Source organism: Pagrus major, chromosome 16 (genome assembly GCF_040436345.1).
Source record: "Pagrus major chromosome 16, Pma_NU_1.0".
NCBI classification, from domain to species: Eukaryota; Metazoa; Chordata; class Actinopteri; order Spariformes; family Sparidae; genus Pagrus; species Pagrus major.
In genome coordinates, this window is record NC_133230.1 from 2979682 (window position 1) to 3246555 (window position 266874).

General features: G+C 42.4%; 8 protein-coding genes across 27 annotated transcripts; 4 read left to right on the plus strand and 4 right to left on the minus strand.

Annotated features, from left to right (window-relative positions):
- Positions 1 to 8435: 8435 nt before the first annotated feature.
- On the minus strand, positions 8436 to 137049 carry kcnh5b (potassium voltage-gated channel, subfamily H (eag-related), member 5b). The gene is made up of 13 exons (XM_073483629.1): positions 136962 to 137049; positions 113078 to 113201; positions 110989 to 111095; positions 108475 to 108603; positions 100606 to 100721; positions 93567 to 93959; positions 82839 to 82996; positions 80698 to 80969; positions 53646 to 53845; positions 49733 to 49792; positions 48114 to 48306; positions 33732 to 33928; positions 8436 to 10573 (listed from the first exon to the last, which is right to left on the minus strand). The coding sequence occupies exons 1-13, from the start codon at positions 136975 to 136977 to the stop codon at positions 9473 to 9475; spliced, it is 3066 nt and encodes a 1021-aa protein (XP_073339730.1). The 5' UTR covers positions 136978 to 137049; the 3' UTR covers positions 8436 to 9472.
- A 789-nt stretch (positions 137050 to 137838) lies between these two features.
- LOC141010642 (exocyst complex component 3-like protein 4) lies at positions 137839 to 144112 on the minus strand. Its single transcript, XM_073483695.1, has 11 exons — positions 143145 to 144112; positions 141188 to 141656; positions 140977 to 141094; positions 140748 to 140852; positions 140525 to 140625; positions 140310 to 140411; positions 140088 to 140214; positions 139868 to 139975; positions 139567 to 139722; positions 139358 to 139479; positions 137839 to 139000 (listed from the first exon to the last, which is right to left on the minus strand). Exons 1-11 carry the CDS (start codon positions 143239 to 143241, stop codon positions 138850 to 138852), a joined length of 1656 nt encoding a protein of 551 aa, XP_073339796.1. The 5' UTR covers positions 143242 to 144112; the 3' UTR covers positions 137839 to 138849.
- A 12748-nt stretch (positions 144113 to 156860) lies between these two features.
- Positions 156861 to 161422, plus strand: LOC141009975 (protein FAM216A). Its single transcript, XM_073482718.1, has 6 exons — positions 156861 to 156929; positions 159459 to 159595; positions 159730 to 159856; positions 160678 to 160846; positions 161051 to 161136; positions 161217 to 161422. Exons 2-6 carry the CDS (start codon positions 159476 to 159478, stop codon positions 161339 to 161341), a joined length of 627 nt encoding a protein of 208 aa, XP_073338819.1. The 5' UTR covers positions 156861 to 156929; positions 159459 to 159475; the 3' UTR covers positions 161342 to 161422.
- Positions 161423 to 162544: 1122 nt separating this feature from the next.
- vps29 (VPS29 retromer complex component) lies at positions 162545 to 167426 on the minus strand. The gene is made up of 4 exons (XM_073484287.1): positions 167342 to 167426; positions 164574 to 164765; positions 163839 to 164074; positions 162545 to 163066 (listed from the first exon to the last, which is right to left on the minus strand). Exons 1-4 carry the CDS (start codon positions 167342 to 167344, stop codon positions 162949 to 162951), a joined length of 549 nt encoding a protein of 182 aa, XP_073340388.1. The 5' UTR covers positions 167345 to 167426; the 3' UTR covers positions 162545 to 162948.
- A 434-nt stretch (positions 167427 to 167860) lies between these two features.
- On the plus strand, positions 167861 to 174687 carry eif5 (eukaryotic translation initiation factor 5). The gene is made up of 12 exons (XM_073483151.1): positions 167861 to 168010; positions 168411 to 168643; positions 170190 to 170469; positions 170683 to 170764; positions 170983 to 171155; positions 171355 to 171466; positions 171556 to 171683; positions 172421 to 172582; positions 172762 to 172923; positions 173027 to 173191; positions 173462 to 173602; positions 174236 to 174687. The coding sequence occupies exons 3-12, from the start codon at positions 170398 to 170400 to the stop codon at positions 174332 to 174334; spliced, it is 1296 nt and encodes a 431-aa protein (XP_073339252.1). The 5' UTR covers positions 167861 to 168010; positions 168411 to 168643; positions 170190 to 170397; the 3' UTR covers positions 174335 to 174687.
- Positions 174688 to 178301: 3614 nt separating this feature from the next.
- Positions 178302 to 228534, plus strand: mark3a (MAP/microtubule affinity-regulating kinase 3a). Of its 20 annotated transcripts, XM_073483771.1 has the most exons (20): positions 178316 to 178953; positions 185459 to 185641; positions 187009 to 187062; positions 195108 to 195156; positions 197114 to 197179; positions 199765 to 199835; positions 201216 to 201272; positions 203375 to 203611; positions 203789 to 203929; positions 206413 to 206512; positions 210686 to 210798; positions 210997 to 211144; positions 211899 to 212116; positions 212393 to 212496; positions 215808 to 216080; positions 217860 to 217886; positions 222114 to 222193; positions 222423 to 222470; positions 225157 to 225201; positions 227595 to 227632. In XM_073483771.1, the coding sequence occupies exons 1-18, from the start codon at positions 178903 to 178905 to the stop codon at positions 222467 to 222469; spliced, it is 2019 nt and encodes a 672-aa protein (XP_073339872.1). In that variant the 5' UTR covers positions 178316 to 178902; the 3' UTR covers position 222470; positions 225157 to 225201; positions 227595 to 227632. The 20 variants fall into 20 exon arrangements, 17 of the variants coding, with proteins under 17 accessions (XP_073339859.1, XP_073339874.1, XP_073339866.1 ...); XM_073483769.1 differs by lacking the exon at positions 222423 to 222470 and having other exon boundaries at positions 178317 to 178953; positions 227595 to 228534; XM_073483758.1 differs by lacking the exons at positions 222114 to 222193; positions 222423 to 222470 and having other exon boundaries at positions 178302 to 178953; positions 203789 to 203908; positions 227595 to 228534.
- A 1079-nt stretch (positions 228535 to 229613) lies between these two features.
- ckba (creatine kinase, brain a) lies at positions 229614 to 232898 on the minus strand. The gene is made up of 8 exons (XM_073483455.1): positions 232790 to 232898; positions 232222 to 232423; positions 231363 to 231517; positions 231149 to 231281; positions 230625 to 230796; positions 230411 to 230534; positions 230127 to 230316; positions 229614 to 229988 (listed from the first exon to the last, which is right to left on the minus strand). The coding sequence occupies exons 2-8, from the start codon at positions 232412 to 232414 to the stop codon at positions 229810 to 229812; spliced, it is 1146 nt and encodes a 381-aa protein (XP_073339556.1). The 5' UTR covers positions 232415 to 232423; positions 232790 to 232898; the 3' UTR covers positions 229614 to 229809.
- A 1288-nt stretch (positions 232899 to 234186) lies between these two features.
- Positions 234187 to 248990, plus strand: trmt61a (tRNA methyltransferase 61A). Its single transcript, XM_073483456.1, has 4 exons — positions 234187 to 234352; positions 235941 to 236281; positions 242292 to 242558; positions 248253 to 248990. Exons 2-4 carry the CDS (start codon positions 235951 to 235953, stop codon positions 248567 to 248569), a joined length of 915 nt encoding a protein of 304 aa, XP_073339557.1. The 5' UTR covers positions 234187 to 234352; positions 235941 to 235950; the 3' UTR covers positions 248570 to 248990.
- The last annotated feature ends 17884 nt before the right edge of the window (positions 248991 to 266874 follow it).

A 266874-nucleotide genomic window follows, 5' to 3' on the forward strand; every position in this document is an offset into this window, starting at 1 on the left:
TAATTGGTGTCTGAGATTCAGAGCCTTTTCACACCACCATCGTGGTGTCAGAGAAACGCCTGATGGGATTAGCTGGACAGATTAATGGATAGAAAAAGGCAGACAGATAAATAGCTACACCGGCATCAACCTTTTTTGAGTGGTGAAACAACACAAACTGTGACGGCATCACTCAGAGTCTGTAAACACTTCTAAAGTGTCAAAATACCTTAATGAGATTCGGTGGCGTTAAACTGGGACTAAAGATTATTTCACATTACACTGATCCTCTTAGAGAGCAAGCAGCCACGAGCTGGTTATATAAATTCTGGTCACAAAGACGGAGAGAAATAGAAAAAAGTGAGATTGAGGGAGGACGAGGAAGAGCCGGGAGGAGAGGAGGGATGAATGAATATTAGGTGTCTGAAAAAGGTTGAGCTGCAGGACGAAGGATGAAAAGTACACGACTGGAGGTTTCCACAACCTGAGTGCGACTTCTGACGGAGCAATAAGTGTAATAAGAAGTGGAAGCTGTAGAGGAAATACAATTCTTCAAGTTCAGACATAAGTGAAACTTAAACCCTCGACTTTCATTTATTTCTGTTTTGACACAAGCTGCAGTTCTGGATTGTGTGGCTCTGTTTGAGCTGCATGATGCACCCTTCTGACCCGAGTTTCACCTGTTCAAAATCTGTAAAGAACTACGTCTATACGGATCTATTTTAAGTTAATAATTTATATTTCCGGTAAAGCGTCTCTTGTGAATATAGGAGGAAGTGTAACTCGTGTTATTATGTGACCTAATTCAGGGCCTTGTTCCTCCAAAAGAGGCTGTCAAAGGATTCAATGTTCTCGTCAACTTACAAAGTCAGATATCATCAACTAGAGCCTGAGGAAGGATGTTCAAGGAGAAGAGAGAGTCATCTGCGTATCTGTGCAGAATAAAAGTAGAACCCTTTGTAGGCAATCTTAAAAAGTATCTGCCATATATATATATATATATATATATATATATATACACATACATATATGGCATTATCACCTCTTACTATGGCAAGATAACAATATTCAATTATTAACAATATTCAACTTTTAAAACCAAAAGTGATCGAATGTAATGAGGTACATTTAGTCAAGTGCTACTTAGTTACAGTGTTGTTGTACTTGTACTTTACTTGAGTATTTCCATTTTCTGCATCTTTATACTTCCACGCCATTTTTTTACTCCACTACATTTATTTGATAACTTTAGTTACTTGTCATTTTGCAGATTACATTCTGCATCAGAGCCAAGCAGTGCATTTTTAAAATCATCAAAATCATTTTATCAGCAATCATATAAGAAATAATAATTATAAAAATGCTCAATAATGGATCTATTTGCTATAAACATTCAGTATGTTTCATTTGACTTTTTCTTGCACTTTTGATACTTCAGTATGGTTAATATTAGATACATTAAGACTTTTACTCAAGTACTATTCCTATGGTTGACTAAGTAATATTTTAACAGAATATCTATTATTTAAATGTCTTTTTAACAACAATAAGGAAGTAGTTTTGTTGCCTAAATTTAACCAAACTGTGTTCATTTTTGTCTTCTCCACAGAAGGTAACAGGAAGGATTGTTGTATCACCTGCACATACGACTCAGTCGTGTTATTTGTGTGCAGATTGATCAGAGCGGGTTTGTTGGGTTAGTTTTAGCTGTGGGTGTGTATCGTCACTGATTCATCTCCTTTTTCTCTTTGTGAGCTTGTTTTTTTACTTACAGTCTCGACAGGAGGGGCGAAGGTGAAGCTCTGTCCTTTGTGTTGTTTCAGCTCCTGCTGGGTGCCGATACAGATCAATAAAAGGTCACTGATTACTTAATGCAGCTGTGGGAAACTGAGTGAATGAAGAGAAACCAGAGAAAGAAAGAAAGAAAGAAAGACAGGAAGCCCAGAGAGAGTATCCCAGACAGCTGTTTATTATTCTGACACTACAGTTTAGGTGTGCAACTGTAAAACAATACATGAGTCAGTGCTGCTCCCAACCATTGCTTTAACAAAACAGTAGAAATTGATCACATTCCAGTAGAAAAAAGAGAGAGAAGCTTCTCCCGAAGGGCCCCGTTTATTCAAATCATCCAAAGCTTCACGACTGAATCCGAAGCTAAAGCTGCGACTGATGAAAAATTAATCCTGGTGAGGAAATTCGACAGGTTGCGTCGATTTTCTGAGATAAGTGAAACAATAAGAATCCTATCGCTATCTGGGAAATGACTTCCATTTCTTTTAGCGTCATCTGCGATGGAAAACGCGGAATCGAATCAAGCCGAGGGATAATTTTTAATAAATGAGGCCCCTGGGTCGTCCCCCAGAGAGAGGTGGATTCATGGTGTCAGTCAGTCGGCACGACGCAGACGGACTGAACATAATCAACATGCTGAGGAGAGCGTGATGGAGGAGATCAAAGAGGAGGCAGAAGGAGGAGGATCAGAGGGAAGAGGGCGGAGAAGAGAGAGGAGACCCTAGAGGACGGAAAGCTAAGAGAGAAGAGGTGTTTTCAAAGGGTAGAAGCGGACCTCCTACCTGTTTCAAGATGGACAAAGGGAAAGAAAGCGAGAAAGGACTCCTACGTAAAAGTCGAGAGGAGAGTTGTTAAGAAACGAGACACAAAAAAATAAATCATCTCAGCTCCCAGTGAAAATGCTGGGACAGCAGAGAGAGGACGGAGGTGGAGGGAGGGGTCGTTGTACATTCAAGTGGCAAAGCTGAAAAATCCTGTGCTGAAAGGTGTGTGTGTGTGTGTGTGTGTGTGTGTGTGTGTGTGTGTGTGTGTGTGTGTGTGTGTGTGTGTGTGTGTGTGTGTGTGTGCAGGGAGTTGCCCTTCATTCTCTTGTCAAATTAATAAAGAAGAGGACGAGCTCTCGGCCGCCCGGCGTCTCCTCACACAGGCCGACACGTCGCAAAGTTTCAGGCGAGATCTCAAACTGGAGCCAGCTGAGTCCTCCGTCCTGCAGCTCAACGTCAACTGTAACTGCTGACGGAGGCTTTTTTTCTTCAGTGTTATATCTGGAAATAAATTCACTGTATTGGAAATAGAAAATTGTGGATTTTTTTTAAAGCAAGTCTTACTCAGCACTCGAGTAGTTTTATTCTGGAGACTATGTCGCTGCAGGAAAAGAAGCTAAAGGACAATCTTTTGTGACAGTATTGCAGAAATATGCAGTGATCTGTGGCCAATCAGAGCTCCAGCTGTCCAGCACTTAAACAGAAAACTGTAAACTGTAAAGCAGGAGGTTCATTGTGAGACTTAAATCAACACATTAGCAAATGGAATAGCAAAATGTTTAAATGACTTAAATGACCATTCATAATACATTTTAAAGATTCTAATATTAAATTACTAACTTAATGTTTTGTTGGAAAGAGAAACAGAATTTATATATTTTCATTTGACAGGATACCAGAAGGACAACTGACCAGATTTCCCTTAGCTTTAGTTGCTAACTTTACATGCTAAACTAAACTGAAAGTAAATAAATATTCCACTGGCACTCTCCTGACTCCATCGACACGGAGGATGAACATTTTGAAATTTTTACTCCTCAGAAAAATATCTTTTATTGTAGTTATTTTGATTGTTCCTTGAAAAAGAAAATGTATTCTTCTAGTCAAGATGCTGTATGGTCATCATTTTAAAATTTTCTGGCTGTTCAGGTGTTTTGAAATATGAGAGATTTGTTCCAGGACATCATCTCGGCTCTACAGTCGCTGCTCCACCTGTTGGTCTGTGACGTGATGGATGCTAGTTTGTTCTCCGTTTTGCTGAAATGTATTCAAACTATTTGTTTCAACTTCAGACAATGCAAAACTAAATCTCAGCTGACACTAACTACAAGTCAAAACAGCAAGAAGAGCAGCAGGGACGCAGAAAAACAAAAAAACTTCTGAGACAGTTCATTTGTTACAGATTTGACTTTGACTTTTGTCTAAAATAGATGTGTTAGATATGGGAACACGTCTTTTTCTAAAATCATAAAAAATGAAGATGATATATTTCCTGCTGAGGCATTTTCTGGCTCGCTCTACGCTGTAGTTTTGTGGATCTCTGAGGAAGCCACCTGTTAAAAAGACAGTTTTGTTCTTCCTCTTGAGGATTTTCTCACATTTTTTTTTTCCACACAGCTAAACTGTTAGCAGCCATCTTAGCATCCGAAGTAGAAAAATAAATTGAGCCTGTGAGAATACAGAAGTCGAGAACGGCCATACTTAAAAGCGATTTTTTTTGTTTACTGCCGTTATCTTGATGTCACCAATTAATTATTTAGTTAATTTCATATTTTCAGCTCATTGGTTGCTCGAGATGTCAAGACGCCATCACTGCACGCTGGTATGACATTCCTGAGACAACAGCATTAAAAACATAATTTAATGATGGCCTTTCTCAGCTTCCGTAGCGAGAACATAGGTTGTGTTTTCATTTCTGCAGCACCTGTCGTGTCAGCAGTCGATTCTGGCGAGAAGCCCAGCACAAAGGTTCTTGTCCTGACTTCAACCCGAGCTTCGACGCACCTCTTTATATAAGAATAATATATGTACATAACTGTATTGATCGCACTCACGTTGGAAAGACGTCAACAAACTTTTTTCAGGGAAACGTTCAGATACGTTCAGGAGCAGAACTCCTACACTGACAGGAGGTGATGTAAAATCAATTTCTCTTTTCAAGGCTTTAACAGTTTTTAGGATCGCAGAGCGAAGGGAACAACTGCTCCAACAGATACAGAACAAAAGTCCAGTCTCATCCTGTCTTATGGCTTTTGTGTTTTCAGGTGTAATCTTCAGCTCCGTCATGATACCGTCTCAGTGACAGCTGCATTGTTGGGGCGACTATCAGCACGAATCAAACTCTCAGAGGTTCATCTCAGATTTACACAGATACGATAAATCTGTGATGTTTGGTGCTTTTCTGGGAGTTATTTAGTCATTTGTGTTTCTGCTGCAGTCATTACTCCTCCAGCTCTGTCAGTAAGTGATCTCCTGTTTCCCCAAAAAGCTTTTAACATCTCACAGAGAAGAGTCTCTGCTGCCAACAGAGAGTGAGCCTCAGTGAGCTGAGCCCACTTGGTCAAACTACAAAAACACAGCGCCTCACTCGCTACCATCTGCAGAGCCATAAAGATACAAGCTGCGACTGCATTATAGTTTGTTTTAGATGAACTAGTCTACGACAGATCAGGAGAAAGGTGGCCCAAATCTGATGATAAATCTGTCACATATGTGGACGTTCTTTCATTAGCTGCATCCCGTTTTGATATGATGGCGTCCATATTTGGCCAGTAATGCATAAAATATATAAGTGTATTTCAAGTGAACTAAAGGTGGATTTTTTCTTTCAAACATAGTCAAGAAGTTAAGACCTGAATAAAAGTTTTCAAAAACTGTTATCAGTAACGATGAGAAACTGCAACAACGTTTGTGAAGCTCCTGTGATGAGTCCAAAGTTTAGGTGGGGCAAAAACTTGGGAAAATTACCAAAACTGGACGTTCGTAAATAAGTGTAAAAACAAAAGCAATCTGATAACGAGAGGGACCAGAGGATTATTAGACCAGATCAGAGCTGGTTCACCATTTTAGTCAAAAAGAGCAGGAACATAGAAACATGATACGTAATTTCTCCTGACTGACTTTTCCATTACTTAACTTCCACACGACTTCTCTCCATAAAATGTATTTTGTCATATTAAAGCATCTTGTGACTGATTTGAAGCTGAAGTCTTCTCTGCAGCTGCTAAGCTAAAATCGTTAGCATGCACCCAGTTTGAAGTGGGTAAACGAGCTCGACTGCATGTCGAGGGTGAAAATAACGTCTTTTCAAATCATTTTAGGATCCCAGGGCTTCCCGAGACTTGTATTACACTGGACGAGCTGTATGGTAATGGCTGGTTGATATTTGGTTGAATGTATCACAGTAATGATATTTCAGAACCATGATCAGGGCCATAGATTCTAACTTACACAAAGTCATGCGTCACAAATCTGTTCTCATTCTCAGGTTGTCAATTCCCAACGCTCAGCGTCTCATACAGATGCTCAAGGTATCCGTTAGCGACTGTATGAGACGCGCCAGGCTTTCCTGAGAACAGGAACAGATTAGAGAAACATCCAGCTGAGCCTAATCCTCCGTCCCTGCACTCTCTGTTAATAGAGGAGGGACGGCAGGTTAAGAAAGATGATGCACTTTGGTCGTATGTTGGCGTCCTGTCGAGCACTCAAGTGTTGGACAGGCGGGAGTTTTGGTGGCACTGAAGGAAAAACTCATCATACTCGCTGCCTTCCATCAGAAACAAGAGAGTTAATTGTGATTTTTAAGCTGACCATCATTTGTTAAGTTCATGTTTGTGGATATTATCGACTGATATTTCATCTTATCTGCACACACACATCCTCAATCCCTCCCATAGATATATTTGTAATAAATACCTTAATCCTGCCTCACCTACTGACACTATATTCTATGTTATGGAACAAGAAAGGTCCATCAGAACCGGCCCCTTTACAACTACAAGAGAATCAAATGTTGCATAGCTTTGCATGATATTCCATATAAGTGATATGAAGCATGCTGGCATGTGCTGCTCTCTACACAGGTAACAGTGGTAGCCATCATGGAAATCATCCAATAATTAATATCTCTATTCATGCTTGAGGCCAGATTGCCTGAATCTGCTGCTGAAGGGGCCCCTGAGCAAGGCACTTTCCCCCTGTATCGTGCAGGGGATCTGCTCAGCGGCCGGCAGTACAGAGAGAAGGGCTGCAGAGAGAGACAGAAAACTGGCGTCTGTGCACATATGAATCAAATGTCCTCATTTGCACAACAGAAGCCATTAAAACTGAATTCCAAAGCAGAACCCGTTTAGCATAGTGTGACAGAAACCTCAGGTCTAAACTCGCCTCTGCTGGCGTGATTTTATGCCGATTAGCATTGCAAAGTCGTAATTCCTCATCATTTTCCAGCCCGCTGACAGCGGAGAGAGACGATTCTGAATCTCAGTCTCAACATCCTGACAGACGTTCGGCCGAGATGGAAAATGTTTAAATTTCAACTGCAGTTTAGTTCGGTGGGTTTTTCCAAGTATGGAAAACTGCCTTCACTTTCAGCTACGATCATTACGATTAAAAATTGATGCCAATTAGAAGCTGACATTTATCTCATCGATTCTTTTTCATTCACACATCTAATGCCAGGATCACAAACTCCAACCTATTGAGTTTCTCTGCCGACCTGCATGACAAGCAAAGGTCATTGAGCAGGAGGGGTTAGGGAGGAGACAACACCCACTGGTTTTCTTGAGTTTGGCGTTACGGCCTTTTCCATCTTAGTTTTACGGAGCCAGATGTGACCATATTTGGACGAGAAGGTGGAGCTGGGAGGGGAAGTTAAGCACATCAACTCTTCAACTGTGACTAGAAGAAGTTTTTGTGAAATTGAGGTGAAGACTTTTCAGAAGTTTGCCATTTCCATCAACATTTCACTTCGGCTCCTGACACAGTTGGGGTCATTTCGTGTGCTCTGATCCTGGCATGAGACTGTTGAGGAAGGTAAAAAATATATAACTTTCCAAATCTTTTGTCCTTTCTGGAGTGTTGTTTTCCTCAAATCCAAGCAACCAGGTCCAACAATGAACAGATCTACTGTCCTTTTGAAAATAAAACAATTCCACTGAGATGGTCAAATCCTTTGTTTAACATCCAACACAGCTAGCGTGCCCTGCTGGTTGAGAGGATTAAGTTTGCTGACCATGAACTGCAACATCTTCAGTTGGAGTCTGATAAGGGATGTTTTTTGTTTCTCTCGACTGCTAACTTATTCTGACCTCCGATGTGGCCACCAGAAGGCACGTTAACCTCCGATTCACATCTGTCTGGCCTCCCAGCAGCCGTCTGTCCATTCACTCGCACTGTAAATAATGAATTCAGTCATGTAAACTACTCGAGGCTTCCACGATGGCTACCGTACACCTTTACTCCGCCTTACTCTTATTATTCTGCCTTATTGAATATGATTGCGTGTGTGTGTGCATGTGGTGGGATGAGTGCTGCAGGGTGAGCGGGGACAGCATCTGGATCTCTCCAGACCTGAAAAACTTCTGACAAAACCCAATGATCCGCCTGCTGTGAAGAAAAAGTCTTCCCGGGGCCGCCAGGGTTCACATCAAGGGACGGCGTCACGCTGTGCATGTGTATACATGAAGTGTGTGTCAGCACACACACACACACACACACTAATATATATATATATATGTATGTTCGCGCTCTGGAGCATAAAACTACTCCTTTGCATGCAGATCTAGAAAACTGATATCATAAAAAGTACAGTATTCCATATTTTATTACTTGAGCTTTTTGCGGCGAAGCTGCTGTCGTTAATGGAATTCAGAGCGGGCTTCAGTGAGACGCTCGCTGGTTAAGACTGCCGTGTGTGGTGCCGGGCCCGTGGGATTACATGTCACTGTGCTGAGTGGACTTTTATGTGAACTAAACTCCGTGTTATTTCCCCAAAGCCTTCTTGTCATCCCAGCTTTATCCAAAGTGCATTCTGCCATCCCTGATTCATGCAGAGGAATGGAACAAAAAAACAAAAAAAAACACACACCCCTCTTCCTTCATTCAGCGACATCATAACAAAGGTATAATATTCAGAAGAGTCTAGCGGCGTAACCCGAGCGATGCATAGACACAAAGAGGATTCTAACAAAATAACCATTCGAGGGTTTACCGGACATCAAACAGAGGCCATGACATTTCTGTAATCAAAAATAGAAATTATTATAAGAAGCAAAAATCAATAATCGATATAAAAACACACAAGAGAACTCCCTCCTCGTGTCGAGGGATGCTGCTTCATCACATCTGGGAGTCTTAGAGGACAAAGTGAGAGCAGAATCAAACTTCTATTTCATCTCACAGGCAAAGGAACAAAAAAAAACCTCCATCCCGTTCGATTTCTCTATTTATAAATAATCCATGCACAATCCCTTTGCCAGTAAACCCTTTTTGTTATTCAGTGTTTATAGTGCTACCAGTATGCAAACCCTGAATGTCCACATAGTAAATTATCAATGAAAAATATTCATATGTACAGTGTAGCTCAATAAAATGTCAGTTCTCTTTAAATTCGATTTGCATGCAGTCAACTGCATAATATACAGGCAATAAGTACGTTCAGTCGTTTCTTTGGCAGGCCAGAATCCAGCTGGACATGCATAGAGAGGTATGTACAATCAAAAAAACGGCCTCCGGGTCGCTGTGGAGCCCGGAGAGGAAAGTCAGTGTGCAAATGTTAAAGAAGCCAGTTTGTTATCTCGGAGGATTGAGACCAGTGGTGCAGCTGGATCTGAAAACGAGTGCGACCTAAGACTGATAATTGTGATTGCAGTCACACAACGTGTCGTGAGATCACTGTTTGTTCGAGGACACTCTCTACACCACTGGCTGAGCTCTCTTCAGAGCCCCTCGTCCTTCTCTGAGTCTGGAGAAACAGGCCTGGAGACGGTGAAAATGTCCTGACGTTGGATTTTGGTTTTGGGTGTGATGGAGGCTGGCGGCGCCGTCGTCGACGGCGTGGACTTCTTGTTCGACAGCAGTTTGAGAATTTCGGCTACCTGACTCTCCAGGGCGCCCAGGCGGCCTCCCAGAGTCTGGATGTCCCCCCGGAGCTCCAGCCGGGTCTCGTGCAGCGCGGCCTGCAGGGCCTGCTCAGGGATGGGGCAGAAAGGGTGAGGGGACCCCGCTCCTCCGGGGAGAGGGCTGTGGAGGAGAGGGGTCACCGCCGCAGGGGTCCGCGCCTCCCCCGCCCGGTCGATCCGCAGCTCACTCTTGGTGATGCCGCTGTCGCAGGAGTCTGTCTTGCGGAGCGGATTGTTGCTCGACACCCCGCCCTCCTCCACATCCCCACTCCTCCCTGCTTCCTGACCTTTACCCTCCTGAGAGAGCATCTCCACAGAAACCGCCTTGACGTTGTTGTTCAGCCCCTCCTTCCTGGCCTCCACTGGAGCCATGTTGTTTTTCAGGCGCATCCAGCCGGTGGGTTTGACAGCCGGCTTCGCGAGCGCAGGGCTGGCGCTGACTTTGAGCCTGACAGTCTGCTCAGCCCCCCCTCCGGCTGAGCTGGGCTGCAGCTCCATGATATCACAGTTGTTCTGCTTGGCCAGAGGATCGCAGGGATGGCTGTACGCCAGCGAGCTCTGCATGGGCGTGACCTGAGACACGGTCAGCACGCTGCTGCTGGGCGGAGCCCCGTTCTGCATGGAGGAGGGGGGGCGCTGCAGGCTGAGCGGCAGGGAGTGCTGCAAGCTGGAGTGGCCCAGCTGGAGGCTGTGGGGGTGCAGGTGCTGGTGGTGCTGCTCCACCTGCAGCTGGTTCTTCTCCAGGTCCACCTGAGAGGTGGCCGCTGCTCCCTGGTTGCGGAGCTCCTTCTGCTGCTTGAACTTCTGGAAAAGCTTCCGGACGGGATGGTCCTGCGGGATGGTGATCTGCACCTCGTTCTTCGCCCGCTGCCTCTCCTCTTCCTCCTTCTTCACCTCACTGATCTTGCGGAAAATTATCTGCAGGGGAAACACACAGAAGAGAACAACATGGTGCTTATCAGAACACTTATCATCTCATATGAAAACCATGAATAATAATTCTCCGGGTGGCGTCCCGCAGAGCGTTGCACATTAATCACCGGAGATAAAGGCTTTTTCTACAACAGTAAGAGAAAGAGGAAGATTTATTATTATGGAAATGTGTCAGTCTGTCTCAACTTCTTCACTTGAGCACATTCACATGTCACATTCTCTCTGCAATGCACTCAGGTACTGCAAAGCGTAGCAGCCTTCTGGAGACCCGTGTTAAATTATCTATCAGTGCTCCTACACCTCCCCTGTATTATTCAGCCTCAGCCTGGCGCCACTCTCTCCTGGCTCCCCTTACACACTAATTACATTGGGAATGACAGAAATCCCTGCCAGGCAGCCAGCCAGCCATCAAACTCCCGATTTAAGTGTTATTCTTGTTTAAAATGATAATGCTCCCAGTAGATGGCGAGCTGAGTGGATCTTTGAGTTAAAGATGGGAGCGAGGGGGAGTCGCCCACCTCGCTGTCCATCCATAATCCACCCAACCGACTGTCTTTAAACTCGCTCCTCTCATCCACCTGTACCTCCTGCTCATCCAACCTCGGCTGCTCAGAGCTCCCTGAGCCAAACCAAGCGAAGTCTGCTCTCAGCTGAAAGAGAAAGGTATGAGGAGGGGGAGACAGAGAGGCCCCGTCAATCATTTCAAATCTCCACGGCTACCTGGAGGCATCACCTGGATGATTAACGCTTTTAATTAAATTAAGTATGAGGAGGTTTGATTTAAAGTTATTGAAAAGTTAGCTCTGGTGGGGTTTGTTTCTTTTTTTCTCTGTCTGAAAAGAACAATGAGCTGACTGTCTTTGTGTACATCAGGACAAGAATCAGTCACGGCTGAGCGGATGATGCTGATGTGACGGGACCACATACGATGAACATCCATTAACTAACGATCACTTCGGATTAACTTCAGCAACTACAGTCCCTTCCTGTTCCTGTTACCATGCGAACAACCACAACACATCAGAAACGTCGGACAGAAGTGCAGCTCGCAGTGAAAAGTACTTCAGCGTTTGAGTCTAAAAGCAGGCACAATTACCATGAAGATCAGTACGTAGACGGAAAGCTCTGGAACGGTCCAGTGAAGCACATTGCACTCAAGTATGTGTCCATTAACTTACATGAGTCATTTCAGACGACCTTCACTCAGAAGAACAGATGTTTTTCTTTTACAACAAAGCATTTCTTCCATCATCTGAACGATGTGGAGCTGGAAATCAAATAAATCACCCGTTTTCTTTTTTGTGTTGGTGTTCAACATGTATTTGGATTCATGTATTATTTTTATTACAGATTGAAAAAGTTGGGCGACCGGCTCAGCTGGCACCTGTTAAATCACTGTAACATCCAGCCATGTCACTTAGCTGTCAACTACAATGTGTCACTAGTTCTGGCGTGATTCTGTCCATCTTACTGGTAATAAGGGCTGAAAAACCGGCCGGTGGACAGCTTGTCGTCCTGCTCGTGAAATGAGGTGACATCCACACGACAAAAACAGTGAGAGTAACTGACAACTGCACATACGAGGAGCCTATAGACACCTGAAGTCTCACACAGACACACACTCTCTAAAACGTTGGTTTTAATCATCCAAACACAGCCGGGCAGTAAACACGTACATTTCTTTGGCTTCTTCACAAAACTTTTAAAAAACTTCTGATGCAACAATCTTTCCGCTACATCTCACCGTCTTAATCATTTCCAAGTCTCAGTTTCTACAACATCTACCCAGGGCATCGACGTTGGGGCAGCTCGTCAACCCTGGTGCTTGAACCGAGACACTCTGGTTAAGATCTCCTGACACAATCAGTACGACGACATGCTGCTGCTTTTTGTGATGAACACATCCATCACCGTAAAGACCTTGGCTGCTGGTCAGATTGTTTAAAATATTATAGAAAATCAGCTGGCGTTGCAGTGATGGTTGGCTGTGCTTCGGTCTTTGAGCTCTGCGTACGTTGACCGCATGCTGCCGGGGTTGAGTGGCCTGACTAATGTCTCCAAATCAGCCTTATTTCTACTGACCCAATTATTCTGTCCTTCTGTCTCCTCGAGAGCCGGCGCTCACATACTGGGCCTCATTCAGTCTGAAGTGGCTGCGACCACGACACTGTGACCACGACACACAATCGCACACAGTCATAAGTAATGCTTCTGAATGGCCCTCTCGTCGGAGAGAAGTCGTGAGAGGAAGCGAAATGGATAAATGGCTCCTCACGAGCTGCTCGACTGAACAGCTGTCAGACGCAGTGACACCGGGAGCGTCTGTATTATCACTACAGATATCATAAAGAAGTGTTATGTGAAATGTTCTGTGTAGCATTATGACGCCGTGTCACTGCCTTCCAGATGTATGAATGAAAGTTAAAGGTGAAATTACATTACATTATATCAAATGTAAGACCTTTTAAAGGTTATGAAATCAGATTACGTGATAAGTTATGAAATTTTCTTATGTAAAATGCAGGACAAAATGTTTTTTTCTTCTCCAGCGGTGAAACTACTCGTATCTGATTATTGAGTAATTTTCTTCTTTGAGAGGCTTTTTAAAAGCTGGATAACATCTACTAACCAGAGTGAATTATTATTTTATTTACATAAATGACACGTCTTTTCAAACCTGTTACCTTTGGTAGCTGTTATGTTTGTCTCTGTGCCCGGGTGAAGTAACATCGTACAGACGTTTCAATCTCAAAAGCTCCACCATTTGTAAAACTTCTTCCTCTTGTCCTGTGGTCACGTCTCACTCGCCCCCCAAGACTACCGGAGGTCCTGCTCTGTTGGTCTGTATCCATAAGCTTTCAGAAAAACGTGCAGAAATACGGACGAAATTAAGGCAGAGTACAGACAGAAAGGCTTCGTCTGTATCTGTATGCATATCTGACATTGTGCATAAAAAAGTCTTAATTCTTAGGGTGGGTTCCCACAAAAAGCCAAATGCATCTCAATTACATACTCGGTTAATGCAAAGATGTAAATAGATGTGGATTTGCGAATAATGCGGCCACAAGTATGCAAAATCGTGAAAGTCACATCATTCACTCCTCACACAAGTTGAAAATATTCAACTTGATCTTCATTAAGGAAGAAGCTGCTGGAGCCAGACCCTCTGGAGGAGTAAACACCCAGACCTGCATCAGATTCTGGTCTGATCCAGAGACTTTTACCAAGAGGAGGAGGGCTCAGAGATTCCTTCTTATATTTTCAAATAAAAAGTGGATTTATCTTCACTCCTGTTTATCAACCTGATATTGACTGCTGACTGGAGCTGGAGGGGAAATGTACTTGACTTCATGAACGTAACGTTACAGAGAGGAGAGGGTAAAAAGAAGAGAGAGAACCAGAGTCTCTGCTGAGTGCTGAGTTTAGTCAGAGGTCGACCTGACTTCAAACACGGCGCAAACCCTTAAGTCTCTTTATGGGTAGGATTTGTATTTTTGTCTGCATTTTGCCTTCAGTATCCAGCAAAAATCTAGAATTAATTTGGAAAAAAAACATTTGCCCTTTCAATAAATAGGAGAAGACAGATATTTTGCATTAAAATGTAGCCCTGTGCTGCTTTAAAAAGCTCAATGTTTGGCTGGGGTAAACTCCACTCTGACAACAAGGGAAACAGTACAGTAAGGTAGAGCCGTACTGGAGTTTCACCAAAAAAACATCCAACAAAACCTGAAAACTCACAGACAATTTGCAAAACACATTTGCATCGTAGTGGAAGCAGCAGTTATGTAACCGACGCTGGCAGCCAGCTCACACACACCTGCGTCCTCCATGGTTTGTTTATGAAATACAGTCAGTGAGCAGCAAAACACATGTGCCACGTTTAAAGGCTGATAAAGATACCAGACAGTGTGTCTAGACTGTCACTGAAGGTCGCAGGTATGAATTCGTGGGATTAAGTTGTAATCACCAGCTTTAAAGTACAAAACCTGGCTGTTGCTGCTTGTGTGTCACATTCCTCCAGTTTGTTGAACACTGTGTTGGTTACTGAACAGCTGATGTGCATTAAGTCAGCGTGGTCCTTTCATAGTTCAACCCACACTCCTCTGAGAGCACTGCAGAGCCCTCCTGAGAGCTCCACATGCAGATTTGACGCATATGCTAATGGGAAGAGAAATTAGCAAGCAGAGCCTGCAGGGGATTGGCTACCCCCCGACGAGAAGACGGTCAGAAATAACACAACAAATGAGTCGTCACAGAGACACGAGAAAACATCAATCACGTCAAAAAGCGTAACACAACTACTCGATGTCTTAAACTCCAGTAAAAGCAACCACAGACTTCATGTACTGTAGGCTTTAATGTGGGATAATATTGTACTTTTGTTGTGGATCTCTCAATGTGACCTTCAGATATTGGTCTAGTTGTGGATCTGTTTCAGCAAGTGTCAACAAAAACAGTACTTTGAAGGGAGAGGTGTAAAATTAGCATCTTATTAATTACAAATCATTTACATGAACGTTGGCACAAAGAACTTAGATGCTACCTTATACTCCAAACATCTGATTAAGGACTGATTCACACTTGAGCTACCAGGTGAAATCAATCATCTACTGTAAAAAAGTCCAGGATTTGAAATAAATGCTGGATTTCTTGGTTTCCTGTAATTGCAGCATGAGCAGGTGTGATTGGGAGGTTCGTTCCCTCCTGCTGAGCTGACTGCTGAACCTGATCAGAGGCAGTTTGATTGGAGAAATTGGAGAGGAGATTGGTTCCTTCCTACATGACAGCTGTCGTCTCATTTTGTCAATTTTTTCAGGAATCCATTAAAAATCCTGCAAAACAGTTCACTGGAAACAATAACTATACTGTACGTAGATGAATATGACGACTAATTGTACTTGTACAGTGAGCACTTGTGAAATATGAATAATAAATGAATTTGTGGCTGCAGAAGGTGAGACGACTGTGACTGATGATGATGGCCCAGATCCAGTTTGTCCTCCGCTTTACATCTGGAGCCAAATGGACACATAAATCTGATCAAACATCTCCAGAGAGATGGAAGTGAGTCAGAATCATCTCATCACCATTTGGTTGCCGTTCTCAGGCTGCAATCAATGAAACCAATATTGCATTTGAAGAAATACAGAAATAGATGTCAGGTACAGGTGAATAGATCCATTAGATTTAAGGCTTATTAGACAACAAAAAGGTTGGACAGGGGTCAGACGAGTGTGTTGTTGGATGACTTTCTCTTTTTTGCAGCTTAAAGTTGAGCCTGGTTCAATGTTTTTCTGCATTTGACTTTATCTTCACTCCTGTTTATTAACCTGACTGCAGCAGTGTTTTGCAGAGGTGACCTCAATTGTCAGTAGTCGTGGTGGTGTCAACTACTGAACATCCAACCAATCAAATCACTTAAACTGCATTGAGCTACAGGGGTGAATATGCAGTAACTCTTATTTAACAAACCAGTGTGGTTGTCTCGTCAACAGCTACTAGAAGTGGTGGCATCTTGTGAAGCCGTGCATGCTCTTCTGCTTTATAGTGAGAAATATTCAGCCCGATCAGTTACATAACAAGACAAGTGATTGAATCAAGGTTCAACTCTAACAGATGAAGCCTGCACACGCCGCTTCAGACAGCTGTGAGCACAGAGGCGCTCTCAACATAGTGGCACCAAAAAATCTATTTTTATCTCAGACTTCAAAGCTCTCGTGATAGAGAGAGTTCAAATATAAACTGGATCTCGGCGTCGATAAAGCTCTACCTTCAAAACGAGAGCACCGGCTAGAGACAGAACAAACGCAACATTGTGTTTACGAGCCGCCCGGACGCACGTAACGCCCCTTTAAATATTCAAGAGCAGAGCTGGAGCAGAAGGAGGGTGTCAGGGTTTATATTTAGGGCTGCACAGAGACGCTGGTCGGGCTGAGTAATGTCTTCATTTCAGCCGGGCCGTGATATTCTGACTGCAGGGGAGGAGGAAATAGAAAACATTACACACTGTAAATCTAACAGGAGAAGAGGAAATATTATGTAATAAGTACAACTGCAGACAGACAGGATGTGATGTATGGTACTGCATATATGTACAGTGTGGTACACTATCTGATAATGTTATGCATACTGATGATTTGTTTCTCTGTTATTGCTGACACTGCACACCTTGCTTTGGTAATCTGTATTTCAATTGCATTCCTGCAAATAAATCTAGAGAGAGAGAAGAAAGAAAGACAATAGAGACACTACCAAAAAAAGAGAGAGAGACAGAGAGGGAGAAAATGAAAAAATGAAAAAAAAAAATGATACAAGTAGAGTAGAGGGGAGAAAAAGAAACAGAAATAACTGTAATAAGAACTGTGGTGGAGGAATGAGAAAGAGAAAGACAGAAAATATATGTCGGAGTTAAGACTGACCTGCAGGCATAAAAACTCTCACTGAAATACTGAAAGTGGAAAAACAGCATGACCATAAAACTGTGTATTGTGAAGAATATGACCGCAGAGAGAAAAGAATAAACTGAAGGTGTTCACAAATTAAAGCTGAGCAGGATAACGAGGCCGAGAGACGGAGGAAATAAAAAGAAAGAGAGGAGAGAAAGCCAACGGTGGTCAAGTGAGTAAGAAAAAGAGGGGAAAGAGAGAATAAATTACTTTCACATTGGATGATTCTGATCTGCATCTGATCTTTTTTCTTGTGTTTAACAGTAACCACAATCTTTTCCCGACCCTAACTGAGTGTTTCAGTTGCCGAACCAAACTTTGGGGTCTGGTCCTTGTCCCGAAACCCCAATAGTCTGAAAAATGTCCCATTAGATTGAAAACACGACTTTGTCCGACAGCCCATTATCCCGGAAACAAGCCATTATTCGTAGACCCGTTGTTAACAATAATAAACACGTAGCTATCGTTGTGAAATGGTCACAGTTGGGTTAAGTTTAGGCATCAAAAAGACTTGGTTTGGTTTGAGTTAAAATATGTACTTTAACTTAACTTTCAGCTGATATCTGCTGTATTTTCACGATGCAGAGAATGTCTGAGTGACGACCGGCCTGAAGAAACAGACGGAAACAAAAGGCATGATGAATGGATGAAGAGGAAGGGACGAGACAAGAGACAGAGGAGAAGAAATCAGTGTGTATGATGCTGGATATGACCAGACCCTCCTTATCTACCAAACTCAATATCAAATGTGGCCCGCGAGGAATTTCCTGCAAAGAATTGTGGGTCGTGATCACACCTAGTGGCTTTTTTCTCTGTGAGTACTTTTCATGTTGATGTTTCCTCAGCTGGTGTCGCTCTCCTCCATCACCCTCACTGTACCGTCGAGGAGGAAATCAGCCCGATGGTTTGTGGTTTTATGCAGAGCTGCCGGCGGTCACACGGCGCTCTGCCTCGCTCATTCATCACCGTAATCGTCCGGCAGGAAGCGGCTGTGTGTGTGTGTGTGTGTGTGCGTGTGTGGATGTGGTGAGAGCGAGCGTCACGGCGGCGTGCGGGAATGACAGAGGAGCCCATTAGAGAGGAGCGTGACTTGTTTGTGTAACAGGTCACATTCAGATAAACCAGCAAACGCAGCACGGACCAGCGGAGCAGGGAAAACATACAGACGTTAACTCGGCTGAGGTTTCAGGCGGAGAGGCAACATTTTAACAACTTTTATTCAAACCAACATAGAGAATATATTTAAGATCAAAGACTGTCCAACATTGCAAAAGACGTCACTGGAATCAAGGTGTTAAGTAACATGACACAGAGGATTGTTGGTGCGGTTTTCTCTAGAAAGCCTTCTTGCCAGCAAGTGACCACATAATACAGACACAAAGTAAAAATCTGTACAGCTGTGTCAGACCCCTCTACCAAACACGAAACAGGCGCAGAGCACCGGTTTTGTAAATCAAGCGTGTCCTCTTTAAGAAATAAATGACGAAGAAGTGAATCAAAAAATATATTGACTGAACTTCGGCCCTGAAGGAATTAATCAGCAGAAATAAAATGACACAATCACAGAAAGAGCTCAGAGATCCACGAAGACCGAGGACACGACTGTGGAGGTTGCTCAGGGTCCTGAAAACTTTAGATTGGAAGCTGAACTGAACCAGATTAAGTGAGTAACCGTCTCCTACAGTTCTGAGTTATTACACGCTTCTGAATACAGAAAATCGATGAGGAGAAACTTTTAAATGAACTCTTTTGATGAATTTTATATTTACTTTCATTCCTCTCTCTTTTCTTTGGCTCTTTAGTATCACAACAAATGAGTTATTGAGTTTAAAATCTTCAGTATGACCCTGCTCGTGTGGGGTTTTAAACACAGTAAATCACATGAAGAAAGAGAAGATAAAACATCACCTTTTGCAACGCTACACTCTTTAATCAAGTGTTAAGTAATAACTCGAGGGTGTTTTGATTGGAAGAGTTTAAAAATTCAAGCTTGGGATTTCAGTAAAGGGAATAAAAAGGAAGAAAAGTTAACTTTTCCCTCTTGAGTTTAAATTAAAGCGAGTAAAGGAGGAAGATGTGGTAAACTGAGGGGGACTTTTGAGATTAAAGCAGAAGATGAGGAGGAACTGCTGTCCTGACTGAGGTCAAGAGGTAAACTGTCTTTTTAATAGGGTGAATGGTGTCTGTCTCAGCCACTCCGCCCCCAATCACTTGTTTCTGCACTATGTAACTTCAGTGAGTCACACAAAGTGACTATTTCTACATAATGTTGCTTTAAGATGTTCTGGAAATCAAACCAGACCTGTTTTTGATGCTATTTTTGGTCTGCGTTTTGTCGGTTGGAGTCATTTAATTAGTATAAATTTTCTTTATGGTAGTTTTTAAGTGTTAGTGGTCTGGACTGGCTTAAAAGTGCCTTCACATGTCTGTTAAGGACGAGCTGGAGAACATAGTGGAGCATTTAGTCGCTAAAGAGACCTGTAAAACCTCCACATGCTTCTCATGTATAACAGATGCTTTTCTACTTCATTTACTGGATTAAATGTTGCTGCAGTGCATGCTGGGTGTACACCTACGCCATTTAGCTGTAATAGATGCCAGGTGCCTGTTCATCTTTTTCCTTTCAGACTCATTATGGCAGGGATGAGAATCATAAGCCATGTTAATTCAACTTACTCTGCAGGATCTGATGTAAAAAGAATTTATATAATTACCATCAGTCTGGCTGTGTGAAGCAAACGCCAGCTCAGCACGCTGAAACACATCCAAACACCCTGCAAGCCATCTGCAGCTGCCAACCTGCAGTCCGTCAAACAGTGTAAATTATACAAAGCACTCCGAGTAATAAAACATGATCGAACTGCGGCGGAGACGGCTTTGCTTTCATCCCACATTAGCTGCAGCAATGCAATAATAAAGCTGCAAAAACTTGCAGCAGCAGGAAGTGGTTGTTTAACAGCTCGTATAACAGGCAACAGGAAAAAGGATCCAAATGCAGACACGGCTGCTTGAGTTATATGTTTATGTAATTCAAAAATCAATGAACGACCTCACAGATCTGTCAGAGCTGAGGGGGCGGAGGCAGGTAGGCAGGTACAGAGGTGGGCTCACCTGACAGCAACAGGGCTGATTATAAATCAGATTTGAGCGCAGGGTAAGACAAAGTCGGAGCATGTTAGCAGGCTTGTTCGTGTTGTCAGCGGGGAGACAAAATCAGGTGGCCCCCCGAAGTAGTCTAGGTCGCCTTAAGTTGCCTAAAATGACCTCAGTATGTTCACTTTTACCTGACAACAAACTCTGGGGATCATATGACCATCACAATACTCAACAGAACTGTGTCACTGTGGGAACCTTCAGGTTTCTGGCATCCACTATCCCCCAGGACCTAAAGCTGGCATCCAGCATAAACTCCATCATCACAAAGGCCCATCAGGCGACTTCCTGCACCAACTCTGTACCAGCCGAACCTCCTGAGGAGCTGCGGATCCAGTTCTACTCTGCCATGATCTGTTCTCTGTTCATCCATCACTGTCTGCTTTTGGATCGGCCACCAACCAGAACAGGAACAGATCGCGACGGACATTCAGGACGGCAGATAAACTCACCTCCATTCACGGCTTACCGTAAGCATCCATTGGGTACTGAAAACGCTTTGTCATCTTTTTTACTACAACAGTATCATGTTTCTCACTCTGCCCTCAGCATCCAGCATCATATCTTAATAATATCTTTATCATATCATGTTGGGAATCTTTACAGTAATTATCAAGCCTACATTAAGTTTGAAAGTTTTAAAATCTTTAATTACATTTATATATTTTTTATATTTACACCAAAAATAAAGCATACCCTCCTCGATTGTCTATTTTACTCTAAATAGGACCATAATTTATAAAATGAATGTGTGTTAAAGAAGACTTGAAACTCTTGAAACTGTGAGAAGTAGGGTCATTTTCTCATAAGCTTACATACAATTAGACTTCTTTTTGAAACCAGTGCAGCCCCCGAGTAGAGTCAATCGGTATGACATGCAAGAAAGGTCCCAGGCAGGAATCATGAGGCTGCCTCCATTAATCTTAATCGACGACACAAGCAGCAGACCCAGCGAGGCCGCTCCGACGCCTCCGTCTGTCACGTGACCACATTGCAGCGTTCCCTGGAGACCGCTGCAGGTGTCACCATGATGGGTGGCAATCGAGCAATACCTCAGCGTCGGCGTTGGTGTGGGAAGTTTAATCCTGAATGCTGGAGGAGAATCGTGTGTGTGCATGTGTGTGCGTGGGCGCGCTCAAAACTGCACCTGATTAAATTATTTTTGTCGAGTTGTAGTTCTTTGTTACACACACACACACAAACACACTCACACAGAGCAGCAGCAGCAGTCAGAGTGATGGATAGACGCTCAGTTGGCTCCAGCAACAATAGCTGGACTGAATTAAAGGATCTAAACTGGACGGCTTGCTCGCGTGCGCTGGGATCTGACTATTGACTGCGATCCCACATGAATGAGAAAATGAAATAACAATAAGAGCGAGCGAGCGGCGGCAAGCGGCGGTGAGGGAGGACCTGCTCTGTTCATGGCAGACGTGGAAGGAGCTTGTATCAGAGCGCTGCTAAAAATAGAAACAGTGAGAGAGAGAGAGAGAGAGAGAGAGAGAGAGAGCGCCGGGCACGAAACAAGACTGTGAGAGGAGATAAAATATACCGAGTTAAGAGAGGAGAGGCTTAGATCAGCTTGTTCTGAGGTACTCCATTCTCTCTAATGACTGTGAGGTAAACAAACACACACACAGTCGTGTTTCCATCACTTCACATTACGCTGACTAACATTCACTTCCTGGAGACTGAACCCAACTTTAACTCTTTAAGTCTTCTCCTTTAAATTTAATGAGTGACATTATGTGGACATTACATTAGTCTCCACACTGTGACCACGTCAACAGATTTATGTCACCACAACATGAGTGATACACGTCTACACACACACACACACACACACACACACATAGTATACTGTATTATGCATGTAGTGTGTGTACAGCTTGTTGTCACTCTGTCTCTTGGCCCCATGGCACATCACTAACAGGCCTGAGGGACTGATGGGGGACTGAGGTGTCCCCAGGTGTCCCCAGGTAATCCTGTCCGCCATACACACAAACAAAGAATGGCAAACCAAGAGGGAACATATACAAACACACACACACACACACACACATACAGTGACAACAAATGTCACACATATAGTATGTAAGTGAATAAACATGTTAACACGTGCGTTTGTGATGTATTCACTGCACGTGAGGATGTGCAGCAGCAGAAATATCAACATAAACAATTAAAGCATTTTTATGATATTTCATATCTTTCCTGTTCTTTCCTGACAATGTTAATTAGTCGCACTGTTCTCCAAATAACCTCATTTTGTGTTCAAATTAAAAAAATTGAAGCCGCTGCTGAAATGATGTCTGGTTGCGATGGAGCGCTCTGGGAATCTCCTTGGGGCGCTGCTGGTCCTGACGGCTTGGGTCGTCAGGTTTTGCATCGATTTACAAAGACAAATAAATGTTTTTTCTTTTTTCTCATAGAAGCAACTTCGAACAACACAGGAAAAACCGTGAGTTTACTCCTTCATTTAGTCTCTATTGGAAACATGAAAGCTGATAGAAACGGTGCCAGGCTGCCAGCCCGGCTGGATCGCCAGTCAGCCTTCATTTCCTGGGGGATTTCGTGCCCGGTGGCAGACAGAACAGAGGAGCACAGTGAAAGTGGAGTTTATAGGCGACCAATCTAAACGCAGATGCTGCTAATTTTCTAGTATTTTCTTCATAATGAGTCGTTAAAGCAAAAAAGCTCGTTTAACCAGTTTAAATGAATTCAGAGGAGGCCAGTCATCACATTTAAGGAGCTGCAGTCAGTGGATTTTTTAAAAATGTTTTACTGGAGCGATTATTTAATGTGTTAATCAGTGAATTGTTCTGGCAGTAAACACACACATGCTCAGAGCTCATTGGCCTTTACCGCTGCAGCATTATACAAAGCCTGCTTAAAGAACAACATGTGGACTCGGCTGCGTCCGCCTCCTTCAAGAGCGTGTTAGTTTTTCTCTTTTCTGGCAACGAGTCCACAGAGAAAATCCTCCCTCGTCTTTCTTTAATGCTGCTCCGACTTCTCTCCGCAGAGACAAACACAGGAGGAAGAAATGGGTTACTTTTTCCTCTTAACTCCAGCGATTCATTATTTACCAGACGGGGGAGAGAGAAGAAGAAAATGAGACTGGCGTGCACGGATGACTTGCTCTCCTCTCTGCTGCACCTCGGCTCTAATGCTCCTGCCGACTCCCCGCGGTCGACCCAGCCGTGCACCAACACACACACACACACACACACACACACAGTCGCACAATGACGCTCCCCTATAGACACATATACGACTCTGATCCGCTTCGAAGCTCGCATTCATTTAGACGCACTGAAGCACTTACACAGGTACTGAAGTGTATACACTGTATGTGCCGAGTTCATGAGTTCAGTCCATTAATCCCTTCATTGGAATTTATTTAGATTAATGTTTTTCCTGATATAAAAATATTGAATTAGTGTAAAATGTGAGTCAGTAAAGTGCAGATTCTTTAGCTTTTGTAAGGGCGATTACATTCGACTCTTCTTTTTAACACAGTCCTGCTGAAGGGTCCAATTTTTAGGAATATGAAGCTTGACAGTCACCTTGTGAGGCAGCTGGATTCTTGATATCAAGTTATCTCAAGAATCTGTCTTACCGGACTTCAAACTATACGCTTGAGGCCGAACAACAGCGGTTCAACCAATCAGCGTCCGGCGAGAGAAGCGACTGTCCATTTGAAAACAGCGATGTTAGGTTTAGGCACCAGATGACTTCTGGAAACCTCATAGTTTGGGTTACTACTTCATTCACATTAGTGGACCTTAAATACAATAATAGCCACGTCATTCATGTAAATGAGGGAATGACTCGCTGTCTCACCTTCAAGGAACGAAGCTTTGCAATCAAAAGCAGGTCTGATACCTTCTATAATAATAATACGGACGATATGAGCAGATAATGTAAAGTTTCTTCTGTGTACCAGCTTTATAACTCGTTGTTGACAGCCCCTGCTACGTCCCTCTTACATTATATTCACTTGATTGATGTAGATTTATTCATGTCTTTCTTCTTTTTCTTCTGGGTTTATTTGCTTGACAGGTTTACTTGATAATGTTAATTCATCGTCGCTGTTATTTTTTTTGCTTTGTTTTTCTTTTCTTCTGTAGTTGTGTTTTTAATATTGTTGAAAGGGAGATGTGGTGGGACGACGGTGTCCAGGGAGGGTACTTTTACTTTGTGTTTTGATTTGCTTAAGAAACAAAATGTGAATAAAATATTTGAGAAAAACCAGGTTAGGGAACGATGTGGCTGGATTTATATCACTGTAAACTGAGTGCATTTGGATTTGGACTGTTGGGCGACCATAAGAAACATCGGACATCACCATGAAGACATCACACTGGCCTCTGTGACCGCGGCATTAATTATTTTATATATTAAATCATGTAAACTTCACTTTGTAACTTCACCCGCTCTTTATCTCTATTCAAAGAAGCTGCTCACCATTATGTTTGTAACATACCGGCACACACACACACAACTCACCCATAACCTCACACTTCATCTTTCAAAGATTCATATGCACACACACACACACACACACACACACACACGGCGTATGCGTGACTGCACACACGCAGCGGGTCCTTTCATCTCTTCGGGACACACTCCTGTGCACAAACACTGGAGTTTTATTCATTATTAAAAAACCCAGATCTCCTCAGAAACACTTGACACAGAGAACGAATCTACAGAAGGGAAGGAGGTAACAGAATGTTTTATACTCATATATAAATATATTAAATCTTACTGCAACATAATGGGAAAGTTCTGAGTGTTAAACAGGCTGAAAATAAACAAGTAGAATAAATACTTATTGCTCTGATCGGGTCGCGACTCCTTCAGTTTGAAACATGTCAGCAGCTTCTACAGACGCTTCTTCTCTTTGTGCTGCATGATCGACGCTCACAAAGCTCAGCATCACTTCTGGAGTAAAAGGAAAAATCTGTCAGCCAGTAAAGACTACAAGCTTGTGTCTCTGCCCTTCTCAGGTGGAGGTGTGACAAAAGTAAAATAGTGAGGGCTGACAGGAATTGGCAGGGATCAAATGAATTGATTTGAGGTCGTGGCTGAGATCTTTTGATTCCTTTCAAGTTTACAAGTGAGCGACTGCAGAACTCACGAGGAAGCAGCTGAAAATCTTCTGTTGCTCCTTTGTTATACCAATCTTTATCTACCGATTTGAAAAACGTATATGCTGTTTATGTCTGTGTGCACTTTAGCCACACTGGCTGCTTGGATCTCTGGTAGCGCCGGTCAGTCGGTCCAACACTGTGGTATAAAGTAAAATATCTCTACAACTGCTGAATGGATTCTCCTGCAATTATGCACAGACATTCATGGCTCCCAGAGGATGAATCCTACAAACGTTGGTGATTGACTCCTCAACAACTAATGCTCAAATTCTTGTCAGCATGCTTTTTCCAAAAAAACTTGGGCCGCTGTGGTTCTTCTGACTTCGCCTGTTCGATATCAAATTCATAACGAGTGTGTATTTACATAAAACAATAAAGTTTTGTGGTATTTTAAGCCAAAACATGATCTTTTCCTGACCCTGAAGTGTAAATTGTGACATGAAGAAGTGTAGAGTTACAAACTATCCATGGTTTACAGAAACGTACATTGCCAACATTTATTCTGGCAACTGATTGGATCATCACTGCTTTGAACTTACTGTACCAAGCGTGTCTGTTAACATGCTATCTGTGCATTTAACTCAAAATAGCTTTAACTTGAGCCACGTAATGACGTGAAAGTGAGCTTGAACAGCTGAGATGTCCTAAAATGGCCAACATACAGCGGATAAAACCGTTTGATTTATTTTAATTTAGTAGGACAACCTTTTTTTCTCCATCCAACACTTTTGTCTTCTGGTGTCGCGGGGCTACTAATGAGGCTTTAAACATTTCATTTAATTTACTGTATTGTTGTTGAGGGATTCATCTACAATCATTTGCAGAGGTCACATTTGACCGCAACGGACCGACAGAGACGAGAGGAGCTCTAAGTCACTTTGGAGCGCAGCACTAATGACTGCGATCATGTGAGAGGGTGTAATTGTTTCCACAGCCCGCGGACATCCTGCTCCTGTAAGCTCAGATTCGGCCCGCAGCGTTTGTTCAACCTTCTTTTACGATAAGCCAGTTAGCCCGCGGCTACGTTTTACATTCCTATTTTTAGCTTTGGAAAGTTGGGACTAACCCTGCTGCCTAACGAGGCTTCAGCCTACTTTAGATTGTATCGCAGTGAAGTGATAGCCACGGACTACACCACCCTCAGGCCTTGGATTTATATAATGTCCCAGAATGCCTTTAGCCCGGGGCTACGTGTAATAGATACAAATATAGAAACAAAAGTTTGCTGAACCAAATCTGAAACATACATTCAGATTTTTCCTTTCTGTCATTGTGCAAATAATGTCAAGACCACTGTGACTACATCGTCTGTCTGTTAGCGCTACGTAAGTGCTCTTAATGAATCTACTTGAAGTGTGAATGAGAAAGAGATGCTTGTAGAAGAGTCGGCTGTAGCCTGAGAGCACACAGATGGCCTCCGAGTGTATGTGGAAGAAAAATCCTGAAATATACTTTGCATAGCGTGACGAGCAGAAATAGCGTAGAGTATTTTTGGTACGCGGTGAAGATGATGTTGTGCTATTTCTGTGTATAAGATCTTTATTAGATTTTATTTATTAGCATGAGGGAAGAGCTTTTTTCACAGGTGGGAGTGAGAGCAGAAGCAGCTTCGTCTCAGCGATCGATTAATTATCACGTTAACTTTGTTCCTCTGTGAGTGAGCGGAGCGAGGATGGATGGAGCTTTTGGAAAAAGCTTCGCCTCAAAGCGAGCGGCTGGTCAACAGCCTGTTCTGAAGAGCTTCTGACAACTCTGGTGGCTAGTGGCTGATTACAACATCATCATCATCATCATCATCAGCTGAGTGTGAGGGAAACGGCAACACAGATGAAATAGTACCCAGATATTTCAAGTAGCATCAAGTAACATCACAAAGGAAAAAATACTCCACGTCAGTCCCCGTCGATGGGCTGACAAACAGGCAGTGGCGTGGAGGAATGAAAGAAAAGTGATGAAGCTAGAGGATGAGTCATTCTGCATTGTTTTCTGAGCATTTATACTGCTGCATTTTACTTATTTTTGTTATTTTCATTCTTCAGTTGTCACTGGAGTGCAGGAAACAATCCTTGAATCTCAATTTTTTCAGGTGTAGGACCCTCAGAGCCAGCTTTGGCTGAAATCCTCCCTATTTCTGAGGTCTCGAGGTTGGCAAGTACAGCCTGAACCTAACCCCGACATCTGCACAGTGTTTTCACAACATGGAGTTGGAAATAAAGCCTAAAGAAATGTAAAGTTTCAACATCTCAGGTAATGTAGTGGAGTCAAATGTACAGTATTTCTGTCTTTCTGTCGTGCAGTGAAAGTGGAGCTACAACTTTTCCTTCCTGTCGTCATGCTTTAAAAAAAAATGCCCTTAACTGTTCCCAACACTCACAACCTCACACACGCAAGTGAATCTGCTTCAGTGCACAGAAGGAAGTGTGAGTGTAAACACACACACACACACACAGACACACACACACACACGCACGCGTGCCTTTATTGTCCGTCACATGAATAATCCAATAGCGGGCTGGCTGGTAAAAGCCTGGCGGTTCTGCAGGCTGTACCCCTGAAATCTGTCCCTCCCAGCACACAAGCTGTCTCAAAAACCCAGAGCAGCATGCGAAGCCTCCCAGCAGACGCCTCTAACAGCCCCTCCTCATCCAGAAAAACACAATTACCGACCCTGTTTATGTTTTTATTTACGCCTCCAAAACTCTGCAGAACAAGACACCGAAGATGAAACAGCCAGGTTCCTCGACTTCCTCCAGGTTTGTTTGTCTGCAGGTTTGTGTGTGAAATCAGAATCAATTTAGTTGCCAAGTATGAAAATATTGAGGTTTTGAGGCAAGGATGTACTGAACTGAGTCTATTTTTACATTTTAACCAGAAAAAAATTAATATAAAAAGGTGACATAAAGTGAGGAAGGTGAGCACTGGTGGTCCGAGATGTTTGGGTGAAGTCTCAGTCAGAGCACAACTTCCTATATTTCCAGATGAAATCGGACTTCTCGGTTGGCACGTCAGCGTTTCTGCTCACGTTGTTGGGCCTTAATTATGTAAGAAAAAGCATTTATAGTAAATTTAGTTTGTTTTCATGGATTCTGTCGCTACTGTTGTCTTTCTTTTCTTGTAAGATGAATACATCTTGAGTTTTTTTAGATTCCCATCATGTTTTGGGTGATAGTGTTGCCATGGTAGCCTGGCTGTAGCCTCTTTTTTTAGTTTTTTTTAGTTTTTTCTTTTAGTTTTTGTTCAGATTTTGGCTGCTGCTTTGCTGCAGGAAAGTTCCCGCTGCATGCCAACAAAACACTTCCTGTTTGCAAGGTAACAAAGGATGTAGACACGACTATCAATGGATGATTTTCATACTGGGAAAAAAAAAAAAAAAAACGTGTTATGCCATTATCTGGAAAGTTTAAATCTCGCAGCTTCTGGCAAAATGTGTACGATGTCTTCACGGTCAGATCTGAATGAGAAAGCAACATTAGAATTACATGCTGTTTGTCCTCCGCTGCTGTGAAATGTTAAACTCACACTACATCCCTGAACCAGACACATGTGTGCACTTTAACTGAACTTAGTGAACAAAGTGATTCAGGCTGTAATGAATAATCATTAGCAGCAATGAGGGGGGAAGTTTCTACTAACAAAGAGAAAGCTGCAGCTTTGGGACTTAAGTATAACAAGTCCTGCAGACACGCTGAAGCAACAAGAGAGAAAACAGCAGATCTGCAGTTTTTTTCTGAAGGTAATAGTTCTCTTTAAGACAGCTGAAGAGGCGTTAACGGCCTTTGGGGAAGTAGTAAAAAGAAGAGCCACACTTTGCAGAGTACTTACATAATAGGAGCTCTGGCGACTGGAGGTTTGTGTACTACGACTGTGAAACCCTACGACTGCCGCGGCACACTCGGGCTCCTGCTGTGCTGCTGCGTCTCTTCATTTTCTCTGTTTACCTCTGCCACTAACACTAATGTGATGCTTGTGAAGGTGAGGACCAAATGAGCTGTGTCTGTTCACCTCCTGATACAGGAGCTCGTTCTGCCGACTTAAAGTTACAGTAAGCAAAAGTGTGGCTGTGAGACGCTGCAGACTCTTCAAGGGACGAATTCTGTGTCCAGCAAATCTAGAAACAGCTGGACATGCATGATGGCCGAACCACTTCTTCTTCTGCAGGAGCAACACTGGCTGCTCCACGTTCATGGAAAAAAACAGCTGTTAATGAATAAAGTATCGACGTCTGTTCAATCTGGACAGCTCTACTGATGTAACAGAGCAGAGACGACGACCAGAGCCAGAGCTGATTAAGTTTGGCTGTTAAGACAGTTTGGTCCTCTGAGTGTGTTAACAGCTGTCAGTTTAAAAGAATTCAGGGAAATCAAGTCTTTTCGATATTGAGAAACAGTTTGCTCACCGGGACCACTTACGTCCAAAAAGGTTCCTGATGCAGCTCTTAAATTAACGAATGGATAAGGAAGGCTGACGTGAAGAGAGCCGAACGTTTTCTGACAGATAGATTGTGATATTTTCTATTTTCTTAATTTCCAAAGGAGCAGAAGGCCTGTAATACAGGATGCGTTCAGATCCACCACAGATACTTTAAGGACTAGAGAATTTGTCTATATTTCAGGCTACTAAAAGCATCCGGAGTGGAGCACCAACAGTCTAAAGATCACCAAATATTTATCATCTGGTCTTTACTTTCCAGCCTTGTTTTTCTGCATCCTGACGTGTCCTGTGAGATTTAACCTGCAGACTTGGCTGAAATCACTCAGCAGTATCGAGCTTCTGGCTGAAAGTCTAGACTGAACCGCTGTGACCTACTACAGTTTTCAATTACATCTATGAGTGCAACTTAAAGGATCTAGACTCTATGTATGCAGCGACAAAGACTTTTATTTTGAAAGAGAGGAAGAAAACGCAAACAGAAGCAGCTCATCAACATGTGCATACTTTATATGCTCCGGTAATTCTTCACAAAGAAAAGCTGAGCCGGTACAAAGAATACAATACATTTACAAATTGCACACCTGCACTGGACTATTGTGGTCTTTCTGGAGTGTGTGCACGTCACGCTGAAAAATGTTTTTGCCCTTTTTACCAAATTGTAAATCAGCAAAAAAGACAAAACAGCATCAGATTCACCTTTTCTGATCTCGCCGATGAATTATGAATACAGTTTTCAAACAACTCTCTTCGGACACAATATCAAAACAGCATCGACGCCAACGCAGCGATGAAGAGCTTCACAAACACCTCGTGGCATTAGTTAAAAGCTTCACGAGTGGAAATGAGTCATGTGCTGCCCAAGAAACACAGTGAACTGTTCGCTACAGACAGATTTTAGGAGCTAAGTGCAGCAAAACAACTTGGTCTCATGAGAAGTGCACTTGCATCTTGGATTTGTAGATTTGCTTATACTTCCTACACTGCCATAAGATTTTACCTGCAGTGCACGTTAAAGGGATAGGTTGGGTTTTTATGAAGATGGGTTGTATGATACTATTACCTACATGTACAGCAGTTCGTGGTGAGCATCTGGTTTACTTGCGGTGGTTTTATATAACCACCAATGTTCCCAGACGGCCACCACAGGCGCAGCCTCTCGCTTGATTTTCATAATTACCGGTAATCTAGCAGCTACAAGTGGCGGCCTGTAGAGTTTCCTTTGTGAAGGAACAAAAGCACGACTAGATGATCATCGTGTCTCGTATGAATTCACAGAAGCAGCCACCGAACAACCACAGCCACTGTACACTGAACAAATGTATCAGGCCGCCCTCATCTATCTTTTTAAAATGATTAAAGGTGAGCTGCTTGAGCCCATCTGATAAATCTATAGGAACCTCTGCAGCAGCCGAATGAGAAGCGTCCAACGGGCTGTTTGCATGATAAGTAAATGCATTTTAACACAGAGTCAGAGCGGGACAGAGACACTCATGAGACTGAGAGCGAGCTGCAGAGAGAAAGCAAAGTGCTGATGGAGGCACATTGGTGGACAGACATTATCACATGAGTGACAGGGCGAGTTAAGGCTGACACACATTCTGCTCTTGTCTCAGAGTCCCAGAGGCCACGTCCGAGCTCCCGCTACAAGTTGTTTATCTTCATCACGGCGGCGCTCGAGCAGCTGTCACGCATCCCGGGAACAAAAAGAAGCTCGGAGGAGAGGAGGAGGAGGAGGAGCAGCTCTGCCCACATCGCTATTTCTGTTCAGTGTTTACATGAAGGTACCGCCGGGTCACATTCCTGCTGCACACAGCAGAAAACACAACAGTGTCCATCTCGACAATTAACTCAGCTTCGCTGTTCTCTGTGTTGACAGGACAAGAGCCCGTATCTCATCATGATGCTAGTTTTACTTTTTAAATCATTGTAAAACTTCACTTAGCAGATTTGTATGTAACCTGCTGCTGTTTAATCTGAATCACACGCTGGGGACGCAATAAAAATGAGCACCCTGCCCTTTCTACCTAATTACTGTTTTCCAAAATACATCTTTTAATCAAACCCAAAGTTTTTTCTCAGGAGTTGATGAGGACAGTCGCTCATATCCCAGTCAGGCAAAAGAAAAATGCTCCACAAGGTCTGCAGAAATAGAGCCAGAGTTTCCACATCTACTGTTATACTTATCTCAACTCTACAGAGAGGAACCTGTAATATAAAATTCAGAAAGGCTTTGTGCTGCTTTATTTTAAGGGTCACTAACCCAAACAAACAAACTGTGAATTAATTGGAAGCTTTAATTACAGGGCTGTGGTTTAGTCAGAGCACAGCAGGTCAGCTGGACGTGACAAACTGTGAAGTTACATACAGCTGTTCAAATCACACCAATCTCTGACTGATTAGTCCCACTGTCGGTTCCAGTACGGCCGATACCAGTCAGCCTCGTCGATGAATAAAAACAATGCTGACTTCTTCTGGTCCAGCCTGCATGAAAACTTATTTTGGTGTTTGAGCTACTTGACACACACACTTTCCTCGCTGCATGCTTCTCTGCCCTCCTTATAGACGAACAAAGATGACTTATTTCGTTTTTTCTATTGGAGTTAGAATTAAGTGTGTTTCATGACGATAAAATCACCGTTTCTGCAGGTGGAGTCTGGTGGCTTTGGCGAGCAGTTGTTTTCGAGTTCACACTGAGGTTTTATCTTAATAAGGAACCTTTTCAAAATGTTCTCAGACACTTAAAAATAAAAATCTGAGCCTGTCACATCAAAAAACAAGCAGTTGGATGCACTTTAACGATGCACAACTGCACTCAGGGATTAAAGTGCAGACCCCGTTTTGCAGCTCACGACTGGTCACAGTAGTCTCACTCAATAATGTCCCAATTTTAAAAATTGTTGTCCCACATCCAGGTTGAAAAATACCAAAGTTACCGTTCACAAGACATGATCAACACAGATCTGATATAAATGTGGCATTACTGTGTCACTGAGCAGAACGTTGGAGTTAAAGCCAGACTGAAGCTAGTGCACATAGATCGATACGCAGCCATCACTTCCTTCAGGCATGGACAGATATCTGCAGCCTGCATCTGGTTCATTTCCATCAGCCAACAGCGATCAATGAGTTTTATTTCAATTAATATCCATTGTTTCTCAGCAGGATGGCGCCAGGCACTGATCAATATCCATTCTGAATCTGTTTGCATGACGACACACACTCACACACACCTGATCGCTGATATTCTCCAGGTACATTCAGAATATGCAGGTGTATGTTTCACAATGCAGCCACACAGCAGACGGAGATGAAGGTCCATCAATAAATTATAGTCTGTAAACTATGAACTTAAAACAAACACAGGATGAAAAAGTGCCGCTCGGAGCGAGGAGACTGCCTGCTAGGACGTCGGTGAGAACTGGCTAAAGGGCACGGGACATAATGAGGCAACCGGCATCGCATGTATAATTTATTGCGTTTGAGGCACGCTGAGAAAAAAGACCTATTGAGCCGAGAGAATATGAAGTATGAAAAAGAAGTTCAGGACAAGTAAACAACAGCGGACTTGTTATGAGAGAAGAAGCAGAAGGGAACATGTGTGAAGGAGAGAAAACGCCAGGCCTGAGTCTGTACTTTTAAATCCTCAACTAGCTTCTCCTCAATCCCTGATTTTCCTTTTAGATTTCCCATTAGACACCTCAGTCTTGTCTAATAAAGTCTGGTCTGCCTCATTCTCAGGTGACTGACAGCTGAAGTGCTTCAAGGCTGGGACGGACGTTTACATCTCCTGGTTTTAATAATCAGCACGAAAGATGAAAAACTGTGCTAGAAAATATCAGGTTCAAGAAGCCTGTGGACATAAAAGGAGAGAGAAAACACCTACGACTGCATCCAACAAACCAAACGAGCAGACGACCGTAACATTAATCTGTCCTGTGTAGGACACCTTACCCTTTTCCGCAGGTTGCAGGTGAGGATGAGGTTTCGGGAGAAGGAGTTGGCGAAGGCCGTGTAAAACTCCAGCACCTTGAGCAGGGCTTCCCTCTTGATGACGTGGAGGTCGCAGTACGTTAGCGCTCTGACGTTAGCGCAGGCGTGCGCCAGAGTGGTTTCTTTCCAGAAGACGTCACCAAACACGTCACCTTTACCTGAGGACGGACAGGAAGAGGAGGAAGATCAGAGTTAGACAGAGCAAATTAATTATTGATACTTCAATTGTGGCACATCAGAGAAGGTGACACCTCGGCTAGAAATCTAATCAGGAAGTTGAGTGTGGAAGAATTTATGACAGATTCTGCCATAGATGTGATGAGGTTACGATAGTGAACTAAATGTCTCTGGGTTTGGACTGTTGGTCAGATAAAACAAGAACATTTTTACTGTTTATAGCAACAAGCGGCTCCTCAAGAGGCGCACGTAGCTGCTGTAGCATGCTATCTATCAGAACTGAAGAGTATATGTCATAGAAAGAAGAGCAAAGAACGACACTTGAAGATGTTTTCACTCGTCTCTCAACTGACCTCAGTGAGAGTTTGATTTATCAGCTGGCGGCTCTGCTGGTGGTCGCTCTCTCCTCCTGTTGATCTGATGGCTGAAGCTAGCCCGTGATGGACAGATGGTTTGTATCTTTTGAAAGTGCCTGCCCTTTTTCCAAACAGTTTCAAAGGACAACTTCCCAGATGGTTCTGGTTAACAAACCATCTGGCACCTCAGAATAGTTAGTTCAAATAAATTAATATAACAAATAACTGGCAGATTAATTGAAAAAGGGTTGAAGCCCTACAAGTGTCAACTATAAGACATAAAATTATTTACAATAAACAAGTGTGAAAATGGTTTTGGAGATATAAAGCTCTTTGTGAGGAACTGTATGAAGTCCAGAAAAATCCCTTCACCACGGCACAGCAGCAGATTATTATTATTCCAAGACTGCTTACATCATCACTTTAAACGACCAACCGCCAATCTAAAGTGGGCATAATTGCAGGTTGTCTGATTTGGAAAGTGACCAAAAAAAATCTTCTGACGCAGCTCCACTGATTCGGCCGTCAGACAGGATGTTTCAGGTGCTGTTAGATGAAATGATGAGCACTTAACACAAGTTGGACCTCTGCAGCGTGATAGGAAGCATCATGCAAGTATATCAAGTCGACTCAGAGAGCTGTCTCGGATTTTAAGGGTTGTTTGTGTGGATAATAGAGCCGATCAGTACAGCTGCAGCTCACTAAGCAGAAGACGTGCTGAAAGTCTAACGATGAAGTTTGAAAATAAGGGTGTGATGGCAGAGGAAAAGAAGACCTCCCATCATATTGATTATCAAATTAATGTGTGAAATGTTAGAATATCAGGATAAAAGGTTGGAAGAAAGGAAGCTCATGCAACATTAATGATTTACAGGATGGTGCTGATTAGCTGCGCGGACATACGTTGACTGTAAGTCATTAAAAATAAACCATCTGCATCTCCGCATGAACCGCACACTTCCTCTCTGTTCTTCTTCCCTTAGCAACACCATACCTGGCCCAGTCCTTAGCAACCAGAGGTGCTGATATAACCACCATCAGATCTGATATCAAGCGGAGAGTAACAACAGGTACATCGGCTATATTGTCAGTTTCAGATCCGACATAATCCGACCGGAATGGAAGTGAGAAAACATGGCAGAGGACAAGGAAAAAGAAGAAGTGCTCGGTTAAACTGATTCACAGCAGAGTGATGCTTCAGCCTCCGCTGTTAATTAATGCCGAGATGAAAAAAGCTGGAGGAAAGTGGTGTAACTGAGAACAAAAGGCAGGTAGAGCCATTAAAAAATCTGCATTAAGAGGTTGATTGTCCACCGACTGGATTAATCCATCTCATTTAGCTGCTGGAGGTTTGGCAGGACTTTTTTGGAGAGCTGTCAGTCACAGTGAACACCGCTGTGAGGTTCAGGAGAACATAAAAAGCTTCTCTCTCTGAACTTTCATCGCAAAACCCAACTGACATTCGAAGTTGTGTCACACCGGAGCAGTTCTTCACGTCCATCAAACAGTGTGGGCAGAAACACGAGTCTTTCTTTGGATTTCAGTTAATGACGTCTGATTCTTTTCATCATCCGTCCGAACACGGTGACTTTTACTGCTCGCTGTAACCACAGGGTTCAACTTCTGTTAAAACTAATTGAAATGGAAAATTAAAATATTCTTTGCATGCATCATGATTTCTTTGCAGGTGTGAGCAAAGATATATAAAAAAAAATAGCCAGTGGTTTGCTCGAGGACTTTATATTATCAAAGTCAGGTGCTCTTGAAGTTAAGGGTCAACACATGAGAGGAAAAAAACAAACTTCAGGCGCTGGACTGTGGAAGAGGAATAAAAATACTGGAATTAGGTTAAAAAGTCTTTATTTAAACCTTGGCTACACCAGTGTCAACCTTGAAGGTTTTCATCGGGGTACAAAGTCCTCCATGCAGAAAAGCTGTGGATGCTTTTAGACAAAACAATCTTGTTTTATTGCATCTAACCAAAACCCATTCAAAAAACATCGGAAAGAGCAAAGATGTTGACTCACCTCCAGGTTTTTTTGGCCTCATCCCTGCAGCACTCTGTCAGGTAACCTTTAGATTTATCAGTTGTTGAATCCATTAATACATTCATGTTTTTGTGCGTCTCGACAGAAAAAGCGCCGTGTTTAAAGGGAATGACAGTAACAAATGTGATTCTCCATGACTGTCTCAGCCTCTAACACATAAAATATAATAATTAATTCTTTCTGGTTCCAACCCAAACCCAAGTGTGTGCACGGTGCCCTTGGCCACAAAATCACCAAACCTGTCCCAGTGCCTTGGCCCTCGCTCAATGCACCGGGCACGGCACCGAGCTCGTTCATTAATGAAAACAGAGCCCATTGTTCTCTCGTGTTCATTATCAATTACCCTCTTCACATTTGTGCGTAGTTTGCTTGTTTTTCCAAAGAAAATGTGCTTATATTAAAATTGCTGAATAGATTTTAACATAATGATATTTATTTTGCACAAACACAAAAATAAGCTGAAGCACTGACCGTCTCAAACCAACTGCAGCCACCTGGACACTTGACTTATCAACTGCCAGCATAAATTACCCGGATGTTAATCACCCGGCGCAGACCAACACGTGTTTACACTTGTGAGCGTCTCCGGGGCAACAGTTGTTTTGATAATAACGAGAGGATGAAGAATTAAAATCGTCGGCAGCAGCGAATGTGTCGCACTTCATCAGAAGCTGGAGAGGTGAGTGTTTTGTTAACGAGAGAAACTAATCTAAACTAAAGTGAGGCATAAAATACAGCAAGTAAGAGAAAATGTTATCAACTTTTTAATATGTAGAAAATGGAATATAATGTTGCTTCTATAACACTTTTCCCTGCTGAGATCCAGTCACACTTCGGCTGTAATAGACACAAAAAAAGTCAAATCTGGGCTAATCAGGACTCAAATCTGTGTCGAACCTGCCACAACCATCAGCTCAGCAGTTTTTCTGACAGCTGACCCGGATACAATGTGACGAAAAGCAGTCCGCACCGTCTACAGGCTGTCACTAACACCCTGAGTAACACACGTACAGCCGCCGCATGCTGCCAAAATGCCGACAGAGTGTGTGAGTGGATCTCATCTCCTCCTCTGCGCCCCTGAGGGCTCCTTTCTCTGCGAACATCCAACAGGCAGCAGGGCTCGTCTGGAATGAGCTCCCCTGAGATCCGCAGCTCCTCGCCAATTAGCCGTCTGGATGTGGACGCGGTCACACGGGCCAGGGGTCGGAGGAGGAGGTGGTGGTTGTGTGCGCCGTGCGTGGCACTGACAGCGGGGTTAAACATCACGGCGAGGACTGTGAGGATGTGTTGGGCGGAGTGGATGCTGTGATCCGTGTCGCCCGGCTGCTGATCACTCACCCTCAACCAAAATTAGTGCTCATATTATTCTGCCTGACTGCTCGCTGGGACACAAAAGGTCTGTCTCTCTCATGTAGAGTACAAGTGATTATTTTAATTCAGTCGTGCTTCCTCACTCGTCGCTTGGTTTGGTTCGTTGCCTGCCAGACTGCGAAGACGAGGTCAGCTTCAAGCTATTTACAGTAAACTAGAGTTAGAGCAACTAGTTGGTTAATTGAGGAAATAATTGTCACTTCAGTCGATGATGAAAGCAATCGTTAGCGGCAGCCCTACAGTAAAAAGGTTATCAATCAGGTTTGATTGATTCTTAACTGTCCTAATCACCCAGTTTGACCTCCGTCCTTTAAAGTGCCACCACAGGGCTCAGCATGTTGATGTATTACAGACATCCATACCTGCTCTTTAGTTTAAACTGTTCATTATTTGTCTTGTTGTTGTCAATGTTTGCAGCTAATGTTTCTGTAAACGTCAAAGGTTGACATTTGTACCAGACGGAGCGTATCACGTTCACATTACATGCTTATTAACCACCTGTCGCAGCAGGAGGTGGAGGGGTAGCTGGAAGTGTTAACAAGGCAACAAGGCGACCAAACAGCCGAATCACACTAGTCGGTATTTTAAACACCTGCGGACATTTCCAGAGATTTTTGTGGCAACCAAAACCAGCTATTTTTCAGAGGAAGTGTGACTTTCTCCATCCATGATCGTAGCGACCTAAACAGGTATTGTTAAGCCAAACCAGAACTAGCCTGAACCTAGTGACGAGAGAGGAATAGAAATACAACCTAAACAAACGGAAAAGTTGTGACACAAAGAGACATCCAGCTTTAACTTATCTGTGTTTTTGCAGAAAGGAACATAGCTAACATTTATTCTGGTGGCTGGGTTGTAATCTTGTAATCACTTTTATCGTTTGCATTTGGATTCTTAGTCCTTATATTTCATTTTGCGTTCATGCTTCTGACTGTGGAGCATGTTGTGTGTTGTCAAACATGCATTCATGTGGTTTATGTTAAACGCCAGGCATCAAACATAATGTAAAACCTGTTTAAGTACCTGTGAAGATGTCCAGCAGAGGGCTGGCTCATGAAACAAGCTTCATGCTTAACAGACAGATAAGAGAGCGGTCTCAAACCTGTCATCTAACTTTCTGTAAGAAAGCAAACAAGTTAAGCTAAAGCTAGCAGGTCAGACTAGTCAGTTAGTGAAGGTGGAAACTGGAGTGAGGCTGGTATAAAGGTGCTGCAGGTCGTCTGAATGACACCTGAGCCTTTACAGCACAGACGTGAGTTTAAATATGTCTCTGAGTGTGTTCATGCTCAGATCTCTGCAGAAGAACGTGACTGTTCCTGGAAGAAAATTTGAATCCATTATGTTTTTTGTTAACTCTGCAAAGTCGTGTGATTTCGGCCGAACTGAGGAAGTACACTTTGTATTTTAATGTTCTGTATGTGATGATTTCAGGCCTTTATAGTATATTTTTTGTACTAAAATGTTCCTTCTGCTGGTTGGATGATAAAAGATGAAAGTGTTGAGTTGTGCTGTCGGGAGGGAGCCTCTCTGTGGTACATTTTATTTGTAGAGTTTGGGGAAGGAAACTGCAGTTTAGTGTTATTCGTCAGAGGTTACTGCGACTATTTCATTTGCTGCATAATCATCCTGAAAGAAACCGATCCTTACAAAACAACTCCTCCAGCCTTCATGATCCAACGCTCATACAAACACTGCCCATATGCTGTGAAGACGAGACGCAGCGGCATAATTAATACATCAGTTATCTTAATTAATGGCCTCATTATCATAATTGGTGATGAATAATATCATGCTGATCGTGTTGGGACTTTTCAGGCAGATCAAGTTCCTCTTGTTTGGGAACAGAATGAGCTCCATTAAACTTCTGTGTTACTTTTCTTCAGAAGGACAAATTAATCATTCATCACACTGGAGATATCAGAGCAGGAACAACATTTATCTAAACGCTCGCCAACACAACAATCATCAAAGAGGGTGCTTCTGATGTTAATAGTAGGAGTACGTCCAATACAATAAGGGCCGTTGATGCTGCTGTCGGTGGAGCTCAGTGTCACAGCAGCTGTGTAGCTGTCTCCACCCACCCACTTTTCCAGGATAATGGCCTGACAGGGGTAACGGCAGCATCAGCACACCAGGCTGAAAGTAGCAGCCTGAAATGCCTCTTACTGGACGGACGCGTGGCGAGCTGCAGTGCGAGATAAAGAAACACGAGGGTGCACACCGCCCACGGGCAATTTCTTTTTCTGCTGATGGGCGATACAGGCTGGAGCAGCAGGATGTTAACTGTGAGCTGATCCTCGCGTAAACAACATAAACGTCCAGTTTAGTTCACTTAAAAACCAATGAGCACAGAGAATTATCACCAGTGGCTTGAATAGGGACCTCTCTTAGTGGTTCAAGAAACAGAGTGAACACACCTTTTTCTGTTTAGTTTGGTTGTTTATGCTCTAGTTAGTTAGACATCTGACTGAGTCCCACATGTGTTGTTAGACCACACGTGGGACTGTACAGTGTGATTCCAGTGGGATCAAAGTAGTATTACATCACGTCTCCAGGGGGTCAGGACGATGTGGGAAAAACAAACCTTTGCAGTAAAGCAGGGATTTTAATTGGTTTGCAGTTAAATGCCTGAAATAAGGCTGAAGATATTTACACGGGTTATTCTACGACACAAAATAAATCATTAAATGTCCCACAGTTTAGTTATTAATCTCTTACGTGTCTTAAAAAGTGTCTACATGAGGCTACAGAGGTTGTCGGGGACATTAAGCGCCATCACAGCGAACACAGAGACTCATCTATCTCCGACTTTAGCTACAAACTATTCTGACTCTGACTTTACAACTTGCACATTGATCAGTTTATAGAAAACCTGTATAGTAACTGTGTAGTGAGACGCTCAGTGGTGGTGACGTTTAAGTCATGTGACCGTGATGTCGTCTGTTTATAGCATTTATAACATTAGCTTTCTGTGGTGGTGTTCATCTGTGAAGATTATCTCGCTGTGTTTGCCACAGAGTTTATATTCGGCAATAATCCAAAATCCAATTAACGAACCGACGTAGGCGTTTTGTGGAGGGAACGAGGCGATGTTAAGAGTTCAAGTTCAGATTTTACCTTTATCCAAATATTTGTGCTTCTGTGATTTGGATATTGCGATTTCGATCTTATTTCCACTAATTGTGCAGATCTCCTTTTAATATATTCCTGTGTTAATGTATTCCCCGTGATAAGAGCCCGGCACTCATTCTTATTACTGGATCTTGTAATGCATCCAGACTCATCTGCGGTCGCCGGCTCATCTCCTGCTGCTCACTGCTGACGTATTGCTTTCCGGGCCAGAACATATTGCCGTGTGAATAGAAGGCCAGACTGAAAAAAATCCCCTTCTCATAACCGAGCATGAATAATGGATTAAGAAAATTAATCAGCTCATCATATTGGCAAAACAAAAAAAAAAAAAAGAAAAGAGGGCGAGTGAGTTTTCTCAGAGCAGACATCATCAATAGATAATTCAGACTGAAGGTCGGCTGTGTGGTCCGTTCATCCAGCTGGTCCTTCAGAGCCCAAAGACCAAGAATTTATTAATTAAAATTATAACTTGAAACAAAAAAGAAAACAAGTAGAAAGTGATTGAATATCTCTTGTATTTATGTTTTTAGCACTTTTGTATTTTTAATAGGATAGTTTAAGGTTTTTGGTCCCTATATGCAAAACTACTTTCAAAAAGCAGAAATTATACAGATGGATTAATAAACAAAAGGCCATAAATATAAACATTATTTAAGTTGGACACACAACATAAACCAGGTGAAATACCCAACGGATCGGGCTGGTTTGCATTAGTCGTACTCACGTTGGTGTTGCTCCTCGGATGGCGTAGTTGAACCGTCGCCAGAAAAAATGTTAACTAAGTTTCTGCAGAACCACTTTATGTTTGTTTCAGTCGCATTTTTCTATTTCTCTCTCGTCACAACGCTGTGCTTACTACTTGATTAGGGTTTGGAAAACATTTGTTTCAGTTGACACAAAAAACGCCAGGTCTCCTTAAAAAAACCCTGTTTTTTTTCGCCCCCTGGGTTTGTCTTGAGATGCTCCTCCTTCAGGTGGAAAACGGCTGGCTTTGGTCGCCACAAAAACGTCTGGAAATGTCTCCACAGAGTCGACCTGCAGTCGGCCGCATGGCAGCCTCGTGGCTCGAAATATTGAAGGGGCTGCCGCAGTACAAGCAGTGAAGAGGTCAACGTATCAGCTAACTGTGCTTGCAATTAATTTTTAATGCCGTTATGTTGAGATCATAAACTATTTATTTCATTATAGGTTAATTTAGCTCGTTATCTCGAGGAACAAAAGGCTGATTTCTTTGATAACGAGACGAATATTCACATGAAAATGATTTGTTTTCTCAAGATAATTATGGAGATCACTGTCATGATTTCAGGTAGGATCCATGACTACATGCACCTCAGCGATCAGCACTCTGGCTCGGCAGCTCTGGTCTCTGATAAACATGATTGATGAAGCATTAAGAGGAAACAAACATAAGCAGTCGGGAAATGTGTAGCACCATGAGCAACATTTAGCAGATGGAGCTGAACTCCATCAACTTGTTTACACTGGAGCTAATCAACTCCATCTGCTCGGTGCTTCCACAGATTTCAGTTTAGAAAATAAAAACTTCACCATGAGAATTTTTCACTGCTATTTTCCTGTCGGTGAAGTTTTAATATAAAGTCCAAGTAACTGAGCCACAAACTGGATACATCTGCCCGTGTCATCGATCATCTTTCATAAAATCTTGTTGCTCTGATGTTTCTCACCTTTTGACAAATTGCTCTTGAATGAAATCTTCCTTTTTCCGAGCTGCCCGTCGATGTGACAAATGACCCGGTCTCTGTTCTTTTGACAAAAATGAGTAAGCTTATTGACCGCTGTCTGGCTGCTGCACGTCTGCGCTGCTGCATTAAAGGGTAACTCCACCAACTCTACACATTAAACCTGCAGTTCCTCAACTGGCCACTTGTGTAAAAAGTGGCGGAGTTGCCCTTTAATGGAAATGTTCTCAAGCCTCCAGAATCAGGATCTTTTTAATTGAGACAAACCTCGTACTGACTCGGACTCTGTTACATATCAAAGCTGCTGCTGGATGAGTTTGGTTCAGGACACTGTGAGCCTGGTGCATGATGGGAAATGAGAGGGTTATTACTTATGAGTGTTTACTGGAGCTGCCACAGTATTGCCTTGTTACTGTGGGAAAACTATTGTGTTTCTGTGTGTGTGTGGTCAAGTGCATGTGCTCCCTCATCTGCACTTGTATATGAGCATGTGTGTGTGTGTGTGTGTGTGTGTGTGGGTGTGTGTGAAGTTAGATACTTCATCGTCCCCCAAGAGAAAACTCATTTTCACAGCCTGTACATGGAGACATTAAAGAGCCGTAATGATATCTACCTTTGCAGCTTCGAGCGTGTGTGTTGGTGTGTGTGTGTGTGTGTGTGTGTGTGTGTGTGTGTGTGTGTGTGTGTGTGCGCGTGTGTGTGTGTGTCCACCTGATGCCATTGGACACTAATGAGAGCAGAGTGTGTTACAGCCTCGGGGAGCAGCCTGGGGAAATCATTGGCTTTAAAACCACAAGCAACACACGCTCCCCTGCATCCTCCTCCTCCTCCTCCTCTTCTTCTTCTGTCCCCTCCACCCTCCTCTTCTTCTTCTTCCACTGCGTCTCATTTTCCCAATCTTTCGATTTTCTCTCAATCTGATCCTCCTTCCAAAAACTCCCTCCTTCAAACCTTTTCTTTATTCTTTTCTTGCTTTTTTCTCTCGAGTCTTTTCTCTGTTGTCCAATCCTTTCTTCCTTCATCCTTTCCTTGCAGATCACCTCTGTCCATCCTCTACTTCTTCTTCTTCCTCTCCAAATTTCAATGCTCCTCACTGTGACATGATAAATGATGAAAACATTCGCAAAACACTTTTCTTTTATTGTACCTATCTTCAGTCTTTCTCTTTGTGCAAACACGAGCTCTGGTGCTGCCAGAACTTCTTTTCCCTCCTTCTCAGCACAGGAGAAAAAGAGAAGTTGGCAGAGAACAGGACGGCTGTCGTGAGGAACAGGAAAACTTTCAAGATAAAGTGATTTTTTTTAGAAGGAAGCCTCGTTTCATGCCCTTATCTCGCTTCTCCTCACATCGGCTCTCTCCTTCAACCTTCAGTTAGTTTTCTCTCCCTCGTTCCAACTTTTCTTCTTCCACCACCTTCTCCTTCCTCCCCTCCATCTCTTTCTCCCTCCATCCTCTCCTCCCTGCTGAGGCTGTGATCAGTCTGCAGCTTTGTTCTCCTGCTCGAACACAAAAAAACTGCAGCTGGGAGCGTTGCTGCTGCTGCTGCTGTTGTTGTTGTTGAGGACCAGAAAATGTTTCTGGTTGCTATGCGACACGAAGTTTGACAACAACTTGCAAGCTTTCCAATTAGCATCAGGTTGGTCGTTACCGAAAACAGAGTCTGTGGACCTCAGAGGGTCCTTGATAGATTTTCAAGGGTTCGTAGAAAATAAGCAATCATTTCACAGCCAACATGTGGAGCGACCGTGTGCCGTGCAGATTTCTATTCCTCCACTGCAGCTGTAATCAGTCATATAAGATGTTATGTTTTCACTTTCTGTGCATGCAAAAGACTTATTCCTCTCAAATTGTGCACACAAAGTTATCAATCCATTCACCTAATAAGTAGGCAGATCAGACAGCATGATTATTGCACAGGTGTGCTTTGGATCGGTCATAATAAAATGTGTGGTTATATCACACGACACAGAGCACCAGAGGCAGCGTGCAGTCAGCATGCTCACTGCAGGAATGTTGAGAGCTGTCTCCAATGTGGTTTTGGCGGTGCATCCACCCGGCCTCACAACCTCAACCCAGGACCTACACATGCAGCTTCTTCATCCACATGGTTGTCTGACGGGCTTGGCAGCGCTGAACACATAATGTATGGCGACTGTTTGTGTAGCGGCTGCTGCAACACGACACCATCTGTGTAATCAATGAAACGGGCTCCCCCAGACATGAGAGCAGCGTGTAAGTGGTGTGCATGTACCACCGAGATCCGCCTTCCAAGCATAAAGCAGACCAGCCTTCAATTTATGTTTTATTATGCAAGATGTGTGGTCCTATTATACAGTCAACTACCTGTACACAGGAAATGACTAGCTGGCTGTGACTCTGGGGTCTTGATCTTGATCCAAAAACTGAAGACACAACCCCAAAAATGAAAGCTCACCTTTTTGTTTAGCCAGTGACTCACAAAACGCTACACCAGGAGCAATTAGGTGTTCAGTATCTTGGACATTTCAACATGTAGACTGCAGATCCTGACAACCCCATGAACAAAACAACTGCACATATTTCCACATGATAGAACATCATCATGTCACACTCACCACTGTGTTATTCAGGGTCTTTCCTTTCTCTATTACTACATTCAGTGGTTTCATTTCTCTGACTTTACTTCCTTGTGATTTCACGATGCCTAGCTGCCGTTTAGCGACACCGTACAGGGGATTCTGCTCCCTAAACGAGCGCTTTAATATCAAACGGTGTTGACTCTGCTTTAACAGCAAACAGCAGCAACAGCGAACAGTGAGTCTCGCTAAAATATCAAACACACCACTTGTAAAACAAAGGAAACCAGATATAAAGGCCTGAATCTCTCTTCAGTTGACGTTCAGTATGAAAGCCTCAAGCACTTGTTGAGAATTTATGATTTTTTTTAATCAAATTAAAACTGCGCTCTAATTGAGAGGGTTGACAGTACGAAGGGGGAAAGTAACCAGAATTTGCAAAGTAAATGAAGACATAAATTAAAAGCAATCAAAAGTTTGCTCTGCTCACTTTTGAAGAGTCTGATGAATCAATTTAAAGAGGCTGCAGATTAATTGACACTCATCTATCATCCTGCAAAACTATGTTTGTTTAACAGTGTGTTTGTGAACCTTAAAAGTATGTTTCAAGTTTAAGAGTGTGTGTCAGATTTAGGTGGCGAATTCAAGATGTGAGCTGCACAATACGAAGAAAACACATCACAATCAAGTGGAAAACAGCAGCGGACATGTTGAGACAATATTCTTCTTCTGACCCTGTCAAACCATCCACGGCAACAGCAGCCGCTTTTGACAACCAGATGACGATTTATTGATTAATGTCCTCAGTGTGATGAAGCAATTTATCATCTAATATGCTCTTTATGAATCTCTGGCTGCCGCCTCGTCTGACTCAGCCTTCTAATGAAGTTAAAGAAGTGAGGAGGCAACAAAAATGGAGTCTGCAGAGACACACTGTCATGCTTTTACTCCGCACCACCTCTCCTCTTCTTCGCTTCCTTCTTCACTCTCTTCCTCTAATGTTTGTTAAAATTCCTGTTTCTTTCCAACAGGTTTTCTTTTCTGCTGTACTTTCTTTACCTGTCTTCCTGTCCACTTTATTACATTTGTATCTTCTCTTATCTTTTATCTTTATTTTCACTAGATCTTTCTTTCAAACCATGCATTTCTTGTTTTGTCTGACGCAAACTGCACCTGCAGCAGCTTCTTCTCACTATCTGCTGCAGTGAATTCATAGCACTAACATAATGGATCAGTATGTTGCATGGCAGCAGCTACAGGAGCATCACAGATCACAATCTTACTACAATCTGGTGCTGCAGCAGTTTCTGTGCATACTGTCCAGGATCACTATCTTCTGTTATAATGTAACATGGATTTATTATAGATTATATGGTCAATCTACTGAAAAAAACATATTTTTTAACAGTGACCTTAAGTTTTTTTTCTCCAGATGAACTAAAACAGGTGAATGAAGCAGGTTTTGTAACCAGAAAACACATTTAGACCTTAAACCTTCATAAGCAAATAACATTTATCTTTTCGAACAGAATCTTGGTTTTACAGTAACAAGTACGGTATGTTTCACCTCCAGCAGCAGCTGTTTTCATCAGATAAGACCTGATAAACCCACGGTGAACTACCTGTGCAGTATTTTGCAGCTAAAGATACAGATGTTTCCTTCAGGAGTTGGTGGAGACCAAAAATAGAGCTAAAAAGAAAAGTGAATATTGAACAAATACCGGTGTAATGAGATGATTGTGGCGCTGTGTCCGCTTGTTTATAGTAGAACGACAAAGAGCCAGACTGTACAACAACTACACTGTTTTTTAATGCCCGGGTAGGGAATCAGTACTCTGTATTGTCCAAAACACAAGTTCAGGTATCGAACAGGCATTGGGAAGGAAAGCGATGCATCAGAACATCTTTCCCATGAAATTTAGTGAAGTTTTTGTGTTCAAAGAGCTCAGCAATCACGAAAAAAGAAAAACACAATTTGTAATAAACCAAAGTTTTCCTCTAAGGTGTAAACCAGTTTTAAATCAGGATTCACTACTCTAAATAAATCCTTCCTTAACTGATCTGGCTGTGATTTACCCGTCAAACGCTAGTAAGTGCCAACAATCACACCTAACTTTTAAATCTCATAACAACAGGGACTGTCAGACTGACTCATCTTGTTATTGTTAGTAAAGTTTGTGTGTGAGAGAACCACTAAAACTTCAATGACACCAATCTGCTGTGCAGCTCTGCATTCTCTCTCTGTTGTGATTATCTTTTCCTTCTTGTTATTCGCTGTCAGTAAACGCTCATCTGGGACGCCGCTGATGGTTATGAGAATGTGCTGCAGCCATTCTCGCCGTCACTGCTATCTGTGCTTGTCTCAGTACAAAGCATTTCCCCCTGACATTATCTCTGTTAGCATCTCATTCTTGCTTTCCGGTTCCCTCGTACGTCTCCTCCTCATGAATATTACAGTACGAGGCTGCAGAGAGCAATATGTGCCTCAGCAGTTAAGAGTCTGACGGTTAGTGTTCAACACTTGGATGTCTGAAACGTACGCTGTCAAGTGTTTCCTGTATAAACAGTGTTTACGTTTTCAAAAGGCAGGTGTAAAAATAGGTCTAATCGTGCAGCTGTCGTCATGTGTGAGCGATTTTCACCTCAGATTGATGACTACGTGTTATTTCTGTATGTGTGGGGCGAGTTTTCTGACCTGCTGAGAATGTGAAAGCACTGCCCGGATAGGAAAAGGTCAATATAATGCGTCATCATCAATAAAAAACAAAAACCTTCAACACAAGCCAGGTTTTCTTCCTGTCTAAAAATAACACACATTCAAGTGTCAACCGGATGATCCTCTCTGGAACAGCTCAAAACCCGAAGGATGTTGTTTTTGTAAACTTTAAGTAGTTTTGTGTCCAAAACCCAAAGTTATTTGTCACAGAAAACAGAAGAAGCTGCAAATCCTTTCCAGATTCCCAGTGCTGCTACAAATCACAACGCTCTCATGACCACGTACCTAAGATGGCGATGACCTCGTCGTCCTGGATGACCTCCAGCGACCCCGACACGACGAAGCACAGGGTGTCAACGCTCTCTCCGGCGTGGAAGATCAGGTCTCCGGGGGCGCAGTGCGTGGTCTGAAACTCCACCGCCAGCGAGCGCAGGCAGCCGTCACTGGCCAACCGGAAGGCAGGATGTTCGTTGAATACCTGAGTGAGAGGACAGGAAGTCGGTGGTTATAGTTATAGTTTATATGTCTGTTTTCGGCAGTTTCTAAGCTGCAGTTTTGCAGGTAAACAAACCGACCGTCTCCTCTCTCATCAGTATGAAATCACTGTTTCAAGTTTAAGTTGAAGACCGTTGTCTCATTGTAATTTGGTGACTACAGTTAGATTCCTCCACCTTGTTTTCGTCTCTGCAGAGGAAATTATTTGCCGATTTCCATTCAGACGTGCAAAATGAAAAACGGCTTCCACACAGTGAGATAATCCATCAGAGTAACAGTGAAGCCTTCATTTGGTTCGCTCCTTCTTTCACTGAGATGAGTTGAGTGTTTTCATAACAGTGCTTCCTGTCAATCAGCTGGAGCTCTCAGGAAATAATCACCAGGAAATAATCCCTCAATAAACCGTGTCGCCTCACAAACTTCACTGTCTTTTCAGTTAGGACCTTTGTTTCGAGCAGACAGCAGCTGGCACCGTGTCAGTCGGCACTGAAGAATCATGTTTATGAACACAGCTGGTTTATGAGGCTTTACTTCAAATGGAAGGAAAAAGGCAAAAAAAAAACCTAAATTTTTGGGCTTTAACTTAAAACAACAATGTGAGGATTCATTATTTTTAGTTTTAGGGGAAATCTGCAAATTTCCGAGACTCATTTCATGAGTATGTGTCATTGTGGCTGGTTGTTGCAGCACAGTTACACAAGTGAAAGTGTCCTTTTTTATTCAATGCCAGTTCAGCACTTTGAGTCTCTTCCAAAGTTTAGGGAGCCATATCAGTCGTGTCGAGCGATTCCCAGGAGCTTCTTACCTCGCCTGCATTTAGTTACGTAATAACTTCACCCGAGGACCGACTGGTGCTCAGCGAAGTGAAATAAATGTCCTACTCCAGAAACCTAAACATCAGTTTGTGTGGGTTTTGTTGCTGATTCAAGTGTTTGAAGATGAACTAAGGTCAGACATTTGCTTTTTGTGTCTTTATGAGGGATTGTTATCTCAGGTTTCGGTACGTTAAGTGCTTGTAGCTGCACTTTCTATTAAAAATATATTAGAAAGTAAGATTTTGAACTGTTTCGAAGCCTTTAGCATCACGGCCGTCGCCATCCATACAGTCGATGGTTAAAACCCATGCGCAGGATGTTAAAATTTCCATTTTTTAGCTCCCATGTAGAGATTAAAAAACTATTCATGTCCTCTTTCCTTATTTATCTTTCTCTCATGTATCATTTTCTTCTAGAAACAAAGCCTTACGTCATCAGAGGAATCTGTGATCGCATAAATGTCGACACATGGAGGCTTTAAAAGTGTCAAACTGTGAGCTGATAGCATTATTCACAGAGTCAAGACGCAGAATTCAAACTTGTTTCATGTTTTATACAGCGATGTGCTGTGATACCACATCCTTGGATACACACCTTCCTGTTGAGGTGGACACAGATGTCAGCCCGCATGTCCTTGGGACAGATGGACAAGACCTGGAAGACAGAGAGACACAAAGGAGGGTCACCGCTGAGAAAGAAACTCATAACTGTTTCAGAGGACATTTATTCATCTCTTCCTCCTGCCCCGGATTCCCTCAGTTCTTTTTCTGAGGCTGTTTCTGGCTTCAGTAATCCTTCATATCTCCAGTTCAGGAGGGTCAGAGTCAGCTACAGCACAGCCCGGCCGGTCACGTAACGTATCACGGTCCTGGATAGATCTGTAGGATGTTGGATTCTGGTTGCTGAAATACTGTTAAAAATACAAACTCACAGATAGTAGGCTATAGTAACACAAAACGCAATTATTTCAAAACAGACAGGGGTGACCTCCATTAAAATCAATGCAAACCTGGTAAAAATCAAAGGCCATCAGTGCTGCCGCTGGTATCTGGAGGTACTGTACATGAGACCATATAGTATCGGACCACTGAGAGCTGTTGGCCGAGCAGCACTGCACTCAGATTAAGAAATCCAGAACTATCTCTGACACTGTCATCTTATTTTTGTTGAAAAAAGCAGGAATAGCTGCAATTGATCGATTCAGTTGCATCATGGGTAATGTAGGCTCCAGATATTGAAAAGGAAGATAAATACGTGGAATGAAAAAGGTGACATCTCTAGCACCAACATTACTGAGTGGCCACTGAGTGACATCAGACACATATGCAGCAGTACTCCGCAAGACCTGTGAACACACTTTAATGTGTATAATTGGAGGAGTTTCCCTTTAATAACTGAGACAACCGCCTGCCATCCAGTGAGGTCTTATTTTCAACATCCCTGATATGAATTTATAAATTGTGAGTGAGTTAAAGGTCGGGCTTCCATCGGTGGTCATCCAGCACCTTGATATTTAGACGAGTCCTGTGTCAGGTAAAGATCATCTGTAGGAAAAACACAAAAAGGACCTTACCCACACTGCTTTGCAGCAGGTCGCTCTCTGAGTATTACTGCAGTTTAGTGATTCAAGCTGATTTGGTTGTGGCATTCATTAACTCCCTCTGGATACGGGTGTCTGCCAAAAGCCTAAACTGTAAACTGTAATCGCTTTGTCCAGCTCATTACACAAATTCTGAAATCCAGTCTAATTAAACTGAAGCATTTAGTTAAAACAGAAAACACAATATTATCCCCACAATCCTGCATTGTTAACAATGAACAAATCGACCAAGGGGAAGACACTAAATCCTCTAAAAGCCTCGGCAACATCAAAACAAAACACCACCGTCTTTGAAAGTCGCCTTTGCTCTATTTAAAGTGGAAGATATTAGCAGCTCGGAGACGCTTCTGGGAGCCTCTGGTCTTTTTTTGGGTGTGTGCTTGCATAAACAGCTGACTGTGTACCGTGTAATGGCTCCCAAAGTGACAAAAAAATACCCACTAATTGGCCCGCGCTCTGACTGTGAGGTATTTATACTGAGGGCAGCCTCGCCTCACATCTCTCCAACAGTCTATAATTATCTCAACAAAATCTTTGAAAATGGGATTGATGGGGAGGAGGAGGCGTATGATCTAAAGAGATAACGAGAAAGAAAGAAAGAAAGAAAGAAAGAAAGAAAGAAAGAAAGAAAGAAAGAAAGAAAGAAAGAAAGAAAGAAAGAAAGAAAGAAAGAAAGAAAGAAAGAGGGTGTGAGGAAATCAAAGAAATAGACAAATAGGACAAATATAATGAGGAGGTTAGACGATAATGATGAATTAACCTCCTCTCCTTCTGTCAGCCGATGAAATTGACTTTAACAAACCCCCTCACAGCCATCTGAGGTCAAGCTCTTAAGATTGGCCGGTTCCCAAAACTTGACATGTGCACTGAAAATTAAATTGCCTCATTCCTAATGTTCCTGCAGAGGTGACGGAGGGAACATAAAAATCAACAGAGTCAGAAATCAAACAGAATGTAAGGAGAGGTCCGTCTTTGCCAAACCACGAGAGGTGATTTGTGACAGACTCTTAACTTTACACGGCGGATTAATGTTTGATCACAATAATCAATGTTTACTGCAGTTATTATAAAATCACTGCATGTTCCCCCGCTGATATTAAACCTGTCAGATAAAAGAAAAAGAAAGAGAAAGAAAGACAGGAAGAAGAGATGGATCTGTTTGTTTTATCTGACACAAACAAGGGAAAAAACAGCATTTTAATTTGTATTTGCTCTCATTAGATTCTTCTTTATGTCCTCACAGCCCAAATCTGAAGGCTGCTGCTGATGCATACATTCATAAATGGCTGCAGGACTTCACAGGTGAGGAGTCTGTGTTGTGTTTTAGTGCAGATTTGAGGAAGGAGGAGGAGGTTCTGGCGAGATTAACAATCTCAGTGGAGTAATTAGTGCACATTACGCAAAGCACACACTGTGAATGTGTGTTTTTAATCATTTATTCTTTCAGCAATAACTTTTATTCCAACAAGACCTTTAAAAATGTCATGTTTGGGTTTTGATTTGGTCATTTCCTGTTTTATTTTGTAGCTTACACTTCCTGTCTTTGTCTGTTTTCCTGCCCTTTTTTCCCTGCTCACCTGTGTCCCAATAGTTAATCATTCCTGCGTATTTAAGCCTGTGTTTTCCCCTCACTCTTCATTGGTCCTCAGTTTTTGTTTCAATTTCTCTTTCCTCATTTTGGATTTTGGATTACCTGTATCAGACAGATGATTTTTCTTTGTAAAATTCTACTTTGAAAAGCAATAAAATGATGATGACATTCACATAAGATACTACAGAAGCTGACAACGTCCGTGCTTGCAATCTTTTTTTAATCACCAGTTAATTATTCTGTTATCTCCAGATAACAAAGCTCGTTTTCTGGTGTTAATGGGTTAATTTATCCCATTGTGTCGAGAAAACAAAAGGCAGATTTCTCAAGATAACAGGATCATTTGTGAGGAAAAAATGACTTTTGTTTTCTTGAGATCCCGGGATAATTATGGATTACACGTGTCTCCAGTTGCAGGCGACTGATCTGAATGTTATCTCTAACACAAAGACACAATGAAGTTTCTATGTTTGACCTTGATTGAAGAACACTCTGATGCGTTGATCAATAATGGAAACTCCTTGATGTGACATTCTCAGCTTTAAATCAGTTGTTACAGTTGTCGAGACGTCGACTACGCACGCTGGCAGAGCACTCCTGATCTTTGATTAGAGCTGAAAGTAATGAGAGGAAACAACCTTTTGTTTTGTTCGAGATAATGGATTGATCATTTCTGTCTTTTCTCAAGATAACAACATAATGAAGTTGAGATCTTGAGATAACGGCATTATAAAATAATTGCTTGCACGACAGTTGACTGCAGGAGCTACAGCATTTAAAATACTACACCAGTTATATTAACACAACCTCACTAATCCAACCGATTGTCAAGTGACTGTCAATTAAAGTGATGCAGCAGCAGTATTTGAGCTTGGAGCGCTTCAATGCACTCGCATGAAAAATAACAACATGAGAATCTGAACTGTGTGTGCAGATATTTGCAGTCTGTGAGCGGTTCGATGTCTTTGGGGGTGCAGAGGGTCAGAAGTTCACCGCTCAGCGTGTGTTTGGGTAAATGAGGTCGTAATAGAGTGTGACTGCTGACTGGCTCTCAGGCGTTCTGGTAGTTTTGTGTTTATTTTCTCCTCATGATGGTCCCAGTGCGTCTTCACACCGCTTCTGTTATGAAGATTCATTTTAGGCTTCTTCTGTGTCTGTGGCACGGCTGTCTTGTTCCAGTGAGCTCAACAAATCTAATACTTTTGTGCGAAGCATTCAGACTGATCATTTTCGATGATGACTGTGGTCCAAAAAAAACAATCAATCACAGGACATGACATGTTACACATTGTCTCAACCCCGACCTTTGACCTCACCTTCTCCGTGTCGATGCCTTTGGACATGGACCAGGTAGAGACGATGTAGTCCATCACCCGCTCGCTCAGCCCCTTGGGAACCTGGTAGAGCTTCAGGAAGTCCCGCACGTTGTTGAGCATCTCGTGGTAGCGGTTGGTGTTGGCGTACATCTGCTGGAAGATGGTGGTCACGTTTCCGAAGATGGTGGCGTAGAGCAGAGCTGGAGAGGACGACACACACACACACACACACGAGCCACGTATTAAACTGGTGTTTATGGGATTTTTCTTCCTCCTGTCTTTCTTTATTTCCTGGTTTAAATCTTTCTCTCATTTCTGTCTTTTTGTTGCCCCGTGAGGTGCTTTTATAACACACGGTTCATTAAAGCGTTTCATGAAAGTAATTATTTTTGACTGGAGGAGAATATCCACTTACACTCTGTAACACACACACACACACACACACACACACACGCAGTCGCCTTGCTTTAATTTTTCTTCAGTCTTCTTGGTGACGAGTACATTTGTGAAAGCACTTAATACAAAATCGTCTCATGTGACCTGTTCAATTACTCCTGCAGCTCCTGAAGGACTTTAATCCTGAAGTGAGTGAGAAACCAATCACAAGCTGGAGAAAAACTGCAGGCAGCCGATCATACAGGTGTATAGATCCTGTATTTACACTGCAACAACACAAAACCTCTCCGCTGAACATGATCTGAGTTTAACATCTTTCCCAGGATGAATTTATACAAACACAAGAAACCTTCAACACACCAACATAAGGCTCGTTTGTGCTCTACGTTAGATATGCAAACGAATACGGATGTAGCATGTTTTCCTAAAGTTTATGGATACTGAGCCGTACACAAGCATGTGTGACGTCTCCTGCTGGATGACAAGCTGTCTTAACGGCAGCTTACACCGCTGAGGAGGTGTTCAAGAGGAGGAGTGGGAGTTTCACCCCCGTCCAGCTTAAAGCCGTCGTGCGTCGCTGCTGCTGTCAGCCTGTTCTGTACTCCACTGTTTCCATAGACACCTCACTGAAAATAGTTCCTCCTCTTTTTTTCCTCCTCCTCCCAGACAATAAAAATGACAAAAGGAAGAGGAGAAGAAAATGACAAGTTAAGTGAAAAATGGGGATGGGTGGGTGGAGAGGAGCTTCTGACGATGGCACATGAGCCACGAAATAAGAGGGTTGGGAAAGAGTGCAAGTTGTATGAAGCAAAAAAGAAAGTGAGAGAGGAAAAAATGTTGGACAAAACAACGTCTGTAAGTGACTGTGTGTTTGAGATAAGGTGTGTATATGTAAATGAGAAAAAGTAAAGAAAGGCGACCAGGAAGACTTTGGAATCAAATAAAAGAAAAGTGTTTTTATTCTCAAAGAACCGAGAGAGTCAGAAATAAAGAAAAAGGATTCAAAGCGCAGAGAGAAAGAGGCAGAGAGGTGTGTCAGCACTGAGATAAACACTGTTCCAGTTTGGTTCTCTCAGACTCGGCAGCCTTCCAGGACCCTCCAGGACCTCTCCAGGACCCTGTCAGCTGGGACAGACCGACTCTAACAACACTGCCGAGCTGGAACTGAGAAGCTCAGAGACAGCTCTAACTCTGCAAATGTAAGACTGCTAATTGGGCGACACTGCGGCTCAGCAGTTGGCCGATATCACCTCAGCACGAACAACGGTCGAGGTTTGACCCCCCTGTTGAGCTGAAACAACCTCTCAGTGTTTGTCAGGATTTGAAGTGGTTGATTCAGACTCCAGTTCGGTTCATTTATCGAGGGGAGAGGGAAGAAGGTTGGTGGTAAAAAAACCACACGAAGAAACCTGAAACTGTCCGCTAACAAGACACGTCTGGATCTCTGCAGTGTGATGGTTTTAAATAGAAGCTGGAGAAAAGTATTGTGAGAAAAACTAAACTACACTTCTGCAGAGGTCAGGTGGATTACAGTAGATGGAAAGCTAATTAGCAGCATTTTGCATTTGCAAGCTGTAAACAATGTCAAAGCTGCTCGAGACAAATAACAGAGCTCCAAAGAAACCGACCTCCAGAACTTGACCCTCCATTACTGAAGCAGTATTTGCAGATGGAGTGTTTAAAGTTGAGCAAATGTTATAAAAGGACGGAGCTTACCTAAAGTTAATGGTTTCCAAGTTCATCACCCTCCTCCTTGTAAGTAAGCCCAGCAAAAACTAAGCAAAGGTCCATGCCCATATATCTTCGCAGCATATTTGGCAGCATGTGGCCTCCAAAAGAGCAATCAGACTTCTTTTATGCGGCCACGCTTCTAGTTGAAAATATTGTAACTTTTCAGAACAGTGTCACCACTGTCGGGACTCGTCACCCATCACCCTGGAAAACCAAGAAAATGGGCCGACAGAATCGATAACAGCTGAGAGAGAAAAAGCCCAGCAGCCGGACACTGAATGTTTGCTGGTAAATTCATCTTTTAACAGATGCTCCATCCCAGTGTTTTATTTTGTGGCGCTAAACCAAAAGCTTATTTCTATTTCACCCAATTAGGGTTAAAAAACACAATTATTCTGCTCCAAGTACCAAGTTACATCTGTACAGAGCTGCTGCAGCCTGGTTATCTGATCCTGATCGGATCTTTATAACACCAACATCAATCTGCATCAGGCTATAAACAACACATTTCTGGTCCCATGAAGAGTTTCGACGGTTCAATCAAAGGACCCCGGCTGCAGTTTATAGCTGTCATTTCAATACTAAATTTGAAATGTGATACGTCCCCAGTGGCTCTATTTATTTAAATCTGTCTCTGTTTTCCCCCTCTGGTGGCCACAGAGAGATGGGCTGCTGGGAGGGGGAGGAGTGTGATGGTCAGGACGGGGAGCAGATGAAGAGCTTTACTTTCCTCATATTTATTAGCTGACGGAGCAGCCGGGGGGACGACGACGACCAGACGCTGTCAAAGTGAGGCTCTGATCAACTGGAGGGAGTCTTTGCAGGAAGTTTGTCTCCAAATTGACTGTGACACTGACGAGGGAAACATATCAGAACCATCATTGGGTCTATTTTGGCCCTGTGGCGCTGCGCTGAGCTCATCAGCAGCTTTCTTTCTCATATTGTTGCTAAGCACTCGTTACCGCTGTGTTCGTCCCAGAGACCACCTGTACGTCACACAGGTGGGCGGGTCGCTGACGTCTGTTTGGATCATGAGTGGGTTTCTGTTTTCCTGATAACGACCCTATCTAAATTAATTGTGCATCACTTCATGTTTGCTTCTTTTTTTACTGAGAAACCACCGAACACACCTCGTTGTTAAGAATAGCTCCTGACTCACACGAGTTCAATCAGATCTGCATCGGATTTATCGGTGAAAGAACGAAGCAAAGCAGAATTTAATTCATGAGATCTGGAAATTATTTATCAAATTACGTATTTTGAGGTACATGTCATACATTTTTAAAACTCCTCTGCAGTTCTATTTTAAAAATCTGTCTGTGTCTGCTGTCTGGTTGATGGAAACTAACCTTTAAAATCTTCCATTTTCTCCTCACGTAATCTGAAGGTGTGATAACTCAGACATCACCAGTTAAAGAAACTGCCCCTTTTCCTTAAAACAGAATCTGAAATCTGCCTCAAATCCTCTTCCTCTGATCCTTTTCAGCTCCAGTCAGGGAAGTTTCACCATGATTCACTGAACTATACTCTCATAAGTGTCTCCTGAAGGCGAACTGTCAAAATAAGACGCTGCTGGATGATGAAATACTTCCTTGGTAAGATACGTATTGATAAATCGCTGTCAAAAAGTGGTGATGAAGCCAAACAAAGGACAATTTAAATCAGACTGATCAGGAAACAATCACCACCACCTCCCTCCTCTGTGTGAATATTCCTTCTCCGGTTTCTCAGACGATCTGCCGGAGGAGCTCGGGACGATTTGTCAGAGTGAATGATTGTGAGAGACAGAAATCTGTCCGTCCAGGAGGAGTGACGGAGACACAGTGTCAGCGCCTGAAGCCCAGAGTCCAGAAAACATCCATCAGAACACTCCTACATGAACAGACAGCCAGCACACACACACGCAAACTCACACACGGTACAGTAGTACACACACACACACATTCAGATGCAAACGTGCAAACACAGAGGCCACGTTAGAAACAATTAGCGTATCTGATGTTGTTATTGTGTTGTTAGCTTATAAAACTGTAAAGCTAGATCTGGATAGTTATACCCTGATAAAGGATCATTTTTTGAAAGCAAGCCCAAGATTTAATAGTCCTGTTTTGCTCTTAAACTCCTTGTAAAATTACAATTCGTGTGAAATCTGAAGAGGACCCTCCTTTATTACGTCTTCTGATTAGTTTCCTCTCAGTGGACGGAGTCGTCTTTTGTCTCCAGCCTCTGTAGATGAACCCTGAACGCACCTCCGCGACACAAACAAACCAAAAATAGCAACACAAAGTGAAAACAAAGCAGCGGGGCTCTTTAGAGTAGCCACCTCCATCGCGAGCCATTGAGCCCAGTCCATTTGCTGCTCAGTGAGCCAAGCCAGAGTCCAGGCTGCATCACAACACATTACACGGTGACAGGACCCTGCAGTCCGCCAGCCAAACGCAGAGAGAGCCAGTCAGCCGCATCAGACGCCAACAACAAAAAAAAGCTACTGTATAAATCTGTTTTGACAAGCAGTAATTGTGCATCAAGCACTCTCTGGGTGAGTAAAACATTGAGGCTGATTGTCTCTAAATAAGTATTGACCAAAAATCTGCAGAGGCATCCCGGTGTTAGTCACGGCCCCGGCCCTCCTCCAGCCACGACAATCATTCAGTAATTATGACCCTCACTCAGTAAATAAGGTTCGTTTAGCACAAACATCTCATTGTTTTCTTCTCATTAGGTCATCTTAATGGACTACTCATCACCGTGCAGAAATGATAACGAGTTTTGGAGGGAGTGGGTCGGGCTGCAGTTGATGGGTTGACATCAAACAGCGGTAAGTGACCGTGTTACGGTGGAGGACGGGACGCTAACGTGTGCAACACTGAAGGGTCGTCTACTGACGTCCTCTGTGACACAACGAGACGCACAACAACAGGCAGAATGGATTAAACGCTGTCTGATTTCCTTGTGGTTCACTGTAAAGTAACCTGCCGCAGATGTTTGTGGCCTGACCATTGAACTGATAACCGCAAAATCTCCAAACCTCCTTTAAAAATCATGCAATTTTAAGAGTTGTTGCATAAGGAGAAACTTTGTGAAACGGATACAGCAAATTTCTAAATCATCGGTGCCTTCTTGTTAAATTTGGCATTAAATGCAAAACATAAAGTTGTTTGTTTCCTTGTTAAAAGGAATTTGGTTGCAGCATCACTGTACCAAGCCTGTCTACATTTAGCAGCCGTTTGAACACACCGCTTCAACTGATTTCACCATTTATACTAAATTTATGAAAGAAGAACATGTTTCATTTACAAATACAGCAAACAGTTACCATTAAATGCTACTTCCATGAGAAAGTCTCCAGACTCCCTTAAAAAAATGCTCAATTTTGTGAGTTTGAGTTCGGAAAAACTTCCAAAAACTAAATATTTGGTTCTTTTTGCGAATTTTGTGTTCCACATTAAGTTTTTTGTGTCTGATTGTCCCAGGTATGTAGAACAGGGAAGTGAGATCTGATCACAAGTAGTTACTCTCCACGCCTACTGGGTCAGAAAGATGAAGAGGAAGACGGAGGAAGCCGAGACAGAAGAAAGGACATGTTGAGTAACTGCTTGTATCTACAGTCGTCACATAAATGTTGCAGCATCGAGGAGAAAAAGTTTCCAAAAACTGAAATACTCATTTGTGTCTCACTGGGAATGAGTGAAAACTGTGTACAGAGATATCAGTGACATACTGAACATCTGCTCGGAGCTCAGGGATGAATCACCACCCTCAGTCTTTTAATCACACTCATAAATCTTGATTAAAATAATAAGTTGGGGACGGTCCAGAGCGTTTGCAGGGTGACTTCGCTGGATGTTGCTTATTATATATCAGAATGTATAGTCACCGTCTCCCTCCAGCCAAAAATGCTACATTACATTTGTTTTCTATATTTACATTTTTTAGGAAACCGAGCTTTTACATAACTGCTGTCTTGAATCTTTATAGGAAAGCGTCAGTTAGGGTTTTGTTGTCGTCTTGTAATTGGCAGCATTTAAAGGAATCATCCATCCAGACCTCGTGGAGGTCGGGGGTTGTATACAAAGATCAATGCCATGAAACATAGAGACGTATACCTACGCTCTGGAATAAAAAGCTCCCGAGCGACATGAACCAATCGCGTCCTCCTCAGGTGATTTGTTTTAGACAAAATGTCGTTGATACAGTCGGCTTCTCCCAGGAGCTTTTAATTCCAGCGAGCAGATAACTTTCTATCTCTCACAGAGCTGATATGAAAACTCATCCCGGACGAAATTAAATTAAAATATACAGAAACCGATTTGAATTTTCTTTCTGCATGTTGTGGGATTTGCTGATGATGAATGACAGCGAGAGGCTTTTCTGAAGGTACAAATACAAACTGATTCCTGGCAGACACCAGGAATAATGAGCGAGAGGGGGTGGACTTGATTATTGGCAACAAACTTGGAATAAAGAAGGGATTATCCTTTTTATTATTCTACTGTTTCACTCAGCGTGAATACAAACAATAAGAACCAGTGAATTCCTGTCTCTGTTTTCCATCTGATGTTTTGAAGTCAAGAAGATGAAGAGTGTTGCGGTTTCACAAATGGGACCAGCCAGAGCCGACGGTAACAAGGCCATCGGGGGCTGAGCGGCGCTCCCTGTGGACCGGGGGGCCGGCCTCAGCAGGAGTAATGAAGTCATGGAGGACCGGTGATATTGAACCACTTGTGCCTGGTAAACAATGGGATGGTTTATGTGAGCAGGGACCAGAGATGCAGAGCTGGGGACAACTTAACCTCTCAGCTGATTGTGCTCGCCGCTGGACTCATGTTGACTGTAGCGTGCCGGTCGATATGTGGGGAAAGTGATGCTATCGTATGGCAGCGTGCGCCGGGTCAGGAGGTCGCGTTCAGATATAGACAAATGAAATGAGGAGCAGAGCGGAGCGGAGCAGAGGTTAGCGTGCAGCAAAGGCTTTAAAGGGTCAGTTCATCCAATTTTAAAAGACAAATATTTCCTTCACCTCTCTTGGTTTATAGCTCTCAGGTTTGTTTTGGTTTCAGCCCAGGTGTTGAAATGAAATCAGGGATGTGTTCTGTGTCCCGTCTGCATCTATCGTTTTTTCCAACCCTTCAAAGGGAATCACGACCCACTCGTGTTTGACAAAAAACTAAATTGCTGCGTATCAGCGCCTCGTGGTTGCATGCCTTCACAAACTAATCAGAGAAGACATAAAAGATGCTAATGCTACAGCCTGCAGGGAGATCTACAGTCTGGCGGCTCTGACTGCAAAGGCCCAGTCATCTTCAGTTACAAGGCGGGATCAGAGCTGCATCCATCGATCTTAAAGCATAAAAATGTCACTTCCTGAAGAAAGATAGTTGATTGTAGAGTCTGACGGCAACCAAAAGCGTCAGTATTTGAAGATCTTTCTCCAGGAAGTTACATTCTGTGGCTTAAAAGGAATTCAATAAAAAGCTATTGAATGATTTCCAGTGAGAAACATCCCGTCTTCCCCATGAGACTACTTTACAGAGGACTGATACAGAGCTTCATCATGTGGTGCAACAACAATCACCTGACGAGCAAAACCAGCGAGCTTGTGGTCGACTACAGTCCTTCAAATATGAATGTTGCTGCAAAGAAGCTACAAAATCTTAATCATGAACGCTTCACACACACACATGCTCGACCCAACAGCACAGAAGATCTCTACAATCAGCACAGTGTCAAGTTTAGTGTCACCGGTTCAGAATCTGCCTGAATGTGAAACATGATCACAGTTTAGGTCGAAGAATCTAGCAGCAGATGAGGAAGTGAGGAGAAGAAGTATAATGAACATGAAGTCCGTACAGGGAAGGGGGCAGGGATGGTGGATGGATTAAACGAGAGCAGGACTTCATGACATCGTATTACTTGAGCTGTCTCCTGCATGTATTAATAAAGCAAAATCCTCCACTCTGGAGATTTGGTCACATCCAGCAGAGCAAAGAAAGAATGAGCTCCTGGCGTCATGAACACCTTTCTCGATTAATCATGCTTGAGCAGTCCACGGGAGACGCCGGGGCGGGTTGTTAAGGGGGCTATCAGGAGGGATGCTGCCATGGGATGGGAGGACGAGGGAGGGGAGGGATTTATGTGTATGCAAAAACACTTTTAGATTCATTTCCTTGCAGAGATCTCAGATATTCAGAACTCACTTCCACCTCAGTTACAGGAACCTGAGAGTTCACAGGGTCAAATAAACTGCAGGATGCACCTTTAAAAACAGAGCAGTCATGACCTGCTGTCTTGTTCTAACAGACTGTAAAGAGTTGCTGCTCTTTGATTAGACCTTGATGGTTTGTCTGCCCTGTACAGGCTGTTAGCATCAGATGACACCTGCAGCAGACATTGATTGACCTTCCAGCTCCTGGTTTCGTCTGACTTCGGCTCAGCCAGTCGGGTTCTGCAGCTCGGGGAGGATCTGAGGTCGCTCTGACACCAGTTAGCAGACTCGGTGTCAGGGGATCAAACATCTGAGGGCACCGTTCACATCCTCTGCTCGGTGAAGTGGCTTTTTTTCCACTGCGGTGACTCGGATCAGCAGGTGAGACAGGTACGCGGCAACGATCAAAGCTCACGTGCTCCCAGACTCGTGGTAATCACAGCTTGGCCCAATTTTCCCCACTGTCAGCAATTATAGCTGAGGAGGACCGATCCATCAAGCCTGGCACCTGCTTGATTCAATTATCCCCACGCTACCCGTCTGACTGCAGGCTCCACACGTTCGCCTCTGGCATAAATTACGAGAGAAGAAATTAAAAAATTATAATAAAAATAGGAGTGATTGCCTCCTTTAGAGGCTTTTCACTGTGGGAACCGCTGGAGATTGGGTTCATAAATGAATGAGCGGGGAAGAGATTCACCGCGAGGACGATTACAACTGGCGATAATTATGGAAATGATGTGTGAATCACTACACAGCTAAAACCCCCGGGTGATTTACACAGCACACGTAAAATAGATGAAGCTGATATTAACTATTTATGGCTGAGTGTAATGTTGTGAAATTCATCGCTGCTAATGTTTTAGTGTTTCTTTAAGTCGGCACTCAAACACGTGCCAATGACAATTCACACGTACTGTACCGACACACACACACACACTCACTCAGGCAGATACACTAATCTATATACGGACACCTGCTGTGCACTAATCTGAAATAAAAGAAACGCAGCAGATACACAAACAAGCATGCAGACAATAACGTGCAGCATCGTATACGAGTGAGTGACAAATTAAAGGGAAAACAACAACAGAGAGTTCAGTCTGAGGTGTTCATCCACCACGAAGCTCCAAACCAGATTCAACACTCGAGCTCCATCGGTGGCATTAGCACCCTGTTTCCAAAAGATACTCTTTCATTTGGTGTTGTGATGATGGCAGCGGAGAGAGCTATCCAACATCACCCCAACTGTGTGAAAAAGCAAACATGTGGGAGTTTATTGTTCAGCCTCTTCTCCACATAGTGGTTCAGTACGGCCACGTTTCATTCCTTTATGATGGCAGCCAATCGCTCAAGCATCGGACATTAGCAACCGATGATTGATGTTGTGTTGAGTCTGGTCAAATTAAGTCCGACTTCACCGCCTCGCACTAGACTATAATGAACCAGGGGTAAAGTGTCCGATGGATGCATGTTTGATATACTAGCTCATGTTTTTTGCAGGTCAAACAGCTACAGATGTCACAATCCTGCAGGTGTGTGTCCAATTGCGTATGATTCAGATCAGTTTAAGCCCTTAATATTTAGTGAATGGGGGCTTTGTTATTCTGTTAAAGATGACTCCCACCACAGGTAGAGCTGAATAAGTAATTTTTCAGGTTAAAATGTCAAACATTTGCTGGTTCCAGCTCCTTAAATGTGACGATTTGCTGCCTTTGTGTCACTTACAACAGTAAAGAGTCTTTGAGTTTGGACTGTTTGTTGGAAGACAGAAACAATCTGCAGACGTCTCTTTGTGCTTCGGGGAACTTTAATGAGCAGTTTTCCCAATTTATTGACATTTTAGAGACGAAATGATTAATGATGAAAATAATCGGCAGATTAATCAATAATGAAAATAATGGTTGGTTGCAGCCCTATAATGAAAAAGATGAAGACGATCACTTAATATATCTTTGTATTGATTTGCAACAGATCTGCCCTCTGAGGCTGCGTTCATTACATCACAAAAGGCTGCTGGCTCATTCATTTCAGTGAGACCGCTGCACTGGTCATTGATTGTCACCATGATAACTTTCTAGCTTTTCTAAAGGCATTATCTCAAATATATCAATCATACTGGAGCCCGTAGATCACATTTCATTGTCGTACTGTACCTGTGTCTAATTTGCTTTCGCACATCTAATGAGGGCTTTGCACACTGCAAGGGAAGTTATGGTGGTGGATGTGCTGAAATGCACTGTTGAAAAACTTTTAATATCTGTAAGTTGACTTGAGAAAACCTGTAGCATTGAGTCTCGCTGTCATCCTCCTGATGTCTGCTCTGATTGGTTCAGCAAAACAAGAGCTTTTAATTTTCAGAAGGATTCAGAAGGCTGCTGCTCGAGTCCTAACAAGGACCAAAAAAGTAGATCACATCACTCCAGTTCTTTTCTTTATCTTTACACTGGCTTCCTGTCTGAATGGTTTTGGGCCAAAATACATTTCTGCTCTGCTGCTACTGCACATTATGAACCACCCAGACCACTGAGGTCGTCAGGTGCAGGTCTGCTTTCAGTCCCTAGAGTCAAAACCGAACATGGAGAAGCAGCGTTCAGTTATTATGAACCACCTATCTGGAACAAACTCCCAGAAAACTGCAGGTCGGCTCCAACTCTGCCTCTGCCTTTCACTGAAGCAATTTCAAGACTTTGAACTGCACTGTGACTTTTATTCTTTAGTCTTGTCTCTTTTAAACCTATTTTCCTATTCCTTAACTTGTTTTAATGTTTTATTTCTTGATGTCTTCCTACTTGTTTTTAATGTATTTTAAAAGCATGTTTATGCCCCTGTAAAGCACTTTGAGTCGCCTTGTGTCTCTAATTTGCAGCTTTTGTTTTTTCACCATCTTTATTCAAAATCAAGTTCAGCTGGTCCTGCTCAACATTTCAATACATATCCCAGAGCATGACTATTACATGAGCGGGGAGAATTAATCACTTAGCTCCATCATGTAGTACACTCATTTATTCAGATTTTTTCTCCTTCATTCATCACCTGTCTCTGCAGAAAAGTTTCTCTCCATGTTGGCAGCTTTTCAGCGACAGAAAATAAGCCTCATTTTGATGCAACTCCATCGACACTGTTCTGAAAGTGCGTCATCAGGCCACCAGGTGCAGAAGTCTCTCCAGTGGAGCAGTGCGTGTGCTTCAGACAGACATAATGAAAAAACTCCCTAAAAATAGGAGATTTCACTTGATATCCACTCACAGCGCACGCTTTTGCTCTTTCTGCGGTTGCCATGTCGACGAGTTAAGCGAGGGCAGGTCAGGGTGAAAGAGGACGGAGGCTTCCCTCCTCTCCGCCGTTAAATGTCTTGAGAATAGACTCTCCTGACAGCATCTGTCTGACCGTCTGTCCGTCCGGCTGATAGCTGATATGTTTCCTCTGGTCTGAGAATCAGAGTACTTGACAGGTAAAAGAGTAGCAGCCCGGCGCAATGTGAGGCCGGCGGGTGTAAGTTAATTTCCTGCCGTGGTCGGATCAGCATGTCAGGCTGAGAGAGTGAGCTGTGAGGTCTATTAACAGTCGAGTCGGTCAGTTCTTCCAGGAAATGTCTCTTTAGAGAGACAAAAGGATCCCAGATGTTGTCTGAAGCTTATAACAAGAACATGAAGTTGTAATACGACACATTTCCTCCTCAGTTGGAAGCTTAACGTCCTCACAAACCCACTCTTCTCACCACTTAAGGCAGCCTTCCCGACAGAGGGTTTTCTGCAGGTTGTTAGTGGTCTTTAAAGGGCCTTTTCATGTCAAAGTAAAAATAATCGTCATGTCGAGCGCTATTCAGCCTGTGAAAATAGTTGTCTTCTCATAAAATAGTCTTTTAAGGCTCTGGAGGAGCTCTGTGAAGTCTGAGACAATTACTTTAGAGCGACATAACTTCAGTATCTGAGCTTCTTCTTTGAAATAACAGTTTTATCACAGACAGTCTGCTGCAAAAAAAAAAAGGAGGTCGTGGAGTTTGAAAGATGTTTAGCAGGCAGTGAGAATCTGATAAAAAGACTATCAAGGTGCTTTATTAGAGGTTAGGATTCATTTGAAGTTTGACCCATACTAGGGTGAGACGCAAGGATATAAATGTCTTTTTTCTTCATGGTAACGGGTTCATCTGCATCCTAATTCAGGGGCTATATCTTTATAAAGGTCTCACCCACATCTACCTCCTCAAACAAGACAGTCAAGAGATGTCTTTAAACTCATTTAGTCAGAAATGTCAACGTCTCGGGTTCAGAAGTTTGAAAATGCCAAGCCACGTCTCTCCAAAAATTACTTTCTATGTTTACCAGTTTCAGAAGGCACCACGAGACTGATGCTGTGGGTGAAGCCTTCAGTGACACATAATGAGTCTCCTCAGTTTGTATAAATACAGACACAACCAGAGCCTGCCGGCTTGTCGGTGCGTAAGGCCTTCATGACAAATAACACACATCATTAGGCAGGTTAGATTTGCTTTTGAAGGTTTTCACTTGAGGCAAAATGATGAAGCTGAAAGCCGCTTCTCTTCCACGTCAGCTGCACATGTAGCAGGACGGAGAAGCAGATGAATAAATATCCAAAACATCTGAGCGTCGTTTGCTTTCTGCTCAGTGACAAGATCCATGTCTGGAGAGCCGCTTTGCTCCAGGACCTTGTGGTGAAACAGTGCAAGGAAAGCAAGAAAATTATCCTCCTCCCTGTGCATTTATTATTCAGAGCACCAAGGTGCCCACTGCGCCCGCTCCGCCATGTTTAGCATTCTGTTACAAGTAACGCCCTGACTTTCTGAAGCTGCTGAGTGGAGGATGGCATTGTGATTAAGGAGAATAAGACCGTGAGGCGGTGAATGGTAATGCAACCTCCAGAGGACGGAGCGATGAATGTACGCAGACAGGAGACTCACAACCAATCACGATCTTACTGCATCGAAGCACAAAGGAGACTGACAAAAAAATGCACGAGCGGTAACAGAAGGTCACTGCAACTAATCCTCGGACGAGCTGGGAACATGTGGGTGGATTAAGTTCACAAACAATCCTCTGAAGGTGGTGCTGAGCTGTCCGTAAGCAAAGGCAGGCAACTGTATTAGAAACCCAGAGGAGCTGCCGAGTGTCCAACAACAGAAGACTGTAGTCGTAGCTCCCAGGAGTAAAACGTGAGGAACTGCATGAATATAAAGCAGAGTACAGCTGAAAAACTCCAAACGTGCTCAGAACATTTTTAAAGAAAGTTTTCCAAAAGAGATTCGGTTCAAGCAGAGCAGACAAAAACTTGGAAACTGGAAAGAAAAACAAAGAACTAAACTTTCACAGGCGTGTACAGCATGTCCAACAGTGTCCAAGTACACAAATGTCAGAACTGGGTGTTTTTTCAGGAGACCTGCAGACACTTGTATCCGTTTTGTAGCAACCAAAACTGGCTATTTTTCACAGGAAGTCGGATCATCTCATTCCCTGATCGTGGCGACCAAAACAAGGTATTTTAAGCCAAACCGTGCTGTTCTCCAAACCCTAACCAAGTGTTTCAACCTAAACAAAACATAAAGAAACGTTCAGTTTTAACTTATTTGTGGTTTTGCAGAAACGCACTTATCATTTGTTCTGGCAACTGGGATGCAAAAATAACCAAATTCTGTAAAGATTAGTTAAAATATGTAGGGAGACAGGATGGAAACCTATGAATGTGGAAACACAAAAATAGTTGGGAAAGGTAGTCAAGGAAATAAATGATTTTGCTTCTGTATAAGTGAAAAATGTAACGTTTATAAATGGTACCATGGTGGAGCCGTCTTTACCAAGCACATCTTTCCTCATCATGACAGAAGTTTCTTGCTGCAAACTAACAATCACAAACAGGACAGCACACTTGACCTCTTGGAGGAGGTGAGGAAGTCACAGATCTGAGTTCAGAGGGGCAGACCATCTCCTGAACCGGGCTACCTGATGTCCACAGACAGCGAGTCAGAGAGAGAGAGAGAGGCTGGGCAGATATAATGAGGGAAACGCTGTGGAAACGAGGGCGGGAGGAACAGTGAGAGGAGATAATGAGGGAGAGGAGGACAGGATGGGATGAGGGAGGAAGAAGTGACAAAAAGAGAAAGAGCAAGATGGCTCCTTGTGGATTAGTGGACTAATCGCCTCTCTGTTGCTGCTGTCAGAGCGAGAGGCCACACACACACACACACACAGCCTCCCACAGGATCACAAAACACAATATACAGCTCACCCTCTCCCTCTCTCTCCACTCCTTCACCATGCGATTGTTTCTGGGTGTATTTGTTTCTCACTTTCTCTGCAGCGCTTGCTTTCCAAACTAATCAGGACATCTGAGCTGAGGAGCCAGAGGGGAGACCGACACTCCGAGCTGCTTCCTTCTCTCCCCGTCTCTCCATCCTTTTTCCTCCCATCCCTCCTTTTCCTGCCTCCTCTAACACCCCCGCTCTATTGTCCTTCCCTTTATGTTCTCGCCTACTTCTCATTCCCTCCAGCTCCCTCATCTTATCCCCTTCCTCCCCCATCTCCCGGCATCATTTTCATCAACCCTGCGTCTCACCCTCCCTCCCCCTCGGGCCTCTGTGCAGCGTTGGATAAAGTGGGATTGGGTGGATGGGTGGGGGGACGGCGGGTCAGGAGGACTTCCAATCCACTCAGTGAAACCCGAACTCGTCTTGGGATTGTGTGAGAGTCCTCGCTGGAGCGCTTTTAGCATCAGGCGGGGTTTTAAGTCGGATAAATACTTGGCCAAGGGCGAGAGCGTCGGAGAGGAGAACTTTCCTCTGTGCTTTCCTTCCCCGCTCGCTTCCTTCTTTCCTTTCATCTCACCCAACCCCCCTTTATTCTCCCCTCCTGCTGAGTCTGGTAAGTCTCTTCCGCTTAGGATACACAGCCATCAAGCCAGGTTCCCCGGGCCAAGTCGGCCGCATCCTTCCTTCCGCCCGGCTGCGCGCATCACTGGCACCGCCGAAACAATTTTGAGCCCAGGTAATACCCATAATTCCCTGCGAGCTGGAGCCTGTCAAGTGAACCTCGCTTTTTCTTGATACCCCCCCATCCCCCCCTTCTCCAACTGCCTCACCTTACTTTCCTCTTCTCGCTGCAAAAAACTCATCTAACAAAGTCATTTCATTTCATCGTATCGAGTCTCTAACAAGACTTTAACATCAGGAGGTAGAGGGGATGATGGTGGTGTGACAGCTGGGCGAAAAGGCTGCCGAGCCACAGACCGCTGTTCCTGTTTCCTATAACCGCTGGATATTTTTAACGATATTCATATTTGGACATTTCTGGCCAAAGTGGAGACGACAAAACCAGATATTTCTGACGTGACACTGGTAGTTTTCCAGCTGTGTTGGTGGCAACAACATTGGGTGTTTTCACTGAGACAAAGGAAATTTCCAGACGTGTTAGTGGCGACAAAACCAGATATTTTTAACAAGACGTTGGGACATTTTCCAGCCGTGATGGTGCTACAGAACCAGCTATTTTAAGCCAGAAAAAATGGATATATTACCAGATATATGTGGCAACAAAACTGAATATATTTCATGAACATTGAGACATTTCCAGCTGCGTCAGTGGCAACAAAACCAGATATTTTTAGCAAATCGTTAGGACATTTTCCAGCCGTGTTGGTGATGACAGAATCAGGTATTTTAAGCCAGAAAAAATGGATATATTACCGTATGTATGTGGCAATAAAACCAGATATTTTTGATGTAACGTCGAGACATTCCCAGCCATGTTTGTGGTGACAAAAACCGGATATTTTTTCGAGACGCCAGGACATTTCAGGTTTGGTTTGTGGCGACAAATCCAGATACTTTTAACGAGTTAGACATTTTCCAGAACCAGGTATTTAAAGCCAAAACATGATCTCTTCTGAACCCTAACCAAGCGTTTTTTGTGCCTAAACCCAACCAGATCATAAGCACATTGAGATCCGAACCTGAAGAAACATAAAAAGTTGCAACAAAAAGAAAGATAAAGTTGCAGCATATCCGTGTTTGCTGAAACGTACGTTACCAACATTTGTTTGCCGATTGGGTTGACAGATTTACCATCAGGGTCAAATCATCACTTCACCTGTAGCTAAATTGTTTCCTGTTGAAGAGTCAAGCTACAAAATCATCTTCTGTATTAAATGGAGGGTCTGATTAACTCGGCCTGATAAAAGGTGCTCCGACTGTCAACGTTTAATATTATTTAGATGGGTAAAAAATTACCTTTGGGGAGATTTTGCAAAAAGGTGATTTGCATTTAAACTTGTTTTCTAGTTTCATTAAGAAATAACCTCGACACTCGACACTCGATTAAACGACTGGCTTACACAGACGTCAGCTCTGACGTTTTACCTGCAGCTCGCTGTGCAGCCGGGATCAGAGCACCGGCTCGTTCCGGTCGCTTTGAGGTTTTAACCTGCCTCACCTATAAAAAGGTCCAGGTTTCCTGTTAGATTACTTTCACATCTTTCTGTTCTGTATAATGAAAAACACTGGCAGGGTGGTAATAACAGCAGGGGCTGATGACTCGTTTCCTCTCCACCAATACATCCGATGGCTTAATTTTCACCTCGACAGATAAATAAAAACATGGTCCTGCAGTCCAGGAAGGAAAAGGAATCATCTCTCTCAGCCAATTAAATTAAAGCACAGAGGTTTACACTGAAGATTACTGAATCTACTCTGGAGAAATTTTAAGAGTTTAGACTCTGAGCTGAGCTGAGCTGAGCTGCGCTTTGTGTAACCTTTTCAGCTGGTGTCAAGAACAAGAATGCAGAACATGGCGGTGTCAGTCGGAGCAGGAAGATTATAGGAATCAGAACAGACAAGTTTCAGTTTAATAGAAAGGTCTTAAATAAGGCTTACACAATCCTTTTCAAGGCTGTAATCACCGCCTGTGCTCGGAAATCACTGTTATACCTTAAGTGCATGTTACTGGAGACAAAGCGTCAAAACAGTCTTTCATGTCCTCTGTGATCAAACTGCTTAATAGACATCTCTGAGGACGTGTCATCATTTCTGAATGAAGATTTTGTCAGTTGAATATTTGATAACGAGGAAGATGGCACGGCTCGTCTGCGGGTTGAAAAGTTCTTTAAACTGAGGAAAACTCAAACTCCGCTGAATAGCTGATGAATGCATGGCTGTCAAGATGACATGAAGGAAGTTTTTCATAAAATCTTCTTAAGGTTTTTTTTTTTCTTTCAATGACAGCTTTACTTTGTTTCATGTTAATGTGTATTCTGAGTTTTTAATACAGACTGAAGATGAATAAACTAAACTGTAATCTAGAAATCTGGTGTCAATGAACATGTTCCATCAAAAAAAGGACAGAAATAGGATGAAAAAGCAGACAAAGACAGGAAGTAGAAGGTAACACGTGACCCATGAGGATAAAATTTCAACATAAACCAGGAAAAGAAACTGAACTGAAAGCTAGAGCCTTGATATAATTTGGCAAACTATCAAACTCACAAGAGGAAGAGGGCAGTGTTAGTCAGAATATGATATTTATGCATGTGTTACAGAGTTTAAAGTGTTATTAGCACAGACGGAGGCGGTTTCTTTTCTGTACGAGGAGAAACCGTAAACATATTTCTTATTAAAGGTGTTTTTATGATCCCGTGTGGGGTGCGATCATGTGAGCGGAGGGTATGAAACCTATAAATACATCCCTCTGCAATGCTAATGATATTATGTAATTACATATAATGAAATGATATGGAAATTATTATGGGCGATTATGCTAATCGCTCTTTAATGGTGCTGATTAAAGTTTCATGGTCCTATACGTTCACTGTATGTGCAGTGTTGTGTGTTCATGCGAGTTCAGATATGTGTGAGTGTTTCTCGGGAGTCGAGCGCGATGGCGTGCCCTCGAACACGGAGGTGTGCGTACGGTTCAGAAAAGCCGCTCAGGTCCCTGCTGATGGCTGCAGATACAGTTAAGTGGTCCATTAATCCTGAACAGTCTTGTGACAAACAGGATGACATGTGGGAGGGACAGCTGAGGGGAAGACGGACGGAGGGACGGAGGAAGAGTCGCACAGATCGGCCTCTGCGCAGTAATAGAAGGACGAGTCGTTCAGATGTCACAGTCCTCTGGTTCGGGCTGGGTCGATTATATGAGATGCAGACAGACAGACAGACTGGAGGACGGGTGAAAACAGAAGGCAGAAGGACAGAGGGACAGGTTATCAGATAGGAATCGGCAGAATATCAGGCTTGCAAAGAGCTCAGGAAGAGTGAAGAGGTGAAAACATACATTGGCAGTTTTGATAACCAGGCAGGGTGAGGCAGCTTAGTTCCTCTGCTCTCCACCTTTGGAAGAAGCTTCCTGAATACCTGAGGTCTTCTTAAACTTTAAATCAGGGATTAAAACATCAGAGCGTACTGTGGCTTCACAATAAGTAGATTCACAGCTGCTTTTTAATCTGTAACTTTTTATGTGCTTGCTTTTGTTTTTGTCGTCTTTCAAATGCAATTTCAACATTTCCTTAATGTCTTCTTTTATTTTCTAATGCATTTCTTTGGCTGTTTGCCTGACTCATGGATCTTTTATCTGACTGAGGATTGTTACTGTTTTTCATAAATGAAGTCATAAAATCAAAATCACTAAAACACACAAAATCTGCTTCAATGCAACACTCTCCAACAAATCAGCCTTTCTACAACCCAAACTAAAATCAAGACGCTTTTTTAATCACAAAACCAAACAAAGAAATTAATAAAAAATAGACCAGTAGCCAGTAGAGAAGACACGACTGCAGATATAGTTTTACTTTAAGTCTGGTCCAAACTGTCCATTTTTGTCCATCAGAACCAGTCAGCAGAGTGTTGATGTATTTCTAAATGATCCATTTGTTTTCTATCAGTCTTCCAGAAAACAGAGTTATGTCCTTGAAATGAGCCGAGCTTCTTCTTTCAGGATGGATGAAAGCTCTCACTCAGGTCTGGAAAGCCTTTCACGAAGATATAACTGAGACCACTCAGTCTTTGTACCTTTACAGGACACTGCGACACTGTATTAATGTAGGCACTGTCACATCCCATAGTTGTCTGTTTCCTGCTGATTGGTACCGAACGTCGTGACGGGCGACAGGTCTTTTCAAAAAAGAAGTCTGTCAGCAGAGAGAGGAAGGAAAAACAGATGCAGGGAAACCTCTTTTTTTTTCTTGAAATGGTGATCGACAGTGAATATTTGCCCTCATGCCTGAAGACACGTCTCTGTGTATGCGGTTGCTCAAATGAACTAAAACGAAAGCAGAGCTGTGAGCTGTCAGCGCAGGTTGATGATGCCTGGCTGCCATCATCCAGCTCCAGTGAAGCTGCACAGATGGAGACGTGTCAGACTGAGCTGAGCTGAGGAAAAACCGATGGCAGGAAGGTTTACAGGGTAGCAGCTCCAAGACTGGATATTAATCAGGTTCCTTCGACGTATAAAAACGTATATCTGTGCCATGACGGTATACTCTGTGGTGGTCTCGACTCAGCGTCGACTGATTAACTCGTCCAGCTACACATAACGACGCCAGACTTCGTCGCCTCCAAACTTGGCTTGTCAATGCTTCACCACAATCAACCAGAGGGCCAATCAGGGCTCACCAGGGCTGAGCTGTCTGCCATTTTCCCTCCAGACGAGACATCTGTGTTGCACCCGGCCTCCTGTCGCCAACTGAGAGCATTTGTCAAGAGAGATTAACTTTTGAATTAAAAGCAGAGGGGGTCAGAGGAGAGTTTAAACAGGCGGCCGACCTGACGTGCAGCATTTGACCCAGACTTCATCTTTGACTCTGTTTGTCTCAGACTGTTTTCGTGCAACTCAAGAAAATATTTGCACATATTTGACGTCTCACCAAACAAACATTTCATCTTTATTCTATTTCTGTAAACATGAATAGTTAATAAGGATATCTTTGATGGAAATGAGTCCTCTGTAGAGCTGATTTGGTCAGTTCACTCAAGGTCAGCGCTTCATTTCATTTAACATCCACAAAAGCCCAGACGTCCACAAACCATTTTCTAATGAGGTACCTTTTCTAAAAGTTGCATCGTTACGAAAGAAATCATTTACTAATGTTTCACACATCAGTTATAAAACTCAGTTATATCTAAGCTTAATCTTATCCAGATGTCTCAGATGCCATTCAACAATTTACCATCTGAAATCAAGTTCAGACGATGAAACAAACAGTTTTGAAAAGGAAAAGTTGCAGCAGTGATGATGTCGCCTGTGACTCCGCTTGACAAGTCGCCAGTGGCTGTTTTTATAATAATAATAATAATAATAATATTAATAATAATAATAATAATAATAATAATAATATCATACAGCCAATCAGCGTCTCATAGAGGCTCCAAATTATTGTATTATTTCATTGGTTTCGTCTCGTCATGAATCTTTGGCATCTGGACCAAAATCGACTTATTTACAAACTTGATAGATTATTGTAAGAAGCCTTTATCAACCAACTTATGTTTATTATTGGAGACTTTTGCACATTAGAAGGAAAGAAATCTACAAACTTCTCCACTGATAGCATTGCACTCCTATAAAACTGTTTGGGATGGACATTTTCTAACACAATTTTCTTCTTCCCTTCCCTTGTCAAAAGCTGGCCTACATTACCCATAATGCAACTTGATTGTTGACAGTTGGGTGGAAATTCAGGTGTGTTACGGTAGGCTGCTTATCCAGCTTTGAGCCACTAGCTATGCTCATTTCTTTCTAACTTCATGCCCCCATTTGTTTTCTTGAAACTTGTAGTCTTGTAGTCCCAAACTGACACTGACGTCACTTAAAGCGACTTATCAGACTTTCCCCTCGTACTCATCAGTTCCCTCTGGAGACGCAAAAGGCTTTTAAAAACTCGCCAGCTGACCTCCAGCCACTTAACCCTCTCATGTTGCTGTAGTGATGCAGAAGTGTGTTCCAGCAGTGGGTCAGTATGCTGTGACATCACTGTTAGGTGTGCTTACAGGTGCAACCGAGCAAACTGCAGAAGGCATTAGAGCATCAACTCTCTAATAACTTAGCTTATTAAAATGTGAGTCTTTATTCATGAATATTTATTACAGCAGATGGTCCTCCTGATAAGTTAAGGTACAATTAAGACAAAGTATCATGCCACTGTATAGGAGGATAAACACCAGACCTGGCACCCCAAGATCTGTTGCTATAATGACTTATAACTGATCTGGGCACCAGTAAATGATTTATTAACCATTAACCCCGCTGGAATATTTCTTACTTAGAAACCCTTCTTAAATGAGAAAGCACTACCACATTATTTTCTCTCTCTCTACAGCAGCTCTGTTATGTTGTAAAACTGATCATTTATACAGTAATGCCCGGTAATAGTCAAAGAAACATGTAGAAACTAAAATGAATGGACCGGCTATCTGTGTGTCCCACTATCAGCTGTCAGTAGCTGAGATCAGGAAGCTGCCCACACAGCCCGTGTGAAGGTCTGCCACGCCAAGAAGACTATCAGCCGCAGCCAGACAGAAGTGACACGTCGGGCCTCTGTGTTGTTTACCGCCGAGCTGAGGCCGTTTATGTCCAGCTGCCAGGAACAAACAATATGGAGAACAGCCCAGGGACGCGCTGGCTTGGCCCCGATACTAAACTCCAGGGCAGACACGGATCGGACCGAGACAAAAACACAGAAACGCAGTTGGTCCAACATGAGACTTGGCTATTTTAAAATGCCTGCTCGCACGAAGTGACTGATATTGAAAAAAGCTTTTAAAGTGGCTAAATCATCATAACACTTTCCACAGGCAGGATCCTCTGGAGGTCTGGCAAAGTGAAAATTGGCTTTCAGGTTTGTGCAACATGAGGAACGCTGGAGTTTCCTGCCAAACACTTTAAGGAGGGATATGAAAACACTTTTAAAAATAAGCACTGGCTGCGTTCCCTCTGTTACTGGACTCACAAGTTGTTTGTAAGTTTATACGTCTTCTTCCTGAGAGAATGAAGACGATATTATAGATTCCAGCAGCTACAGTTGAGTCTGATTATGGTGAATGTTGTAGCGACGTACATCAGCAAACAAAGACAGACTCTGAACCCCAGATCACTCAGCCCTCGCTCTGAGCCTCGGCTCTTTGTGTGGCTACCAATAAGGGCTGCGTGAGCATTTCAGATAAGGTAGTGTTTTTCCACAGTGAAGGTGAGAGACTGAGGGCTCAGTTTGGGTCGAAGCATCACACCCTCGGGCCCTCCACACATGATCAGCAGCAGAACTGTTCTTTGCCCTTGTTAGACGTTGATTTCCAATAAAGACAGTGAAGATGTCGAACTCTGCAGAGGCACTAACATTTCACGTCCTTCACATTATTTCAGCCTGAGAAACACACAGTTTAGTAAAAAAGTGAGAAGTCTGAGGTTGCAGTGGCTGTGCTGGACACATGCGAGAACATGACTGGACACTATTCAGCTGGGAAGCCCAGCCAAGCAGCTGGTGAATGAATCAAAGTGTGGTCTCAGCACTCTCCCTGAGCTGTCGTGATGCTCCATTTCCAGATAACCTTTCAGTGTCCAACCAATGAGAGGACAGCTGTGTGAGAGCAACCAAACAACCATTCTTGGAAGAAAGAGTTGTTTGAGGATTGTTGAAAGTGTATGTGTTAAAAGATCCTCACCTACAAACATTCAAATGTTGACCCATTTTTTCCATCTGTAGAATACAATGTGGTTCTTTGTAGAGCCCTCAGAAGACAAGAAGGTTACAGGTGAAATCCTTTGGCATTGAATTGTGGAGACGTGGCAGAGAAAGCAAAAAATGCATCCAATATTTTGAAAGCAGACATCTGGCGACATTTCGGATTTTAGGTTACTCAGAAGAATGAACATGAAAAGACACACGCTGTGTTTAAAATCTGCCTCATGAAATTGAAATACTTTGGCAACACAACGAATTTGAGAAACAATTTTAGCAGTTTTCCACCTGAGCTGCAGCTGTAAGAATACAGTGAGCCCAGCTAATCCTCCAAGAAAGGAGGCGCTGTCGACTGTACCGTCCAATTTTGAGGGAGGTGTGTGCAGTCATGTCTGTCTTAAATCTGTGTATGTGAGAACAATATCTATTGTCTGATCCCTGAATGTGAACAAGACAGGGTTGAAGTCCAGCCCGACCTACACCCTGGACTGACAGCCAACACTAGCATTGGACCTATATTGTGAGGTCTTCATTGTTCAGTATGAGCATAATTCCTGCAGATACTGGGCTGCAGGAATTATAAAAAACTTAAACACATAGTATCTTTGAATATCTGAGAGAATATTTTTCTTTACCCAGGAGCCACCGATAGACGTCTTGCTTAGATACACGGCACCGATCTGAAAATAAACGTCCGATAGAAACACAAACACTGTTGCGGTTCCCATGGTGCTTTCGAGGAATCGTTCCCATGTTTATTGAACAGAAGACAACAAATCTAAAGTGGTTCCATATCGCAGACTCACATGTGTACGACTGATTTGCATGATGAGATAGAAACAAACATTCCTCGTGACGGTTCAAGCATACGCAATGTGATAAATAATGTAAAGCCGCTTTGGCCTGAAGGCAGGAAGCTTCTAGATGAAAAAAAACACAACTGAGAAACAATCTGTCAGCAGGTTAAACAACTGCGAGATACAAGACAGGTACGAGACTCCCGGTGCAGATGTGGCTGAAATGCTGAACAGTCAGTCGGTAAAGAATATGCATTATATAACCTCCATACAGTCTACAGAGATTTAAGCAGAGAATTGCATAACATTTAACTTAAAAATATGACATTTTTGGAGTATACATTTCCACGTTTGACAAAATGTCTGTTGGTCTGCAGTTCAATAAAAGGTCCCTGCAGCTGCATATCCGTTTAACCTCAATACCAACGGATAAACACAACTTTTCTGTTTATTATTCCTCCGTCAAAGCCTTCAGGGGGCCGCTTGTATTAAAAAAGTACCCATGTAAGAATCTGTGCGCCGAGTTTTGCAGACTGTGCATACAGTTCAATAATTGATGCCCTGAAAGTAACTTTTCCTCCAGGATGTAGACATTGTTACACAAGCTACATTGGGCCAGCAGAAACAGCACGAACACCAGAAAGAAAGGCTTTTGTAATAAATCTGCCACTTTTGGAAAAACAAATCTCCCAAAACAAACTGAAGGGTTTTAATCCTTAAAGATTGTTAAACCATGCCCGCAAGATATAAAACTGTACAAGGACGTAAGTATCAATCGATTTCTTTTTCCTCCAGAAGCTGCTTAACATCCCATCATCTGAAACCATCAAAGCAAATCAGCTCCACTGATTCCCACTTTAACTTCAGATATAAACGAACGTCATGATCACAATGACGTCAAACAAAAAAATCAAAAGAAAAGAAATTCAATCCGACCTGCTCAGAAAAATCAAAAGAAGCTTGCTTCCAGCCAGAAAATCATTTTCATGCCTCTGTGCACTGCTGCGGTTTTGTTCTGTTTAGCAATGTTTATCCAGAGGTGGCAAAAGTCCACACACTCTCTTCTCCAGTAGAAGTACTGATTCAACTTCTGTACTCAAGTTTAAAAGTAATTAAGTACAGGCTCTGAAATGTACTCAAAGTAAAAGTCTCCCTCTGAAGGACATTTGTGGTCAAAGCTAACTGAAGCTCACGTCATATTAATATAATTCAAAGACTATTGAAGTTAAAGGTAGAATCAGTAGGATTTGTCCCAGCTGTTCCTGAACGCAACACAAAGATAGTTGATTGTTGAGTCTCATTCCCAGAATGTCAGATAGCCACATTTTGGGTTGGTAAAGCGTCCCGAGCAGCAACAACGTGAGAAAATAAGAAAATCTCTGCAGATACGAGACACTAACACGCCTTTTCTCCCCATTCCAGCCTCCCTCTCTGTCTGTTTACGTCTTTTGCGTGGCTGTTTCGTCGCGCTGCGTCTGCCGTGAGCGATATGAACTGATAGGTTGAAATCAGTCTTGTGATGTTGGGAAGGCGCCGGGCAATGTAGCAAAATAATAGTAATCCATAATTCCCCTCAAATGCATTCAAAGTAAAGTAATGAGCCTGTTTTGAAAATGACAGGAATACAAAAAAAGATGAGTCGAATCATCATCCTTCACGCACATAAACTCTAATACACAAGATGCACTTAAACCCTCTCACTGTTAACCACTAATATCTTATCGCTCCCTCATTTCCACAGATGATTCGTCAGATTAACCACAGGGAGCCGAGTTTGTCATTAATCATGTGTGTCACATGCTCTCTTCTGTTATTCTGTTCAGGTTTCTGCTGCTTTCATCATCATCATGGTGTCGCCCGCTGTGCAGATCTGTATGCAGCCTCCAAACACTGAAGAAATATATGAATTAAACTTATCCAGCTCACAACCTCCATTAATTCGACTGGTGTCCTAACAAAGGGTCTTTCAGCAGTACTTAATATTAGGTAACATTAAAGCGGGGGTGATAGTCAGCAGGATGGCAGCTGTGATTGGAAACGGCTTATAAAAATTGGAAAATAAACATTTGGCCACAACCGTTCAACAACATTGACTGCAACCCAAGATGATTAAATGAAACCCTGCCTGCGGCCCCGAGTGGCTTCATTGTTCATTAAACCCACAAGTGCTGAATAGAATAAAACATACTGATGATTACTTTGCTATTCTTGGGACCCTGATATATAAGAAAACAAATGCATGTTTAGTACATGTGCAATGTACAAATACAGGCCCAATATTAGATAAGATAAACAGACCAAAGTCACCAAAATCATTAGAAACCATCTACTTCTGATTGTGAATATTCAACTACATTTTGTGGAAATTTCAACAGTAGAGGGTTAAACTGACCAGCCCACACCAGCATCCTCAGGCTGCACCAAACAGAGCACATCACAACGCTTCAAACGTCAATATGTCATGAAAACATCACAACCAGCATTCTCAGTGAGAGCAGCTCCCTCAGTGGAGCTTCGATAACACACAACAAGGCCGTAAAGTGATATCTGCTGAATTAAATATCTGCTGCAGTGTTTCCCATGAATTGATTTATTCGTGGCGGCCAGACACAACATCAACATGGACCTTTATATATTGATTTTCTGTGTTTTTACCATCTGAAAAGGGGTAACACATTGAAACGAACCCATCTGTAAGCAGCCCACCCACTCCATGAATCAAGAAGTGATCATACACAAGAGAAAGTAAAAGTGGCTTTTACTCCACAGAGAAGACAGTGTGGTGAGTATCCTGAATACTTCTGCACAAATTTGGCCAAAAAGGATGAAAGACTCACACTTATTTGACTCAAACCAACAATGGAGCTGTATACATTGTTATTTATGTGTCACAAAGTACTTGGCTATTAAAATATATGCAGTTGAGTACTCAACTGTATATTCAGGACAAACCACGCCCACAGTGGGGCAGCCCCCGAACCTCAGTAGAACCAGAACATCATAGTAAGCCCACTTCCATCTATCGCTTGGACCAAGCACCATCGCCAAGAAAGAGAAAGGGAAAGGGTGCAATTTCAAAGATACTAAGCTCCTTCCAAGAAGAAACAAGATTCTCATTCAATCTCATTCAAACTCTTTGTTGCGCCATTTCACTCTTCAAAAAGGACCAAAACCACAACAAATACCAAGTGGCTCTCTGCAAACTTCCACCACAGCATAGTCAAATTAAAAAGCAGCTACTTACATCCCACCATCATCATGGCCACGGAGAAGATCTTCTCCCCGTCGGTTGTAGGGGCGATGTTGCCAAAGCCGATGGTCGTCAGGCTGGTCATGGTGAAATACAGAGAGGTGATATAGAGAGAGTCCTTGCCAGGGCCGCCTTCCCATTGGCCAGAACCACTAGCGTTGTAGCGGTACGGTGATCCGATGTTGTTAGCCAGCTGGTAGAGCCAGCTGTCCATCTTGATAGTGTTGGTGGCCTCATCTATGACCTCGTAGTCTCCGATACTGTACCTGTTGAAGACAAAAGCAAAGTTATCATGGAAGAAAATCAGGGTAAAACAAACTTAGAAAACAACTACGATGTATATTAAGGTTGCCTGACTAGTGGTAAAATCTGCTTTTAGTTATTTCACTGACTCGAGGAAAAACGTTAAAACATTTAAAATGGACTTGATCCTTTATTTATGTATGCATCCCTTAGCATATACCCAGGGTGCTTGAAATCTTAAAATGTATGCCTCACATGCTTTTAAGAATATATGACAGGCCACTTAAGTAACCCTTAAATACGGTTATTAAAACCATTAGTCATGCATGTAAGAGCAGATGGAGGACCATAAGCAACATTCAGGGCTTCGCTTTGGTCTGTCGAGGCTCATATTCAGTTATTAGGGTAACTTACTTTATGCGCTTTTCACTTTCATCTCAATGAAATGTTAATGCAGCAGCCTGGATGGTAAGATATCTGGTAAATAGATCACAGAAGCTTCTATAAAGGGAGTTATTCAGATAGCAAGTTCATGGAACGTGGAGTTCCTCAAGGGAGCGGCCTCGGCTCACTGATGTGTTACATTTTTAACAACAATTTCCTGTTCGCAGTAAAAAAAATGCTAAATTAACACCGTACGCAGATGATACTTCATCATATGTATCAGCAGCAACACCTGCTGATCTGACTGCCATCTTGAACAAGGAGCTAGACGTTATTGAAAAATGTATCCTTGAACACGTTCTCATTCACAATTCATCAAATATGGCAGCCTGCTCAGTGGCCTTTAGCTTCAAACTCTATAAATAAAACACCCATCCAGCAAGAAGTCTAAACTAAGCTATTGGCCATCACCCTGGGCAACACATCATCCTGGTCAAAACACATCAACTATATTGTCAATAGAATGGGCAAGGCGTTAGCTGTAGTAAGGTGATGTAGAAAATACTTTACAACTAATTCAATTAAACTGATACTAAATAGGTTTAAGTACAGAATAACGTGACGGTTTCTATAGGGCACTAACACCAACAGCATGCACTTACTTCTCAACTGGCTAAAAAATTGAAGACAGGATGATCCCTGCACTTCTGCTTTCAACATGTTTTACAATCCAAGACTCATCAGATCAGTACCGCTATTCAAAACACAACTTAGAGACATATGCCACCAGACGGGTAACAGAAGGCTGGTTTTCACCAAGGCAGACACTGAAATCTTGAAAATGCACGGTAGGATATAGAGCAAAGAAAGCAGGGAATTCTGTTTTTGACTAAATTAGAGATCAACTTTTAAAGTGCAAATAAGAAAGCACCTTTGAACATCACATTTGTAGGATGCTAGTGCTAGTTTTTATTAATACATACACATACAGGATACCCTACACATCAGTCTTATGACTCCTTTAATCTTTAATATATGTTCTTAGATGAGGACCGCAGGAAGACTAGCTTCGACCTCAGGCAGAGCTAATGGCCATCCGAACAAATAAACAAAGACATAAAAGCAGCTTTGGAGGTTTATAATGAAGGCGTTCTGTCTGGTAATTTATGTGAAGTACATCAAGCAGGAATGTCTCAAAATGTTGCTTTTGTGTATATCTTAAGGAACGAAACCATATGTTCTGGGATAGCAGCGATTGTTTGCCATCGGGCATAAATAAATTAGAATACAACTGATGACTGTGAGGAAACTAAACAACGCTTGTAGGAAGCAGAACAGCAGCAGATGTTTTGTAATGTACAGTGTGGGGAGGGCAGGAGCAATGTTTAGCATACATATCCAATTAGGAACAGTTTGGAAAAAAAAGTCCCAGCAGCCAGCAGGGGCTTTTGAATGGCACTAAACTGTGAGGAAATGAGACTTCCCTCAGTGACTGCTAAAAAGTTTACCAGATGCAAGCCAGCCAGTGAGCCACCAATCCGAACACGCAGACCAGCAGGACCAGAACAGCAGCCCCGTACTCCAGGTAGTGGTCCAGTTTCCTGGCCACCCGGCCCAGACGCAGCAGGCGGACCACCTTCAGGGAGCTGAACAGACTGCTGATGCCCTGAGGGGAGGAAGGAGGGAGAGGAAGGATAGAGAAATCTGGGTTATTACAGGTAAATGTCTGTTTTCTGCAGAGTAAAAAATGAATCCATTCCCTGGGCAACAGCTGACCATAGTCTAAGCCCAACCTCCCTTCGTAACTGTTGCTATGCTTCCCAGTCTATATTTGCACATATCCACAGACCCCACACCAAATACTTGTACCTGAATCTTCCACAAACCTCAAGAAAACACTGACATTGTTTTATTAATTCCTTACACTTTTCGTCATGTGCTTTTGGTTTTGGAAAGGCTAAAAACAAAGACATCACCGTTAAAACTGTTACTATGATTGGATATTCACTGATAAGAGGAGGGGTTTAGCAAGCTGTCCATCAAATATTCATTTAAGCATACTGAGAAAATGTTTGAAAAACCTCAAACATAGATCCTTTTATAATTACTGGGATTTTCCTTGCAAGACTTCCATTTTACACCTTTCACGTCAAATTATATTATCCCTAAAACACTAAACTAAAAGTCATTTGGAGACTCATCATATCACCTTGTTGTATTTGCAATAATACGCTTAGAGATAATAACCGATGCTAAGCTCTGTAAACAGAGAGGTTTAATGACTGTAGGCATCATAGAGCAACATCTAAAGATTATGTAAGAGCTACACAAGTGAGAGAAATAAGTTAGGGAGTAAAAATGTGCAATCACAACAACAGTGTGCCCGGCTTCATATCGCTGTACTTTCCTGTCAGTGAGTACACTCCTTATTTTTGGGGAGCATATTGGAGCAAAACTAGAGCTGACATCATTGCATTCAGAGCCACACTTCGACATCCATCAAAATTACATCTAAATGACATTTGGTTAGTGTTATGCAGCTCTGGACCCAAGGGGAAACCAGACAAGGTCTCTGCAAAAACAGAAAACAAACACTGTTAAATTGTTTTCATAATCCCTAATTTTCTTCCAATAAACTATCAGGAAGTTAAACTACTGAAGCCATAAACCATCTTCAGCCTAAACCTGAAACGTAATTCCAGTTTTTTGAAAGGAAAACATTTGGGAGCATGAACGAGCAATATGATGCCTGAAACACAACCACCAACAACTTGTTTTAATAGTGAAAAGTAAAAATAGAAGAATAACCTTCAGGAGAAAGCACTTCTGTAAAAGCGTGTTATGTCTCCAATACAGCCATTACTGGTTGAGTCGGAGTTTAACACAGACGCTATTACTGATAATGGTACTGTGGCTCAGTCATTGCAGTCACAGTACAAAAAGAGTCCAGTGAGCAGGACGGCCTGGAGCATCAACAACACGCTGTATGTTTTTTTAAACTTATTTTACGTGTCAGTGCGTATGAATGGGACAAAGTAAATAAATAGCCCTGCTCCCCTTTTCAGTAGTGTTACTGTACATGTTGGTCTCATAAGAGACACATCAGTGCTGAAAGAGGAAAGGTCCGTCTAAAAGCAGGAACATGGTTGCAGGGAACTTCACACATTCATGCATACAAAGAAAGATGAACCCTGGAGCCCATTTTTTGTACTTAAGGTGTACAACGTACCGCTTGTTGAACACTATAATATATATAAAGTGGTGCTGGTAAGTTCTGTTTAAACTTGGGGCGAACAAAGCTCCACCACTGACCCAAATCAACCACAGAGCAACAACTTTAAAACAACCAAATCCATGGAATACCTAAAAAAAAACACTAAGGAACTCGTCCACACACATTTGATGCAAGGGCACGCTACGCTTCCCAGCTTTACACGCTTGGCCAAAGCAGGCTACACCAACGCAAACACTCACTGGCTGCACCTAATTGGACAAACACCACTTGTGGGACGTGTGCTCCAGAATTCAACAGAGCTAGACGCCCCAGCTCTCAAAACACGTTACGCTACCAGAATGCAGTGCATGGCTTCCCACATAGTTAGTGAAAGGGAAGCGTGGAAACCACGGATCCTGTGGACACATAACTAAAGTTAAAACACAACCAACAGTGCAAAATCCCAGGCTGAGAGACATTAAAACCAGCAGTCCCCACTACAAAAGCCACGGTAGCTTTTGAGCTCTCCTCTCCCAGACCAAGTGCATCTCATTGGGCAATCGAGACATGGCACACCTGGGCAGAGCTAGAGAGGGCAGGAGGTGGAGAGAGACAAGCAGCACAGGGAACGAATACAACTAAGAAGACATTGTGATAGTTTGTCCACCAATGACAAGTTTATTTTCACTGTAAAACATCCTGCTGAGTACAACTCTTGGCCACAGTTCATTAATCGACTAATTGAAAGAATCCATCTCAGAGTACGATATCAGCCAGGCTCTAATACTCATAAACACAAATATTAGTTTAATGCACAACAGCACAGGGCTTCACCCCACACAGTCTGAATTATTACTTGTAGCTGACCCCTGTCCTCCACAGGACCTGGCTCTTTATCCCCTGTTCTATACCACTAACTTTGCCAAACACAGTTGCCTGAGAACGAGGCTCAAAATAAACAAAACTGATTGTTTTCAACCGCAGCAGCAGCAGCAACCAGGTCCCCGAGGCGCCCGCACGCTCTGCACGATCCGTTTTAACACAATTAACACAGCCGAGCGTTTGGAGCAGCAGGGGCCAACAGTGTACAACCCCGAGCTAAATATTTACCAACATTACAAAAAGAATCATTTTAGAGCATAGAGGGGGAAAAACAGTAGATAAAAGCCAGCAGGGTTATCTAATGATGTAGGAGCTGATGTTACGTAATACAGACCGCTGAGGACGAGCAGAGCTGCTTCCTTCAAACTCTTCAGTTTCAGCTGGACCAGCTCCAGTCAACCTCTGTTGACCTTATTTTAACCCCAGTTAGACCAAAGCTTCTCTCAAAGTTTTCTTGACTCTGTACTTGTGTTTTTCACTGGTCAGCATCTTTCTGCTCCGTCTTAAATTTTGCATATTTTATCCAGACAAGAGCTCAAAGTCCACCCCCTCCCCTCGCCCTCCTCTGTTCCACTATACACTGTGAATATTTTTAACGGGACGTTGCAACACTTTACAGACATGTTTGTGGCGACAGAACTAGGTTTCTTTTAAGCCAAAACATGATCTTTTCCTAACCTTAAAAAGCTAAGCAAGGTGGCGGTCAAGCCAGAGACCACTGTTCAAGACTGCATTTCAACATGTGTAAGTGTGAAACCACTGGATATTTTGACTTTTCTAGCTCTGTTTGTGTCAACAAAACCAGGTATTGTAAGTCAAGACATGATCTTTTCGTCTAAACCTGACCAGAGCATAAGCACAGCGTTGTCACAAGATAAAACTAAACATAAAGAAATGTTTTAACATATCCATGGTTTGCAGAAACTTACATTGCCAACATTAATTCTGGTTGTTGAAAACTTAAAGACAAAACCTACATAGCTGATACAGACGGATCTGCATCTGTGTTCAGCCTGAAGAAAACTTCTTGTGACTCCTTGCAAAAGTTAAGAAACATTTGCTGTCACTAATTTGCTCTTGAATTAGACTCTTTTGTCTTTGATCTTTACTTTTTCCTAACTCTTTGACTTGACCAGGGCCGTTTTAACTCCACTGGACTAAGGAGATCTTGGCTGCACCTTCGCCTCAACTCTCTCTGATGCCACAAACCCTCGCAGCCCTCCCCGGCCCTCGCAGCCTCTCTCCAGCCACAGCTTCAAAGGCCTCCCCAGGGACTCAAACTGTTCCCAGCTCATATGTAAATGCGTCTAAATTAAAGTAGCCACGGGACAGAGCAGCACAGATGAAAAGAGCATGAGTCAAGAGCACGCAACGCATGTAGAATCATGGCTCATAAGCACCTGTTTATCCAAACAGAGCCCGGCGAAGTGCGACGGCGAAGAGACGGAGATTACATGTCCACCGGGGAGCTCTTTTCACAGCGCCGGCTCTTTCTCTCATTATTTTCAAAGCAGAAGAGGCACTGTTGCATATTCCTGACAGCACTGGGAGCTTAACGTGTTTTTCAGCGCTCAATCCGGTGAGCATTAAAAATTCAAAATGTCTCAGCTTTTAGCAAAAGAGCGCCATGCTTCAGCTGAGTTTTCAATTGTCACTCCACAGCAACAGGAGCCAGGAGCAGGAGCTTCTCCAAGCAGCAAAAGATAAAACACAAAGGTGCTTTCTGTTTAATATTTAATCCTTTGATTTTTTTATTTAACTCCCTTTGATCAGTCGAAACACGAGGATATTCTCAAATCTTAAACGGAATATGTTTTTGATATTTCACTACCACAAAATGCTTTTGGTTTAAAAGCTTTTGACACGTGAAACAAATCAAATATAAACTATCTGTGGGATTAGTCGACTTTGGCAATTGAACCGCATCAAACTGACATCAGACTGTAATATGTTGAACCAAATGAGCAGCAGGGACAGAGAAACGTTTTGTTTTTCATTAGTTTCTCGTCACACTCCAAACCACCTTTGCATTCATACTAAACAAAAGCACAGTAATAACTAACAATATTAACAATGACTCTGCTCCATTTAAAGTTTCCCAATAAGCCAATGACAGTGAGCCAGCATGCACGATACCAAGGTCCTGATATTTGCACACCTAAGTTACTTTTACTACCATTACAGCTGTTTTCCTGCTATGACATGTCAAAAAGGTTATAAAAAAATGTCCTGTTACCACCAAGTGTCATTTTCAAGCCTCGAGTTTGGCATTACAGTCATCGCCATCTTACTTTTTGGAGCCAGGAGTGACCATATTTGGATGAGAGGGTGGATCGATAGACTTGTCAATAGCCACGCCCTAAATCATCCTGTGCTTTATTGTCTATTTTACTCTAAATGGGACCATAGTTAACAAAACAAACATCATTCTGTGTAGAAGACGACTTGAAACTAGAGATTAAGACCATAAAGTCGTCAGGAAACTGTTTACTGAGGTAATAAATCAAGTGAGAAGTAGCGTCATTTTCTCATAAGCTTACATACAGTCAGACTTTCTTTTGAAACCACTGGAGCCGCCCCCTGCTGGCCATTAGAAGGAATCTTAGCAGCCCTGATAAGAACTTGTTTTTGAAATGGGTATTGGTGATGATGCCACATTTTCATCACGACTTGTTTGCACTTCTGAAGTTTGATTTGATGTCATAGCCAATCTGATCTGAGCTGGTATAACCATCTGTACAATCGCTTCATTATAATGGAGGAAGGAAATTAAAAAAAACGTTTTACTGTTGAAGGCGTAAATTAAAACGCACGTACACCCAATAATGCAACATAAAGGATGCTATTTCTGACCAACCATATGGCAGCTTTAGGAACACACAGTCCACCTCCAAAAATAAATGCACAGCAAAGTTGGCAGAGTGAAGAAGAAAAAAGAAAAAACACCACATGCTTTTATTTTGTTGTCAAAACTCACACGGGTGGGAAAGAAGAACTTAAAGCGCTGGCACCGAAAACAAAAGCTCAACACGACACCCCAACGCTCATAAACAAGGCGATAAGATTGTTGGCGTGCCAATATTTTGGTTACTTAAAGTTCAACATATTGGGGATGATATATCAGTAACCTCTGCTGAAAGTTTGTGCTAACACAGACAGGAAGTTCAACAATCTCAGTGTATCACCTGAGTCATTATCCAACAGCACACCAGCAATAAGACCGATCTGCTTAAAGTACAATAAAGCGTCCCGGAAACAAAATGTCCTCTGCTTTCTCTGGTGTCTCTGCGCTTGTCGACAATTAAAAATTAAACTAACTGACATAAAGCAACACCCAGCAACCTCTTCTCTTCCTTCGATCACGTCACTTCCTCCCATCCGACAGTCATCCCTTGACTCTTCCCTCCCACCCTCTCTCTGTGTTAACACGCAGTGCGTTAATATCCCACCCCCCGACTGCATGGCGCACAGCTTCCTCCTGGCTCTGTCAGCTCGGCCGGCCGTGGCGGTGGCAGCATGCACGCCACGCAGCAAAGGTCAGCCTGGATTAGACTTTGTGAGACGCCACAGCGCCTGCAGACGCACGCTGTGAGCTCCCATCGGCCTGCCAGGCTCCTCGGTGACAGCAGGTGGCTCTGGGACCCGCGGGGGGTTCTTCCTTTGCCTGACTCCAACACAACTCCCCCTACACTTCAACACACACACAAACACACACTCTGACTCCTCACACACCTCTGCTTCGACCCGAGGGAGCGTCAACACAGCTCCTCATGAGAGTGTTACATCATTTTTTTGTTTTTTTGCTGTTTTACAGCCATAGCCCGACTACTTCAGTCGGTCTGTTGGTGTTACTGCTGCTGACCCGTGTGTGCTTCTGTGTAGGCACTGCTAGATACGAAAAAAAAACCTTGTATATCCAAAATGTCAACAGGAAGAAACAAAGAGAAAAGTTCCTGCACCTCAGATGAAAGTTCTGTTTTAGTACAACTTGTAGCTCCTGATCTTGTCTTGTCCTGGGATAATATTTTTCTCACCATCTTAACTGCGGGGATAATAACAGCACCGCCTTCCACTGCACCTCCTGATGTGAAAGGTGCCTAATAAGCATCTAATGTGAACGTGATATGTCATTATATCCTGGTGACTGGGCTGCAGCTATCACCGATGGTACTAAAGACCAAAAACAACAAAATTAAGATGCAGATTGTGTAAAAGACAAAGAAATTCAAATACAAAGTTCCCCATTAGAGAGGAGTTATAGTTGGCACTTGGTAATGGCCCTCACAACTCATAAATATGGATGCGTTGATGTGTATGTACGTGAGTTGGCAGCACCTGCGTGTCACCAGCTTGGCACCGAAACCTGCATTAAAAAATACGACTAAAAATACTTCAGCCATCAGAGACGGCAGCAGTCTGCGACGAGCCTATAATAATCTCCGTTATTTTCTTTCTTGCTGCACCTTAAGCCGCCCACGCACTGTCCTCATTCAGCATCGTCTATTCTTCAGAAAGCAGCAACAAAAATGTCAATTTAGCAAAGAGGGGAAGAGCGTCTGAATGTGTCCTCTGTAGTGGCTGGAAATTTACGTGCCATTGATTTCCCTCTCAGCTCGCTTGCCTGCTCGCTGCCTGCTGTTTAAAAGACAGAAAACTTCACCCAGCGGGATCTCATCGAATCCATCAGCGACCGGCAGTGAGAGGCCGGAGGCTGTGAGACGCCTGAATCAAGACGCAGCAGCGCTCCAAACACCTACAGGTGGGAGCATCCACAACACAATACAGCGTTCAGTCAGGAGGAGGACACAGTGGGCAGCAGCAGGAGACACAGACACACAGAAACATGCTGAGGAGGAGGTTTAACACCGACAGTTACCACTGAGACATACGAGCTCGAGATTAGCCTCACGTCAGGTCGCAGCTGCGTTAAAACTATCTTCTTGGGACACTTTGTTTATTCATGTAATAATGTTTTCTGTAAAAGAAGTACTGTGTCCCAGGAGGGCCATTAGAGCCCCTTCACGGCCTGTTATGGGAAATATTTGTTTCTGACTGGCTGGAAGTTGGTAAAGTTTATATCAGGAAATGTAAAACAACAGTTTAACTGCTTTCCTTCATCCCTCCTCAGGGTGTATTTAACTGCAGGTTAACCATGGCAACAATATTACTATATTTTTCATCAACCCCACCAGTTAACTCTCAGTGGAGAAACTAATGTAAGGAGAGGTTAAAACTGCACACTTTGGGTGAAAACTACTCTCTCTTTTGCTGTAGTTTGCAACAAAGGTGAGGACCCGAACGGCAGGAAGCGAGCTTTAATAATGCAAGCTGAGGTCCAAAACCCAACAGTCTGGAAAAATGATATCACTTTACTGTAATGCAGCCGTTAAAACCAGGAAAAGACATCACGATGCATAACGATATCCAAAATCTAAGACGACATATCTATCATGTCATCATGTCTATCATGATAAATAAATCTATATACGGTATATATCATATATAAATATATAGCCCAGCTCTATAACAATATAAAAATTGGTTGGAAGAAGCAAATGTTTGCCAACAATCATCAAAAATATGTTCGGTCTTCCTGCATCGACCATTTCAGCAAAAAGCAGCACATTTCTTCCTCATGGAACAATGTTCAGGGTCAGAACATAAAACTGATGCTAGATGTAGAATAATCGTTGATATACAACCTGCTTCAACGAAAAATACAAGTTACGAAAGCAAAAAACTATCCAAAGTTCATCTCTAGAAGTTTTCTAGTCTCACAAGTTAAGAGTCTGTGTGTGTTTTGTGTGTTGTTTTGTCTAAATGTTGTTCAGAACCAGAATAAAACACTGAGGGAGGTGTGGAATGACTTTTTGGCATGTAAAATTAATAGATGTTGAAAGATTCAGCTGCTGGCAGCTTAAATACTGGTTTTATTATTATTACTGGCGTTCAAAACTAACGCTAATTAAGCCCTCGCTTGGCAGACGCATACGTACACACACATTCAATATGACAATGGATGCCACGAGCACACACCTACAGTGAGTGCTCGAAAGGGTTTTTTTTTATTTTATTAAACAAAATATATACACCCACTCATGAAAAGATGTTAAATGAGAAAACGCACAAACGCAGTTCAACATTAGCAGATATTTCTTCTGTATTTGTTTCACATTGAATAGATTCTTCTACTGAGGCTGAGGTCTAATTAATTCAGAGGGAAATCAAGTGGAAAATCACCGTTAATGGACTTCAGGCCGTATTGATATAACTCCTCGATATCTGGCGGGTGTAAATGGCTGTGAAAAAACACCGAGAGCACGAGGGCCTGATCCCTCCAAGAGCAGCATGCAGAAAACAGGTTCAGGAGCTAAAATCTCTCCTTCCCGCAGGCTAATGTAACCAACAACAGCTGTTTTCTGAAACTAATTAGACTCTAAAGCTGCTAAAGATCAATGTGAGACCAAGCAGTGCATCAGATTCTCTGTCAGAATCAGGTAAAGGCAGTTATTCCCTCTCTAAGACCCGGAAACCATCCTCACTGTCAGTTTTTTGTTCTTTCTCCTGAAGAAACTCACTTCAGCCACAATAATAACAATCCAATCATCATTATACTCGGTCCTGCTTCAATTCTACGTGCTATCAGACTTAAATACACCCAGCTGACCTGAGAATCATGACTGTATTAAAGGATTTCACTAATGAATTTCAAGCTTCTGCAGATAAACACACCGATGACGGCAGGAGAGGGAGAAATTACAATTATTCTCCATTTTCGCGAGCAGACTGTCATCTATTATCTCAGCCAGAGAGAAAACCATTATCAATTATTAATCAATGAGCTTCATGAGCTTATTAACTAAAATGGCACCTGCTGTTGTGTCACAAACTCCGGCAAGAAAACAGTTCATGAGGCTCGACTGAGACGCAGCTGCTTCAAACCTGCAATATATGAGCGTGTACATTTAAAGCTGAATGCTATTGAATCCTGACAGTTATCCCTGCTATTAAATGATCCATCTAGATTGTTTTGGTGTGAGTTGCAGAGTTTTGAAGACGGAGAGATGTTTATCTTCTCTCCAAGATGGCACTCCAGCACCAAAAAATACATTTAAAAAACTCAACATGTCTCTTTCCAGAAATCATGACCCGATTATTCAAGACCTTGTTGTGAGCAGTTTCGCGCAAGCACTATTTTCCCTCTACCGAACTACATCCGCCGACCGTATCACCGCTCAGAAGGCAGCGTGCATCTACTCGTGGAGAAGAGGTTCATGCTCATGACAGTGGGGTTGAACTATCCTTTTAATCAAAGCAGTGGACTAAAGAACCGACCAACCTTGCCACAGAGTCACACTGGCAGCGTGTCAAAAAGCTGTGTATTTGTTACATCAGTGCCATCCCTGCGACTCCCAGCATCTGTAGTCCCGAAGCCAAAACACTGCTGAGTCGTCTCCAGTAACATATCGCTGCTCCACATCTCTAATTCAAGCACTCCACCAAAAACACTCTCTTGTTTCAGCAGAAGGGAAAAGTCTTTCCTCCTCCTTTCAGCCAACAAAGTCAATCTCAAACCTGTATGGATTTTTCTTCCAAAACACAGTCAGACAGAAAGCCATTCTTGTGAGCTCAGATTTGTTTACGTGTCTAAAGGATCACCTCGAGATGACGTCTAGCTAATCTGATCACATTCAGATGCGTTAACGTTATATAAGTTCTTCCTGATCCAGACAAAATATCCAGGTACGAGCAACATGTTAATCACAGGTGTAAATTGGGTCACAAACAGCCACTGAGACTCAGCTGAGCCCAGCTGGTGGGAGCTTAACCAATCAGCAACCAGCAGGAAACATAATGACATAATGACACGGTGATTCATCACCTCTTCAGACTTCTTACATTAAACCAGGCACTCTACATATAACATGAAGCTCAACTCTGCAAAGTCATGACCTACTTCTCGCCCCAGACTCAGTCAGAAGCCGACTCTGAGAAATCACTTTCATTTAGTTGATAATTGAATTGATTTCCAGAACAGCTGCTATGTTTTCAAGGATGATAGTCTGAAGTTTGTCCGCTCAGGTGGAGGTCACACAAGCTAATTCCCAATCAGAGAGCGATTCAAAAAGCCCAACCGTACCTCATCCACGTTCTCGAAGGCGTTGATGATGTCATACGGCAGGCAGGACAGCAGGTCGATGACAAACCAGGTCTTCAGGTAGTTCATGCGGATGAGCTTGGGGTCGGAGATGACCTCCCCGCCGGGGCCCACGAAGGTGGTGTGGAAGTTGAGGACGATGTCCACCAGGAAGATGACGTCCACGACGCTGTCCAGCACCAGCCACACGATGTTGTTCTGCTTGGTCTTGAAGGAGACGTTGTAGGGCACCATGATGGCCGTGTAGAAGGTGAGGATGAGGATGACCCAGTCCCAGGTGGTCTTGAAGGTGCAGTAGTGGAGGATGATGTGCGGAGGCGTCTTGGGGGCCTCCTGCTTGTACTGAGGGAGGATGTCCGAGTTCAGCTGCAGAACCTGGAGATGTGACGGAAACGTTAACACAACAAAACTCTCTACAGCTAAAAGTAATACAAGTAGATTTAAAATATGCTAATCAAGAAAGAGACAAATAACTTTGGCATACATACGAATCAGTGTCACGTGAGCTTTTAGACAGTCGACCAACTTCAGCTGCCAAATCTTTACCATCATTTAAACGACTTCTTTAAAGGCGTATTTTTAATTGACTCGTCTCCGTGTAGCTGTGTCTGATCCTGCCAGCTCTTAAATCTCATTAACTCTCTTGTGTTTACCTTCATCTCTTCTCTTTATATATATATATATTTTAATCGTCTTTTAATGTGGTTTGCACTTATTTCATGTTTTGCTTTTCATCGATTGTCTGTAGAACATTTTGCAAACTCAACTTTGAAATAAATGGTCCAACATTTATTGCACAAGTGCATCTTTCTGTACAGTTTTTTTTAAAACAAGAAGTCGTCTGATCTTAAGCTGAACAAAACAAAACAAAAAGTAAGAAAACCAACAAGTTCAGCCCATGACTGCGTCTTACATATTTTTTTTACCCTCATATATTTCACTCATTCCAAGATGTTCAAAAACAGAAATTCAACGTATTAATTTATTCAACACAGTTCGTTCTGGATTCAACAAATCAAAACTTCATCTACTTGATCTTCTTTCATTCTTTATGATTTCTGGCCCAGTTTTCATACTTTAAATTGAGCACAAAGACGAACACAACCCTGATTAATCTATTAATTAATTCACATGCAGCAATTTACTGTCGTGTACTAAGAAAAGTTTGTTCTGTCATTTATATTATTCAGTTAGATTTGTAACAGACGCCTGAGACAATGTACATTCACTCCAACTGTTTTGAAAAGCAAGAGAGCACGGACTATAAAGAGACAGTAGAGAAAGGAAAAGATGGAAATTAAATAAGTGAAATAGATGAAAGAGATCAAAAAGGAAAAATAAGCAACAAAAATAAGAATATTATGTTGTTTTATATTCGTTATAATGACCCCCTGCTGCTGGATGTGTGCAGAGAGAGATGGGAAGCGAGTGCAAAGAGTACATCGAAATCTGTAATGTTTTCCTCCAGTTTTCATCTGCATTCATCTCTCTTTTTTTGCCAAGTAACGCTCTCTGTGACAAAACTGCATAATGAATACATTTGGCTTGAAATGAGACGGAGACAGAGGAGGACACAGAATGAGATAAAGGAAAAATCCGATGAGAGGGAGAGAAGAGTTAACCGAAGAGAGGAATAATAAAAAAACAGCCATTATACTGTCGTTTGCAGTTCGTTGATGACGGCCCCCGCTGAGCTCGACCTCCTCTGCACAACTCAGACTGCATTAAAGCCGCCACACACAGCGGTTTGATTTCCTCTGCAGGACGCACACACACGCACACACACATCACACACGTCAACCATTCAACTCATTTTACACTAAACTGCAGATTATTCTCTTTGTATCCAGCTGCTGCACAGATGAACTGTAACACAGTCTACAGATACAAATAACAATAATAACACACGATGATGCTTCCTTTCAAATACCAGACTGCTGCACTGAAAGAGTTGCAACTTTTACGACTGTTCTAGTAGAAATACTGCTGTTCATCAACTACTGCATGTACTGCTACCACCACAACAACTCATAGTACTACTGCTACTACAGTACTACTACCAGAACTCATAGTACTACTGCTACTATTGCTACCACAACTAATAGTACTACTGCTACTACTACTACTACAACAACTCATAGTACTAGTGGTACTACAACCAGAACTCATAGTTCTACTGCTACTATTACTACCACAATTAATAGTACTAATTCTACTACTACTACCACAATTAATAGTACTACTACTACCACAACTCATAGTACTACTGCTACTACCACAACTCCTAGTACTACTACTTCTACTACTACTACCACAACTAATAGTACTACTGCTACTACCACCACTTCTACTACTGCTACTACGTATGTCATTAATACTGTTACTAGTACTTCTACTTCTACTCTTCCATTTCATGTACACATGTATACTTGTACTGCTACTGCCACTACTGCTGTATAACTTCTACAGTACCTCTTGCATCTTGTCACTGCAATTAATTATACAAGGCATAGTTTTAATTGTAGTTTTTTGCAGTCAGTAGGATGACGTTACAACTACAAACGATGACAACAGAAACCTTCAGATATCTGCCTCACATTCAGAGGAGTTAGCCTTGTTTAGCCTCCGTTAGCCCCGTTTGTCCTCACAGTGGGACTCAGTCTGACGTTAAGTAACGAGGATCAACAGCAGGCTTCATAACTCCGGAGCTGCATCTCATCTAATCCTCATCATCAGAGCTGCCAATCAAACAGCCCCTGGTCAAGAGCAGCACCAACGCTCGAATATGAGACTGTCAATTAGGAGCCCAGCGGCATTGTGGGGGGGAAAAAAAGGAAAACAACTCTGCTTATGTGACACTCGACGACGTCCTCGAAAGAAGACGCCAGCTGTGCCTTTCAGGCTGCAGAGCAGATGGATCACCTGCGATATCTATTGAGCGTGCACAGGACGTTATGTAACCCTCTACCATCCGACGCGGGCTGGGAAGATAGGGAAGAGGGTGTATCAGCTTGTAACTGATTACGCCTTTTTCCCCTTCCTACCTCCCAGCCATCATTACTTCTTACATTCTTTCTCTTCCTGCCTTCTACATCTCTTTCTTTCCTTCTGTACTTGCAACCCTCCGCCCTTCAAAACTTCTTCTTCTTCTTTCCTTTTCTTCCTTCCTTCACTCATTTTCTCCTTCTCCTCCCCGAGTCCTCATGAAATTCATTGCCTTCCTTCCTACACAACTTGTAAAAAGCCAAAGTAAAACCAGAACTTCAGGTTTCTGTTTCACAGCAAGAAAACTCTCGAAATCAAAGTATGCAAAATAAATTACTAAAATTCAACCTTGGTAGCAAGTAGCTTTGACTTCAATATTCAGGTGGTGACTATGAAAGGGAAACAGAGCTCCATTTTATCCAACTTGGTGCTTAACAACACAGAAGTTCCTGAAAACCAAACAAACATGGCTGCCTCACATCAGCCGAAGTCTGCTGTTCAATGCAAACAAACTCTAATTGATCGATACAGCCGTGTGTTGATCAGTTCACAGTATTTTCTACCCCTCGGTGGTCCGATGACGTCAGAACTTGCGAGTCATTACGATCTTTACCATCTATCCTATACGACATCAATGTGGCATTAAAAGTCACCAGTTGACGGAAAGGTCACAGGATAATACTTAAATTTAACCCACTTCTTTGTCATTTACAAGCAGTTTAAAAACACTTAAAGGGTAACTTTGATATATTTTGTCAGTATGGAGTGAGAGCACAGGAGCTGGGCGGCAGTGTAGCCCCTCTGGGCGACTGCGTACGTCCACTTGAATTGCTTGTTTTTGCGGCTGACAGGCTCAGATTGTTATTCGAAGTGTCTGACAACATTATGGAAAGGATCCTTACAGAGACGGACCTTTTCGTTAAAGATCCTTTATGTTTAACCGGAAACAGCTGCTCATAGAAGCCACCAGACTCCTACTCCTATCATTTAATCGTCATAAAACGCACTTCAGTCTCGACATTCGCCTGACCACAGATACAAGTATTTACAGAGAATGAATAACAATATAACATAACACAGTTGCATTAAAGTGTTGCCCAGACGTCCCTGAGAAGACTGAACATGTGGATGTTTTCAGACTGAAGAGATTTCAGCTAGAAAGTTGGAAAAAAACAACATTCAAACAGACCGTCGGTGTAAATTATGGATAAAGACGAATCTGGCGACCAATTTGCGTCGCCATTACTGCAGCGGTGAGTCGTAGTGACTGACAGTGAAAGCAGCGTGGGTTGTTGGATTGACAGCATTAGAAAGTGGCCCCCAATTACAGAGGAAGGTGCCTCATGTGGATTCAGTCTTAATGTTATTCATACATTTACATATTAGACATTCATTACGTCAACAAGTAGAAGAAATAGAGAGAAAACTTTACCGTCCGCCTCGTTTCCAGTAATGAAGTACAGTGTGATATTACATTACTGTGCTGACACGCTTGTTAAAGAGCTAATAAAAACCTCACTCGGAGACTTTATTTCCTGCATTCTCGTGACTTTTAAAGAATTCAAATAGCAAAATAATATGTCATGTTATATAATTTTAATTCAAAGTCTCAGAAAACATTGCAGAATAATTGAAACTGGTGAAACTCCAGCATTTTTTAGCCCCTGGCGCTCAGAGAGTCGCTGCATGCCGCTGCCCTTCAGCCTGTCCACGATGATTGATGCAGCGAGACCTCAGTGATTACCAGAAATATCGACGCAGCAGATTTTACAGCCCGGTTCCCTTTCTAACTTTCTATTAGAAATGGGAATTCTTCTGGTCAGGAAATCTGAAATTTGCTCGAGTATTTCCCTCTCGTCTCCATTTTTATGTGCGTTGCTCACTCACGGAGGAGGACGAGGCGCGACAGCACAGTCTGTACAGCACCAGATACAGGTTATGATCACTAAAAGGGGAAAAAGGTGCGAAAAACTGTCGTCCATCAGGAAAAATACACAAGAATTGTGACCCCAAGAGGAAACCGAAGAGGTGGGCAAGCATGCAGACGAGGCACTCTTCATGAAGTGAAGGCTTGTGTCCTGATTTCCTGTCAAAAGTAAGGTAAATTTAAGGAGACGCCTCGGCAGTAACGGCAACAACAGCGACAACGAACTCTGCAACACCTGTAAATCTCTACTGGAGTTTGTCTGCATGCTTTTACTTTTACTTTCTACTTTTGCTGTAAAAAATCAGCAGTCCAGTGATGTAAATGGGCATAAAGTTGCAGGATTCATGAGATAGATTTAATTAATTTGAAATGGGTATGGGTTAAGCTTTCTCATTTCCCATAGTGTACCATCTTTCATTAGAAAGACTTCTTCCAACCCCCCTTTTGCCTCCCTCGTGACCGTCTTCCTTCCTTGTTACCTCCTACTTCCTTACTTAATTCATTACCTTGCCTCTCGTCTCCTATTCAACTACTTCTCTCATCGCTGCTCTTTTCATCCTTCCTCCTTTTCAATTCCATCCTCTCTTTCATCGTCCTGCCCTCATCACCTTTAAACAGCCCTGGAAGTAACGCTTTTGCCCAAAAAACCCACACTGCTCCTCGCCTCATGTGCTAAGCAGGGATGAAACTCAAACAAATTCTGATTAGAGGCAACACACCTCAGTCAAAGCTTCATGAATAAAACAGGTGGGTGAGCTCCGGCAATGAGACGAACACGAACCATCTTCTCCCCAACCCCGAAATCCATTTTCTAAATTTCTAGCAGCAGTCACAATCATTCAGAGTGCCCACAGCACCCTGCTTCTGTCTCTCCACCCATCATGAAATATTTACAACACCGGCAGTCCACAGGAGCGCAGCGTTCTCAGGAAGAGAAAGCACCGCTCGCTGTGTCGAACAACTGCAGCTCCGGGGGAAGTTGGCATGTGAGCGGATGGATGCACAGAGGGCGTGATTGTGGTGTGACAGAGTACAGTATGCTTTGCATGTTTGTGTCCGTCTATTAATGCACGAGTCAGTGTGAGCGTGGATTAACTCAGCTTGAATGTTTAATGTTTTATATGAGGATTTATTTGTGCAGAAGTAATGTTAAGAGCAGCGAGTTGCTACGGTGGCAGATTTGTAGTGTCCATAAAAAGGCGCCTGTAGCGGCAATTCAGATGACGGATCAGTTAACTGTTGTGGTGCTGGTGGTCTTTATCTTCATGAATGAACAACGAAGTCATGTTTTAAGTCCACTCCTTAAAGTTTAGGATGTTTATTTTCCATGTTGGAGCAGTTTTTATGAAATGTGACCCTCTGTGGCACCAGGTTAATGAAGTGAAACCAAACACTGACATTTGGAATAACACAAATGACTAAAAATCCAATATTTCTATAATAAAAACTAAACTTCTTGGCAAAAAACAGTTTAACACACCTTAACAAGCTCAACAGCTCGGTACCTGAATGTGGTATTTGCTGATGTTGGATTACTTCATAGCTTATTAGCTGACGTTTGATTGCTACTATCTTAATTTATGCCTTGTTAGCATATGTTGAATTGCTACTCGTTAAGCTCATGTTACTCTTCACGCCTTGTTGGCTGATGCTGGACTGCTTGTATCTCAGCTAAAGTTTTGAAAACTTTGCCGCTGTTGTTTTAAAATTTCTTGATACCATCATTGATACTTCCCCTTCCCGTGCATGTGCAACACCTGATTAACGATGTCGTATATTCTGTGGCGATGCTGATGAAGATGTTTGAAGAAAAACTCCGCCGACACTGTCTTAGTTGTATAACAGCAGACACCTCAACGATGAAGACCAAGAGAAATGGTTGGAAGCTTGAGTTAAACTTGTTTTGTCAAACTGCTAATCACAAGATCACAAATGAACGTTAATGCTCAGACAGTTATTTTATAGTTCTTGGCTCCATGGCATGAAGCAGTGAAGACGTACTTGGTTATCATGGTTTTCATGGTTACCTCTACTTTAACCTTCCTTGCAAACTGTTTTAGAGCAACAAGATTTTGTGTATTTGTTTGTGTGTGTGTGTCGTCAGCTCACCTCCGCCAGTCTGGACTGTTTATGGGTGACTTCATGTTTGCTGATGGGCGCCAGCTGCTGCAGCGTGTTGCGGTTGTTGGTAAGCGCCCGTGTCAGCCGCGCAAACTTGGTCCATCCTGCAGGAAATGAAGACATAAAACACATCTTGCATCACATTCAGTGCAACACAACCAGGCAGCTCTCAGTGATACAGTTCATGACTCCAGGGACGCACTGGAGCTACAAAATATTCCCACAGCTTTCACTTTTACTTGCTACTACTGGCAGGAACAGTTTGTCCCAGTTGGTTGTCCACACTCGTAAACCCTGCACGATGTGAATGTAGCACAACCCTGCTATCGTGACAAACACCCACGCTGCAGACAGTGTCCTTGAACACAACTGGATCTCCAGCAGCTGCAGGGTTTCTGCCCCGACCTCTGCGTGGAGGCCGAGCTGAAGGAGAGTTTCTCCTTCAGGGGATCGATACCACAGAAATCACTGACAATTAAGCGTATGTTGTTCCTGTGAATGTGAAAACTTTGGGCTCTGACTCTGACTGCTTCTGTATACGGTGTTTTGTGCCAGGATCGTCTGGGAGTCAGTTAACTGGGGGCCATTGGTATTTTTCACAGGGGTCATGACTCTTGTACAAGGCAAACAATACATAACACTATGAAAACTGTACATGTGAACACTGTGTGAGTGCTTCAAAATAGTATTTAAATGATTCACTGCAGCACTGATACATTTTTAATCAGTATTTTACTTGGAAATCCAAAGAACTGAAAAGCTCATTTATATCTGCCAAACCAGATTACATTTAAATTAGCCCACATTTACTATAATACATTAATAGCTACTATAGCAACATATATATCCTGTTTTCTTCCTTTAAATGCTCTTTCTTCTAAGTTTAACTTTTATATGACCTTTTATGTTTTTCATCTGAAAGCCAATGATTAATATTCTCTAAATGCACAGTGAGTATAATGAAAAATGACCGTGTTTGAGCCGGCCTTTCCTCCCCCTTATTTTGTGGTTTCAGCTTTTATTATCATATTTAAACCATTACTGCTACAAAAAAAATGAGTCCTGTGTTCAGTTTGTGTTGGAAGTCAGTCTAAATAATACAGTCCTGTCCAGCAGTGGTCGTTTTCTTGACGTGGTGCCGGTCATGCCGCTGCTAAAAGAAGGCGAACACGGATTTAGAGTACGAGCGCTCCCCACTGTACTGCTCTAAAAATAAAATCAAATGTTTGAAAGGGCAACGAGCAGCACAACAGAGGCACGCCACATACAGTACACACACATCGTGATCGACCCGGCCCCTTTGAAGGGAACCATTACGGGCAAAACGTGGACTTTGAAATAGCTTTTAACCCTCCGGCCTCCAGCCGTGTGAAAACCCCCCCTTTCATTCTCCGTTCAAATGGAGGCAAATTCAACCATTCACTGCTGACCAGTGAGCCGAGCCCGATATAGGATGAGCAGAGTATCTGGTTTATTGTGAGCGCTGAGTCCTGATCTCTCGCCTCCCCTTGAGAACAAACTGCTGTAGTGACTGTTGTGTAACTTACTATACATCTTCAGATGCAGAGCCGCTTCTTTTTATGTGATTTTCTATATGCTAATACCTCAAATAGGCTGCGCATCTTCCACAGATAATAAGCGAGGGCGCTCTCGGACAAAATAGAGATTTTTCAATATCTTTCCCTGCAGGGAAGTTGATGCAGTAAAGCTTGTGTAACTCACTTTATACTATACAGTTTATTGTTGGCTGTTGAAAAGCATTTCAAAAAGCCCAGAGCCGTCGAAGCCACAGAGGAGACGGCCCGTTAACATTTACTACTCTACTGTGACTTTACGTAACTATTTACATTCTGACAGCTTCATGTTTCATTTCTTTGCTTTCTATCATCATGTTTGACACATGCATCACCATCTGTTGGGTTGCTTTTTGTTTTCTCTCTCCTCTCTGATGTAATGTCAGAAGTGTCTCAGCCCCATGTTGGCCGGGCACCTCTTCATGTATGGCACTTGGATAAGAAACTATTAATTCATTTATAAGCAGAAACCGAGCATGTCTTAATACCTCGCTTTTTAATCTTTAATGCACCACCATTAGCTCCCACAGAGTGGTTGCTAGTCTTCCTGGAGTCCCTGCTGACATTTCAACCACTAAAACTACAAATTAAAATAGCGCAGCATCATCATGGCGAAAAATATACAGTGCAAACAAAGAAATAAATGAATGAACACATAAAACAACGAGCAGCAACCCTGTCGTCAAACTGGCTTTATAACATTTAATGACATCTTAATGACTTCAGTCCAAATTGTACCACTTTAGTTGAGGTCAAGAAAAATATTTGTGACACAATTATTATGGTCTAATGTCAAAACCATCCTCACACGACATATTAATGCTAATTCGTATCTTTAGGTTTGATTATCGACATGTTTATGACATTTCACGTTGTTTTGGTTCATCATAAACATTCACCAGGACTCCTGTATGATCCTGACAGGTGTAAACAGCCCTGTAATAAATTGTCAGCCAGCATCAGCCACTTTTTTATTTATGTATTAAAGTTTTTTATTTTAAACTCACGCCGGCTGACTGCAAATATTTGTTTTGAAGTGGAAGTTTGACTGCTTGACTTTTAATGGCACAGTAAGCCTCTGTTTATTCAACCAAACGTTCTTGAGTACTTTATTTTTCTTATACCGCCTTCATTCAGTAGCTGTGGTTGCATAACTCACTGTATAGTGTGCACGGCACTATAAAACGGCGCCATGCACTGATTTGTTCCAAAATAATAGCAAATCATTGGCCTGGAAAGCAAACTGATGTGTTCTTTTTCAGACCCCAGAACCACTTTCATTATGAAGTGAAATGGAGGAATTTGTCTTGGTGGCCCTTCATGTAAACACACACTGACAGCTCGCAGGCGTCCGCTGCACAGCCCGACACATAAGGACGAAAGAGGACCTCACAGAGAGCGCGAGCTGAAACTGCAGGACGAGAACACAAGCGGTCTTTTTTCACGGTTTGTACTACTGCTCTGAAGAATGCAACGCTGCGTGATGTATCAGACTGGAGCACAATGGAAGTGGAAATACAAAAAATAAAAAAAAGTAAAAGGCCTGAGCTAAAAATAACTGTGGAGCAGAACTGGTGCACGCGCCACCAAAGTGAATTCTGAAATGAGATTTTTGATCAGCAGCACGACACACTGGATTCACAGACAACACATGTGGGAGACACACACGCACACACACGCACAGCAACAACTGACTATATTTAACATCTTCTTTAACGTTTCGTAGTGTGGGTTCACTTGTGGGCTTACAAATCGGGCTTTGATGTGAGAGGAAGGTGGGAGCAGCAGAGTTCAGGTGCTGCGTGTCACTGAGGTTATCACACGGGAACAGATGTTCGGGTTGAATCGACTCCGCGGCACCTCGGAGGTCCAGGTACGGTAAGCGTGCAGCGTGCAAAATGTTAATTTACATGTTTGTAGCTGAGAGATAAGAGTGTTGTTCTTCTCAAAACAAAACTGATGATCTAAAGCTGCGTTCACAAGCACCATGTTCGGTACAGAAGGTGTTTTTTTGATGACAGACAAAAGCCTGTCGCCAAAGCCCTTTGTACATTTAAAGCAACATGATGTAACTTTTTTTGGAGTTATTTTTGTAATTTTGACAGTGGCGTTGCACTCAGAATCTGTTGGGGGCGCCAAGTCACACAAAATGCCAATTTCTAAATACAAAAAAATTTATTTTCACTTGTAAAAATTGTGGAAAACTCAATTCTGAAGACTGAATCAGAAATATCTCAAATATAACCGTTACTCAAACCAATATAATTTTCACTAGATACAATAATATTTGAGATTCCTGAAATGCAATTCTAGATATCTGAAATTTCATTCTTACCAGTCACAATTTATGAATAACAGATATCTGTACTTGAGTTTAAATAGATTTTTGCTGCTTTTTGATGGAGAATGTTCTGACACAGGAAGCCAAAGACGTCTTGGCCCAACACCGCCTGAATCCAGCCGGCCAGGAGCCCATTTTACATCTGCGACTTGCAGGCATCCATTAAACACGGAGTCCAAATGGCACGTTTCACAAATGGTCCCTACATGGCTCTCACGTGCTCACGAGAGGTTTGCAAGTATGAGCATTTTTTGATTAGTGAAAGTGGTCAAAATTGTCTCTCGGTGCAGATTGCAACTTGCAGGTTTTGTGAAATGGGCGTCTGGTGGTCGGTGGACTAATGAGCTATGAAAACTCAAGTATTGGTCCAATTCTGGGAGCCAACACTGGCTTTAATGTAGCTGCCTCGTGTGGATTTTCAGCCCAATCAGTTAAATGTTTTTACAAAAAGACCAAAGGCCAAATAATGAGGCGATATCACTTCCGTCTGCTGCAGATGAAACTTCCTCGTAGCTGTTTTCAGATGAATATTTTGGGTCTTGAGTGACGTCCGACTACAACTGTACCAAATAAAATCATAGATTTGGAAAGCTAAGCTGCTTTTGCTCGATGCCTGAGGCGTCTGTGTTGTTGCCTCGGCACTCTTCACTCATTCTGATCAGCTGTCTACCTGAAATGATGTCTCGCCTGAGGCTGAGCTATCTGCCGTCTGTGAAGCTTTTACAGGTGCTGACGAAGCAAACGGTGAACGCTGCCACTGTAAAAACAACAACATGATGTTTACCGGCAGTTCTGCTCTGACACATGTTCGGCTTTGCTCCTCTTTCTTCCCTCGCTGCTTTCCTACACTGATGACGCTGACATTAGTCACGGTACCTGCTTTGTTGCCAGAGGCCCGACTGTAATAACCACAACCGGAGGCAACGCACACGCAGCAAATTGCTCTGAAACCATTGAAAAGGCACCTGCTAACGTAAATCTTTGCACTTTTATATGCAGTCCTGATGAACCACTATCAGGTAAAGAGAAGTGGCTCCACGTGGGTTAGCAACAATGCAGCGTCTAGAGCACATGAATAACAGCACGAGCAGGAAGATGATTGGGTAAAAACTGGAAAAAATGGGTCATTTAAAAAAGCAGGGGCATGAACACACAGGGTCAGTGGGTGCACATAACACATTTACAATCTATTTAGTTATTTTCAGTTGAGGGTGGACATCTTCAGCAGACCGGGATCTCTCTCCCGTCAGCTGATGCTGACATGTTTTGGCGTGCCGAGCCGTAGGAGCAGCCAGAGACGGGGCTGAGAGCGAGGTTGGGTCTTGCAGCACGAGCGAACTCAGCTGCCGACGCCTGCAGCGGCTGAATCTCCCTTCCTCACAAAACAGCCTCTCCCACCCCCTTATAATCACCAGGCGGGTTAAACTGCAGCCCGCAGTACGCTGCTCTGTGACACAGCAGGCTGATACTGCATCCTCAAACACTGAGCCGCACACTGAAGGAAAATACACAAAGTGTGATTCAGCCCGACTGCGACTCGTCAGTCAAACCGGGCTTGGGTTGTAATGGATTACATGTAATCAGGATTATGTAATCAGATTCCAGAAAAACTAAAATCAGCCCATTTGAAAAATGTGTTATTAGATTATAGTTACATTGCTGAAGATGACTTGATTACATGATTGACTTGATCTTTAAAATTTGGTCATTTTAAAATCTTGATACTTTGGTAACTTTTCCTATGAAGCCTCCTTCTATAATACATTACAATGCTGTGTTATAATGTATAATAGTGAGCTACTACACTGCCCAGCATCTGTTTTATGTTTGTCATCACCCTGTATTATATGATAAAGGACACAAAGTTACATTGATCGCTCCCTGTGAAGACAGACTGCTGTGAATGTTGGATTTACAGACGAGGAACTGAAGCTGTAACATCCATCTGACTGACTTGTCTTCAAATCCACCAGGTTACCAGGTTTGCCATCAAACATCAGCAGCGTGAACTAACTGGCAAAGGCATCGACGCACTGATGTGACAATATAACTTCCACTCAAGCTCTAATTGCATGTTCAACCCGTGTTATTCATGTGTCGCTGAGCGCACATAACGAGCGAGTAAACAGATGACAACTCAGAGCAGGTCTCCGCTGCAGGAGGGGGAGGACCTCGCTGCATGTGTGCGCACGTGTTTTACTGTATATATGTGTGTGTACATTAAAGAAAGGGAGAAGGGGGAAGGGTGTCAAAGGGCTAACACACCCGCTCAGCGTCGCCGTGAGCGACTCCCGGGGCGGGAAGCTGACACTGTGCATCAGTCAGGGCACAGAGGACAACACCGCCACCCACATCTCCTGTGAGTCCTGACAGCATCACAACCTCCTCAAACTCAACCCGACAGCTCGAGACGTTCCCGCATCGCAGGGAAACAAGACTCGACTCGCTCTTTTTTTTTTGTCCTGCCGCAGCTTTGAATGAAAGAAAGAGGGGAGGAAAGCCAAAAATGTTCTGAGTCAGTGGAGAGGAAGAAGAGAGGAAGTAGTACAAAGATGAGGAAGTGGAGGAGGAGGAGGAGGAAGAGGAGAACAATTGAAACGGAAAAGAGAAGACGAAGGAGACAATAAAAGGGAAGGAAGCGAAGGAGCCAAAGCATGTTACAAAGCCAAAGCATGAACACATCAGCGAGGTGGAAGATGAGTGAGAATAGAAGAAGAGAAGAAAAAGTACGAGACAAAACGAGACGAAGAAGAGACGAAGGGTGAGGGGAGAAGCTGAGAGGAGTTTACAGCCATGCTAGCAGCTCTGTGAGGGTCTTTGACGCACAGCTGAGCTTTGAGCTAAACGCTAACAACAGCATGAAGACAAAGTAAAGCCGAGGCTGATGGGAATGTAGTCAAGACCGAAGATGAAGAGGAAGGTCAAGAAGATGAGCGACAGTACAGACTGCAAACTTCAACATCCAACGTATTTCAGGTCGAAGCAGCCGCATAGATAACTGTCAATAACTGCAAGGAGATGAAGAGGGAGAGAAATCCACCAGACTCCCTTATAAAATCACTCAATTTTGTGAGTTTATGAGTCAAAAGAAACTTTATAAACTTTACAAAAGTCTGTCTCTGATAAATTCTTCATTATTTGGGCCTTTTTGTGAATTCGGCAAATGTTCTTTCTTTCTTTCTTTAAATCTGTTTGTCCCAGAGATGTATGTGTTTATTTACACATAGAGGACGTGACGTGAGATCTGATCACTGTGGTCACTCAGGATGCACTTGTGATACAGAAGTTTCTGTTTAAGAGGAGATGAGCTTATATAACTCAGATCTGCCCGCCTGTTAACAGAGACTCCAGTCTGCAGTGCAGTTCATACACTTCACTGATAAACAAAGACACCTTTGTTCATATTCTCACGCTCTCTCTCTCTGCTGTGAGATACTTTCTGTCTTCTTTTACCCCTAACTTCCCGCATCCATGGCGAGGGGAATGACAAGAAACACAAAGAAGGAGGAGCAGAATGAAAAGCCAGAGAATGAAAACATCAGGGAGGAGGAGGAGGATGAGAGAGAAGTTGAAGGAGGAGGATGGAGAACCATGATAACACGTCCTATCAGAAGCCAACTGGCAATACATGACATACGACTCTTTCGCTTCCCACTCGCATATTTCGTCACATGTCATCACCCGTCTCGCTCCCTCTCTCCTGTAATTCTACTGTACGCTATCTAACAAAACAGAAGAGCCAAAAAAAGATCTTTTCCGGCAGCATCAGGTTTTCATTTCCATCAAAGACATCTGGCTGCTCATCATCGTGCACGTGTCTCTCTGTCTCCTTTTCAAATCCCACTCTGCGAATCGTCTAATAATAAAACAGACGTTGTTGTGTTTGTGCAAAGACGTTTTCGGCGGGGAAGCTTCTCTGCCTGCCGCGGTGAAACAACTCACCTTTTGTGGTTTCGTCTTCGATGGGCTGCTTGAAGAGGGTGATGTCTTTAAACGTGCAGAGGAACAGAACCACCTTGTCGTTCTCGTTCCTGATGGGAGCCACTTGCATGTAGAACCACACGGGACTTCCTGCAAGAGACAATCGGATAATCTCAGCTGCGTCAAAAAACACCTGGAGAAGTTCAAAATCATTTAAGAATAAGAAGCTGGAAACATCTTCTGACCATGAACCGTTGAGAAAGCAATGAAAGCATCACGAGTGGACTGGATTACAGCACTGATGTTGGGAGGTGGGACAGATCCTACGTCCCTGATGTCCACAATAATCTGCATAAGAACAAACTGATCCTTCTACTTCCTTCACACGACGTGGTTTAACGGCTTAATGTTGAAGGTCATCAATCTAAGAGACTCGCTGTTCTTTCAGCTTTTCCGTGACTTTATTACCTCCTCTTTCAGGAGAGCTCGACAAAGTTGCATACACACATTAAAATCATCATTTCTGTGGCTACACGTTGTTGGTAGTCACCATCCATCTCGTTTATATCGGCCTCCATAAGGGCCTCGTGCATTCGTCAGCAGATTTGAGCCATTTTGAAATTGATCTTTTTTCATTTTTTACTGTTTCTTCCCTCGCTGCCTCGTGCTCCTCCACCCTCGCTTTCTGCTCTCGCAGGTCATCCCTCTTGGAAGACAGGAACATTTTAAACTATTTTTGTTCTGCACTCTTTTGTTCATTGTGCTCCTCACCAACGCTGCTGATCCCGAAAATTTACTGCTCACTCTTCTGCTGCTTTATCGCACCCAACAAGAGGACTCTGCTGTTTTTACCTTAAACGACCTGTTGAAGTTACATTTCATCCATATTTACACTAGAACTTATTACATTTTAATCATTCATCCATCAAGGTTGTATCTGACCTCTCTATGCTATTCATCCATTAGCTGGCATATATGAACAGTGGTTTAAATCATCTATACCCTCAAACACGTATGAATAATAAATGTTACAGAATTTGAACAAGGTGACAAAGTTCTCTGCAGAAAAAGTAAAATATCACAATATGAATAACATCTGCAGAAAGTGCACAAAAATGTAAATGAACCTGAGACTGAGAGTTCATAAAAACATGTTTCATTAACCATCAATTCATGTAGTTCATGAATTCATAAATGAATTTGCCCGCTTAAAATAATACGGTCGACACAAGAGAGGAGTTAATACGAGCATTACTCAGCAGCTGCAGCTGGAAACTAACTATGTGGTTAAGTTTAATGTTTTATAATGATGTGATTCCTGTTGCAGAAGAAATATGTGTTAAAATGTCAGAGGAGAACAATGTAGAAAGCATTTATTAGTTGTTAAACATGCAAAAACTGAACTTTCGGACACTTTGGAGCAGCAGAAACAAGTTGTGAACACAACACTGACATAGCTGACTAATTGATTAGTCAATCGACAGAAAATAAATCATTGAATGCAGTTTTCAGCTTCTTAAATGTGGAGATATTCTGCTTTTCTCTGCTTTATATCATCAAATTTAATATCTTTGGGTAGTGGACTGACAAAATAAGAGATTTAAAGACATCACCTTGGACTTTGAGACACTGGGATGGACATAAATACTAAATACTTAAAAAAATCAGCATGAAAATAATCGTTATTTGCAGCCCTATGGCAAAAAGTTACAGAGCCACGTGATCATCCAGTGTGTCACCTGATTTGATTTTAAGTCCAATAATCACTCACCTTTTAGCTCTGTTTTTGGTTCTCCACCATCTCCTGAGAGAAGTTTCTGTTTATTCAGCTGCCAGCTAGTCTCTAACTGTGTCTGTCTGCTGTCTGCTGCTGAGCAGATATTGTACAAGTGGATTATCAGAGGGTGAATAAAAACTAAATGATGAGCTGAAAGACACTAAAATGCTCTGTAGATCTCGGGGGGGAACTGCAAAGTCTGAGTGACAACTCTCAACTCCAAGTAGGTGTCATCCATTGTTTATATAAAAGTATTGATTATCACTCTGAAAAATATCTGTTAAAGAAATAAACGCGTACGTGAGAGACCGTTCGAGAGTCACTCATTCACTTCTTGTTCTGCAAATAAACTTTGGAAAAGTAAAAGGTCTGGCAGCGCCACAATCCAAAAAAGTTAAACTACAGTTAAAGCTTCTCAAAAGGGAAGATTTGCTGCTTTTTCTGTGTTTTAAATCCTTGTAAATTAAATATATTTGGGTTTGTTTGGGCATTTTTGCATTTATATATTTGCACATTTTACATTTCAGAGGAAAAAGTATCCGTTTTGTATCCTACACATTGCCTCTGTGTTTTCCTTTTATTAATGATCAGCTGATTAAATACTCAACAGACTCTCTGATAATGAAAGTAATGGTTTGCTGCTGGATGGTTCAACAATCCAGACACGAGGTCATAAAGTCATGTTTAATTCTGTCAGCGTTATGAAAGAGATGACACGAGAGATGTGATGTCACGTAATGAGCTAAGCGAGCACTCACTGTTCTTTCTGTACAGCAGGATCTCGAAGCAGTTGGACTCATAGTTGTCAAACGTCTGTCTCACTTTGTCGATGGTCTTCTTGTCCGTCAGCTCTCCGTACATAAAACTGGAAAAGGAAACAGGCCTCATGAGACACAGCAGCGATCAATACTGACCCGACCCCGCAGCCTTATAGTATATCACATATGTTTTGTAACGGCAGTGTCGATCGGTTATCTCACCATAAAGTGTCCATCAAGGTTTAGTCTGGTTTAAAGGAGTAAATTGAAGCAGCGGCAGCATAAATTGTGCTCACAGTGAGGGATTGAGGATCGGTTCTGGATTGGTGCAGCGAGCATTTCCCAGCATGGCTGTAATTATTCCTTAAAGGGCCGAGGACATTTTAATCTGTGCTAATATAATTAGTCTGAGTGATTACTTTCTGTCCCAACAGCCGCAGCGTCTTCAAGGACTAAGAGTTGCAAATGCATAAATGAGAAACATCCGCCCAGTTTCTCCTAATCGATCACAAACAAAAACATTGTAAAGAATTCGTTCGGTGTTCGAGCTTCAGGAAACTCATCCAGGGATTTGGTTTTTAAAAATGGATGAGGAGTCGGTGCTAGGGCTGCCCACTGACTGCAGTCACATTTGATCTCTGGATGCATAAACCTAAAAAACATCCTCCCACTACCGAGCACAGACAAAACATCTGGCAGTAAATCCATTTCTTTATATGACTCAGTGGACCTGACACTGTGCTGCTGGAGGAATGACTGAATTTGCAATTGAAAAAGCAAAGATTAGGGAAAAGAAACCATGTTTTCATCACTGTGATCATCTCCTGAACTGTTGATAACGTTCCTTCGATGAGCTCGAGTACATGTGACCTTCTGTGACCCTCGAGTCATTATGAGAAGTGTCGATACGTCTGCTCTAATATCACAAAGTCACAGCTTTGTACTAAAGTCCAAAGGTCAAAAATGACTCTCCCAAAATGTCTCTGGGCCCCATTAACAGGCCTCCATCCTCCATCATGTTGGCAGCAGCCTGTGAGTGTGAGCTCTCAGCGGAGCTCCTCTATGCTCTCACTGTCACGTCTGAGTGGATTGTTGGTCTCAGCTCGGAGCAGCAGGGAGTGGACGGATAAATATCGCCGCCTCTCTTCTCACTCAGCTCGGTGTCCGGCTCGGGAGCCTTTTTAGCCGCCGGGCCGGCCAAGGCCGTCACCCCGTGGGTCGGATCCGAGAGGCGCCTGAGGAGAGGAGGCGTCCTTTTGGAGTCAGATTTTAAAACGTCTTTGACTGACAGGCGAGTGAGACGCCGTCCTCGAGTTGGACGGGGCAGTGCTCCCCTGGCAGCTCCAAATTGGATTCATTTCAGAGTCTCACTGAGCGCTGTACCATCTCTGCTCTCTCTACTCTTTCTCTTTTACAGCTAGTGGAAATGCCAGATGCTGAGTCTTTTTCATTCTCGCAGCGTTACCCTGCTGAGCTCCACACTTTTGGTGCATGATTTGCGTAGCCGCTCTCCGGCTGTAAACGAAGTCGGTATCATGTAAACAGCTCTCCGGAGCAGCTTTAATGATCACTGCGGAGGGACGGAAGCAGGAAGGTACAAAAAAATGTCACTTTTTAATCCTCTCTCTCTCTCACTGTGCTTAATAATGGATGAAACTGGATAAAAAAACGACATATTCAGAGATTTTTGCGGGAAATAAAGGAGCACTTTGAGAAGAACGTGGTTTTAGTCTTAAAAACAATGACTCAAGGCTCCTCTGCTGTGGTTTTAAGAAGCTGGTGTTGAAAAACTATATTGGTTTTTATGGAGGTCCACATAAACTGAAGCATTTAAACCATTAAAAACACATAAAACCCAGGAGATAAGTAAATTATCTTCCTATTAAAGATCCAGTGTGCAAACGTAAAGGAATCACAGATCAAAACTAATGTGTATTCAGTCACACTGTGGGTGCAGTTACGATAAAGAAACAAGACCACAGAGTCATTATCGCTCCATAACCACACTGTGACTGATATTGCTTTAGACGTGCATTAAAAAAAGAACAATACAGTGTTTAAATGATACGAGAAGATGGTGATTTGTAACCTGCATGTGCTGCTCTTCTGCATGACCTCAGCCCGGTGGAAGCCAGACAGCTTGCAGAATCCGTCATTGCTGTAAACTACAGGCCACTCCACGATCTGGGCGTTTCCCAGGAGGAAGCTGGTCTCTGTTTGGACGGACAGGGACAGAAAAACATCAAGTCAGTCCACAGTCACAGCAATCAAATATGAATCACAGATGAAAGGCTGCAAAGCTGCTGAGCCTCTGGAGAAGATTTGAAGGAGTCACAACTCAAAAACATCAACTAACGACGATTCATCATCTTGAAACCTGAATTAAAAATCAGCCCTGTTGCTCCAAACTTTAAAGCCTCACTGGTTCAGGTGGTTTAATCTCGATTCTCTACACACCACTTGTCCTTCACCAGCTCAGTCATGACATGGACTAGAAGGAAAGACACAGAAGAAACACCTAACAAAAACTCTTCACCGTCTAAAGGAGCGATTACAGCAGCCAATCCCCCTCTGAAAGTTAAAATAAAAAACTACAGAGCTGTCCTTTAAAAGCTGCAGCATCCTGCCTGCCCTTTGAAATTAAAGAGCTGAGTAAGACAGTCGGTTTGAATCATCTCGACCTTTCTGCTCTCCCCCTTCATGCCAAACAACTACTTATCTGGATTTTCAGCAAAAAGTGCTTCGACATTTATTATTTCTCAACCTCAGTAGTAATCTTTAATAAGTGACGGCCGCAGCTCATTTCATTCTTTAAACCTCCTCTAAACCTTCATACAGGGTCTGTGACAGTTAAACCACAATTATTAAGATCTTTGTCACGTCACTGCCTTTGTGATTGACTGATGACTGTTTTCAGTGACGAAGAAAACAAGTAATCGACCTTTAACCGGCTGCACTTATTCGCCAATAAAATAAGGATGAATTCATGCGGCAGGCTGCAGCCGAGGAGCTCGTTTGTGCGAGGAGCAGATGATCGTAGGCATCTCCTTATTAGCAGAAATGATCACCATCCCCCCCCCAAAGGCTCCACCATGAAATCTATGAGAGAGAAAATAATTTCCCTATCTGTCAATCCCCTCGTTAAACCTGAACAGACTCACCAGCGGCTGCAGCAGACGCAGCCCGGGGGACACGAGTCTGTAGAAACATCTTTCTCCCTCTTTCTCTTTCATAACCACACAGATATTAATTATTAATTTAATATATTCTACGGTGAAAGCTGTGGTCACCAGGGAGGATGATGAAAGAGGTTAGACTGTTAAACATTTAACCATAAAACGCTACGTCACAGTGCTGTCAGCCGGTGGCACGCTCTGTCTTCAGGGTTATAAAAATCAACTTGAAGAGGTTTTATATTAGCTTGACTTAGGTCATCGATTACAGTAAATCCTCAGTCATCATTGTAAAGCTTTCTCAAAGGGAACATTTAATGTCTGTTTGAGTAGCTTATGGCAACATTGTTTGGACAAAAGTTTGGGAACAAGATGTTGTTACACAAAAAGTGAAAGTGAATATGTTAATAATGAAACTAAAGTAGGCAGAAACTTTTCTATCAACTGTGGATGGATGTTAGTTCTGACTGATAAATCATCTTTTTATCGTTATCGCAACATTAAGCATTCATGTTAAACACTTGCAAACGACTGCCTGAAGCCAGATGAGTCCAAAAAAAAGTTTTATTTTGTGATTTATTCACACTCAGCATGGAGCCCTGGATACCCGGGGGGAAGCATTCACACTGTCCTGCCAATCAGATAATCGTCAGCTACCCCGCAGATTGAACAGTGTCACATTTGTGGTGACTGCGGTGAATATCGGTTTATTATCGCAAGTAAATAACGGTATATGAACTCTTCTGGATGTCAGTGAATCCCCAGATTCCCAGAAAACTACTTACAACATGACCTCAGCATCCTCAGTGGGAACTACAGCCCTGAGTAGAGTGATATCAAACCCGATAATCAGCTCCTCCTCCAACAATGCGGCCATACAGATCGTCTGTGCAAGGAGCTTATTACAACCCATAATTACACTAATTTCTTTCGACAGCGACCTCTAGTGGCTGCAGTAATAAGACTCGAGCTTAGGAGGAAATCAGTTGATGCAGAGAGGAAGAGACTGGAGTGGATGGACGGCTCAGACACACCCAGACTTCATTGAAGGTACAAAACACAACTTTAAAATAACTATCACACACTTATTTTAACCCAAACAGGATCTTTTCCAAAACCGTTTCAATGTTAACCAAGTGATGAAGAGGGTCCGGCACGCCTGTCACCATGTTTTAATAAACCAAAATTATCCCTCAACATGACCTTTTCATTGAGTGAGTTAACAGTCAGCTGCTGCACAATAAAATCCCAGAAGACTTGGTACAACAACGAGCTTCCCCACCAGCAGAAGGAGACTTACATTACTGCACAAGTGTTGACTGCGACAGATTTTTTAACAGCACTGCAGGTAAAGTTCAAGTCTTGCAAGTTATTTTTAAGAGCAATCAGGCCCGACCCGGACCCCGCGGCTCCTTGAAAGGTCAGAAAAAGTATCGCCCTGCTTTAGAAGATGGTCAGCAGTATTTGCAATTCGTAATTAATGAGCTGAAACTGCATTTAATGTCCTTCAACACCTGCCAAAATCTGCTCCACCAGTAACCTGAATTACAGCCTCCTCTATTCCAAAAAAAAAAAAAAAGTTGGCGGGGAAAAGAGTGAATTTGTAGATGAAACGATTGTTTGCACGCCCTAAAAACATCCTGAGCGTGCAGCAGCGTTTCCCACAGTGCCATGTGACACAGCAGTTAAACTATGACACAGCAGTTAAAATCTCTGCAGTGAAACACGACAGATGAGTTTCTTGAACGTGTGTCAGCAGCTCTTCTCACAGACCGATGAGTAAAAAACCCTCCAACAGCACAGTCGATTGATTCCACTGGGCAGCCATCAGATGATATAAAAGAAATACTAACTGTAATAAAAAATGTTCTAGCTGCAGTCAGGGAAAATCCTCTGTTGTGTCAGCAGTGCGGCGGGATATGGGATTCATAATAAAACTAAAAATTGGTTCTGTATATCCGTCAGAGTCCGAACAAATAATCACATGAGCATGTTTCATTTAAACGTGAGTCTGACAGAGGGAGAAGCTGCTTCACCTGAGAACCAGCTGGGTTTTTTTAAAAGAAGCAGAGTTTTTGGACTGATTTTATCTGCTCATGTATTCAAGAGTTTCTGTCTTTTCTGCCAAAAGAAAACAGTGTTCGCTGCAGTTTACAGTAAGTGAGGTGCTCTTGTGATGAGAACAGCTCTGAAAGTGCTTCCAGTGAAGAGAAGTGTGGAGAAAATGGAGAGTAAATTCAAACAACCTGCTGATCGTGCTCCATCAGCATCAGCTTTGTGGTGTTCAAAGCGTCAAAGTGGCAGAAATGTGAAATAATATCTTGGTCACGACAACCGTACAAAATCTCCTGATCCAGTAGAAACTGGGCTGGAAACTTCTGTCCAAAAACAGGCATCATAATCTATTTAATGACAGTCATGGTCCACGATCTGGATTCTGATCTTTCTCCATTTTTGAATGTCCTGTAGACGAAAACCAGACTTGAAATAGCCGGTGAATTTCTCCATTTGTGCCATTTAAACACATTTTTGCACTAAAAATACTACTTTTCTTTGGCTGCGATGCCAAACGGAAACATTTTCAAGCAAAAGTGCCAGCCACATCTCCAGGATGTAAAGTTAGCAGTTAACGTTTCTGCTAAACCACAGAAACGTCCAAGGCTGATGTGAAGTAGAAGGTTGGAGAGGAAAGTGGAGTCGCTACTACATCGAATTAGGCTAAACAGACGACCAGAGTTCAAGTCTCACCATTAGATATTTAAAAAGGACACCTGGAGACATTTCCATCTGTTTCTGTGCTGTCAGAACCAGGTGTTTATTAAAAGATACCAGCGTACATCTCCGTCCGCGATCGTGGGCGACCAAAACAGATATTTTAAGCCAAACCGTGATGTTTTCCTAACCCTAACCAGGTGGTTTTTGTGCCTTAACCTAACCAGAGCAGAAGCACCGCGTTGTGACGACAACATAAAGAAACATGCAGGTTGAACCCGTCTCTGGTTTTGCAGAAACGTACTTAGCTAACATTTATTCTGGAGATTGAGCCTGTCAAGCTGAGTCTGAACTGTCCAAAAATGGCCACAATGGTAACAACATGGTGTTCACTCTAGCACCACCCACAGGACGAACTCTGCATTTCTGCATCACAACTAGATTTTTTATTCCTCCAACAGGTTTTGTTTGCTGGTGGTGGCTCACCGGTGGTCAGAACAAATCCAACAACACTGCAGTGCACTGTGGGTAACGTGTGAATCCAGAACGATATCAGCCTCACCCGTCTCTCTTTCCAAACAATTACTTGAGTGATTGTTCTGCACAAAAAGGAAGCGGACTTCCTTAAAGTCATCACCTAAAACCTGCCGCTGCAGCCTCCTGTGTGCCCTCTGGAATCAAAGAGCCGACTAAGACTTAATGCGACACAAACAAACTCCAGAATCATCTCGACCTTTACCGCTCTCCTCTTTCATCACAACCAATTACTTAGCTGGACCCCGAGTTTCGACCAATATGGCCGCCTGAAGGCCGCCGCCGACAGAAGCCGCTTGAAGACAAAGAGCAGGGACGACGTTCAGACCATCAGGGGACTCAACGTCTCGACTGAAACCCACTGATGAGATTATCTGAGCGCTAACAGCTCTGATTCAATTGTCAGGGAGTTCTGTAACAGGCGACATGAGACCTTTTAATTTCAGACCTAATTTACAGTTGAAATGAAAGAGCCAAGTGACAATAAAGACGCATCAATGCAGAGAAAAGACGACTGTGATGATCTGAGACACCCACAGGAGACACTGACAACCAGTGGTGGAATGTAACCAAGTACATTTAGAGGTACTTGTACCTTACTTCATTATTGTTTCCATGCCACTTCGTACCTCTACTCCAAATATCTCTGAATACTTTTTTGTTTCAACGAATTTCTACAAACACAGATCAGTTACATTTTATCATTGTTGAAGGGTAACTCCACCAGTTTTACACTTTAAATTGTGTTTACAGGTCTTGAGGAGTACCACTGCACATGTGAAAGAAAGTCGTGTAAAGCCCTTTTGTGGCTCCAGGTGAAGCATTGTGGGTAATGTAGGCGCCAGGTGTTGAAAAGCTGAAAAAGGTGATATCTCTTTTAAAAGTGTCCATAATGAGTCCAGCGGTGTTACGGGAGTGCAACGCAGACCAGTGGACCACTTTCAAAAACCTACTGCCTACATTACCCACAATGCAACTTCGCCACAGAGTGACATCACCAGAGGCAGTTTATCAGAAAACCTGCAGCTTCTCGTGGAGACACAAAAGACTTGGTAACACCACTAACATTCATTAAATAATGTTCATTTTATAATAATTATCTTACTGTTAAACAATTAAACTGCTTAATATATTGTTTATAAAGAATTTCAGTGTTTGGAAACAGTCAAATAACTATTAACTAAAGTTTAATTAACTATAAACTTATTAATGAAGGTCATTATGAGGTGTAACCAAAACCTGTAAACACACTTTAATGTGGATAATTCGTGTTTTTTAGGAGGTATCCTGTCCAACCAGCTTAAGTTTAAACTTAAGTGTATTTTTGCCACTTTTATCCTCATACTCTGAGAAATAATCAGCATTTCGAGGCCATTTATGTGGAAAAACTCTAAAGCTCCAAACACTGAGGAATAATCCGTTTTTAATTTCTCTCTCTGTGTCTCTTATAATGTTTGCACGGGAAAGCTTATATCCTGCTTTTTATGATCTTCTACAGGGCTGCAACTAACAAATATCTTCATTATCGATTAATCTGCTCATTATTTTCATATATTCATCATTTATAGTCTATAAAATGTTCAAAAATGTTAAAAATGCTGATCACAGTTTCCTAGAGGTCAAAGTGACGTCTTCAGATTGCTTCTTTTGTTCAACCTACAGCCCAAAAACCAAAAAACTCTTCATTTACTGTCAGAAATGCAAAGAAAAGCAGCAAATCCTCACATTTAAGAAGCTGCAACCAGCAAATGTTTGACATTTTTTGCAGCTTCTTTTCCTTTTATCGATTAAATGATTGATATTCTGCAGCAGGCAAACAAACTGTATTATACTGTAGAAATCATCCTTTTTTTAGGGAGGTGGGGCTTCCCTCAACCAAATCGAGGGTGTCAGGACAGATTGCTGCACAGATCTGTAAAGCCTCTTGAGGGATACACATAAAATTGACTTGACTTGATCCATGTCTCAGTTTCAGTCCCATGATCCCTTCAAACTTAAAAGCTGCAGCATCAGAACAATCACAACGCTCTTCAAATCAGTCCAGATAACAGCTTGTGTGGCCACTCAGAGCAAAAAACACACAAAAACAAGCCAACTCCAACCAGAAGCTCTCCAAAAAAGCCCCCTGGAGCAGCCCAGTGACACAAACACCGCCATGACAGCCTGAAACACCTTCTGGAACAGTCTTCTTGACCTTTATCTCCACCCACCTGGCCCTGCTGCCTCCCCTCATCCACATCCACTGACTTTAATTCCGGCCAATTACTCTGCCGACTTTTCTGGGAAGACAAAAAGAAAAAAGCAATCAATCTAATCAGAGGAGAGTGCGCGTATTTTCTCAGGGCCGGTGCCAAGTCCGCGGCGCACTTTATGGAGAGGGAAGAAACATGAGCTGCAGCCTGATAAAACCACAAAAAACCCAACCAATCAGAGCTGAGTTATACTGAAGACATTAAGATGATGAAGAACTGAGCACATATTTGTTATTGAACCCAGCTGATCGCTCATTTTACTTCACAACCTGTCACTTTAGTCCAATAAACAAAACGCAGCTGTAATGACGCAGGGTGCTCATTTCAACCTCGCCTCTCTCCTCATATAAATACAAATAATAACACGAGGTAGAGGCTTTAACTGGCGGTTAATTAACGATCATAATGCTGCAGCTTTATTGGCTGAGCTCCTATCAATGCTCATCAATAAAAACAGGCCAAAATAAACTTTTAATCGCATATTTAACATAATTTTGTCTCCAAAAAGTCGAACAGAGTGGAGAATAAATCGGTGCGTAAACTGTGACTCCCGGTGAGCATCCTGAAACGAGCAGAAGCCGACATGAACCAAAAATGTATTAGATTTTCCTCAAAACTGCATCACACGTTCCTCCCAGTGGAAATAATCCTGTTTACATGTAACTTAAACCAGTTTAACGTTACTTATTACGCGTGCAGCCGATAGAGAGAAGGTGAACTCCATCACAGCATCATAAAAGCCGGTGTGAAAGTGTGACTGTGCGGGTTTATCCTCCACCTCCACCTCCGTCATATAAAAGCACACTGTATTCCAGCAGAGTCCGGGTCCGAGCCGCCTGGAGAAGCCAAACCCAGACACAAGCCTCGCTCCGACGCGCGGACTCACCACTTGAACGCCGGACGATGTTCTCCAGAAAAGTGTTCTGCGGTGCCACAAGCCCTCTCTTTCCCCCGGGCATCCTGCTGCGGGCGGGCGGAGCTGGTGTCGGTCAGGGTCTGCGGCGGTGTGCGTGCTGCTCGGAGGTCGGTTCTGACGCTGGCTCTCAGTCGGACCGATGGAGAAGCTCATTGTAACCGTGCGCTCTGGCTGCTCGGGGCGCACTGAGCCACGGCGGCGGCGCTGCATCCCCGCTGCCCGACCGGAGCGCCAGGACGCATGCGTGTCTGCTGCTGTGGGCTCGGTCCTCCAAATAATCATGTGCTGTTATGATACATGTTTATGTCCACAGTGTGATTACGTTTCTCGACTTAATGACATGATACCGCGTTATTAATAACAGTGATAATAATATGATTGTAAAAAGAATACATGAGAAGTCTCTTTATGAAGGGGCTGGAAATTAAAGTAACTAATGAGTTTATTACAGATAACACGCTCACTAATGATTTAATGATTGTTATACATTAATAAAATCAGGTTTTGGGTTGCCAGGTTGTGAGGATGAGGATGGGAGGATGAGGGAGGATGGAGGACGAGGATGGAAGATGAGGGAGGATGGAGGATGAGGGAGGATGAGGATGAGGGAGGATGGAGGATGGAGGATGAGGGTGAGCGAGGATGGAGGATGGAGGATGATGCTGAGAGGGTATGGAGGTTGAGGATGAGGGAGGATGGGGGATGATGATGTGGGAGAATGGAGGATGATGATGATGGAGGATGATGATGAGGGAGGATGGAGGGTGAGGGTGAGGGAGGATGGGGATGAGGGAGGATGAGGGTGAGGTAGGATGGAGGATGATGATGAGGGAGGATGGAGGATGAAGGAGGATGGAGGATGGAGGATGATGATGAGGGAGGATGGAGGATGAGAATGTGGGAGGATGGAGGATGATGATGAGGGAGGATGGAGGATGAAGGAGGATAGAGGATGATGATGAGGGAGGATGGAGGATGAGAATGTGGGAGGATGGAGGATGAAGGAGGATGGAGGATGATGATGAGGGAGGATGGAGGATGAGGATGTGGGAGGATGGAGGATGAGGATGATGGAGGATGGAGGTTGAGGATGAGGGAGGATGGAGGATGAGGATGAGGGAGGCTGGAGGATGATGCTGAGAAAGGATGGAGGTTGAGGATGAGGGAGGATGAAGGACGGGGACGAGGGGGGATGGAGGATGAGGACGATGGAGGATGGAGGATGATGCTGAGAGGGTATGGAGGTTAAAGGTTGGGAGAGGATCGGGGATGAGGATGAGGGAGGATGGAGGATGATGATGTGGGAGGATGGAGGATGATGATGATGGAGGATGGAGGATGAGGACGAGGGAGGATGGGGGATGATGATGAGGGAGGATGAGGGAGGATGGAGGATGATGAGGATGGGGATGGGGGAGGATGGAGGATGGGGATGAGGGAGGATGAGGGAGGATGGAGGATGGGGATGGGGGAGGATGGAGGATGAGGATGAGGGAGGATGGAGGATGAGGACGAGGGAGGATGGGGATGGGGGAGGATGGAGGATGAGGATGAGGGAGGATGGAGGATGAGGACGAGGGAGGATGGAGGATGAGGGAGGATGGAGGATGATGATGATGGAGGATGGAGGATGAGGATGAGGGAGGATGGATGGAGGGTGATGATGATGCTGAGAGAGGATGGAGGTTGAGGATGAAGGAGGATGGGGGATGATGATGAGGGTGGATGGAGGATGATGCTGAGGGAGGATGATGATGATGGAGGATGAGGATGAGGGAGGATGGAGGATGAGGGAGGTTGGAGGATGATGCTGAGGGAGGATGATGATGATGGAGGATGATGATGATGGAGGATGAGGATGGGTTCAATTCAACTTCGATAAAGTGGAGAACAACAACAACAGTGTGGTGTCTGACCATGAAGCGGTGAAAACAGAGTCTCTCTCTGCAGGAGTCCCTCAGGAATGCTCATTAGCTTGTATGGAGGGTTGACGGGGCCCCTGGGAGCCAAAGGCCCCAACTGGAACTGTGGCCGGTGCTCCGTCCGTCTGTCTGCTCGACCTGACGCCACCACATTTTACTCACTGAATCACTCTACTGTTCATACCAGGACTCAAAACATATCAGGGCCTAAAGCTGCTCTGAGCTCCTCACTTATTGACTGGAAAACAATAAAAGGAGGCACAGGAGTTATTTATAACTTTAAATAGTCTCATATGAGTTGAAGTTTTTATTACGGGCTGTAATAGCTGCAGCACATTAACGCACATTGATTGACTGAGAGGTTTCATAATAACTGTTACATAAGCAGGCAGAAATAACAGTGTTACTGTAACTTAAAGCAATAGTTCCCAACATTTTTGGCTTTTCATTCCATCTTCATCTTCTTTTCTTTTTAATTCAATAACGTCGCCCTCGCAGTATCCGTTTATTAATTCGCTGCACTTCTGTACACAGCTGAAACACATACAGCCATGACTCATACGAAGTGCTGTAGCTGATGCAGAGCCAGCTGCAGGCTGACACCAAAACAGGATCAGTATTTACTGTTATTAGGCTGTAACTGATCAAAACTCTGGTTTAGTTTACTTTTCGGGACAACCTCAACGCTAGATGCAGATAAATCCAACATACTACAAACGTGAACTTATCCTCTAAAATGATGAATCATCAATGGAGAGAAAAAAAAGGTAAAGATTAGAGAGAAATGTCTAAAAACATGTTGTTTCAGTTGACACAGTCGCTCTGATGCTGGACCGGATGTCAAAGTCTTATTTTGTGAATCTCTCATCTCATTTCTGCACCTGTTAACACCCACTGATTCTCATCCGACGCCGTCACAGAGGATGTGACAGCATTGTGTGTGTCTGTCTGTGTGTGTGTGTGTGTGTGTTTGTGTGTCGTCAGTAAGCGTGCACGGCTCCAAACGCTCCTGTGGGACGCCCTTAATTGGCCCACTTGCATCATGGGGTATCAAACATATGTGACAGCGCAGGTCGGACAGCTGCCGTCTGCTCCAACAGCCTCTCTCTCTGAAACATTTAGTGAATGTCTCTCGCTCGCTCGCTCTCTGCTGCACGCACAACTGTACGGAGGTTCGCCGAAGCCAAAACTGCTGCTGGAGAAAACTCAATAATCTGCTGGAGCTGGATTTGACTGGCCGTCAGTTCCAGCGCACAGCACCAACCATCAGTGGTTTTTGCTGACACTGGATCTTATTTTATGGAGAAAGTGTTTTCTGGTTGTCGCTCAGATTCCTGAAAGTTAGCTCTGTTAGCTCCAAAGTTAGTAAACACTGCTACCAGAGCCGTTCGAGCTGACAATGGATCCGGCCTCGATGGACAGACCTCCCGACCGAGCCTTCAGTGAACTTCCCCCCCTTAAGGGTCCACTATTTACGGACAGGGATTAAGTGATGTAATGTAGAGCAGAAAAATCCTATCTTTGGTCTTTCGGTGTAGAGGCGAGCCTTTGTTGCAGCGATATTGCAGAGTCTCTGTGTGAAAAGGGCTTGGAGTGAGCAAGAGTCAAGAGTAAATCTCAGACTGGCTTTTTTGTCGTTGGCGACAGCTTTAAATGAAAGGCTGCAGAGCTGGACTTGTTGCTGTTGAATAGTAAGTAATATTAGCCAGCTTGCTAAGTTATATATCTTGTGTTGATGCACTTGCTTGATGTTTATCTGTGTTAGCAAAGCTGTCAGCCAAGTCAGCCCATTTCAACAGAGGTTTAGCTGGTAGCATGTTACAGCCAGGTGTTAGTGTCTCTGGTTCAGGTTACGTTAGCTTGGTGTTACTGTGCAACTTGACAAAAATACATGTTTAATTCTAGATGCAGGTTTCAAGACAGAACTTTGTCACAATGTGCCGAGTTTTGCTTGTAGTTAGCACATAACATTACATCTGACAAACTGTATTTACAGCAGCTGGGTTGCACTCCAGAAACAGTTGGCGCTTACTCCATAATGTTGCTTTAAGCTCCGTAAGTGGAGCGACTGAACTCACGTAAGTAAACCTTATTATTTTAACCCAAAGCATGAGCTTTTCCTAAACCTACCTAAACCAAACAAAGTTAAAAACAATCCTAGTATAATATCTGAAGTTTGTCAGCAAAGTTTTGCATATGCAATATTATTGCTAACTTGACTGTGGAGCCTTTCACATGCAAAACTGACAGTAGAGAGTTGAGGGGCATAGTTGTGGAGCTTAAGGCCACTGACCAGGCTGCTGTGTTGGAAAAAAGTTGGTAGTGATGTTTCACAAGAGACAAAATGTTTATTTTATTCATAAAAAACACATCTTCCCTTAATCAAAGTGTTTTTGTTGCCTGGCTCTAACCAAACACTGGAGGCAGGAAGCTGTCCTGGTGGTTTTCTCTTCAGACTCAGACAGCAGCAGAGCAACAGCTGCATGAAAACAACGTCTCAGTCAGGAGTGTTTGTGTGCAGACAGAAGACCCAAAAGACACAAACAAAAGGTGCATTACTTGAAAGTTTCCACTTGTGTGTTGATGATAAAATCCTGGCGAGCATTTCCCCAGATGAGCAGAAACTTTGTGTTTGTTTTCCTCCCAACACAAACAGAGAATGAGCTTCACCGCTCGGGTAAAATATCTCGTGTTCAGGTCCGATACACACTTTTTAAAGCAGGTAAAGAAACACCACAGGACCAACAAGAGCGTAAGTTACCTGGCACTTTTAATTTTGGAGATTTAGGAATTTAATCTCACTCTTTGGAAGTCCAACTGGACAAAATATAATAAAAACAAACTTTGTTTTGTTTATGATCCCATGTGCATCTGAACAAAGTACACTCGAGCTGGCTTAACTTCGGAGTTTTTGCTGCACGTGCTTCAGACCGGACAGCGAGGGGAGTCTCCACGGGGATTTGATGAGTTGTAATTACTCTAATTACACCGCATCACTAACCCCCAATTATGCCCAATCAGCATTCAGCAGGCGGGCCGGTACTGCTCAAGTAGAACCGGCGCTCGCGGCCACCGGTCTCGCAGCGAGCCGCACGCCAGCTGATAATGTATTTCAAGATGCAAAAAGGCTCCGAAGAGACGCCTGCAAATCACCTCATTGACAGGACGAAGCGCTAACGAGCAACAGAACAACTGCGGCAGTCTGAAGAGGAGAGAGAGAGTTTGTGTTAGTGCGGCTCTAAACCTGAGCTTTAGTTATTTCCAGCACTGCAGCTCATCGAGTAGAAACGGGTAAATGTCACACGGTGGAGATCAAAGGCAGCAGTGGGACGACTCTGACGCCTCATTTGGGGAGGGGAAGAGTGGATGGAGGTATCGAACCCCCCCCAGCAACGATCAATGCACCGCCTCCACATCTGGAGGGAGACGTAGCTGCATCCCTGCTTATTGATCTCAGAATTAATTAGTCCAGCTTCCACCAGGGCTGCCTGTCTCCCACTGGTCCTAAAAAAGGAAAAGGATCGAATATCAAAGCACCGATATCACTGCCTCCGCCGAATTTCCAACACCAGAGCAGACTGTGGTCATCCTGCCAACACGCCAGGAGCTCCATCAAAGGTTGAACCGACAACAAAAAAGACAGTTGGTGGAGGAAGTTGGTGTCTGATGGTTAAGCAGGCAGGAGTTGAGGTGAGGCTGAGAAAGGCAGAGCTGAGGGACTAAATGGGTTTTGTCCCCTATAACCTCAGTTGTAGCGCCGATCAGCTGCGTCAGGGGACCGGCATGAGGTCCTAATTGCTGCGTTGATCAATAAGAAGAAGCATCAATAAATTCCTTCAGAGCTGGATTAACCTGTTAGGAGGCTTCAGGGCCAAAATTTACTGTTGACTGACCTCAACGACCAGTCTGAGTGTCTTCAAGTCCTAATAAGTACAGACTAAACAGCTGAGTACACTCAGCAGAGTCATGAAACATCCAGAAAACGAGCTCTCCTCTGGTGAAGTAACCAGCCCGTCCTCATCGGTAAAACGGCCACGTGTTGACTTTAAACGCAGATTTTTATGAACCATATTGAGGTTTGTTGTTAGGCGGTGACCTCTAGTGGTTGGAGTAATTATTACAGCAGCAAAGGAGGTAGTCAGGCGTGGTAAAGAGCGACAAAGTCCGCTTAGGGGGGAGGTCGGGGAGGTAAACAAACACAGGTGCCATAATCATGCAAACTGTCAGGACTTCAGCCAGCTCCAAGTATTCTTCCTGTTGTCTGTGTTTTCTCTCCCGGTTTCCTTCACTTAGCTTCACCCAACCTTCCCCGCCCATCCATGCACCTGTTCAGTTTTTCTTCTCTTCTCCAGATTGTCTAGTTTGCATCCACGTCAGCTTTCCTGCCTGACCCACCGCCTGATCCCTGGATTGATGGTTCTCAGTTTAACCCCTCACTGGATAAATCCACCTGCTCTGACTGCTTGCTTTGGTTTTAACCCTCGTCTGCTATTGGATCCAAGTAAAACGTGAACTTTTAGCTGAACCCGTCTGCCTGCGAGTCGTACAGTACAGAAACGTGACTTATAGAAGACAGGGTTACAACATAAATGAATCTGCATGCAGTGAAACTGGAGTTATTGGGGCCTCAGCACTGTCTCCTTTCTGTTTAGTAATCAAGTAGTGGGACTTCCTGTTTTCTCCGTTTGGCTCCCGAGGGACCCTCGGCTGCCTGCGGTGTCACCTGGTGGGCGCCTGAACAGCTTGCCATGACATTTGGGCAAAGCCTCTTCCGCTGCGGTTTAATTGCAGCCTACTTTTTAAAACCACAAATGTAAATGTTGTTTTAATGCTCCAGGAGGACGGGGTGGAAGCTCCTGGAGGAGGCGCCTGAGGTAACCTGCCTGTGATCACTTTGTTTCGCTGTTATTGCTAATTACAACCGTGATGCTCCTGCTGCAGTTTGTGTCTCTCTGAATCCCCTTTTCCTCCGTCTGAATGTTACAGCTTGAATAGGCTTATTTTGGAGCATTAATTTTGTAGCTTTTAGTGAATCACTCCCTTTTCCTAATCTGGGATACACAGTAGGAGTTGCAGTGGCATAAAGACACACACACACACGCACCGGATACAGTTAAATAAAAGGCCTCAGGAGGAGGAAACACAAGCCAGACATATAAAACACAGCCATATTCAAGAACTGCCAGCAAGAGGCAGGGGTGGCATTATGCTGAGAAAACAGAGAAAAGTCACATTATTAATTGTTTGTCCCTTAAACTTGGCAATGTTGGTCCAAAGGAAGATTTCTTAACAACTAAAGACCAGATTTTCTTTAAAAAAATGGTTACCAATGATGTTTTTTAGCTGTTTTCTATGCCAACTCATCCAAAACATGGTATCTTGGAAGACTATCCAGAGATTTACTCTGATCACTGGAGGAAGAATCAAGTCTTTGGTGACCTCATTGGTGAGTTTTGCATTTAATTAGCTGAATCTAGAAAGAATAGAAAAGATAAAACTGATCCCTGACATCTTTAAAACCAATTCCCTGATTTCCATTAAATGTGCTGTATATTCATGGTCCCCAGAGTATAAATCAATACTTTTCTTGAACCCCAAACTCCTTCATTAATGTCGTCCCGACCACATCATCCGTAACATGTAAAACTAAAGCTCAGATTTCCAGAAATTTGCTATATAGTCATGGTCCTCAGAGAATGAATCCCTACAGTTTTGTTACCCTTGAAAAGTAAAGCCTGTTTTTTTCCATATAATTGTATTCGTGCTCCCCAGAGGCAGGATAGTAAGGATTTTCATGACTTTATTACCCTCAGGCAAACACGCATCTGAGACAAACTGATCCATGCCATTGTATCCTGACTGGTTGCCCTACTTGCCATGACATTTGCTACATATTCATGCTCCCCAGAGGATGAAACACAACACATTTGTGAAAACCAAAAACCAAAACCATTTCACATATGAATCACGGCATGCAAAATAAACCAAAGCCCAGTTTTCCAGAACTTGTATTAATATGTATGGTCCCCAGAGGATGAACCCTCCAGACTTTTGACCCCTTGAACTTCCTATAGTACCATTATCTGATCCATAAACAGGCCCAAACTCTCCACCTGTACACAAGAAATACCAACATATTATGAGCAGAGTGCTGTGATATGTACTGATCACATCCGCGCTCGATAAACTCGACTGATTTGAATTTTTTAACACTTTTAGTTTCGCTGCAGATCATCTGCTCCATCCGTCCTCCCGTGGAGACCTCACAGACTCTTATAACAAGATAGCTCGCACATTGCATTAAACTTTACTGCCACAAGATAAAAACACTTCACTTTATTTATTCCTAGATTTTTGTAATATATATTGGCAAGTAGTGCTTCATATGCAGACCTTTGGATGAGTCACCATCCTGCCTTGCAAACTCATGATACTTAAGGCGAAAGCTTTCTAACTTCAAGATACAGACATTTTTCTCGCAGATGAACTACTATAGCTTTGAGACAAGCAGAACGATCTGGTGATGCTTTTTTATTTCACTTGAGAAAAATAAAATCCAGCAGTGAAATAAGTCGCTTGATGAAGTCATGAGTATTTACATCAGCAAAGGAAGAACTGCAAAAAAAGAAACAAATCTGTGCTGTTGAAGTTTTTCAGGAAAATGCACCGTGAGTCACCTTTGATCGCCCACAGCGGCTATTATCGGCTTCGGTTTCCATGTCAACATGGTGGATTATGTTGTTTAAATGGACAGTAGGAAAGGTGCACGACGGGAAGGTGACGATGAAAATGGAGTGAAGAGTTAATGATTCGATAACGAGGGAATATTTCTTCTGTGTATTAAATGAGATCACCTGAAATGAGAAAACACTAGTTGCCTAGACAAGGTGTAAGATAAGGTAAAGTACCTTCAGTCTGTGGGTTTAAAAGAGTTTCTGCAAGATCATATGGTATAAAATGAGTTTTAAAACAGGTACAGCTCAGATCAGGCGATCTAATTGGTTCATCTCTGGCCAAAACAATACAGATCAATCGTTTTAAGGTGATGTGACGCAAGTGTTGCACTTGCTAGCTCGATATTGTGAATGCTTTACTGACTTTTTGTGGATTAGCATGTTTCACGTGAATGTTTGTCATTGCATGTTGGTAAACTAAGAAATTACTGCTAGTTACGTAATAAAACAATTAATTGCAGCCACAAGTCCCTTTGAATGCCCCCCATTAGCTTCAAAGTTAGCTTGTAGAAACAAGAGAACAACAAGAACAACAAGAACAAGTCCCTTTAGCTTCAAAGTTAGCCTGTAGCCTACTCCCCCCCCACACACACACACACACACACACATACTGTAAGACATGATGACGATGCCCTGATGAGGCTGATAATCACTATTATTGCATAATAACAAAACATTTGGCTGCAGGCTGTCATTTTTTAGGAAACACCTGGATTTTTGATGAGATAAGTGATCTCATACGGCAACAGACCGATGAGGAAATGACACGAGAGCATTAAATTACAGAAAATGAGATCAGAAAACAAGACATCAGATATAAAAGCACCTTTTTACTGCAGCGACAAACATTCATCACAGCACGGAAGTCAAACTTATTATTCATGACGAGCAGACGGAGTCAGAAAAGTCCAGACAACAGCAACAATTAAAACACAAAAACATCACGAAAAACTCGCCTGCCGTGTCCACACGAGTGCACCTGCCCATGTGCGTGCATCTATGCGTGAACAGGCCTCTGGATTTATGGGTCAGGAGGTTTTTGTGTTCCTCCAACTACAAGTGGTGGCAGCGAGGAGAGAAACCTGACTGTTTCAGGGAGGCTGAAATCAGCTTTTGAAACGCTCCGTGCCGCCACCTTGGTCAGGGAGCTGGAGCTGGAGCGGCTGTGTGAGGGCGAGGATGGTTTTTACACGAGCTGACAGTCTGTTTCTCAGCATGGTGCATTAAGTCGTGTTAAATATTTAGCCGTTCCGGCTTGAAACAGCAAAAATGGATGTTAAGAGTCCACGGTGGATTTCCGACCTCTTTTGGCCTGCCTCCTGGTTTCTCAGCATTTCCTCCTAATAAACAAGCCGAGCTCTGTCAGACCGTCTGCTGCGTACACTGGGATTAATTAACTCCACACAAACATACAGCAAGAGGGGTGGTGGAGAAGTGATGGATAAATGGTTTCCAATTAAACAGATTAAACATGTAAAATGCACAACAGGCTCAAAGCGCACAAGGAAAATGGCAAAAAATGATGAAGAGAATGAGAATATGCAGGCTAATAATCATCGCAGAACAGATTCAAAACCAGATTGTCACCGTTAAATTAAATTAACTGAGCCAGGAGTCTGGTCCAGTTTCTTAATGTCCAATCTAAAAATACTCCTGCTTTATCGGCATAATCACAAGCTGGTGGAGTTACGAGGAAGATGTGATTTTTCATTTTTTCTGCAAACAAACTGAAATAAAGACTGAGGAGCAGGAAATGAACAAAATCTCGACTCCAGTTTACAAAAAAGTGTTGTGAGGTTTTAGTTTCCACGCATCTTGACACTTTGCTACAGAATATAATATAATAAAACTTAAATCAATATGAATCCTCGCCGTCTGAAAAACACTACGAGCCAACAAGAAGGTTACATTTTAGATGTTAATATTTTTGGTGTAAAAATCAACTCCAGCGTGCCGTTTGTAGATGTGTGGGAGTGTTATGACTCGTTCTGTCTCCTAACATCTGTGCTCTCCTCACACGCTCAGATCTGATTTCACACTCATAAAATATGTAGGAGGGAAATCTAAATCATCCTCTCATCGAGGCGGAGATAAACATGAGGCGCGCTGAAGTCACACAAAAACAATAAATGATCTTTCACTAAACTTATTTGGCAACAGTTTGACTTTTAATTTACTGATGAGATGTTTAAGAGGAGCCAGCTGGGAGGAATGTCTTCTTTGTTAGGACGGATTTAAATTTTATCTACGACTAATATTTTTGAAGAGATTACGGACGGAAGAAATAGAAGAAGCAGAAGAAGCAGAAGAAGTAGCAGAAAGAAGCAGAAGCAAAACAAGTAGCAGAAAGTAGCAGAAAGAAGCAGAAGAAATAGCAGAAAGTAGCAGAAAGAAGAAGAAGAAGCAGAAGAAGTAGCAGAAAGAAGAAGAAGCAAAACAAGTAGCAGAAAGTAGCAGAAAGAAGCAGAAGAAGAAGAAGCAGAAGAAATAGAAGAAGCAGAAGAAGTAGCAGAAAGAAGCAGAAGAAGACGCAAAAAAAGAAGCATGCCCCTTCTCATTTTGCTGCAGCAGAACATGAAGAACAAGAAGAAAGTGAAGCGGCAGCAGAAGAAGAAGCAGAAGAAGAAGAAGCATGCTCTTCATTTTGCTGCAGCAGAAGAAGAAGCAGCAGCAGAAGAAGAAGCAGAAGAAGAAGAAGCATGCTCTTCATTTTGCTGCAGCAGCAGAAGAAGAACAAGAAGAAAGTGAAGCGGCAGCAAAGGAAGAAGAAGAAAAAGAAGAAGAAGCAAAAACTAAGAAGCAAGAGAAGAAGAGGCTCTGTCTACTAATGTCATTTTCAAGATGGACCCTCACTGTGTCGTGGGAACAATATTTACATGTCAAATCAAACAGTCCACCGTCCTTAAATCCTTAAATCCTTCAAATAAAACAGATCAGATTTGTTTTGCTCCAGCCGTGACTCCTGATCCACAGTGTTCCTGAAGACGCCTCATTAAGAGTCACTGAGTCCCGCTGACGTCACCGTGAGGAAGTCAGCTGAGGAGAAACATTAAAGAGCCTCGTCCTAATTAAGGGACCGCTTCCTTTGAAGTTCATGGCTTGTGTGGTCTTTAGTGGACCCAGAGTCCAGGACGAACCTGCTCGTCGAGCCTCAAAGGGACGAGATGATGCACCGAAGCTGTTCTCATCAGCCAGTAAAGTTGGGACGGATGATCCGGAGAAAAACTAATATCTTTTCCAGCCTGGCGTGTCAGGGCCCAACGGCCACGCTGCAAACATTCATCTGATTGAAAGTGAAAGCTGAACCCATGTCTTTAATATCTGCCACTGCATAAAATCCTGTTTCATAGTAATACAAAGCTCTGCACGGTGTTTTAGCATCTGATAAGCTTCCAACTAGCGGATACGTTACTTAAACTGACCTTTCTGAGTCATATTTCATGATCTCACTGGCACCTTTAAATAGCAGCCTCCCACAGAGGCAGCTGATGCATATTTATTAAAAACAGGGTTTTGGTGTGAGCTGCTGCTAAATCAGTCGTTTGTGGACTTTCTCCTCGTTTCTCCCTCCAGTCAAAGTCACACAAATTTGTCGGGAACATTTTTATTAAAGTGATTTTTACAAAAAAACGCCCAAAAAACAACGTCTGAACAAAGTTTTTGAGCTGTTTTTCTTCATGTTGGAGCTCAAATCTTCCAACTGAAACAAATAAAGTAGCTCAACAGGAGAGGTTTTACAAATCTACACGTGCTGCTGCTGTGTCAGTCTGCAGGTTGACGTGTTTAATGCGTGTGTCGACGCACAAACACACACACATTTGTATATCACAGACAGCTCGGCATGTGTGTGGGCTCGTCGCTCCTCCAGCAGCATTATTTCTGGCAGGGGAGTGGGAGGCTTCATGAGTTCAATTATTGTTTCTGTCTTCATTGAAGAAAAAAAAACGGTTAAAAGCTTTTATCTCATTCATTAAAACAACGACTCGTCTCATTAACATTACAAAAATGTTCCTTATAATAGCTATATGCATGTGTAAATCCCTATAGGCGCCGCATTTCCACATCACAGAGAGCTTGTTTTTATATCGACAATCACAAAAATGTTGAAGATTAGCCCGAAGCAATCTGGGATTAAGAAGCTTATATCGATATACATTCATTCATTACTGCACAGAGATTAAAGTGAAGGAGGACAGAGGAGATATTCAGACAGAGACGAGACACCAGGGGAAGAATAAAAGGAGAGGAGACAAAGGAGGATGCGAGGAATCAAGGAGAGAGAGGAGACGAGGAAATGACTTTGAGAAGAAACAGGAGAAGACAAGACGAAAGGCAGAAAACAAGGAAAGGAAAAGGAAAGCTTTGATGAGGGAACAAGAGATGACATGAAAGGAAACAAAGAGAGGAGATGAGGAGGAGAGAAGAAGAGGAAATAAAAAGGATGATAAGAGAAAACAAGTAGATAAGGAGAAAAAAGAAAAGGAGATATCAAAACAATCATCAGAATGAACAAGGAGAGAAGGAAACAAAGGGAGAAGTTAGAAAATGGAGGGAGGAAACAAGGAAAAGAAAGGAAAGCTGAAAGGAGTTAAGTAAACAAAAGGAGAGGAGGACACAAGGAGAAAAGAGGAGAGAAGAAAAAGAAAAGGAGGAAACAAATGTCAAAGGAAATGAAAGTTTCCTGGAAATAAGAGGAGAGGAAAAAAGGAAAGGGGTGTAAAGGAGAGGAGGAAGGAAAAGGGGAGAAAGGTCAAGGAGGAGAGGAAAGGAAAGGAAGCTCAGAGGAGATGAGGAAGATGAAGAAAGGAAAATATGGAGAGAAGGAAACAAGTTGAGGAGAGAAACACAATGAGAAAAAAAAGAGAGTAGAACAAAGAAAGGAGGAACAAGGAGAGGAGGGAAGCCGAGGAGGAAAGGAAGAAAGGAAAGAAGGAAAAACAAGAGAGGAGAGGAGGGATACATAGAGAAGAACAGAGAGAAAACAAGCTAGGAAAGAAGGATGGGAGTGGAAAGAGGGCAGGAAGAAGAAGGAGAAAAGAGAAGAAAGGGAAAGAGAGAGAGACAAGAGGAGAGGATAAAGAAAGTAGGAATAGAAGATAAAAGAAACCAGAGAAGGTGAAGAGGAGATGAAAAGAAAACAAAAGGAGAGGAGGCAAGGAAAGGAAGTGAAAGGAGAGAACGGAAAGAGAAGAGGTGGAGGAATGTGAGATAAATGATGGAGGGATGGAGAAATAAATACTGTTACATGAAGAGAAAGAGATGAGATAAGAGATGCAGAGAGGAATCAGGAAATCAGAGAGGAGGAGGAGGAGGAGGAGGAGGAGGTTTCCGTCTCTGCAGTGATTTGGCAGAAAGAGAGAAAGAGGAGAGGAGAAGCAGAAAGACACCGCAGGGAGACGGATGATTTCCTTCTCCTTGTTTTAGTGGAGAAGCCTCAGGAGCAGGAGGAGGAAGGAACTTTGTGAACTCCAAAATAAAAGCGTGCAGAGAGCGACAGAGGGGACATGACTCAGCCTGACAGGAAGCCTCCATCAGAATAAAAGAACAGAGTCAGAGAGGGTTCCCCATCAGTGTGACGAGTCTGATCGAGATGATCAGACCCAGAGGAGGAGGAGGAAGAGGAGGACGAGGAGATCATTAATTACAGGCAGTGTTTTATAAGAGATGAAACCAGAATAAAAACACAGAGTATTCTTTAAAAAGGACAGAAATGTTACAGACTAGAAAACAAAGATATTAGGAGCTGCGACACGCAGCTTGTTTGGTGTCTGGGGAGAAAAATCTTTGCTGAATCACAACATCAACTCACAGAAACCGTCTAAAAATTACACATTTTCGTTCTCTGCTTATTTAATTAACCCAGTCTCTGATTAGTACCCTCAGAGCGCCTAATCGTTCCTCAGAATTAATCATTTACACCCTTGAATTAAATGATGCATGTTGAGAGGATCAGTCTTTGGTGCTGGTGAGTGAGAGTGTGACTCCCCCTACAGGATGACATCTGCTACTACAGCTCAGTGCTGACACAGAAACCACCTGTTCAATCTGAACCAAACTAAACACCATCATGGTGACCGTCACATTATCACATGAGTACTCAGCGCTCGTGGGTGGGACCACACCGACCTCCATGTTGATCTCAACTACACACCTGTACGGTGATGTGTACAGATGTGACGCTATTGCAGTAACAAAACTGTCCACAGACAGATGTACAAGGCATATTAACACCTGGTCGCTTGTGTATTAGCTCCTGCTACAACAGGTGACACACACACAGACTCACAAACTGAAAATATTACCACCTGACACTGTCGCGGCTGGTAAACATAGAAGTCAATTTCAGCTTGATGCGACTGTAAACAAACCGCGGCATCCATGACACTCACAGGAAAGATTTGGGATTTACCAACAGGAAGTGACGCGACAGTGATGGACATCGATATTAAAGTTCTTTAAAGAGGAATTTATTTACTACTACACACCCAAAAGAAAACTTTGAGAGAATGTCCAGGAAGTCGCCTTGCTAGCTTCTGAACTTCCAGGCTAACTGACCCCCCTGCTTCCAGTCTTTACGCTAAGCTAGGCTAATCACACCTCATCTCACCTCCTCCAAAATGTTGAACTATTCCTTTAAGATGCATCAGATCAGCTGAACTGGGTCACAGTGTTGAGCTGTAAGTGATAAGTGACGTACATGAAGTTAATCTGATGACAGTGCACAGCAAATGTAACGTATATACGTTAAAACAGCTACGGCGCAGTGGGTGGTGCAGGGGTGTAATCAGCTGGATTATCAGCACTCCGGGCTAATTAATGATGACAGAGTGCTCACAGGGTGTCATGGCCTCTTTTATAAAGAAGCTAAAATGTGCAGCGAGGCGTTGGGAACTTTCCGGTAATTAGACCGAGCCCAAAACACAAGAGATAAAAAGGTGGACGAGTCTTTGAAGGAACTTCTCTTCAGCGCGAGCTGTCAGAGTTTTCTGCTCCACAGGTGAGCCTAATTAGATAAATGGTAAGCAGCTCCACGGGCACACCTCCTCCCACACCGCTAATTATAGTCCCCACCGCCTCCTGTGTGTTACAACAACACTCCACTTCAGTGATACATCATGACAAAGATCTGCGTACGCTCATATTTTTGTCTGTGTGCTGTTAGATTTAAAATGCAGGTGTTCACATACACAAACCAAAAGTGTCCTGATGTTTATTTTCTTGAAATGTCCCTTTAAAATCACCTTTAGTTTAATATGTTGGTGAATAACTGAACTAAATATGAAATAAAATCTTTAAGAAATTGTTTCATTTTGTGGTTTCTGTTGGAGATACTAGAAACGAGCATGTATTCGATTCACATACAAACATTTTTATGGGTTATTACTTTAAAAAAAGGTTCATTTATTCCAATTCAATTCATTTAATGTCTTAGAAGGAGAATATTTGACTCATAAATCAAAGTTTAGGATCATTATTAAGACAATATTATTTACAAGTTTTACACATAATGAGCTCATTAATTCATTTACACACTGCAGGTCTTTACTGACCTCTGGTGGCGTTCACGTGGATCTTTTCTTTGTGAGCAGGTACTTTTTGTGTGTCTTCTACTTTTGGTACGTTTATCGTCGCACCAGTGTTTTATTTTAGTAAGACTTAGATTTTTTAGACTGCAGGACTTGATCGGAGAACATCTTCCACCACTGATGTTTGCAGGATGAAACACTCACCTCCTGCAGACTTCATGTCGTTTCATCCTGCAGCTGAGGTCAGTTTTTGATACATTTTCACAGCAGGAAAAAAGAAACTTCTCAAAACCCTCCTGCAGGATAATCCACTTCTCTTCTGTGCGATCATCGCGTTCGAAACACTCTCACACACACTGACACACTTCCTCAACAGGTCCTGCAGAGCTCATCAGTGCACCTGTCTGCTGTTTCGCCTCCACACTTCCCCCTGCTCTCCTATTGGTCAGGAGAAATTAAATTGATCGCAGCTCTTAGGAGCTCCCCACATTATTTCATAAACAGTTTACCCTTGTGTGCACATTGATAGTTAATGCCAACACTTTAAAGACCATAACAAGTATTTTCAACAACATTAAACCGAACCTTGATGCTCAACAGTCGCCGCTGACAAATTAAAGGTACCTTAAGTTAAATTTTCCACCTTTTGTTGTGTTTTTGTTTGCATCTAACAAGAAGCTAACCCTGACGCAGCCCTGAAAAAGCCCCATCAGTCGACCTCTGGCGTCTGAACGCATCATTGTCTTTTCCTGTCCTACATGTTCATGATGTGAACTTTAAACTAAAGCAATCGTTGGTTTTTGTTTTGAGAATTTAAAGTATTTTTTAGGCCTGAAGAAGTAAAAGTATCCAGCTTTACCTGAGAAACACTAACAACATTTTGAGAAAAGCGAGGAAAATAATAAAAACTATTTCGTCTTAATCGTCCTTTAATCTTTTTTTGACCTCAAATCCACTGTTCTGGGATCTGTTTTCTGTCGGTGGTGTCAGTGTTGTGGAGCTTTTTTCCCTTTGAGTCCCGTCTTGGTTAAGAAGATGTTGGTCTCCATCTAGTGGTTGAACAATGAAGCCAAACACTGACTTTTCATTGGATCATACTGAAGTTTATTCATGTCACTGCTGACAGAAAGAGACGAGAACCAACCCATGGTACAGTATAAGCTGCTCAACAAAATAATCATCGTACAAAAATACAGTAACAAATGCATTAACAGAAAGTGCACTTTGTAATGAGGTTAGAGGGAATGAAAACCTGTAAACTCCGACAGAAAACACGTCTATACCCTGATTTTATCAGAGATGAACACGAAAAGCACAAATGATACCGCACATCTCCAGAAGCAGATACAAGTTTGAACAGAATCTGTAGTTCAAGAATAATTCAGAAGTGCTTGTTTCGTAACTAAAACTGAAGTTTGATATCGTAAATAAATCAAAAGTTAATAAATAATATGAAATAAGTTAAAAACAAGTTAAAATCCTTTAACGTCTCCACATGTCGCACCTTAAATACACAAAGCAAATGACGGTAAACAGACTAAAAGTAAATGTGTAACTGCATAACAGAACAATAACGTTAACGTTTCCTTTAAATGGTCGTCATTTGATTGTCAGAAAAAACTTCGTACAGTTTCAGAAACACAGTTAACTTAGCTACGAGTCTTTACTGTTAACAGTGTGTAAACGTCCTGAAACATCAGGTAAGTTTCCCTCAACCAGAACCCACCAAAATATATTTAAAAAAACATAAACAATGTAAACAACTTTCACTTTGCTTGTTTTAAAACTAAAGTCATGAAAAAACCATCGCCCACTAACGCACAGACTAGCACATTAGCATATTAGCGTGTTGTTGCTTTGTGAAAGCAAAATATTTGCATTAGAAAACAATGAATTGTGGTCAACAAGGGTTTAAAATATTCCTGTTCACCTTTCCTGAAAAAACAGGAAATCAGTAACATCTAGGCCGACTGATGAGCTGCCTCTTGTCCACGAACCTCATAATAATGTTGTGCCATATCTAACAGTAACCTTCTGTAAATCTGTCTTTAGATCAGGTCTGTCTTCTTCTCTGCTTGTTGCAGTCGACCCTTCACCAGCAGGTTAAACAGGAGTACCAGGATGAAGATCTGGGTCTGGGTTCGTGCCCCGAAAGGGCATCCAGCACCTCCAGAACCTCCTTAACCTGCCATCCAGAGAGACCCTTCCATCGCAGCAGGGCGGGCAGGAGCTCCTCGTCCTCTCTGTGGTTGAGGGGAAAACACAGAACAGAGTCAGTATGATGTCAGTTCCTCTGATGTTCAGTATCGATGACGGCTTTAAAAAAAAACAAGATGAGGAACTGGCTTTAAACGGGAACTTTGCAGGTTTAAACCAGTTTTTCATCACCACGGTGTTGGTAGTGTTTGCAACTGAACATCTGCATCCTCACATCATAGATCATAGTTCAAATAACTGCTCATAACCACTGTTCTGCCCGTAAAACACTCGGCTGGACGGTCAGAAAACGTAGTTATTATTCTCAATTTCATAGTTAGCGTAGTTTCTGCGGTTAGCCTTTGTAGGACAGAGTTGTCTGGGCAATTTATAGATCAATTTACCTCCATGTGAGACTTTCTTTCTGCATGCTCGCAGCTGTGAGCTTCACCGCGTCGATGTCTTTATCCGTCAGCAGCTCTTGGATCTTCAGCAGCATGAGGTTCCACCGTTGGACACCAGGAGCCTGATACGACAGAGGATACATGTCATGAACAAGGAAGAAGAACGAACACTCTGTGTCCAGTGATTAATACCAAAATGTTGGTCTCACCAGGGCTGAGATGGTGTCGTGAAGACTCTCAGCATCTTCGGTAACTGTTTGTCCAACATAAGGATTCCAGCGCTTTTCCAGTTTCTTCAGGCTTCTTCGGACAAGATGTTTGAGGTAAGTGTGAGCGATGAGCTTGTAGGCCTCATCCATCACTCTCTGAGAGACGCAAAGACAGACACAGTTTGGTTTTAGTCAGGAACAACAGCACTTGGGTGATGTTACTGTCATTGTTATCAGTTGCAAATCTTGAGAGTCGAGATTTCCAACCTGGAAAATGTGAAGCCTCAGATTTTTGACGTACCTTTTGCACATCCTGACACCACGACAGCTTGGGGAAATACACCTTCACTCCGAGGATCAAGAAGAAGAACTGCTTGTTCTCCGTTTTGAAGTAGTTCTTCAGGTGGCACTGTGGGACAGCAAAACAAAACACTGAAATGTGTTTGATCTCATTTTGTCCAAAATAAGATATATGCATAAACAGCAATAAAAAAACATCAGTGATGATGTCGAACAGCTACCTCTGCCATGTCAGCAACAATCTCCATCAGGAGTTTCAAAGTAAAATCCTCCATGTTTTCAAGAGTTGTCTCAATTTCCTGGAGCAGTGACTGTTTGATGCCTCTACTGTTGGTGTGGACGTGCTGCCTGAAAGGAAATATACAAACATAATATGCGTTAAGGAAGAGCAACACGTTTGAAATTAAATGAATTTAAATTTGGACGAAACAGAAAATACTCACTTGAGCTCTTTACAGGTTTTCAAAGTCTTGAAGAAGTGTTTCGTTTCCGGTTTGTCCATTTTAACTTTTTTTCCAAGAATATCAGTCTGCTCAGACGTGTACCTACACACCAAAAGACAATATTCTCTCATTTCATAGGTGATGTTTACAATTATCTCACGATCTGTGCAGATAGAGGAATTACTTGTGAGGTAATAATGTCTGAGGACTCTCACCTCTCCAGAAACATCAGCAGCTCCTGGAAACAAACCTCCCGGACTTCATCGGACAGTTTTGAGCTGATCTTCTGTGCTTCTCTGGGCATGGCATTAATACACTTAAAGACAAACAGAAGTAAGGAAATAATATTATTATACAACAAATGAACTGACAGGCAAATATAGAGTTTAACACACAAGTTAATCAGAATCCGTTCTCATGATCTTCTTTAATAATTACCCGAATGGTGTTAATATAAAGTCCAATGCAAGTTTCCTCATTATCGCCAACGTTCTGTCGCGTCTCGATCTGCAGGATCCTCTCCAGATGTGCTCTGACCTCTTTCTGTGGACAAAAAGAGGCAGAAACATGTGAGAATTAGCTCCTGAGAAGAGGAATATGTGTTGACAGGTATTTCTATTATTTTGTTCCACTAAGCAGCGCACACATTATAAGTTACTATTCTTACCTGCACGTTTACAAGCAGTTTGTTCTTTGCCTTTTCTGCCAATTCTGTGAACAGCAAGAGGTCGATTCTCTCGATGGGATCCATTTTCTGAAGGTCGGGATGACCGAGCATCTCCTGACTGGAAGAGAACCACAAATAATGACATCAGAGCTGAACAGCCGAAGAACATTTTGAATTATGTCCATGCAGAGAAAAAAAATAGCTTACATACCTCAGATATGTATGCGTGACCCAATTCACCAGCACAAAGGAGTTCTTGCAGGACTGGACGTTCTTGAGTAGATGATCGATGTGATCAAGTGTCTGACGATGGTAGCAGTCAATCAGACATCCACTCAAACCCATTTTCTCCAACAGGGGACTCAGCCTCATGAGCTCATTGTGCACAGTCTCCTGCACATTGAACAGGTGCTGCTGAAGGTTCTGGTCCAGATCTGACGGTGGCTTTGGGAAGTGCTGGGACACTGATTCTTGTATGAGGCGAACAGCTTTCTGTTTCTGCTGAGCTGAGTCGGTCCTGGGCCGCAGTGAGCAACAGGATCCATCCTCAGAGGGGTTGACATCAGAGGTCACACCCAGAAGTTCTGGCAGTTCCTGCAGTGGGACCTCCTGCTCCACCTGGGTGGTACAGGTGTTCTGATCCAAGGGGTTGTCGTACCCGTTCGCTGCCTGGTTGCATCCTATGAAAGAGTTAAGGGCACTGTTAATGCAAAGAAACTACACATGCATGTCACAGTTCAGTTCTGTTAAACCCAAAAGGGATTTCATGTTGTTGTCAGTCTGGTTCCATCACCAGCCTCAACATCGACTAGATCCATCTGCACAATATTTTAATTCAACATTCACGTTTCACAGATGACGAATCCAACTTTTCTTGAGGTAACATTCATGGTTTGGAGTAAAATATCTCTTCTATTGCCGAGAAGGTTTTCACATACAAGGGATTCGCTTTGGTGTTGTAATAGTCTTGCATAGCCGGACCCGACCCCCGTCGACAAATGAACGAAAAAAGCTATATTTTACGATGTTAAAGAAAGTGAGAAAATAGTTCCTGGCTCCGTCTCTTTATCCGGATCCACACTAAAAGTTAATCGGTACTATTCTGGGAGGAGACGCATCCTCCGTCTGAGTTTCGTGGAAATCAGTTCGGTAGTTTTTGTGTAATCCTGCTGACAAACCAACCAACCAACCAGCAAAAACATGCACGGGCAAAAACATAACTTCCTTGGCGAGACTCTTGAACATACATCAACGGGATGAGAATGACCTAAAATGGCAGAAACAACCTTTGGGGAAAGTTTGTTTGACTTTGATTTTTTAGTTTGGCCAATGTCCAATGGAGGGGGAGGTGATTATGACCTATACTGCACACAGCCACTAGGGGGTGATCGATATGTTTTGCTTCACTTTTTGGGAGTTATTACTGTCTGTCGTCCATCTTTAGATTCAGTTCATGCTTGCGAAACACAAAGATACATAGATAGACATAAGCTTTGCTTCCAATCTGGCCCGGTGGACGACTGTAAGGACACCAAGAACTGCACCAAGATCAATTATGATTCTTTCTAATAATCATTTTTGATCCATGGAGGTTTTATTTTCCTAAAATGTTTTATACCTTCACTGTTCTACCTCCTTGCTAACTTAGTGGTCTGAAAGTTGTGGCAACCTCCGCCTTTACCGCCGGCTCATGTTTCAACCACAATCTTGGCACAATCTTCCCCGAGGTTAATTCAGGTCAACTGAATTGTTTGTTCAGGCATTTGTCTGCCACACCTGCAGATCTGGTTTGATCTGGTCAGATTGTACCTACAGTAACTTCCTAATAATGCTCCAAACCCTTTGATTTAGCCGCAGCAATCTAGTGTTGCTGACAGTTTTTAACACGTTACACCTGCTCCATTTCTGTGATGTGATTTTAGAGAAGGGAGTCAGAAGCAGTTTTGTTGCATTTCTACTTTTAAAAATCTCACTAATCTTTTCCTGTGGCACCTGCTGTTTTCTTAGTTTAACCCTTTATTGCTCAGTTTTCATTCAACAAACTTGGACTCATTTCAAGCTGTATTGAAATAAAAATCAATAAAGACAGCAGAAACGAAGATAATAATGATAACTAATGCATATAAACAATCAAATCAAGCTCACACATAATAATAACAGTCTCTTACCATCTTGTACGTCGTTGTTGTTATTCTCTATTAGAGGCTTCCTGCTGTCTGCTCCCCAGGATTTGCTCCTTCTTCTTAATTTCCACATATTCTTCATCTCCAGCTGTTCAGTCTGAATCGTTCCGCTCAGATTGTGTCTCCTGCTACTGTTTCTCTGCAGAGCTGTTTATATGCGAGCCAGCAGCTCTGACTCCTTATGAATGCCGGACGGGGTTTTCCCATCACATCATCACCACTGCAAGGCCAGCTTTCGCTTTCCTCTCACTGTAACGGCTTCCCACCAGCAGAGGGAGAGTTGTTGCATCATGAGTAAGCATCAGTAATAACATAAAATATTAAAACTGCAGCTGCTGACACTGCTACTTCTAATAAATATATAACTATTATGATACTAATGTGTACATTATATATTTTGGCAACCATTTTGAAATCTTTTCCACAGAACTTTTTGACTGACAGCAGGAAAAGTGTAAATATTAAAATGAAAGATGGCTCACTTCCAAACTTTCAGTTTCAGGGTCCTGTTACATGTTGTCATGGCTTATTGGGACATTTTAATAGAAACAAAGCCACACCTGAGGGTCAAAATGTCTACTGGCAATATGCTAACATCAATATTGTCTGGTGACACAGTTACACAATATAAAATAAACATCAGTTAAGTCCACTAACTAAGCAATAGCTGCCTGAAATCTAAAAGGCTTAAACATTGTTTGAAAAATAGGGATTTCTGGCCACGTTTTTCACGTCTTACATCTCACGTTTATCTGAGGGAAGTAAAACAGACATATTTCTGTTTTCTCTCAAGCTTATTTGAGGAAAAAGGTACATGGATGACCTTATTTTCTTACATTTCCAAGTGGATGTCAATGAAAACCCTAACCTTAGTTCATCATGCATCACAAACATCATAATCCTATCCTCAAAGCTTAATCTTGTGATAGTTACATACATACTGATCATTACTTAGCTTTTTCGTTTGCTGCTCATCTGAAAGGCAGAAACAACAGGAAAGTGAGAGGGAGTCAAACACTGTGCCTGCAGATATCTGTGGATTCAGATATCACGCATGCCTATTGCACTGAGTCACAGGTCAAAAGGTGCCGCTGTGCACACTAACCCTCTCGCTGGCAAACTGTATGAAAAGGAAGTCGAAAGTTGAATTGTCTGAATAACATGTTTGTGTTCAGATCACTTACTTTAATATTCAATTGCTCCATTTTCTTCTTCACAGTGTAAATGAAACATGTTCGTTGGATTAAGCTCCGTTGCAAATGAGTGTAGGTGTTTCTCATGCTGACAAGGATGACAGCAACATTTCCATTTCAGAGAACAAAAGGCATTCAGGGAGTGAAAGCTCTTTGGGATATTCCCTACTATCTCCTCCACATGCAAAGCCAAGGGGATATCCAGTATCCGACTTAACTTTACTACCAAGTTCAGGAGAGCGGGACATTCCCCTGAATCCCAACAAACCGACACATTCAAGTTCAAATACATGTTTGATGCAAGAAGAGTCAGAAAACCAGTGGGTGGAGCCAAAATGCCTCTCAACCCGGCTGAAGCATTCAAAAGAGGTTTTATGTGGTTACAGGGATTTTTTTTATTTCAGTGTCTTTTAATATAATGCAGACCACAGTTCGGTTTCAATAAAGCTTTTGCATGTCTGAGTCAGTGAAGTATTAAGAATATAAAATCATATCAAACAAGAGAGAAAGCACTTAAATAAAATCAAAACAAAATAGAATAAAAGAGAGAGAGCTACAAATACGTTGGTATCACAATATAAAAATAAAACAATTTATAGATAAAATCAGAGTTGTGATAATAAAATGTGACAATAACATGACTAAAAGTCTACAGCCACACTAGAGTCTCCATTAGGCTGTACTGTACTTAAGGACATCGCCTCTCAGTCTGGTAACGTCACCAGAATTAAAACTATAAAGATTTTAGAAGTTTAAAGTTTTGAACAGACTCTGTGGTCAAAGTATGAATCAGAAGAGTTTGTTAAACATACTTCAAGGAACAAAATAAACCATCACCTACCAAAGCATAGATCAGCATCCTTGCTTTGTGAAAGAAAAAGTAAATGTTTTGCATTAAAAAATGAGAATTTTTGACAAATGAGGTTTTAGAAAATCCTGTTAACCTTTCCTGAAACAGCACTTGTTTGGCATTTATCAACATTTAGGCTTTCTGACGAGTAGCTTTTTGTACACAGACATAATGATAATTTTGTATCATAGATTATTAAACCTTATCTTAAAAAAAAGTAAAAGCAGAAGCTGAGTGGGCAAACATTTTGGAAAATCAGCTGTGTCCTCTTCTCTGCTTGTTGCAGTTGATCTCAGCATAAACAGCAGCACTCTAATACAGATTCGGGTCCGGGTTCATGTTCAGGAAGGGCACCAAGCACCTCCCGAGCCTGCGATTTAGAGAGACCCTTCCATTCCAGCAGTGTGGAAAAGAGCTCCTCATCCTCTCTGTAGTTGAGGGGAAAACACAAGAAGAGTTAGTAAGATGCAGTCCCTCTGATGGCCACTAGATGCTTGCTTTAAGAAAATCCAATATTCAAAAATAGCTGAGAGCCAGAACTTCTGGGTATCTTGATATTATAATATCAATAGGTAATGTGCCAGTCCATCTCTACTCTGCTGTGGTACCTGCCTCTTCCTCACAGTAAATCATTTGACCCAATTTTTATATTGTAGCACAGTTACAGTTCTTCTAAATGTACACAGACGGCCAAAGCAACACTACCGGGAATACTGCATGCTCGCAACTGTGAGCTTCACTGCGTTGATGTTGATGCACTCCAGCAGCTCTGGGATCTTCAGCAGCCTGAGGTTCCACTGTCGGACACCAGGAGCCTGATACAACAACGGATAAATGTCATTAACAAGAAATAAGAACGTGCTGTGTCCAGTGATTAATACCAAAATGTTGGTCTCACCAGGTCTGAGATGGTATTGTGAAGACTCTCAGCATCTTGGGTAACTGTTTGTCCAACATCAGGACTCCAGCACTTTTTTAGTTTCTTCAGGCTTCTTTGGACAAGATGTTTGAGGTAAATGTGAGCGATGAGCTTGTAGGCCTCATCCATCACTCTCTGAGAGACGCAAAGACAGACACAGTTTGGTTTCTGACAACAACAACAGCACCCAAAATTACAAATATACAAATTCTAATAAAATTGGATTTTCATTGTTTAATGTAGCAAATTAAAGTGAAAAAAGATGCGTGAGGCAAGATTTTCCCTGTACCACTGAAGATGTAATTTTTAATATACCTCTTGTACGTCCTGACACCACAACACCCGAGAGAAATGTGTCTGTACATCAGAGATCAAGAAGAATTCCTTGCACTCTGTTTTGAAGTAATTCTGAAGGTGACTCTGTGGGACAGAAATTGTGCAAAACAATTTTTATTTTTAATTTGTATTTTGGCAAACTGCTATTAGCAGGACAAAAAAATGAACTTTAAAAAGCTACCTCTGCCATGTCAGCCACAATTTCCATCAGAGGCTTCAAAGTAACATCCTCCATGTTTTCAAGCGTTGTCACAATTTCCTGGATAAGGGAATCTTTGACGCCTTCACTGTTAGTCTGGACATGCAGCCTGAGAGGAAATATCACAAATGTCATTTTAATGCGTGTGATCCTGGGAGCTGTGTTGTTGGGGGCAATAGCACCTGGTAGGTTCTTCAGGGCAAATTGATCTCAGGGGAGGGGACATACTAAGAGCAATTCAAAGAGCCCAAATGAATGGAAAAAAAGCAAGGAGCAATTTGCTTGGAATAGGGAAACCAGGGCACCTTCCTGAAGCTAGACCTGACCTACCAGTTTAACTGAAGTGAATTATTAATTGGTAGAGAGACAGAAATACTCAAATACTCACTTAATTTCTTTACAAGTTTTCAAAGTCTTGAAGAAGTCTATCTTATTTGATATGGACTTTCTCCTCTCTTTTCTCTCAGTCTGCTCAGAGGCATACCTACAAATCAAAGATCAGATCTTTGTGATCAAATCTCAAATTATTTATAAATGCATAATTTTGTTCGAAGATTTTCAGATTAATTTCTTAAGTAAAAATAGATTCTCACCTCCCCAGAAACATCTTCAGCTCTTGGAAACAAACCTCCCGGACGTCATGAGACAGTTTTGAGCTGATTTTCTGTGCTTCTTCAGGCATGGCATTGATACACTTTAAGGGAATTAAAAAAAAGGCCAAACAAAACAAAAAAGGGGGGAAATGAATATTTAATTTTATTAAGCGAAAAAAATTGTAATTACTAATTAATATTAAAAGTAAAAGTAAAAGTACCTGAATAACGTCCACGTAAAGTCTAATGCAAGTTTCCTCACTGTCACAAACGTCTTGGTTTCTGTCAGTCAGCAGGATTATATCCAGACGTTCTCTGATCTCTTTCTGTGGACAAAAAGAGATACAGAAACTACTAATCTAAAATCTACTTTTTCTTACAAAAAGCACCTTTAAAGACTTTTTATGGTAATTTTTTTTGTTTTGTATATTGACCATGATTTCATTTTTAAGAGCAATAAAAGGGGAAAACATCGAAAGGGGTAAATACTTTTTATAGGCACTGTATATACGTATATATATACACCGATCAGCCACAACATTAAAACCACTGACATTGATCATCTCATCACAATGCGATGTTCTGCTGGGTTCTGCTGAATCATAAGCAGCCCATACATTACAAGTCAGTATTCATACCTGCACGTTTACAAGCAGTTTGTTCTTTGCCTTTACTACCAAATCTGCGAACAGCAGGAGGTCAACTTTTCTGATGGGATCCATTTTCTGAAGGTTGGGATGACCGAGCATCTCCTGACTGGAAGAGAACCACACATAATGACATCAGAGCTGAACAGCCAAAGAACATTTTGAATTATGTCCATGCAGAGAAAAAAAAATACCTTACATACCTCAGATATGTATGCATGACCCAATTCACCAGCACAAAGGAGTTCTTGCAGGACTGGACGTTCTTGAGTAGATCACTGATGTGATCAAGTGTCTGACGATGGTAGCAGTCAATCAGACATCTACTCAAACCCATTTTCTCCAACCTGGGACTCAGCCTCATGAGCTCATTGCGCACAGTCTCCTGCACATTGAACAGGTGCTGCTGAAGGTTCTGGTCCAGATCTGACGGTGGCTTTGGGAGGTGCTGGGACACTGATTCTTGTATGAGGCGAACAGCTCTCTGTTTCTGCTGAGGTGAGTCGGTCCTGGGCAGCAGTGAGCAACAGGATCCATCCTCAGAGGGGTTGACATCAGAGGTCAGACCCAGAAGTTCAGCCAGATCCTGCAGTGGGGTCTCCTCCTCGCTCAGCTGTTCCTCGCTGGAGTTGGAGGTGATCTCATCCGAGGGGTTGTCGTACCCATCAGCTGCCAGGTCGTATCCTTTAAAGGAGTCCATTTCAAGCTTTTAGTTTTAAGTACTGGACATAAAACTTTAAAATGTAAAGAAATTATACACACGTCACAGTTCTGCTGATTTAATCCTAACATGAGTGTTAAACCCGATAGGAATTACATTTTTGAGTTGGTCTTGTCCACTTATGAAGTTATTATGACTAAGGTTCGGTATGTTATGATATATATAGATCAACCGCAACATTAAACAAACCTGCCAGGTCTCACGGTATAACATTTTCATTCAGGCCCCACTTTCATTTGGCTTTCAGAGAAGTGAATCAGAAGAGAAGCCCAAGTAATAGGACAGGTTTTTTCTTTTATTATTATGTCTACATTATTAATATTTTTCTGTCATATATCTTCTGTTCATTTGTTAGTTTGACACTTAACTCCACACATAACTCCAGAGGTTTGTTACTGTACACAAATAGTAAACTTGGATTGATGGCTCAATAGCCAAATCTAAAGCTATACTAAAATGAAAATCAAGCTAACAACAAGACAGTCGGTTGTACATAATGAGGATAATAACAACAGTCTAAATAAAAAGAGGCTGGTGCATGTAAACTATGTAAAGTGCACCCATAAACATAACAGGCTCTTACCATCTTGTATGTTCGTATTTGTTGTATTTCTCCTTTCCAAAATTCTTCTCATCTTCGGTTTGTGTTTGCACCTATCTTTCTCGGAGCCGTGCTTGTCTGAACCAGCTGCCCTGCGATGCCTTTTTTAAAGGTGGATTTGTGATAATATCAAAAATGCACTTCCCTTTCTTTTCTGTCATTGGATCCTGCCCACAGGGTGAAGTTGTTGAATCATGTTGAGAAAGCCAAAATCATAACATAAAACACTACTACTACTACTGGATGGAATGGAGCCTGACGTTGGTGCTCCCCTGATTTTCAACTTTTTTCACTTTCTCTTGATTCTGATAGGCTGCAAGGTGTTAATTAAATCCTGATATGCAGAAACCTCTAGAACTACTCAAGTGGCCTGATTGTCTCTCATATCTCTTAATGTGCTGTACTCACCAGGGTTTGACAGAGACTGTTGTAAGGGAGAGGAGGGGCTGTGAAAGTGTGGGTGTGGCAAAAGTGATATAATGAGTGCACACCTGTGGGTGAAAGAACAACAGGAGAGTGTGTGTGTGAGGAAAAGCAGAGACAGAAGCAGAGGAAGAGGGTCTGGAAAGGAAGGAGTGTTTGGAGTAAAAAAAATCATGGGAGAGACCAAGTATCAGGACCAAGGTTCCACTATCATCGGAGCAGGTTTAGAAAAATGTGACCTTTTTTGCTGCTGATACACGTGTGAACTACAGCTCCTGACTGTGAGTTTTTAACAGTGGATCGTTGCACTTCATTGGGACACTTAGCATTTCCTTTTTGCCCAGAGACTGCCTTCCTTGACTTTATCACTGCTCCCCATTTCACACTAGCCCACATCCCCTTACCCTTTCATAAACTTTGGAAATCACCACATCTCCCAGTTTGGACCCTCCCTTCCCCCTCCTATCCCAGTAACACCACATGGACTGAACACACACACATGAAATACATGTTTAATTCAATCAAGAAACCAAATTACTACTACTCTGGACAGTAAAAAAAACAAATAATCCAAACTGATAAAGCAGAACCGGAGACACCACCTTTTTTTATGGCACACTTTCTTTATCATTTTCAAAACATGGCACCTACATTACCCACAATGCAACGTAGCCACTGAGTAACATCACTGGGGGCAGTTTAGATTGCATGCAGTTTCTACTACTACTAGTAAAAAAAATACTACTTTTTTTGCATATGCAGTTTTACAGGACTGCGCAGGAAATTCGAGCCCGAATGGCAGTACATTATGCAGCACACAGCCTGTTCAAGGCAATGGAGAGATGCGTGGGTGGGCTCATTCTTTTTGGTTTTGAACGCTTCATCACCCATTAGCATTAAAAATCTTAAAATGCATGTTTATAATTTCACATCCTGCCCCAAGTTCCTTTAAATGAAAAGAAAAGTTTGAACAGATTCTGTAGTTGAAGTGTGATTCAATGCAAAGATAAGCATATTACAATACAGTGGCCTTATGAAAGAAAAAGTAAATGTTTTGAATTGAATAATGAGAAATTTTGGCAAACAAGGTTTTAAAAATTCCTTTGAACCTTTCCTAAATCAGTGCTTGTTTGGAAATCATCAACATTTAGGCTAACTCATACGCAGCTTTTGGTACACAGACCAGAAGAAGTGGAATATTGATCTGTGTGTGGGTTCATGCCAAGGAAGGGCACCTAGCACCTCCCGAGCCTGCCATTTATAGAGACCCTTCCATTCCAGCAGTGCATACAGGAACTCCTCATCCTCACTGCAGTTAAGAGGAAAACACAAGAAGAGTTAGTAAGATGCAGTCCCTCTAATGGCCAAAAGGTGCTTGCTTAAAGAAAAGCTCTGAGTTTCAGAGTCATTAGGGCCACTAATGAGTCATTGACCAAACTTGCCTTCATGTGAGATGTAAGGGCTAGGTAGGCCCAGATGAAAATGGTTGTTAAGCTGTCGGTGGGTGGTAAGTAGTGTCGTACATTCACAGTCCTCCCTCCCCTGAACAGTTACAGTTCATCTAAACGTACACAGAGAGCCAAAGCAACACTACCAAGAACACTGCATGCTTGCAACTATGAACTTTACTGCATTGCTTACTAGAATAATAACTTTAATTTTAATGAAGAACATAACCACTGTTCTGCCTATAACGCATTTGGCTGGATGGTCAAAAAACTTTAAAGTCATTTTTCTCAGTTTCATAGTTGGCATAGTTGCTGCGGATAGCCTTTGTAAAATCAGTGATCTGTTGACCTTTACTAATCCAGATGTGATTGTGTAACAACAGCAGAGCCGTCACTGCTGAAAATACAATTCAAATCATGACCATAAAATCGAAAGTCGGATCAAATCGTGGATTTGGAGTATCGTGACACCCCTAATATGTATTAGCATCAAAATATACTTCAAGTGTCCAAATTAAGATGCTCCTTCAGGTGAAAAAGCTCCCTGATAGTTGCTGCTATCCATTAGAGGCAAAACTGGCTGACGATGGTGACGGTCAACATGCCATTAAGTCTCTTGCCCTCTTGTGTCACTGCACACACCTTCCTTTTCACCAATTATGGGCCAAATTTTTATTTTATAGATTGATTTACCTCCATGTGAGACATTCTGACTGCATGCTTGCAACTATGAGCTTCACTGCATTGATGTCGTCGCACTCCAGCAGCTCTGGGATTTTCAGCAGCATGACGTTCCACTGTTGGACACCAGGGGCCTGATACAACAAAGGCTAAATGTCATTAACAAGAAATAACAAGCACTGTTTCCAGTGATTAATACCAAAATGTTGGTCTCACCAGGTCTGAGATGGTATTGTGAAGACTCTCAGCATCTTGGGCAACTGTTTGTCCAACATCAGGACTCCAGCGCTTTTCCAGTTTCTTTCGGCTGCTTCGGACAAGATGTTTGAGGTAAGTGAGAGCGATGAGCTTGTAGACCTCATCCATCACTGTCTGAGAGACACAAAGACGGACACAGGAAAAACGAAAAAAAGGTTGCAATAGATGCTAATTTAAATAAATACAGATATTTGGTTGATTTGTCTTAAATAGTACGTTTAAAAAAAGTATGACTATATTGTTTTTTTAAGTGGGGGGTGGGTTAGAATGCCCCCTTACTGTGGAAAATGTAACTTTAAACATACCCTTTGTATGTCCTGACACCATCCTAACAGCTTAGAGAAATGTGTCTTTACTCCAGAGATCAAGACCCATTGATTGTGCTCCGTTTTGAAGTATTTCTGAAGGAGGCGCTGTCGAACAGAAATTGTGCAAGACAAAGTTTTGAAATTTGACCAATCGAGGTGTTGTATTTTGGCAAACTGCTATTTGCAGGACTAAAAAATGAACTTTAAAAAGCTACCTCTGCCATGTCAGCAACACTTTCCATCAGAAGGATCGAAGTAACTTCCTCCATGTTTTCAAGCGTTGCCATAATTTCCTGGATAAGGGAATCTTTGATGCCTTCACTGTAAGTCTGGACGTGCTGCCTGGGAGGAAATGTCATAAATGTCATTTAAAAGAATCGTCATCATCATATTTATTTTCTTACGGTAAGCTAAGCCTTTTAACTTGGTACATCCTATAGTGATTATAGTGCATTTCTATATTGTATTGGCTGTTTTAATAGTCCCCTTGAAGAATCGCCGCTCCCCCTTGGAGGGCTATGCGTTTCCCTGTGATCCTGGGAGCTGTGTTGTTGGGGGCAATAGCACCTGGTAGGTTCTTTCAGGGCAAATTGGTCTCAGGGGAGGGGGCATACTAAGAGCCATTCAAAGACCCCATATGAATCTGCCATAAAAGACAAGGAGCACTTTGCCTGGAATAGGGAATACCCCGCCCAGCCTCTCAGTGCACCTCTGCAAGCACAACAAGCACAGAACAGACTGACTGTGACAGGATGCATGGGATGCGCTTCTCACGCACGTGTCTGCTGCATCGTGTGATCTAAAGATTCTGAGTCTCGCCTATTTCTACCGCAACATGTTGACCCTACACAGGGTTGACCCTTCTCCAATCCTGTTCGTGAAATGAATGGACAGGAACTCTAGGTGTAGCCGCGTTGAGGAGTGTCCGCTTCAGGAAACTCAGTATTGCGTTTCAACCTTTTGCAGATGATGTTGCTCTGTTGGCTTCTGGCAGTCACAAGTCTTCTGTGAGCTCAGATGATTAGGATGCCTTCTGGGCGCTTCCCTTTGGAGGTTTTCTAGGCACAACCAAGTGGGAGGAGACCTCAGGGCAGACCCACAACTCGCTTGAGGGAATAAATATAGTAAATCTGGTCTGGAAATGTCGAAGATGAGCTGAAAAGCTTTTCTGGGGAGAGTAAGATCTGGAATACCCTGCTTAGCCTCTGCAAGCGCGACCCAACCCCGGAAGCAAAAGAAAGTGGACGGATGAATGTTTTCACTGTGTTTTTATTACAAACTGTGTTCATAAGAAATTATCCCTAACAGTAAGTTTAACTGAAGTGAATTATTATTTGGCAGAGAGACAGAAATACTCAAATACTCACTTAATTTCTTTACAAGTTATCAAAGTCTTGAAGAAGTCTATCTTATTTGGTATGGCCTTTTTTGCTTTTTCTCTGAGAATCTCAGTCTGCTCAGAGGCGTACCTACAAATCAAAGATCAGAACTTCGTGATCAAATCTCAAAATATTTCTAAATGCATAATTTGGTTCAAAGATTTGCAGATAATTGATTAATTCCTGAAGTAAAAATAGATTCTCACCTCCCCAGAAACATCTTCAGCTCTTGGAAACAGACCTCCTGGACGTCATGAGACAGTTTTGAGCTGATTGTCTGTGCTTCTTCAGGCATGGCAGTTATTAGCTTATTTTTTTTTAAAAAGCCGAACAAAACAAAAAAAAAGGGATTTAAATTAAATCCATATTGACAAAGTTATCTGCACACAGACACACACACACAAGTCAAACTGAATCCCTTCGCATGCACTTTTAAAGTAACAAGAGACACGTTTTAAACATCTGCTTTACTAAGTACCTGAATAATGTCCACGTAAAGTCCAATGCAAGATTCCTCACTGTCACAATCTTCTTGGTTTCTGTGAATCAGCAGGATTTTATCTAGACGTTCTCTGATTTCTTTCTGCGGACAAAAAGAGATACAGAAACTACTAACTCTAAAATCTACTTTTCTTACAAATAGCACCTTTAATGATTTTAGTAGTGGTAATTTTTTTGTTTTATATATTGACCATGATTCTATTTTTAAGAGCAATAAAAGGGGAAAACATCCAAGGGGTGAATACTTTTTATAGGCACTGTATATATATATATATATAGATGTATATATATATATAGATGTGTATATATATATATATATATATACTGGTCAACTTCTGACTTATTCTGACCTTGCACTCTTCCTTGCATGCATTTTCTTTATGACTCACGATAACATAAACTTTCATTGATCCCTACAAGGGTAATTCACTTAAAAGCATGATGCGTGAGCACCCCAAACATTATTAAGTTCCTATTCTTACCTGCACATTTTCAAGCAGTAGGTCCGTTGCTTTTGCTACCAATTCTGTCAACAGCAGGAAGTCACCTTTTTCTATGGGAGCATTTTTTTGAAGGTCAGGATGACCGAGCACCTCCTGACTGAGAGAACCACCATCACAACTGAGCAGGAGCAGGTTTCACTTCTGAACCTCATATTATACTATTCAGTAATAATAACAGAGTTACTGAGAGCACAGGAGGTACATTGTAAATGTCAGTTAATTTACACTTTTATGTTTAGTATGTTTGTGTAAACTCATACTTGTCCTTTAAATGCGAGCCGACAGCCAGCAGGTGATTAATGTGATTAGCTCAGCTTAGACAGGAAACAGGAGGAAACAGCTAGCCTGGCTCTATTCTCATAATAACAAAATACACCAGCAGTCACCTCTAAGATGGGTGTGGTCCAACCTTTGAGCACTGAATACTAGTGTAATAATTTAGTAATGACTACTGAAACATGAAGGTGTTGACGGCTGGTGTGGCTGGTGTGATCTCATCGCGAGATGGTTTCAGAGTTGCTGGTGGTAGTTTAACATTTATCATATATACAAGAGAGTAATATCACAGCCCAGAAACAGACTTTGCCAATACTGTTTCTGGAAATTGGGGTGCAATGATATAAATCTTCTTATCTACCTTTTGGCAAGAAAGTGAATATTCCCCCAAATTATTTTATTACAGGTCATAAGAACATTTGATTTTGTCATTGGTTGAAGCACAATGGTGCTGTAGGTCAGTTACTCTAAGTAAAGGAAGATATAGGATGTAAAATGGGGGGATAGCTTACATACCTCAGATATGTATGCAGGACCCACTTCATCAGCTGAAAGGATTTCTGGCAGGACTGGACTTTCTTGAATAGATCACTGATGTGATCAAGTGTCTGACGATGGTAGCAGTCAATCAGACATCCAATCAAACCCATTTTCTCCAACCTGGGACTCAGCCTCATGAGCTCATTGCGCACAGTCTCCTGCACACTGAACAGGTGCTGCTGAAGGTTCTGGTCCAGATCTGACGGTGGCTTTGGGAAGTGCTGGGACACTGATTCTTGTAGGAGGCGAACATCTCTCTGTTTCTGCTGAGCTGAGTCGGTCCTGGGCCGCAGTGAGCAACATGATCCATCCTCAGAGGGGTTGACATCAGAGGTCACACCCAGAAGTTCAGCCAGATCCTGCAGTGGGGTCTCCTCCACACTCAGCTGTTCCACCTGAGTGGTGAAGGTTTTCTGATCCGAGGGGTTGTCGTTAGCTGCCAGGTCGTATCCTATAAAAGAGTCCATCTCAAGCTTTTAGTTTTAAGTACTGGACATATGACTTTAAAATGCAAAGAAGTGATACACACATGTCACAGTTCTGCTGATTTAATCCTTATATGAGTGGTAATTTTTGAGTTGGTATTGTCCACTTCAAGCAGTTGCGATGACAGAAGTGGTGCTGCCATGCTGTCAACGTGGTGATGGTCAAATCACCCCACACAAAAAAATTTAAATGAAATGAGCGATGCTATTTTTTCAGAAAACAAAGTGTTTTGACTTAAGGTAGCAAGCTACCTGTTTCAGTCACCATAAACACAGCTGTAGATGCCCCAAGGTCTCGTGACCACAAAACCCAATGTAGATGGCTCAACCTCCCGTCGAAGATATCAGTTTATTGTTGCCACAAACACAGCTGGAAAGTATCTGAAGGTCTCCTTCAAAATATCCAGCGGTGTCACATTTACAAATGTTGAAATGCTGCGGTCCCTCATCAATAATATCCACCGTCCCCTCCACCTCCTTACATGAACATGAGTTCAGCAAGGAGGCTTAAGGGGAGCTGTCGTGTTGTCTACATTTTGCTTTTTTAGAATCACTATGTTATGATATACATCTATCAACCACAACAATAAAACCACTGGCCAGGTCATGATTTGGGGTTTTGGTGTGGATTTTCTCCGTGCTTGGTGTGTGGTTTTCTGCTTGTGTTTGTTTTAGAGGTGCAGCGGAGGCTAGTAATGGTTCCTGGAGGGCTGGAGCTTCTGCCTCACACACCTGCAGCGAATCTCGTTATCACTCCAGCCTAAATACTCTGGTCTACTCTTCATTCAGCCCCTCAGCCTCCAACCTCCAACCTCAACCTCCAGCCTCCAGCCTCCACTGCGGGGATAGCCGCAGAACAGCCACCATACCAGCCAACACACTCTTCAGTCCACCAGTGCTTCACCGCAAGTAACCACTCCTCCTGCAACTCTACCTCTGCCAGCTTACTCAAGACCTGCACTTAATTCTGACCATTTTGTTAAATAATGCTCTTAAATCCTTCCCAGTCTTGGTGTCCGCTCTTGGGTCCTACAAAACATTTTCAATCATCACAGGTATACCCTTTTCATTCATTCTGCGGATGGCCTGAAGCCACAGATCTCTTCTTTTAATGTCCTTCTTTCTTTGGGAAAGTAAATAAAATCATAAATTAAATATCATTACATTGTTTACCTGAAGAATGCTACACAAGGACTTGGGCATGTCGCTACCAGCTGTTTGCCTCACAGCATTTGTTTTTGGCCAAAGGGAGGCGTGGTCCCTCTGATGAAAGTGAAATTGGCGTGTTGGCGCTCAACTATCTCGTCATCTCATTTACAATGCAATGTTCTGCTGAGAAACCTTGGGTGCTGGCATCTATGTGGATGTCTCTTGACACGCACCACACACCCAAACACTGTTGTGGAACAAGTGCACCCCTACCCACCCATGGGAAGGGCACTCCACAATGGCAGAGGCCCCCCAGCAGGACAATGCGCCCAGACACACCACAAAAACTGCTCGGGGACAGATCGAGTGCCTTGATAAAGAGCATCTGTGGAATGTGACGGAGTGAGTCTCTGGAGACATTCGTAGCTTCCGTGTTTGGACTGTTTTAGCAGGCTAGCTTTAGCTTTCAGAGAAGAAAGGTTCGTTACTGTACACAAATAACAAACTTGGATTGATGGCTCAATAGCCAAATCTAAAGCTATACTAAAATGAAAAACACAGAGACAGCCGGTTGTACATAATGAGGATAATAACAATAGTCTAAATAAAAAGAGGCTGGTGCATGTAAACTATGCAAAGTGCACCCATAAACATAACAGGCTCTTACCATATTGTTTGTTCTTATTCTTTGCATTTCTCCTGTTGAAAAAGTTTTTCATCTTCGGTTTGTGTTTGCACCTTCCTTCTCGGAGCTGTGCTAGTCCGTGAACCAGCTTTTATAAAGGTGGATTTGTGATAATATCAAAAACGTACTTCCGTTTCTTCTCATCACAAAACTCAAGTGGGTTGAGTCTGTCTCTTGTAAAAGTTAAACTAGCCCAACTTTAAGCCTGGATCATAGTTTGAATTGGAGTTTAAAGTTTTGGTGCAACAGAATTAAAAGTATTCTAGGTTTGGATTGAATTTTTTAGTTCCAAGGTTTAGTGCAACCGAATTTAAACTTAAATCGTGATTTAACAGGTTTAAGAGTTGATCCTTGTTGGTGCATTCCTTAGTTTCAGTAAATGAGCTGGAGCTTTATGTGAGAGGACACACCCACAGGTCCTCGGTGAGATCACACCTCTTTAATTACCTGGACCGACCTCAGTGTGGACAGATGTGTCTTAGAGGAAACCTGCCTGAGTCGTGTTCCTAACATGAAAAAACAAGTGAAATTTGCAGAAAGACAGACGATCCACAGGCTCCATCGGGATGAGGCTCTGCCGAGGTAAAGTACTCTTTTAATATTAGTCCTAATTATATTTATCCACCTGTGAGTTTGTGTAAACTTTTCTTTCTCTTTCTGTTGCAGAAGCACCGGGAAGTCCAAAGATGGTAAGTTTAAGACAGTTTTCATTCAAAATAAATAGGTCAGCTGCAAACAGAAATCAGAGGGAACCCAAATAATGTCTCAGCTTTTTTATTCAGCATATTGAATCCACCGTATTCTGTCTATTTTCCTGTCTCTCCTCGGTTCAGATTTCAGATGTGCATGCTCTATCTCCTTGTTAAATAAACAAAACATGTCTGGTATCCTGTCTGCTCTGAAACGTGAGCACCAGGTTTAGTATCGGGGACACAGCAGTGTGAGGATATCAGTGGAAAAGAATCGGACACCTGAACCCGACCCGGGTCACGCCTGACGAGTTACAGGAAGAAAGCTCCCTCGTGCTGTTTTCTAATTAGAAGCTCTTTGGTTTGACTCTTTAACTAAGCCCACAGACGTGTCTTCAGTCGTGTCACGTGTGCCAGATTACAGTTGACACTTTGACAACTTTACAGGCCGAATGTCATCTCTTAAATATCTCCTTGATATATCTAAGTCTTTGGTACATTCTGTAACAACAATTACACCCATTTTATCCAGCGAATAACCAGGTCGCTTAAGTCTTCATTTAACTGTTACGCTGTACAAAGAAGAGGGACTCTTCTTTCATGGATGTGACTTCCTCCGGCAAGTCTCACGGATGCCCGATTTGGATTAGGATCCGGGAAATGTTGAGACGGGTCGCCTTCAGATGCTGTTGTTCTTATTCAGCATGATGTTTGGGTGGGTGGCGCATTTTAGGTGGTGTCCACATGAATGCCAGGACCCAAGGTTTTCCCAGCAGTACACTGCATTGTAACAAGATGATCAATGTTCTTCATATCAACTGCTTGGTGTTAATTGTACATTTTATTTATTGCATCTTAGAAAACTGTCAACTGGCCACTGAGGCACACGTCTGTCAATGTCTGTCTGTTTAACAGTATTAAAAGATGCCAACATGAACTTCAACAATGGTTTGAAAACCAGCAGATCAGCAGCTGTGAGGTCTGAACCACAACTCCAGCACATGACGACCATAAAAATCCCCAAAACCATGACGGCGGCGCCGTTTCTGAAGGTAGAACGACTGATTGCGTGCTTTATCTTCTAATGAAAGGTTACTTGAGTACAACAGCAATAATCAAAGGAACAGAAAGCAGCCGTGTCAGTGTGTGAGAGTGAAGTGAAACCTGATCTCCGTCTATCCTGCAGCACTCAGCTCTGACACCAGCTCAGAAGGAGTACCTGTACACCATCGCAGCTTCCTCCAGCGCCACACACGTCCGAAACCTCATCACACAACACTACATGAACGTGCTGCACAGGTGTATACGCACAGGTGAGGAGAACGACTGTGCAGGTGGTTTAATCGATATATCGTACTTGCACTTTGTAGGTTTTATTATCACCACCGGGGTTTTGTTTTCATCTCTGTCCGTCTGTTTATAGGTTGGTTTGTTGGTTTGTCAGCAGGATTACACAAAAACTACTGAACGGATTCCCACAAAACTTGGACTGAGGATGGGTCTCAGCCCAGAATAGACCCCATTAACTTTTGGTGCAGATCCAGATAAAGGGACAGTCCAGGACTTTTATGTTCTGGCTAGGTTTACGCACAAAAAACACTTGTATAAATACCTGTTTTCTTCGCTACAATCACAGACGAGGATGATCCAACTTCCCTAGAAAAATGTCGCCGTGAAAACATCTCAAAAATGAAAAGGTCTCCTTAAAAATTACCTGGTTTTCACACTACAAAAACAGCTGGAAATGTCCCCAGGTGTCCTTAAAAATGTCCAGTGGTGTGACTTGAACTCGCTTCCTGATTGGCACAAATGTCCACCTTGGATGTATTTGTGGTAAAACTTTAACTGCATACGTTATATCCTGTTCCAGTTACCTTCATACCCAATCATGACACTATCACCTATTACCAGTTAACCTGTTTACCTGTGGAATCATCCAAACAGGTGTTTTTGAAGCATTCGACATCTTTCTCCATCTTTTGTTGCTCCTGTCTCAACTTGATTGAAACATATTGCTGTCGTCAAATTCACAAAAATCAATGAAAACATTGAATATATTGTCTTTGTTCTGTTTCCAATTGAAATTATGGGAAAATAAGTTTGAACATTTATTTGTTTTTGCTTCTGTTTCGAGGCTGCAACCCGGAAGGAGACGACACTGTTGGGACTTCCTTACCGGAGACTAATGACGGGAAACATCGACCAGAGGTTTCTTCTCGGGTGAAGCACAAGGAGAAGATAAACACCAGTGCAAAGAATCCTGGGAAATCCTTTCTTCCCAAAATCCCCAACAGGCGAGCCGGGTAGGACTCACAGTTTAACAGATATTTATTTACAGAAGCAGGATTTAAAGACATATATTTATTTTCTATCTGAGTAGCAGCAGGTCTGTTGCTTAATGCTGTAAAAAGAAGCAGAACATGTTTAAATTTTGTTTACTGACATCTCACCTCGGAAAGAAAGATGACACAGAACTTTTTACCAAGTTTAATAATCCACTTTTGCAGGATTTCCAACACATCAGCGACAAAACAAAGATCGATGAAGAAACCTACAACAACATCACCCACAGTGAGAAGGAAAAGTCCAAGAAGTGAGTCTGTGAAAATGTTTGGGACTGTTAATTTCTTCAAATATGTTGGATATATTGGAATATTTTTGTTTTATTTCCAGGAGTGAGGATCAGACTGTTGGAGGAAGAGGAGCAGGAGGAGGAAGGACTGAACGACTCTCTGAGTGACTGCCTGAGCTCACTCTCTGTAGGAGAATGGGACGATGACGTCCTCTTAGATTTATGACATTTCACACTATCAGTTTTATGTAACCTGAGAATAATGTTGAAGGGATTTTTCTTCCCCTCTCTCCTCACCTTCATGGCTCCTTGACAGACTTGCAATCCTGTTGGTAATTTGTGAAATTGGGGAGCTAAATAAAGAAGTCTGCTCTGTCTGCACTGCACCATGTGTTGTGAGCTTTAGTGCCCTCCAGTGGCGGCAAGAGAAGAGAGTTTTTATTCATTTAATTTCTAGGAAATCACATGTTCATTGCTTGTATTAAAAGAGAAGCATGAGGTAAACTTCTGAGTCATTTCCCTCCAATCATTGACCTTTAAATACATATTTTATCTCCTGACAGGAAGGTCTAAATGATGTTTCAAACTTCTTACACTAATGTATGTATATTATATACTTCTTTAATATTGTTTTGTATTTATTTCTAGTCATTTCTCATGTACTGTATTTAGTCACATGGCCACTAACAAACTAACACTCAAAATATCACAAGAACTTTTTGACAAAACAACCAAAAAGTCTCAATATTCTGTTAATTTCCACATTTTTCACATTAATTTGGCTGCTAAAACATATTTTATTTCCCTACATGAAGGTCTAAATTATGTTTCAAAGACTTCTCGGCAATGCCAGGAACAAATATAGTCAAATATAAGAATATTGACTTAAACAATGCAGAATCACCCTCTAAAAAGGGCTAGGGGGGCTCGACTGTTGAGTGTTTATTCTGTAATATTGTCTTCCTGAGTTTCCTGCTTTTGTCTGTTTGTTTTCAAGGTCGTATTTAAATAAAGTTTGCATTATTAACTGTCTTTTGTTAAGGGCTGTAACTATGATTATTTTCTCGATTAAGCAATTAGTAGATTGGTCTATAAAATGGTGAAAAATGTTGATCAGTGTTTCCATAATTAACCCCAAGATGACGTCCTCAAATGTCTTGTTTTGTCCGCAACCCGAAGATATTCAGTTTACTGACCTTTTTTATCTTATAAAATGACTCAAACTGAGTAATCGATTACCAAAATAGTTGTAATCACTTAATCGTTGGAGCTCTACTTCTGATTCACCAACGTCGATGGTGAGCTGGGAGAAAATTGGAGGACTTTTGGGAAACATCTTCTTTGAAATAACTTCTCTACTACCTCAATCTCAACCTCAAATGATCAGAAATATTATTATTTTCTCTGGTATTTAAGACAAAACAACCGCTGGAGTGAAATTAGATCTTTATTGTGGGGAAGAAATGAATGAAAAAAGGCCGACTACATGAAGCTACAGGCCTGTTGGTTACATGTTCGGGACATGATGAGGGCGAAAATAACAAAAAGAGAAAAAAAAGAAAAATGGCACCAAATATTTCTTTTGATAACAAATACATGTGACATTATTGCATTCTCTACAGAAACCCAATGACAGCTTGGACACAAGCAAATGCTGATGACATATAAACAATATAATACATAGGTCTTTTTTTAGAGTTAAGTTACTGAACAGCTTGTTACAGCATCAACATTGTGGTGACTGCAGGGGAGCGGCTGCTGCTGCCCCCTGGTGGAAAGGAATGAAATGAGACACTGAGCAACGTTAACCAAACTCTTCTTCCTCCTCCTCCTTTAAGATTTCTTGTACTCGATTCTCTCCACTTTGACGTCGTCGCCGATCAGCTGATAAACGTACGTCACCACTGTAGACGCCTGGATGTCCATTAATACAAAAGAGGGGATGATGTTGCTGTAAGGAGAGAGGACAGATGTGTTTTAGGTCGAGTGTTTTCCTTCCTGCGCCCCCTGACTGCTTGTAACGACAGTCAGTCTGGTTCTACTGTTACACCTGTACACTGGAGATCATCGCCTGCTGTGAACATCTCAACGTAAAGAAATACACATCATAGAAATAATATCTCTTTACAGGAAATCAATTCATGTGCTGCTGAATTTGTCAAATGTTGTTTTTAAGGCTGTCAGCAGCTTTAATGAAATATCAGTTACATCCACTGTGCTGGAGTAACAGAAACAGATATCTGACTCAGCACATAATATATTAGATGTAGGAAGAGAGAAAATGTGTTTTTGTTTTACTTCGGGGAAACTGTCCCTTTATAGGAGGCAATTATTTTAAACTAGGGCTGCAACTTACAATAATTTTCATAGTTGATTAATCTGTTGATTATTTTCTCAATTAATCGCTTAGTTATTTGTTGGAGCTCTAATTTAAACTAGCTAACTCTTTGTGGTTAAAAATACGAGTGTCAAACTCCGCTGTTTTGTCATGTTTGTCAGCGTCTCATATAGGCTTTGGACAATTTAAGATATTTTCGCAATATCGAACAGCTGTTACTGCATCTTCAGGCTTTTATTTTGAAAAGAAAAGGCAAGCTGAGCTGTCGTGGCAGCAGAGGCAACGTGCGTCGCATTTTGATGAGGTGGGAATTATTTTATTAATATTCTCCGTCGACATAATAGTTGAATTCTTAAATTGAAGCCTCTTTGGGTTTCATCAGTACCTTTCCAGTGCGGTGTAGGCTCCTGTGGCTGAGCCGGGGTTGATGTAGAACTTGTTTTCGTTCTCGAATGCCTCGAACTTGTGCGTGTGCCCGGAGATGAGGATGTCGACATCCAGCTGTCTCTGGAGCAGCGCCAGACTGGCCATGTCGCCCCAGGGGATCACCTGGTGGCCGTGGATGAGGCCGATCTTGAACTGGCCCACTGTGACCACCTTCTGCTCCGGGTAGTTCAGGTTCTGAGGGGGAACATAAGAAACGTGTTGTGTTGTTACATGTACAGGTTTAATGAAGCACATGAAGCAGTGAAATCAGCTGTGATATGATCATATTAAAAAGGATGTCAGCTCTTTAATGTGGCTGTTTCTAAAAATTGTGAACCAGGCAGGTAAAACTCAATTTGTAAGAAGGGAGCAATTACTTTCAGTACACTGCAATTAGTCTTCAGTAGCAGCTCGACAGCCATTTCCTTCTTCCTTGCAATTAAATATTCAGCCACATAAATTATGTCCTTAATTCAAAGCCTCTTATTAGAAATCCTGTGGACTTTGATGAACAATGTCGTGCCCCAACATGCTGTTAAGTACTGAACAAGAAGCTAAAAGCTCAATTTTGCACCCACACTGACAGCCCAGTCGATGTCGCTGAATTAATTAATCCCTTACTCTAATTTAAGGCCTCTCTTTTTCTAACTGTGTTTAGCAAGGCTCTACATTCTGTCATCGAACACACGCAGACCTCGTCGAAGTCTCCTCGGACTATGTGGACGTCTCCAGCGAGAGTCTTCAGGTAGTCATAGCTCTCCTTGGTGCAGAGGTTGCCCGTGCAGAGAATGTGCTGGATCTTCCCCGGGACCAACAGCTTCTTGAACTTGGCTGGCAGAGTGTTGCACCTGTGGGGGATGTGCAGGTCACCTAACACCAGGACCAACTGATGGCATCGCACACACACAGAGACACACACACGGACATAGACAAGTTAGTCCGACTTCAGTGAGCCCTGAGAGAGTTAGACTGTGTGATGTAGCTTCTGAAGCGGGCCGAAGATAGAGTCCTGTGGGACTCCACCAGAACTACTGTACTCCTCAGTTAGTTATTATTAGGGGTGTCACGATTTCAATTCTAAATGGAAAGATACTTATCCTGCGTGCACGAAGACAGTCGACTGACTGGTGCCAGAGGAAACTCAGACAGCATCTCAGCTGTTGGGTTTATTTTATTTTTTAGAGATCCTTTATTGATTTGTTTGGGAAGAGGGTTTACTCAGAACCTCAGCACCTTATTAGAAAAAAAAGACGTTCCGATATTTTGGTTTTCTGCGATGTACACTGCAATATGGACAAACACAGGAATTCCCTCCAGATAACTTGACTAGCTCCATTTGGAAAGAATTAATCATTAAATTAAATTAAGACTCGATAGTCTAAAAATTGGTATAGTTGTCAGTGCTGAAAAACAAAAAGTTGAACTCGATTAAATCATGGAGTTGGAGAATCGTGACACCCCTCGATGTTAATGTTAAATTGTCTTGTATCTTGTTTAAAACCAGCAAAACACTGTCAAGTTTTATGTTATTGCACCCGAACAACAACCTCCTGCACATTAATTCAGTTCAGTGAATAAACAGGCTTAATTCATAAAGCTCCAACTTGTAAATAAGCAATGTTTGTGAGTAACAAGCTGAGTTTATTAAGTGTCTGAACTCAAACTGTGTGAATGTAACTCCTTCTTATATAATCCAAACAGCCCACGGTGGAAAAATATTAATTGAATCAGCACAGATGACGTCAGACACTAAATAAACTGATTCGGGACACGAGAGCAAGATAATTATGTTTTCACACAACACGATAAGTCAATAACAATCAAACACCAACAAAGACGAAGGTTCATACAAAACATGAAACCCAGAAGTAACTTTTTAAACTGAACTGTTAAAGTTTTCTTATGACTTTTTATGTCCAGTAAGCGCTCCAATCCTTATATATTTATTGTTACTGCATCAAATGTTCATTCGCTAAATAAAAAGCAGAAAACTTGGTCAGAATTGGATTTCCTCAGCAAAGAGTTGCTAAACTTTTGGCCAACCAGGACAGCTCATCGTGTCTTAAGTGGAAAGCCTCCTTTCACAATGCCTTCCTATTTAGAAATAGATGAGTCACTAGTACAGATTCCCAAAAAAGGGATTACTTTGAGAAACACCCTCAGGAACGGGATCTTAAAACCTGTCCGAGTCATTGTAGATTATACTTATCCTCGACTATTTTGGGGAGGTAAGTCAAAAATAATTTCTGTTTTAGGACAACAGCAGAGAGCAAGGTGCAATTAAAGCATCATAGCCTGTCGGGCACCAAATCATTGAGTCAGCTGCAGCTAGTTGCTCTGAAACGCAGAAACAGCAGACCTCCGCGCAGCTGCGTAATCCCAATCCCATGTTAGTGTGGCAGGCAGAAGAGCGAGCAGAAAACAGGGATCCAACACAGAGCGAGGGCACTTACCCGGTGACCAGCCTGGTTGATTGGAGAGGAGGAGGAGGAGGAGAGTGGGTGAGATAGGGAGAAAGGTGTGCATGGAAAGAACGGCACGAGGCATGATCAAAGAAAACAAAAAGACAAGAAAGAGTTGGGACAAAAAAGGGAAAACTGAAATTAGAAATTAAAAAGTGAATGGATTAAGTAGACAGATATTAATCATTCAAAAACAAAAAGAAAAGTTAAATGACAATGTGATTTAATCGGTTGTTAATGACTGATGGTTAATGATAATAATGAAGCAAATACAGAATTTGTGTGAGCAAAATCATGTGGTGAAGCAAATAAAAGTGCTGACTGGAGTTTAGATATAATCACCCAACTACATGGAGATAAAGTTCAGCTACACCTGATGTTTTTGTAACATATCTTGCTCCAAACTTCTGCACAACATGTGCAAATGTTGGATAAGAAAGACAGAGAGAGGGTGAATGAATACATTAATGAATAATGTGCAGTTTAGTCTGATTTGTTGGCTAACCTCAGATAGCATTTAAAGTTACAGTTGTGCTTAATAACTGGGTGATAAACATCATTAACGCTACACAGGAAAGGTGCCACAGATAAAGTAGCTGTTAGCCTGTTAGCCCAGCTAGCTAGCTGGTTAGCAGTTTAAAAAAAAGTACAAAAAATGTCGTGATTTCAATTAAACAGACAACAAGAATGGCTGGTGAACAAACATGAGAAACCGAAAGACCAGCTTGCAAATGAAAAGAGTGACTTTAGGGGTTCATGCGGCTTGTTGAGTTGAATTTTAGGGGACTGAACTGTTCAGCTGTCATGTGATCGTTGCTCCATCTCGGATTGAAGCTTCACTACAAACCCTGAAATTAAGATCCGTGCCGACGCGCTGAAACCAAGATGTCGCTCTCCTTACGTCGACAACCGATCAAAGACAACATCGTGCACGCACAGCGGTCGAAACTCGGCCTGTAAATGTGTTAAATTATGCCCTTTTTCGCCATTTCATACTCACCATCTTCTATTTTGCTGTTTCTGCTAGTCAAGTTGAGGAAGCGCCTACGTACGCACGACGTCACGGCGTCACGACGTCAGCCAATGAGAAGAGAGAACATCAGCGTATGCGTCAAACTACATACACTACTTCCGTTTGTCCTTTCAAAATAAGAAAGCGAAACTTGACACGTCTACGAAAAAACGGTGGAAAACGTAATTAACATGTACGATCTGTTCTGAAGGATAAATTAAATGTCGGAGAGCCGTGCAAAGTAGCTACACAAAACTCCAAACTTCGCATTTTAAAGGGGTGATGCGCCACACGAACAAGTGCGACTCGAGCGGACGTTTAATTTAAAATCGCGCTACAACCGGAAGCTGCTAGCTTAGCCGCATCCGTTAGCTTGACGTTGGTCGGTAAAAGCGACGTGAGTAGCAGCGTTTCGCAGAACATTCGAGAGGTAAGGTGCGAAATATCTTTCATCACATCTCCCCCGGCTCATCCTGACGTGGCTTTCGCGTCCAGGGTCGTGATCCCACACAGAAAATCCAGCTAGCTACCCCGGCGTCAAGAATACGACCTTAATCATACGATCTTTCACCCCGACCGCGTCGACAGCGCCTCGGCTAGTGACTGCGTTAGCCGCGGGACGTCAGTTGGGCTCCGGCTATTTCCTGGACTTCTCGCGTAATGAGCGACTATTTCTATAACGGAGATGCCTGACGGCGAACCCGTGTTAAGATGTATATTTTTCTCTTATCCATTGGCGGATAACAACACTTTCGCGAACGTATGTTTCAGATATTTTTCACATTTATGGGGAATTTGGTGATGAAACACGTGTAATGTTAACTTTAGCCTCGGTTAGCTCGCCACCGTTACCTGCTCGCTTGGTTACATAATGTTAATTGCTTGTTTGGTGGTCGTGGCTGTTGTTTGTCAGCTCTTACGGCCTTTTTTAGAGCATACGTGACAGTTTTGCCACCCACCCAGTGAGCGATAACAGCGCTGTCACACCTGATGATGCTAACGTTAGCGTTTTAGTCCGCAGTTTTGTGTGAATAACAATACGCTCCTTCTCCCAAAGGTCCCCCCACAAAAACCCCGAGGACTTTCCAGATAACCCGCCTTTCTGCCTCTGAACCTGACGCCTGCACTGTTTGGACGCTTTAGGGTGTTTAACTGTGCATCTTTGAGAGGAAAAAAACCCATTAAGGACCCTGCTGCAATCGATACAACACCAGCACCAGCTATCGACCACCGTTCACTGCGGCTCTTGGACGATCAGCGTTGTGTTTATGTCTTTGTTTTGCGAAAACGGTAAGATTTGGGAAACACTTTCTGACCTATTTGAACTGTTTTAGCGATGTGTGTGACGTGTGGTTTTGTTTTTATCCAAGCTCAGAGGGCTGTAGTCAGCGGTATTGGGCAATATTACGTGTTTTCTGTGCATCTGAATCAAAATGGCGTCTCCCAGTCGCCTCACTCGTGTGCAGTGGCTGTATGACGCACTCTGCACCAAGCAGTCAGCTAAGCTAAGCTAGCCTCCTTCTGAAATAGACTTGACCTCTGCCCTTCTGATACACTTCAGCTCAGGACACTGTCAAACCACCTGTGAGTCATTTCATGTCGAATCACAGTGACACGGCCGAGAAAATAGCTGCCACAGGCTGGGGTTGGTTGGGTATTAAAGCCGTCAGCAGGGGGAGAGTTATTTGGCAGCTGCTAGGCCTCCTGTTTTTGACCTAATAACAAGAGAAGGCCTTATGTGACTAAAGCCAGAGGCCCTCATGTAAGACAAAGGGCTTTGACAAAAACATTTTTGTACGTATATGGCCACAAAAGCATCCAGTTTAGTGGCTGGGTTTTATTTTTCTGCTGCGGGTTTAATCTATAATGCCTGCCCACTGTCTGATCACATGGATATTTGATGGATTTCATTTTGTCGGCAGTATTTTCAGAGGGCAGAGGCTTTCACACAATCTTTTTCATGTTTATAATCTGTCTGGTAATGCAGGTTTTTATGGGTAAACATTTCTGTATAAGGGACGACAATATGAGAGTCTCTGGACTTTCTGTTGCTGATTATTATGCACCACAGGAATCATTTTTTATTATGTCCTGTGAATTGTGGACTATCAAGAGTTCAAGACCACTTTAAGTACAACAATTGTATATTTATAATCAGGGATGCAACTACCAATTATTTTCATTATGATGAATCTAGTCTATAAACTGTCAGATACCAATAAAAACATCTCTGAGATGTAATTGAGGTCTTCAAAAATGCTTATTTTGTCTGAAACACCAAATATTAAGTTTACTCTCATACTAAACAAAGACAGCTGGTAAATATTTACATTTGTACCAGAATAGAGGCTCAAACCAGTGAGATTTAATGACATTTTTGCTCAAAAAATTCAGAAGAGAAATCCTCAAACTGTAGTAAATATATCTGGATTTCTCCCTGAGGTCTGGCACAGGCTTAAAGTGTTGCAACACAACTACATATCTCAAAAAAGAAAAATTCAAGGTACTTTCTGGCCACAGTATAGAAAAGCCTTTATTTAATTGAGTATTTCATACATAAATTCTTAAACGTTGACAATGCGTGATAAAAATGAGATGAGTAGTAGTGCAGCCCTTCTTTGGGGTGTTGACAACTGAGATAACTGCATATCTATCGGGTACAGGGAAACCGCAACTTGGCATTCATTGCACGGTATGCAATTTTAAAAATTGGTGACCTCAACATTTAGTTAACATATTCTCAATTCTGTCAAGTTGTCTAGAACACATCTTAAGTGACGGTTCAATCATTTTCTTTATTAAATATTGATCGCTCTTTCTCCCTCTCCTCTTTCAGAGCTGTTGCGCAGCCGTCGGAACCTGTGTGGTGGAAATCTAGCCTTCAAGCAAGGAGCTTGCGGCCACAGCGGCACAGCGTTTTTCATGTCAGAGACCGAGCACGCTTGCAGTCGTTTATGTCATCCCCTCTTTTCCAGACAGAAGATCCCGAAAAATCCCCAACCAAGATCCTTTTATCTTACTGATAGTGCTAACATCCAGCCAAAATGTCTGTCAACGTCAACCGCAGCGTGTCAGACCAGTTCTACCGCTACAAGATGCCCCGTCTGATTGCCAAGGTAACGGCTCGTTATGCACAGGTCTTTTAAGATCGTACATTTACGAGTTTTCATAAATGTTTGAGTTATTAAAGAAGTGGAGGGAATAGCTTCATTATATTGACTTTAACCAAAATTGCCTGAGATTACATTTATGGAGACGTTCCTCCTGTAGTGATAACATTTTGGTTTGGGTGTTGATGGTCTGTGTTCGTCTGTCTTCATCTCATCCAGGTTGAAGGCAAAGGGAATGGAATCAAGACGGTCATTGTCAACATGGTTGATGTTGCAAAGGCATTGAACAGGCCTCCAACATGTAAGTAACACAGCATCATCTTCTGCGACGGAAGAAGATGCTTAAGTGACAATGTAGAAAGGAAAATGCGACTCCAGGAATTCAAAAAAATCCAATCTTTGATGTTTATAAATAGTGGCATTCATTTAAATCAATGATTACTGCGATGTTTTTAGAATGAGCTAACCAGGAGGCGTTCAATGTCTTGATTTCAATGTGCTTTCTGATCTTCTCCACAGACCCGACCAAGTTTTTTGGTTGTGAACTCGGTGCTCAGACCCAGTTTGATACCAAAAACGACCGTTACATCGTCAACGGATCCCACGAGGCGAACAAGTTGCAGGACATGCTTGATGGGTTCATCAGAAAATTTGTGCTGTGTCCCGAGTGTGACAACCCTGAAACTGATCTGGTAAATCTTTCACAGCCTTTGTCACATAGCTCCAGGGAAGGTTAAGAATTATGAAGTCTGATAACTGACAGGTCTCTTTAGGTGACAAGCACTTGTTTGCTTTAGTGAATAGTTAAGCAGATACTTCTTCTTATTTGTTTATAAGACTAGACTGAATTTCCCTCCAGGTCTAACAAGATCGTGTTTGTCTTTCCTCCAGCATGTCAATCCCAAGAAACAAACCATCGGCAATTCCTGTAAGGCCTGTGGATACCGCGGCATGCTAGACACCAGACACAAACTCTGCACGTTCATTCTCAAAAACCCACCAGGTGAGATTTTTTTCTTTCTTGCTGTTACACAAGCTGTTACACCCTGTCATGTTGGACATAAATCTTTAACTATTTTTCTCCAATAACAGAGAGCACCGATAGTGGATCCGCATCTGTAAAGAAAGAGAAGGAGAAGAAGAACCGCAAGAAGGACAAGGAGAACGGCTCTGGCAGTGGAGAGGCTTCGCAAGACAACTTCGATGCTCCTCAGGCAGTGGTGAGTTTCCTCCCTCCCTTCAAACAGTCCAGGATCATTCAGCTGAAGAGTCTGTCTGTTGTGTGAGCAGATGTGGAGTTTCACACAACCTGATCATAAGTCAGACACATGCTGTTATTTGCTTACTGTTGGAACTTTAAGAAACATTAAACTCTCTTGTGTTTGCTGAGTTCAACGTCCATGTGAGCAGCTGACTGTGAACTCGCTGCGAAAACAAAGATCGTCAATGTCAAATCTCTCCCTATCACACAGTCCAAAGCTACCTCAGATTCTTTAGTTTATGTGGTGATTAGCCTTCCTCAACAAAAGTTGGTTTTACTCTTTAAGGCTTGTTGTACACAATGCCACATGCTTACTCCTTTTTTGCTCACATTTCATCAGGAAGGTACAAACACAAACCTCAGCAAACTTTTCCAGTAGCATAGAAATGATAAAGCTTTAGCTCTTGGGTCCAGAGGTCAGTTTACTTTTGCCCAAACCTTTGTAAATAACGGGTACGATACAATATAATTTATTGTCCCTATGGGTACATATTGTCTTGGACACAGATGCTGCGCCCGTAAAGCTTCTTCCATCGTGGTAATAATAAAAATAAAACGACATAAAGGAGCAGCACAAACTGCAGCAATCCACAGTCACAGTTGTGTTCACTGTATGGAAGAGCCTGCAGTGAAACCTTTCATCACCGACACCCTTTCATTTTGTCTGACCTCACTGTTACTGTGTCTGTTGGGCAGGACGGAGATGACGACGATGAGGACTGGGCAGAAGAGACTACGGAGGAGGCGCAGAGGCGGCGAATGGAGGAGATCAGCGACCACGCCAAGAACCTCACGCTCAGTGAAGACCTGGAGAAACCCCTGGAAGAGAGGGTCAACCTCTTCTACAACTTTGTGAAAGTATGACTTAATGAGATTATATTCCCAATATCTGTGTTTTTTCCTGTAACAGGAAAGTGTATATACTAGTGGCTTGTAGAAATTCTGAGTATTTCATAAAAGAATTTAAGGGAACATGAAGAGAGCACTTAAATCTTGACTTGTGTGTCCTTCCTCTAACGTTTGTTTTCCATTTCCAGCACAAGAAAGAGAGTGGAACCATCGACGGAGCTGATAAGGAGATCTTGGCGGAGGCGGAGCGTCTGGATGTGAAGGCCATGGGCCCCCTCATCCTCAGCGAGCTGCTCTTCAACGAGAACATCCGCGACCAGATCAAGAAATACAAACGCCACTTCCTGCGAGTAAGTTGACTGATGCGTCACTGTAGCTCTCATCAGTCTATTTTTGGGATACTCAGAACCGTCTGACTTATATCATCTCCTGACTGTTTTTTGATTTTCTCAGTTCTGCCACAACAACAAGAAGGCCCAGAAGTATCTGATGGGAGGTTTTGAGTGCGTCGTGAAGCTGCATCAGGTCCAGCTGCTGTCTCGCGTTCCCATCATCCTCAAAGACCTGTACGACGCAGACCTGCTGGAGGAAGACGTCATATTTGCCTGGGCAGAGAAGGTGTGTGTCGGACTGAGTAGATCTGCGCACATTAAGCTTTTATTGAATATTACATTTACAAGTTCTGCCCTTTTTGACCCAGACGAGGAAAGAATTGAAAGGTGAACACAGGAATTACGGCTAGAAAATCAAGCTTAAATATTAACCGAGCTAGTGGGCAGCTAGTTTTGCTTGGAGCAGTGCCAGTAAATTAGAAGTGCAGGAAATAAAATCGATCATCTGTATTTAATTGGAGCTGTAACAAACCGGACTTTGTTTTCCGTCCACCAGGTTTCTAAGAAGTACGTCTCTAAGGAACTTGCCAAAGAGATCCACGCCAAGGCTGCTCCTTTTGTCAAATGGCTGAAGGAGGCAGAGGAGGAGAGCGAGGGCAGCGAAGAAGAGGAGGAGGAGGAAGATGAGAACGTAGAGGTAACGGAGACGGACGTAGATCACTTTGTTTTACAATCAAGTGTTTATCTGAAGAGGTCACTTGGCTGTGTTTGTATCCTACTTTAAATGATTGTAGAAAGCATTAAATTAATGTCAGTAGCTGCTGTTCAGGCGGTAGATGCAAAAAATGGCAATGAACAGAGATCAAAATGTCCACACACGACAAGAACTCTGAAAGATTCTGAGATCGAAGGCTTTGATTATACATTTTGGGCAGAGGAGATATTTTTGGAAGTTGAAGGTTGTTTGAGTTCAACTTTGAAAACTTTCTTTCAGACATCTGCATCCAAATAAAAATAACCCTTGAAGTCGTACACAGCTTGACTTATTCTTTTCCCTTCAGGCAAAGTTACGGTACAGCTGCTTGTGTTTTTTTAAATATTTGAAAACTTTAGTTCTCATTGTTAAATAGCATAAAGGGTTTTTATAGAAAAACATTGTTGAAATTCTTAGTTTTGTCGAGTGTCGGTACATAAAACCTGGACATTAAATCCCCCCAGCCTTTATTCGAGACGCTGACATCAGTTAAACTGTGCTCTCAGCCCTCCGTGGGCAGCGAGGCTGACGCGAAGCTGTTGGTCTTTGTTCATCTCTTCTGTTGTCTGTCCTCAGGTGGTGTACTCGTCCTCTGCCCGCGAGCTCAAAATGGAGACTGTGAAACCAGACACGCCTGAAAAAGAAGAGGACGACATTGACATTGATGCGATCTGAGAGACTCGGTTAATGATGACGATGATGCTTCTCTTGTGTTGTGGCTTTGACTCACGATGCCCCGTACGACCTAAATGGCTGGCCTTTCCCCTCCTTTACTTACCCGCCCTCACCCCTCCGCCTCCCCCTCTCACCCGCCCTCAGCCCTCCTCTGCTTCGTGGCATGACTTAACATAGCGCTTTACTTGCTGCACATTAACTCTGTAATTTTTTTGAGATGAAATGAAGTCGCTTTGGGGATTTTAATCATGGGTGTTTGGGGATCATTTTGACTGCACATTTTTTTTTTTTTTTTTTTTTGGTTCCTGTATTTTTCCAGTCAATAAAGAATGAATGTTTTGCTATCCACCACACTTGATTGTTTATGTTTCATGATCAGCGTTATCTCTCTACATGTGATGAACGACTGTGACCCTGCACATCAGCGCTACAGTCCTGCTCAGGAACATCTGCAGCTTATCTTTCATGAACAAGTTACAAAGTACAGAAAGTTACAGATACGTGATAAATAAAAGAGCAACTGATACAATAATAAAAGGAAGCAGAGTAAGCATAACTACAAGTAAAATTTAAAAAATAAATGCAATTCTGGAAAAAGCATTTTCAAGAGATACTTAAAGAAGAAACTGAGCCGGCCCGTCTGATCTCCCCCAGCAGCTTGTTCCAGAGTCATGGGATTAGATGATATTGATAGTTGATTGGGACATTTGAAGGCAAATTTGCCAATAATTAATTAGCCTCCAGCATCTCCAATGTAAACATTTGCTGGTTGTCTTTGTCTTCCATAATAGGAAACTAAATATTTGGGGGCTTTTATGCTGTTAAATATGATTTAATAGACATTTATTTCTCTTTTTTTGACATTCTGACTTATTTACAATAAAAACAATCACTAGTTTTGGCTTTATTCCAAAATATATAGGAACTGAAGGATTTCTTTTCTAACAAAGTAACATTATGCAACTTTTTTACTTTAAAATAACAGCTTGAAAATCATGTTGCTGGTACAGCGTCTTGTATCAGGGTGAATGGTGTCTCGGTCACTTGTTTCTGCACTATGAGAGGGTCGGATCACGGCGTTACGTACATGTTTACTTCAAGATTCAAGTTTTCAACACATAACATTTTTTTTAGTCACCACCCACTGCACATTATGTCTGATAAACTCTTACAGACCTGGGATTTGTTTGAACAACGGTGCTGTTGCACTCAGAAGCTGCGGGGGGCGCCAAATCACACAAAATGCCAATTTTTACATAATGTTGCTTTAATGTAAAAGCAGGATTTCACTGTTGTTGGTTGAGGTGGAGCTCATTCTGAACTATTTTGTACAAAACTACAATTTAGGATTACTTTCATTATCAATTAATCTGATCACATATTGATAAATGACACCTTCACAGTGTTTGCATTGTCCAACCAACAGCCCAAACCTCAACATTATCACAAGTTTATTCAGATTATTAAAGGAAAAGCAGTAGTTTCTGTCAATTGGCTAATCAGTTAATAAACTAATAATTTCAGCTGTACTATATATATATATATATAAATGTATATATATATATTGTTGGGTAGTTTATTACAACATATTTTATAAGCTCTTCATGTGTTTTGTATGTTAACATCTTAATTTGTGAAATATCTAGTAACTAATGTGTCAATTAAATGTAAAAAGTACTTTGTAGTTGGGTAAATGTACTTAATTACATTCCACCACTTGGTTAAATTCAATATTGTGTAAAAATACACAACTTTAAGTTCAACAGAAAGAATGAAAAGAGGAGTTTTTTTCTGGATATTATGCGTTTTTTTCTCTTTAATATTTGCATTTGTGTTTCTTCCTCTGGTTCCCACAGAGACGCTTCCTCCGGGCTGATGACAGTCCTCTCAGTACTTTCTGGTCCAATGGGACTGAGGTCAGCCGGTTTCCTCACTTCCTCCACCCGTTCAGCTGGACCCACTGACGCTGCCTTCAGGGGCTGTCAGGAAACACCCACAATAACCTCTGAACGCAACAAACTTCACGTCTTATGTCATAAACATCACAAAATTGCACATTTAATTCATTCATTTTACCTTGACATGACATAGTCTGTATTTTTTTTACTCAGTAGAATTGTATTGATATATATAAAACGTATATAAATCCATTTTAATACGCTGTTTTTAACATGTACATCGTCATCATGAAATGAGTCAGATTCCTTGTACACATAATTTGCCAGTAAATCTAATTCTGCTTCTGACAAACACTCATCACGTGTTGCAAAAATACATAAACTCCTCCTCGCGTCATAACCACAACTTTTATTAAAATATCCTGTCATCTTATTTATGTAATTGGGGCTTTAATGGCAGCAAGTCAACGTGAAAACACCAGGCTGTTAAGGATAGTATCTTACAGATTACTGCACTCAGAGATCACTAAAATCTGTAATGGATGGAAACATGGATCTAAACTCTGATCAATCGAAGCTTCTGTCAAATTTGAGTCCCATCTCTGATCACAGGCGAGAAGAAGTAGTCCAGTGAGTTCCCAACACCCCCTCAAAAGCAAACACTAAACTAATGAATGGATACAATAAAAATAATGGCAATAAATGCAGATATTTATCTCTACGTTGTTTATTTACATTGATTACTGAATTGCAGAAAGATCTAAATAATTCAGGGTTCATTAACATCTCTCTAAGGAAATAAAAGAGTAGAGCGCAGGTGTTTCACCTGCTGCAGCTGCATATTACAGTCTCTGTATGTTATAATGTTTCTAATGCTGAAGGATGATCCATGAAGATGATTTATTTCCACACAGAGCTTGATTACAGCTGCAACAACAAAATGAGTCTAGTGACAGAAAATTAATCTGCAACTATTTAGAGAAAAGACAATTGTTTTAATGGAGTACTTTGACATTATATTTGAGTTAAATGTTACTTGACTTATCCAGAAAATAATCGATAGAATAGAAAAGGAAGTACATTTACTCGAGTACTATAGTACTACAATTTTGACACACTTGTGATTTACTTGAGTATTTCCATTTAAAGGCTACTTTATACTTCTTTTACACTACATATCTGAAGAAAACATTGTAGGCTACTTTTTACTACATTACAATTTATTTAACATGTATAGTTACTATACTTTTTACATAAAAAACGATAAGATGCAGTACCGTACTTCACGTTGTGTATCTCAAATTCAAGCTGTCAGACGAATGTAGTGGAGTAAAAAGTACGATATTTGCCTCTAAAATGTACTGGAGGAAGTACAAGTGTGTGTACTGGTATAGTACTCGAGTAAATGTAACTATTATCCTATTGGTTTTCTCCATAAGTCGATTAAGGTATCAAGTATCTCAAATTAACGCTGTCAGATGATTGAGATGAGTTGAAGTAAAGAGTTGAAGTAAAAAGTAGCATAAAATTGAAATACTCAAGTACCTCGAATTAGTACTCGAGTAAATGTACTTAGCTGACTTCCACCGCTGTTCTAAGGGGTGACTCTTCATAATAAGCATAATAATATTTCTGTAAACAAACAGGGGGCAGCATATCATCAGAGTAACCACTATCTGCTGCTAACTAGCTCAGTTAGCCGTGCAGCTAGAGGTCCAGAGGAGCGCTGGACTGACAGACTCCAGTAGATATCTCAGCAACACCATACGCAGACATCAAAATGTCAAAACTGCTGTTTTTCTTGAGAATTTCAGCACATTTTTTTTACGTTTTCACCTGAAATTCTTACATCTGACCCTATAAAAAATATTTTAAACTCAAGACCTACTTATGGATGGATGTTTTCACTGTTATTGAGGAAAAAGAGCACTTATTCACCCCACTGGAGAATATAATTTGATAACATAACAGTTGGGCTTGTTTGGACTGCTGATGATGAAGTCTCTGATTGTCGGAGCCTGGGAGGGGTCCGTGAACGCAGCCTAATCCAGCCCAGCCGCTGAGTAGCCATTTTGGTCCCACCTAAAACAGACAGACCAGCTTCACTTTGGGCCGCCGGAGATGGAAGAAACCGAGTCGACGGCGAGTATTTCAGCCAGCCGAACCTTCTGAATCCCTCCGAGAAACATCGACAGGTGACACTCGACGTCATGGCTTGTTTCTGAACGGAGTTGTTTAGTGGAGAAAAAAAAAAAAAGCCCGGGGCGATTTTTTTTTTTTTTTTTTTGGAAGTGGCGACCGACAGCGCCTTAACCTCAGTTTAGTTAGCTTCACTGACTCCGAGCGAAACGGGACAGACGGACACTGATTTCCCCTGCGCCTGTCGGGTTTCAACACGGGCCATGTAAATACGGAACACGGGATTATTATGCTCATTAGTGAGTGGGGGTGTTTTTTTTTTCCCTCTCCAGTCCTTTAACAGTTCAGGTGCTCGGCTCTAACACGTCCGGTCTGGGTTTTTTTTTTGAAAATTGTCACGATCCATGCTGAGACCGTTTCCCCCGGCGGAGAGAGCTGCAAAGCGAAGCAATCGTTTTATTTTTCGGCTGTCGGACTGAAGGAGGATTTTTTTTTGGAGCTGGTGGAAAGAAGAAGGACGATTTAAAAAAGATGTCAACAAAAACTCCTTTGCCGACGGTCAACGAGAAGGTGACGGAAAGTGTAAGTATAAAGGGGGTTGTTTGTTGGGATTTTTTAAGCTAGCTGCACTTTGGTTTATATCACGAGCTTTCTCCCAGAAGGAGGTGGACGTGTGACGGGGAATTGTGGCTTATTAAAGGCGTTTTGTTGCGTTATTAAACTGGAGGATCGCTGATTTGTTTCACACGGGGGGTTCCACTTTGTTGGTAAATCGTAAACAACCGTATCCTCTCCGTCCAACACGCCCTTTTAATCGCATTCACTGCCTGTTCTGGGATTCATAAACATCTATTTTTTTATTCTTTATCCGCACGTTTGGACTTGAGTGTCGGTAATTAGGACGCAGACAGGATATTTAGGCCCAGCCACGAACAAAAACTACAGTACTTTGCCTGCTGGCTCTGGCAGGCAACAGTAGTTTTATGTTCGGGCTCGCCATTGGCTCTCCCAGCCTGTCACTCAAAGCTTTCCACCGTTCAGCTTCCAAATATGGGCTTCGTTAATCCCGCCTCCTCGTGACCAATAGAACGTCCTGTCTGATGGAACGCTGTCAACTGTCAAGATGGCGGCGGTGTCGCGAGTGCAGCTTCCGGCCAGGATTTTCAAAATTAAAGTAACGTGTAACTCTATTTATTGTTATGTTTCAGCTTTTTAACATACAGAGATTATACATTTCAATAAAGGAGATATATCTACAAATACAATGACTTTTTCTGGTAAAAGCCAGAAACCAAACAAATAAAACATCAGGGCTGCTACTATAGATTATATTTAGACTCTGTCACTAATTGTTTTAATCACTCTGTAAATTTAAAAAGTATGAGCAGATCGTAAAAAATTGCCGGTTTCCCGAAACCTGAAGTCACATTCACATTCTGGTAAAAGCCAGAAACCAAACAAATAAAACATCAGGGCTGCTACTATAGATTATATTTAGACTCTGTCACTAATTGTTTTTTTCATTAATTTCATCAAGGACGCAACTGTTGTGTTCATTATCCTGTAATCACTCTGTAAATTTAAAAAGTATGAGCAGATCGTAAAAAATTGCCGGGTTTCCCGAAACCTGAAGTCACATTCTCAAAAATGGAAATCAGAAATCCTCACGTTTGAGAAGCTGGAACGAGAGGTTTGTCATTTTTGCTTACAATTGGTCGACCAAAGTCTCGTCTTCTGATGAGAAATGAATCCACAGATCCTGCAGCTCTAAATCGCATCGTCAAATGATCAATACGACTTGAAGATTGATTCAAATTTTCAAAAACGTATTTTCCTCAACACTGATAGAGATCAATGAAGCAGCAAATCCACACATTTGAGAAGCAACGAGAAGTTTATCATTATAACTTACTGTGACTCATTGATCACAGACCATCATGCATACTGTTTGAGCTGCAGATCGATCGCGGTTTGGTCTCTAAGATATCAGAAAATGGTGCAAAATGTTGGTCAGTGATTCCCAAAGCTCAAGATGACGTCCTCAAATGTATTTTTTTTGTCCACAACCCAAAGATATTCAGTTTACTGTCATAGAGGAGGAGAGAAACCAGAACCTAATCACATTTAAGAAGCTGGAACCAGAGAATTTGGACTGTTGTCTTAAATAATTACTACAAAATTTAGTTGGCATTTTATAGTGGACAACTAATCGATAAATGGATTATCAATGCAGCTCTCGTATGTAAATACTTTCTCTTATTTTTTGTTGAGTTTATAGGATGACAGAAAAATAATGGTGCGTCTTCATCACATGTTTCCAGAATCCAGAAGTCCAAACACTTAAAACATTCATTTACAAATGTACAACACAGAGAAAAGCAGCACACTGTCACTGTTGAGATGCTGATACCAGCAGATGTTTGTTGCGTTGTTGTTTGATAAATGCCCTGAACAAGTAAGTGGTCATCAAAATTTGTTGGCCTTTAATTTGCGGTCGATCGACTAATTGTTTCAGTGCTCCAGAACATTAACTCCGGCAGGAAATGAAGCAGTGTGAGGCGCTGCACATACATATTTTATTACCTTTAATCTACCTTTAAGTTGCACTTTACCTCAAACTTGCTGTAATGCCGTACTTGTGCTTGGGAGTGTTTTTCGTTTCTGTTCAGCCTGTGCCATTGTTGCCTCCTTACCATCGAGTCCTTTTATCCCATCGGTTTAACTGCAGCCTCATAATGTCTAACGCATGTGATATCATGAGAATCTCATGACTCATCACGCTAACAGCACAGAGTCAGCTGGAGATAAGACTTATCCAGCACAAACAAAGACCCGAGGGTGATAAGATGTGGTGAAACTTTATTGATCCCTGCAGGGGAAAGTAGGCCATTTCAGTAGCTGCATATTCATAGAGTCTGCTGCCAGAAAACCCGGCTTGTAGAAGCAATGATGAAAACAGGAGAAATCGGTTTATAAGTGGATCAAAAGACGATTTATTACAGCTTTTTTGCGAATTAAATTTTTTTTTAGGGGAGTCTCAATCGAAATAATGAAACCGAAAGACGTAGTTTGTTGAAGTAGAGTGGGATCATGGGAGTTGCTGTCTTCATTGTTTAACAATGGTGAGAGTTATCTGATGTGACTAAGGCACAAATGTTGACAGACGAGGTAATGTTTTCAAATTTTGTCCACGTTCGTTTAGTCATGTTCGCTGACGCGTCATCTGATCTGGAAGTTATAACAACAGGCGAACAAATGAAACACAGTTACCTTGAATAAAACTACAGATTTCTTTGCGCATTATCTGCGGATATTGGCCAATCGCAGATAAAATAGATATCGGCATGTTGTCCGGTATGTGCCACTCTCCAAACTTTTTGTACAGAACGTAATGCAGAAAAAGATGCTTTGGGTAAATTATAACTATAAAATTCCCAGTGAGGTTTACAGTTTCTGTCCACTGATGTCATTTTGGACGATACAGTTTATTGTTAAACTGTAAAATAAATATCCTCCATCCGTTACATAACTTTGTCACAAGGGTTTGATCACCACATTTGAGGCAACAACTCAACAAAATATAAAAAAAGGTCTTATATTTAATACAAATAGAAGTTTCACTCATCTGTCAAACAAAAGTTTTCTTCTTTTCTTGGTCTCATATTAAAATCTATCTTTAATTTTACATTATTATAAATACAATGTTTGGGTTTTGACTCTTGGTCTGACTAAACAGAACATTTGATGACGTCACCTTGTGTTTTAGGATATATATTGATGGCTAGGTGGCGATTAATCTGTTGATTATTATCTCAATTAACCGATCAGTTGTTTGGTCTCTAAAATGTCAGAAAATGGGGGAAAATATGGGATCAGTGTTTCCCAAAGCTCAAGATAACATCTTTTTAAGAGAAAATCTTCATATTGCAGAAGCTGAAATCACAGAAATACTCCGAATGATTCATCGATTATCAGAATAGTTGGTGATTAATTTAAAAGTGTTTTTAATGTGTAATACAGAGAAGAAGGCTTCATGATAAACAATTAAACTGATAATGAAAAAAATTGTTAGTTACAGCTGTTCATAAAATAGATTATGCACGATTAAGTCAGAACAGATAAGAGGACCAGACTGTATCTCCCCACCACAGACAAAACAGCTGACTGGATGCTTTTAATCTGAAAGGACAGTGTCTGGTTTCCGGTGTTTCGGCGTGTCTGCCCTGTAGTGGGCTTGACTGGAGATCAGTGCGTCCCCCCTGCTGCTGCTGCCTCTGGTCTCTCTGTGGTTATCTGGGCTCTGAGTTGGGAAAATCTGGTGTTGTGGGAATCTCTATGGGCATCATCAGCGGGGCAGAGCGTTTTCCTGTTCAAACATGACGGGCTCGCAGGGAGCCAGGAGACACCGCAGCCTCGTGAGTAACCGCTGAAAAAGCAAAGGATAACAGGGAGATTTTCTTTTTCTTTTTTACTTGCAGGAAGTTTTGAGCTGGAAAAATAGAAACGGTGGTTTTGAGAAAATGTTTCTGTGTCCTTTATGATTAGCAGTGGAAGGAAAATAAAACAGTTTAATGTTCCCACAGGCTTCTTTTCTAGCAGTTTGTCTGTGGTGTTCAACAGTGACCTTATCCTAGTTGATGGTATTTTTATCTCCTCTGCTATCACTGTAGGAGTCCTAAAATATTCCTTTAGTGTCTTAAAGTGTGTGTGCTGCTAAGCAGAGACTTTAATGTGACCTTATTGTGGTTTATAGCGTTTTATGTCTCCTGTGCTATCTCTAAAATATAGCTCTTTTAATTGCAACCTTGTTCCACCTTTATATTGACTTGAAATGGTGTGATTTTAGCTGTTACATCTGCACAGTATCGTACAGAATTAATAAAGTGACAACTATAAATCTTTTTAATTGGATTGGTGCACTGTGGAGTGAAAACGTTAAGTAGAGATAAAGTTTCTCTCTTATTGTGTTTTGACCTCTGCTCCAGCTTTATAGAAAAATTCTAGCTGTGCATGAAAAGTCTTTACTCCTGTTTTAATTTCCTACTTTATCACTGTCCCTTCAGGGTGAATGGGGTCAGTTAGGTTTGTGGAGGGGAGGGGAGGGGAGGTGTCGAGCCGGGCGGGGCAGAGGGCACCACCACAGCTAATGAGGCATCGGTTGGACAGTCGATACCGAGGCCGCACCGAGTATCTATCAGATGTTTTTTTTCTTTATTAGTTGTCGGGACACAGAGGGGGTGCTTTTGAGCACGGCACCCAAAAAAATCAATCCCTTCATTGGTGGTGCCCTCAGAGCTGTGCACCACAACATCACGACACAGAGCAGCAATTTGTCTCCGACTGCGCGTTAACAGTTACCAGTGTTTGAACCAGACTGCTGTTATGGATTGACCCTTTTTAACTCGACTCTTGAAACCTTGCTCGTCGCTTTGTGCTCTGCTCTACGTCCTGTTTTCAGACCGTTTGCATGCCTACCACCGCAGGATAAGGCAGTGATTGTAGCTGCAGATTACATTTAATTTAACATTTTGTGTTTTTCTATGGCACATAAAGGAAAAGTTCCCCAAAAAAGGCAGATTCAGTCAATATCCACTCACCCTCGTGCCGATGGAAACATTTCTGGAGCTTCACAGCAAGACAGAGTCGCAGCATTCTCCTAAACAGCTGAAGTAGCTGGGGACTTCTTTTAAAATGTAAAAAAAACAACCGAAACAAAACATAATATCGCTCCACACAGCCCGTCCAACGTGATCCAAGTCTCCAAGATCCCATATTTATTTGAAAAGATGTTATTTACATCCTTGATGCATGTTCGAGCTCGTGTACCCACTTCTTCACATCACTTTTTGCTGAAACATTTGGCTTTTAAAGGGTGTGAAAACATCTTTTTAAGTCAATTTGGGATCTTGAGGCTTCTGGAGAATTGGATGACGTTGGATGAGCTGTATGGAGCCAATTTAAAACAAGTCCCCAGCCACTTCAGTTGTTTAGGAAAAAATGCTGTGAAGCTCCAGGAATGTTTGGTGGAAACTTCACCTGACTTTTCATCAGCATGGGGTTGAGGAGATAATGACTGAATTTACATTTTTGGGTGAACTGTTGATTTAAAGGTGCTCCACGTTAGGCACTAGAATAACATCGATAAACACGCTATTTATAAAATACAACACAATGGACCAAAAGAGAAGGAAATAAATAGTCTCTGGCAGATAACCTGCTAAGAAGCTAACCAGCTTCTGTTCAAAACAAAGAAAGAAAATGAGGAAGAGTTGAAGCAAATGTATGGAAACAAGCAGAAATGTGTCTCTTCGACCTGGTCACATTTTTTCACTTTGGTCGTTAGTTACTTGTGCGTGAACGTGACCTTCATTAACATGTGGCAGCCAGGGACAGCACAAGTCTTTCCAGTGCATTCTGGGTGGGAAAAACTGAAGCTGATTTTAATCATCACATCCATAAACGGTAGAAAATGTTCTTCAACTCCTGAACTCTGCTTGTCGTCACTATGATTTAAGTTCAAACAGATGTTACCAGTGTAACTTGAGTGGTTTTTTTTGCAGTTTGCACGGCAAATGAGTATTTTGAAGAGCTGAAACTTGTCTGTAACAATTTTTATGATAGATTATCTTTTATTCAAGAATTATATTTGAAAACTAACTGGTTCTAAGCTCTTAAATGTGAGGATTTAACTTTTTTTGTGGTGCTACATGACAGTAAACTGAGTGTTTGTGGGTTTAACTGATGTTTTGCATCATCAAAGACTCAGATTACAGAATTTTTACCTTTTTTAATTTGACGGCAAAACGTAGTCGTGGCTGTAACCAATGTAATATCTTTGTGTAGTCTGAGGCTTTGATATTTCTTTGGAAATACTGAGTTTATCAGCCATCTGTGGCTGGTGGAAGAAAAGCTTCCTTTCCCTCCTGGATGCAGAACTATAAATATCAGTAGTTCTTCCTGCAGAGCCTGAGTGGATACGTCACAGCAGGTCAACATGAGTCACAGCAGATACATGTACATGTTCCACAGCACAAGAACAATTTAACGACCGGCTTTCATCTAAAATAATGTCTTGTTGTTTCCACAGCACACGTCTCACAGTAATGGCCGTCAGGAGATCGGCACACGCTCGGCCCGGACCGGCGTGCGTTCCCGCAGCTCCGAGGAGCCGCAGCAGCCGCACGTCGGCAACTACCGGCTGCTCAAAACCATCGGGAAGGGCAACTTCGCCAAGGTCAAGCTGGCCCGACACATCCTCACGGGCAGAGAGGTGAGACGGACACAGACACTGAGAGACGTCGGGTTTTAGGACACTTCGTAAACTACATCCCGAAGAAGTGAAACTCGTTTTAAAAAGTCTTAATCAATCACATTCTGAATGAGACTCATATTTTTTTCTGGAGATGATGATGGAAGTAGCTAAGGAGTGAGACATCTCACTTCTTTCTCATCTCTGTTGAGAGTTGCTCTTGGCAGTACCCATCAGGCATCTGGCAAGGCTCGCAGCCACTGACAATGTAACAGTAGTTACTTCAGTCTCTCTTTCAATTTCGGTGCCGACTGAACGATGTTTGAACAGAGACGGATGAGAAAGTATTGACAAGCCAGCGTCCTAAAACTTGAACTTGCGTCATAGCATCGCACCTAACAAGGGGCCAAAATTAGCGTGTCCACCCAGGTGTTGTTTCCACCACAGCTGATGAACACCTGTGATTAATGCAGAGTCATTTTACGCGGGAGTGAATACCGATTATACCCATTCACACTAAAGACAAACGCCAGGTGTTAGTGTTAAAGGGGCATAGGGGTTTTTTTTATCAGAGTTTGCAGCTCTTTACACGCAGGTTTTACACGACTCCCCGTCCGAGGACGTCTCTGTGATGTTGGCGGGGAAATGACAAACTGCTGGGCTGACTTTCAGGTTTTATTACAAGTCACATCTCAATACCTCCTTTTGTATCGACAGAAATGAAGTGAGAAAACTCTCAAGTACGAAAAGCTGGCATTGAGTTTCCAGACGGATCCAACAGTTCCTGATTTAATTCAGAATTTAGCCAATTTTGGGCCATTGTGTTTAGACAGAGTTCTTATACCACAACTCAACTTTTAACTAAGAATTTTATTGGAAAAAACGTGCTTATATTAGTCAAAGAGATGCTTCTTGATCCCTCAAACGTGGGTTGTATGAGCTCTGCTATCAGGTGAATCTCTAACCCAGCCCTACCAGCTCCATGTGCTCATCGCTTTAAATCTTGTTGGCACTAATGGATGTTTTTAGGGCGAGCCGCTGCTGCTGAGCATTTGATTTGTTCATAATTGATGACCAGAAAGAGCAAGCTTCATCTTAACACAGCGTACGACATTTAAGGAAACGATGGTGCTCTTTTCCTTCGATCCCCTCCTGATTCTCCGCTTAATTATTTGGTAGTTGCCATATTTTCTTGATGAGGAAGTTGAAACTTTTCGTCTTTTAAATGATTGTCTTCCCCGGTAAAAAGATAAAATCAATGCTGTTTTCTTTTCTCGATGTTTTTGTGCTTTTTGATTTCCACTTCCTCTTTTTCACACTTCTCCTCTGCCATTATCTTCCATTTAGCTCAGTTTCAATGCATTTTTTTTCTCTCTCTCTCTCCACAGGTGGCAATTAAGATAATAGACAAGACGCAGCTGAACCCGAACAGCCTTCAGAAGGTAATTTACCCCCCTTCTCTCTCCTCTGTTGTACTCTCACGCTGTGGCAGAGTTCGTTTATAAATTCATGAGGCACAACAGATTGAGTATTAATTGTGTAAATGGGAAGCGGGGCATGCTGGGACTGAGCGTGTGCTCTCCATATAGAGTAAAGAGCTCTGATGCAGTGGAGAAGATGATTCAGCTGTTCACTTTTGGACTGTAAAGCTTGTTAAAATTGAACATGACGCCTGAAAAGCAGATTGTATCTGTGTTGGTGTTGGGTTTAATCATTTCTGTTCAGACTATTCAGGAAAGAAACTTGTAACTTGAAGTATTTTGGCCACTTTTAAGAGTGAGATTAGTCACATTCGAGTGCCTTTTGCTGAAAAGTGAGGGGTAATGCTGTTTCTCTGAACATTTATCAGCCTTTAAGAGGAACTAAGTGTGATTTTTCTTCTACCTTTCTCCAGTTCATGCAGCTGGGAGTGACAGTTTTGCTTCCCTTGTTAATTCAAACCAAATCAGGAAGCGGGTTTGCTTTTAAAATGCAAATTTCAGAGGCTGGGAGTGAATGCTTCTTTTGCAACCTGATGAATAGCAGTTTCACTTTTACAGTTTGAAGTCAGTGAGTTGAGAATGAGCTGCCCGTAACCCTGTGTCCCTTTCTCTTTTGGGTGTGTGTGTATGCTCATTAGCAAGGGAGATGTGTGTGCGTGTGGTTGTTTTGATCCGTGCCGCTGTACATTTTGGCTCTGTCTCTCGGCCTGGAAGTGGTTTCGGGGAAGTCAGAGCGATATCGACTCGGCTGCTGCAGCTCCGGAGGCTTTTTTGCTCATCAGACAGACGAGGGGGACGGGGGCAGAACAGAGAGCGGCGGCGGCTGCTGCTGCCGCCGGTGCTGGCGTTGTTGGTGACGGTGATGATGTGTTGACGCTCAGGCCAGCCCCCCGCCGCTCGGCTCCTCTCTCCCTCGTCCCGCTCAGCGATCGGCTAGTGGTTTTCCATCAGTTTTTCCAAAGCTCCATTGATTCTGGCCTTTGTATCTCAGAGGCCCGGGCCCTTTGGCGTTGGCTGTGACACTCCGCTGACAGAAAAACACTGAGTCATGACAGCGCTGTTCACGGAGACACAAAGCGTGAGGCTTTTGTCGGCGATCCTTGTTGTTTTTAGGTTACTGCTTTGTCACAGTCAAAGGGGAAAAAAAACTCTCTTTGAGGAATTTGTCAGGTTGTTTTTCCTGCCGTTCACCAGGGATTTAGAGCGCTTTTAATGTTTATTTTAAGGAGTTGGATCACACTTGGAAAAGAAACTACATCTCAATACTTTTTAAATACTTTTTCATGACTGACACATTAAATGTTCCCATTTTTGTCCTGTGCTTCTATTTAAAGCCTAGCTGGTTGTTACGTTAAAGATATTCAGAGTTGAAGGAAATCCTGACTACATTTGTGTCTTGTCGTTTAAGATTTGGTCCCAATCTTGCTGGTTTTATGTCTCCGAGGGTCAGAGCCCAAAGTGACATCTTTGATTTCCTTCTTTTGTCCAACAAACAGTCCAAAACCCAAAAACTCTTCATTTACTGTCATCGGTGACAAAGAAAAGCAGCAAATCCTTAAATTTAAGGAGCTGGAACCAGCAAATGTTTGACATTTTTCCTCTAAAAAAAGAGACTGAAAAGATTAAGTGATTATTAAAATATCTTCGCAGCAGTGTGTTAAAGGAATAGTTTGACTTTATGGTAAATTCACTTATTTATTCTAATGCGTTTGACTTAGATGAGAAAATCAATGTCACTTTCGTGGCTGTACGACAAGAAAATGTGCGTCACATAACCCCCACAGAACATTTTGTTATTACACGTCAGTTTTTTGTACAGATTAAATAAATGACTGTTACCTTGTTATTTATCTTTTGGAGGTGCCGGTCAGTGGATTTTGTCACCTTTAGACAAAGCCATGCTATCTTTTTCCCCCTGTTTCCAGTCTCTGGACTGACCGGCTGCTGGCTGCAGCTTCATATTGACGGGCAGATTTACGAGTGGAATTGATCTTCTCATCTAAATCTTGGCAAGAGAGCAAATAGGTGTAATTTATATAATGGAGCACTTTTATTTTAAAATGAGCCACAAATCTGATTCATGTCAGGCTTTCCTTTAACCTCCTGTAATCACAGGAAACTAACTTCATATGACTATGTATGAGTCAGGCTTTTGTAGGTCGTTAAAGTCATAAAAAGACTAAAATAATCTGGATATTAGACGTAGGATTCTGAATTTAAAGTCAATGTAGTCCGTCATAAAAAGCCACCATTAAACGCCTGCTATCAACCTGCCTCAGTGTGACAAACTCCTTAGTTTACTCCTGCAATGCTAGTAAGCAGCGGGTTGTTTCTATTTCCTATATGGTTTGAAATAGGTGTTAAATTGCATTATTATGGTCTTCAAAGTCTTCAGTTTAACCTGCAGAAACCCAGATGAGTCAATGAGCCACATAGTTGCACTGTTTCTATAGATACTCAGTCATCAGAGCACCAGATGTGTGTTGATTTGTTGGAAGAAGTCTCCAACAAATGCTGTAGTTTGACTAACATTTGCTAAAATTGTAGTGCCCCAAATTACTGAGCCTCAAAATGACTCTACACTGTATATTTGTGACATGTTTTCAAAGATTTACGTCTTCAGCAGGAACCAAACAGACAGCAGAGAGGCCGGGGAAGCTGGGAAGTATTGAGAGACGGACTCGCACGTTTTAATGGCAATTAGAAAAATGTAGAAAGATGCCAGAAACTAAAGTTTGTGCATCAGATGTTGTGTTGAGTTTTGAGGGATTGGATCTCGTGTTTATTTTCCTCCTCTTCCCTCTGAGCTGGTGCTGCTGTCACGGGCCAACCTGCATCAGAGCCGGCACCGCTGTGTCCTGACCTCTTATGTAACTGGAAGAATTGGCGAGAGGCTGATAGCGGGGGATATCGTCTCTGAAGCCGAAATGTTTATTTTCAGCCTCTGTTCTTAATAGTTTGGAGGAGCTGAGTCGACACTCACATCTGTCACTGGCTCCTGGCAAACTGCTCTCAGCTCCCAGTCTGTTCCTCTCTGCATGTCCCGATTCAACCTGCTGAGGTCCGTCCTGTTGTCCACCAGGTCAAAGGTCAGGGAGGGAGAGAGACTCTCTGAAAACTTGATTAAATGTAAACAATGTCCGTCAATGTCTTGGACAACCTCCGCTCCCTGTGCTGAGGTTTCGCTTTTCATTAAGTGGTTGTAGAGCAGTTATAAAAGCCTTACACGTCATTTATTGCCCCATTTTCCAACTCGGAGGCAGGAACTCCGCAGTGCCTCATAAAAACCATTAATCTAAGAGAAAGAGGAGCATTTCTTAACTTCTTATTTAAGAATAACAGCTTTTATCCCCTAAAAAGACAAATATGTATGTTGAACACTGTGAGATGGGTTATCAAAGTGTTTGTTACTGAAAGAGGACATCTAGAGCTGCAATAATTAACTGATTAGTCGCTCGAAAGAACATTAATTGCCAACTACTTTGCAAACTGATTAATTGTTCTTCATTCTTCAAGCAAAAATATAATCAAACATTTGCTGGTCCAAGCTTCAGCGAGCCGTGAGCCGTTTAATCGTGTTCACCTTCAGCTGTTTTGGGAGTCGAGTTAAGTTAATGATCTTGAAAAACCAACATTTCCTGATTTTTGTAGCTTCATAATAAAAGCTTTTAAATAACAGGGCTTTTATTGTGAAGAATTATATGTATTTATCACTGAATTAGCAGAGCCTTGTTCGTGGCGAGTGATCAATTAAAGCAGGTGGCCTTGTTGTAATGGAAATGCAAATCTCTTCCGCGTTGGACTGACGTGCCGAGTCGTGCCGAGTCGTGCCGAGTCGTGCCGAATCATACCGAGTCAAGCCGATCGAGCACATGTGTGTCTGAACTCCTTGCATGTTTTTAGTTTTCTCTAATCTTGGCTTTTTCTTGTGAATTGCTGTGTAGTTTACATTTTCTGGCCTCAACGGTATTTAAACAATCTCATGAAATCCCTTTTTGATTCAACTGCAGCTGAACTGAAAGAAATACGACTCGTCACGAGGGATAACAAATAAACACGGCTCCACGAAAAAGTAAATAGTAAGGAACCTCTGCACGAAGTTGTCCCGGTCAGAGAAAATTGAAGAAGTCTGTTTCAGTCTGCAGGCATCTGTTCATCTGTGGCCTGGTAACTTCAAAAGAGACTAACTTTTCTGCACAGTGTCCTGAACTCGGAGTGATTGGAGCAGCTAATTTGAACCAGAGTGTTTATTCCCTCAGGTGGATTTGTTTGTCCAGATGGGAACAATAACACTGGAGCTTCACAGGGACCCAATCACTGCACAGAGGAGCAAACTCTCCTGCTCAGAAAGCTGAGCATAAAAAAAAAAAATGCACTCGGGGTAAACTGCCGTTTTTACTCTTAACTGAAATAAACAGAGGGTCACAGACCTCCATCAGTCTTAGCTGATGTCAGAGGGGCTGTAATCAGATTTGTTGTGACTCACCTCAGAGTCTCTGACCTGGTGGGATGAAGCTAATCAGAAACATGCAGTGAATGATCTAATGTTGAGCCCACAGGATTTTGTTTACAAGTCTCACATCAGTTGTAATCGAGGCAAGAAGGGGAAGTTTTCCACTAACGTTTGGACTTCAGCAAACCGACCGTAGGTGTGATTTCAGCCTCAAAGCGTGTGTCATCTGTCCTGGAGGTGCTTTGTATTGATCACAAGGAAGATTGCATCACGAGGACAGCTGTGCATCATCGCAGTGGTGTGACTGGATCACCAGCAGGTTTACGTCCTCGACCTAATGGCTGTGTTATGTGGTGAATCATCTCTCGCGCTCTCTCCGTTGTGTTTTTCCACTAATTCTGTTTACTGCATAACATACCTGCGAAAGTATTCCCATATACTCGTCGGTTTGCTGTTTCACAACCTCCCCAGGTGTCGAAAGACGCGTATGTAGGACAGTACAGACTGTGTCAAAGACTTTATAAAGTCACTGAGTTTTAAAACGAGGTGTTGTCTCAGACTGACTATGTTAAACATGTGTGTTTAGAGACACAGGTTCTCTCCAGTAATCAGCACATATTCTTGTTCTTGTTTCTCGAGCTGCAGTGTTTCTCCTGTCACACAGAAGCCAACGCAGATTTATTCCTCTGTACTTTAAGAGCTCAGGAGAGTATTTTCAGTATAATGATGGGATCACAGGCTGACTGTAATGACAGTGAGGAGACCTCAGGCTCACTCCACAGCTCCTCTTCTCCTTCATCTTCCCCTCCTCCTCCTCCTCACGCTCGTCAGCAGCCAGACTCGTCCTGGCTCAGTTTGTTAACATGGCTTCCAAACCGGTCGACTCCGTCCTGAAGGCCCCGCTGACTGGAGATCATAATTAACCCTTCAGTCGTCCCTGAACTGAGATTTATTGTCTCAGTTCCTCCCACAGCCAGCGTCCACCACAGGATGTGAGTGTTTTAAATGACTGTAATGAAGTCATATGATTTGAAGTGATGCTTATTATCTTTACAACAATTTTACTTCTGCTTTTAAGCTGCTTTCTAGTCAGAAACGGAAGGATGCAAAGGCGGTGTCCTTACTGAGGGGTATAAACCACCAGTTTCATCACAATATGATATTATATTGCTTCTTTGCATACAATATTTACAGATCAGAGTCGGCCATGATACAATTTTCGATTTGCATAAATTAGCCTAGCGGCGAGCAGACTTTTCCTCTACTCATAGTTAACTCGGATTACATGTACGCTGTGTGTAAAGGGAATTTTAAAATAAAATCGTAACATTAAGATGATGATGGGGATTGACGAGGCATCCTAGTTCGAGAAAGAGAAATTTATTGGAGTAGCACAGCAGACGCAGCCAGTTTGTAGCCGTAGGTTTACTTCAAATAAGCAAGACAAGAAATGGAAAGACATTTTCCTCCATAGCCTAAAACATCCACACAACATCAACTACATCTAATTTCTACTTTTTTACAGTTTCATGTAACTGTGTGTGTGTTCAGGCAGCTCGGCGTGCAGCATCACCCGCTGTTTGTCACCATCTGTTTGCCTCTCAGGCACACACCAGCGGTCCAGGGTTCAGGACACGAGGCTTCATCGGGGCGTCCCGGTGGATCTGCAGGGTTTGAGGCGCCGTAGTTTCATAACTGTCGATGAACCCTTTAATGTTTGTCGCTCAGACTCCCTGCTCGCTTTACCGCCATTGTTTATTTCACTCCCCACTGAGAGGACAGATTGAAGCTCAGAGATAAACGGGAACAATGCACAAATGAGCGGTGATACATTATTTCAACGAGATATAAGTAAAGCAGAGAGAGTGCAGCTGAAACGGTTTGCAAAATCAGTGATTAATCAGACGATCAGCAATCAGAAAATATAAAAGTACAGATTCTGGTAATCAGTCGATCCCAACTTGATCGTCTTAGTCTCATATCATTATTGATTAAACAATTAATCAATACATTTTTGGCATTTTATAGACTAAATGATCGTTTTACTGTACTTGGTCATGAAAGTGATGCATTAATTACTTTAAATATCAGTCAGAAAGAAAGTTAAGTAGCAGAAAGATAAATGTAGAGATGTTAAAAGTAGCATAAAGCTTTAAAAATGTCTGACAAAGCGCTGCTGAAACAAACAGAAAAAAAGATAGTTTGAATAATTCATCTTGTAAGCCAGTCAAAATGTCAAGCGTGTGGTTGTTAATGCTTTAAAAATTTGATGTTCTATATCGTTATTAATGCAACAGCAGACTTTTGACAGCGTTTTGAGCTCTGAAAACTTAACTTGGGCCTTACCCTATCCCGAACCAGTCTTACTCTTCATGCCTAAACCTGAACAGGCCACCCAACAAAGGCAACGAGTATTAACCAATCAGAGGCAGAGTTGGACAGGTCAATACTTCGCCACCCTGGGGGGAAAAACAAAATTGCGTACAGTTCAGTGTATGTTCTTTTGTGTGTTTTCTTGCGGCACAGCCTCACAATTTGTTCGTCAGTAAGCCACCTACCAACCCATGGCTACTCCCGCCTCATCAAAGATGGATGCCTTTTTATATTTTTATGGAGAGAGCGAGGAAGGGAGAGCGAGGTGTAGTTAACAGTGGATCAATAATAAATTGCACCCGGTTCTTTTTATGCCTCTTTCAGCGGAAGACTTAAAAGCACTTTTGGCTGCTACAAATCTGCTTGTCTGGTCACTTTGAATGCTGATTCGGAGGAGAGCGTGTGTTGACACAGTGTCTTGTTATTAGTGCGGAGGGAGGAGATGTGATGGTGCATGTTTAACGTGATTCAGATCCTCTACTTGACTCCGCCGAGGGGGTGTCAGCTGATGTATGAGCATCTCTCGGGCTGCAGGAGATCCTGTCGTGTCGGTGGTGACAAATCGATCACATTTCCTTGAAAAATGTGTCGATGTTGGCGCAACACGAGGGGCAGCGTTTGGGTTTCCGAGCCCGTGATCTCCTGTTATCAACTGAATAAGAAAGGCAGTGTCGAAGTGTTTATTCATCATCGGGACACACGGGGATGAAGAACCGTGAAATGTCGTTTAAAAATTCATATAATCTGTGCTCATTAATGTGAAAACCCTTAGAAATTAAATATTAATTATTGCTTCGTGAAATGGAAATGGCATGTAATATGTAAATGCCACTTAATAAATAAGTAGGTGCTATATAATTAAGACTAAAAAAGATGAACAGCTACACATTTAGATAAACAGGAAGTCTGTGTTCACCACGTAAAAGGTGTCGCAACTCATGTTGGTCAGACTTATTCCTCTTTTTTTGATATTGTGGTTTTTACTCAGCAGATTTTGGATGATGTGGCTTCTTACTTCTTCCTTTATTTGTCAGTGCAGTTCCTGTACGTGCTGCGTGCTGTCCTGAACTTTGGTTTTTGTTTTATATGAGCTCATCCAAAATATTCAAACCAACTTAATCTCAAATCTTGAAACCCACAGAGTGAACTGTAAACACCGCCTGTCTCTCTTCCTTTACAGCTCTTCAGAGAAGTTAGAATAATGAAGATCTTGAATCATCCCAATATAGGTAAGTGGGTCTCACAAACACTTTATATTAGCACAAGTAGCGTCCACTCACATGAGCTTTAATACCTGAACAGTTGATGATGTAAGATAAATGTGTCTCTTACGATATTTTTTACGAGCAAGTAGGCGTTCAAAAATCTCAGTCATTTACATTTTAGCCTGACGTTATGAAGGTTTGCTGTCTGCCTGCTCATAAACACTTGACCTGCAGGTCTCTGACCTTCGACCTTTATGTAACCGAATGGTCACATGAACCAGCAACATGCTGCCAGCCTGCATTTCATCTGCGTGTTTGAAGCCAGACGCACCGTTGGTGAAGCTTTTTGGTTCCCTTTTCTTATTTGTTTTGGTTCACACAGAAGTCACAGGGGATTACTGAGGAGGAACTTCTTTAAAATCACACTTGTGAAAATACAGCAGCCATTTAAAGTGAGAAGACAGGGCGAACACTGCAGATGCAGTTTAAATTTTATAACGTGGATGTAAAATGTAAATAATCTGGAACATTTCATTGTGTCATTAACTTAATGGCTGCTGTCCTCTTTAGCTGTATCCGATTGCTGAGACTAAAAATTGGTGGGTCGTTCTTTCCGCTTTGTTTTGGGATCAGAAAGTGACGCAGTTCTGATCAATAAGTAAGTTAATACACTGCCTGGAGCTGCAGAAACGTTGGCATCACACAGACACTGCAACAGGAAATGGCAACTAACAGTAAACCACTGCAGCAACAAGCAGCACATTTGATGAAAACCTCAGCTGTTGAAGGCTTAAACATCTTTCAACTAACGAGTATTTTCATTGTCAGTCTGTCGTCTATCGGACAACAAATGTGCCGATATCACAGTATCTGTGATTCCCCAATATCGTCTAACCGATATGTCGGTTGGCCTCTAAAAAATACTCTGATTTTAATATATTGTTAAGGTTGTAAAGATGCAAGTTGTAACACAAAGAAGCGCATTAAATGCTGACATGTGACGCTGGAATCATAAAATATTTGGACCAACATGCACCTAAAACGTCAGATCAAGGCTCCTTCTTCCTCCTCATTCACCAAACTTATTTTTACAGTATATGCACACACAAAAACACATGGACGCAGAGAATCAGAGTTGTAAAAAGTACCCAAAAGTAAAGATAATGTGTTAAAATATTACTTTGGTCAGAAGTAAAAAATCATGCTGATTTCTGGGATTATCAGAACTGTTTGGGTTTATTTGTGCCTCCAAAATGTCGTAGAGTGGAAATATATAAAGCAGCAGAAAATGGAAATATTCAAGTACGTACATGTATCTCAAAATTGCACTTAATCACAGTTGTTGAGTAAATGCGCTTAGTCACATTCCAACACTGCTCAGAACAAACACACACATACGCATGTGTTTTAAAGCACACACCTCAGACACCCCGCCACGGTGCGTTTGGTTTCGGAGACGGGATTCCCCGCTAATTACTTTTAATTTCCTCTCCTCGCGCTCCATGATTTCCTCTGCAGAAATGTGATTATAATTACCGGGCTGATAGTAAGCGGCTCACCAGCCCGTTCACTCTCCATCTCCACCTCTCCGCCCTCTCGCTCATTGTCTTCCATCCCACCTTGTCTATATTTAGCAGCCTCAGCCGCTCATCACACAGTCTTTTATATCTCCGCGCTCGACACACTGCAGTGAGGGGAAGGGAAAAAAAAAAAAAAACAGCTTTTGGACTGTACTGTAAATATTGAGTGCTGCTCGGCTCGGCTCGATGCTGTGCTTACATGGTCACGACACACACACACACACACATAGATCCACATAACTTCCCTCGTCCCCTCCTCTCTCTAGGTGTGTTTGGAAACATTTTTGGCGTTTGTTTCCATGAATCCATCGCTGTCTCTGTCTGAAACTCTGCCAACCTCAGGCCTAATTGATAATTAATCATTTCCTCTCTCTCTCTGTGTGTCTCTCTCCCTCCTTTAGTGAAGCTTTTTGAAGTGATTGAGACGGAGAGGACGCTCTACCTAGTGATGGAGTACGCCAGCGGAGGTGAGATAACATTTTGTCGCTGTAAACGGGAACATTTTTTACCTCCAACGCGTTGTTTCATGAGAAGGGGAAGCTGTCGTCCTCACACTGGAGTAAAAACATGAAACAGCTGATTTTGTTTCCACCTGCATTCGTACAAAGGCAGGGAGACTGTACATGAAACAAAATATAAGTGAGAAGCTGAACATCAGATGTAGCTGGTAGGAACGAGCACTCTGTGTGCTGCTCCCAAGGTCCCGAGTATGATTTATTAACACCAAATGTGATAAATGTGCGTTAATAATTTAGATACATCGGGAGGGGCATGTAGTGTGCAGACTCTTACTTCTGTCTGAGAGGACCAACGTAGGAGAACACGGAGCTGAGTAAATATCTACTGATGTCTTAATATTTGTCAGTTATAGGAAGTTATGGAGTTGGATCCATAACTCAAAGCAATATCTTCATGATAAGACATAGTTTGTTATTTCCTAATTTCCTATTCCTATAAATTGGAATAAATTGTGTTTCAACCGAACATTAAAGGGCGACGCCATTAATTTTACACATTACAGGTCCTGGGGAGTACTACTGCGTATGTGAAATAAGTCTTTTGTGTCTCAAGAGGAAGCTGCATGTGATCTGATAGATTGCCTCCAGTGATGTCACTCAGTGGCTCAAGCTGCATTGTGGGTAATGTAGGCAACATGTTTTGAAAAGGAAGAAGAATGTGTGGAATATTCTGGTTCTGCTGTATCGATTTTAAATTGTTTTCTACAGGAAAAAAAGCAGATATGTTGAAAATCTTGGGGGAGAATTCATCACTACTTTGGAAATTTGCTTTTGTACAGTCCTCAAAATGTGTGAAACTTGAAAGCAGCTCCCTGGAGGTTTAAAGCGCTGAAGGGACGATGACACATGTTAATGCAGCGTCACAAATCGGTCTGATGGAAACATAGAGAGGCGAGTCAAAAACCAAAACAAAAAGCTGTGGTCACGTCCGCTCAGCGTCGCCCAGATACGAATGCACTTCCTCCAGTTGAAGCACGTCGTTCTTCCTCCTCCATTGCTGCACACACCTGATTGTGACTAACAACAGTGTGAGTCTGTAACAGTAAAGTCGTCACAATTTATTTTATTTTTTATCAGAGATGAGAGAGGCTCATTAACCGTGGCAAATGTTAGAAAAACATTTCCAGGAAAAGATGAACTAATGTGTACAAACACACAGAAGCACTGACTTTAGTCACTAATGGCATTTATTATCCTGCTAACGGTTGTCAGCGTTGGTCAAAGTGCACTTTTTTTATGGCTTTGCAAAATGGAGAGCTCCAACATCTCAACATGAGTTTACTTCTCGGAAAGTTTCCTTTATTTCTCATTTAATGCAGCGCCACACATACACAGGACATAAAAGGCACATCTCAACATTGATTTCCTGGGAAAGGTCATGTTCGGGACGCTCAGCCAAGTAGAGACGGCAAATTGTAAAGATCTGCTCGTAGAGGAGGAAATCTCATTATGACCGAGGCTGGGACTGTGATCGTTGGCCATATGCGTTAGGTCTTAATGAAGCAAATCTAATATTTATCTCGGTTTGGGATTGATTTTCTTGGAATTCAAGAAGAATCCCAAGGCAACCCCTCAGCTCGGCCTCCAGCACAGCAGGTTGTCTTCTGGGCCGAGAGGATCTCTGCAGGAACTTGACTTAACTGACACACTCGCTGTACAAAACACAGGTGTTAAATTCGGATTTTATGAATCAATATTGGATCATTCAAATAAAGTTCGACATAAATCGGCAAATCCATTTTTATTCAAACTTAAACTTCCTGTTTCAAATGTCTAGTTTTGCACATTCTCGACTTATTTTTAAAGTAAGATCATGATTTTCTTGCTACTTGCCAGTTTTGTCCCGTATTCTCTTCCCGATGTACAGCTCCTGTTGCGCCCTTTCGCCCTGACATGAAATGTGTTATCTGGCACATTCTGACTTTAGCAGTTGAATCACAGAGCGTCGATGAATTGTTGCATTTCTGGAGCTGTAAAGTATAGAAATGTACAATCCGACCGCCTGCGCAGGTCAGCGCTGAGAGAGTGGGAGGGTTTTGAGGATTCAGGAAAAAGTGGGGGAGGCGATGTTTTGTTCCTTGTTGTTTTAGTTCCTCATTTTGCCTCGATATGGACACACATATGCACACACGGACTCGCACACAAGGCAGCCGCTCGAGTTCAATTAGCACACGAGCGAGCGTAGTCACGTTTTGGCTGGAAGTGTGCAGAAGTGTGGGCCAAAGGAAGGGTCTGCTGCAGCAGCTTTGTGCCTCCAGGAGAGGCTCAGTGTGGAGGAAGCAGCTCCGCGCTCGCCTCAATATGGTCAAGAAACACCCTCCAACCATGCACATGGGTGATGGTGCAGGCCAGCTGCTTAGAGAAGTTCACCCTGAAGTTATTTTTATCTGCTTATTTTTATAAGTTGTGACTCACTTTTTGTTGCTACCTTCTTCGCATCTCTGACTTTTCATTCATTGCTTTCTGTCTCTTCTCCCGTGTCTAAGACTCCTTGTCATTCTCTAATTCTCTCTTTCTGTGTCTCTCTTTTGCAGGAGAAGTCTTCGACTACCTGGTTGCACATGGAAGAATGAAGGAAAAAGAGGCCAGGGCTAAATTTAGACAGGTACCCAGCTTTCTCCCCCTGCAGTGTTCTGGTTTCACACCTCTGCTCCCGACTCTGCCTCAGACAGGTCGCTGTCCTCTGTCCTGCTTCTGGGACGGCAGTCTGAAGACGGATTAGACATGTCCAAACCTGCCTGTGTCCCCATCACATACCTCTCAATGACTGTCACACATAGTCCAAAGTCATTAAGTGTTACTTGATGATAAGAAACCGGCCAAAAGCTGAGCTATTTTCTGTGCTGAAGGAAGCATTAAACTTCTAGAGACGCCAAAGATCTTTTAATACATTTCTGAAGCAGCTGCACGTCAGTGAGTCATGAAAACATGAATCCGAGTAACATTTAGAAAACATAAAATGTACTACATTTTGTTCTACTGTGGTAAAAACCCTTCAGCTGTTTTAAGACTGAACATGACTGCAGTTTGACTCAAAACTGTGTCATAAAGAGGTAGTCAGCACTCAAATGTACGGTCACATTACACTTCCAGCCTCAGGATGTTTGCTCCGTCTCCCACTCATTTTGGGTGAAGCCTGCATGAATTCATGCATGCTTGATTCAGTCGGCCAAGGTGGACTCTTTGTTCACAACTTTGTTTAACTTTGACCAAGCGGATGTGGTCATTCAGCCAATAGAAACAGTGAAAATAACACATCATTACTGTGGCGGGTTTTCTCACCATGTTTAGTTGAGGTGTGAATCTTCACTGGTGTCGTGACTCGATTACGATTCACTTGTCAGTGATTCTCGGTGCAACGAAAGCGTGTCCCTAGAAATCAGTAAAACTGTTCTAACAATGCAGTTTTTGTAAGATTTCAATGGGAAAAAAGGTTTTCAGAGACTTTAAGATGCATCTGTGGTTCATGCAGTATCAAACAAATATGAAGCCAAAACATATTGAAGAAAACTCACTTTATTCAGTTTTCTCAGTTCTACTTTATGAAGCTTTTTTGCAGCGGTGTAGATTTGGAAACATCGCCTTCAGCGACAAATAATAATGGAACAAAGGAAAAATGGATAATTGCACTGCAATAACAGAGACTGCAAAAAGTCATTGAGAGATAAAACTGAGGCAAGATGTAAAAAGTGAATATTTCTAAATGTAGGAAGCCTTTGTACTCTAATATTTGTAATGCATCAGATCATTTGTGACCTGGACTGTGAGAGATAACTGTACAGTAGTTTGACTTCACAGAGGAAACCTGCTTTCTCACCCTCCTGGCGTCTTCAGCCACACCTGTGTTATGTTTCATCTTTCCTGTCGGTGTCGACCACATCTCCTCCTCCTCCTCCCCCTCCTCCTCTACCACATCCTTTATCACAGTCTGAGAGCTGAACACCAGACATTTAACTAAACTCTGCTTGTCTTTTTCCTCGTACAGATTGTATCGGCGGTGCAGTACTGCCACCAGAAGCACATTGTTCACAGAGACCTCAAGGTGAGTTCAGAGAAGTCTCGGAAAGAGGCTGTGGGAACTTTTCGTGCGCCGACAGTAGCTTCATTTGACCAGAATGCAATGCAGCCACATGATGGGTTGTTGTGTGTGTGCAGCCATTATCACCAGCAGCATCACTGTGTTCTCTGGACTTTTAGGAAATGTAGGCACATAAACATGAAAACCACAAAACAGAAAATGATCTTAGTTAAAAATATGAACCATACTGGATGTTTTTATCTGGTACATACATGCACGTTTCACGGAGACATTTCAAAAATATCGACATATATAATTTGAGGCCCCGCCCTAGTTGGATTCTGCATGTCTGGGTGCCATGTTGGATTAAATTTGTGTCCTTTTTGTTTTGGTTTTCTTCTTAATATATGTGTATTTATATATATCGAGGTAGTTTATGACAGAATCAAACAAACCAAAAACCAAGTAATCTCCTTTTAGTTGCACACCTCTGTCCTCCATTATGATATATACGGGGTCGTATAAAATAAAATGTCTTGAGATTTTCTGCATGAAAACCTGATATTTAAGATGGTAATTTGCACTCTGCAACTAACATCAACACACCGTAATCGCTGTATCCATGTTAATCATTATATCCCTGCGAAGAGTTTAAATTAGCAAAGCGTCTCTACTTTTGAGGCTAATTACGGCTGACTCATATCGGACAGAAAAGGTCAGAGTGTTGCGCTGACGTCAGTGTTACGTGTTTTATGACTCTCCTCTTAACTCCCATATTCCCTCTGACGACTCACACACACCACATCTGACTGCAAAATGCAGCATATGCTGCTAATGAGGCTCCGCTCTGCCTTTTTCTGACTTTCTCCTCAGCCCTACTTCCACCGTTAAAACGTATCATTACGTGACAGTAGGCGGACCCTCTAAACTGCGCACATGTTCAGCACCACACCACCCGTTGTAGTGTAAATGGACCTCCTCCACTTCGCAGCCGTGACGTGCTTCCACTTCTCAGAGTATAAATATTGATGCGTCTGTATTTTTATCTCAGTGGGAGTCGCTCGACGAAGAGAGGTCCGTGTATCTTCCTGCACGTCTAAACTGTTTCCTCTGTAGAGCTTCATGAATGATCCATGAGCAGGGAGATGTGAGAGCGGTCTCTTCTGTCTGCACTATGTTTGCAGAGGATACACGTGTGTGTTTGTCCCTGTGTGTAAAGAGGGCAGGCGTCCATACGTCACAGGTGTGATGGAGGTTAAATTTTAACCAGCGAATGAACCGTGATCCCTCGGCCTCGTCTGACACATTCTTGACTCTGCTGTCACTCACTGAGTCTTTCTTTTGTCGTTGTTGTTGATGGTCAGTCTCGGTGTAGTGAGTGTTGTTTACTCCTCCTGCAGCTGAAAGCAGCTCAGGATGACGGTTCAGTCTTTTCTCTGCTCTCTTTTGCTTCAGCTTCCTAATTAGTGTTTTCGCCTACAGCTGCTTGTGAGCACCGAGCAGATGTTTGAGTCGAAGTCCTCGGTCTTTGTTTGAACATTTTCATTCACAAAGTAGATGTTCAGTTGCATTAGGTCAGACTATATCAAACCAGATCACTCAATCAATATGAATATGAGCAGAAATTATAAAATCAGTTGGTAAAGCAGCAGAAACTCGATGTGATTTAGTCGAGGCACAAAATTAGCACCCGGCCATCACGCTAATGATGGCTGGTACATTTGTTTCACTCGCAGCAAACAAAACAATGGTAGTCTATTGAATGTCTGGTAAAATTAGAGCATTCATAGTCCTTTGTCCACCAGAAATAACAAAAGATGTGCTGCTTTTCCCTGTAATGAGCATTTTTCACTATTTCCTGGCATTTTATACACTAAATAATATTTCCTCATTTTGAGAAATGCTCTTATTCGCTTGCTTCAAGAGTCAGATGAGAACATTAAAGCCACTCTGAAGCCAGTTAGCTTAGCTTAGCATAAAGACTTGAAACAAAGGAAAACAGCTAGCCTGGCTGTTGGCTCTTGTTTGTGTTACCTTTACAGAAAAAAATATAATATAACTTCTTAGTTCGATGTTTTGAAGGTAAAACGCATCACAACTTCTGACCTTCATGTGTTCGTACTCAGGCTGAGAACCTGCTGCTCGACGCAGACATGAACATCAAGATCGCAGATTTTGGCTTCAGTAACGAGTTCACTATGGGCAACAAGCTGGACACGTTCTGCGGTTCTCCGCCGTACGCAGCACCGGAGCTTTTCCAGGGGAAGAAGTACGACGGGCCGGAGGTGGACGTCTGGAGTCTGGGGGTCATCCTGTACACGCTGGTCAGCGGCTCGCTGCCCTTCGATGGACAGAACCTCAAGGTAGGACGGAGCTGATGATGTCCGGATGCTATTCTTAGTGTGTCTTATGAGCTGATGTTATTTAATTGCATTTACATCCATTTGTTGATTTCCCAGAGTGTTCATTATCCAGAATGTGACTCATCGCATTGTGAAGTGTTTTGTTGACTTCCTGTTCGTCGTCCTCGTTCTCTGCAGGAGCTGCGGGAGCGTGTGCTCAGAGGGAAGTACCGCATCCCTTTCTACATGTCCACAGACTGTGAGAACCTCCTCAAACGCTTCCTGGTGCTCAACCCGTCCAAGCGGGGTACTCTCGAGGTGAGGGAGGACGCAGAAAATGTAAATATACCTCTCAATTCTTAACACACTCCCACAGCACGTCTGCACCATCGGAGAATGCCATCTATCCTCCACCTCTCCAACAAAACCCCCCTTCCCCTCCTCTCGGCTCCTGCATCCCCTCCTGCATCATCTTCTCTGACACCCACGGTGTCCTGTTTTCTGTGTGCGCCGGCCCACACTCTCCTCCTCCTTTCTGATGTTGCAACCATGAATAATGCATCGTCATTCTTGTTTTGTACCAAAATTGTCTTTCTTGTTCACTTCTCCGCCTTTTTATCTATGAGTCGACGGTACCTCACAGCGTTAAGCCGATCTGAACGTGATAGAAAGAACAGTGGAGTATAAGTGGGAAACCGTGTTTAAAGAGGTTATTCGTGGCCGAGATCACAATTTGTGGCCAAAACTAGCTAGTCCCAAATCCTTTTTTCTTTGGCCAAGTTAGGAAAATGTCGATGTTACACTGCTGCACTTCTCCAATATTACAAATGCTCGCTCTCTTCCTTCGCTGTAGCTCACACGGTGACTGCTGCTCTCTTTGAATCCCTCGTTAAGCTGCGGAGTAGACAAATTTACAAACAATAACTGACAAATCCTGCATAGCATGCCTGTAAATGAAGGTTGAATAATGATAAAACGGCATAATCTTCCACCTCCGAGCTCAAATCTTCCAAGCAAGCACTACGCGTTTTAAGAACCTAAAAAAGGACCAACATGGAGTCGGCATATACGTCTAAAAGCACCACATTTCAGAGGCTAGCGTGCTTTCTATGTAAAATTTGGAGCTCTAAGATAAATGTAGTGAAGTAAAAAGAACGATATTTCCCTCAACAAGCGATTGGTAGTCAAGTTAAGTCTTTGTCATAGTTTTTTATGAACTAAAGTCAACATAAATTAGCAGCAAAGATCACGATAAGTGTCTATTACTGCAGTATAATAGACAACGTGTTTTGGTTTGTTGCCGGAGACTGCCAGTGTTAACAAAGTCTGTCCTGCTAAAGGTCAAACTGTGTCAAAATGTCCTGAACCGCAAATCATTCTTTCATTTTCCACGATTCATAAGTGGACAAAAATATTTAGACATTTCATTTCCCTTGGAGCATCTGCGGAGATTAAAAATAGTTGTGTTTGATGTCAGAGGCAGAAAGGACGGCGAGAGAATTGTTCCACAGATCAATCAGACCGCTGATCGCGTTGTCAGAAACGGTTAATGATCGTCTTTTTCTAGCTGGAATCGTGCAGCTCTGCCTGACACCCGACAGCATATCATTAACATATAAAACGTTGTTTCTTGAGGAGTATTTTTGGCACAAAACTCTAAACTGGATCAGCTTTAAAGGACGTGTTGTGTTTAATTAAAGAGATGCTTTCCATCTTTTATTTGCTTTTGGAGAGCAGGAATCTTTTTTTTTCTTTCTCTTATGCGTCTCCTTCCTTTCCGTCGAGCTAAATATAAGTGATTTTTAACAAAACGCTGTTGGCTCGACTCGGAGGGTCACATGTGTTGGCCTCAGATGACACATGATTGCCCTGGTTTATAGCAGAAGGCCTGGTTGCATCAGAGCCTGATCAGTGATAATTAGTTTGGCTCTGTCGTTATTAAAACCCCAGAGAGCGATTGATCAGCTGCAAATTAAAACAAAAGGTGCAAACAGATGAGACGCAGCACAATATGGATGTTACAGTGAAAGGATACAACACGCAGTATGTTCATTGTCATCTTCTGCCTTTTATTTAAAGAGCACCAGTTAAAAATTAACCTTCGATGTTCCTTTATAGGTTGTTCGGAGGGAATAAAGGGGATGTACATGTAGCTGGTCTCATAAATGTCAATCTTACGTTTGATTTATAGTACTACTGCGAGCGGAGATTGTTGATAGTGAGGACGACATGAAACAAGTTAAAGAAAGACTGTGTGTTGCTGCTTTTCAGTAACACACATCTAACAAGGCAAACCTCCTCGCCCACAAAAACCACAGTTTCTATGAGGAGTATAATTAAAGCACAATGCCGTCTGATCGTGTTTAATACAACCATCCACGTTTTGCGGTGGTGATATGACGTGTGAAATCCTTTCATACAGAAAGCTATAAGTTAAAACCACTTTGGATATAAAAGTATAAACTCATCCTTGTTCTCTAAGTTTGCGTCATCGTCTGTAGAGCAGGACAGGCTTATAAATCGATGTCAGAGAAATGTTTGAGGTCATTGAGACTCTGTCGCTGTTACTTAGTCGTGCACCAGAGCCTCTAACGTGTTAATTGTTTTGCCTCCAAGCTGGCAACAGCCGTGTCCGGAGACGTTATTTTTTCGCGTTCGTCCATCTCTAATACTTATATACCTAAAAATCTGGTTACTTTCATCCTCAATATTCCAGAAAACGTGTAAAAATGCATATTATTAATATGTAATACTGCTACCGGCCTCGAAATCTTTCTTTCTCGTGTCTTTCGGGCTCTAATTGTCTCACTTTGCTTTTGCAGCAAATCATGAAGGATCGATGGATCAACGCAGGATTTGAAGAGGACGAGCTCAAGCCTTACACTGAACCTGAGCTGGACATCACGGACCAGAAGAGAATAGGTAAAAAAACATCACACCGAGTCAAATATTGTCCTTCCCATCTATTACAGTAAAACTATATGGTGTCTTTGATGGTGAGAAAATGTCTGAGGCGTAAAACGAAGAGCTCCACAGACTCGGGCTCATTATTTCAGTGCTGAAGAGGCTTTAAAGAAAAGATGAAACATGAGGATGAATAAATAAACACGAGCTGTGCTGCTGCATGCGACTAAAGAGTGGAGATGGAGAGAGGGAGAGCGCGACAGAGAGAGAGAAGCCTCCCCATCGTGCCCTGGATGAAAGCTGTAAACGAGGGGGAGCTCTTACGTAAGAGCAGCTGAGGTTGGCTGTCGGTGCACATGTGCCGGTGCAAACTCCCAGTTACCCAGTGAGTGCAGGAGAAAGAAAGCAGGAGAGAGGAGATGTCTCAATCTTGCAGAGGAATCCCTGAATCCTTTAATAATGCATATAAAACCTTACGTAAACATTCTCCCAAATGAAAAGATATTTTAGGGGAGATCGTGTCTCCCACTGCAAAAATGATTTAAACAGTCGTGACTTCAGGAGGGATGTGAGTCACTTTTACGTAAAAGTCACAATGGTAATCTCAGAGTCGGGCGTGGTAACAATAGAAAACGATCAGATTAACACAAAAAAGGCTGCAGCAGAACTTATTTAACCAAAAAATAAGCTGTCGAGGAGATAAAAGCTGCAACAATATGTCGACCAATCGAATCAGATAATTGATCTGCAGCCAGGACCGCAGCTAATGGCTATTTTCATAATTGATTAATCTGCAGATTATATTTTTAGACAGTAGAATATAAAGATTATTCTCCTAATCATGTCCTTTATTTCTTTTTTGGTTTGATTGAGATATTTTTATTTTGAGCACTAAAAAAAAAAAGAAACAAACCGTGAAATTAAAGTGTTCAAACATATAAGAACAAAAATTAAAGAACAGAAAACCTCAAAATCGAAATTCAATAAACAAACGTCTTCAACTAACGGTCCAAAACCCAAAGACTCTTCATTTACTGTCATAAACGACAAAGAAAACAGCAAATCTTCACATTTAAGAAGCTGGAAGCAGACAGTGTTTGACATTTTTGCTTGAAAAATAGTTGGTTCATTTTCTTTCTTTTCAATCGTCCAACTAATCGTTGCAGCTCTTCCTGCAACTAGATTAACAGTGAGACATTTTTTTAAACCATTAATGTCAAAATTCCCCACCCCCGGTCTGTCCAGGCTGAATTAAATCCCCTTTTCTTAGTCTTCTGTGAGAGTACGTCTGGTTTGTGGACTTTTGAGGATGACTTTAGTTCTTTTCCGACTTTTTTTACTCTTTTTATTTGACATTAAATCATCAACAGATTAATCCAAAATGAAAATAATCGCTCGGCTGTATGCATCGAGGAGATTCTTCTCATGTCAGCTCAGTCTGTAAAGTTTAAGGTTTTAAAATCTGATGCTTCTCCTGTGGGAGAACGGAAAACTTCCTGGATAACATGACTTTTAATTTTAACATCAGCTGTCAAACATCACACGGGCGTCGTTCCTCTTTCTGTCACGTCAGAATAAAGCTTTAACCAACGTTTCCAGAAAGGAAAATAAAAACATCCGTTATTATTTACTTTGACGATAAACAACTCGAGGAGAAGAAGGAAGCAGCCGTGTTGAGGGGGAGCAGGAGACACAGTGAGAGAGAGAGAGTGAGGACATGGATGATGAAAGATGGTTATCTCAGATTCTGCCTGGTTACAGAGGCAGGGCTCGTTTCTCACCCTCAGTCTGACGTTTCAGCCGGTTTCCCAAGAAGCTCGATGTTTCCCTGCAGGTCGAACACGATTAAAGTTTCCAGGTATAGAAGACAGATTCTTTTTTTTAAAAAAATCATGACGTGGGTGTTTTCTTTATTAGTTTACTGAGATTTGTCACGTCTGCCAGGCTGGATTACTCCACGTCGGTGTGGAAAGAATTAATTCGACTAAATTAGAAGATGTCAGTCAGTAAAAAACGTGCACAGGAGAGCTGTAAACCAACCGAACATAATGGCATTAGCACGGCTTTCAGCGGAGACTTTCAGTGTGACGTGATGATCAGAACGCAGCCCGAGAGGCTTTTTCTCTCCCTGACGTCAAGGAAATTCTGTCGGACAGGATAATTTATTTGCATTTACAGAGTTTGTGGTATTTTGAAAACGGTAAACATGGAGTTTTTTTTGCTTAAAAGGTGTCAACAGCAAAGGTTTGGGCTTCTTAAAGCAGATACAGTTGCAGGTTGCAAGTCATCCAAAGCATCATTGAGCAGAAACTGGTGAAGAAATATCTGTTTGGAAAGTTGTAAAACAAAAATATTGACACTGTAATCATGCCTGTGTCGTCACGCTCATGGTGATGTAGATGTCAAATCCTTGATAGTGTTTGGAGAACAACGAGGTCGCAGCTGCAGCAAAGATGGCGGCGCTGTTTTGAAATGCGTAATGACGCTACATCAAACGCATAAATGTTAATGAGCTCATGTTTTATTCCACTGCTTTAAAAATACACATTGTGAAATTGAAAAATACCAATATTGGACAAATAATAATACATTTTAATCATATTTTTATTAATAACCTTTCATACTTTAAAATGCAGTTCAAAGTGCTTCACAAACAAATAAAAGCATAAAATATATAAAAAGATATACGAGAGGTACGAGACACTAATACAAACGTTTCAAGTGTCAGAAAGTCGGATTAAAGACACGTAAAATAAAACAATATGATAAAATATCGGACAACATTCATTTTTATTTAAGTGATCACACATCGACAAGAGAAACTCCTTTAATTATTTTATTTCACAACATTGTGAGCGCAGGATGAACGTCGGCGCTCTCTGGATGATAAACAATGTAAAGGAGTTACTGTTTTATAGATTAAATATATATTCAGTTTCTTGTTGGTTGTTAAGAACGTTAACAACATGGTGTGACTCTACTGTCTATATTTTTAACATCTATTGTCTTAAAGTAATAAAACACTCATATTAAATCACATTTTAAACCATCTGATATGTATTTATGACATTACTGATATAATATTTCAGATGTTATGTCCCTTTTAGGAGTAATGAACGTACAGAGCAGAGACTCTAACTGCTGTCCACATAAAGCAATCTGCTCCAAGGACAAGACGTTTTATTTTAGAAGCTAACGTTCGCTAAAAATACTGAGATGCTCTGACGCTCACACGCTCTTTACTGTTAACATCCCATTGAAGCGTCTCTTCCTCACACAGCTCAAAAGAGCTTTAGGGCTGCAGGAACAGATGTTTGTTAAAATTTTAAAAACATCACCCTCTGAATGTATTCAGAGTTTGATCTCGAGATGAGGTGGATCTCCTGGTGAAAACGAGCCCGGCGGAGCCGTTGCCGTCGGGAAATCAGAGCACCGTCAGCGGAGCTCGTGACTCATCTTAACACCTTTTACTGAGAAGCCAGTGCTGCCTGTGCTTTGATTAGAAGTGTTCTCCGACGTGTTTCAGATAGAAGAGTGGCTATTAAAAATTAATGGGCGGCGTAGCGTCGGGATGAAAGGATGGAAAGCCTTCATATAATGCATGTTGGGGGAGGGAAACACACTCGCAGGGATAAATGTTGCTGCAGCAGGAAACTCCGCTCTGCTTCACCTGACATGCTGCTACAAACGTGAGCTGGACGATGGGGAGGCGGTGCGTCATAGTCACGTGTGTGTGTGTGTCTCTGTGTGTGTGTGTGTGCTCTGTAACACTCTGCCTGCTTCTGATTGATCGAGGCAGAACCAGAGAGAAGGAAAAGTACTGATTGTTTCTGATTTCCTCACCTCTCGAACACGATTCCTGCTTCACCCTTCGTGTAATAATCACTGAGCAGCGTCTGCAAAAGGCCAGACAGAGAATTTCACATGAAACATTAATAATCTGCCATATGCTGTTGGATATCTCGTCTATATTGTTGCTCCTTATTCTGCTAAATAAGTCACATTGCCTGTGAGCGTGTTCGTAGAAAATGTACACCGAGATGCTTTTGAGGCGTTTCCTAGTTTTAGAAAGATTTCTTACATGTTCTTTAGATTTCCAACTTTTGATTTCCCCGAAATCAGGCGGCAGTTTTTTCAAAATTGGTGACTGTAGTATTTAATGAGCCGTGTTTTGTGTCTTGCTTTGTGCAGATGTGATGGTCGGGATGGGCTTCAACCTGGAGGAGATCCAGGAGTCTCTGGCCAAGATGAAGTATGACGAGATCACAGCCACCTACCTGCTGCTGGGCAGGAAGGCCTCCGAGGTACAAACCTTTGGTTTTGAAACTGGTTTTGGTTTTGTTTCCAGTTTGCAAACTCTACTTCTTCTTCTCCAGCCATGTGTAACCTGTACCACCAACTTCCGACGAACTACGCCTAGAAAAGCCTTGTTTATTCACGCTGCCTGGTTCTCTAGTGTGAAGGTGGGACATGAACCTGTTATTTGTCTGTTTGCCTCCCAGCTGGAGCCCACCGAGTCGGCCTCCAGCAGCAACCTGTCTCTGGCCAAACCCAGACCCAACAGCGAGCTCAACGGCCAGTCGCCCTCACACCTCAAAGTCCAGAGGAGCGTCTCCTCCAACCACAAACAGAGACGTTACAGCGAACAAGGTGAGGACGACGCACCAGTTTGTTTCTTTCTGCTCTGATCACATCTGAAAACAAAATATCAACCATTAAAACTCTGTGAATGTGGCCGCCGTCTGTGCCCGCTGTGCTTTTCCCTCCTAACAAAGTTCAGTTTCTTTCAGTAGCTTGTTGTCAGGCTGATAAAAGCAGTTAAATCAGACCAGTCACACGGTGGAGGCACTTTAACCTTTAGCTTATTTGCACAGCTCAGTGCTGTCCGCTGTGATATAATGCTTTGTCAATAACCTCCCGTTTTTACGGCTTCCTCTCTGTTAGAGCTGCAGCTTGCATGGCTACACTGAGCAGCTTTAAGCTCCGGCTCTAACACGGCGATTCACAGCCACCGTTCACTGTACTTTTAAAGAAAGCCGTGGCACTTCAGGTGACACAGGTCAACAACTAAACAGACGCTAATTCGTACATGTTCACCTCTGAGAAGCTGGAAACCGTAAAACCACAGCTCTGTTTTAGGGGGGAAATGGCCTCAGCCTCATTATTTTTGCATTTAAACGCAGACAGGAGAGTGATATCTTTTTTCAACTATGAACTAAATCAGCCTACTTCCTTAAAAATACCTTCATGTGCTCTTGATTGTGTCCTCAGTCGCTTTTAGTCAGTGTCAGATATTCTCCACATGTAAAAACACTTCATTTAAAACGTCTTTTTGCCAGAGGTACAAACAACATCTTTGACTCACCCGTCACACTTCTGTGTCTGTTTTTTTTTCTCTCCGTAGTCGGTCAGAACGTCCCTCCAGGGATGTCTCATCCAAAGAGGAGTCAGACCACCACAGCCGAGAACAGCGCCAAGGAGGAAAGTGGAGTCCAGCTGCGTAAACCCAGCACCCCGGGCAGCCGCGGGGCTCCACCCGCCAGCCCTCTGCTGGGCAACGCCAACAACCCCAACAAGGCCGACATCCCCGACCGCAGGAAAGGCGCCACCACCGGCCCGAGCGTGAGTTAATAAGAAAAGAACAGCCGAGCTCATCAAAATCAATGAATAGTCAGTTTATCAGGAAAACAGTGGATTAATTCCTTCTTGCAGAGCAGAAATAAACGACGAGCAAATGACTGCATTTTAAATTTTGCACAGCGTCCCAACTTCTCCCGAGATCGGGGTTATAATCCTCACGATGTTATTTTTAACATCAAACAATGAATTGTCATGTTTTATAATCATGTAAGTTTTAAACGGCCGTATTTACATGGTGTCATGTCCGTTTCTCTACAGAATAACACTGCGTCGGCAGGTATGACCAGGAGGAACACGTACGTCTGCAGCGACAGAAACAACACGGACCGCCTCTCCGTCATCCCCAACGGGAAGGAGAACAGGTGAGAGAGGATGTTTGTTGTCTTTGACCTGGTTTCATCATGAAAAAAACATAAAACCTGCATCAGCACCAAGAGAAGAATCTGGGTTTGAGTCAGTGGACAGAAAACACACACAAAAGATCATTCCCTTTTTGTTCAAGAGCATTTTAAGACAGAGTACTGAGCCTTTACCCACTATGTTTATTTTTTATTGTTTAACCATCAGTCAGTGCTTTTCTTTGCCAGTTTTTTTTTTTATCTGAATGCTGTTTTAGAGCTTTTTCTACCCAACAAGAATGGAAAACACCTCATTATGAACACAAATGTGGCCAAATTCAAAGCTAGTAAATATAAATATCTACAAAAATATCAGTGTCAGCCTTCCACACTCCCCTTTTTACTGCTGAAAGAAAATCCAGACAGGATCAGAAGAAAAGATTTCCGTTGTTTCATTCCGTTATTTTCTTTCTATTTCTTCTTTTCTTTTCTTGTATTTACGTTCCCTTTTTCTCATCTTCTTATTCTTCATTTCTACCTGTGTGTTTGTGGTTTTCGGTGGGTGGGGCGGTGTTTTTTTTCGTTGTGGCATGACCAGCATGACTGAGATGGCTTGTGCCACTAGCCCCTCCTCTGCCTTTGCGGCCGCTGCGTTCGGTGCCTCGTCCAGTTCGGTGCGGCTGAGGTATCAAACCGTCGGCCCGTTGTACGTTTGCCAGGCGGGCTGGGCCACGCTGCCCCACTCCTACTACGCTCTGGACTACTGCACGCCCAAGTAAGACGGCAGGGCCTCCAAACCACCCCTGTCTGTCTCCTCTCATGTCTCAGCCCCTGTTTGGCCCCTTCGCTAACCCACACATCCAGCCAGCTTCACACTCTGTAACCCCACAACTAAACCATGGACACCATTTCCTGCAGACAACAGTAAGGAGAGTGTGCGGCCAACTTGTTTTTGTTGTCAGCGTCTGAAATCTGCGCTCATCAGGAACGAGCAGGGAAAGGAAAAGACTTCAGTCGAATTAATGATGGATGATGGAGCGGAGAACACACATAGTTCAAAATGTGGGATTACTTGTGTTGTGTACAAATCTTACAGAAAGTCAATCAAGTAATCAATTAATGTTAAGTTATTAAAAAAGCAGCCTGACTAGCCTGATTCCAGCCTCTTAGATGTGAATATTTTCTAGTTTCTTTCCTCCTCTATGACAGTAAACTGAATATCTTTGGGTTGTGGACAAGCAAGACATCAGAGGACGTCATCTTGGAAACACTGATCGACATTTTACTCAATTTTAATTAAATAATTTAAATAAATTAACATTCAAATAACCGTTAGTTGCAGCCCAGCAGAAGAAAAGTCTTCACTGGCTTCATCACAGGCTTAACAAACCGCTTGACTTTTACCCCATAAACTAAAAACCAACTTACTGGGAGCGTAGCTCCTGCAGAGGGCTCTTATTATCGTTACTGAGAAGTCTGCTTCATCAAAACATGTTAAATCAGCCTTTCATCAGTGAAATGTTTCAAAAGCTAAAGCTTTGGAAGATGTCTGAATTTAATCTTAGTGGAAAATGTACGTAAGTAAATCTTTTGGTCTCGAGTCGATGCTCACCACTGACTTCAAATTTAAATGCAATTATTGTGAATAATGTGCAGGGAGTGATGACGTGGTCGCAGCAGACGCGCAGAGGAAACTTAAAACAACATAAGCTGTTTAAGTTATCAGGTTTTAACCATCATGGGTGGTTTTCTATCACTGTATCAGACTCCTGCTGCTCATCCAGCAGATACAGACTTTGCCTGCTCTTGCAACCTGGTGGGAGTTGATTTCAGACAACTGATAAAAGTGGAGGCACAAGTCGAGAAAAATATGTATCCTCACACTGGAATCAAGCTGCCACACGTTGACGAACGAGGCCTGAAACTCTGTGTGTGATAATATTTTTCCGTGTTTGCATCATCCCTCTGCCAGCCATGAACCGGAGGACCTCTCTGTCTCCGCTGCCGACATTTTGCAATAACAAACGCTCACAGCTCTGCTCCTGGTCTCTCCTCCATCCTCTGCTCTAAACTCTGACCCCTGATCTTCTCCGTCTGGATCCCCTCACCTGCTGGTGTCCGACACGATGGCCGAGCTCCACCCTGCTGCCCCAAGCACCCTCCGACCATCGTCTGTTTTTTGTTTTAGCTGATCAGGGACACTCTTCTCATTGTTCACGTTAAGAGGCTTGATGTTCAGGGTGGGAAATTAACATCAGCTGAGGGCTGGTAAACCTTAGTTTTTTTTCCTTCTGTAAATGAACTTTGGCTGGTGAATTTATGCCAAAAAAATCGCCCACACTGACTTTGATTTGATGTCTTGGTCCTGTTACATCAGCTATAGCTTGTTAGCAGAGCAGAATCTTTTTTCCAGTGGTCAAGGAGCTATTTTAGCAAATCAGAAAACTATTTCCTTCTGTATGAAAGAGCTCGGGAGGGTCTACGGTCGACCCTCTGGGGTCTTTAGCTTGACAGTGACCCAGGAGCCATCAGAGCCGAGTTTTCAACACAAACCGCAACAGAACTAAATTAAATCTAGCTTCAAAGAATAAACATAACTGAAGAATTGAATTTAAACCGGTCTTAAAAGCTCATTCTTCTATTTTTATAGTTTGGTGCAGCACGATTTAATCTGGTTTAAAAAAAAATAGCTGTTGGTGCGATCCAGCTTTAATCTTACTGTTACGATGCAGTTATACACGAGAGCGGGAATTAAAGACATATACCACTTTGGAGACAGATTTTCCTTTGTGGCATCCAATTAAATATCATATATATAAAATAGACGAGCAACAAAAAGACCTGATTTATTCCAGATTCCTGCGGCATAAGATGTAAGATCAAGAGAGAAGTTTGTTTGCTAAGATAGGAAATTAGTTTTAACCTAAACACAAGTGTAACGGACGGATCAGAGGGATTTTGATTTTGTTCAGTCTCATTTTTAGATTTAATTTCCTACCCTGTTGACATCTTAACATGCAAGACTCATTCAGTAAAGATCCATGGCCGCTTTAGAAATCCATGTAGGAATAACGAGCACTGACATTTTAAAGATGAGGAGGGAAATGTGATGAAGTTTTAAAGAGTTTTTCCATCGCAGTCGTTTGTCCCGGACCCTTGAATCATGCAAAAATTGGCGGCGTCCATAACACACTTATTGAACACAAATATTAAAAGACAGATATTAGCTGCCAGGGTTCTGGTTCAGTCTGCAGTGGAAAAACTTTAAACCTTTTGTTTTTGAAGTTGAAATTTAATTGGATCCGTTTCCTCTCTTCCTCCTTCCTCCACCTCAGCAGCGTCGCCGTGTCGCCCGGCACCCAGAGGAACCCGGTGGCGTCCATCCACAGCATCGCCAACGCCACCACACCCGACCGACTGCGCTTCCCGCGAGGCACCGCCAGCCGCAGCACCTTCCACGGCGGCCAGCTGAGGGACCGCCGCACGGCCACGTACAACGGGCCGCCGGCCTCGCCCACCCTCTCCCACGATGCCACCCCTCTCTCTCAGACCCGCAGCCGTGGAACCAGCAACCTTTTCTCCAAACTGACCTCCAAACTCACCCGCAGGTAGGAGAGGAGACACCTCACGTCAAGTTTAACACCGAGGGGCTGGAGTTTAGCCCTCTTTCTGCTCAGTCCGTTTTTAAATTCACTCTGAAATAATCATTTATGTGAGACCGAATTAGAAAGCGGAGAGACTCCAGCCCGGCTCTGTACAGTTTAATCTCCTGTGACTCTGTCTGTTCGAATTAGAAGCCAATCAACACAGTGCCTTGTAGAGTTAGGATGATAAATTACATGCTGGGGGGAAACACTTCACTGTCCTGTACGATGTGATTTATTCTTAAGCCTAAATTGTTTATCCGTCGCTGCCTGGATGCCTGCCACGGAGAGCTGAAACACTCTGAACGAGCCACGATTTGACCTCTTTTAATGAAATTTGCAATATTGTTTATGGTCCAAGAAAGATACTTTCAGTCCTGTCATTCATTAAAGATGTCTGCTGATCATTTTCTGGCAGAAGAGCGATGAAGAGATCTTTTCATGCAGCGCCTGAACTTTAAATATTAGTAGATGAAATTCACGTGGTTTCTGTCAGCACAAGCAAAACCAGAGAACTCCAGTTGAAACAATCAGCTGTTTTGATAATCAATGAAGTTATTTTACCGAGCAAAAATCAAACAAAGCAGCTTCTCAGATGTCAGTATTGGCAGCTTTTCTTCAACATCTAAAGGTGTTTAGAAACATCTGAAGACTAAACTTTGGGCGGTGGTGGAAAAGTACTCGAGCACTTTACCTCACCTTAAAGAGTTGCACATTCAGATTAATAAAACATTAAATCAAGAAATAAATGATGATGATGTATTATTGTAGGATGAGATGAAACTTTATTGATCCAGACGCACATCGACTTGGACGTGACTTGAGACACGATGACTCGAATGACTTCTGTGTGTTCATTTTGTTTATTAGTTTCAATTTTTAGTCTTTATTTGTCTGGTGTGTGAGTTATAGTTTAAACAAGTTATTTCTTTTTATTTGATTACATTTATTTCACTGAATATCAAAACTGTAATACAGATTTCATTCATTGTCGTGGTTTTCGTGAACACATCGAGGTAATTGCATTTTTGGACGTAACTCAAGAATCCATACGATGATTACAACAACATTTTACACAAATGTCTAACGATATTTGATATCCAAAAGGTCAGAGGTTAAATGCAGTGTGACATCATAATGAGGATATAATTAGGGAGGAAAAAGTGACTTGACTTGGGACTTAACTCGCATTAACTGAGGACTCGACTCGACTTGTCTTGACATGGATTGCAGAAGAAAACACGACTGCCTGAGGAATGAGACGACACTTTTCTAGTTTTACTCAAGTAGACGTTTGAATGCAGGACTTTACTTTATAACAGAGTATTTCTAGAACGTGGGTTATTTTCACCGAGTACTTCTCCCACCACTTGCTTCAGGAAAATAATCCGCAGACCCTGAACATAATCGTCAGTCGCGGTCCTGATTTATTGAGACACATTTTGTCTGCATGAAGAGGCTCTGGACGTGGCAGCCAGGCCAGCGACGGGAATCCCTCCTGCAATGACTGACCTAAAATGAGGAATTGAAATCATTTGATAATCGATGAACAAATTAATCTTCCCCTCCACTGTTGATGATTCCAATCACCCCATTTTTGTTCACTCATTCAGACTCCTCTCTCCCTTCCTTCCTCCCTCTATCCCTCCCCTTCTTCCTCCTCCTCCTCTTCCTCCTCCTCCTCCTCCTCCTCTCACTCCTCCTTCACCATTTTCACTGTTTCTTTGTCTGATTCTGTTGTAGAAACATGTCATTCAGGTTTACCAAAAGGTAGGACTCCTGTACTGCCTTTTCGCTCTGTGCCAAAAATAACGAAAAACAATCTCACTGAAAAACTTCCTCTGAGACTCTACAGACGCGTGGGGCTGCTGGCACTGAACTAACACACCGCTTAGCAGAACAAAAAGACTCTCTGGGTACATTTACATGCACGCAGTTCATAATCAGATTAATGTGATCAGATTAGATAACATCTAATTGGTCAATGGGGCTTTTTCTTAATTGTTAAAGGAAGTGTGTGACACTCTGGGAAATACGCTTTTCACTTTCTTGAGAGTTACATGAGAAGATTGATTCTCATGTCTGTACGGTAATATGAGGCTGGAGCTAGCTTAGCATAAACACTGGAAGCAAGGGGAAACAGCTAGCCAGGGGTTATCAGGTGCGTTACAGCAACGTGATAACTGATAACTTTATTTTCTTTAATGAGGGGTGGGGTGAACTTGTTCACTGTCTTACCTGGAGAAGAGCTGCGATGATCGGATATTTTCACGGTACAAGAACCTCAAAAATATCACGGTATTACTCGGTTAGTATCAGTTGTTGATGGTCACTTAAATTCTCCAGAAACCTTCACCAACTATTTTTTATAATCGACATGTTGTCTCAGTCACTTTTCAGGCAAAAATGTCAAACATTGTCTGGTTTCTGCCTCTTAAACGTGAAGATTCGCTGCTTTTCTTTGTCATTTCTGACCGTAAATGAAGAGTTTTTGGGTTTTGGACATTGTGATCAGCATTTTCTCAATTAATCGATAATGAAAATTAGTTAGATAATTAGTCATTAGTTGCAGCCGTTAGTGTGACATGCAGGTGTGGAGGATTTGGAGTTGTTAGGCTAGCTGTTTCCCCTTGTTTCCAGTCGTTATGCTAAGCTAAGCTAACTAGCTGCTGGCTGAGCGTTATGAATCGTCTCACCAGGAATAAGCGTACTCTCCAAAGTGTCAGACTCTTCCTTCTTAGAGGGATTTAACGCAACCAGATCAAGTGAAAGTTAACAAAAAAATTATATATAATCCAGATTAAAGCATCGTTCTCTGAAGATTTATTGACGTAGGCCTGATTATGAATCCAAATGATCGTTTGATCGGCTGGAGTTCTGCATTAATCTGGTTCAAACTGGCGTTTCTGTGTGTGTAAACGTACCCGGTGTGGCTGTGGTTGGTCTGAGTGGATAACGGCTGATTGGGAGAGCAGAACCAGAACTCCTTGAACAATCAGTCGATTTAACCAACAGCAACAACAAAGCAGCTTTGCCACTAATCAATTGCCAATGCCTGCATGGGGTCGCTTCTTCCAGCTGCCATTGATCGTGGTTTGTTTTTCTCACCACAGTGATTGTTGTTAACGACTGAACTCTTTCTCTCTCTCTGCTGTTGAAGCTGCACATTTAAGACGGTGCCTTAAACGTTACCCTGCTGCATTTATTCACCACAAAAACAGGATTTTTTTTAACTCTCTCTGGCCCAGATGTGATTTCTTGCGGCTGTCAGAACAGAAGAAATCACCATGAATGAGATTTCTTCCTGTTGTCAGACAGACGAGGAAATGTTTGGGCCTCAAAGAGCTAAATAAATAAGTGTTTTTCTTTTTGTAAAGCAGACATTTTGTATAGATTGTTGTGTGTGGAGGGCTTGGGTTGATCTGTCCTTACAGCTGTAGGAACTTAAGTTAAAGTAAATATCTTCTCGAAGGCCTGTCGGTCGATTCTTTTGTCCCTTTTTTTTTTGCAACTTTCTGTTTTTTGTTTTTGGGATCGGTTGGCGTTCAGGATTTCTGGGCTTTTGGTTTCTAACTTTCAGAGCTGTGTGAGGCTGTCTGGCCTTCAGCAGGGTGGTGTCAGACTCAGAGGTTGTTTTCCTTGAACGCATTGATCGGTTACGATCAGCTATAGATTCAAAACAACATCCAGATGTAAAAGAGGAATAAAACTGTAAATAGAAAGTATAAAACATGAAAAATAATCAACTTTGCACAAGTTTTTAACAAATACAGTTCATTTTAACTCATGAATAGCTAAAAACTATTTTAATTTCAAGGTACATAAAAGATGGATTCACATTTTTTCAAGTCTGTCTTAATACGACATTTAAATCATTTTATGTACAAGAGATCCCTTCTTAAAGCAGATACAGTGGTGTTGATAGAGACAAAATCCATCCTGTTATTTTTAAAGCAGTTTCCAGTTCATTATTAGGTGCTATTTTTCCTCATTTTGTTGTATTTGGTGTATATTATTCTATTTTATAAACCTATTTACTTCTAGATTTGTCTCAACTTTGATTTTTGACGATAATTTTCTAAATGAATCGTTAAAATAGCAGGATAAACGCCTGTTGTGTATGTAGTGGCTTGTTTTATCTGACAGTCGGCCCAAAAGCAGAAGAAATTCAGCTCATTTTGCTCACAAAAATGATAAAGAAATGTTTTATCGCTCTGTATGTTATACAAAAATATATATATATTATTTTTTGGGCGATCGTGTGGCCGATTAATGGGCAAGAAAAATGAATTATCCCTTCTCGAACACAAACTGTATTTTGTCTTCTGTCACTTACTGACATTTCTTTAAGAACGAACCACCTTAAAGCGAGAACAAATACACCAACCGGTGACATTTTCAAGGTGTTATAAACGGATGGACTTGAAAGAATGTGAACGTATCCTTTAACAAAATGTCCGACTGATTAAAATAATTCTTTAAAAACAAATATAACTCTTTTAACCCTTTCAAGAGATCCAGAACAGACATTTCTCCTCTTTCAAGCATGAATCACATTTAATATGTCTGGTTGTCTGAGGGAGTCGGGTCAGTTTCAGCTCCTCGCTCCCTTTTTATTGGAGGGTCGGTGTTTTGTAGAGGAGGCTGTGAAACTGACCTGACATCGGCCCAGGACGCCAGAATAAAACCCCGCAGGTCTGATTGATTCCTGAACTAGATCTTTTTAAGTGATTAGTTAGTTGTGGTCAAACTGAACCAGCCGCCGTCGGCTTCTCTGAGCAGTGGAGGAGCTTTGTGGCCCTCGCAGGGAGCCGTCTCAAGGCTCTGCGCTGCCCTCTGGTGGCTGATTGGTGGACAGTCCTTCTGCCTCTGGCGTCTTCATCATCCAGAGAGTCGAGTCGGTGAACTCTGGTGTCATCTGTCATCATCCTCACTATGATCACCTCACTTTGCTTTTTTGTGTTTGTCCTCATTTCTGTAGAGACAAAATGGAGTGAAAGGTGATCGGACGAGTCAGAAATACACCTGAGAAGATCAATAAATAAGACTGTTAGTTGAATAATTAGAAATTAAGAGTTAAAATGTGTTTATTTAACCTTCAATCTGTTTATTTTGTTACTTAACTGCCTGTTTTAGTCATTCAGTTGCTTGTTTTGTTTTTCAGCTCCTTTTTATTTGCAGTTTTTCAGACCCCGAGATGACGTAACGGTGCAAAAACCCAAAGATAAATTATTTTATAGTGTAATAAAAAGAGAAAAATTAAAAGAAAAACACTTTTGAGAAGCTGAAATCTGAAATATGACTCATTATAATTGTTGCTAATTTAGTTTTCTGTTGATTAACTAATAGATTTGACAAAATCAGGTGCAACATCACCTTTTATTACTTCTCAATGTCATTACTTACCTTTTCTGTTTTAGTTTATTATAGTTTGATTAATTTATCTTAATTTCTATTTGGCACTGAAATGTCAGCATTTACTCCTTTTTAGACACTTTTATTATTAGACTATTAGATTATTTTGGATTTTAATCTTATGTTGCTGTAATTTTGAGCATCTTATCAATACCGGCTACACGTCAGCGTGTTCACGTTGTTATTGAGCACGTTAGCATGCTGATGTTAGCATTTAGCTCAACCCAGCCGATTGGAGGTTAAAATAAAATATGAAATCTTTACGTTTTTCTCTGATTTTTAATTATTTAACTCACAATATTTAACGATTAATTCAGTTATACTTCTGACTCGTCTGATGATCTTCTGCCACGTTGTGTCACTTTCAATCCTTCGTACATTTCACGTGCCAGAAGTCCTCATCATCACGTCTCGGGACTTAACCAACAAGTTTTTTATCATCTTCCTCCTCCTCAGGACGTTTTTAGGTTCAGTCACCTCCCTCCTCCTCCTCCACTCCTCACAGTTTGTGTGTTTTTTGTCTTCCTAACCTTCCTGTGTCCTTTAACCTTTGACCTCTTGCTGCTCTTCCTCTCTGCTCAGGGTCAGTATTGACCCGGCCAAACGGCAGACGGCCAAAACAGGGCCTGCCATCCCTTCTACCCAGGGAGGAAAGACCCTTAGTAAGTCTTCTGCCCTCCAGTCTCTATCAGCCTGTCCTTCCTTCCTTCCTTGCTTCCTTCCTTCCTTCCTTCCTTCCTTCTCATCATCCTTCCATGTTTTTACTCTTCTTTTTTGGCCTGTCCTCATGTCATACATTTTATAATATTCTTTCCCTCTCTCTTTCTTTCTTGTCATGTGTCCATTGAAGAAAAAGTCGCCGTTTTTTCAGATTCCCGTTTTTTCTTTCAGATTCTCGAGCAGAAGATATAGAGAGTTGTAGGAAGATGAAGATCTAGAGTAAGGGGCTGTTTCAAATCCCTCAATCTCTCTCTTCTCAGACCAAAGTCTTGAGTGTCAGTTATGTGGAGGACCTCACCCTCCTCCCCTCTTGCCCTCACCCCTCTCACCCTCCTACCCTCACCCCTCCCCCCTCCCCTCGGTCTTGTGATCTTCACAGCCTCTCTGACCGACCCAGGACCTGCTGTCAGTCCTGTCTGTTCACTTGTCCTCTTGTTGTCGAGTCTCTTGAGCTGTCGGGGAGTTTCGGGAGTCACTTCCTCCTCCACCCGTCCTGTTTTTCTGTTCTCCAGGCTGCAGTGCATGCTGGGAACCCGTCCTGTCAGAGGAGCAGGGAGCTTACTGCTTATTTGCTTTTCAATCTAATCTTCTGTTAGAGTCAGACATTTTTCTTTTGTTTGTAGTCGTTCAGGGAGACTGGTTTCCTGTCCTCGTGAGTCACTGTGAAGAGCAGATGAACACAGACGCACATTAACACCTCCTCTGAAAAGAAACACAGCTGCTCTCTGTTAGTTTGTCGTCTCGAGGAAAATTATTATTTTCTTGCAATCTGGCAAAAATTGAGCGATCGCGGACAAAAGTCATCTCAGTTATGTTGATTTAAGTCGTCAGGAAATCCAGTTTATGAGGAAAAACCAAACAGAAGTCTGTGTTTCTGCCTCGTTAAGCAAATTAAATATCTGAAGCGTCAAAAAACTTTATCGCACTGATTCATAAATCATGTAAATATTAAATATCGCCAAAAATAGTCTCTCTCGCCAGCTATTGTCAAACATTTGCTGGTGAAATGTGAAGATTTACCGTTTATCTTCGTCATTTATGCCGCTCAATGTAGAGTCATTGGGTTTTGGACTGTCGGTGGGAGAAAAGAAGCGATTTAAAGACGTTGTGATTAATATCTTAACATTTTTTTACATTTAATTGACAAAACAATTCATAGATCAAGACAAGAATCGCTCCTTGCCGCTCTAGATGTGACGTGCAGATATGGGGGTTTCCAGTCTTTATGCTAAGCTAAGCTATCTTTATCAACATCATGCCTTTTTAAGAACGTAAAAAATTAAAGCGAGCGTTAAAATAGGTTTTTAATTGTCTTAAACGTTTTAAAGACGAGAGAAACGAACCCTGTGACGATTAGAAACATCTTTCCTCTTCCAAAGCTTCGGCTTATTTAATCATGAAACAAAATCAAATCAACTCAACGCTTTAGTTTCTAGTTTTAACAGCAAATATTGCTTAAATTTAAAGTTAAATGGCCGTCATCACGTGACTTATCGGTAGACGACTGTGGGAACAACTCTGACTGAAAGGCCTGTAAAGTTTCCTCGGTGGCTTCTGGCTGACGAGCCTGTCGAGCGTTCACACGTTGACACAGTTCCTCCGCAGCTCAGCTTTATCTAACTGAAAAACAAGAATAGACTTCTGCTGAGTTGTTGAACATGTCGCCGCTTCAGTCACAGGAACAAATCGTTGTCGGGGAACGTTGGGTTTTTATTTTTAGAGCCGGAGTTTCACCCAGCTTCATGTTTCCCATCTGCTTCAACCCAGAAAAGTTTTCTGTGTTCATGTGGCCCAGTTTTGTTTGTGGGAGTAGTTTTTCTTCCCGGTGTTTAAAGAACTGAAAATAACTTTTATTTAATGAAGTGCTTCAGATCAAGATCCAGACTCGGAAATACAAGAAACCCAATCACCCCAATTATTTCTTGTCGCAATATAAATCACAGAAAACCAAAACATAAAAAAATTAGATGTTAAATTACGGTTTCTTTTGCATATTTTAGGTTTATTTTGGATATGATTTCTATCAATGGAAGACGAAAAGGCGAGTAAGATTTTATGATCTGGAAATATAGTATAAGTCAGCGCCTCGCTTCTTCTGGAGCTTTTAACCACATCTCATGGTCTTCCTTCACATTAAACAAACTCCATCCACCCAGGAAATCACCTGAAAGCACAAACTCCTCCAGAGTTTTACATTAAATTGACTTTTAGCTTAGATATTGAACCGTTATGCAACATTTTAACATGTTTATGAATATATTTGCTTACTTATAACTTTGATTTTATCCACATTCCCCTGCCCTGCGTTAAACCACCAAATAAAGGCAGATAAAGATGCAGTCTGAGAGCTTTTTGAAGGAAAGAAGTAGAAGTTAAATATCGTAGGCGAGAAACAATAAAATTGCAATAAAAACAGTAAATATGAAGCCAAAAACGTAGTCGAAGACTCCTGTCGTGCTTCTGCACCATCACCTCCCGTCCCACCTGAATCCGACCTGCAGGCTGTCGTTGATGTTGTGGTTCTGCTGGTTTTGGGTCGACACTCTCACACTAGTTCATGAGCTGCATCTCCGTCCTGCTGTGTGTTCAAAACATCTTTTTCTTTGTCTCCATCTATGAACGCTTGGTTTCAGTTTGGGATCGCAGTCTGAACATTCATCACTTGTTTTGTCTTTTTTTATTTTCTTCTCATGATTCTTTCACCGGAAGTCAAATCTTCCATCTTTGTGTTTTTTCGGTGGTGGTTTCTCGTCGATGTCGCTTCTCCTTCTTATCACACATATTCTCTTTTTTTTTTTTTACTGGAAATGATCTGAGATTATTTTATTCTGTCGTGCACAATCCACATCTTTTTTTTTTTTCTTCTTTTTTCCTCCTCCCTGTCTGATCTTCTCATGCGCCTCAGAGTCTCAACCGAGTTTGAGAGAAACGGGAGACTTGAGGGCTCAAGGTGAGGTCATTTAATGTGTCGGTCCCCCTCTTTTATTAAAGTAGGCTTCAGGTTGTCCTCGTCTGCAGTCTCAAGGTGCTCCACCCGCTTGCTTAGGAACCCCTCTCTGCTTTGTTTCTCATGGGATGTCTGGATGTGTTTGGTGTGTTGTATTTGAGCCTTGAACCCTTTGAGTGTTACGCCTTGTTTTGTTTTTTTTTAAAGTTTATGTTTGCATGGCACTGTGCTCGTGTGCTGCTCTGTTAGCATGGCATATTTGTATTCTTGTCAAGCTGGAAAATGCTCCTAATGCCCCCAAAAAACTGCAGCATGGATGTCTAACCCCAGTTTACATTATATTCACAGTCACAGAGATCGTACGGGAGATATTTACGGACTTTTAAAAAGAACTGTTCTGAAGGTTTTCCCAAAAAAATACTCAACGACTCAATAAAAATATAATTCCTCTTATTACATGATATATATATAAGTTTAGCATATTCTGAGTTCTTCTTAAACTTCAGGTTCACATTTCTATTTTCTTATCTGTGTTAGGGTTGTTGCAATATCACGATTTTCACAATAACCATGATATTAAAAACTTTAATATTGATATTGTGTCAATAAAAAACACACACATGATGATATTGTGTGAATAATCCAGTGAAGACGTTCAGCTTTGTGCATCTTTTGTTTGTGTTTTACAGTTTTGAGAGTAATTTACTGACCAAACACACAAAGTTAAAGATAGATTTGATTGCGAGATATCACGATAATATTGACATCTTGAATTTCTGTGGACACGATAATCATGTAGTGACAATCTGATATCGTGAAGCCCTAATCTGTACATATATTTATTATTTTTTGGCGACCTAAACACCTATTTTCCATGGCAACAAAGCTGAAATTAACTGAATTTGATTAATTTTACATTAACTCGGACAACCTCGAATTTATCTTTTTTTTAATCTTTTCATAGATAAATAAAAACAGCACCAAAAAAGTATCGACACAATGTTTTGTATGAATAAATGATAAATAAATGAATAGAAAGTGGAGTATCTTTGTGTCGTAACAGTTAACGAGCATACCAGATTTTTGCTAATTGTCAATGTCATCCAGTAAACACACAATTTATCTTTTAATTGATGTAAGTAACATCAGTGTGAACAGATTTACTTGGTAGTTCATCATTTAATGCCAATTTGTACCACGTAAGCAAACAAAGAAACCAGAAAATTTAAAAACAGGTCAAAAGTCATCATCCAGATCATTAAGAGTTTTTAAGGAATCTGGAAAAACCTTCAGAAAATCATCAGGCGTCCTGGTTTTATTCAAACTAATGCCGAGCTCTGTGACTTGAATGTAATGATGATACATGAGACGTACAAACTGGGGCCAGAATGTGTCCTGGTGGAAACAAACGCCGGCTACAAGCTGGATATTGTTTAAAGGAGTAGTTCGACATTTTGGGAATTTTGCTTATTCGCTTTCTTGCTCAGTCAGAAGAGAAGCTGGTCAAGAAATAGTCCAGTAAAACCTGAACGTGCACATTAATGCAGGAGACGTATTAATTTGTATACCTCAAAATCAAAACCCATATTTTTCCTTCGCCTCTGTCGTGTTATTTATCCATCCAGATCGTTTTGGTGCGAGTTGCCAGGTTTTAAAGATGTCTGCCTTCTCTCGTATATACTGGAACAAGATGGCGCCGGACTTGTGGTGCCAAAAAAAATACATTTAATAAACTCCATAACAGTGTCTCTTCACAGAAATCATGACTCAGTCAACCAAGACAATCCACAGACCTACTGATGCATGTTTCCTCCTGCTCGGTGATACGGAGAGAAAATAGTTCCTGCAGGAAACTGCTCATAACGACTTCTGTGGATTATCCTGAGTAACTGGGTCATGATGTGTGCTGAGCGCCATCTTGTTCCCTTCTGTAACAAAGAAGGCGGACATCTTTAAAACTCTGCATCTCACACCAAAACAGTCGAGGTGGATAAATGGCACGACAGCAAAGAGGATGAACGTGTATTTTAGCCTTCAAGTAAGGCTTTGATTTCAGGATTTACAGTCTTTCGACACTGCTACCAGGCTAGCTGTTTCCCTCTGTTTCCAGTCTTTATGCTAAGCTAAGCTAACTGGCTGCTGGCTCCAGCTTCGTATTTTGATCTCCTGCAATAAGGAAGCGAATAAAACCCCCAAAAAGTCGAATTACTCCTTTAAATTTTTGACTGTCGCTGGTCGGTTTGTCTGTTCCACCAGCCGCTTTGACTGACTTCACGTACCAAAGAATGAAAAAAGTACATTTCTTTTTCGTGAAACAGTCAAAGTGGGATCTTTTTTTCCATCCACCTTGTGATTTAAACTAAAACTCCTCTCTGTGTTTGTTTCCCTCCCGACAGTCGCCATGTACCTGGGGATCAAAAAGGGGAAAATAAAGACAGTAAACCCCGCTCCCTCAGATTCACTTGGAGTATGAGGACCACCAGCTCCATGGAGCCTTGTGATATCATGCGGGAGATTCGCAAGGTGCTCGATGCCAACAACTGCGACTACGAACAGCAAGAGAGTTTCCTGCTTCTTTGCGTCCACGGGGACGGGCGAGCCGAGAACCTGGTCCAGTGGGAGATGGAGGTTTGCAAGCTGCCCCGTCTCTCCCTCAACGGCGTCAGGTTCAAACGGATATCCGGATCATCCATCGCTTTCAAAAACATTGCTTCCAAAGTTGCCAACGAGTTAAAGCTATGAACAAAAGGGTTTAAAAGTATACATATATATATCTAGAAGTATTTAAGCTGTACAATCATCCAAGTAGCAGTTTCCAAATGTCTCCTTTTTTTAAACAAAATACAGAGTATGTATTGAATATTATAATGTATAGATTAAGGCTTTTGGCAATAATCACTGAATTACCTACTAATATCTCAGTCTATTCTGGCCACACGGGGTCGACATTAACGAGTTGAATATGATTTGTCATGCTGTGAATGTGGACAAAAAAAAAAAAAAACATTTCTAGTCTTATTTATTTCTTTTTTTTTCTCCTGGAAAAAGAAAAAAATTACGTAGCGTTTTGTTTTCAGTGTAAATAATGTATCTTACTTTCAAGACGGCTTCACTGCAATACTCAGTTTTTGTTTTTTTGTTTGTTTTTTTTGTTTTATTTTTCTTTTTGTATTTCGTTAAAAAGAGTAGAGATGATGGGGAGTCCGTGTAAATGCCCACATGGTTTGAAGGGTCACTCATGTCTCAATTAAAAAGTGTCTGTCAACTTGAAACGTCCCGTCTCACGCTGATCATTTGTAACCGGACACAGTCGAGATGAAAATATATATATATATATATATATATAAAAAAAAAAGATGTTTGCTTCCATTTTCATGTTTGTGTGTGGAGATTCATTCCAGTGTTTCTTTGTATTTGTTCAGTCGAACGTCTTAGAAAAGGTCTGAAACAACATATGAGGCATTTTACAAAGAGTTAAAAATATTTTTAATATACGTTGGTGGAAGTTTGGGCCTCAAATAATTCAGTGTGTTTTATTTTGTATTATTTATTTGAACTCTGGGTTGCTTTAGAATTAAAATATGCAGTAGACGAAGCTCTTTAACAGCTTTCATTTGACTTATTTAACTCATTTTTGCCCAAAATGTCACTCAGGCCCCTCTGGTCCTCACTCCTTTTTACATCGACCCAGTTCAGCCCGGTTGTAACCTGAATACATCAGCGCCAAAATGAGTCCGGTAATGAATTATGATTTGAGTTAATGAAGCAGTTTCAGAGCCCGGTGTTTCTACTGCACTCAGATATTTACTTTTTTAAATCAGCTGACTAAAAATAAGTCAGATATCGTCTGATTTTGGCTTTAAGGGAGTAAAGCTCGAGTATTGTTATTTTAAGTTGCACGTTCCTGAAGTTGGGAAACTCGAGATGAAACAACAAAAAGATCTTGGTCTGCTACCGTGGAAACTGGATCCTACATTTCCCATAATGCAGTTCAATAGCATCTTCAGCCCCTCACGCTACAATGGTGCATTTCATAAATGTTAGTGTCCACGAGTGAAATTGCTACTTCAGTGTGGGAGCTTTAAGGAGACTGACATCTACCCTGTGCTGCGTTCAGGGACTGATGTGTGTCTCATCTTGTAAACCTGTGTATGGATTTGTGGACAGACGTCTTTCAGCTGAAGTCTGCATAGAAATAATGACACAAGTTTGATTTCTAAGTCAGTGTGAACTCGTGTGAACGTGGTGGTTCAGTCTGGTGTAGCAGAGGCTCTGCAGGTGGAGCTCTGTCCTGTGTGAAGACCAGCATTTATAACCTTCTTCAGAAGAGACGCAGGTCGCGTCAGGCTTATTGTTACGAGGGTAATTAGATTCAACGATGACACGATCATAAACGGTCTCAGATGACAAAGAACTTAACAGAACATTTTTTATTTTATTCCATCCTCAACGTACAAGAACTTTCATCTTAAATAAACAAATTCAAACTGTAATACAGAGTGCATTCCAGGACAGAGTCGAACAGTCATTTAGGGGGAGGGAGGAGAGGGTACCGGGAGAGGGAGAGGTCAGAGGTCAAGGGCAGGAGGGCTGTTGGATGTCAGGACGGTTTTACTTCTGGGCGGGCATGATGTCGTCGATGGACTGGCCCTTCTCCAGCCTCTTCTCCATGTCCACCAGCAGCTTGACTCCATCGACCACCATCTGCACCAGCTCCACCTCAGAGAAGCCCAGTCTGTCAGCGTTGGAGATGTCAAACACTCCGCCCACAGCGGCCGTGTCCACACCACCTGATGGGAAAGACAAATTATTAAACTTCCATTTGCCACCGTCGGCCTAGATTAACACACATGGACGACACATCACGAACACTTTAAAAACAAACAAAACTTTTGTTAAATTTAGATTTAAAATAAAGTTTTACTCACCAGTTCCACGTTTCTGCAGCCTCATCCTCTTGAGAACTTCCTCAAACTTGGCGTTTTTGCTCATGTTGGGCAGCTTCACGTGCACACCTGCGCGCAGGCCGGTGCCCAGGTTAGATGGGCAGGTGAGGACGTAGCCCAGGTGCTCGTTCCACATGAAAGCGTGTCCTCTGTCCTTGAACAGGCTCTCAATCTGAAACACAACCAGTTTAATCAGGTCCATGCATCATACAAGTTAATAAAGTAGATTTATTTAGACAAACTCAATAAACACATTTTCTTCTGACCTTGGTGAGTCCGGTGCAGAAGCGGTCGAACACCTCCTTCATGTTTCCACCTTTCTGCATGGAGATGACACGCAGGTGGTCCTCCTCATTCACCCAAACCAGGAATGTCTTGTTATCGTTGTGCCTTCACACAGAAAATATTAGTCAGTTTTCTAAATTAAATCTCCAAAACAGAAAGGTTTGGTGAGAATTGGCAGCGGGGATCAGGTCTCACCAGATGCCCCTGGCGTCGGGCCAGTCGCGGCCCATCCCTGAGGCCAGCAGCAGAGGAGACACTGGCTTGTCAAACAGGAAGTGGTCGTCGATGAGCTGCTGCTGCTCAGCGTCGGTCATGTTCTTCAGGGCGTAATATTTGCCCTTCAGGTCTCCGGACAGAGAGGCCAGAGCTGCAGGGAGCAGAGACAAATGTCAAAAACACAAAATACACAACAGAAACACAGGCAGCCATGTTGGATCATCGTCCTGTGAAGGACTCTTCAGTGTCAGAGTCATGTTGACCTTTACTGTACTGCACTATAAGCTGTTGTCATCTCTTGTATTACCACTAGAGGGCGCCCACTGCTGCAGAACTGAGCCCAGCCAGCATCACTGACTTCACTGAGCACCACTGTGGTTCAGGCCACAGACTTTGACTGTAATGCCGTTTACAGAACCATTGAGCAGTCATCAGTACAGTAAGTGACTCAGCACGACAGACTCAAACTACCTGCTCAACAATAACTGAAGTGGCATCTTTACCTTCGATGGAGAGCGTCTCCACAGCACGTCTCTCTCCTCGGCTGCAGTGAGGTGGCAGGCAGAAGCCGCGGACGCTGCGGCCTGTTCGGACGCGGGAGCTCAGGACGTAGTTGGGGTCCAGGTCGTCTCCACCCTGAGGAGAACCACACACACACGTGTCAGTGTCTGCTCAGGTGTTACAGTCAGCCATGTTATCTGACAGAAGGTCGCGTACCTTCAGGTTGGAGGAGTTGAGGTCGGTCTTGTGCTTGTCTGAGGGTTTGTATCCTCCATGTCTGTCCTCGATGACGGGGTCCAGCAGCTCCTTGAAGACCTCGTATGTCTCCTCGTCTCCGGCGACGCAACCCACGGTCATGATGAAGGGGTGGCCTGTACACAGAGTCACAGGGTCACAGAGGAGACAAGACAGGACAGACAATCTAACATCCTGACTTCATCAATGTGCTGAGTGTCATCAGGTCTCAGGATGGACTGTGTGACTGTACCAGGATTATCAACCCCTGTCTGAATGACACCATCTATGGTGAAGCCGCTGGGTGTAGTCCGCTCTCTCAGCTTCATGTACATGTCCAGGGTTAAGAACTTGGCCATGTGGTTGTTGTGCTGACTGAGATCAGGGAAATCTTCCTCTGGTGACCGGCCCTTCAGGGTCAGCTGGGCCATACCCTCAGAACTGAACAGAAATACAGTCTACAGGGTGAGCAGGGTCACCTGAGCGGACACACCTCAGGGACAATCACATTACTCCTCTGAGGTTTAAACATGAGGAATGAGTGAGGCAGTGGAGGCAGCAGCGGATTATCAGCTGCTGCTCTGCACACATTATGTAACACTAATCTTTACCATTTGCTTTAAGGCGGTGTGATATTACTGTGATAATGGAGGCCCATTCTAACTGACTGAGCTCTGCATATGTCTCTACATATTGCTCATAGTTTATCCCTTCGGCAAGGTCACAGTGTAAAATGCTGTTAGTGCTCCTGTCGGAGCGCTGAGCGCAGCTGCGGCCGTTAAACGCGGTCGATGAGGCAGAACAGATGGTGGTTTGGCCGAAAAGCCGCTTGAGTTTTTACCTGGGTTATCAACCCCGGTCTGAATGACATCATCCAGAGTAAATCCACTGGGTGTCTCTTTGCTCCTCAGCTTCTCGTACATGGCAGGAGTCAGGATCTTGGCCATATGATTGTTGTGTTTGCTGAGGTCCGGGTACTCCTGCTCCGAAGAGTACTTCATCTTGGTCTGGTTGTGCGTGGCACCGAAAGGCATGGCTGATCCCTGAGCGGAGGATGGAGGGAAGAGACGGTGAAAAGCTGCCAGATTAAGCGAACAAAGAGTGTTGAGAGGCGGCTTACAGCGACATTAATGTGGATGGAGTATTTTAGCTCAGATCATTAATATCCCGCAGTGGACAAAGTGTCCTGGATGCGTTTCGACAGGTGCAGAAATCCATCAAACATGCATCGTTGTGTTTTATATCATTTTATTAATCTACCACAGCAGTTAACATGAGTCTTTGTTAGAAAGCGGTTTTATTCATGAGGCCGAGACAATCTGTCTCCGACCGCCCACAAATCATTTACCCGTTAAAAATCAAAAACACTGTCGTGTGTCGGAATGTGGCGTTGGATTAAATCCTCCTACCTGTTGTCGTCGGACTTGTGGACTACTACTACTACCAGTGGTTGATACAAAGATCCCTATTTTTCCGGCCGAGGAGCTCACGAACCTGCAGCAGCGTCCCAGCAGATCTGCGCCCAGGCTGATGGATCAGATCGTCCTTTATAGGAAACCGTCTCTGCTCCCATTGGTCAGTATTTGTAGGCCCATTCATTCAATTGGACGCGCTGATTTGTCCGCTGTGTGCAGCAGAGACTCCGCACACTCATCACTAACTCGACTTTCTGCGCAAAACTGCAGATAAAATGAAATTATGTGATCCGATCCAACAAATGCTGCATTCATAAGCTCGGTCACAAGTTATTCCAGTACCCCGTGAAGTTGCGTTCAATGACCCTGCGTAAATCTGTGACGGAATCTGAAGTACATTTACTCGAGTGCTACACTTGAGTACAATTTTGAGATGCTTGTGCTTATTATTTCCATTTCCTGTTACTTTATACTTCCACTACATTTTGGAGGCAAGTACTGTACTTTTACTCAAACTGCACCTTTGATATTAACTCAGTGACTGTGATATTAGTTACATTTCAGACCAGAAACGCACAAATAAATCATATAAACATGCTTGTTATAAACTACATAACATTATGAAGGACTGAAACTGCCAAAATCTGCTTTGATTTGCCTCTGTTCTGTTTATTTACCTATTTTTTATTAACTCAACTATTTATTTAATCCCTGTATCATATCACCAGTACAAAAGAAAAATGCAAGACCAGAAACCTTCATACAAAACATGTCATCGTCTCATAAAATGTGTAATAATATGACATTAAATGCACCAAACATCCTTTCTGCCTCTGTATTTATTCTCCTTTGTATGAATCCAACAGTTTATTTACTCCATATATCATAATTTGGTAATAAATACCTAAGTACCTAATAGTAGTATATAATCTAAGTAATACTATTTAACTGATAATGCAACATAAGGAGCAATTTTTCTACACAACTCTCACTTTTGATGCTTTAAGTACATTTTCTACTACTACTTATGTACTTTTACTCAAATAAACAAGATTTATACTTGTAATGGAGTATGTTTACAGTGTGGTATTACTTCTCTTACCAAGCAAAGGATCTACATACTTAAACTACTACATACTATACAACTTATTGGAGATAATAATTGTGGTTTTAGTCTCTTTTTTACTATTTAAACATGGTGTACATTAGCCTCGTAGCAATAGAAATCTCATATGTAAGGACCTCCATCCGTGAACACTAAGATTTGCGGTGTCTCGGGTTGAGAAGCAGCTTCATCAGATGTGTAAATCATCTGAAAGCCTCTCTGGATCGACTTTGAAGGCGGAGGACGTTTACTAATCCGTGAAGCGGCTCAACATCCGCTCGCCTCTACTCAACTTCCTGTGAAAACAAGACCACACGTGTGGGGAATGAATGAGTACCGTCAGCGCTGCCCACCTGCACTTTCTACGGCATTAAAAGCTGAATTTGTGGCTCACGGATCGGTTTTTTTGTTCGTTTTGATCGCGAAGCCGGCGGCCGCCATTTTGAGAGAAGGTAGGTCGAGCGTCGTCAACGGTTCTTGTGCGTTCGAAGCGTTAACGGCTGTGGTGGCTAACGTTAGCATGTTAGCTAGTTAGCAAGTGAAAGCAGCGGGCAAAACACACAAAGTTGCAGTCGCAGTTGTTGGCAAACTGGGCTCACAGACGGTTTACACTGCGACCTTTATGTATGGGTGAGGTTAGAAACTGGCGTACGATTGAATAAGTGCTCAAAGTTAGCTAAGGTGGCTACCTAGCAGTCTTTGCTAACAGCTAACGTGTCTGTCAGTTGGGATGATATCGTGGCTAAGTTACAGGAAACTTCAGGACATCTGTTTCTCCACAATTTACTGTAATCTGAGGCTGAATTTATCCCGCAACAATCAAGTCAAGATGATCCCAATCACGATAAAATTAAAAACACTTTGAAGGGGGACACAAAATCAAATTTCTCCAACAAACATCAAAAACGTAACGCAAGTTAGTTAAAGATACGATTAATTCACGTCACTCACATATTCTCCACGTTGTCCGACATGTTTTTCGTCCTTTTTTCTTTCTTTTTTTCGTGAAGAAACAAACAAAATCCGCCGTTTTCTGTCTCAGTCTACTGTAACTGAAATAACTGTTTCTGCGCGTGGCAACCTGTGGCAGAGCTGGTTACCATGGCAAAGCTGGTAGCCATGGCAAAGCTGGTAGCCATGGCAGAGCTGGTAACCATGGCAGCGAGGCTCCCCAGCATCCTGGTCCAGATGCATCATCAACACTGACTGTGAAGCTACATCTTAATTACTCCCTTATCTGACATATAAGCACCGATTTAATCATTTAATCGTGTAAAATGCACTTATTTGATATCACGGCAACTGGCTCTTAATGTCCACAATAATACGCTGATCAAATTTAGTTAGGGATATGTTGGGATGTGGGTGCATATATGCGTGTTTTCATTCACTCTGCACAGTTAAAGGGGAGCGCCACCGATTTTACACACCGGTCTGTGCTCACAGGTCTTGTGGAGTACTGCTGCATATGTGAGAAAGAAAGAGCGGCCAAAAATCTAAAAAAAAAACTCATGGATGGAGGCTAAAGGCTAAAGTGGCCGCGACTAGCATAATAATGTAATTCATGTCATATCGTGTAACCAGGGTAGGTAACACCGTAAGTTATAAAGAATAATTACTACTGGCGCACCAGCAGCACTTTCAAAGCTATAGAAGCGTTAGCTAAACAGTAACTGAGAAAGTAAGTAGTAGTGACAGGACACGCCAGAAGTCGAGCTCATAATCTGCGGTAGAGGTAGGAGAGATTCCCATGTATACGACTTGAGAGCGTCCATGATCACGACAGCTGTTAGACTACAGCGTTAGTTGTATGAAGAACAAAACACTGTGCTTTGACAGTATAAAGCACAGCCTTACCATGATGTAAGGCTTCTGTATTTGGCTTTCAGGCATCAAGTTGGATGTCATGTGCAAAACAAGTATCTGAGACCTTCAGAATAATGTGGAGAAGACTGTGCATGTCTATTTTAAGAATATGATTTGTTGCTGAAGATTTTTCTGTGTTGACTCGTGAGTTAACGTCTCACCTCCTTGTCACAGAGAGCTCACCATGAGTTTTGTGGAGTACTCGGACTTCATCCAGGACGGGGACGTCGCCATCGTCTACCTGGGCCACGACTCCTTGATGCCGGTCAAGGTGCAGCAGGGCACCCAAACACAGACGCGCTACGGAGTCATTCGCCACTCCACGGACCTGATCGGTCAGCGTTACGGCTCGAAGGTGACCTGCAGCAAAGGCGGGTGGGTCCATGTGCTCCATCCCACGCCCGAGCTGTGGACGGTCAGCCTGCCGCACCGCACACAGATCCTCTACACCACCGACATCGCCACCATCACCATGATGCTGGAGCTGAAGCCGGGATCTGTCGTCTGCGAGTCAGGTGAGGGTAACTTCAGATGGTTCACATAAACTAATTTCAGTGGCTAAAACACACGACTTTATTGAATTATTCTTTTTAAAGCGTTCATCACCGGGAATTGCATTTGAGAATTCTGTTGCTGGCACAGAATCGTCTGTATAAGGAATGGATTTCAGCAAGCAGGGAAGCTACAGCTATTAGCCTTGTTGCTAACATTAATTTAACATGTTTAGCAAGAGATTATCCCAAAATAGTTCACTGTGACTGCCAGGAATGTAATTCAAAATTTGTCTCTCATGCATTCAAACATCCTCATCTTGGCATCTTAATAGTCATCACATCCTGGACGTTCCTGTGAGACTTTATGTTAATAAATATTATGCTGGAACGACGGACCAAGTCACAAATGGAAAATGGCATAGCAAAAGAAAATACCACTGGAAATAATATCAAATATTGTATTATACAAAAATGTTGAAGGTTGAAGGTTCCTCTGTGTTCTCTCTGGTGAATATCGTTTAAAGGCTGAGCTATGGTCGGGCCATCGGTGAGCGTCTGTGGTCCTAGTTTTTGCAGCGTATCCCCCACCTTTGGCTTTGGTCGGCCCATATCAGTGCTTATCTGGCTGTCTGATTAAGTAGAATCGGTGTTGGAGCCCGTCTGTGAGAGAAATCACTCTGATTGGCTGTTCGAGCCCCTTGAGCCTGTCACTGCAGTATCCATTTGGTGCAGTTTCTCCTCCTTGGTGCAGTGACAACGTTTTAATCAGACATGTTCTCGATTAAAAGTGGCTATATTATCTGAAATGCTGCTATATCATGACAAGGGTTTGTATATCCACAGTCCAGAGTGGTCTGGTTTATTTTTTCAAGTGGCAAATACAGACTACTGCCATACCACCGCTCTGTACCACCAGTATGTAGAGTTATTTCCTCCTGTGGTCTTCGCCGTGTCTTCAAGTCAACTTTTTGGCCGAGAAACGGGTGAAATGAGGCGATGCAACAGTCACAGCTAGTTTGTTTGTGTCTGAAAACAAGACAACCTTAAGTAAGCGTATGAAGGCCGTACCAATCTTCTCCTTCTGTGTATCTATGAGGTGAAACTGCTATGAAACCATCGCATCAAGTATAAATCCAGTTTTATGTTCACAAGGTCTCTCATGGGGGCGATGGGATGTTTTACTCTCTTGCTGCCTTTATTTTATTATTTATCAAAGCTTCACGTCTTCACCACTGCAGCTGATTTTAGTCTTCTTGTTCACACCTTTCAGTCTGAGAGCCTCAGCTGTTGATATTGAGCATCGTGGGACGGCGACAGATGTGTCAAAGTCAATTATGTAATCCAGTGTGTCCGTCTGATATTTCCTTCTGCCTCGCCTTCAGCTCCACCCTCCATTTGTTTAATTGCCCTCACTCCAGAGTGTGTGTCGGTGTGTGTTTTCGGTGCGGTTTCTTCCAGTTGTAGGGCGGTGAGGAGGGGGATGGGAGAGGATGTTAATACGTGTGTGTGCTGCAGTGCTTCATCATGCTTTACTGCTGCCAGCCCCCGCGCATGTCACTTTATTGATTGTATTTAGAGGAATTGTGTGTATGTGTGTGTGAGTGCATGTTGAGATTGGAGGGGTCTGCAGGGTGATGAATGAGTGCTGTAGGAAATCTGTTTAGTCAGCACACACACCAGCAGTATGGAGGGCTGTGCTATCTGCATTGGCATCACGTTACACTGGCCCGTTTAATGCATATTTAACACTCTGCATCCTCGTACACGCATCAGATTAAAACCCCTCTCTCTGGACGTCTTATCACATTCAAATAATGGTCAGAACAGCAGATAAAATGCTGGTTTATTAAATTACTTACTGAATGCAGCTTTTTATTAGCTGCACACAACAGCGCATGAGTGTCGTTGAGGTGCTAATCAGCGCTTGTACGACACAGTGGTGGCTCATAACGTTCTGCATGATAGCCTTTAAACGGTGTGCGCTGTCCCGCGGAGGAGAGATGATTTGTGAGCGAGCTGTGTGAACATGCAGCGATTAGAGGTGATAATTTTGTTTCACTCGACCTACATGCCAAGTCTGCTGAAGGGAGCATGCGGTCGTGCAGAGGAGTCACCTTGGAGGCAGATTGTTCTGGCTGTTTGAAGCTAACTATAAACTGTATGTTGTATTTTTTTACACCTGTATCAGAGCTCCACATCGAGCAGGTTCCAGTGCCAGCATACTCGGCAAATACTCGGCAGATACTCTGTGTAATTCAAGGGCCTTTGAGTCATAAGAGTGAGGCTGTGCGAAATGTCAAGGAACCTAAAAACGAAGGAAAGGTCAGCACGGCACTGAATCTTGCTATGGTGCCAGAGATGCATGGAGAAACACACTAAAACCCGACATAGCTGCATGACTTCTGATGAAGTAATGCCTCTAAAAAATGAGAGAACACACTTCAGAGAGTCGTCGTCCCCAGTGTACAGACCTTAGTCGATAGCAGCAAACAGTCAGTCTCAAGCTCTGCCAGAAGAAACGACCTACATTTGGCCTTCAAGCTGATTCACAGCAACATTCAGGGGTTGCTAGTTTTACTCAGTCCACAGGCACAGAAGTGGGTTAATGATTACTTTCGAACTTTCACTTTCTAAAATTGCCTGCTGGGAAAATGAGTTCCTTGACCTCTTTCCTCGCTCTCCTTCTCACCCAGACAACCGACCATGTTGAATCTGATCTGATAGTAAACAGAGAACAGAAAGCAGGGCTGACCTACAGTCCAGGACAGCCAGTCCCCTCCCCCACCACATTTCATCCTCTTGTATCACATCTTCCTCTCGTACAGTAGCTGCCCACTGACTTGACGTCTTGTTCTGAGAGCAGATTACAAACTAGATGTGAGTCACGGGTCGTCTTGACCATTTGCATCAAAGCAAAGCTCTCATTAAAGGGCAGTTTCATCATCATTTGCGTTATATCTGCCATCGGCTGCTGGTTAATGTGGCCACCAGCTCCGAATCCTCTATCCGACTCGTGTCTAAGGGTCAAACAAAGGTTTATTTTCTCTCTATGAAACCCAGAAGCACACACGGTCGGATACCACTTCTTTATATCGTGAACCAGAAAGCAGTAGTACCTTTAATTTTCTCTTTGACACACCGCTTCACAGATGACTCAACAGCTGCTCAAACTGAGCATCAAAACCTGACTATTTAAGCTCATCAGTTTTCTCTGTGTTTTGTGTTTCAAGGTCTTTGCTCGGAGCGTTTTTTGTCCTCTTGTGTTTCCACACAACACTTCTTGGCATGAAAAGCTTCATTGTTGTAATTTTCATGATAATTCTGCAAGTTTAACACCGACTGCAAACAGCTGACACGATGACTTCAGGCAACTGCTGTTTTTATAATGTGTTCGTTCTTCTCTTAATGCGTCAAATTGGACGGTCGCTTCGTATCGTCTCATCTGTTTTTGGCTCGTATCAAACCAATACTGGGTGCATGTAGTTGATAAGTCGTCCTCGTTTCGAGGAAAGTTGTTGTTGTCTGACTTCAGAACTGGCTGTCGCACGTTCAGCGCAATAATTAGTCTCTGGTTCCAGTTTCAGATCCCTCTGCTGATGAATAAAAACACCAGTTTTCGAACAAAAGTTAAAGAGTTGTGCTCTATCATCACATTTCATTCTGAATTTACAAATCTCTGACGTGAGTTTAGACCCAACCTCTGATGTTGAGTGTATTTCCGGTGGTTTTGGCTGTTGATAAACCAGCATGGAAACTGGATGCGTCAGCAGCACCCTGGCACGAAGCCTGAGGTCCAGAGTCGGTTCTGTGCTGATTGATCGTGTGTTTATGCGGCTCGAGTTCAGACAGCATTACGGCTCTGGGTTCACCATCACTCAGACAGAACGCTGCTGGAGCCGCACAGCCATTTCCTCTCAACAGTAAACTGTATGTTACAGATGGAGATCGATCTGCCACAGTCTGAATATCACAATGTGAGGCTGCAGATTGTGGTGTAGTTGCATTGGAGCATGTAGCCATTTAAATGTATCATGCTGAAGTAGTGCCGTTCAGTTTTGCACAAATGTCAGGGTTAGTACAAAGCCTTGAGGTAGTGTGTCCCACCAGAGTTGCCGTAAGGCGTGAGGAGTTAGCTCACCGCTGTCTCACCACTCTCAGCCAGCCGAGGAAGCTCTCTCCCATCGCCATCCTCGTGCTGGGGTGTAAAGAGTCTTTACATGTCTGTAAAGAGTCTTTACATGTCTGTAACTCAGCTGAAGAAGTTAGGATAGTGGCACGATTGAAAGAAACACACAAACACTAACGGAGCATCTTTGGTTTACCAAACTGAGCAGGTTTATTAAGAAAATAATAAACAGGACATGGAGATGTAACATTAGGTTTATTCCCCTGAAGTGCTCGTGGTTGGATAGCACTAGGCATTTCAGAAATAAATAACTTTATTGGGTCCGATCCACATGTTTTATTGTTTTATGTGATGAAGATTGGATTCAGTTTGGAAAGAAAGAGAGAGAGAGAGAAGTTTGTAGGCGTAAAATAATGGCCTGTCTCGCTTCTGAGAAATCGTGCTCGCTAAAACAAACAAAAGGGACTGAAAATATAACGTCCTTGATGGAAAATAATGAAAAACTGCGACAGAACTGAACACGTTATCAACAAAAAGTACTTTTTGTTTCAGGACTTTTGTATTGCATTACCTCATGCATTGTTTATATTTGTATATAGTCACTTAATGTCGGTGTGGTTACTAAGAACATCCAGAACAATCAGCACAGTTAGTCCTTCAGCATAAAGCTTATCTAAGAGTTATTATCTCTCTTTCTGCTGCTCCGGTTTAGTTTTTTCCTCCATCTTAAATCTCCTTATTTACATCCGTGCGTCCTCATTCCTGACGCTCACTGCATTCATCCACAGTTTCCCCATTTACTCCTGTTTCCCGTCACACACCATTCAGCTCAGCAGTGTGAGGTTTTTAGCAAGTCAAAGTGTCGCTGAGGGGTAAACATTGCTCTCTTTGTCAGCACGCTAACAAAGGCGGCGGTGACGTAATATCAGGAGGAGAAGAAGAGGGGGGGCGGAGGATGGGAGCTAACTGTGCTCTCGATGCTCGGTTCCCCCACCTTAACAGCAAGTCACATGACCGGAGTTATTTCTGTTGCCGTAAAAATCACACACTCACATCCCTCTTTTTTGCTAACTGCACATTAGCGGGCATTAAGGACCGGCCAGAGTGCTGCAGGGCCGAGAGGGCCCACTCAGAAATGTAGCATCCACTTATCAGGCCGAGTGGAGAGAGAAGCAGTGTGAAGATGTGGGTGTGTGTTGTACTGTAGTAACAGCTGTGAGCTCTTTTGTTTAGACTACATCAGGGCAGAGGGAAGCTCTAAACGTCATTTCAGACACAACAACATGTACATGTGAGGGTTTTCTCAGATTAAATGTCTTCATGTACACATTGTACTCGGACAAACAACTGCTGAGGAGGATTTGACCTTTTTCTTTATCTGGTTTGAAGACCCGAAAGTGCAACGTCGTGTGAACTGACGTCCAAAAAAGATCCCGAAATCATCAATGGGTCGCTGCCGCTTCGTCTCTCCTGGTATTGTTTGAAGACAGACTTGAAAAATTGTGAATCTCAGCACGGATTCCCAAACTAGGGACCCTGACCCCAATTTTTATTAAAAGACAAATATAACAAGGCTTTTGTACTGTGTGTAAAGAACGACAGCGTCTATGTAAATTCACCTCTGACCATAGTCAAAGTCTGAAACTAAAACCCTCCTATCTGAGCTTCCTCAGGCCTGATAGCTGTTATTACTACAGCGTCGGCGTGTCAGCCCTGCAGGTGTTTTGCAAAATGAATCGTCTTGGCACCTTTTGTCAGCACCGCTCCAGAGCATCGCTTGCATTTGGGAAAGCTTGTATACCTGCTCGGAAACAAAAACAACATTGCCACAGACGCACGGCAGCAAAAACTAAATAAAACTAATAAATAGGTTCATTCATCCTCCCTGTGTTGTCTGTGTTGTAGGGACGGGCAGCGGCTCGCTCTCCCACGCCATCCTGCGCACCATCGCCCCCACGGGTCACCTCCACACGGTGGAGTTCCACCAGCAGCGGGCGGAGAAGGTGGCGGAGGAGTTCAAGGAGCACCGCGTGGATCACCTGGTCACCGTCAGGAACCAGGACGTGTGCCAGGACGGGTTCGGAGTGAGCGGGGTGGCGGACGCCGTCTTCCTGGACATCCCCAGCCCCTGGGAGGCCGTGAGACACGCCAAGACCGCCATGAAGAGACAAGGTAGGACACGAGAGACCTTTTACTTCAGTGATAGCCTCAGTCAGCGTGAGGTTGACCTATAGTGAAGTAAGAACTCCCAGAGTACATAATTCACATAGCTGCAAACGACGAAAATCCAAAATTGTGAGCTTATTTCGTATATTAAACATAACACCAGCGTCAGAGAGCGTCCTGTCGAGTGAATACTATTAAAATATTTGTCTGTATGATCACATGAATGTGGCTTTAGAGGAACATCCAGCATCACTTGACGCTGACTCCTCCGTGACTCGTCCCGGCTCAGCAGCAACATGACTGTGACTGAGCACATTTTAAAATACCAGCCACCGAAATGTATTTCCCCTCCGGCCGCGTCGCCTCGCCCTGCACTCCCTGAGCGACCATCGATCCTCGCCAACGCAGCACTCATTAACTTTGCCCTTCCGTGTGTGTGTGTGTGTGTGTGTGTGTGTGTGTGTGTGTGTGTGTGTGTGTGTGTGTGTGTGTGTGTGTGTGTGTGTGTGTGTGTGTGTGTGAGTGTGTGTGTGTGTGTGTGAGACGCTGTTTGTTCCTGGTCACAGAATAAACTGAGCCGTTGAGGCAGAAAAGGGAGCAGCAGCGTGTCCGGGCAGGTTGTCTACCCGCTCAGGTGGTCAGTGTTTGGAAGTAAAGTCAATATTTAAATCACACAGATGGAGCACATAGCAACGTATTCTTTCTCTTGAGTCTTTCAAACAGGGTTGTTAATGATTAATCATTAACTGAGTAATAGGCATCAAGAATTTAACGATTGAAACTGTATTGACCGACGATCAGAAACATGAAAAAATCCATCAAAATGTATCTTTTAACGAATTTCAAACCCTTTCTTATCAAATATATCAAAATAAAACACAAAATCCTGGTACGAGGAAATAAAGAAAATACAACAAGACATCCTGAACAGCTGATTTTATTACATGTAAGCCTCAATATTAATTGTTGGGCCGGTTGAAAAGCGACAGACGGGATAAAAATGAAGTCATTTTTTTACTTTATCTGTTCTTATAACTCCTATTGTGTCGAACACAGAACCTGCAGTGGTTAAAGCGGCTTTCTGATGAAAAAACATCCAACGTATTTAATAAATGATTTATGATTAACCAATAATCGATTGGTAAGACATCTGATCTGATTAAAGAAATCGTTTGTATCCCTGCTTTCAGGTGTTTGCAGATATGTGAGCGACTGTTTGCACGTTCAGATCATCTTTTACGACTCTTTACCTCTTCTGTTCTGTATCTCCTGGGGAAAAAGTCAAGCATCACAAAAAAAAGATATTTACAACAAAAATATGGAGAAAATATCGACATAAAAGGAGAAAAGCTGATTACATTGGAGCTGTACAGAGAGTGGTCAGTGCAAAACATGCAAAATATAAGAGCTGCGACTATTTTAATGATCGATTAAATAATGTTCGAGTCATTTTTTAAGGAGAAAGAGTCAAAATGATCTGATTCCAGCTTCTTCGCAGCTTCAAATGCGAATATTTTCTGGACATCATCAACATTTCTCACAATTTTCTGACGTTTTATCGACCAAACAACTACTCGATTAATCGTGAAAATGGTCTGAGTTAACTGGAGCGTGTTTATAGAAAGAAAAACCCTCAAAACTTTGTGTCGCAGCGACTGAAAGATCCACAACGGGCTTAATCTTCTTTCTCAAATCAACTTCTCCCGCAGCGATGCCACATCTTTAATATACACAGGATCAGTGTTTTATGAGCATGAAGGTCTGAGTACACGCTCGTATTCCTTAGGCTCATAAATGCAGCATGATTTTATAAAGTAAGCCCCAATATGAAGAGGAATGCTGCTCCCTCTCCTCCTCTCTGAATCCCTTTTATGGTGCCACTGCTGCATATTCCTTTCATTAGCTGTTGACCCTCTCATGCACACACACACACACACACACACACACACATACAGATACTGATAAATAGAGTGCAGCCATTGTAGGAGCAGTCCCATGACCATACAGGGTTATGCTGCAGGGAGAGAGCTGGTGAATGTGGCTCCATAAGGACAGGCTTGATTTACTTCCCACTGCTCAGACGGGATGTTTTCTCCAGAGAGCCGCCGCCAAGCTGAGCACCTCTGCTCGGGAAAACGCTTCAACCAAAGAGTAAAAGATAGAAAAAGTGAATGAAATGTAACCTGGGGAAGGTCTGGGGAGTCGTGTGACACATGATAGGAAGGTAGTTTTCATGTTAAAGTGGTAACGACATCAGCTTGTGGTTCCTGTTTCTGCACAGACGGATCCAGATCTTTTCTCAGGCTCGACATAAAGTTGCTGCGAGCTGTTTCGCTGCAGCGTTTCGACGGGGCAGTGAAATACTTCTCCTTTTTTTTCCCCCTCAGAGTTGTAATTCTTCTAACGTTCTGGCCCTCGGCCCGGCCCTTTCTTTAGTAGCACCATGAATCCTGACCCTCCCTCCCCGCTCGCTCAAACACTCTTATTATGCAACCGTGAGGCAAACCCGTCCCGTGAACACACACACTCAAGAACCTGATAAGGATTCATAGTTTCACGCCTGTATAGATCCTAGATGTGGACATACGGTTGACATTCGAGGGCTATTAATAACCGTTTGAGACGCCCTTGTATAATCATCAACTCGACCTCTCCCTGCGTGCTCGTCCTGGTTGCTAAGAGACCATTGAGTTGTGTTTATGGCCGTCTCGAGGGAGAACAACGGTCCTGTTAGCCGAAGGAACGACTGCTATCTGAAACATCCCCGAAAAGTCCCCCTGTAATGTTTATCGGAGTCTTCAGCAAGGCTGCCCTCTGCAGACCCGTTCCTTTAACTTTACAACGCCGATGACTTCAGATTTTAAAGTTCGAGTCCCACGCCATCACCGCTGCAGCAGATTAAGCGAGTGAGATTAAAACGGGGCAGATTGCAACACAGATGTGTCCTGTGACCCTCTGATGCTCAGTGGGTGAAACAAAAAACAAACTGTGCCGAGTGGAAGGTAGAGGAGAAAAGAAGGATGGAGTCTGCTGCTGCGTGTGACAGGAATACAAAGTGGAAACCTCTTTATAGTCTGAAGGGCACCTTAACATATAATGAATGTGTTTAAAATCATGTGCATGCTGTTATAGATGTTGTGAGTGCAGAGCAGGTGGAAATTATAGTAAAAAAAACTAGACTAAATTGAAACTACAGAGAAACTGAATGACAGTATTCGGTAGCTTGATTGCAAACATTATAATAATCTAGCTGCAGTGAAGCCTGTGACGCCGGTTCTGCAACAAACCAGGACAACCTAACACAGTGTTTTTTATACAAAGAAAGGAATAACTTCAAACCGTCCCACCAGATGTTTCTAGAGGGAAAAAAACATCCATCCGTGTAAGAATTTTAGTTGAGAACGGCAGGTACAGTCGGTTGGGATCCTTGTTCATCAATTTGCATCTCGTGTTTGGTTTTGGCCCGGACACCTGCCGTCAAGTGTCAGTTTTGTCGTAGACATCGTTTCACCAAGTTTATAAAAAGCAGATTTTTTTTAAGGGAGTCTGGTGCAGAGAGGACAGAGATCCGATCTCAGTGCGGATAGGCTTTAAAGGTACCAACTCAAAGATAAGATCCGATCAGATATATCTGAGTAATATATCCAGATACAGATCCCTTTTTTTTTTATACGAGGTGTAAATGAAGTCAGCTGACAGGAGGTGTCGAGCGAGGGCAGATTGTCAGATAAGTCATCGGATGTCACAGTCTGAGAGGAAGTCAAGATGCTACTATTTCAGTAATTTATCACCCTTTTGGATTTTACAGTATAAAACCTGCAGAGCCTGAGTTTGTTTCGTTAACCCTAACCCCGCCCGTCCCAGCTGTCCCGCTCAGAGTCACATTCTTCCCTCTTCAGGTCAGCCGGTGAAAGTTTTCTTGGCTCGTTGCTCCGGCCTCCCGCTGCGATCACCGCGGGGTTTCATTTAGAGACGAGAGGCCGGTGCCGGTAGGTGATCTCCGTTTCATTAGAGCGCCGGCTCATCCCCTGATGATCCACAAACTCCAGCCTGGAGCCTCACAGGTCACAGGCCTGCTTTGTTTAGGAAAGAAATCTGCTTTCAAAGAGCTTTCAGGTGTGAGAAAAACAGATTATTAATAGTAGTAGTAGTCTCACAGGCTTCCCTCGGGTGAGTTTACATTTCTCCAGAGTCCATATTAAGTTCATAAACCTGGTTTAGATTATTTATCTTCGTCCGTGGTTGTTTTTTTTAACTGACTGCACACAGAGAAAACAATAAAAACACCCTCTGCTCTCCTTTCTGACTCGTCTGGCGCTCTGAGGAAGATTTGATTTGCCCAAAAGCCCTATCATGTGTTTCCTGGCCGTAATAACCATGAAACGATGGTACATTGTGCAATCTTTCTGAGTATCCTGATTCATAAAACGTCTGTTTAATCTCACAAACACTCACTTCTTCTGTTCCCACTTCTCCCTGTGTGTTGGCTTGTAGAGAACGAGGTTAAGTGGATCAGGAGTCGTCTAATCTGGATCTTTAGGAGACTCATTAGGAGTAAATTACAGCTGTTGGTGACCATATCTATCCCTAATTATGGGTCAGGTTCTAGATGCACTCAGACGACCAAGTTTTGCTTCTGATTGTTAAAGATCGAAGGGTGAATGTGGCAGGTTTGGGTCCCTTTATTCATGTTTCTCCTCTCCAACTATCTCCATCATCAGCCAACGCCGTCTCCTTCAGGCAATCGCAGCTTCTCTGTCATCATTAATTCACCAGAAAGCACGCTGACATTTTCCCCGACATCCGACGTAATCCAATATAACTTCCTCATGCTGTTGGCCGCTGTACCAGTTCAGCTTGTTTGGACTTCTTCACATGAGAAGATGCCAAAAATATCAGCCGTGTTTGAGAACAGGTGGGATGTCCAAGCTCGGTACTTGCATGTATGTAACTTCACTTCCCAAATATGTAATTAGCGTATTTATTTTAGCCGAACTCACGACCTAGACGTCCAAAACCTAAGCTACAGTTTCACAAACGTAAACTACGCAGCGTACTTAACATCACAAACATATAAGTTGTCGTGTCCAAATGAGGTCAGAAACATTGAAATAATAATTATTTTAAGGTCATTCTGGGTTGAGCTGCAACGATTAGTAGATCAACTGATAATTAATCATCGTAATCTCATAATTGATTAATCATTCCAGTCTTTTCTCAAGCAAAAACGTCAAATATTTGCAGGTTCCAGCTTCTTAAATGTGAGTTTTTGCTGCTTTTCTTTGTCATTTATGACAGAAAATGAAGAGTCTTTGGGTTTTTGACTGTTGGTTGGACAAAAGAAGCACCATGAGGGGTCATCTTAGACTTCTTTTGATTAACTTTGTTTGTTTACACTTTGTTAACATTATGTTGAAAACCAAGGGCAGTCAGGACACTCTCATGTTGGCGTCAGGGGACAAGTGAGAGGATCACTGCAGCCTGTAAGATTCAACCTGAGAACATTTGTCTTTAGGATGCATCATGTGGGAACCTCGAGCGTCTGTGGAGCACTTTCACTGGATGAGTCAAACTTTGAGCTGTTAGTGTTGCTAGAGGAAAAGTCAGAGGACCATTCAAATCTGAAGTTGTTGAGATATGTGGTGGACAGGATGACATTTAAATGAGTCCAACATCTGTTCTCCGTGTCTTTGTCTCCAGGAGGTCGGGTTTGCTCGTTCTCTCCGTGCATCGAGCAGGTTCAGAGGACGTGCGAGGCTCTGGCGGATCAGGGCTTCGAGGAGATCAACACTGTGGAGGTCCTGCTGAGAGTCCACGACGTGAGAACCGTCTCCCTGTCGCTGCCAGACTTCGGCCCGGACTCCTCCGCTCAGACGGAGCCCGACGCCGCAGAGAAAACACCTCCCGCCTCTGCTGCTCCGGTCCAGACCTCCGTCAGCCTGAAGACCACCACCCCGCCCAGAGAAATCCCAGGCCACACGGGGTACCTCACCTTCGCCACCAAACCCAGAACCTAAAGCTCCCAGTTCTTTATTTTCGCCAGCAGTTAACAGGATGTGGTTTATAATCTGTTTCCCCGCTGCGGTGTGTTCTCCGTGTACATTAATAAGACTGTGATAATCCAGCGGGGGTACCAGGTTCCTCCAGGTCCCGGTTGGCACTGCAGCGCCAAGAGGATTTACAGCCTTGTGTTACATAATTTTGAGCTCCTGTCACTTGGCACCGGTTTGTTGCTTGCATCAAGCAAGAGTGAAAATCAAGTAAATGGTGATTTCAATTGAGAATAATAGGACTGATAACTGATGAGATGCCTCCCCTTTTATAAAAATCACTTTTATTAAACGTTTCGTTTGTTTGGGGGAAGAAATATTTTATTTTGTCCCTTTTTTTTTTTTGCACTTTTGTATTCAGGTAAATACAATAAATGTGTGAAACGATCCTCGTTTTTCTTCTTGTTGATGAAAAGACAAAGAAAACAAAGTCTTATGAGCTGTTAAAGTGCCCTTGAGCAAGACATTGATCACCAACCAGATCGATCAACAACATTACTTTTTGTTTAAGTTTTGTTTCGCTAACCTTTATCTTCATCGGTGGATCCATACCTGCCAACACTCCCGATTTTCCCAAGAAGAAGAAATACGCTTTCGAGTTTCACTCCTCTCGTTGCGAGACCTTTTTGCTCGTCCTGCATCAGTTCGTCCTTCCTCTTCTGCTTCGTGAAGCGTCTCGAACTCTCTCACGTTATTTTTTTGTGATGTAAGTTTTAAATGCTGACATGATCTTTTGATTTGTTGACTGATTGTTGGCGTGGCAGGATATCCGACCGGACAAAACAAAATTGAGCTACTTTGGCTCCGATGCGGCGTGCAATCTGCAAAGTGCCTGGTGACTTTAGTACACTTATATGCATCCAAAATGTAATGCGTTTGACGTTTTCTGACTTAACGGACGATACTTTCATCAACCTCCACAATCTGAATCATCTGTAAGATTCACAGCTGTTGTATACGAGAAGAAGAATGTGAAGACTCCGTGTTTAATCACAACTACACCCACCTCCTCGTCAGGGAGCGTTACTCACTTCCTCCACACACACACACTCCCTGCTGATCGGTGGATAAAAACCAGAAAACTCAAGACACCCAAACAGTCATTTCTCCAAATCAGCAACTTCCCTGTTTCCACTGAACCAACCGGGGCTTATTTATCATCTGTGATCTTCCCTTTTTACTCACAAACTCCTTCGAGTTACACCTCATTACTGCTGTGACACTGTAATCAGGTTTTCTAGTTGTTTTTTGTGCCTGAATGTAAGTGACTTTCAGGCTGTGAGGAGGTGGTCTTTGGCATCGTCTAGAAGTGGAAAATTGGCAGTTGTCACTCAGCCGCTCGGTCAAACACGCTCGGATGCAACAACACAGCAGACTAAAACAACCACAGTGCTTTTAATAACCCGCAGTAAGCCCGGGATTATACCGTTAACCGGCCCATAACGTCCCCGGTGCACACAGATGGTGCAGCAGAAGACTTTTGACTGCAGTCAGGTGTTGCAGCACTCATTCAATATGTCAACTTTAACCCCTGAAAACCGTCTTCCAGTGTAGTTTTGTAAAAGAAACCAGTCCTTAAACATGAGTGAGAACACCCAGAGTCCACATTAAATGCGCCGGATGTCTCCTCTCAGAGAGGGGAGTGGGAACGCTCAGCAGTCAGGATGGTTATGAAACACGGTGCTGACTATGAGGAAGCTCCTCTGTGTCTCCTCTGTTTATCTGCAGCCATGTTTTCTGCCTTTTTTGGTGCAGAGCCTCATGCACAAAAGCCAGGTCACCTTTTGTAACGAGGCGGGACGTGCAGGCTCATCGGGGAATATTAAGTTAGTATATATTATGGGGCCAATCCTTGCAGAGCTTGAAGGGTTTGCAAAGAAGAGTGGCATGCAGGGAAGAGAGGCGAGGAGGAAAGACTAAAACTAAGAGCAGAATAGAGGGCATGAAGTGATAAAAAGCATGAATGATACTTTGAAGGTCAGCTCGAGATAAAAATGCAAAAACCTGCATGTCACGCTTTAGAAAACAGTCAGCAAAAATGTAAATGAAGCGTCTCTTCTGGGAGATAAAGATGCAGCACAGGGGACTCTTTCACATCTGTCTTATAATCACCACTCGGACGATGATGGGAATATTATTCAACCCTCCGTTAAATAAATACTAGCATCTCTGGGCAGTTTCCAGAAAAACTGAGTCATGTAATTGAGTGAAAGCTGGAATAATGCCCGAGCACTCAGTCATCGTCCCACCCGCAGACCAGCAGCAGCAGCAGCAGCAGCAGCAGCAGCAGCAGCAGCAGCAGCAGCAGCAGCAGCAGCCTGCAGCTCCGGAGGGTCTAATCTGGCCCGGCCGAGGGCTGGGAATAGCTTCTCTGAGCTGCTCGAAATCCTGCAGTTTAATCAGCTTGTCTTCTGCCCTCCTGAGCCGACAGCTCCGATACATTCGGGCCTCAAAGCATCGCTGCCAGAGAGCGAGGAGGGCGTGCACGAGACCCGACCGCACGCGACAGGATCCCAGCCGAGGCGAGAGGGCGTGTCAGGCCTCCAGTGATATCATTTAAAGACAGAAAGAAGCCACACTTCCACTCATTGTTTTAAACTTGGCTGGTTGGTTTCACGTTAAAGAAGAGACGTTAATTCTGATTTATATTAATATGTTTTCAGTTAAAAGAAGTTTGTGGTTTAGATACAGGGGATTAACGGGGGATTAGGTGGTTTGGCATCAAAATAGGGACAAAAGAGGCATTAAAATAACGGCATTTGTTTTGGTAATGGAGCTAATGGTTCACAGAGAGATGACTTACAGCGAGTTACAAGGTTATATGGTGGAAAGAGGAAGCACTTAGTCAAATACATGCTGTTTGTTTACTTAAAGGTAGCTGCTAATTTGGATAAAGAAGAAAAATAGGACATAAAGTTGACTTAAGTAAAATAGGTAATAAGTCACTTATGAGTTCTTAATAAATGCATAATATAGAACTGATTAACCTTAATAATGTTCTTAGTAGGTATAGTTAATTGTTAATAAGTACATTACAATAATAAGTATGCATTAATATTAATAAAGCAACAGACAAAAGCTTAATAAAGAAAGAAAACACAATAACTCAAGACTTTTTATAAAGTTTCTAAGCGTATATGAGCTGTTAACTGTCTTATAATCAAACTAATCTAATATTAATGTTAATATGATTGATATTTATCTTCGTGTCATGCACATAGAGCGCCTCAGGGGTTTACAAGACATCAGAAATACAGTTGCAGCCGTCAAACAGCTGCAAAATTGCAAATTATTTTGCAGCTCGGCCGTAAACAAAACTTTCTGCCTTCTCTCCCGAGCTCGACGAAGAAGATCTGCCACAAAAAAGTATTGACGGTGTGAGATCAGCTGACCGTGTGCTCACAGGGAGTAAAGGGTGGGCTGTTCTCAGGGCTGCAGTTTTCTTTTAACCCTTTAATCCTGGTGGGACTAAAAGAGAACGAGAGGCAGAGGAGATGATGAGATTAGAGGCTGAGAAGAGCCCCGCGGAGTAAAGCTGCGTTTCTGCTCGCTGGTTGAAGTAAAGCTCTTACACAAGTCCGTCGAAAACGACCCGCTGGAACCAATAACGGCGTTTATTAACGTCAAAGTGAGTCTGATTGTAACTGAAGGTCAGTCGTCAGTGTTTGAGGCGTCAGGGAGAAGATGAGAAACATCCTTTTATTGATTATTGATCGTCTTTGCTCAGTCAGAGGTCAAAGGTCAAGGAGAGGTCGAGGTTTTTCTGCTCCTGGTTGTCCAGTAACTCCAGAGTCCAGTGTGACTGCATTAACTAATGTTAACACCAGTGAGGGAATGTAACTAAATACATTTACTCAAGTACTTGTACTTTGTTTGAGTACTTTATGCTTCAGTTACTAGTTACTCTGCAGATTACGTACATTAATTTATCAGCAATCACGTTTATAAAACAAAACTAAAGAAAACACGTTCTGATGATCAGAAAAATGCTGAATATCGAATTCGATAATCATCCAGGAAAGTAATCGATCCACCTGTAGTATACAGTATTTTTATACGTAAGAAATACATGTATTATTTACTTTTACTTGTACTTTTGATACTTAAGTACATTTAATATCAGATACTTTAAGACTTTTGCATGTAGAGTCGATACCGAGCGCAGTTGGACTGAATTTCTGCATTTCTTGCTTTGTTCTGTTTGTCTTAAACTTGATGTAAATCAGAACAATATTCACAAATAATATAATATTATAAACAAACCTCACATTTGTTTACATTGTGTGAAAAGGAAACATGTTACAGATGACAACATGAAGATCTTTCTCTCCAGTCTGACAGAAACACGCTGTTATAATCTTTCATGCGACGATCAGACGTTAATAAAAAGGTCTGTGACCCAGTTCTCCTCACGGTGCCGGTCAGTGAGGGACGAATGTTTCCATCCTGCAGAGTATTCACAGTGTTCAGAGCCACAGGCCTCCTCTGAGGTCTAATTACTCTATGAAACATTGATGAGAAGCTTGTTTTGAATCCGTTCCAGTGGTTTCATAAATTACAATTGATCAGTTTTGGGATGGAAAGCCGATGCTGCTTCGTCCTGACAGGGGGCACAAAAGATGACACTGTGGTTTACATAACTGATCCCGAGAAAATTATAATCAGGATGAAGCTGTAAGGATGAAATTACAAGATGTCTTTTGTGTGTGAGCACCATGTGTCTGTCACTGAATTATTTAATAACTTTCCATCTTGGAAAGCAGAAACCTCGTCAGTCCATCAGGCTGCAGCTGATGATTATTGTCTGATTGATGCTGTAGGTACAAAAAAACTACAAAGAAATGAAGAGCTTGTGAGAAATATTCAGCCTTAATTAATTCTTGAGTCCATTAAACAGCTCAAAACCCAAAAATAATCAGTTTATAATTTAATAAAATTAATAAAAAAAAGGACACATTTGATTAATCTGAGGTTGGAACCAGGTAGGAATTAGGTTCCTAACTTTATTTATTTTATGGGTTACTACTAGAACAGGTTTACATGCTTTAATACTGTCTGTTTTAGCGCCTGTCTCTTTAAGGCCCCTCCTCCCAAATTTTCAGTCTCCTCTGATTGGTCAGCTCGCACATGCCTGAAGCTTGATTTATGCTTCTGCAATGAATTGACGCCCAGCATAGCCTCTGCATGGGTGCATGACGTGCACCTCCCCAGAAATGTAACTGCACGTCACAACTTAGCAGAGGTGCTAATAACGGGGATTGTAGTTGCCCCAGTAAACACACTGCACTCTTCGGCTGTTGCAGTCCCTCCTGACCGGCCTGCTCTTCTTGGATTACACTCTGGAGTAGACAGAACCCGTCCGCCTTCTCTAGCCCAGAGACACAGCTGTCAGCCGAACGGGTCGGTGTGTTTAAAGGGGAAAGACAGCTGACAATCTGCTCACTGCCACCAGCAATCCAGAGCCCACATCCAACCATAAATCGACTTTTAGCCACCACCATTCACCATGTCTGTTGTTGGCTCTGTCATGTCTTCGGCTTCCAGTTAGCTTCACCTCCACTTAAATATAGGCATAAATTATGCAAATTTTTGTCTCTGTGACGTAGTGTGATGTCCAGATGTTGTGGAATTAAAGGCGGGACTACTGACGAGGCGTTTCAGGCACATCAGGACCAGTGTTTTTTGGGAGAGAGAGGAGCTGGTGTGGCTTTTTAACTTTCAAGACCTTTCACATGCACAAAAACAATATAACAGCAGCAAATTGGTCTCCTTTTTTTGGTGCACGTTCAACGAAAAACAGTCAGAAAAGAGACAATTAACTTGATTCCTGTATCTGTTTTCACCGCTGCCCTTTAGGCGACCACCGTAGCTCTAATGAACCGAACAAGACACGATGCTTTAACGAGTTTTAGAGGTGTTGGTCGGCAGATTTTTGTACATGAGAGTGAACTAGGTGAAGTGTTTCCTCCAGCTTCCTTTCACGGACATGTATTCTGTTTTTATTTCATTAACTATTAGTCTTTTTTTAGCTATATAACGCTGTGTCCTTCACAGTGTCCTTTCAAGGTTTTTCCAGCGAGCTCCTCTTGATCAAACTCCCCTCAAACACACACAACGACCCCCTTTTTCCCCCCCGAGGGCCATAATGGTCCCCAGTGTTCCCACTGCTCTGTGCCCATTTTCCGCGGTGGACTCCTGCCAACCAGTTCGTCCATTAAATGAAGACGAGCAGAGCGGCCCACTGTAGTGAAATACTGATTAACCCTCCATTGTTGTCCTGCTCGCAGGGCGACCCCAAACCTCAGTGAAGGAGACGATTGGCTGAGGTCCAAACTGTGTCGCAGGAACGTTGGTGGTTGTGTTTTAATGAGTCTGGTTCCCAGGGTAGGAACCACTCTGTCTAAAAAGCTCAGCGGACGTTTGGCAAACAGTGAAACGACCCTTTAATCCCACTTTACATTCATTATTTATTTAACTGTCTACGTATTTACATTAATTGACCCTTTTCTTTCATTCCTCCCCATTTATGAGTCACGTTTGATTGAAATTAATCCTGTAAAACCAAACTTACATTTGACGACCATGCAGCCAAATATGCTCTACAAAACACAGATGCTTTGCATAATATGAAATGGTATACACTTCCCGTCTCCTGAGTGGGTGTGGTCGTCGTGCATTTTACTGCTAATTAGCATTAGCAAGGAGGGCGATGCTAATTCAGGTCTTTGAAAGTAAACTTGTTCCTGTTTGTGTTGTTTTGTTTTGACGATAACACTAATTTTATGTTTCTCCTCTGAAGGATTTTTGTTTGGACTTTTCCTTTAATATCGTTTGCTTTGGTTTCCATGATGACTGTAAAATACAGGAAGTAAATGGAGATAAAGTGGCTAAAAACGGCCTCTCCGAGCTGTGGAAGAAGTTGAAAAGAAGAAGATAAGTCATATCAGAAGTGTCCAGAAGCCTCCGTCAGTGTCTCAACTTCACGGAGCACAAATAAGATTATACATTTGTTGTTGTCCTTCATGCATATGTAAGCCGCAGTGACGAAACAAGCAGTATTTAATGTGGAAGATATAAATCAACTCTCCTGTAAGAAACCCTCAAACTGCAGACAGGAAGTGAGGACGCCTGCCGATGAGTCCAGAGTCTGTCTGAGTGTGTTGTGCTGCTGTACTGTAAGTCTTTGTATCTCCGGCTGCCTTGTGGTCGATGTGTGTTATCAGTGGTGATTTCTCAGAGGTCAGTGGCGAGCCTTTTGTTCTGCCTCGCTCTGACGTCACCGACCCGTCAGCTGAGTCTTTGTTACAGTTTGTGTTCAGCTCTGAAAATGGATCCTGTGTTCTGCGTCCGAGCTGCAGAGCTCTGAGAGGATTTACAGCCAGCAGATTAAATATTCCTACTTTTTTTTTTTTTTTTTTTGCAACATGCTCGTTAAGCATCGTCACAGAGAAGCAGTTTCAGCCCGACACTGATGCTGATTTGCAGGTTTTATAAGACGTTAATGTTCGGATGTTTTGCTCCAGACCATGATGTCATGTTATAATCACCTCTGTGGCTCCACAGTCACCTCTGCAGCAGTGTGATTACCTCTGCCGAACAATGACAGATAACAGCCTGCGCTCATGCAGCATATCTGCTCTCGTGTGTACTCTGTCTGCAGGCACAAGAGCCGGCTTCACATTTACACTTTGTCCAGATAAGATACTGACGCTGCAGTACTTTTCCTACAGCTCCGACACGTACAGTCAGTCTGTGAGCTCACCGACGGGATGAAGCTTTCTCAGTGTCAGTGCATGACATGTTGTCTGTTTAGTGGCAACATGGAGGCTGCTACTGCCTATGCTAACTGTTGTTTTCACCCAAAAATGAAAATTCAGTCGTTATCTCCTCACCTGGAAAGTCAGGTGAAGTTTTGTTTTCCACAAAACATTTCTGGAGCTTCACAGCTGTAAGAAAACAACCAGAAAAATAAATAAATTGGCTCCATACAGCTCGTGCAGGGTAATCCAAGTCTCCAGGTTGATTTTAAAAGAAAGGATTTTATTTACACCCTTGACGTGCAGTCGACATTAGCAGCTACAGTAAAGATTCTGGCTGTAAAAAGAGTGTAAATAATGATTTTTCAATTCAATTTGGAGACATAAAATAGCTGGACGAGGAGAGGAGGACTCTGTGTTTATAACATCGATGCTGATGTCGACCACACTCATCATCACCGTCTTGTTGCTGCTGTTTACCTTCCCCCTGACGCAGATTTTAAAAATGCACTGCGTTTTCTTTGTATATGAATACCTGCTCTTTAATTTGTGTAGCAGGACGGAGTTTACAAACGTTTGTGTCTTTATGTAACCCTGTGTCGTATAATGGCGAATAAATGACCTTGTAACATGAAAACAACTCCTCTGATCCTATTCGATGTCACAACGTCATTAAACTACGTCTCAGTGTTTTGATTGAGGGACCCCTGGTGGCAGAAGTTGCATCATACTGTCTGTAAGTTTATTGCGGTCTCAGATTGTGGATGTGACGGTTGAGGCGAGCGCAGTCAGCACTCAGACTGATTTCAAAACTTTACGGGAACTCCTCTCAGTTTCTTTGAGACTCAGGAAGAGGAATCAGGTTTTTTTTTGTTGCATAGCATGAGTCTGGATCTCTTGTTACAACACCATACGCATGTTGTATCATTTCCTCCATGTTTACTTTCAGATTAAAGAAAGTAGAGTATAAATCTAAACACACAAAAGAGTAAACCATTTAAATTTAAGGGCCTTGTATCAGCATCAACTTTAACAAACTCTATCGGTTGATTCCTCAGTTTTACAACATGTTCATTTGAACTGAGCGACAGCTTATCAGGAGAATATAAAACCCTGTTATGACATCGTTACCGACTCTCTGATTGGCTGCTGGTGACGTCGCATGTTTAAACGCTCGTCATTGAGGAAGTTAAAAGTCATAAAGAGGTGATATGGGACAAGGACCCAGTCACCTGCGTGTTGGCTCAGCGCCGGGCCTAATCGCGGGCCTGCAGGAGTGAGTTTACACAGCGACAGTCACAGGTCAGACTGAGAGAGAGCTCAACCTTGTGATAAGAAAACAGGACGACGGCTCCGTTTTAAAGGGCAACAGACTCGTAAAAACATGTTCATCCCACAGAAATAGCTTTAAAATGACATCTATCTCCAGAAGAAAATCATTTTTCTGTCTCAAATATCAACCAGCAATAAAACAAAACACTGAATCTCATTTGCACCCAACTCCAACGTCCAGGCTGTCACGGCCGAGCAGCCAAGAGTTAAATCAGATCTATATTCTCCATGTGAGTACGTGCAGCCGATGTATGAGTCACCGTGTCATGGGATGCATCCAGCGAGCGTCCACGCTGTTGTGCTTTTTCTCAGAAAATAGCAACGTGGAGACGAGTGTGCTGGCTAACAATAGAAAGCACAGAAGAAGAGTTTCATTCCTCCAGGAAGTCTCGAGCAGCTGGAACAAATCACACCTACACTTACTGACTGACTGTGGGGATGGTTGCTGCATTTTGAATTATTAAAGGCAGCATAAAACATTATGTGTTGCTTTTAACGAGCAGGAACTGCACGAAAGGGTTGTTTTACTTTTTTATTTGTCATCATGAGTGATATCTCTGAGATGTCTGACTTTTATAAGCAAGAAAAGGCAGTTTAAAGGAATATTTTGACGTTTTTACACGCAGGTTTTTGTAGGGATTTCAAAAAATGTTGCGTGAAGGTTTAATAAAGCCACATTTTGTTGAATATTCCCTGGACCTTTGAATAAATTTCTTTTTTTCATGCCCCTTCAAATTAAATCTTTAAGGTTATAAAGACTGATCGTCAAACACTTTATCGTTCAAACACCAAACGTGAACCTTTATCGACTCTTGCTCACATAATTCTTGCCAGAAACAGCAGCTAAACTACAAAAATGTAAGATAATAACCTTTATTAAAATATTGCTTTTCTAAATAAAGTCACAGATGTATTTACAGTGAAACAACGAGATGCTAGCAGCTCTGTGAGGCGGTACTTAGCTGTGCTTTGAGCTAAATGCTAACATAAACATGATGATGCTCAGAGCTAAGTGCTAACATGCTAACAGTGATAATACTGACAATATATTTATGTTGATGTTTAGCAGGTATTATGCTAACCATGATCACCATCTTAGTTTAGCACGATAGCATGCTAACATTAGCTAATTAGCACTGACCACAAAGTACAGCTGAGATTGCTCACAGAAGTTTTTACGATTCATCCCGTGGAGAGCGTGAATGTTTACCCAACCACATGCTAAAATTTGGGGTATAACGGATGTGTGTGCTAAAATAACAAGAAAGGATAATACAAATGAACTGTCCTGTATGTTATCTTATAGGTCTATATGTGTGTAAGTCAACAGTGGTGCAGCTTTTGTTTGTCCCCTCATGTATGTACAGTGTGAGTGTTAGCAGAGAGGAGGTGTGTCACATTCCTGCTGGTATTGCGAGGTGCAGAGAGCATCGGTCCTGTGCTGCTGTGTGAACGTGCAGCGACGCAGGACAGCAGGGGTGAAGCCGCAGGTTGGACTTTGGCCAAGCAGGCAACACTGCAGCGGCAGCGGTGCCAGGAAACAGCTCAGACGTTTGTTACACCATCAGCTCCGTACGGTTCGATTATGAATCAATACTTATCTGGTTAATAGCTGCAGCTTTCTGTTGAGTCGTGCCAAACAAAAACAGAAGTTGGTACACGGTGTGAGACTGTGAAATGTCAGGTTGGACATGGGGAGACACTGCTGCCTTGTTGATGTATTTATTTATGTTTCTTTATGTTCAACTTTCAGCTTTATGTTGTAACAACTCTGTGCTCATAGTCTGGTTGGGTTAAGGCGCAAAAACTACGCGGTTAGCGTGAGGAAGGATCATGTTTTTGCTTAAAATATCTGGTTTTGTCGCCACTAATACATCTGGAAAATGTCCCGACTTCTCCTTAAAAATATCCAGTGGCTTTACGCTTAAAAATGTTGAGACCTTCCTTGTACGCTAGCAGTTTGGTTAAGTTTAGAAAAACATTGCAGTTTGGGTTTAAATAACTACGTCACTTATGTAGCTTTAGTTACAAACGTACCTATGTTACGTCACTTCTTCAGTAAGTTGACACAAACATTGGCCTTCTGTGCTCGTCGCTCCTGTTTTCTCCCGAAGACGACTTCCTCGCTCTTTACATGACTTCCCCTGACTGCCTCCTTTGTTGCTGTAGTAACTACTTTGACCACCAGAGGTCGCCGCCCAACAAGAAACGTCAGTATGGTTCGTAATAAGCTGCTTTTTCCGATGAGGACGGGACGCATTCGTGGTTTGCAGAAACGTAAAGTGCCAACATTTTATTCTGGCGACCCTGAAATATGTCTAAATTCAGAGGAGCTGTGATGCGACACGTACATCACAAGATCCGCATCAGACTTTACACCTCGGCTGATGGTAACAACAATACAAAGTGCGTTTGTCCCATTTTTATACGAGGCTGTAAACACTTTTTATTGCTTCTTCAGGGCAGCGTTACATTTTCCTGACAACCTTTAGCCACACAAAGAAAGTGCGGTGTAGCCGTGACTTGTTTCACTTCCTTATTGGTTTCGAACACATGACCTTCTGTCCCTTTTTAGGCCTCCTGAACTTCCTGTTCAGACCGCACAAGTCTTTCTTCTCCTTCACACATTAACACATTTGTGTCACAGGTTGGGAACAAACAGCGCAGAGTCCCACAGGGTTAGAGGAGAGGGAACAACAGCTTCCCTCTGTCCTAAAAAAAAAAAAAAATCCCAAACACAGCACACGTCTTGTTCAAGGTGAGGAGGACCTGGACGTGGCACGATGATCGGCTGCCCCCTGCAGCTCAGACGGAGGTGCACCAGCCGAACAGGACTTCCTGAAACAGAGACGTCAGCTCTAAATGGATCGTTTTCCCAGATCTCCATCGCTCTTTACATTAGACCCTGAATAAAAGATGACATTCAGACTTCAGCGTGAGCACTCCATGCTATTCCTGTGGATCTGTACATTCAAGCATACATTAAAAATGCAGTGTGAGTGCCACATAAGAGCCCTGGAGCCGGGAAATGTCATGTATTCCTGTCGTGGTGGAGGATAAATAACTGAGTTTTCTGACACTAACGCTATCCCCTTTCTGCAAAATCACGTTAGGTAACTCCCTCCGCTGTTTTCCTGCACTTTGCCTCTTCCTCGGATTTGCACTCGCGGGGCTCAGAGTGAACTGCAGATGTAAAAATGTGGGAGTGGAGACACACAATAATATCCGCGGGCCAAACGGAGGGCAGCTGCCGCACGGAGGAGTGAAAGTACGTCCTGCTGTTGCTGTGGCAACCGGCCAAATACGGCACCACCACCACCACCACCGTCGCCATCGCTGTCAGGTGCCGCGGAGATAAAACCCAGCCATGCATTAAACATCAGAAAAAGAGATAGACTTACAATTTAAATGGGTTTAAATGCTGACTTGGACTGAATCTGGTGTTTTATGGCAATGTTTAATGTGAGTAATAAACTTTAATGTCACATTTTTATTGCTTTCAAAGTGAGAACATCCCCCGAAGAAGCACTTAAAGCCACGCTGGCCGCCAAATGACTGTCTTAATGTTAATTAAACTCAGGGACGGATTTAAATTGAGAATTCAAAGATAATCTGACGTTGTTTCTTCTTTAACGAGGCCTGATTTGTTTGTTTGTCGGCCTCCTCTGCCCCATGAGGTCAGGACGCAATAACTCCACTGCAATCTGATTTTCTTAAACCTTTTTTAACCTTATAAAGATGAATCCTCCACAATATATTTTTGCTCTCTCTGAACTCGACTCTCGGCCCGGACGGGACGATGTTATGTAAATTCTGTCTCAACTGGAGCGTGATGTCCTTTCTCCAAATGTCTCACATCCTCCGGCTGTCAGGTCACTACAACCTAGAAACACATGAAGCTGGTTTGTTACTGGAGGGTTGCCAGTTTGAATCCCTCAGCTAGGTTGGGGAAAAACTGGAGGACTGGGAAAATGAAAAAAAAAAAACAATGAGGTAGTCATGAGTAAGGTGCTTCTGATGAGCTGACTGTGAGGATAAATCACTGATGTACCACATGATTCATACACACACGGTTATATTTATTAATTATTAATGAGGTGTGACATCTGCGCACTACAAAAAAGTCCTTATCACCTCGTTTTTGACTTTCTTTCTTTATTTCTTTACACGTATTTACTGAAATGTTGCTGATTGTTGGCCGATGTTATTGTCCAGCCTCTGTGTCAGACATGTCTGGATTTTATGCATAAAAAACATTAAAAAATCTCCACAACCGTCTCTTCTCACCGACAGTGTGTACATTCAGTGTTTCACAGGGCCGACCGGAGGTGAAAATGAATCTGCAGCTGTCGTCCTGAGTGTTTATCTGTCGAGGTTTCCAGCAAACATTAGTCACCATAACCACATTTACAGCAAACAGATGGACGTCGGCCCGGAGCCAATATTTCCAGTCGGCTGGAGAGACGCTGGGAGGCTTCCCAGTAATCCCCCAGTCCTCCCCTGACCTCATCCACGGGGGAGGGCTGCTCTGATAAAACCCCTAAAAACAAAAAGTCTCTCTAACGCGACTGGAATGTTTCGCTTTTTGTCTGTGAAAGTTCCTCGTAATTTGATTCAAAAGTTTGACACGTTGACCTCGCTGAGATAAACCATGATGTCAGTAAGAAACTAAAAGTAGCAGAGATGCTAACAGAGCATAATCTTGTCAATAAGGACAAAACAGATGCTAACAGGAAGAGTCTACGGCCATGCTAGCTGCTAGTTGTGAATGAAACAGTATCATGCTAATATTAGACTGCTAACACGCTAATCTGTTAAGGCCCAGTGAGGTGTGGTTGCAGATCACAACCAACTGAACACCCCTCGTCTCACCCTTCCCTACGGTGGATGCTAAAAAATGTCCCTCTCGATAGTCCGTGTTTGGTTTGTCCCTTCTGGGCTACTGTAGAAACATGGCAGACTCCAGGGAAGAGGATGATTATACGCTGACGATGACACACTTTTATGAATATCATGCACCATGCCAGCTATAGTTTGTGTGTTATGCTAACGTTTGCTAACTAGCAGTGATGGGAATGTTTATTTACGAGTGTTTGTTGATTAATGTATTAGTTATTCGTTGAATTAAATGTTTAGTCTATAAATTCGGTGAGTTTTCTTCACATTTAAGAACCAGAAATTGTTCGTCATCAAAAAATCGTGGTGGTAGAAGTGGTAAAACAATATTTAATTTGCATTTTGTTTTTGTTCTTTTTAATATATAAAATGTAATAAACCCACTTTTGTGGTTGTGTCAACACTTGGAAAGACAAAACAAGTCATCACATCTAATCCACTGTACGCTACTTTGCTATATACTGTTTAAGCTCCGTACAGTTTGTTCAGGATATTATCCTAACCTGACCCAGGTCGTAACATCAGTGGAGTCCAGCTGTTTGTCCTCTGACTGCAGGAAAGTCCCGACTCCCTGTGTGGACATCTGGTTTTTCTAGTAAATAACTGAACTATCTCGTTATGTTCATTAAGAAACAGACCTGATATAAAACGGACTGATTATCACAGCGCAGCAGGACGCCTGCGCTTCATCATCAGGAACCTTTCAACCGCTCATTACTTTCCAGGATTATGATTTTCTCTCATTTGTGTTTCACGGAGGAGCTATTGTGTAATTAAATCAATAAATGAGCGTTTAATCTTTTTTATTATTGCGAGGATAAACGCTCCTGTGAGTGTACTCACACGCAGCCACACTTGTTAGTCTTAATTATTGAATCTTAATCATTCAAAGATTAATTTTCCTGTTTAAAAAGATTAGACGACGCAGCGTTCGTCTCAGAAATCAGGTGTAATTAATTACTGCTCGGAAAGAAAAAGCCGAGCTCTCTCTCCAGATATCCTGATTCCTGAGGAAAGAGCAGATGGTTGCTAACGTTAGCTAACTTTGACCTTGAATTAGCTTAAGCTGTAGCCTACTTTAGCTTTTTTTCTGCTAGCTACAATGCATGAAGGTCATCTTTAGTTAAAATAAAATACTTCGGTGTCTCCTGCAGAAAATAAACCAACGAAAACATCCCGTCACTCATCAGAACAGTCGTCTCAAGATCAGAATCAAACACTTTATCATCTTATTTACACTTCCCAGCTGTTATAAGTCAGTTAAAGGCAGGCAGCTATAGGATACAGAGCATCAGGAGGAGGGATGAACACAGAGATACAGAGAGGGCAATGAGTTTACTGTATGAGGCGTTGTGTCATGAGGAACGAGACCAAGAAAAAAGGGATTGCACAGAAGAAAGCATGAGAGTGTGCCGCAGAGCCTGAAGATGAATACTAAATTCCTATTAATAAACCGAGTGTACGTCTGCTTTTTTCGGTGTAAAAATAGTCACACAGAGGATTCACTTTGACAGGGAGCGAGGCAGAGCGAGGCGGAAAAGCGCCGGGGGGGTAAAACGGAGAGGAAAACACGCCAGAGATGAGGGGAGGACAGTGTGTAGTCAGATGTGTGGAGGGTTATGTCATGCAGTATGCAGCAGGGTCCCTGGCGCTGTCAGCTGTGCAGCGGCGCAGAAACAGAGGAGGTTATGTAATATTCCCAGAGCCTCTTTACTGGGTGAGAAAAAGCCCTGCATCGATTAGCGTTAAGCCGCTACACCTGCGGGGCTGAGGGGGTTAAAATAAATATCTGTTTGACCTGTGTGGCAGCAGCAGGGTGGGGGGAAAAATGGTTCAGTGTGGTTTGATTCTGGTGAAACACAACCCTGATAGCAATGAGAGCTAAGTGGTGGCTAAGGTTAGCTAATGTTAGCTCTTTAGCTCTGATAGATCAGCAGAAATGTCAAACATTCAGCGGTTTCAGCTTCTCAAAAGGGAAAATTCTCATCTTGTCTTGTGTTTCTTGTGCAGAAACTACAACTGCTGTGTGATAAACTACATTTCCCAGGTGTATTTGCATGTTTGTTTTCATTATACACTGAGGAATTTGTCCTGAGACCAAAATCTTTGAATATTTTATATACTTTGCTGATATTTTGTGTCAGAAATGTCTCACTCTCATGCTCTTGGTAATGAGATATTGCACGATTATCAGTACAAAATAAGCCTATTAGCGATGTCTTTGATGACTTAAAGAGCTTTTGATCAATATTTTCTATGAACAGTGGATCAGCTTGTTTCCACTGGCCCTAAATGTCCAACGAGTCTGAATATTGCAGGTTTAAAAGTCAACTCCAGCGCTCTGCTGTGACTAGTTGTTAGGTTTAGGGTAAGAAACAGCCAGCCAGTACTAATACAGAGATTGCTGCTTAATTTCTTAGTTGTACTGAGTATCTCGGGGCTAAGGAGCGCAGACAGGCTGGGCTGGTGTGAAGAACTCTGGTTCAGATTAAAATTGTTTTATTAAGTGAGTCAGGCTCAAAGGTGCAATAAGATTTTTTCAAACACGGCGGCACCAGCCTCGACGGTTTTGACGTTGCTGCGGTGATCCGGTGAAACGTTTACCACCTTCGTGCTGCAGATTATGCAATCAGCGCTGCCTCGCAAAGAGCTGTAACAGGCCTCTGTCTGCTGTCATCAACACTGAGTGTGTGAGAGTGTGTGTGAATGAGTGTGTGTGAGTGTGAGTGTGTGTGTGTGAGTGTGTAGCCTCGCCCAGAGCAGATCCATCCATATGATGACCCCCCACCATCCCCCTACGTCCTGCTGCCTGCAGAGCTGAGCAGGAGGCGCCCTCTGGTGGCCGGATGTGAAACAGCGATGTGAATGTAAAGCTGATCCCTGATCAGATGTTTCCTCTTCCTCTACAGGAAGGTCAGAGGTCACGGTCAGCCACAGGACAACGCTCTGCAGCTGGCGGGGATCAGTAGGTGTGTCTATATCGCCTTTTTGACATCCTTCCTCCTTTCGTTCTTCACTCTAAGTCAAACATTTGCTGCTTCCAGCTTCTTAAATGTGAAGATTTGCAGCTTTTCTTTGTCTTTTATGACAGTAAATGAAGAGTCTTTGGGGTTTTGGACTGTTGGTTGGACAAAAAATCAATTTGAAGACGTCATTTTGGGCTGTGGGAAGTCATAACAAGCATTTTCCCACATTTTCTGACATTTATAGACCAAACAAATAATCTAATAAAGGGAGGGAAGACGATTCTGGTCTTGTTCCCAGGTCGTCTTATACCGATGCTTTGGGTCGCGTTTTTCTGTTTATTACAGTCGTGGAAAGTGACAAAAGTTTACTGAAGTACTGTACTTATTTGAGATTATTGTACTTTATTTAGAAACATGATGATATTCAGTTTCCAGCTTCACTAATGTGAAGATTTGCTGCTTTTCCTTTTCATTAATCATAATGTATTTGTAATAATGTTGAGGTTTGGACCGTCGTGTTCGACATGAGCAACGTTGTGAAGGTGTCACTTTGGGCTCCGGGTCTTTGTGACAATTTTTAAAAACCAAATAATCGATCAGTTAATGGATTTCATTCATACGCTGATGGCAGAGGCAGCTCATCGGGAGGGATTTGGGTTCAGTATCTTGCTCGCGACCATCTGAGCCACAGCCGGAGAAAATAATCAGCAGAGGAAATAATTATTAGGTGCGGTTCAATTTAAAATAGTTCAAACTGAGCTCAACCTCAACCACCTACAGTAAAACAGTAAAATCCTGCATGAATGCATGAGTCATAATAATCTAATGAGATCATATATAACAGTAAGAGTCACAGGGGAGTACTTGTACTTTAATATTTTATGGTGAGGCCCAAAGAGGTGAATCTATCCAGTGTTTCATGAGACTGCGCTCCTCCAGATTAGGAGCCGCTGCTCTCAGGACCAAAATAAACGTCTTCGTTATCTCCTGTGTGGCAGCGTCGATGCAGGAAAATTACAGGTTTCCTCTGAAGAAGACACAAAACACCGAGAACCGCAGAGAAGCTGCTCCGTCCACAAATAAACTCCCGGTGACATCAGCAGCTGGAGTAGAATAAATAACAAGTCCGATGTGTTTTTGTATCTCACATCCTTCGGTTGCTATTTCCTGTTTGTGTCGGCTTTAAAACAGTTTCATAGTTGTTGTGTTTACATTTTTGAGTCCCATCTATTAGTTTCAGCTCTGCAGGCCTGTCCTTAAGTACAATTAAGCAGATTAAAGCCCACTTACTATGTTTACCTCCAGAAAGTACTCTGGCTCG

What these genes read in the sequence shown, in the direction of transcription:
- eif5 (XM_073483151.1), top strand. Translation starts at nt 170,398, where the DNA reads ATGTCTGTCAACGTCAACCGCAGCGTGTCAGACCAGTTCTACCGCTAC. An exon ending in TCGATGCTCCTCAGGCAGTG is followed by an intron (nt 171,684 to 172,420) that starts GTGAGTTTCCTC and finishes TCTGTTGGGCAG; the next exon opens with GACGGAGATGACGACGATGA. An exon ending in TCTTCTACAACTTTGTGAAA is followed by an intron (nt 172,583 to 172,761) that starts GTATGACTTAAT and finishes TTCCATTTCCAG; the next exon opens with CACAAGAAAGAGAGTGGAAC.
- kcnh5b (XM_073483629.1), bottom strand. An exon ending in CGAAGACGAAACCACAAAAG is followed by an intron (nt 100,722 to 108,474) that starts GTGAGTTGTTTC and finishes CATTTCCTGCAG; the next exon opens with GATGGACCAAGTTTGCGCGG. An exon ending in GTGTCCACCTCAACAGGAAG is followed by an intron (nt 48,307 to 49,732) that starts GTGTGTATCCAA and finishes CCTCTCACTCAG; the next exon opens with GTATTCAACGAACATCCTGC.
- LOC141009975 (XM_073482718.1), top strand. Translation starts at nt 159,476, where the DNA reads ATGAACTTCAACAATGGTTTGAAAACCAGCAGATCAGCAGCTGTGAGG. An exon ending in CGGCGGCGCCGTTTCTGAAG is followed by an intron (nt 159,596 to 159,729) that starts GTAGAACGACTG and finishes TCTATCCTGCAG; the next exon opens with CACTCAGCTCTGACACCAGC. An exon ending in GCACAGGTGTATACGCACAG is followed by an intron (nt 159,857 to 160,677) that starts GTGAGGAGAACG and finishes TTCTGTTTCGAG; the next exon opens with GCTGCAACCCGGAAGGAGAC.
- mark3a (XM_073483756.1), top strand. Translation starts at nt 178,903, where the DNA reads ATGTCAACAAAAACTCCTTTGCCGACGGTCAACGAGAAGGTGACGGAA. An exon ending in ACATCCTCACGGGCAGAGAG is followed by an intron (nt 185,642 to 187,008) that starts GTGAGACGGACA and finishes CTCTCTCCACAG; the next exon opens with GTGGCAATTAAGATAATAGA. An exon ending in CTTGAATCATCCCAATATAG is followed by an intron (nt 195,157 to 197,113) that starts GTAAGTGGGTCT and finishes TCCCTCCTTTAG; the next exon opens with TGAAGCTTTTTGAAGTGATT.
- LOC141010642 (XM_073483695.1), bottom strand. Translation starts at nt 143,241, where the DNA reads ATGAAGAATATGTGGAAATTAAGAAGAAGGAGCAAATCCTGGGGAGCA. An exon ending in ACGACACCATCTCAGCCCTG is followed by an intron (nt 139,480 to 139,566) that starts GTGAGACCAACA and finishes CTGTCGTATCAG; the next exon opens with GCTCCTGGTGTCCAACGGTG. An exon ending in AAAGAAAGTCTCACATGGAG is followed by an intron (nt 139,001 to 139,357) that starts GTAAATTGATCT and finishes CCTCAACCACAG; the next exon opens with AGAGGACGAGGAGCTCCTGC.
- vps29 (XM_073484287.1), bottom strand. An exon ending in TCCGAGGAGACTTCGACGAG is followed by an intron (nt 164,075 to 164,573) that starts GTCTGCGTGTGT and finishes GTTCCCCCTCAG; the next exon opens with AACCTGAACTACCCGGAGCA. An exon ending in GCCTACACCGCACTGGAAAG is followed by an intron (nt 163,067 to 163,838) that starts GTACTGATGAAA and finishes CTCTCCTTACAG; the next exon opens with CAACATCATCCCCTCTTTTG.
- trmt61a (XM_073483456.1), top strand. Translation starts at nt 235,951, where the DNA reads ATGAGTTTTGTGGAGTACTCGGACTTCATCCAGGACGGGGACGTCGCC. An exon ending in ATCTGTCGTCTGCGAGTCAG is followed by an intron (nt 236,282 to 242,291) that starts GTGAGGGTAACT and finishes TCTGTGTTGTAG; the next exon opens with GGACGGGCAGCGGCTCGCTC. An exon ending in GACCGCCATGAAGAGACAAG is followed by an intron (nt 242,559 to 248,252) that starts GTAGGACACGAG and finishes CTTTGTCTCCAG; the next exon opens with GAGGTCGGGTTTGCTCGTTC.
- ckba (XM_073483455.1), bottom strand. Translation starts at nt 232,414, where the DNA reads ATGCCTTTCGGTGCCACGCACAACCAGACCAAGATGAAGTACTCTTCG. An exon ending in TCAACTCCTCCAACCTGAAG is followed by an intron (nt 231,282 to 231,362) that starts GTACGCGACCTT and finishes GGTTCTCCTCAG; the next exon opens with GGTGGAGACGACCTGGACCC. An exon ending in CCCGACGCCAGGGGCATCTG is followed by an intron (nt 230,535 to 230,624) that starts GTGAGACCTGAT and finishes TTCTGTGTGAAG; the next exon opens with GCACAACGATAACAAGACAT.